Source organism: Chelonia mydas, chromosome 3 (genome assembly GCF_015237465.2).
Source record: "Chelonia mydas isolate rCheMyd1 chromosome 3, rCheMyd1.pri.v2, whole genome shotgun sequence".
Lineage (NCBI taxonomy): Eukaryota > Metazoa > Chordata > Testudines > Cheloniidae > Chelonia > Chelonia mydas.
In genome coordinates, this window is record NC_057851.1 from 125,267,618 (window position 1) to 125,555,975 (window position 288,358).

Below are 288,358 nucleotides of genomic sequence, written 5' to 3' on the forward strand. Positions count from 1 at the left end.
CAGAAAAACATAGTTTGCAAAAATGTTTGCAATTTGTCTTGCATGTTTTGGTCAGCTCTAACCATGGCGCGGTGTGGTGCCGTCCACTGAAGTGAATGGTAAAACTCCCACTGACGTCAGTGCAAGCAGAGTTAGGCCAGTGCACAGTACGTATTATGCAAATTCCACACTATAAATACAGTATGAGAGGTGAGTTACTAAGAGTCAGAGACAAACTTACTTACTCCAGCTGTATCATTTTGCCATTAAAAAGTTGTTCAGGCCTGGTACCAAGCACATAAATAACTATCCCAGATTCCCAGAGCCTTCTGTCCTCTCGCTGTCTCCCCCTCTAGCCTGCTCCCCTGCCTGAACTCTTCTGTCAGCAATGGCTCCACCCCGCATATTTAAAACTCCTTTCCCCAGATATGACAAGGCACTATGGGGCACACAAAAACCTGGAGTGTCCCAGGATCATGTTATCTGATGTGCAGAGCAATTCTCTATTTCTCTCCCTCTCTCAAACATATGAGTGGATTTTAATGTCCAAAGAGTCAGCAGTTCACAAACAGTCTGAACGGTGCTTATGTGAATTTATGGGAACCTCTCTGGTTTGGAAATTTTGCTGGGCCAGGCTTTCTCATGAGTATACCACACTTTCAGTTTGGTTGAAAATGCCACAAGAATAACCTTTCTCATGGTATTTCAGTATTTATATTCTGGTTCCTGTCCAACCCTAAATCAGGAAGTGCAGAAGCGTGAGAAAATTTTATAAAAAGAAAAAAAAAGTTTAATGATGGTTTTTGCTTCTCGGAAAAGTTTCTGTTCGGTTCAAGCCTGAGGCAAAGATTTGGGCCTGTTCCTATTTATTCCAACAGGTTCACCCATTCTTAGTTACTACCAGGTGGGAGTGCCATACAGTTGCTAGAGCACAAGTGTGCAAGTCAGGAGAACGCTTGCTGTTTACTCCTGCTCTGCCAATACTTGTGCAACTTTGGTTAAGTCTCTTAACGACTCTGTGCCTCAGTGTGTAAATGAATATAATCCTATTTACCCTCCTTTGGAAAAAGCTTTGAGATTCTTGGTGAAAGATGCCGTGCAAGAGCAAAGTATTATAGTAATTAGTACACAATACAATGTATTTTGACACTAAAAAGTGAGTGTAAGTTTGTGTATATGTATTTCTTCAAACAGCGGAACACATTTTCAGTGATTTAGGATCTGATGTAATGACCACGCAGTGTTAACAGGAATAAAACACTTTAATCAGTAGAATGAAGCAATGTAACTCATAACACACACGGCAAGAAGATCTGTTGCATGAGACGGTGCCATTTTGGGGTACCACAACCACAGTTTTAACTACAAAAAGAAAAGGAGGACTTGTGGCACCTTAGAGACTAACCAATTTATTTGAGCATGAGCTTTCGTGAGCTACAGCTCACTTCATCTGAAACCAGTTTTAACTACAGAAATTAAATCACAAATGCTTTAAAAATACAGCATTTCAACTTTTCAAATTGGTTACACCAGTGAACATGCAGTGGAAGGGAACAGACGTGCATGGATGTCCCTGAGAGCATAAAGTGTCCTGCAGTACCGATATCACGGGGGATAATATGGGAGAAGACAAAAGCCTAGGCTGAGTTCACATGGCTGGCAGATAGAAAAAATAGCTTTTTACTTGTGACCCAAACACGTCGGAGATGGAAATTATTGAGAGACAATAAGCATGGAGCCCCATAATGCTATTTTTACAGCCCAGTTTTAGAGTACAGCCACACTTTAAAAGACGCATTCGTCTATCTAAACGTTTGAGAGTATCTGATCTAAATGATTTTTTTATAAAGGGGACTTGAGCAGGGTAGTATACTGTTCTCAGAACTCCAAGGCACTGCGTTTCCAACTCATTGGGCCGGATACCCCAGTCTGCTACCCCAATTGTGCTACTATACATTGACCCACTCAAATGAATGTGTCTTGCTTGCACTCCAGGGTATGTCTACACTGCAACCAGAGGGGTGACTGCAGCACACGTAGAGAGACTCAAGCTAGCTTTGATCTAACTAGCTCAAATAAGAATAGCAGCACAAGTGGCAGCATGGGCTGTACGGTCCTGTCCAGGACCCTGGATATGTATTCAAGCAGCTAGACCATGTTGCCACAGCTTCGCTGCTATTATTACTCAAGCTAGCTAGATCAAAGCTAGCTCGGGTATGTCTATATGTGCTGCAGTCACACCTCTGACTGCAGTGTAGACGTAACTCCAGGGCCTGTACCTTGCCATGATGTTGTTTAATTACAAGCCTAATTAAACAGGTGCATTAAAAAGTTATGGTCTTTTTGTTCCTCGTTGCCTTATTTTCTATGGCAGTTTGTAAAAAGTCACTTGTAAAAAGAAATGCAACTTGTTACAGTAACCTCATGCCATTCAGTACGTTATTGCACAAATTTCTTACAATTGGAGATTTGCTCCTTGACACGCATAGGTAAGGATTGCAATACAACATGTGCCTATGTCCAGCTAAAAGCTTGTTTCTTAGATATAGGATTCACAAACCCTATATGAAAAATTTGGGGGGAGGGAATTAATTTAGCATAAATTAATTAATTACAAATAATAAAGGAAAGTTGTCAATCTTTTATGTGCACTTGAATGGGAAGACCTACCCATTCAGGTGGCTAGCCTAGATGAATACAATTCTTTTCATTCTAGCTGGTGAACTAAATGCTGATTCACTTGAAAGAGAACTTGCTTAACTTTCTACTGTTTACATAGCAGTGGACTGACAGGTTGAACATGCTTCCAAATCCCTTCTGTAGAAAACCATGTTGAACAAACTACTAAGGACTGACAGCCACGAGAGTGACTTCTTCTACATGTTATTTATTATTTGTATTTCAGTACAGCCTAGAGTCCAGTGCCCCGGGGTGCAAAGCACTGTACAAACACCTAACAGAGATGATCCCGATGAGCTTTCTATCTTAGATGTGATTAGTTCAGTTCTCTTCATCCCCCACTCCCAGTTCAGCAAAGCATTTAAGCACATGCTTAACTTCAAACAAGTGCTTGAGTTCCAAGGACTTCAAAGGAATTTATGCACATGCTCAAAGTTAAGCATGTGATTCAGTGCTTTGCTGAATAAGGATGGACTGCTGAACAGGGGGCCATCATCAGTTCTGTGTCCCACAGCCACTTAACTTTTCAAACATCCACTTGAACTGCAAGATTTGGCCCAACATTTGAAAACCAAAGAGGGTTCTGCATACAAAGTGGTGACTTGTTCTGGTTAGCTTTCTCTTTCCCCATTACATTTCATTTTACCCACTTCCGCTTTCCTTGTTTCAGCCAGTTCTAGAAATAGAAGTGCTGGAGCACCCTGAGAGAGGCTGTATTCTACCCCAACCCAGCTGGCAGCAGTAACGACTGAAAAACCTCACAAAAAGTGCGGCTTTGGGGCAGTTTCCAGTGAATGTCTCAGACTCATGAGGTTCCAATATTACAGAGAAGCACCTGTTTTGGATGCCTATCTGAACTGAACATCGGCATTTTTTGAATGCCTCATTAAGATCAGCTGGCTAGCTTGAGTATCACAGTTTTTGCAGCACCCTTTCCTTTTTTTCAGTTCATTTGGGGCCAGCTAGAGGAGATTTTACACTGGTGAGTTGACTTCAAAGGGACTATTGCCATGAGTAAATGCTCACCAGCATGGATGCTACAATTTGGCCCTTGTTGTTTCCTGGGTGTTTCATTAGGACTTGTTAAATCACAGTAGAAACACTAAGTTTGCCAACATTCTAATTTCTGAAAACCAGACCCTACCCCCGCCCCCTCTTTCCTGAGGCCCTGCCCCTCCTCTTTCCCCGAGGTCCATCCCCTGCTCCACCTCCTCCCTGGAGGTCAGGCCCCCCCACTCACTCCTCTTCCCCATTTCCCCCATTGCTCCCTGCTCTCCCCGCTTCCTCATCACTCAATCCTTTCCACCTCCTTACCCGCCAGCTGGGCTCCCTCTGCTCCGGAGCTCGGATGCGAACTGCAGCCTGACGTGCAGCCTGCTGCCAGCCTGCCCATGAGATGCAGGTAGTAGGTTGCCCTGGCTGAGCAGGGTCTGGCACAGGGTTGATGACTCGGCACCTTCCCTCCCCCTCCCGCCGCCCGTGGTAACCCGATTTTTTGTGTCCAGTCAGAGGTACTGACCGGACACTGTACAGTTTCCCTTTCAACCAGACTTTCTAGTCGAAAACCAGACACCTGGCAACCCTAAGAAACACTCAGGACAAAACAATGTGGGACCAGTCAAATACTTTATTTTTTATGAAGAACATTTCCCAATAAGGGAGACCAAGGATCTTCACAGCAGTGAGACCCTTAACCTCGTAACACTTTATTTTCGGTAGTAGCTTTAAATGTCTTTTCTCACAACTTCTTACCAATGCTTTGTGGAGCAATAGGAAACTAACAAGCCATAAGGAATGCGCAAGGCCAGTCCTTGGCCCATCCTGTACCCTAACAATACAGCCTGATTCCTGCAGTGGTTATTTTAGTACCAGACGATGAACTACTTCCTCAAGATGAAAAGACTCAAATACCAGTACCCTCATAAACAGGATCTTGGTATATGGAGAATAATCAGACAATTTAGACTGCATGAGGTTCATGCAGACACAGACAAAAACACACACAAACACGTCGGCTAGTGAGATAAACAACACAGTTCTTAAGAGAAATTACCCAATTGAGATTTTTCTTTCATGAAAAAAAATGGTGACGATTTCCTGTGGGCTTCTTGCTCTGTACTGTCACCAGCTTTACCAGTTGGAACATGTCCTACCAACCTTTCTAACCTGCAGAGTAAGGGTATATCTACACTGCAATTAAAAACCCACATCTGGCCCGTGCCAGCTGACTCAGGCTTGTGGGGCTCCGGCTAAGGGGCTGTTTAATTGCTGTGTAGACATTCGCGCTCGGGCTGGAGCCCAGGCTCTAGAGGACTCTGCGAGGTGCGGGGGTCCCAGAGCTAAGGCTACAGCCTGAGCTGGAACATCTCCACTGCAATTAAACAGCCCCTTAACCTGAGCCTTGCAAGCCCAAGTCAGCTGGCATGGGCCAGCCCCAGGTTTTTAATGTAGACACATCCTAAGAATGCAGATAAACATGGCAAGAGATTATGTAGCTTCTGACTTCAGCACCTGATGCTTTGCTTGCTTTGTACCTTGAAGGTTGGTCTGCCTTATATATAAAGGTGGGGGGCGGGGGGGAGGGGGACACACAGAGAAAAGGAGTGTGAGTCACAAAGAAGTGCAATGATGCATGTTTGAATAGTGAAAAGGATAAAATGTGTACTTTTTAGGAATTTAGACATTACTTCTTAAACATTCCCTTTGCTGCTGCCTAGAGTCAGTGCTCCACTCTCTTTATTATACCCCGTGATTACTAGAAATATTTTTAGGCATATAGGTCCAGCTCCTCAAAAGTATTTAGGTGCCTAACTGCCACAATAAAAGTTATAAGAGTGGGTCCCAGCTCCCTACAAGTATGTAGTCTGGATTTTGAATGGCCGAATTTGTATGCAACAGGGACCCAAACAAATTTGAAATTTGTGGCAAATCACCATCTGAGAGCTCGTTTCACTGATCAGGGTGTCCTGATCTGACAGTAATATCACAGACACCTGCTCTTTCAACAGGCCCTGTGCCTGGCCCTTCAAAACTGACTGCTTCCAGATCTCTGTTAGATGTGACGCAGTGCTAAAACTGCTTACTAACTGGGCAAATGACACCTTGGCCATCCCTAGTTCTTGTGGCATTGATGTACTCTGCTAAGTTCAACTTTTGAGAGCCTAGAAATTACATCAGAAAACATTGAGAATCTTAAATTATACATAAAGATGAGGGAAAATACAGAACTATAGGACTGCACTCTCTGGAGAAGAGACTGTTAAGAGGCCTGGTGCTTCTCAAGATACAAAAGGGGACAGTGAGAGTTCCCACATGAACACTCTCTTTTAGCCATTTAAGACACCCCAGCACTCAGGGCTCCCTAGGAAGAAGTCCCAGTTAATAAGAGAATCTGGAGGAGCAGAACCTGCAGTTGTTTTTATTCATAACTAAGGGCAGCAGTAGAGGCAAATGGCAAAGCCATATTACAAGCAGAAAATGGAGCCAAATTCATCTGTGGTTTAACACCACTGGAGTCATTTGAGATACTCCAAGAATGAATTTGGCCCAAGATCTGTGTCAGAAAAGGAAATTATTACTGGTGGGTATAGCCATGACTTTGGTGTTGGGTTGGATAATGCTCTTCTCATTAGTCAAGGACAAAGCTCAAAAGCTTTGGAGATTTGGATCAGTTTGAATAAGCACCCAAAACCTAGGAACTAGCCACACCACTTCAGTTTGCAGAATTGGGTTGGAAATCTCCCAGGACCATTCTTTCTTGTGCTTACTTAGGTATTTTAGCCTTTCTGATTCTAGGGCAGAGAAACAATCACGAAAATAACAAAAAAAAACAAACCAACAAACAAAAGATGTTTTCAGTGCTTTCTCAAGCCTCAGGAAAGGGTCAGGTCAAGTTTATTTTGTGCTTTGGCTGAAGGTTTGAGTTGGGCAGGGATGGGGACTTATTTCTTATTTTATCCAAACAATTTTTTTTTCTGGACTTCTTTTTCATGTGCCTGTTGTCTTTAGAATGCTATCATTCCATCCTGATGTATTTCTCATTGACCAAGGGGTCATCACACCAGACTTCCTCCAAGTTACAATTGCCATTCACGCTACAACCCATCCTCAATGAAAGCTAGCTTGATCAATTATCAGTAATCAACCATTCTTTGAAGCGTTCCCCCCCCCACCACCACCCAGATCCAAACTATGTATGAGAAGCTGGAAAACTAATGGATGTGGTCTAGCTATCGCAGTTCTTGGTTGTGTTTTTCCCATAAATGCAAAGCAAAAATTTAATTCTTACGCTATGGAACGTTTTTCAGAAGAAAGAAAGAAAGAATAGGATGTCCACATGACACAGAACAGAGACTCACTGTAACAGTCTGCATGTGAATTAAAACATGGAAGGGCAGCTGCCCCTGTAATAGGCAGAAAGGGCCAGATTCATTGTCGCCCTGTGTCCCCTGGCATCCTCCCTCGTTGAACAACACCTGCACAGGGTGCCTTTGCACCACCCCTACAGAAGCCCCTAGCACAGCCGGCATTCTATGGAGAGCCAGGAGCATGCAGAAATGTGACTGGAGCAGTCCTGGGCTTTGGCAATTCCCTACCACCACAAAGGCTCATGGGGGCTATAGTAGTGGAGGTTGGGGCACAACTAGCCTGCAACGAAGGCTGAACTGGTCCACACCAGTCCTGGAAGTTAGAGGCATGGGCCATCCCCCCACAGTCCCAGCACCAGCCCTAGCATTGGTTCAGGGAAGAATTCCCAAGAGGGACTCTGCATTTAACGGTGCAGCGCATGCAAAACAAAATGGCATTTCTTTCAGTTACATAACTGCATACACCACAAATATAGGAAACAAACCGTCTGTGGTGCCACTCTGGTAACCAAGCAAAAGCTTAGATGCCTTTATCCAGAGACAACCCATACCTGCTGATAGTGTGGGGGGGGACAGAGTAAGGGCAGCGGCTTCAGCAGATGTTACTGAGCATGCTCAGTCCGTGTGAGCATGCTCAGTACAAGCCAAGCAGCAAACCAGGGGAGGGCATGTCACCCCCACATACCACTCCCACCGCATCACCTCTGCCTTTATCATTCTCCTGAGCTTGATATCTCACCGTGTTGACTAGAAAATGCCTGCCATGTTCTAAAGATTTCATTTGATCTGAATATAGCCTGGCATTGCCAGCGGTATTTGTGTGCAAGCTGCTAGCCTACCATATGCAACCTCACTCTGTCATCAATAACAGCAGGGGCCCTGTGGATAAAATAATATGTGATCCATGTAATTAAGAACTATATTATAATGCATCACACAAAGGGCCCAAATTAATGTTGCACAGTCGTTGTCAATTCTGGCATTTTCTAACTTCTGAGTGCTTGATTTTGCAACCTTAATAGTGTTTGTTGCTGTAGCATGTTGTGTATATTATATATAATTTATTACTTCAGAGGAAGCTTCTAACTAAGCTGGTAAAAAATACATTCCTGCGTATGCAGTGTTGTTTTGTAAGAGCAAGACACAGTCAGCTCCCATTCTGCAGAATGTCCTACAAGCCTCCCGTTGTCTTGTGTATGTTTGAGCTGGATAGCTTGCCCTTGCCCTTCCCTGCCAGCAAACACTCCGTTCTCCACTTCTGTGTTCTCTCACTCTCTGTGTCTTAGCCAATAATTAGCAAAGAAAAACAATAAAAATATAGAGAGTGCTTTTCTGATTCTTCCAACAGCCCCTGGCAGCCACACTCCCAGCTTACACACTAGACGCTCCCTATGGTGCCACCCAAACCACGCATCTTGGCTTCTCCTTCTGCTCCCCCACCCACTCTCCATGCACATCTCTGATGAAACAAAGCTAAAAGCAGGAGCACATGCAACTTTCCTCTCCTGCGATATGTGTGGAGCTTACAAAACTGGGTAGTGCTGCATTTCCCTCTTGGCAGAGACAGGAAGTCTGCAAACCGTCCGTGGTGTCACAGTGTCTCACAACATAGGATCCTGCCTAGCAGGATTTATGACTTTGTTTGCCCTCTCCAGAAGAGTTGCAAGTCAGTGAAGACTGGAAATGTTCATCAATTTATGTTTTCTTCTTTGTGGGTTGTTAGGGCAGGGTTTGATGGGGGATTTTGCAGTAAATTTAGTGCTTGTAAATGAAGCAACTTTAATAACCCTGAAGGTTCAAGGACTTTGGCCACAGAACAGATATGACATGGGCAGCGGCAGTATAAGCTTCTTCACTGCCCCACACATGACCTGGAAGGACCACTTCTAGAGTTAAGAAGGTAGCTCATTCTCTATCTTCTCTCAGTCCTTTGCCTCTCTGGTGAGACTGACTACAAAGGGGTCAATGGGTGCAATTATAACGGTGGCTACAGAGATCCTATCCAAGAAGAACCAGCTGAGACATCAATTCACTGTACATATATTACCAAGCAACATTCAGCTGGTAATGACTTTTGGTCAGTCCTCAGCTAGGCCAGATATAAACCAGTGCTCCAAGTGGCCCTAGAGAGAAAGGCTTCATACTATATTACCAACCTGTGAACACTGAGCCCTCTGATTGGATGGTTTTACTGATGTTATATGCCTCTTGTGTATAATGTCCCTGCCCCATGACATCAGAAGGCAAATATGTGTAATGCGTGAGAAGTCATAATAGGAAAACATGTCTAGATGTCAAGCCTGCATTCTCATGAGGACAGGATTTATGGAACCTCCTGGTTGTAGACAGGTTAGAGATAGTGTCACCATGAGAATAGCTTTTATTATTATTATTATTATTAATAATAATAATAATATTTGTATTACCGTACAGCCTAGGAGCCCTAGTCATGGACCAGGACCCCATTGTGCTAGGTGCTGTACAAACTTAGCAGCATTTTATTTCAGCTTCTGGTCCTGGCCAGGGTTTGTGAGCATTGATAGCTGTGTCGGGGGAGGGAAATAGTTATCAAAACTTTCTGGAACTCCAGAAAGATTCAGCTACAGTTTTGCAAGAAGGTTTGGATCATTCCTTATTTTATCTAAACTGCTTTGCCATCCCTAATGTACAATATAGCATACCTTCACCAAGCTGCTACTCATTTCTCTCATGTTACTGCCATGTCCTTATCAGATTAGCAAGATCAAACTTGCTTGAGAGCTGCATTGCAACTCAGCTACTCTCACCATGAACACTGGTAATATTAACCCCTCAAACGCCATCCACTTGATTCTTCACTTCATTGTTTTGCTTCCATTCTGGGGGAGGCAGGGATAGATCTCTGCTTTGAAATACACTTTTAAATTATTTGTTCTTTCCTACTTCTTATTTTTGAAACAGAACATTTATCAGTAAAAAATGGAAGAATCTGTCCACGCCATCAGGAAGCTCAGTGTCTCCTGCTAGTTGTTTTTAGGATTTTAAAACACTCATCTCTAGAATCCTTATAATGGTTCTTGCACAATATATCCAAGTATGAATTGAATTCTTAACAAACTAAGGGACAAACCCACACACCAGTGCTCAACCTGAATACCTGGGTTGAGTGATGGGGGAGGAACTCTCCCCATGCTGCAGAATAGCTGAAGAACTCTGTGAAGGCTGCTTTGGCCTGCTGGCTGACCTAGCTCTCTGTACCCCCAACACAGCGTGGAAGACACGAATATCCATGCAGTGATGGATCCTCTGGCATTACGCTGATTCATTCTCCCACCCTATTGACCTCTTAAGCACTGCTGCACAGGGAGACAATGTGGAGTAGAGCTCTGTATTAATCAAGGAGCACATGTCCCCTCCAGCCCACCCTTGGCCACTGAAACCAAACTAGCTCTGCTGCCAGCCAACCCTCCACAGCTCTTTCAGCAGGGACAGAATTTGCCTGGATATGACGTTTCAAAGACAACTGTCCAGGGACGATGGCTCTCAGACTGTGGGCCATAGGCCAGTAGGAGTTCACAGGGCCTTTTCTAGTAATCCACAAGACCATGAGAATAAGCACAGACCACCACATGGAAGGGGGAGGACTGGGAGATGGGAAGGTGAGCTGTTCAACTAGAGATCTCTTTCCAATAAATGATCCAGTAAATGCAGTGTCTGAGGACCAGTGACCTGGTCACCATCTGGTGAAAATCAACAAAACACCAGTGAAGCTACACTGATTTACACCAACTCAAGATTTGGCCCTCAGGTTTAGGAGAATAAATGTTTACTTTACATTCAAATTTTGGACTGTATTACAACTACAGAGGGGAGAATAAACCAGCAGCCATACGTACCCACAGGGGGAACAAATATTTGATAACGGGCTCTTCATTCTAGCAGACAAAGGTATAACAAGACCCAATGGTTAGAAGCTGAAGCTAGACAAATTCAAACTGGAAATAAGGCATACATTTTTAACAGGGAGGTAATTAACCACCGGAACAATTTGCAAAGCATCATGGTGGATTCTCTATCACTGGCAATTTTTAAATCAAGATTCAATGTTTTTCTAAAAGACATGCTGTAGTTCAAACAGGAATGATTGTGGGGAAGTTCTCTGGCCTGTGCTAAGCAGGAGCTAAGACTGGATGGTCACTCCTGGATGGTCACAATGGTCACTCCTGGCCATGGAATCCATGAATCTAGATGCTGCCTTCCACAACTACACCCCAAGAGGCGTCAGTAGGAGTTCCATGCTTGAAGTAGGGCATATTAAGGTTTGGTTGCATCTCTTTATCTTGGTTGCAGAACAGCACTGAGCAGAAAAGGTAAGTGGGGGGACTAGTTCTGATAAGTAAGAACTGACCCAAATTTTCACCTGAACTCAAACTGATCCTTTTCTATGGTCCAGAAAAATTCCTTTATTATTTCATTTCAGTATTTTTGTCTTCTCCTGCACGTCCTAGTTTCAACAGGGACAGGAAATGAAGTACCGAAACACCACAGCAGAGGCTATTCTCATGGTCCTGTATTTCCAATCTGGCCAGAACCAGGGACTATTGGCATTCCTGTCCTCACGTGATTTCTGACCTGGTTTCAAGCAGATTCACCTAATATGCTTCAGATGGTTTATTTAAACGCTCCTGAGGTTTGCTCATCACTAGCTGTGAGCTGGTGTGACTCTCCCTAGATGACTTAAAGCACTTCAAAGCCAGAAAGGTCATATTTGCTGTGTACTGTTTAATGCAGTCCTGCTTGGTTTCTCATGACTGTATTCTAAATTGCCAGAATGAAAGAAATCTGGAGTGAAATGAAAGGACACGTTTATTTTTTATATTTATGACAGCAATAAATTCCCCTAAGGTAATGCCCTTTGCATTTAATATAGAGAGTACCAAGTGTGGCCGGGTAATGGATATTTTATGAATGCAGCTTGCCTTGAGCAACTGATTGCTTAATTATGACTTAAAAGATTGAAGCATATAAAGGAGTTATGGTAAGAAAGTACAGAAATCATTAAGGGCCATGAGCGGTGTATGATTATATGTCCGTTTCAATAAGCTAGCAGCTAAACGATAATGGCTTGCATCTTCTGTGCACAGCCTCTTGCTTAAAAGCACAATTTCATAAAATTTCTTATTGTATCACATTTTCTGCTTATCCAGGACAAAAGGAGCCCTGTGCGCTACTTTGTAGTTTATCTTTAGGCCAGACCAGGGGTTTTTTTTTTGTCTTTGTATATTTCTGTTTCCACGGATAATATTTTTCTTGCTGGAAGAAGGTAAAGGGTGTATGCAGGGAACTGTTTCCTCTAGGTCCTAGTGCACTTCCGATGTTAACCTCCTGTCGGCCTTTCAGCCATGAGAAAAAGGCAGTCGAGCTGCAATTTCACAATGGGAAAGTGCAAACACCGTGTTTTCTTTCTCCTGCTACTTTCCAGCCCTGCCTTGCTTTGTCTGATTCAGTGTGACCACATATCTTAAATGAAAGGAATTAATAAACAAGAAGCAAAAAGAAAAATGAAATGGATGGGTCAGTTACTACTTAGTGATGTTTCCCTAGGTGTTCATATTTAGCTACTCACTCCACTGTTATCAATAATAAATGTACACATCATCTCAGTGCTTCAAGGAGAATGTTCTCACGCTGGCCTGTTGTGTGCCCGATCCTTAAACAGCCAAAACTCCCATGGAGAACTGGGACTAAAAGGCTAAATTCATCCTTGGTGTAAACAGTACTGAAATCAATGAAGTCATACAAGGGATGAATCTGAGCGCAGGCACGAGATCCTCAACTTGTGTAAATAGACATAGCTCCATTTAATTTCTGGGCCTGCATGGTTTTCTCCACGAAGGATACCGTGGTTAGCCTCTTCAATCAAGGAAACTAATAATTTACTCATAGATACTATGGGCCTCATTCTTATTTACTTTAAGGCTATTTTACACCCCTCTGGCAATGATATGGGGCCTCGAAGTGGGTGTAAATGTCATTTGTACCCACCTGAGGGCCTCTTTACACTGCCAAAGAGAAATAAAGTGGCCTTAGTGAAAATGAGAATCAGGCTCCAAGAAATAACAGTGGGGGGAAATTGTATCCGTGAAACATTCTTTATATTATAGGGAAAGTATCTACCCCTTTGCCCATATATGCCATGTTTCTGACATGCTTTGCATGGATGGTAATCGCTAGTGTTTGCAGCTTGATTTTAAGACAGCGCTGTTGATACTTAAAACCCTTATCATAGAGGGACATGACAGTATTGAAAATCTTATTGGGTCTGGGTCTCTGCTGCCTTGCCCTTATGTAGCCATTTAAATTAGCATGTAGTGGGCATATAATGCCGCCATGATCTGGCAGCATTTTACATCTACTTTGCACTCCCTTTGCACAGTTGCAAATGACTGCACAAGATCCAGGGTCACGGAATCATAGAATTGTAGGACAGGAAGGAACCCCATTCCCTTTCAGCCTGGCAGACATTTACGTTCCGATGCCAGCCACCAGGGGCGGGGAAGAGGCAGGACTGGGTCATGGATAGATTGGACCAGGAGTGGTGGAAGCTCGCTAAAAGTGTGTGGGGGGCACCGGCACCTCCCCGCCCCCACACTGCCCCTTCCCCCTGAGGCCCTGCCCTCACGCCACCCCTTCTCCGCGAGGCCTCGCCCTCATACCGCACATTCCCACCGAGGCCCCACCCCCAGTCACTCCTCTCCGCCTCCTCCCCACATCGCTTGCCCTCTTCTGGCGCCCCTGGACCGGGAGGTGACAGTGTTATACAGACAAAACAGCACAGTATTGTTTCAGGGGACAAGACAAGATGTCACGTTTATTATAACACAATTTGATTTATGACCAATAACTAATATCTAATACCTATGTATACACACACACACACACACCCAAATGTTCTGCAGCTGCTGTATAGTTACCAGTCCTGAATGTAGCTTGAGTTCGTGGCTTGGGTTCGTAGCTTGTGGCGGCTAACTGGCCAGGAAAGCCGGGCACAAGGAAGAGCTGGGTCTCTGTTGGGCATGCACTGATGCCCTTCCATGTTGGCAGCAGAATGCTACCTTTCAAAGTCTTCCATCTCACCCATCCTTTTTGTAGGCTTTAGTTTGAATCCAGAGTCTGTAGGTCTTGCTGTGTCACGCTGCGTCTGGGTCCGGTGTGATTGATCACCCTTCCATTGCAGACATGACTTTCAGCCTGGGACCTGGCTTTGATGTTTCTTCAATTGTACTTTTGTTCTTTTCTTTTTAGGGTGGACTCTTCTTGCTTTGTCCAGGCTGTTGTCTGCATCTTCAGTCGTTGGTGTTTACACTTTATTTCGTCAGGACAGGCTGGGGCTGGAGGTTGATTCCATCATCCATGCATACCTCATTCACACATCTAAACTAAACTAATAAGATTACAGCAGGATTTTACGAAAATGAAGGTTGCAGCAAGCATTTACAAAATGGAGTGAGCATTTTAAAATGGAGTTTGGAACAAGTTAAAGTGGAGCTTGAGTTACAATATGGACAAGTGTAAGGAATGACAAACAGTGAGCAGAAGTTACAATGTTGAAACAGTGTAAATTTCAGCGATTTAAGCAGCAATTGGATTGAAAGTGAAACTCAATTAGCCAGTTATTGGGGTAACCGGTTTTATGAATGAATGTTGTTTCATTCATAAAATTTTGCTTATGAAGTTATATTGATAAAGTGAACAATTATAAACAATTTCATTGATCAGTTCTACAACAGAAGGGTCACACTTGAGGGGAATGGTCAGAGGAGTCTGTGTCCCCTACAGCACATTCCTCTCCTGAGCCTGGACTGGAACCCAAGATTCCTGGGTCTCACCATTCTTCTGGTGTCAGCAAATATCACACTAGCAATGTGTGGGTCTCATCCCACTCTAGTGCTAGTCTACCACTACTGCTATGAGTTACTCCATTAGGTCAAGTGGCAGAGGTCTGTGTGTGGATCTAAAGGTTGAGGTCTCAGCATGATGCCACATGAGGGAATTTCTGTTTATCTGTTTGCTTTTTAGAGCCCTAGGAAATTACACTCCAATAAAACTACATGGAAAGAAAATTTTTAATGTTGCAAAGTCAAGCCCTTAGAAGTCCGGAAATGCAGAATTAAGGTTGCCTGTGCAACCTTTATCCAGCCTGTTTGTGCATCTTTAATTACATGATCACATCCTATTTATCTTATTAATTGTTCAGCCCTGCTGCATCATGGCAAATATGATTGTGACAGAGTCCAGAAGACCTCCTTGTTTTCCAGCCAGCAAGGAGTCAATTCCCTGCTTAGACCTCAAGATGTGTACATGGTGGAGTAACAAGTCGGGGCAGAGGATTGATGGCTAGTTGGACTCTCAGAGAGGAAACTATAATAATCACTCTCTAGAAAGGAAGAAGGCCTTGAGAAAGGTTTGCTCTGCATGCAGTTAGCACAGGGCTGATCTATACACCATTCTGGGAATTTCTGTCTGCTTTCTACCTGTTATGTAGAACCATTCTTTTGATTTTCTTACAATCAATGCACTCTAAAATCTCAAGAATCCAACCTAGAAGAGGGCAGCTTGCTGAGTGGAAAGCTCTTCCTTCGCTATTGAACCATTTGATCCACTACACCCACTTATACTGTTTGTTTTTATTTTTATATCCCCCTAGTATTTATTTTTTTTGAGGCAAGATTTTGGTGGGGATTTGTTTCATTACCCTCCATTGTAGCAAAGTCATAGTCAACCTCAAACCCTTATGGCATCTAATATTATATTATCAGGTTGTCAAAAATAGATGATACATGTCTCTGTTGACATTACTGGTGTCCACTCCATTAAGCTGTCTCTTTTCTGCCTAGCTTTTTGCATGGCCATACAAAGAAGCAGATGGCAGTGGGCATTCCCCTTTTTGTGGCTATGTCTCATCTTATGCTCTCTTAATACCCAAGGGTGTAGGTGAGTGATGCGCACAGAGGCATTGGAAAGTGTAAATGTATGACTCATCCAGAACCCCTTATCAGGGCTAGCACCTCCCAAGAAGACTCATGTTTCCAGTCATTTCACTGGTCTCACTGAGATGAGATGAGCATTTGTTCAACATAACATAAGACCATAAGCATGGCCACACTGGGTCAGACCAAAGGTCCATCTAGCCCAGTATCCTGTCTTCTGACAGTGGCCAATGCCAGGTGCCCCAGAGGAAATGAACAGAACAGGTGATCATCAAATGATCCATCCCCTGTCAATGCTTCATCTAGGTCTTCCATGGGTGACCTAGATGAAGCTGCGGGACTAAAATCTTTCCAAATATTGCTAGATATATTACACAGACTTCTTTCGGCGACAATTGCCAGAGGTGTTTATATCTGTGACACTGTATTAGATGAGTCTTATGTCCAGAAGGGAGTTCTCCCTTTCCCACTGAACTGCAGTCTGCTCAAGATGTTTTCTAGGATCCCAGGTGCAGCAACATTTCACTAAAGTTGTGACAACTGGGCCAAAGTTTATTCAACTAAAGAAGAGGCAGAAGCATGCTGTTCCCAGACAGGGGATGGGAGAAATATGGCACTACTGTACGAAGGAATAAATGGTCAGAGGCAGCAATGCATGCTTGATTTGTTTTAAAATAGTACACAGGACTTACTTGACCTTGTGTCAATTTCTAAAAATGGGTCTGGCTGATGCTGCAGATTTCCGGAGTGGATGTGGAAATAAAGGAACTGTCCTATACACATTATCAGGGTTTCCAAAGGCTCAGGACTGATTTATTTATTTTGGGCTAAGCGTTCAATTTTGTAAATCTAGTGGTAATGAAAGAGATCACAGAAATTCCAGTTGTTTGCTCCCTGGGTGTAGACAGAGGAGCTGTCAGTTCTGCAGTGGGGAAAAAATAGCTAGACTTTGCAACTTTATCTGAATCCTGTTGAGAGACACTGAGAGGTTAGATAGATGGGCAGCTATTTAAGGAATGGAAGAGCTTATGGCCGCAAATGTTATATCTAAAAGGCTAATTTACAGGGATAAGAGACAGGCTGATGGATCCAGTGAAATATGGGATCCATTTCTAAGAAAGATGAAGGGTACATAGTATAAAACCATTTAGGGGAACAGAACAGTTTATTTAGGGAGAGTAATCATATGTTAGTAAGAAACAGGAACCATCAAAGTTTCAGTCACATTAACTGTGGCCAGCCAAGTTGCATACAAAAGTAAACTGAATGCTGACTTGTTACAAACTTATAACTTGCATTGTGAACAGATCTGAATTTAGGGAGCCAATTTCTAGTCTTAAGGTATCTCTACACTGCAAAGTAAGACCAGGGTTAGTGGGGCTTGAGTCAGCTGACCAGTGTTAGAGAACCTGGGGCTTGAGCCTCTACACAAATTCTAAACTCTACATTCACAATTTTCTAACCTGGACTTGAACCTGGGGCTTTGGCACCCACACTGTTGCATGCAGACCCAAGTCAAACCAACCATACTGCCCTCCTGAAACGTGGTTGCTCTAGCCCTTTGAACATGATGCACTGTGGGAAAACTTTACTGCCCACTCTGCACATTAATGGAAGTTTGAACTGCCTGCCAACACAGCTGGCCGGGGAGTCATTTAAGTCTGCGCACTTCCAGCTACTGGAGCCAGCAACATGGAGGAGGTGCCTTTTGAAGAACTTGCTTGCACTTTCACACTTGTGTCAGAAAATGGACAGCGCTTCCGTGAGACATTGAGCTCTGTTCTCCTCCCTTAGCCACTGTTCCTGTTCCAAGTGCTAGGTCCCTCACTGAAACCCTGTCCTCTAGCTGTGTGCCACGTGCCAGCCTTTCCTCCAGCCTCTCAGCATGCCATTGCTCCAGCCTTATATCCCTCTGCTGCTGGTACTGGACCTGCTGGTCTGCTCTCGACCACAACTTCATCACCGAAATGCTTCCTCTTGGAATGGTCTGGGAAGATACCTTGGGGCAGGGGTCGAGTTCTGGATGTACAGCAGCCAGTGGAGGGCGAGGGGCCTGCAGTAGGAAAAGAAACAGGATTATTGTCCAAAATAGCTCAGTGGAGGAGCACAGAATTAATTCTTGTGGAATCTCAAGGACATAAAACGTTACATTTCAAAACTGAACCAAAATATATTGTGATAGGGATGCTTCAGTCCAGAGAGGGTCCCTGGACACAGCCTGGTTAATCACAGCTATAGAAGTGCAGAAACAATGGTAAGTTTAAAATTATAAGCTTTTTCTGTTTTATAAAAATTGCATAACTACTTGGGGTGGGAGTGGTGGGGGAGCGGTGAGTGCTAAAAGAGGCTTTTTCTATCATTTCAGGCCTTTCACATTTTGGAGGACATAACTGTTCTGCTGGTGCCCTATTGGCAAAGGGGGGGTGTTTCTCCAAGCTGCCATGGGAAACCTCCAGTGTATGCAACTGAAGCATTCCAACGGATAGTGACTGCATAGCACATCTATGAGTGGAGTGGGCTGGTTAGCTACCGAAGTGGCCCCGGAAAAGATACCCTTCCCTGCAATGTGACTACCTATCTGGAGTTCCAGCTTCAGGAAAAGTTTGCAGCTATCACCTGGGATTGGAAATGAACAGGAAGCTGTGTTAGCATCCACATGGTTTACCCTGTTATGGCCACATGCAAACACGCGGAAATCCAGAGTCTTCCTGCTCCCCACCCACAGCGCATTTCTGGACAAAAGCTGACATCCCAGTCATACTTGGGACAAATGATTTTGTCACCTGTGGACTGTCTGGACTACCTGTAACTGAAAGAGACCAGATTTGGAAATGGAACACATTTTCCCAAATACACACACCGAGTTCACTCCATAGACTGTTGAGTGATTACAGAGCGGCAAACTGAAAGCCATTTTATTTGAGCATAAGCTTTCGTGAGCTACAGCTCACTTCATCGGATGCATAAATTGGTTAGTCTCTAAGGTGCCACAAGTACTCCTTTTCTTTTTGCGAATACAGACTAACACGGCTGCTACTCTGAAAACTGAAAGCCATTATTACTTTAAGGAAAACAGGAATGACTCTAGCAAACATATGTGCCTTTTCAGTAAAAATATTTTTTAAAGCTGTTCTTTATTGTTTGCAATTCTCCATCACCATCTTGAACTTGACGTGGTGGAGAAGAGAGGGGATGCCACAATCCACCATTAGCTGATGCATGCAGGTAGCCGGGGTTTCTCATAACTTTTGCATTGGTTCTTAAAGCGGAAACCCCTCCTATTACTGTAGTAACAAACTTTACACTGGAGTCAGAAACTTACCGGGCTCAGAGGAGGTTTCTGGCTTCTCTGGGTTTTTTGCAGGCTTGGCTGCAGAGTGTTCCTTGGGCAGGGCATCAAACAACTCCTCTGAGTATGGACCCAGGATTTGCTGTTGATCCTGTTCCACAACCTGCTCTAGGACCAATTTTGGAAGCAGAGTCACTTCATATTCCTCACATGCAGCCTGCTGCTGGCTCCCATCATTCCTCATTCTGGATTCAGGGGACAGCAGGGCAGCATCCCAGCTGACCAGGTCGTCATGCATCATGGATGGCTCTGTGCTGGGTGCAGTGCCTGGCACCTGGTCAAACTCCTCATAAAACGGGCATGAAGTCAGCCCAAGATGCAGTTCTGGTCCCTGGTCTTCCAGTACTTGTTTTTCAGCCTCCTATTCCACTCCCTGCACAGGTCACCAGTCAAGAAAATTTGCAGCACTGCCAGCTATCTACTGGTACACATGGTCATTCTGGGTACTTTTGCTAAAGTCCACAGTTCTACTGGTTTTGCACCAGAGAGTCACCAAAATTTGGCTGTGCTTCTGTGACTATGAAGAAGCACACTTTGCCAAAAGCTTGTTCTCTTTGGTCTTCATTGCAACCATAGGAGGCTCTCTGATGTGCGTTTGCAGATCAATAGTCAGAAGACACAGGAAGGGTTAACGCTGGCTCACTGAGCTGCTGCTGTACACCAACGGGGAGATAGGAGGTTTCCGGTTTTAGTTGAGTAGACTGGAGATTTTTGGGAGAGAGAGGACAAAGGATGTTGGCCCATGGGATTGTGGGATACTTTTGGTGGACTCCCAGGACATGAGTTAAGTACGGCTGTGTCTATACTACTGTGTCTATACTGTATATACAGCATAGTGTATATTTGCAGTGTCTCTACTGCAAAGTAATATAGTACGGCAACATCAGCACTCTGCTGGCAAGAAGAAAAGGCTGTGGTGGCTTGCGTACAGATCAAACCACCGATGAGAACTCTTGACATGTGTATAGTCTCCTTCACGCCACTGGCTCATTTCAACCAATAGAGATGAAGCATGCAAATTAACTGGAGAGGAAGGGTAATGATTGGTTGAGTTATCAGATGTCACAATGATGCAGCTTCAACCTTAATGATTACTCTTAAGAGCTACCTGAGCTAATGACATGGCCCTGACTATAATCATAACAATTAGGTAGAGCAGTCATTGATAGTTTATTTTAACTATAATCTAATTTATTCAGATGTAGCCTACGTGTGAGATTACACTGAGATTCAATTATATATGGGAAGTGTAAAGAGTCTGTGCAATTCTTTTATTAAGATCGAGGCACAATAAATGATGAGACGTGCTGAATTCAGAAAGCGATCATTTGCAAATGTTTATTCTGGAAAAGTAAGAAAGTATTTCATCCAACAAATGACCTAGAAAATCCGTTTGTCCCCTGAAGAACAGTTGTACCAGATTTGGAAACTAAATTCACTAATTAAACTCTGAAACACAGGAAGTTGAGTCCTCCTGCCCGAAGTGCAAATCTCAACTCAGCCTTAACTGTGGAGGCACCACTGGCCAAATACACCACTTCATTGAGCTGAAATATTACTTTGGGGGAGGATGCTTCCTTTAAGATCCTTTGTTTTTGACTGTTTTCCTGCTGTTGTGCCCTTTTCCCCACATCACCAAGCAAGGGCCCCACATCTCAGCAAACGATCTTATGGCAAGGAACTCCAGAGGAACTCTCTCAGAAGCCTGCCACTGCCTCTCGCTCATGTAGCCAGAAGTTATTACTTGATTCATTACAGGAAATTTCTTTCCCTTTGGGCTGTTCATGCTGGATCCACAGCCCTTCCTGCCCGTGCTAGTCCTGCAAGCAAAGAACTGATTTTAAGATTAAAACTCAGACGTTCATGAATGGCAGCCATGTCGTGCCCCAGCTTCTGAGGTCTGCCAAGTTCATATACTCTGTCATGAAGTATATAGTTAGGAATTCTTCATTCAGGCCGTATCTACACTATGGGGACTAGAGCTGCATAACTTTGCACCGTAGCTCTGCTGGCATCACACCGTAGTGCAGATGCAGTCTACAGCAACGGAAGGGGTTTTTTTCTGCCAGCATAGGAACACCTCCACAAGCAACAGTAGCTAGGTCAATGGACACATTCGGCCGCCAGCCTAGCTGTGACTACACTGGGGGTTAGTTGGGAATAGCTACAGCGCTTGAGGTGAAGATTATGTTGACCTAAATGTTAAGTGCACACCAGGTCTAAGTCGCCTTCACGGGTGACTCGTTGACATAGCCTTGCCATGAATATAACATGGCTGTGCCTCAAAGCTTAGAAGGGCTGAAATATGTGATGGTTTGAAGGCAGGATTGGAGGAAGTGCTGGCAGTTCAAGATCTTACTCTACAAGACTCACACGATCCACTTCAGCTACCTTACCACTGTGTTTCAGTGCAGAAGGAGCTCTCCCACATGAAGCAGGAGTTGAGGATTGCAATGTGCCCAAGGACGGCAGATGGAACCTCCAACAGACTAACGCGAATGCCTGGCTCACCGGCAGAGCTCTGCTGATGTTGTGTGCAGATGAATTACAAGCACCCACGTGAATTTCCTTAACAAACAGACACCCTTTTTATCAAATGTAGAAGAGATTTCACAGTGTGAGCAATCCAAACAGCAGCCAACATGCTTCTCATTAGCTGCTCAAAGACTGCTCTACTACATAGCACTAAATCTAGCTGATTTGACTGAAGTCGGGTGCAGGCTGGAATATTAGTTGCCACAAATGTATCATCTTTTACTGATCCCAGACTCGGCCATTCAGAACACAGCCACTCACCTGGACTGCAGTTTAGCCCATATACTGTGATGCAATTAACCTTTAATTGCTGCAACTCACCCATCTAAATCCTTCCCCAATCAGGATTGCACCAAGAAGTTTTAAAAGCTCTCCATTTAGGGTACAAAACAGCCTAAACATCAATGATTATATTCTTCCCAGAAGGACATTCTGGCTATTTCTGAATGGCTGCCTTAGCAGCATGAGGTGAAACCATAGTAGAAATGTGGGCACAACTGCCTGATGTTATTGATTCCAGTCAACAAACGGAGCAGTGTAATCTGTCTGCTTTTGTTCCGTTCACTTGGTGGTGTGTTCTCATTAGCCCCCCATGGATAGTCAACCTGTCAGGAGGTCTGCACTCCAACTGCCTGACCTCTGACTTCAACTCATTCTTCCACAAATTAATTTCCCAAATTGACAAATTAAAGTGCACAGAATGCCCAAGGTCGCTAAATCACACTGGGTTCTGGTAAATGTCAACCAGCATTGGAAGAAAAAGAGGAGGGTCTGGGGTCGGGGGAGGGGGGGGTAAGAAAGAAAAACAAAATGCATTAATTGGAAAGAAATGAAAGAAAAATTGACATCTATATCTCTGATTTGAAGACCTGACTATTGGTTTGTCTCATTAAAAATAGATTTTGACAAATCAAAGCAAATGGACCAGGACAAAACTAATTCCCACTTGGGAAGGATGTCTTGAGAAGTGGGCATGACTGTGCAGTTTACCTTGTCCTTGGAGAATGATGGGCCCTATGCGTAAGGGCTGAAGCACTAGGGAAGAAATGCTTCTCCTAGGGCCCCTGCTCCTATGTGGTTGGTTAGGGTTTATAGATTGGAAGAGTTAAGTGAGACAATTTGGACTAGATTCTTGTACAGTTCCTCACACTGCCTAGTATCTTACTTCTGTGAATACACCATTTGAGATCAATGGGACTACTCATAGAGTGAGGTACTACACAGCCAGAGTATCAGGATCTAGTAACAGAATCATATGGTTGGAAGGGACCTCAGGAGGTCATCTAGTCCCACCCCCTGCTCAAAGCAGGACCAATCCCCAATTTTTGCCCCAGATCCCTAAATGGCCTCCTCAAGGATCAAACTCACAACCCTGGGTTTAGCAGGCCAATGCGCAAACCACTGAGCTATCCCTCCCCCAGAAGTCCCAGAGTACACTACAGGGTGGCATATAGCTGTAACACCCCAGGAGCACCCCCCAGAAGGAATGGTGGCTCTGTGAACCACAGTTCTCTCTCTGCTTCCCCTTTGCTACAAGGCAGTTATAATATACTTCTGGTCTAGACCAGCAGTAAATTGGTACTTCTGTGCTCTGGCCAGTGAATGGGGGGAGGTAGAGTCAAGGCTCTGCCATTTCCCCACCTCTCTCCAATCACCTGCTCTGGGGAAGGAGCTAGTAAATGAGCAGCTCTATTTATTCCTTCAGAGCCAAATGTAGTAGGAAGAGAGCCTGAGACATAAGCCCTTGTATCAGAGGCCTGGTATGAGACAGGACCTGTTCACAAAATCTGGCAAGAACAGGGCTGATATTGCAGAAATACACATTCCTAAGAAGTGCTAAGCACAGAGTACTCACACAAACAGATCCTGATATTAAGTGATACCAGAACATCCCAAAATCAAGGATGGTACAAAAACATTCCCCAAGGAACACACTGACCCTTCCTAAAAGATAAGGTCAGGATGTCAGTATGTAATAGAGATGTTTTGATTGAACTAACATGTACAAGGTGATAACTAGCCACGTCAGGGGACAGTAACTAACTATGTCAGAGGCAGTACATAACTTGTTTGTATCAGAGTATAAAGATATATCTCAGAGGGAGTATCTTTGTCCAGCTGAGGGGGGAATGGAAAGTCCCACCATTAGAACATAAGACTGGCCATACTGGGTCAGACCAAAGGTCCATCCAGCCCAGTATCCTGTGTACTGACAGTGGCCAATGCCAGGTGCCCCAGAGGGAGTGAACCCAACAGGTAATGATCAAGAGATTTCTCTCCTGCCATCCATCTCCACCCTCTGACAAACAGAGGCTAGGGATACCATTCCTTACCCATCCTGGCTAATAGCCATTAATGGACTTAACCTCCATGAATTTATCCAGTTCTCTTTTAAACCCTGTTATAGTCCTAGCCTTCACAACCTCCTCAGGCAAGCAGTTCCACAGGTTGACTCTGTGCTATGTGAAGAAGAACTTCCTTTTATTTGTTTTAAACCTGCTGCCCATTAATTTCATTTGGTGACCCCTAGTTCTTATATTATGGGAACAAGTAAATAACTCTTCCTTATTCACTTTCTCCACACCACTCATGATTTTATATACCTCTATCATATCCCGCCTTAGTCTCCACTTTTCCAAACTGAAAAGTCCTAGCCTCTTTAATCTCTCCTCATATGGGACCTGTTCCAAACCCCTAATCATTTTAGTTGCTCGTCTCTGAACCTTTTCTAATGCCAGTATATCCTTTTTGAGATGAGGAGACCACATCTGTACACAGTATTCAAGATGTGGGCATACCATGGATTTATATAAGGGTAATAAGATATTCTCCATCTTATTCTCTATCCCTTTTTTTTTTTCACGGAGCTGAGTCCATTGTCATGGGCATACATGTCTTAGTGTCCTCGTAGAGTCTGCCAGATGCTATTACTGTGCTTTGTCGACAATAAACCTGGCCTGACGCCTTTGTACCTTAACGGATCTTGTGGTCAATGGGCAGTTCACTCGAGATCTGCTGTGCCAGCTGTCTGCACAGAGCTGGGGCAGCACACAGGGAGAACACACACATGCAGCCAAACATCTGACCACACCAAGGTCCAGATGGCACATGTAGGAGTGTGAGGAAGTGGGGATTTGTGCTCCCCAGACAGATGTGTAATGCAAGTAACAGTGTAGCACAGGGGATCAAATTCTGCCACCCTTATGCATGTACTCAGCATGAGTAAGGGTCACAGAATCTGGCCCAGAATTGATGAAAACAACACAAGCAATGGAGATGGAAACCTCTGGACAGGCATGGTTGTACAATGATCAGCTCAATATGGGACTTTTTTTAAATTGTGAAATTCATTTCCATGCAACTGATTAGTTTTATATAGTGTTAGCTGGCACTATGGGGCCAGACTGGGTTCAATATAATAACAAATATCATTTACCCACTGGCGCTTACTGGTGTCACAAAATACCCCCACAGGAAATCATGTATCCTGAGCTGCCTGATGTCACAGAAAGTGCAAGGACCTGATTCTTATCTCCATTACATGCATATACATCAGAAGTAAATAGTGTAACACACAAGTGTACTGACAGTGCAAGTGAGATCAGATTCAGGTCCCAAAATTCAGAGATGCATAGGTTTTAAGGCCAGAAGAAACCGTTACGATCATCTCCTGAATAATGCAGGCCATGGAATTTCACCCAGTGATTCCTGCATCAAGCCCATAACTTCTGGCTCAACAGGTGTGGATAGTGGGTTCAGTATATGGACTAATTTAATTAAAAATGTCTTGTCAAGGTTGGACAACATGGGTGATGCTCATCCCTCATTTACTCCCACTGGCTTTAACTGAATTGCACCAAGGATTAATTTTGCCCTACATAGCTTATTAATACGCTGCATCAGTAACACTGCGTAAAAGCAAAGCACATCTGGGACATCAGAAAGATAAAGATGAACAAGAGCAATGGGAATTTAAAAATGCACTGAGACAGAACTTGGTTTTAGATTGTAATGATGATACTCAGGGTATCACAAGGGTATTTTATATAGCACTGAATCATGATGGAAGTGCAGTGACTGCTGACACACATGAAAGTGCAGTGTTATCTGCTAAGCAGTACCTTTCGCCTGGGCAGCCCCCACAGAGGGAAAGTCTTAGTTTATGCCTCTTTGAAGGAGTAGCATGGAACAGTATCATCAGTCTTCCCACACTCCTGCCCCCCGTGCAGTTCTGAAGTGACAGCATTTGACACAATATGGGTCCAAGCCCAAGAATGGTACTGTGATGTTGCATGCTATATGATTTTATAAAAATATGCTAATGAGTGTGAATATAATGTAACTAGAATATGCTTCATGCAAAAGGTCTCTTGTAAGGTATCATTACAAATCTTATAATCTACTGAGTGTGGTCATCCTATTTGTATAAATGTATCACTCTTGTATCTGAAACTAGAAATATGAAATAAAACTCTGAGGTCCTATCGTAGTTATGCAAAGTGTGGGTCATTAATGGTGGTTTGGACCCCACTGGGAGTTGAGCATCTGAGTGTTAAAGGCAGGAACATTTCTTCAGTTACTTTCAGCTAAGTCTGCAGCTTTGGGGCACATGGTCCAGACCCTGGGTCTGTGTTGGAACAGGCTGGTGTGTCTGGCTCAGCAAGACAGGGTGATGGAGTCTCAAGCTGGCAGGGAAAGCAGGGGCAGAAGTAGTCTTGGCACATCAGTTGGCAGTCCCAAGGGGGTTTCTGTGATCCAACCAGTCACAGGTACCTGGTCTTGAACTGACAGGGCTATTAACTACTGGTTTGTATTCCCACTAATCTTCTCAGTCCTACTTTATCACAGAAGAGCTAGGGAAGGTACTTACTAGCTAAGGGGACTAGAAATGAGATAGAGAGTCTTGTATCTTTAGGTTTCCGGTTTATATTTAACCAGGTTTGTAGTTACCCAAAAGTTACCATCTGATGGCTGTGGTGTGACATTTGTTTGGTGGTCCAGCTCAGCCTGAAGCGAACAGGTGTCTACATCATGAAAAAGCATAGCACACTTGGCACCGTTGTCAGTCTCAGCAGGGAGGCCGAAGAGACCATCTGAGCTGCCTTCTCTCTCTCCTCAAGATGCTCGTCACAGGTCAGGGTTCAGGTAGCACACTAGAGAAATTAGCATTGTCCCTCTGCACACTATACCTCTGTTGTGGCTAAATGCAGGCCTTAGGCCTCCAAGATAGCGCCATTCACCAGTGTTAAAATCACTTTGGGCCACACTCTGTAGCTTTATTCACACAACTCATGCAGAATAGTACCTTACTCCACAAATAGCCCCATTGAAGTCAATGGGAGCACTCAAGGAGTGTGGTGCTAAGAAACCGCAGTAAAGGTGTCAGAATGTGGGCCTTTAAATCATAACTGACTAGATTATGATATTAAGCCCAGCCCTGAGCAAAGGGTGGTGCATCAGCTGTGCCAACCCAAGGGTGGCTCAAGGAGTCACTGTGACCCACAGACATACCTCTGGGTCACTATTCCTCCTTGGCTGCCTTCTTGCTCACAGAGGAGTAGTTATTTATTGCTGCCCTGTACCAACAGTAAATTACTACACCACCCACCCCACCGTACTGACTCAGCTACTCTGGCCAGCGAGTAAGGGGATGGAGCCAAGACACCACCCATTCCCTGCCCGTCCCCCACTCCAGGGAAGTAGTAAAACAGGGAAATAGTCCCTCTTACTCTTATATGCCTGGACCTAAGCTCTGGGTAGCCCACGTAGTCACATAAGGGGAATTCTTACTCCCTTTCACAGGTGTGTAGTCTGAGTCACGATCTAGCCCAAAGTAAATATCTAGGTAACCTTTTGTGGTAGGATAATTTAGATATGAAATGGTGCATATCTCCTTTAAAGATATTTTCTTTATTTGCTTTATTTTCCCTCCCTGTTCCCAATAGGTAGAATACAGCACTACAGCACAGTATCGTTCTGAGTGTTTTCTTATTTTTTTCCACCTAACATTTCGTGTTATACCCTGCATTAATTATCCAGTACCTCCAACATCCAGCATTTCAGCTCACAAAATTTGCTCCTCCAAAATAATCATGTCAACAAAAATGTCTTAATGTTACTTTTTAGACCACTAATTGATTCTGCTACCCTGATATCCACTTGCAAGGCATTCCAGAGCCTAGGAACATTAACAAGCAAATGCTCTGGCACCAGCTGTCTTAAGCCTAACTCTAGTCTCCACCAAAAGGCTGGCATTAGATGTCTTCTCATTTTACATGTTTTCATTTTTACAACATTCCATAGTTTTGAAGCTACTGTAGGTCGGGTAAAGAGTGGATCTGGTGACCTAAAAATTGAATCTTATTTCAGTCTCTTCTTTTGGGAGAAGGCGGGAGGTGACAATGATGGAGAAAAATTCTTTAATATGAAATTATATGCATAAGCTTCTGTAGAGTACAATGGGTACATGACATGGATTCATCTCACAAGATGTGTATGAATCACTGGGGTAACAAGATTTATTTCCTTCCCCCAGGACTCTGTCTAAACTAGGAAAATGAGGTATGTTTAGCTAACATCGTAGCTAAAATATATTAATTAACATTTATAAACACTACTTAGCACCGAGTATAGACAAAGACAGAGGTGTTTAAAAACATGATAGCTAAAGTTGATTAGACCAGATAACATGTTTTTAAGCACCACTTTCTTCATCATAAGTGTTAATCAGTGTCTAAATCATATTAGCTAGCACATTTGCTAAACTCATCTAATTTTCCCAGTCTAGAAGGGCCCAAGAGGGCCTAGAATAGTAGTGCAATTTTTAAAACATTGCACTGACCATTCTGAAACATGCATTCAAAATACTAACCCTTAATTTTAACATGTAATTCTTCCACAGTTTCCTTGCTGTGTTAGATTGTAGCAGTAGCCTCATGAGTGCCAGTGTTCCCTCGGAGTGTACCTGATATATTGGTAAGGATTTCAGATGAGTGTTTTGCACCAAGTATTTGGTATGTTACCAAAGTTGTTAAACAAACACAATTGAAACTCTCAGTGCCACTATCTAGCACTCACATTTAATTCCTCATTACATTCAGTGACTTCAAATAGAAATTTGTCCCCGCTCTACAACCCTGTGTTTTTTTCTGTAAAGCATGTAGTTTGCACATTAAGGTAAATACTACAAACCACAAAGAGAAATAAGAAAAATCCCCTAGTTCACATTATTGGCTAGATCCTAGATACTGTAATTTATACCAATATAAATCTGGCGTAACCCCATTAGCTTCTGGGTGCTACTCCAGATTTTATACTGGTGTAAATGAGATCAGAATCACTTTAGAGCAGACTGCCACTCACAATCTCTAATGTATGTTACATGTGGGATATACTGTTTTCAGGGCCATAAACTAAACAATAAAAATCAAGTCAAAAAAAAAAAAAAACCACCAGAAAGTTAGAAAAGAAGGAAACGTCATTTATATTAACCAAAGATTTGTACTTCAAGTAACCCAGCAAATTTGTCAGTCTTACATGCATAGCCAAGAAAATCAACCCTAGACCCCAGAAATTATGCTACATATCATATAACCCACTGGCATGTTAATACCCTTTCCTTTTTAAATCTTTGGTCTCCCTTTGGAGTCTACCCTTTAAGTGAGGATCAGACTGACATGTTGCAGGCTCAGCTTTCTTTCTGAGCTGGCAAGTCATCCAGGAAGGAATGGGTAGGATGTCAATCTTAGGGGGATATGCAGAAAATCCCAAACTGGAATCTGCACATCGTCTCTTTACAGTGAGATATAATAAATTAATATCTCACACTCACAGGGCAAGATCCTCATTGATTTCAGTGGCGATATGCTAAAGACCTACGTTGATTTATATGAGGCGAGGTTCTAGTCCATAATACTGAAGACTTAGGCCCTGACTAACTCTGGACCAGATTCTTTTTCTTTTTCTTTCTTTCTTTCTTTCTTTCTTTCTTTCTTTCTTTCTTTCTTTCTTTCTTTCTTTCTTTCTTTCTTTCAGCAGCGATCATCATAGTACCTAAGTGCCAAAGTCAACAGTATTACTCTGGGTTTACACCAGTATAACAGATCACAATCTGCCCTATATGCACAGCAATTAGTACTGAACTACCTCTTCATACTCTTTACAAAAGTGCAAACCCAGAGAAACTTGCTAAAGGGACAGTCACTTCCAGGCATGACTATTTCTCTGTCCCCCTGAGTCCATTGTGTACCTGTTTGTAAATCGTAAGTACGTGAATTATTTCACATGAATCCAGTAACGGCAAATAACTTCTTAAAAGACTCTCTGCAAAAACCTCACTGTAAAATTCAGTGGAGAAAAATAATCAGAAATCAACAGAACATGGGAAAGGAGGTGGCAGCTTCAATGGACATGTTAGGACTGTTCTAAACAGGGAAATTTACCAGTATAATTATACCACTGTAGTTATAGAGGTATAATTCCCCATGGGGACACTTATGGGCTTTGGAAATGGTATAAGCTAAACTGGAAAAAGGCATTCTTAGTCCAGAATCAGAGCATCCACACAGGGAGTTATACCCTCATAACTATAGTGGTATAATTGTGTTGGTATAATTATGCTGGTAAATTCCCCTGTGTAGACCAACCCTTAGCATAGAAGCCTGGGACTGGAGGGGTATGAAGAATTAATTACCCTCTCCCATCTAGAAGTGGTCGGTCTAGCTCAGAGCTGAGACATACTGGTAGTGCAGTAGGGAGAACCTTGCACCATCACTTGACCATGCTATTGTTGTTCTGTAGATGAATACAGAGCTTTGATCTTCAGTCCTGTATCACTGACATGCACTAAATTCATTCAAGAAAAATTACCAATAAGTTAACAGGGTCTGATTAAACTGAATCAGGCTATTAGGAGTTGACCCGGCAGTCCTTCATTACCCAAAACCTCTATCATAACATATCAATTACATTGAGTTTGCCATTAGTCCTAAGCTTAAGCCACTATCATGGCCTGAATAGCCACAGCAGTACTAGAGGGAAGTGAAGTGCATAGCAAGAATGGCAGCAGCTGGAGGCTTTCTGCCTGCAGAGGGAGGTAGAATGTCTCCTGCCATGGAGGGGAACATCTTTTGCACCTCTTGCGTTTGAGGTGTAGCATACACTGCAATCTGGGTTGATTGCTTTCCATAAAGTGGTGCAGAAAGAGATGCTTTGTCATGCTCCAGAGCTCTCAGGATTTCTTGTCCCACTGATGACACAAGCATGTTAACACCCCTCTTCCCACCCTCACACTTCCCCATAAAGCCTGCCACAATATGGATCTTAGTGACTTACACAGCAATGATGTAATTGCAATGGCAAATGCTAGTTTTGCAAGGGGTGAACCTTATAAGGTTAATAAAAAGTGGAGAATCTGGGAAACTACCTACCTCCTATGTTTATGTCATGATCTGTTTATACATGCATCCAAGCTCTTTTCACTGTAAACTGACAGGAAAAGTAGCCTATCACTGACACTTTGCTGGAAAGGAACACAAGCACTACGAACTGTGGATAGCTTTAAATTAACAGGGCAGACAAGGAGGTGTGGAAAATTGTGTAGGACAGGCTCTTCTCTCTTCCCCAAACCTTGGCTGACAAAAGTCATTTCTCTTAAATAACTGTCTGCATCACTTACTCTATTTGGGTATTTTACTCGGACACTGAGGGCCTCGTTGTCCCATTTGGGGAGCAATGCACATGTGTTCATCACAGTACAAAGGTGCACCCAGCCTTCTCAAAGCAGAAGGTCAAACTTACACCAAAGATGTACTCCTGTGCTTCCATTATGAACAAGGCAGTGGTGGAAGAAAAGGTGTGAAGATCCATCGGTGGAGTTGTTGACTTTTTTACTCCACAGAAGAAATGGAGGTGGCCTCTTATCAATGAGACATGACCAAAGCCTAATCCCTTCCTCAGTATCCTCCCTTCCAGAAAGCAGAAAGTGAGCAGTTATAACTCTGATACGTGACTTTAACTTGTACCTTTTCCCCTCTAAGCATGGGGCCATGAGGTATTTTCCAACAAGCCCAGTCTCTTGCTAAATGATGGAGAGCTCTGCTGCTTCCAATCAACAAGTCCCAAAGGCCCTGTCAATGTCAGGTCTCAAGTGTATTTGCTGAAGAGGGTTGAAACACTTTTATGTCACATCTATCCCTGCCACCGTACCAGGGTTGGACCTGTGTTAGCCTGAACCATTTTAAAGCCACATATAAAACCACTTCAGCAACCATAGCCCACCGCTACCACAGTGATTAAAAACAATAGATAGATAGATAGATAGATAGATAGATAGATAGATAGATAGATAGATAGATAGATAGATTCAAGCAACGGTTGAAATGTCTTCTTCCATTCACTAGAAGTTTCTTCACCAAACACACACAACCCCCCTGTACTTGAAATCTCATTATAGGATTATGTTTTTCCAAATAATACATAAATGAATACTCAAAATGTTTACCTAAACCTCTTCTACTTGTGACTTGGGCCCACATTGTCCTTTCCCTTTACAGACACAGAGGGATGCTGACCAGGCAGATTTAACTAGGGGGCACAAAAGATTATGAGGAATCCCCACATCCATAGCATTGTTTCCCCACTCCATGGATCCCATGGAAGATCTTCTGAGGGAGGAAGCTTGTGGAGTTCACTTGTAAAGTGAGGTACCACTTTGGTCGCAGCTTAGATGGCGTGGAGCTAGGACTCACAAGCGGAGCAACAATTGGGACGGGAGGTGATAAGCCTCTGAAGCACTAGCTCTTGGAACAGCAGCTGCTGTTGTATTTTCTAAGACAGCTGAAACAGCTGGTAAGCTGTGACTGGGCTTGTTGCTATTAAAACAGCCATATCAAGAAGATCCCTATCTTCCCTCTCTTGTGCAGAAGTGGCCACCAGTGATTTCAAGTTTTAGCAGAACCAGGGAGGAATGGTAAGAGAGAAAAAGCTTTGAGAAATTGCACCTCTGTGGGTTTCAGGGTGGATGAACCAAGAGTGGAGCCATTTTCTGAGGTATACGCTGCTCCCTGAGAAGCATGCTTCAGTTATTGTTGACTGAAAAGCTCTCAAGAGCCATTTTGCCATTGATAAGTCACCTCATGCCTGCAGAAAATCTGCCTGTTTGAAAGGTACACTGGATATATAGTTCCTGCTAGGGAGGCGCTCCTGATGTGAGGGTGTACAGAGAAGTTGCATTGTGGGGTAATCCTGCCATGGGACAGGAGAGTCCCTCACATCAAATTGCACCCTGCTTCTTCCATCCCTCTCCAAATTCCTTCCTCTTGAGAAGATTGTCAGGAAACATGAGATCCGCCGGTAGTTTCCTGGGCTCCATGCACCCTTTCTTGGGGTGTTTTCATTGGGCGGAGGGGGCGGACAATCTGGTCCATGGTACTTTTTTGTGCTGTGAGCCCAATCAGTGTTGATTTGTGTTTGTGAAGAGTTTCAGATTTCAATAAGGAAATTTTCATTTTCAGAGTTTATTAGGGATGGCTCTGGTACACATGCCTCATCCTAAAAAGAAAAGAAAAGCTTGGGGTGGGGTGGAGATGAGTCCCCCCGATGCTTAGAAATCTGCACTGTTTTGATTTTTAAAACAAATGTTTAACAAATGTAACTGTGATAATTAGGAACATGTCAAATGCTCATGTTTCCTGTTCAAATTTCTGTTTTTATTTCTGAAGTTCAAGTACATCTTGATTGCAGTAGATAAAAGTGAGCAAGTACAAAAGAGGTGTAAGGAGGAGAGATGGGGAGAACACAGAACAGAACTGAAAACTAGCATCACTGCAAAACGTAGTGGGGCTCTGTTAAATAATGGGGCTGACTTGACAGCTCCCCCTTCCCCAGGAGAAACTGATTACGTTTAAGAACCTGGTTCCCATTTACACTATCAGGCCATTTTGCACTGCTCTGGCAGCCCCAGGTTGCAGTCACTTTTTAATGGATTAATTTCTGATTGCTCGGAGGAGGATGAGTATTTTCATGGCCCTGCCTCAACTCTCCACTTCCCTCCCCCTCCCCAGTTGCATTTAACAAGAATATTATTTTTATTCAAGCATTAAATAATACAAAAACTAGAGCTTGCTGTAAGTCGCAGCTTGCAAATGTCTGCTTTGCCCCCTGGCCTGCAGGTCTCTGCAGCCACACGTCACTATGACAACTGCCCCACGCAGGGGCTGCGAGAGGCAGCTAATCAGTCCTGCCTCTCCCTCTCTTCTATTCACAGAGGAGGAAATTTGTGTGTGGAAGTGAACTACTCGCATCCAAAGCGGTGTGAGCACAACACCCTAACACACCAGCTTTGCCACCACTCCCAGCGACATAATTACACTGTGTAGGAGGATGTCATTCTAACCCCTTCGCACCCTGTCGGAAATGGCACAGCCACAATACAGTTAGTTGCAGTTTGTCAATCCGGGTTTTGTTCAGCTGTTCCTCTGTGTAGCTGAGAGTAGCCAGCCATATGGAACGAAAGGAACATACTGACTAGTTAATCTAATGTTATTTTATTCCCTGGAAAGCAACTGGAGTTTGTGAATTGGTTCAATTAACCCAACCTGACTATCCAGAGAGAGCCTGTTTGTTTGTTTGTTTGTTTGTTTGTTTGTTTGTTTGTTTGTTTGTTTGTTTGTTTATGGGGGTTGTGAACATGTTTAACCTGAGAGAGACCATCTCTGAGAAATGTAAGTATAGAAATGATGAGAAACATAAAAATCCCCCAAAAGAGAAGTTAATTATCTAGTGTTACAAGATACCACTTTAGAAGTTTCAAAAATGTGGCTACCTTTCTTTCTGTGATGACCGGTATGTGTGTTGCCTTCCTGATTATTGCTTCCTGCTCCCTGTTCCTTCCTGGTTCCTGCTCCCTGAACTCAGTGGTCCAGTTCCTGTGTGTATGTGTACACAGGGTTGGGTGTTTGCAGTTACTCAGGGTGTGCTTTTACATACCTGCCATTTGGACTGTTTTGTTCAGTCTGTTGCTGATTTAACTGGTTCATGGTTATTACACGTTTTGATTGACCACCTACCTGCATTTCTGCCTTTGAATTTCCTTGTGTTTTGGGATTGCTGTTCTGGGGGGCATTGGAGTGTAACATTATAGCAATGAGTGCTTCGATTCTGTACCCCATGCTGACTTCATATCCTTCAGCTGTTGACTGACAATATTTGATTCAGAATTTTCAGAAATATGTACAGATCATGCAACTCTCCGATGCTGCTAGGTTACCCTTGCTGCTGAACTGCTTGGGCTGTGATGGCATTGATATTTGTGATGACCTTCAGTAGCCCAAGTCCTTCTTTGCTGGAGCTGTGCAGAACCTCATCAAGTATTTTGGGACTGGAGTTTCTCTCCTGCTTAAGAGGAAAACATTTTTTCAAGCTTGCCATCAGTCCAACAAAGTCATGAGTTTGCATGTCGTTTTCAGCAGCTGGCCCAGGACTGTGAATTTGGGGATGGTATGATGATCATGCTCAGGGATGTTTTTGTGATTGGCATAGCCAATGACCACCTGGGCGAACGGTTACTGGCTGAAGTTGCTAGAACTCTAACTTCGGGTGCCGCGGTTGCTAAGAGTGAGGCATTTGCGAGGGCTCGGCTGAAAGGGGTTCTGTATCCCAGACTGCTGCTACCTTTGTAGCTACACTTAAACTGTCAGTTGCTGCTCCTGCTTCCATCACCCAGAGTCACGTGACACAACCTACTCCCGCTCTACAGCCTCAGCAGCAAAAGTTGCCAGCTCCTCACTCTTTCCGCTGTGGTAGTTTGGGTCACTGTCTACCCAACTAGAACTGTGAGGTACCAAGCTTGTGGGAAGGAAGACCCCTTGAAGTTAGTGGGCCACGGTACACTGGTTCACAAGGATGAGAGGCCTGAATGTTAAGCCTTTAAATGTGGAGCCACATGAGACTACCTTTAGACCCTGATGTTTCCTTTAGTACAATATTCTCATGTGGCAAGGTGCTGGAACTGGTATCCTGTATCGTAGACATTAATGGTACACTGCTGAAGTGCATGGTAGATACATGTGCTGAGGGTAACGTTCTCCCTTCTGGGTTCGTTCATAATCTGGACATTTGCCCAGCTGCAGTGATTATACAAGATTGGAATTTGTAAGCTTTGCAGACAGTGGGTGAAGCTGTATGCTCTTTGCTCTACAAAGGCATAGCCTTGACTACAAAGTTTGACATTGTTAAAGGTGCCGCTGCGAATGCTGTTCCATTATTGTCCTACAATCTGTGCTTACAGCTTGATATTATGCATGAATTCACACCAGATACCTCAGGTGTGATTATGTCAACAGATCATTCAGAGACACCATTATTTATTTAATGGTGATGGTGTCTGCACATGAAATATGTATACTCTCTGCAATTGGATTCAAACACCAAACTCTTTGCACTATCTGCCTGTTGTGTACCTCCTGCAACAGTGGATAAGATCCAAGAAGAACTGGTATCATTTGGGTGGTGGAAGAGTATCATTGAGTGGATAATGGTATCATCTGGGTGGTGGAAAGGAGCTACATATTGGAGCTCTCCCCCCGCCCACTGATCTTACACAAGATGAATGGTGACATTTGGCTGTGCACAGATTTTATAGCACTGAATAAATATGTGAAACGTGAGCAGTTTCAGTTGCCAACCTTCAAAGAGGTGACATGCCAGGTAAGTGGAGCCCAGCTTTTCTGTGTGTTGGATTACCGATCCGGTTATTGGCAAATACCTGTGGCAGAAAGCTCTCTGTTTTTACTGACTTTCAGCTAGCCATTTGGGAGGTACTGCTATCAATGACTCCCCTTTGGGTTAGTTTCTGCTCCTGAGGTATTTCAGAGGGTGATCTCTCAGCTCCTTGATAATATCCAGGGTGCATTTTGCTATTTGGGTGACATTCTGATCTTTGCAAGGACCCTTCCTGAGCATAATGCTATTCTGGACCAGATGCCAACCCGACTCTAACAAGCTGGCATAAAGTTGAATGCAACCAAGTGCAGTTTTGCAAAAGATGTTGTAGCATTTCTAGGGCATTCTCTGTTGGTTGATAGTACGAAACTGACACCTGAATTACCATCGTCTCTCCATCCTCCACACAGAGGTTGGCGCACATAGCTCAGAGGGATTCTATGGTGAACATAGGAACTGGCGTAATGGATCAGACTAATGGTTCTTTTAACCCTGATTTCACTGGGGCTGTGAGTGCTCGGCACCTCTGAAAATCAGGCCACTTGTATATGTCTAAATATGGATTTAGATACCTAACCCAAGTTTGGAAATTTTATCCCTTCGGGGTATGTCTACATTGTGAAGAAAAACGCATGGTGCCGAGTCTCAGAGCCCAGGTCAATTGACTTAGGTTCATGGGGCTCAGGCTGTGGGGCTAAAAATAGCAGCGTAGACATTCAGGTTCAGGCGGGAGCCTGGACTCTGAAACTGGGCAAGGGGGAAGGGTCTTGGAGCCCAGGCTTCAGCCCATGAAGGAACATCTACACTGCTATTTTAAGCCCCACAGCCCAAGACTCACGAGTCTAACTCTGAGACTCAGTTCTGTGAGTTTGTCTGTCCAGTGTAGACATACTCTAAGATGCAAACATTTAAACTGTCTACAAAAACCCCAAAACCTTGGAATAATCTTATCCTAAAAGGCACTACAAACCATGACAAAACATTTTCTCCAGGATATCCTAATGCTATATGGTAAATAACTAAAGAGAGCAGTCAGGTGTTCCCCAGAGAATGACTTGAAAAACTGACTCCATATTGAGCTAGAAGAAGGACTAAAGAGATCTGGTCCTGAAACAAAACTGCGGAATCTCAACAATGGGCCATTAAAACCTGGAATCTAATTTTGTGACTTGAGCCTATCACCATTAAAAATGGATTTTTCCTTGTCAACTCTTTTAAACCTACAATATTACTACTAATGATAATTGATTAATGTACTAATGACAATAAATTTAATAATAATCTAGCAAGGTTTTTCTGGGAAAAAAAAGGAAGGGAAAGGTAGAAAAATGTCAGAAAATATCAATTTCCAAGAGTGAGAATAATGCAGATTTGTTATTCATTTTATTCTAGAAAGCTCAGTTCAGATGCTGCAGCATTTGGTTTTCAGTGGAGACGCCTGCTGCTTGTTGCCTAAAATTGAGCTGACAGGAGATCAAGTGTCTCGCCCAAGATCACCCAGCAAGCCAGTGGCTCAGATGGGATTACAGCAATTCAAGATACTTTGTGGCTCATAGTCCATTCTTGTAAGTACCAGACCACATGGCTCCCCATCAAAATATGATCTGGTGGGATAAAAATATCCACTATTATTTAATTCTAGACCAACTGGAATACGGTCTACTAATAACTAAGGCTGTTTTTGCCATATCCACTGCAGTAGGTCATACTGGCCTTCTGTCATGCCATTGATAAATTTCTACATGCTGATTCTAGAAAAGATTGGAGCTGTTGCTATACAAAATAGTTAAAGATCAAAACTTGCAGGGTAAGCAAACACTTAGATAACCCTACATCACCATGCAATCAGCACATTCAATAATGCGAAACAGACCAATCATTCCAGTTCTAATCATACAACTAATCTTCTACTCTACAAACATTATGAGCAAATGTACACAACTCTAACGAGCTTGATGTATTCTGGGATTACATTCCTTAAAAACAAATTTTATACAAATTTAATAAACAATACATGAAATCAACAGTGTGCATTCAGCAGTGTGTTTTTATTGCAGAACAAAGCAAGTGGGTAAAGTTAAGTTTGGGTAGATGACACAAACTGAGTGAGAATGAAGGAGGATTTTAAGGCATTTGCAAACCGATCAGTTCCTTTAACTAGAATTTTTAAAATGTGTGTGCACGGAGTGGTGTTTTGTTTTGTTTTGCCTTTTTTTTCTTAATACATAGAACTTTAGTAAAGGAATTGTCTTTGTTGTTGTTGAAATAGACTCCACTAACACATATTTTTAGACTGAACTCTTCCATAAAGTCTTTTGTCTGGAACTAAAATATTAAATGCCATAAAGGACTAGTAAGGTATTCATTAACTTTACAATGCAGTTACTGCAGCTTCAGCAAGCATTCTTCATTGTTGATGTGCCATTGTTTAATGTCCAGGGTTCAGTAGCATTCGGATTTAAAGGAAAGCAAAAGTCTAGGGACAGAACTCTGGTGTGCCGGAAGTACTGTGTCCTCAGTACTTGACCACAGAAACAACTGATGTCATGACATTTATATATATTTCACAAAGATCTTTAAAATGTGCATTGATCATGACTGTAATGCACCCCACATATCACGGCAGTGACTTTCTGGAAATCAGGGATAGTCATGTCAACAAGAAGGTTAAAAAAATTAAAAAGCTATCATCCTGTCCAGAGGGATTTTACAGGAAATGTACATTATGGAAGCAGGAATGAGTGAACCTCCTTCACTGGAGCTGAGGGTGCTCATGATCTCTGAAAATCAAGCCACTTACTTAGCTGCCCAAATATGGATTTATGAATGGAATTTTCAAAGATGCCTAGGGGAATTAGGAGCAAACGGCCACTTGACTTTCAGCTTTCTTAGGCACTTTTGAAAATGCCACCCTAGGAGCCCAACTTTAGGTGTCCCCTTTTCTCTCTGTGCTTCAATTTCCTTGTCCAAAGAGGAATGACAATACTTGCATGCTTCACAGGGGTTGTTGGGAGGGTAGCTTCAAGTTTGTAAAGCAATTTGAGATCCTCAGATAGAAGGTCTTATAGAAGCGCAAAGCATTATTAATTATTATTATTATTCCTGGGGTGAGGGTATTGTCCATCACATGAATAAAATCCTGCACTTTTCAGGTGTCGCTGCTTGAACATATTATGCGACTTGGGATTGTCCGTTCTTTCGGATTTAAGTTAAGGTATTATTGATGAAGTTTTCAAAGGCATTCTCATCATGGAAGAGTTACATACAACACATACACACATTAACAGAAGCTGTGATTGCATATAGTGCCCTGCACACCAGGAAGAAAATCTACCTTATTATGTCATCACCTTAGACATGAGATTAAAGTAGTTTGGTGTTCAAACATGGAAGCCATCGATTTCTTTCGCCCCATCAGAGTTCCACACACTCCAGTGACAGGGAAGATATGTGATGTGCAAAATGTCATAACTGGGCCTTCATTAGCTTCATTTTGCTGACAGCACTCCCTGGGCTTTCGTGTTCGATGCAGTTTGGAAGTTGTTGTTGCTAACATAACGAAGTGGTATAAGCACATAAATAAAATATATGCACAAACTAAATGTGCACAGAAACAGTGGGGAATATGTACACATACAGAAGGGACATTGAATGATTCAGACACTAGGGCATTCAAGAAAGCGAAATGTAGTGTGTTGGGTGAAGGACACTGCTGGGAACTTTGCTACACAAAAATGTCACGTACAGTTACATACCCTTCCAGTACCTTCAAACCCTACGATGTCATTCGTAGGTGTTCTAGCAAAGTTCTGGGTTCCTAGGTGCCTGAAAACAGGTTGGGGTGTAGTATTGCTAACAGAATGCAGACAGCAATATCTGTTAAAGTGTAGGTGTCTTGGCATTTAGCCACCAATCCCATGAGGCGATGTGCCTCAGTTTCCCCTTCCACACAGCAGTGTATGCCTGTTATGCTTTTGCTGTTTTGCCAAATTCTAAGCCTGTTTACAGGTATTAGCTGAGAAGCATCAGGTTTGTGGTACTGTCTTGTTACCACCACGAGCGTGTACAAAAGTTTTTTTCACAAATCAGGTATGTCACACATCTTCAAAGCATTTGTTATTAACATCAACTCCTTTGTCTTGACCCATAGATGAAGCAGCAAAAGACACAAGAGTAACAGCCAACAGGGAGACTACAGCGGGTCATACTGAAAGGTGAACTGTCAGGCTGGAGGGAGGTTACCAGTGGAGTTCCTCGGGGATCGGTTTTGGGACCAATCTTATTTAATCTTTCTATTACTGACCTCGGCACAAAAAGTGGGAGTGTGCTAATCAAGTTTGCGGATGATACAAAGCTGGGAGGTATTGCCAATTTAGAGAAGGACCGGGATATCATACAGGAGGATCTGGATGACCTTGTAAACTGGAGTAATAGTAACAGGATGAAATTTAATAGTGAGAAGTGTAAGGTCATGCATTTAGGGATTAATAACAAGAATTTTAGTTATAAGCTGGGGACGCATCAATTATAAGTAACAGAGGAGGAGAAGGACCTTGGAGTATTGGTTGATCACAGGATGACGATATCTGGCTGGTGAGTCTTGCCCATATGCTCAGGGTTTAGCTGATCGCCATATTTGGAGTCAGGAAGAAATTTTCCTCCAGGGCAGATTGGAAGAGGCCCTGGGGGGTTTTCGCCTTCCTCTGCAGCGTGGGGCACGGGTCACTTGCTGGAGGATTCTCTGCACCTTGAAGCAGTGATGAGCTGCCAAAATCTTAACAACGGGTTCCCTCCTCACTCCATGAGGGGGTCGTTGCCCACTCCCACCCCCCAGGACTCCTGCCCCATCCAACCCCCCGAGTTCCTTTACGCCCCCCTCCAAGACCCCTGCCCCATCCACCCCCTCCCCTGTCCCCTGACTGCCCCCAGAATCGGGCAGGAGGGTCTCATGGGCCACCGTAGTGGGTGCCCACCCCACCCCTAAGAGCCAGAGGCACCTGCTGGGGGGCAAGGTGGGGAGTCCCGGCGGTGCTTACCTGGGGCAGCTCCCAGGAAGCATCCGGCAAGTCCCTCTGGCTCCTAGGGGCGGGGGAGCGTAGCTAGGGGGGAGCAGGGGGAGCAGCCGCTCCCCCACTGATCACATCAAAAGTGGCGCCTTAGGCGCTGACTCCCTGGGTGCTCCGGGGCTGGAGCACACATGGGGAAAATTTGGTGGGTGCAGAGCACCCATAGGCAGCGCCCCCAGCCCGGCCCCAGCTCACCTCCGCTCCGCCTCCACCCCTGAACCCATCACCCCACTCTGCTTCTCCGCGCCCCCCCCGCCCCGGCTTCCTGCGAATCAGCTGTTCGGCAGGAAGCCTGGGAGGGCTAAGAAGCAGACCGCGGCTTCCCGCTCAGGCCTAGGGTGGCGGAGGTGAGCTGGGGCGGGGAGAAGTTCCCCTGCACGCCCCCTCCCCCCCGGGTTATCTGCTGCTGCGTGGGCGGCCCTCCTCGCGCCCCAGCTCACCTCCGCCTCCCTGGGCCTGAGCGGGAAGCTGCCGCTTGCTTCTCAGCCTGCCCTGGCTTCCTGTGCGAACAGCTGATTCACGGGAAGCCAGAGGGGGGGGAGGGGGGCAGAGAAGCAGGGTGGGGCGGCGCGTTCAGGGGAGGAGGCGGAGGCGGACCGGAGGCGAGCTGGGGCTGGGGGTGGGGCGGGGAGCTGCCGGTGGGTGCTCTGCACCCACCAAATTTTCCCCTTGGGTGCTCCAGGGCTGGAGCACCCGTGGAGTCGGCGCCTAAGGCACCACTTTTGGCCAGTTAAATTTAGAAGCCCTTTTAGAACCGGTTCTCCCTAGCAGAACAACCGGTTCTAAAAGGGCTTCTAAATTTAACAGCCGGTTCTAGTGAACCGGCTCCAGCTCACCACTGCCTTGAAGTCTTTAAACCATTATTTGAGGACTTCAATAGCTCAGACATAGGTGAGGAGGTTTATCGCAGGAGTGGGTGGGTGAGATTCTGTGGCCTGCATTGTGCAGGAGGTCAGACTAGATGATCATGATGGTCCCTTCTGACCTTAAAATCTATGAATCTATGAATCACGGACAGACTTTGTTCACACAGCCTGGCTTGCCCAGTGTCCACTGCATTTCCCAATCCCGTTGTGTACCATGGTAGGTGCTCAGATACAGATTCTTCTGCCTTTTTAGAGAAGGCTCTCAATTCAGGCATGTGTTTGAGGATTTGGCAAGGAAAGGGTGCACTACAACCATGCCTGCCCTCAGCCTCTCCTTCTGGACTCTCTTTGTGTTGGGCCCCACTCGCTTGTGAAGCTTCCCAAATGCAAAGTTTTTCTTCCTCCTGCCTTGAAAAGACAGTTTTATCTCTTACAAGCATAGCGGGAACAACATCTTTTAATGGAGTGCTTTGGACTGGTAAAATCCCCTCGGCCACCCAACTCTCTGTTTCCAAAAGGTCAGCTGGGTGGACTCTCCCCTCCAGGAGATCTGATCCGCAGTCTTCCCTTAAAACCTGATCCACAGGTGAGGGGTCTGGCATTTCAGATGAAGATCCTTCACTCTCCTCCTGGGGAAAAGCTTTCCTACAAAAGGTGGGCAGACCATCCTGTCCCCCCTCACCTTCCGCCTGGACTTCCCTCTCTGGGCTTCCCTTTGAGGCAGACACTCTTATGTCCCCCAAAAGGGAATGTGACCCTGACCTAGTTGTGGGCTCACAGCTACCAGCTATGACAGACCCTTCACTGGCCGGCAAAATCCCCCTGCTTTCCCTCAGGTTGGGCTTGCTTCCAGCTACAGAGTCCTTGGGGTCTGTTCCCACCACAGCAGTTACCAGGACCCCAACTTCCACCTTCAGGATACACGTCTCTGTGCACCTCTTCCACTCCATTACAGCTAGTTCATGCTTTTGAGTCTCAATCTGTGCTTGTCCCTGGGCCTCCATTTCTTTGTCTTTTAAGTCCAAGGTTTGCTGGTGGGCAGCCTTTTGTGGTTCAGTTTGAGCCTGTTTCTGGGCCTCAAGTTCTTTGTTTTTTAAGTCCAGGGCTTGCTGGCTCCCTCTTTCCTTCTTAGCAATTTGCAACCTGTGCAGTTCTAGCTTCTTTTGAGCTTCACTCTCACCTATTTTGCTAATTTTCTGCCTCCATTTCCCTTACCCAAAATAAGCGAAAAGAAAATAACAAACCAGTAACCACTTTGTCTGTTCTCCAGCCACCACACTCAAAACTCACTTAAAATCACTACCAGTGTTTCAAAGCAAACAGCTGTGCACAGATCCTGCTGACTATGGCACTGTGACGGGTTTGGACACAGAGACCCCCTTGGGACTGTCACCTGATGTGCTGGAATTACCTCTGAGCCCATTTTCCACTGCCACCTTGAGACTCTAGAACCCAGCCTTGTTGAGCCAGACACACTAGCCTGCTACTACACAGACCCTGGTCTGGTCCACGCCCCCAAAGCTGCAGGCTTTAACCAAAAACTGCTCAGCAAGTTACTTATTTCCAGCACCCAGACACCCAATTCCCAATGGGATCCAAACCCCAAATAAATCCGTTTTACTCTGTATAAAGCTTATACAGGGTAAACTCAAACTGTCTGCCCTCTATAACACTGACAGAGAGATATGCACAGCTGTTTGCCCCCCCCCCTCCAGGTATTAATCACTTAGTCTGGGTTTGTTAATAAACAAAAGTAATTTTATTAAGTATAAAAAGTAGGATTTAAGTGGTTTCAAGTGATAACAGACAGAACAAAGTAAGTTATCAAGCAAAATAAAACAAAACACACAAGTCTAAGCCTAATACATTTAAGAAACTGAATACAGGTAAATCTCACCCTCAGAGATGTTCCAATAAACTTCTTTCACAGACTAGACTCCTTCTTAGTCTGGGCCCAATCCTTTCCCCTGTTACAGGCCTTGTGAGTTCCAGCTCAGGTGGTAACTAGGGGGTATCTCATGACTGGGAGCCCCCTTTGTTCTGTTCCACCCCCCTTTTATATCTTTAGCACAAAGTGTGAATCCTTTGTCTCTCTCTGGGTTCACACCCTTCCTTCTAAATGGAAAAGCACCAGGCTTAAAATGGATTCCAGTATTATGTGACATGTTCACATATTCTGTGAGACTTCTTTACTCACTGGCTGGCACCCACATATACAGGAAGGCTTACAAGTAAACAGAGCCATTTACAACCAATTGTCCTAATTAATGAGAGCCATCAAGATTCCAAGCCACTATTAATGGCCCACACTTTGCATAGTTACAATAGGACTTCAGAGTAATACTTCATATTTCTAGCTTCAGATACAATAATTATACATTCATACAAATAGCATGAACACACTCAGTAGATTATAAGCTTTGTAATGGTACCTTACAAGAGACCTTTTCCATAAAGCATATTCCAGTTACATTATATTTACACTCATAAGCATATTTCCATAAACATATGGAGTGCAACATCACAACAGTATTGTTGTATTAAAGCAAATTCCATTAAAGAAAAGCCTGACTCAAAGACTTTAATGGCAATGAGAACCACCTTAATTCCTAGAGTAGGGCTTGGGAAAGTTGGCACCAGGTATCTGAGCCAGATCCTTAGCTGCTGGAAATCATGTCGCTCTCTGGAAGTCAGCTGATTTACACCAGCCGAGGATGCCACCAGGATTTCAAACCACCCTCCTCACTTCAACCACAAAGGGTCAGAACCGGCAGGACTACAGAGAGCCTCCCTCCAGTCCCCATGCTTTCCCTGATGATAAAGTCATCCTTTTTTTATGTATTTCAGGAACCCATTAAGTAATTATAGACACACTCTGATGTTAAACTAAACAAATGGCCATTAACTGCCTTTTCTGAATACCAAGAAAAATAAGGGTTGGGGAACAATTGACGGAAGTGCACCAAACAGAAACTCTTGCATTAATTATCATCATTCATTCTGGGGTAGACGGAAAGAGGGGAACAACTACACTTTAATAATGGACACCCTCCCCCCCACACGCACACACTTTAAGGTCTTATCCTACTGCCATTGTTCTCATTGGGAGCTTTGCCATTGACTTCAGTTGGAGCAGGATCGGGCCTTTAATTCCCATTTCCTCTTGGCTGAATGAACTGCAGCATATGCCAATGAGAGCTAAATGAAGGACTCCTGTTTCCAGAGCACTGGCAGCAGCTTTTAACTCATAAACTCGAGGTAATTGACATTACAAACAGGCTTTGCCCACGGGGACCCTGAATTAGTCAATGATTGTGCTTTAATGAGTAGGAAGAGAGGAAAAAATCCTTCAAAACTGCTGTAGAAAAGTCTCAGAAAAGCTCTTTCCCTTTTCCAGGCAGGCAGTGATTAAAGTCTATGCACGAAAAACAGCAAGGAAGGATGTCTTGCTGAAAATGCTTTTCTTCCTGACTTTGCGGTGAAAAAGATAAGCAGAAAGAAAAACAAAATGGTCATTGACACCTGCAAAAGATGGCACCAGCCGAATTACAGATTTTCCCAATAAAAAGCGAAGCCACTCTTCAGTGAAATAGGTTAAGATTCCATATTTGTTAAGTGTTTATGTACACAAAAAACATATGTATAGCCAACTGGGGACCTGAGGGCGAGCGTTTAATGCAACCGAGGGGCAGGGACTACAGTAAATGTTCGAGCGCTAATGTTATATAAGGGAAGATTGATGAGGTTGGGGGTTCATTTGACATATAGTCTCACCCCTCCTACTCCTTTTCCCAGCATACATGAGAGAAGAAATGCAGATTTTCAAAGGGATTCTGATTGGGCAGGTCCTTCTTTTGAAAACTAAATAGAGGGCTGCAGACCCTGAAATCAGTTGGATTTGTGCACATGCATTGGATGGGGAAATAAGACTTTTAGCCATATATTGAGAGGAGAACAGAGCCATTTAAAAATAAGCTTGTGTTCATTTTTATAAAGAGCTACTTTATTTATTTATGTCTTTGTATTGCTGTAGCCTAGAAGCCCCAGTCTTGGACCAGCACCCCATTGTGCTAGGTGCTGTACAAGCACAATAAAAAGACAGTCTCTGTCCCAAAGAGTTTACTTTATGAGACAGGAGACAACAGGTGGATACAGACAGTCAGTCCGTATTGGTCTGACTGATAAGCTGAGGTCTCAGCACACCTGCAATCTAACTGTTGTCAAGTTTGTCTATTTAGATCATAAACTCTTTGGCTGGAGACTGTCTCTTGGTACATGTTGGTACAGCACCTAACACAATGGGGCCCTGATCTTGTCTGAGACATATGGGTGCTATACTAACAATAAATAATACCATCAAAGAAGGAGAAGACCAGTGAGAGCCTGGAATAAAGCTGGAAAAGGAATGTGGGTGAGTGAGTGAAAGAGAGAGAAGCAGTGCAATGAATCTCATGTCATAGTTATAAAGTGCAACACTGTAATGGTATGGTATAATGCTATATAGCTATTCCTAGCCATTTTTATCTTGAACAATCCCTGCCATATCTCAGTGCATCTCATTCATGGTGACGGCGACACTGACTGGGAGAAACACACTGGTATGTGCCTCAGGCACTCTCATAACTGATGCCTGTCTAATGATGGCTCCTGATCAATAGCATGCGGAAAGTCAGTGAGGCCAGGGTTACATCTAATCTAGCTTTCCTGTCTGGTGGGGTTTAACAGTTCTCATCACTGAGGGCAAGCCCTTGGCCAAATCAGGCCAGAGCCAGAAGTCACATCATCAGTTTGAGTCTCTAACGCTACATACCCTGGCCACATTGGGGGCAGGAGAACATTAAAGCATTGTGCCCTAGTGTTCCAAGGTACTGCACAAACTGCCCTGGGATTCACACTGTTTGCTGTTCATGCTGAAACAGTGAAAAACATTTAAGTACATGGGGCCCTATCCTGTACCCATTGAAATTAATAGCAAAATTCACATTGACTTCAATAGGAAGAGAATCAGCCCCATCTTTTTAGGGTAGTCGTTGAGCTCGTATAGAAGTATAGCTATTCTGCGGCACTGGAAACAGAAGGCCTCTACTGTACACACAAGACAGTCACTGAGTGTAGTCGGTCACAGTGCCAACTCTAGACTTTATGGCAGAACTGCCCTGTTCATTTGAGGTAATAGGGACCAATTTAACATCATATCCTTGGTAGCATTGTTCAGATTCTGAGAAGTGTGTTGAACTTGCGTGTGGCAAGGAAGGGGAGAATTTAACAAATCATGGAATATTGTCTACTAAATATTGCACTTGCTTGAACGGAAACCTTAACGTCATTTTGCTTGGGACCGCAAGCTGACCTCAGACCTTATTCCTAAATGTGAAAAATCAATGCCTTAACCACTAAGCCACCCAGCTGACTAGAATATCTTCTCCATCTTAATGCAAAAGGAAAGCTAAAACCAGACTGCTCTGGGAGATATGCCAGATCAGAACATACCGCATGTATTCCACAACAGGCAGGGTAACGTGCCACACCGGTGATTGGCAGTTACAGGCAGGCACTGATATTTACAAACTATGCTTCAGTGACAGGAGTCTTTGTGCTGACAGCATTTTTGGGGGGTAAACTGAAGGTGTGTTTCCAGCATTGTTACTTGTCACGCAGCTGGTGCCTTTATGCTCCCTATTGAGAGGGGAAGGCAGAGACTAAGAATTTCCAGTCTAAATTATTTTGCAGCAGAAGCATTTGTAAGTCAGCCACTGAAATGTTGGACACCCATCTTGTTGATTTACTCTCCCTTATTCTTCACCAAGAGCTGTGTCATTAGAGAAGTAAACTGAAAATGACAGCCATACAGACATAGATTTTTTTCCAATCGTATTTCTATTGCTCTCTTCAGAGTCTATGATCACTGCAGTCCCATGAGAAGCAGTGAAATTGCATGTGTTCTGAGATAGGAGTTTTCAGTTAGTTGATGCCAGAATCCACACACTGGAAGTCTTCACTAGCACATTCTATCCAAGGATCTAGCAGGGGGTTGTGCTAAGGCTTCATTGTCTTGTTCCTGAACAAGCCATGGGGCCATGTCCTGCCCTTAATCTGAAAACTCCCCATTGATCTCAACAGGAATTGTGCCACTGACTGGCTGTAATATACTGCAAGTAGGATGTTGTCAGTGGTACTAATTCTTTTGGTTATTGGCTGAAAGTCTGCACAACTTTTGAGAGAAATGGCTTATTGAGAGGACAGGAAGGATGGTCTCATGCTTAACACTCAGGCTGGAGACTTAGGAGACCTGTGTTCTATTTCTGGTTCTGCCATGGATTTACAACGTGAGGGTTGGCAAATCATATGGTAACTCCTATGGGTCTCAGGTTCCTAATCTGTAAAATGGGGTTAATAATGTTTATCTACCTCAGTGTTAGGTCTTGTGAGGATTAATTCCTTAATGTATGCAAAGTGGTTTGAGACCCTCACATGACTAATAGACATGCAAAGTAGCATTACTAAGGGGGAAATATTAGGCCCTCCCCCCAGTGCAACATAAGTAGGGTGACCAGATGTCCCGATTTTATAGGAACAGTCCCGATATTCAGGGCTTTTTTCTTATATAGGCACCTATTACCCCCCACCCAACTTTCACACTTTCTATCTGGTCATGCTAAACATAAGGATCACATGACAGTAGGCAAAAGTCAGCAGCCATCTTACCTTTGGTGACTAGCTGGGGAACAGTCTGAAAAGTTGTGATTCATTAAAAATGTGTTTCAGAAAGACTATGTGGTCCTCTGCTTAAAGATGACTGAGCACATCAAAGAAGCTGTCTCTATGGGCATGAGTCTCCCAAACTCCTGTTTCAGAAGAGACAGACTGGTGCAGTTCTAAGCTATATCTGCAAGCACCCCAAAGTTAAATAATCATAGAGCTGAAGTGTTATCATGCCTGAATATCCTTGTGCCCGTAAGCATAGCATAATGCTTGGCTAAGGACAGGGGGCCCATCTGAAAATGAGCTCCTCACTTGTTGCATCAGGGCCCATCAGGTGGGTGCTGTGACCTAATGGTCAGAGCCCAGAGTAAAGTCAGGGTCATGGTAATGAATTGAGCCAAGAGGCACAGCCAGAGTCAGAGTCAGAAGCCACACCAAGGGTACACCAGTGCTGGAGTCAGAGTTGTGCTAGTGATCAGCGACAGTCAGAGCTAGAAGCTACACCAAGAGCTAAACCGGAGTCAGAGCCAGAAGTCACAACGGAGTCAGAGTTATGGCAAAGGTAAAGCCAGAGTCAATAACTGGAGTTTAGGGCATGGGAACAGGAACAAGGCATCACAGCAGGAATGAGGAGCAGTCACCTGGTGAGGAGGCAGGAGCTTGGTCTCAAAGGTCTGGCCAGCAACAGGTCTAGTAACTAGTTACTCAGACAGGGAGTGTGGCGAGAACAGAAAGTTTTGTGCTAAAAGGTGTCCAATCAACAATCTGCTGCTAGTCAGCTGATCCTGCTGAGTCAGTGGGTGTAGCCCTTCTTTAAGGGATCTCAGTAGGTGCAGTTTCCTTGCCTGATCTTGCAGCTTGGCAGCACAGACGGTAATATTCTTGGTTGGCAACCCTGTGGGCCTGGGTTTGGGAGCAGTGGCCTCTGAGAGGTCATACAGTTCTTTCTCTGGGGATTTGTGTATCACCAAACAATTACATCAGCAAATTTTTAAAAATGAAATGAGCCACCCAATAAGAAGGAGGGAGGCCACCAGCAGTAGGCCGAAAGGCACAGAATGGAGCAGTTAGCTTTCTGATTCCACAGTCCTGGGAATGTTGTAAATACCTACCTAGATAACATGAGAGAAAGAGACCAGGTCAGATCGCAGAGAATACTATAGTGCTGTTATGTTTGCATATAATAAATCAGTTTTATATTTATATAGTGCCATTCATCCCAGAGTGCTTGAAAGTTATACACAGTACCAGACACAGCACATCTGGAATTGCAGCTGCCCCCCACCTACACACACACACACACACACACACACAAGGTGGAGAGCAGCAGCTAAATTGTGCACACCACACCACACAAGTTCAGGGAAAGGGAAATCTGACCAGAAACAAACATCTATTTTTGATAAGATGTGCCATGGGATCTTTGACTGCACTGCAGACAGCACCTGTAGGGTCTCTTCTGAAAAACCTGCAACATTCTCAGAATAATGGATGGCAGAGTCAACTTTTCCAGGATGTGGCACCAGGGTACACCAAACTTCTCTCTAGAGCCCTAACCCATCCCCTCAGCTAATTACTAGGTTTCTGGGTTTTTTTAAACCATTAAGCACAAATGATTAGAGGAGAAATGAGGGCACTAACTGAAAGGACAGAAAAGTAAACTTTCAGAGACAGTTAAAAGGCAAAACCACTAAGTGGTTAGTGTCATTACTCTAATATTTATGGGTTATGTGAAAATGTAAAGGTCACAAATCTAGGCTAGAATTTCTAAACATGGGAAGCTAAAGTTAGGCACCAAAAGCCATATTTAGTCACCTAAAGAATAGTCAGATTTTCCAGAACTACCGTGTGACCTCAGCCCCAGCTGAAGTCAATGGGAGGTGTATGGCCTCAGCACCTCTGAAAATCAGGCAATTTATTTCATGTGGTTTTAGGCCTGAGTATGGTTTTAGGTGCCTAGCTTTAGACATCCAAGTCTGGAAATGTTATTTTTCCCCTGGTATTCAGAGAACTAAAAGGAGAGGCAAATAGAAAGTAAGAGGGAGTTTGAGCGGTTTGACCCTTGGTTCCTGGCCTGGAGATGGTTTATCGGTAGTACAGAGTGTAAAAAAATGATACAGACACTAGAGAAAAAGAGAGCAGTTTAAACAAAGCACCTTCTGCTCAATTAGCCAAGCCAATGTGACCATATTATCCAGCCGTTACATCAGCCAGGACACGCACGTGCTGCCTGCTAAAATAACTACTGTTCTGAAAGATGAAATGAATAATTCCTTTGTCCATAACAAAAGGCCAAGTGTCTATTTTTTTTAAACAAAGTGACCTGTTGAGAGTTTAGGATTCACCTCTGAACACTCTGGGGAAAGGGAGTTGGATTTAACCAAACCAGCTAACAAATAGAATTATCCCCCAAAAAGGGTTTAGGCTTATTTTGTCAAACACAGTGGTTTGAATGATTTTTCTTCTTGGCATAAGGACATGGGCAGCTTGGAGAGTGCTGGTGTAACCCACATACCTCCTGGGTGTGTGGTGCTCTGTCCCCTCTAGTGGCACTGAGACCAGTTAGAGCTTAATAAATCTGCTACAGCCTTACCTAAGAGTCATGTGCTTTTTAGCTCATGCAGTAGAAGCTTGCTGCATTGAGGCCTCGGGTTCAATCCTGCCTGCCGCCAACCAGGGTCTGTTGGCATTACACTGGTGCTAAAAAACAATATAACACCGGCTTTTCATTGGTCCACAGAAAGTAAACAATACAAATTGTGTTTCAGGAACTTGACAATATCAAGTTGCTGTTTTACACTAGGATCAAACTTTGGTTAGTTAATTAATTACTCATATTTATTTGTAATGTCCAAGGTGGTGCAGGAGACAGACAGACAGACGTGTACAAGCAATCCTATATCTGAGAGCATTGTTCACTTTCTAATTTTCACTCTGTACCTCTCTAAACACAATCTGTATGAAACATACTATATAAAAAAGGGGCCCAGCCTTGCAGCTCTTACACATGGGAGCAGATTATGTGTAATAGTTAGGGATACACGAACTGTATATTTATATCTAAGGATACTTTATTAGTTTGTTATTATCTGCTTGTATTACGGTAGCACCTAGAGACTTCAACCAAGTTCAAAGTCCCATTGTGCTATACACTGTACAAATGCAGTAAGAGACCGTCCTAACCCCAAAGCACAAGCTAAGCTGACAAAGGAAGTGTCATTATCCTTTTACAGATAGAGATCTGATGCCCAGGGCTAGTATGTGACTTACCCAAGGTTGCATAGGAAGTCTGTGGCACAGCCAGGAAGTGATCCAGGATATCTTGACTCCCAGTCCAGTGCCTTAATTACAAGACCATCCTTCCTTTTATGAGGACTCTTCTAATGTTGCCCAAACCATATTGTGCTGAGTGCCTTCCACTCCTGTGACTTCTGTGGGAGTTGGTGGGTGCTCAGAACCCCGCAGGATTGGGCCCCTGGATTTAATCCTCCTCTTCCTCCACCCAGGGCAAACACACACGTTTCTGTCTGAAGGCATTCAAGCCAGAAAGCTTTGAAGTGTTCTCTTGTGATCAGTTTCATTTTTAGTTCTGCTCTAGGACAGCACAAGCAGAATCTTTCCCAGGAACCCTCAGTGGGAGATGCAGGATTGACGCAGCGTGACACTGAACACTTCCAGGAGCGGCATACCTTCATCTTGTCTCAGAAAGAAATAATCCCTCACACATTGACAAGCCATTAAGATTTCTTTTACTTTCAACTCTTTTTCTTACTCCAAAAATATTAGAGTGCTAAAAGGAGCCTTCTAATTAATTGTTCTACACATTACTATGGTCTGCAATTTTCAAAAGAGCCTAAGGGAGTTAGATACCTAAATACCTTTGAAATGGAATGGAAAGTAGGAACTTATCTCCCTTTGGAGCCCTTTGTGAATCCCAGCCTTGGGGCTTGTGATGTAAAAAGCTGAATGAAAATTTGGGTAGATCAATCAGCTCACTGAGTTCTACCCTCAGTAAAGCTAGAGCAGATACAAGGGATTTGCTTTTAAGTGTTGGACATTTGTTTGGTAGGGTTTAGGGAAGATTCCTAGGGTCCATGGATATTAGATTTCCCTAGATTTTCCCATATACTTTTACAGCATAAGTCCCATGCCCCCAGTTGTAGCTCTGGCCCAGGGGTGGACTGCCATGCTGTATTTGGTGTTCCTCTCCTGTCACTGGGAAAGTTACAATTGTTGCACTATTTAGGAGGCTGTCCTTGGTTTGGGGTCACAGCAGTTCTGAGGGGAGAATGGTGACCAGTTCTGGAGAAGGTTTCTACCAGCATGACCAGTGCTGAGCCAGTCTTCCCACTGGGGATGCAGGGCTGTTATCTTTACTAGTGCTTCTTCTTGTCAGAAGCCCTGGCTGCCATTGAGCAGAGGCTTGTTATCATGGCCTCAGGAACTGTTGTTCAGAATTTGACTGGTGCTGGTGCTTTACTTTGTGACATTCTGTCTTTGTAGGAGTTTCAGTTTCTCCCCCGAATTCCCTGTTGGGACACTGCTCTTCAGAGGCGTTCCTGTGTTTTCCTGAGGTAGGGAATTGGTCTCAGGGAAATGGGGAAGAAATGCTTTCTAACACATGGCACTTGCGTCTGCCTTGACCATCCAACTCTGAGTGGATGTAGAAGAGCAGAGCCCAGTAGCACAAATATCCCACGCAGTATATATCTGTGACACTGGAGAAGATGGAAATGGGAACCACTTCAGTGACCAAAGCTTTCAAAGTAAAATGATTTTCTTCTCCCCTGATTCTCATGTCTAGCAGTGAACATTAAGGGGTATTTACCTTAAAGCATAGGTACTGGTCGTTCACAGAGAGCAGATACCAGAGTTACCAGATTACATGGATTAATGGTCTCAGGCAGCATGGCAAATGCTCTCTTCCCCCATGGCAGTAACAAAAGCTAAGGCAGGGTGGTTGTTCTAAGATCAGGGAAAGGTCACATATGGTCTGACCCTGCCAGGTGCTGAGCTTCCCTCAACTCCCATTGAAGTTCAATACTTCAGACCACACTGAGCCAGCACCACTTTTCACCAGGCAAAGTGAAACTTTTCTAAAATGAAATGTTTCACAATATCTTCTCAGATATAATGTTTGAGTATTGCTCCTTATGGTTCCTACAGTGCTACACCTGCTTCTTATTTACATGATTTAATCTTTTAAAAACTTCTGATTTACTATGATCACATGATGTTCAGTTCATAATTTGTTGCTTCATCATGCCTTCCTTTTTGTGTTTTCTCGTGCCTTTGCCCTTGCAGCCCCTCTCGGGTGGAGTGGTGCCTCTCCAGACGAATATTCACGTGGCCAGCTCTGTGCATGTTGTTTTAAATTCAAACTGAAGACTTAGCCCTTTGATCGTTAAATTTGTTTTGGCTTTGTTACCCTGCCACCTGATTTTAGACTCAGCTCTCCTTGCACAGCGCTCGGCTAAGTAAGGAATGGAGCTCTGTACATAACTACATTAAAAATGAGAATCGTGCATGTCATTTAAAGTTTTGAAACAGAGATAATTCAGAGAAATAAATAATTAGAAGGGAAAAAAATCAGTCCAGACATAATGCCAAAGGGAAAAGACACAAAAATAATTGTCCTTCGAGCTGAGCTGGAATTTGGCAAACGTCATCTTTCAAGCCGGCTGCGCTTTGTCTTCTCTTAAGATCTCTGTTAAGGTCTGATTGTCAACTTCCTAATTCCCTTGTCATTTCTCATAATTTATTATGACAAGCTGGGGGGGTTAAACTGGACACCAAGCTATGATGAATTAAGTTTGCATCTTTCAAGCCTTAGTGGAAGAAAATGGAGACTAATTGGTGCTCCTTCGCAATATACTCTGTAGCTCCCAGCAGTCTAAGTATGATGTAACACACTAATCTACCCACCCACCCCCCGCAATGCATGTCTGTGCAATATCAATGCTATCACGTATTTGGTTTTCACAGCTGCTTGGCTATGCTGAACAACAGCACTCCAATGATTATACCGTGTATGGTAACATCAGACTCTCGAAAATTAAAGTAGAAACTATTCATAGCAGAAGTCCTTTTTTCATTGAGTTCCAAAGTATCGTCTATTGTAGCTTGCCCTCTTGAATGGTTGGAATGGCAAAGGAAAAGCAAGTATCATGATAGTTTGGTGCAGCAGTTTAATGAGTGTGCCCAAGTTGGTCAGATTTTCAAAAGTGTTCAGTACGCATCGGCTCCCACTGAGAACAATGGGAATTGGTGGGTGCTAAGCACTTCTTGGAAATCCTATTATATTTATGCAGAACTAATCACTGGAGGAGCTAGGCACTGAGATATGGACTACTTTCTTAGCTATAAGGCTTCGTAACTCTCAGGTCAGGTACTTGAAACCCCCCTACAAAATATCCAAGCAAAGGGTTGGCTTAATTGATTGGAACTCTGCGTTTCCTCTTTGCAGAAAAGACAGGCGCGTCTATGCAGTCGAAGGGTGAATAGGACCATTCAAGGGTTCCACTGTCAGTCTGAGTCGGTAGGGAGTTATTTTCAACACTAATTAAATGAAATATTTATTTTGGTGGAAAGACTGTAAAGAATAAAAAAAATGCGGAGAGGCTTTCTATCACACCGCATGGCATGTGGACCAACTGCACCTGTCTCTGGGTGGCTGCTCATCACTCAGAGATAAAAAGTTTTACAAACTGATTTCCTCCAGTCAGAAACCAGCTGGCTATCAAACTATGATACAGGCTAAATTATACAGTGCAATCAATCCGACCCCCACTGAAGCCACTGTTCACTTAGGGATAGATTTTTAAAGGTATTTAGGCACCTAAAGATCCAGATACATTCCCCATGGGATTTTCAAAAGCACTGACATGCTTAACTCCTATTGAAACCAGTGGGAATTATGTACTTAGGTGCCTATTGGGATTTTCAAAAGCCTCTATCTGCATCTTCAGGTGCCTAAATACCTTTAAAAATCTGGTCCCTAGGGCCTGATGTAAAGCCCAAGGAAGTCAATGGAAAGACTTCCAACTCCCATTGACTTCCATGTGCTTTGGATTGGGACCTTAATGAGAGCACAACTGATCCCAGTTAAGAATAACCATAGATCAAAATATTCCCTTTGTTACTCTTGTGCACCCCTTTGAAGTCAGTGTGGTTGCAGGTCTGTAACTGAGGACCATCACAAATCTATCTTCTAAATGAGTCAGAATACAGCCAGTCAGTAATGATGGGAAAGCCAGTTTTCAGACTGGGATAACCCGAGTGTCCTCAAACCAACTCTTAGATTAGTAAAATGCATATTTAGTTACTTAATTGCCTGCGTGTCCAAATATAGCATTTGGGCATCTGACACAGTACCCACATTTGAAAATTGGGCCCACAGTGAGCAACTGTGGCTCTCTTGAACCAGAATCCCTCAGTTTACTTTGCACCTATTATAGTCTATTATAACTACTTTTAAATCCACTATAATCTTCCAGAAAGTGATGCAACAGAACTTTGCCACAGGGTTAATGTCTTGTGAAGCAAAAAATACACAGGACCTCTCTAATTGAAAAGCCAATCCCAAACTGCAGGGTTATATTTATGGACATATACTGATTGGCTGGAGGATTTTTCTAGTAAAGAGAACTCATGTCTCTTTATGTGTTGAATAATTCCCAGGTCCAGTAGCTGAATGATGCTGGGGCAGGGTGCACCAGCATTACTTGGTCCCCAGTACACAAAAAATTAGCATCTTAATTCTGTCCTCATGTACAACTTCACTTGCACAGGTACTCAGGAAAAATATTATATGAAGGGCTGCTGGACAGATATATGGAGGTGAGGGCAATACCTATGGAAAGGCAGGGCTTAGCGCTCAAGTGCTCAGGGCTGGGTGAATATATTTTTTATATCAGTTTTGCTTATGGTCACTCATTTTAATTTATGCTGGTTAGGACTTGCTCTTGCGGATTGCTGTGCTGTTATTTCTGATGAGTTACCCCAGCATCTTATAGACTTGCCCCGATTCTACAAAAGCTTATATTGTATATTTATTTAGATTCATAAACCGCAGAAAACAGAAGCTCGGACCTCAAGCTCCGGGTGTCCTTTATAAAAACTGAAATTCACAAAAATCACATTAACTTGCTTGGATCTCCTGCCCAGACAATCATCCTCAGATCTGGCCCCAAAGTTATATTATACCATGCCAATAAATAACTACAGCCAAGCCTCATCTCAATCCTCTCCCAAAGGCCTGAGAAAATGGATGAGATTTTCAACAGGTGTCCAGAAGGTTAACAAATCTGGACTCTGTGGGTGCATCTACACAGCAAAAAGAACCCCGTGGCTGCAAATCTTAGCGCCTGGGACAAGTTACTCAGGCTTGCAGGGTGCAAGCTGCAGGGCTGAAAATAGCAGTGTAGATGCTCAGGCTGGAGCCCAGGCTCTGAAACTTGGCAAGGTGGGAAGGTCTTGGAGCCTGGAGTCCAGCCCTGGCCTAAATGTCTACACTGATATTTTTAGCCCTGCAGCTCAAGCCATGCAAGCCCAAGTCAGTTGGCCAGGGCTCTGAGACTTGCTGTCACAGGGTTTTGGTTTTTGTTTTTTTGCTGTGTAGACATACCCTGGCAGACCAAGGTGAGGAAAGCAAATTTCAGAGTCAAGAGACCTTCATAGGAAACACTCTGGATTAGGTTAGGCTTCTGAATGGTCTCAAGGCATGCTACCAATTTAGGCCATTGCAGGGATTTACCCTGGGGATGACAGAGACCTGAATAAACAAAGCAAAGACCACCTCTGACACAAAAGGGCACAGTCTCCTAACTGAGCACAAAGGGCAAAGAGTGCTCTTCAACACAGTTGCTCCCTGGGAATTCAATAGTGCCTTGGTGTCTAATAACACCTTTCAAACCTCATTCACAAACAATGGTTGCATGCACACCATAACTGGTGGAAGTGATATAATTCTACCCTATTCCTCTGATTGTGACCTGCAACCTGTTGTCATCATCTCTGTTTTGTCTAGAGTGAGCCCCAGCCAGACAGCCCTCATCCAAGCCCAAGTCTCATGAAGACATTAGGTCATCTATTCCACTGCACTAGCAGGATTGGCTGCAGTGGAAATATACAGCTATCACCTATATCTCCTGACTAACCCTCCTATCAAACAAGAGAGGGGACAGAGTGGAACTTTGTGGTACCCAGCATGAGAGACCTGGGAGTGGATAAACAGTTGCCCATAATCGTGCTCTGGTCCATGGTTTCAGGTTTCCTCATGAACATTTTGCATGGCCCTAGTTCTTATAGCTTGTTTTTATTAAAAATCCCACTGCTAAAAATCACAGTAGGGCTGTTAGCCTCAGTGCCTAGGCCATATTTCAATGTGGGTTATTATTACATTCTGCCTATGTGTCCACTAACTGTCGGGGCACCTTTTTGTGGCTGCATCTGGGGATTAGCTCCACTCAGGTCCAGCGCTCCTTTCCACACCCCTTGGTGTCTCTCTCTCTCTTTCTGCAACTCAGGGTGCTCTATGTTCGTGATTTGGACCTCCAGCCAGGTCACTATAATCCTCCCCTTCCGGGGTCCCAAAGTTACACTGGACGACCATCCTAGGCACGCCTCTGCTCCACTGCCAGGCCTGTGCCACTTCTCCCAGTGGCTGGTGGAGGAACCTGGGCCTATCCACTACTCTCAGTTCCAGCCCAGGAATCCTACAACCAGCAGCCAAGGACTGCACAGTCCCAAACCTTGCTGCAGTTTCCCTGAACTGCTCCTATTTTGTCTCAATCAGGCTCTTTCTCCACCCTCCTCTGGATATGCCCTTTCCTCAAGGCCAGGAGCCCAGGGTTTCCATTCTACCCCTGGTTTCTTCCTGTCCCTCTCTACAGCTACAGAGTGAAGGCAGGCCTCCATTCTGCATCCCCCTTCTGCTACCAGCTTCCTGGCTTTATCATAGCCCTGCCTGTTCCTTTTCAGCAGGGCTCTATTCCCAGTCAGGAATAGAGGCCTTTTGCTGATTTCATAGCCCACTGGATCTGCCAGTTGGTCTCACTCTTACCATTAATTATATTTTGTAAAATTTATCTTTAAAGTTTCCATTTTCTACTTCTCAACAAAACCTAGCTTTTCTGCTTTGGAGGTGGCAGTCAGGGAGTGGGTTGTAGCTCCTTGACTCTCAGGATCTATTCCATTCTAAGCCCCATCGCTGGTTACAGTAGCCTGGGGACTTCTCTAATTTACACCAGCAAACTATGGTACCTAAAAAGCAATACACCAACTGAGCACAGCATGCTCCACCCATGCCTCTTCCTACCCTGATATGCCCCAGATACCAGGGCCTAGTGGGGGTGGCATAGAGCCCAGCTATGCCTGAGGAATTCTCATCCGGTCAGATCAGGATGTTTTCCAGCTCACCATGTAAATTTCTAATGAATACTGGAAAATAGAAATAAATAAATACCTCTTAACTGGTCACAAAGAGAGGCAGCTAAGAGGGGAGTTTTGAAACTAAATAAATGTTAACAGTGAGGGTAATTAACCAATGCAACAACTGCCAAGGGTTGTGGTAGAGTCTCCATCACTGGCAACATTTAAATCAAGATGGGATGTTTTTCTAAAAGATCTGCTCCAGCTCAAACAGGAATTATTCTGGGGATGTTCTCTGGCCTATGTAATACAGAAGGTCAGACTAGATAATCACATTGGTCCCTTCTGGCCTTGAACTCTATGAATCAATGAACTGTATAGAACATGTATTACTTAGTCTTTCATGTTTTTTAACCTTATGCCTCTATATAAAATGTTATTGCCCACCTATTTCATTTTCCTTTTTTATTTCTTCTTCTTTTTTTCTTTTTTTTTTTTTAATTTTTGCTATTGCATTAGCTTCTCCCTTTAAAAAAAACCTCTGGAACCTGACCAAACTCCTTCAAAGTGTTTATAGCATTAGAAACCAGGAGGACGAGTTCAGTTTTAGAAACTGATGTGCTCAAAGCAGGTAATTTATGTATGTGTTTGTGAGAGAGAGAGAGAGAGAGAGAGAGAGAGAGAGAGAGAGAGAGAGAGAGAGAATGTGTGTGTCCTTAGTTTAATTAGAAAATTTAATTGGATGGAGGTTGGGTCATTTTTTTCCCCTTTAGAGCTGGCTGCAATAAACAGACTTTTCTCTTTCCCTTTCATCCTTCACTGGTTTGTAGTTCTGCATCTGCTCTGCTGGCATTGTCTCCACTAACGGCCATACTGATCAGGAAGCCAGAGCCAGGAGGCAAATGAAGGGACTGCATTGATACCACTGATCACTCAGCCCCGCATAACTAGCAACTGTTTCTTTCTTTTACCTCTGGAGATGAGCTGAACAGATTGTGTAAAATTTGGTTGCTTCCAATAAACAAGGATACTGTACCACTGTGAGCCTTTTGCTACCTGATATCAATGGGGTAGATTAGGATTACATATTTACCACACCAAACAAAGGCAAAAATTTCCATGGAAGCGAACAAATTCATTTATTTCAAGGAACATTTGTGTGAGAGAACTAGAGATTAAATACACTATTCCTCGCTCTCTCTCTCTCTCTCTCTCTCTCTCTCTCTCTGAGGGTGGGGATAGCAGGCATACGTACCAGTACTGTACATCTCCCAACCTATTGTCCAGTGTTCCAGGTGGCAAGAGAGTGGCCAAATCTATGTAAATTGCACAATTCCCCTAGGACAATCCTTACATTGGAAGCTCCTCAGAACAGAGACCATTCCGCTTCAGTGTTTGGAAAGTGGGCACGACTGTTAATAATAATAAGTCAGACATTCCGAAGACAGGGAGACGGGATGCTTCTCCTGTGCCTGTTGCCCCGAGCCCAGTGCTGTGTCTCCGATGTTCCCAGCACATAAGCCACTGTTATGAAGGAGGCATAGACACCCACATCCAGGAAGAGTGGCCAGAAGGAAACTGACCTCAGTTGGGTAATCCCCTCGAAAAAGCATGAGTGCTGAGTGAGCATACGTTAAAGCATCTCCCAGCAGTTTTAACTTAAAGTGCACAACAGTGCATTGTGACCAGACCCCTTATCAAGGATGTGGTACATTCTGGGGTGGGGGGGGGGGGTGCCTGTGGGTGTGTGAGCTTGCACATACGTGTGTGTATCAATGTGCATGCACTTACAGGAGATGGGTGTAGGGGAGAGTATCTGCAGAATAACTCTGCACATCATTCCACCTTGCTGATGATTTGTTATTCTCCTGAGATGTGCCAGTCACCTACTGGTGACATTTGTCATATCCACAATACAATGTTATACATCTTTTCCTTTCTGGATTAGCACAGGGTGCTGTGGTGCCTTCCTCGATAGGCCTTGTTACTGAGTTCTGTACTATTTCCTCCTGTAACCACTGAGTCTGCCCCGTTTGCATAGCCTTTTAGAATGTTTCTGATATCATCCATACACTCCTTTATAGGTGAGCTACACACTGGGGATGATGAAAAAGTGAACACTACATCCCTGCACATTCTAATATAAATGATTTCCCTATGTGAATTTTTAAGGTGAAGTGGACAACTAGGCCCCCAACATATAATTTTTCTTGCACCCCAGGTGGATCAGATACAGGCACAAGCATTTCATGCTCAGCATATCCTTCAGTCTCTCTCTCTCTCCCTTACAACATTACAGAGTCAGCCTGCGATCAAGTTCAGCTAACTTGAATGCATATCATTTCCAAGTTGAAGTCTAATCCACAGCCTTGTCCCCAGTGAGATGCTCAGTTTACCAACCCTGTAACTAAAGCTCATTGTTACAGCCATAATAATCAAATGTATCATTATTCTAATGGATACTTTTGGTCAACATTTCACATTTTTTTAAAAGCCCTTTCTAAACCAGGGCTTAAATGCAGCTGGAGCTGCCAGGAACAGAGCCCCAGTAAATATTTTCAAACCCACAGGGCAGAATGCCCAAGCCCCAGTGCCACCCGTGGGGCTGAAGTCCCAAGCCCTGGCACCCCCAGGGGGCTGAAGCCGTGAGCCTTGGTGCCTCCTGCAGGGCAGAAACCCTGAGCTCCTGGACTCTGCGAAATACTGTGGAGAATTTAAGACCTGCCTTAAACGTTCTGTATTTGTTAGGTGACAATCAGGCTTCCTATGCCATTCAGCCTTTTTTAGAGCTTTTTGGGTTCCATACAGATGTGGGGGCAATTGAATTATATTTCCCCTGGCAAGATTAAAAACCTGTGCGCGTCTATGTAAGAGTAATATCCTGAATGGTGGACTAAAGATCAATGTTATCCAGATCAGCATTTACATGGAAAATGCTTCACATGAAAAATCTACTGTCCTTTCTACAGATAATGGGAACGTCCTGTTACATTAGATAGAACAATTTATGTCGATAGATATACAGTTATATAGGTAGATATACACATGGGATATAAACCCTCATGGTTCAGGCATAAGACAGCTACTGACTAACATGATTTAAGAAGCTTCCTCTGTGGATAGTTATTCCATAATTGTCCATTATGAGGTTTCTAACACCTTCCTCTGAAGCATCGGATACTGGCCATTGTCAGAAACAGGATACTGGATTAGATGGACCACCAGTTTGATCCAATGTGGCAACTCCTATGTTCTTTTAGTAACAGTTTTAACCTAATTGTTTAGTAGTAATAATGTCCCATACAATCCTGTGGCCTCATCATTCTCTTAGTTTTACCCCTGACTGAAATGTTGGGCCTGATTCTCCATTGCCCTGTGCTTTGTGGAGTCATTTACACCTGTGCAAAGTGAGTACAAAACATTATCATTCTGATCCAGTAGCATTTCAGACACAGTTGGCACTCACTTTGCAGTGATAGAAATGACTCCACAAGGTTCAGGGCAATGGAGAGAATCAGGCCCACTGTTTCTGTCTCTTCAGCCACATTTATTTAATTGGCATTATAGAGATTTTTCTATAGTGAGGGACAGATACAGTCTTCAAAGCCATGGCGGACTCAGTTCCCATTAACGTCAATAATAATACTTTCCCACTCGCCTTATGTACCTGCACAGGGAAGCAAGCTTCTGGGGATACTGCACGCAGTCATAATTCCTGTGCCAGCCCCATCAATCTTTCCTGAAGTGGACCAAATGGGGAGCTAACTTGTCACCCAACCTCCCCTCCTAGCACCTTGGGGCCCGGTCCTCCATTTAGTTCTTGAAATTCCACCAGAATTTTCCACGTCGTGAAAGAAGGGCTAAGTCATTGGATGGGGACTCAGGAGACATGTGGGTTAATACCTGGCTAAGCCACAGGCTTCTAAGTGACTTTGACTGAGTCATTTAATCTCTCTGTGCCTCAGCTTCCAATTCTGTAAAATGGGGCTAACAACATTTCTGTCCGTGTCGCCCATCATTATAGCATCTGAGCACCTCACAGTCTTTAAGGGATTTACTTTCACAATACCCAGGAGAGGTAGGGAAGTGTTATTATCTCCATTGTATAGATAGGGAAGTGAGACACGGGCCGATTGAATGACTTGCCCGCACAGGAAGTCTGCGGTCGAGCAGGAAATTGAGCCCTGATCCCTGGAAGCCCAGGCTGGTGCCCAAACTACTGCATGATGCTTCCTCTCTTCCCAAGCTCACAGGCAGGTAGTGAGACTGAATTCATAAATGTGCACCTGGTGCTAAAATACTGTGGTTCTGGGGGCCACAGAAGCAGCGGCTTCATTTGCTATTGGGCAAGGGGGGCAGTTGCCTTGGTTCCCTTCACCAGCCTTTTCATAGGTCTGTATGCTCCACTTCTGCCACACCCCAGACTTTGCAGGACATAACATGATCAAATATGATGTTCTATCTGCTGACACAACTTGCCCTCCCCCCACCGAGAATTTTTCTGAAATAATGCCCCTGCATAGACGTACACCGCATTTGTATCACTGTCAGATTTTGCACACGAGGATGTTCCTCACAAGAGCATTTATTTAACAGCCAGTGTGGCATCATCACTGCATGTGCACTCATTAAATTTTCAAAAAGGATACTATGTTACTTGCAGGTCACTGGCATAATTGCAGTAAAAGCTTTCCCCTGGACTCCGCTCACAAATAGTTCTGCTCCATTTGTCATTGCTCCATAGACAGAATGAGCCCCCTGTTTCAACCTACAGGATGATAACCAGCCATATCCGTGTATTACAGTTGGAGGATTCTCTCCTTCCCTCCTCAAAGGACCTACATGGCAACTTGCAACTTTCACTCTGGTTAGCAGGAGTGGCTGAGGGTGCCTCTCCTGTTCCTTCAATCAGCCAAAATAATGACAATGCATGGCTGTTCTAGGGTCTGAGGCTGCACCGCTTATTTGAATCAAGCCTTTAAAAAAATTTATATATAGCTCTCAAAGCACTTTACAAATAATGTATATTTCACAGAGGGAGAAAAGATCACACAGCAACTCAATAGCAGAACACTGGTCTCCTGATTCTCTGTCCACTGCTTCATTCAGTGCACCACATTTCTTGCTTCCAATTATGCTTACAGCAGTAAGACAACGTGGTAGCAAATACAGCTGAGTTCTGTCTACACTACTGCTCCTCGGTTGCTACCACAGGTGGGAGGGGCCCTCGATAAGTGCTACCACAGGTGGTAAATTGCAGGTTCTCATTCTGCACCTGAAAAGGCAGGTATGTAGTGCTCTCCAAGATCTCAAAGCAAGACCAGGAGTTCAGGTACAATGCCTGAGAGCTGAAGCTTTTGGGGGGTTGATCCAAAGCCTGATGAAGTCAATGGAAATCTTTCCATTGACTTCAAGGGGCTTTGGATTGGGTCCTTGGAAAATAAACAGGGAACTTTTATCTCTGAAGCTGTCAATCCAACACCTTTCATCAGCACTAAATTCATTTAAACCTAATTTACTAAGGAAACATTGATCTAACCTTGTACCGATTATTTAGTTTACACAACACTGTATATATAGTGTCATGTTAATTAGCATTTACAGGCACACAATATAGGTGCTAGAATGTACATGGTGATTGTTACACGCATAACAGGTCACACTTTATATTAACGTTCACATTTATAAATAGTTAATAAATGACTAGAAGATGTACTGATAAATGGTTACTCAATTGTTATAGATTAGCATAGAGTGCAATGGTTCAACAAGTTGCTTATAACCTTAGGTTATAAACATCAATTACAGCTTCTACTGATGTGCTTATAACTCGTACTATTCATGTGTGGAGCATACACATAATATTTCTTAACTATTTATAAAGCATTCATAAGTGGAACCTTAATATACATAGTGTAACTCCTTAAAATCCATATCTGCTTTCCTCTTTCATTTAATCTAGTCAAGGCAGTCTTGATTCTGTCACTGTATTCATGATTTTGATGCGGTTTTCTATAGATATTAAAATGCCATCTAGAGTTTGGAGTCGTTAATTGATTTAGCTCTACAACCTGAGGCTCCTATTGGTCCATGCTTTTTCTCTTTTAAACTATTGTTTGGTTGCAAGATTTGTTAACATCGCGCACTGCCAAAAGAGTGGAGTCACATGACTCATTGATTTATTTTCCTAGACTTCTTGAGCAGGTCTTTAATAGCTGCCCATGATTCAGAATGCAGCTAGCAGAGGACTTCCTTTCTCCAGATGTTTCTAAAGTCAGCCAAAATGACAACACAGGGCCAGATCCTAGGTAGCTGAAGTCAGTGTGAGTCTTTTCTTTGACTTCAGCAGGCTTTGGATCAAGTCCACGGTCCCCTGACTCCACTGGCTGAGGAACTCACTACCAATTGCAATGAAGAGTAGTCCAGTGTTTGAGTCTCTGTAATGCAGAATTAAAAGTTGCTCATTCTGTAAAGCAATTTTTAAATTTCATTTAGAAACTTGCTAGTTTTGATTTGTAACAACAGTAAAGCAGTCTCGGCTGCTTGCAAGAAGAGTGCTATAGAAAATAAAGATTATATTGCATTGCTTCTATGACATATTTACCTTCATTACAAGTGTGAAATGCTCATTATCACAATTATTTTAGGTTTGAATGAAAGATGTGCCAAAATGCTTGGCAGACAGTAAGCTAACATGTATATGAGCATAGGCCACCTGTTCACTCTAAGGGGAGCAGGTATTTGGAACATGAATGTTAATTAAGTGCAACATTTCAGGTACTTAACCTTCAAGTTTTTGTGAGCCAGTAAGTTTCCTCCATATCTTTTGTTCTTTAAGGAAAGTAGGGCAACTTTGCCATGTTATGTTGCAGGCCTGAGTTTAAAAAGGATCTCTCAGAAACTCCTGCTCCCTTATACAATGAAGACCAAAGGAAAGATGTGGAAATGAAAATATTAGTCTCCAGAAAGGAGAATCCCAGCATGCAGCCCGCTCTGCCCGTATATTAGGAAGGGCCCAGAGAAATAAGAAAGATATAGCATATGTTGCTGCTAACAATGGGGCATGAGATGGTGGGTGAAGATGGGGGCTGGAGACGGAGAAAAACAATCTAAGAGGAAGAAAGGACTTACGAAAGGTTTTTAGATATGCATCAGACATTTTGCAAGTGGACTGGTATCGGCATTATAGATTGGACACCGAAACTGTGTTATTACCTAGAAACATAAATGAATAGAAGGTATTCAAACTCAGCAATCCATAAACAGAAATGGCTAAAACTTGAGGTTTTATTTCTCTCTAAAGCTTAGGAAAAAATTGAACAGCTCAGTGGTATTGTATTTAAATTATTCAGATTATTGAAATTTTCTCTCATGTTTTTTATTTTATTATTATTATTATTATTATTATTATTATTACTATTTACTTAAATGCTTGGATGAAAACTGAGATCCAATTAACTGAGGAATATTTATCAGAACTATTTTATTAATTTTTCTGATCAGATTACTTGGCCACTTTACCTATGTTTCAGTTAATATTGATTGATGTTTAAGTTAATTCAGCTTCAATACTTTGCATTAAAACTGTGTGGCACCAGAGTTTAATGTAATTTCCATTTTCAACGCAGAGCTTAACCTTTTTGTATCCACTGAGTCCTTTAATCTTTGTCGTCTCAAAAGTAATAACTATCTATTCTATCAAACTAGAGTCCTTGATATTGTTTACCTAAAGCAAAGGGACATTTTATATTTAAGAGTATGAAATCTTTCCGCATCGCACACACAATTTTAAACACTCAAATAAGGAAATTAAATATTGAGTGGTATAGAATAGATTTAACCTTATTAATCTAACAGCAATTGAAACACAGGACTTCCCCTGAGGCCCTGGATTAATGACAAGCTAGGTGGAGCTGGTGACATAAAGCACAGCCAAATGCCATTAACCCCAGCCAGTCATTATTTAATCCTGTAGGAAATGTCCTGTGCAAAATTCTTTACTGCTTTTACAAAATGAAAAGAAATAACAGACATATGGAGTTGGTGTGTGGATTACACCATGTCAGCTGGTATGTGTAGGGCATTTTTAAAGAATTAATGCCCTGCATATTAGCCAATCAGATTGCCTGCATCACCTCACAACATTCCACTCATCTTACAACCTCTCCTACAATCGAAGCTGACCGGTGGACACATAATTAAAATGAATTAATGATCTGAAGCAGAAACTGTGTTTAATGAAGCCTCTCTCAGGCTTCTGAGCTGATGCCAAGGCTGTTTGCCTACAAACATTTACCAACCTTTTGTGCATAAAGGACTTGGCCACCTTTCTGTCCTCTCTTTAATTTCCCCTTCGCCCCCCACCCCCTCGCCCCAAGCCTAAAGGTAGCAATATCAGGTTAGACCTGCAGTTTCTGCACTGCTCAGACTTCTTGAAAGGGTTGCTTAGTTCTAACAGAGATTAGACCGATCTGCCAGTTAGTATTTGTTTCAACCTCTCTCTTTTTTAACTTCAACAGTTGTTCACTTCCTGGATGTAAACTCATAACTAAACCCTGCTGCCCTTTTTATCATGAGAAGTAATTTCCCAGTTCAAGTTTCCCGCCAAAACCCTTTCCATTTGTTCAGTCAAAAACTGTAGATCCTGTAAGCCACCTATATTGCTTTTCAGCTACAAATAGATGCTCCAAAAACCCCAGGAATGAGCAATAATAATAATAATAACAACAACAATAATTAATAAAGTAAGGGACTTCTTGTGCTCTCATTGAAGTCAATGGGAGTTTTTTGATTTACTTCAGTGAAGACAGGGTAAGACCTTAAAAAGACAAGTGTTAGCATAAAAAAGAGAGAAAATAAAGGAAAATAGGGAAAGATTGCAGAGCTATAAAGGAAATCAACAGGCAAAGGTTAAATAGCAAACAAACACATGCACACACAAATATAGCACCAGTTTGTGGAGCCCTTACTCACACTGGTAGTCCCAATGCCTCTACTCCTATGAGTAAGTGTTCGCCAATGTGAGTAAGGGCTCCAAAATCTGGCCCTTTGGAAAGAATGAAGAAAATGCCTCACATTTCATCTCCCCCCACTCCTTTGTTTATACCTTATCTAATACTGAGCCTAGTCCCGTGAGGTGCTGAGCATCCCATGCTAGGTGCCTCTCCCTTCCCAGCCCTACATGCCCATTCCCCAGGAATGAATCTTGGACCCTCTGGGATTCTGGGAAGGAAAGGATGGTGCTAAGTAGGTGAGTGACTCCTCTCCTCCACAAGGTCTGGTGCAGTTATGCATGGAGGGCCCCTCAGTGGGCAAATTTGGAAGAACTACTGTGGCTATAACATGTGATACTCTAATTTGTAGTAGGTGGAGTTTAAGTTAATGGAATATATAGTTGTAACATTTGATATGCCACGAAAGTTCCTATATAAGGACCCAGTTCTGCAATCCGTGGGATATATTTGCACTACAGAGACTATACCAGCATAGGTACATTGTTGTAGCTATGCCAGCATAACCCCATAGTGAAGACACAGCCTACACTCACAGAAGGGATTTTTCCGTCACTGTAGGAATGCCACCTCCCTGAGCAATGGTTGCTATGTCAACAGAAGCATTCTTCCATTGACTCAGCTGAGTCTACATGAGGGGTTAGGATGGGATAGCTACATCTGTCGGGGTGAGGGTTTTTCACTTTTCACTGCCAAGCCTTACGCTGAGTAGCAGTTGGTACTTGATATGCAAGTAAGGACTGCTGGAGCAGATCCTGTAACTGAGATACATGAATTCTGCACTGCTGGTGATGGAGGAGGCTCTAAAACAGGCCCAATTGCTCTTTTCTATCTCTGCCTTCTATGATTCTACAGTCAGCTGTAAAGCATTTAGTTGTACTTTTCTGGGAACGGCACAACACAAAGCAAAACGGCATGGTATTACAAGGTTAAAACATGCCCATCTAACCGCACCCAGACATTCACAACTGATTGTTCTTTTGTAGATAGATGGCTTCTTCTAACTCTGACATGTACAACGTTTTTTGGCCTCCCACCCAATGAAGCACAGGGTGAGATAGGGTGACCAGACAGCAAATGTGAAAATTGGGACAGGGGGTGGAGGGTAATAGGAGCCTATATAAGAAAAAGCCCCAAATTTCGGGACTGTCCCTATAAAATCAGAACATCTGATCACCCTAGGGTGAGAGGATGTACATCCAAAAGCTAGAATACATTTGAAAACCTCAGTCACAGGCTGTAATAGAGCTGAACTGAATATCAACATGTACAGGAAAGAATCGTGTACAACTGAACTAGGGGGAAGGTGGGTGGGTAACATAAACATTCACGCGTGAACATATTAGATGACTCTCTCATTTCACAGTGTCTTGAATGCAAAGTATTTATACGATCATTTCCATTTATTTTCCCAAGAGGGTGCTGGGACTGGCATGGTTGTCAGAGGAGTGTGAGAAGATGCCAGCACAGGCATGCAGTTTCCAAGGCAGAACTACAGCAATGCTTAATATTGTATTAATGTGAGTGCTGGCCATCTGGCCATTAGGGACAAGCTGCTGCCAGGGTGTCTCTCTTTTTCCATCTCATTTCAGGAGCTCTGGAGCCTAGGACAGAGACCCCCAGGGAGATTCTGGCTAAAGATCACTCCAGCATCCACTCAGATGTCTTAGAGAAAAGGACACAGAACTGATAAGGAAGGAGAATGTGCTCACACCCACACAGAGAAAAACAAGAGAGAGCATAACACTCAAACAGGGGGTTAGAGACAGAAAGAAAATGAGAGCAGCTGAATAAGGGAATGGTTTAAATAAATAAGGGGGAGGAAATGGGCAAAGAAAAAGAAAAACAAGAGACACAGCACATGATTCAAAGAAGTAAAGAGGCTGAATTGAGAAGGAACAGGGAAAAAAAGGAGAGACAATAAAGGCTTCAGTGAGAATAAACTATAAAAATTAAGGATGAGTGTCAAAGACAAGAGGCTGAATTCGTTAAGAGGGGATTGTGGTAGACTGTGAACCTTACTCTGTGAATATTACTCATGTTGAATAGCACCTTATACTATGCGTCCACTGAAGTCAATAGGTTTACATATGAAGTAAGGTACTACTCAATGTGAGTAAGGGTGCCACAATCTGACCCTTGCTAATTAAACGCCATTCCTTTTTCATTATTCATAAAGGATGTTTAGCATAATGCCTGGGATTTTTTTTTAATCTATAGAAAACTCATAGAAGGTACAAAAATAGAGTCACACTTTTGTGTAGTTATGAGCAGCTTTCCAGAAATACCAGCAAATGTAAAAGTTCACTGATCTATCTGAAAACTGGAAAGAAGACAGAGGGTTTCCAATTTTTCTGTAAAGGAAATATAAACTATCTACCTATTATTCTGTTCCTAAATCTAGTCTAATGAGGAAGAAAATCTCAGGGGAGAGAGAGAGAGAGTTTTAACAAAATCACAGCTCTTGTGATCTCATTCCCTGTGTAAATTGCTCAAGAACTGGCACAACATAATACATTGCATAAACATTATTATTTTCCCATATTCTGACTACAATGCTTTCCTGCACAGCCCAACTTTCCGCTGGTGCAAATTATTTCAGCCACCTCAGGATGCCAATATGCCTTGAGGCACAACCTTGCCATGGGTTTAGGAAAAATCAGAATCAGGTAAGAAAACTGACTCCATGGCAGAGTGAGTATGTTGGTAGTTTGGGTGTACATCTATGTACATTGGGCGTCCAGAATTTGGAGCATTATCTAAATGATGACTGGTGATAGGTGAACCTCAAAAGGTTAGGAGTCTCTTTTCAGTTTAGATAAAGTTTCAATATTTACATATAGCTTATCTGGACTTGGATGAACCTTTTTGATCTGCAAACTGATCTGGAAGTCTAATGAGAATAGGATTTCTCTGTATATTTCTCAGACTTCCTGGTTTTACCTAATGTGTGTCTGATTATAGTTGAGTATTGTTTTAGAAAGAGATGGGTCTGAAACAAAACACTGGACCTTAACCTCACACTTAACAGTCCAGCCCATTTCTGTACCAGGCCATACTGGAAGTCCAAGCCTGAATCCCACTGAAATTTGGGGAATTTCAGATTTGGATGGCGAATCTTGTCTGAACTCCATAGGTTGCACTCATCTCTATCTTCAAACCATGTGGATTCCAAAACTCTTTCCATAAACTGATCTGTGCAACCACACATTTTATAATACCAAACGGCAGACTAATGGGAAATCTCAGCGTCCATCTTTACGCAATGATACTTACTAAAACAGGCAATACGTGTACAGAAGGCCAAACGACCAGAATATATGGAGGAACCTTTAAGCAATAGTGCCAGAGAAACCAATTATTCTAAGCTTTATCAGGGGGTGGAGGTGGAGAGAATTCTGTTTATATCCCAAGTACCCAATTAAATGTAGGACAGCAGAAATGTCTAATGTCCGTAATTAATTACATCCAACTGCTAATTAAGAAATGTCATAGAGTTACTCTGGATATACTCCATTGTAACCAAGATCAGAAGCTAGGGTTGAATCCTGCATTTGTCACACAAGTAGACCTTATTCACTCTAGCAGTCTCATTGAAGTCAATGGGGTTGCTTGCACAAATAAGAGCGACTTCCCTGGGCAGGGGTCTGTAGGATTGTGTCCCTAATGATGTTCTTTGTGGTTTTTTAGAAACGATTTTAGCTATTCCTAGAAAAGCGGCACTGTCATAGCTCTCCATAACAGTGATGTTGTCTGCATATAACACGTACTGTATTATGCAAAAGAATGCTGAAGCATTACAAAGTCTGGGGCAGGCAGCAGGACAGGTCATCTCTCAGGGATATCCAAGAGTTACTGAACCTAGGGAGATGGTATTGCAAGAAGGTCTGACAAATCCCAAACTATGTGGGGGAGGAGAGCTGTGATGGTGAGTAACCCTCTGGTGTACATGAAGTGCACATATGTGCTGTATCACACTTTTTTTTTTCATCCTTACATTTAAATGAGATTGTGTTACACTTTGCTTCCAAGAATCAGTGTGCACATTCTTTAAAAATACCCAGTCAAGTAGTAAAACTGAGGTTTCACTGAGAAAAAAATACCAAAACATGATAATACCTATATTAATGTGGTTATGAGCTTAATAATTTCAGCGGAAAGAGGTTTATTTGTATTTAAACAGTCCCCTTGCTGTGTTGGGAACCGCAGCACAATAATATTGTGCTGGTGCTTGAGAACAAGAAAGTGAAACATGCATAGGCATTCAGATACTACAGAGATGAGTGTGCCATGAAATCGTAGACAGATAAGAGAAGATAGAGAGAGAAACTGACAAAGGCAAAATTAATCAGTCTGGTTTCACTGTGCTGGAATAATATTTTTTTTAATGATGAAAAGGAAATTAGAATTTTTCAAGCTTTAATAATCTAAAGTGGGATTGGTAACATTGGTAAAGATTTGTATTAAATCTATATGATTTCTGTTATGAAAGAGTTTCTATAAGACTAGTTAGGCAAAGCAAGTGAGAAAATACTGTAGGAAGGGGAACAATCCTGCATTCTCTCCTCAGGGAAGAACAAGATTACCTAAAATGTCTTTTCAATTTCTGATTTCTAAGATTCATCCTCTCTTTCTTACATCTTTCAAGCAGAGCTGGCCCCAAAATTGAATAGAAATGTGTATTGAAATGTTTTTTGAAATAATTGTAGAAAGCTTATGTTTACCAAAAAAACAGTTTTAAGTAAGAAACATAGTTTTTAGTAAATAAAAAAAATTCAAAAACAATTTGGGTAAAAATATTAGAGAACATTTGGCAAAATAATAGAAAATTTGAATAGTGATACATTTTTGCAAAAAAAAAATTTTTTTTATTTGAAAAAAGGCCATTTTTAATTAAATTAACTTTTAGTGTGAACATTTTTGACCTGCCCTTAGGGTTTTGGTTTGGGGCAGGAAATGTCTGTCTTAGCTGCATCTTCATGCAAGGATTTGACAGCTCATATATGATGACATCTTAGTTCCCTGCTATCTCAAACAACCATGTATCAGGAAACAATTTGCTAAGGGGGAGGGATATTAGTTATGAATTAGGTGTCAGCATGTCTTTTTGAATGTTCTCACCACATTGGATTACAGAGACCAGGGAAGCTGTTTCATATACTGATGTATGAGACATTAGAGTTCTTAGAAGAATACCCTGTGCAGGAGGCCAGCACAAGGCCTATGTTACCACTTGAGCTCTCAGAATAGAGTGTAAGTGGGAATCGAATGGTGCAAGGACCTTGTGCGCTGGGCCCTCTGCACAGGGAGGAATTTCACCCAATCAGACTAGAGGTGGCAGAATTAAGTCCAAAAGAAATGATCAAATTAAATAACATAGGGTCAAATTCAGGCCAGCCCCTACTCAGATGGATAAGGGAAGAGAAGGCAAAGTGTTTCTTTCTCAATGCTGTGCAGAGACCGATCAGGATCATGTAAGGGATTACAGTTTGTTTTCCCTCATGGTTCCCCCGTGTATGCTAGCTCTTCAAAAAAGGGATGGAGCGGGCAGAGTCATGACCCTACCCCCACCCCTTCACCTCCATATTGCACCCCAGAGCAGGCCTGGAGCAGAGAGCACACTGCACTGCACCCTCTCCTTGAGTGGCAGACTACTGCTCTGGAGTGCATACCCCAGGAGGAATTCTCATTATCCAGTCAGAATTCTTCCCGAGGGCTCCAGCCACAATACAGTCCCCACTGCATTCTCTCCAGCACGTCTGAGGGCACCACGGGTAGAGTGTGGCTCATGAAATGCAAGAACTCAATCACGCAGTTGTCTCCAACATATAGTTACTTTCATCATACAGCAGCTTGTGTTCTCTTAGATTAGATGGGTAGATACATCTCCTACAATACTTGAAGTTTAGCGTAAAGAAAAAAGGCATTGAGGTGAAAGCACAAAAAGTAGAACAGAGAGGAAGAAGCAAGGGGTTAAATAAGGGCATGAGCCTGCTTCTGTAGAAATGGAAGGTTTGCAACTTTCTGTGTAGGTTCCTTGACACAGAAGTTAAAACAAAAGAACTTCCTATTGGGTGGAAAGATTGATCCTAGACCTAGCAGGAAAACAAATGTAGGGGATTCAAAAGTCACCTTCTGTAGCTGGAAATTACTGGCCTGCCCTGAAGACATTACTCAGGAGGACAGTGAAGTCAGTAGGACTTTTCCATGAATAAGCACTGTAGCATTTGGCCCCAGATAGAAACCAAGGGCCCAGTCCTGCTCCCAGTGAAATCAGTGGCAAAGCTCCCTTTGATTTCAGTGATGCCAGGTCAGGCTCACAACTTCTAGGACAATTCTGGATAATTTTTGCAGTAAACTTTTACATTGAAATCCATACCAAGGCTACCACTCTCTAGATTCACTATATATACTCTGTGATTCTGATTTCCACTGTTCAGAAAAAGAAAAAAAGAGGAGAGATGGATGATAGAGGCAGACACATCATTTTGTGTTCTTTTATTAAGGATGAAAGGTATTGTTATTGGATTTAGTGTCATATAATATGTTTTGTACCAAAAAAAATCAATCCAAGATTTAAACATAAATAAGACCTTATAAGTAAAATGCACTTTGACAGTAGGGGCCCAATTTTGTCATGTGATGAGTGTTTTCTGAGAGTCTGAGTTCAATGGGAGCTGAAGGTTCTCATTACCTTGCTAGATCAGCCTTTGCCTAGGTTTCTGCTTAAAGTTACTAGGGAGCTTTCTCCCCTTTTAGGTTTGTTTTTGTTTTTTAACCAAGTGCCAATTAGACGGGTTTTAAGTAAGGCTGGAGTACTTTTTGTTCAAATGAGAAATTTTTAGTCCCTTGAAGTGTAATGGATTTTAAACAGAAATTCTCTCCTGCTGTGCATTGATCAGCTATTGATTAGTGAGGGTTTGAACTAAATTATCACTCCAAATAAAAGGCCTTCAGGATGAAGGAACTGAGCTGAGTGCAGTGTTATATGAAAAGTAAGCCAACCTTTTGTGGTGGGATCGAAAGGCCCTGGTCACTCTTGAGGGAAAAAAATGTTAATTGAAAAATTCCTTAAATAGGTAACAGCTCTGGAAGTCTGCTTTACATAAAAGGTATGAAATCCCAATCAGCCGATAGGAGAGAAAAGGAACCTTCAGTTCAAGTGGGAGTTTTCTCTCTCTAATGGTGCTGATTAATTTCCCATTCATGGATGACATAGAGTGATGGAAAGGAGTCCGTTCAGAAGAAAGGACTAATGACAACTGGACCTGTGTAACCTGAGGGAAGTTTGAATTAATTGGCTCCTTGACACAGAAAGTTAAAACAAAAGAACTTCCTATTGGGTGGAAAGATTTATCCCAGACCTAGCAGGAAAATAAATATATTGGCTTGATTCAGCTTCAAAAGCCTGGCTCATTTTTTATTTTACACTTTCAGATCACTGCTCCAAACTTTACAAAATGGGCAGTGCAACATAACTGAAATATGTTGACCACGTTCCAAAAGCTATTAATAAAAAAAAATAAATGTTCTCAAACAATTCTTTTTCTTTCCAACCTGGAAATGAAAACTATGGTTGATGTTTTATTTTCAGAGGAGGGCCTAATACAGGTGCCCCAGTCCATATTTAAGAATTTAAATCAGTGGCCTGATCTGTGGAGGTGCTGAGCACCTGCAGGTACCATTGACTTCAATGTGAGTTGCAGTTGCTTAGTACCTCTGAAAATCAGGGCAGAGCTTTTAGGTGCCTGACTTTAGACAACCACGTTTGAAAAGTTTGGCCCATGTCTAATACAAATAGTGATTAAATGCCCAGGAAATAAATTTGAAAGTGAGATGATTGAAGTGTGTAAGGACTTTCATGGGGAGAAAATACTGGGTACTAAAGGACTCTTTAATCTAGCCCAGTGGCTCCCAGATTTAACAACCTGTGAATCCCTTTCACTAAAATGTCAAGTCTCGCGAACCCCCTCCTCAAAATGAATATTTCCAGGGATTTTCTCCTTTACCTGAAAATAAATTATAACAGCAGTGATCTTGGAAATATAAAATTTGTTTTTATGACATGCTTATTACCCACTATTAATTTTTATTTATCATGACCGTATTTTTATTACATCATGAAAACAGCAATACGCTTCCAAGATCTCACTTCCGTAGCTTGTATCACTTTGAATAAGCCTGTTCTAAGACAAGGCTCTTATGTTTCATCAAGGAGTATCAGATGTGAAACAGCATGAAGGTTTTTAAGAAGCCAACGCAAAGAGTTCCTCCTACACAAGCATTCAGGTCTTGAGCAGTCCAGGCAAACAACGCACGTTACAACAAAGCTTAAACTTGTTCTTCATAATAATTTTAAAAACAATACTAGCTGCCTATTTAATTTTAAAAACAGCAAAAAATATCCACCTCCCTTTCCATTTCTTATAAGGAGTCTTGAATTTAAATCTCCTCAGTCTGCTAGATATGCTTGCTTTGATCAGCTTAACTCTTGGAAGTCCAGGGGCTCTGGGCTGCTGGCCCCGTGCTGCCTGGGGTCCCTAGGAACAGCTCTGTCCGCCATTAGGGAATTTTTTCCCTGAGAACCCCCTGTAACATTTTATGAACACCCAGGAGTTCACGAACCCCAGTTTGGGAACCACTGATCTAGCATAAAAAGGCCTAGTAAGAATCAATGGCTGGAAGTTACAGACAGACAAATTTAAATTTGAAATAAGGCACACATTTTTATCAGTGAGGGTGATTAACCATTTGAACAAATTACTGAGGGAGGTGCTGAATTATCCATCTCTTGATGTCTTCAGATCAAGGCTGGATGCCTTTCTGGAAGACATGCTCTAGTCAAACACAAATTATTGAACTCAACTTGGGATAACTGGGTGCAATTTAATGGCCTGTATTATACAGGAGATTAGATTAGATGATTGAATGGTCCCTTCTGGCCTTAAATGCTAAGAATCTGTGTTGTTTAAAGAAGCATGTCCTTTCATTTATTGTAGGCTTTTTAGTTTAGCGTATCCCTCCTTTAATGTATTATGAGCAGGGTAAATATTTAGGAGCATTAAACTGGTGTATTCTCCTTTTGAAGCACATGCATCTATTTCTGTTAGATCATTACGTACAAGAATAAACTGGAGAAGAGCGGCCCAATCTTGCTCCCACTAAAGTCAATAGGAATCAATTGGGTTGTATCAGGCCCTGAACCCTGAAAACTATGACTCTGACAGTGCAGAAGATAACAATCTGGAAAAAAAAGAAAAAAAGCACTCGAAAAAGGACTGACAATACTTTTCACCCACTCCCAAAATATCTGCTTCATTTCTGCCTGTCGAGGTTTATTTCTCCAACAAGCAGATTAACAAATTAACTACTGTATTTCTAATCTCTAGTTTATCCTTGGGGTACGATAAACCCAAATCTTTAGTCAGTGATGACAAGGACCAATTTTAGAATAAGAACCAAAAGAAAAAGCTCCTAGAGTTGGTTTAAAACTCTGTCAGCCACACAGCAAATTAAGAGTCAAGAAACTACTATCTGAGATCATGTCTACTGCTGTGATTATGGAATGTGGTTTTAAAGATAAAAATTGGACTAGTGTGTGGGATTTCCTGCCAGCTCTGTAGCCAACCAGGATTTTGTAGGGGCACAGAGGTCTACTCCTCCTGTCTGCCCATCCCCTAACCAGTCAGGTCTCTGGGACAGTGCTGGCCTTCCCATCACTGCTGATGACATGAGGAATGGGGCTCCATACAAAGTCTAAGAGCGGAGTCTGAAGAAAGACTGAGTACAAGGTAGACAGGCTGGTCTGAGTCCATGACTAGAGGGCGAGAAGCAGGAGAAGCTGTCTGTAGAGGGCTATCTTTTGGGTAGTGGATGAGCAACAATGGCATCTTCTGCAAAGAGGTGCAAACAACCTAACAAACCTTTCCGTAGGAACTTCCCCAGGACACAAAATAAGAAGCTGCATTATAAATAATATTGTGTGTTAGCTAATGATAACTTAGGTACCAAGCCTCGCTTACATCATTTATGAGGACATATGAGAAGTGCCTATCAGGACATGAATTGATCAGGAGAGCAGCCACCAAACGATTGATTTATGAGAAGAACAAGGGATGCAAGAAGTTGGGCCATGCAAAGGCACGTGTTTAATAGGGATATGGCCAGCTCTACTTAGTTATTTTAAATGGCCCCCAAGACACTTGGGCAGAATACTTTTCCCCCTTGAGGAGAGGGGAAGTCCCCTGTGTCCCTTTCAGAGCCCTAACAGGCCCTATATCTTATATATCAAAGCCTACATCGTGACCACCTTCCCTTCAAACTTTAGAGCCTGTCAACTTCACTCCTCACTGCGCAACTAGTGGAGAGATTCAAAGCACTTTCCAAACAAGCGGAGCACAATTTCGCCCTGACTGTTTATGCCTCACAACACCCATGTGAGGTAGGTATGGTAACAATATCTCTATTTTACAGATGGGGAACCTAAGGCACAGAGAGGGTAAATAACCTGCCCAAGGTCAGCAAGTCAGTGTCACAACCAAGACTAGAAGCCAGGCCCCCAATTCCCATTCCATTGTCCCACCCACCAGAAAATGCTGCCTCTCTAGGATCAGTAAAAAGAAAAGGAGTACTAGTGGCACCTTAGAGACTAACCAATTTATTTGAGCATAAGCTTTCGTGAGCTACAGCTCACTTCATTGGTTAGTCTCTAAGGTGCCACTAGTACTCCTTTTCCTTTTGCGAATATAGACTAACACGGCTGCTACTCTGAAATCTAGGATCAGTATTATTGCACTTTGATGATGATCCCTTCTACCAAATATGCTGGCATTTTAGAAATGACAATGAGAATGTCTTTTTCATTTTTGAAAAATGAAAGCGAGAATATTGAAGTGTCCTCCCACAAAAGGATCTTTGTCTAACTGGAGCCAAAGATTCGGACCCACTCAAGACAAAATGAAGGACCCTCACACAAAACACACGTCTGAAAAGGAGTAGGCTATGTCACTCTTTAAAATGTATTGTTCATTTATGTCCCTTAATGGTTTCATTGAATTAGACCAAATTCACTATGTAATGTACATAAGAGAGCTCATTCTAGCTTTTTTTTTTTTTTTTTTTAATCCAGGGGAGCTGTATTATTCACATCAGGATTTCCTTCTGGGCCCTTAAGATGGCATAAAGATGGGAACTATAAGATAAATGTCCTAAGCAATAAATGGAAGATGAAAGGTGACAAAATATGTTCAAGCCAATAATAAACAGAGAGCATTTGTCTAGTAAGTGAAAACAACCCACTGGGCACAATTGTGTGACAGAGTCTGCAGTCATTTTCAACTGAGACTTTCTAAATTTCCTGTTCAGGATTGGCTGGCTTATTAATTATTTAAACACAAATTGAATTAACAAAATATTCAACATATGTCCTTTTAAAGTCTCTTAAATCTAACAGCATCACACCGGAGATCTGTGCAGCCGTGTTCTTTGAAGTGGGAAGGGGAGGGGAGGTATTGGGATGACTGGGTAAGTAAAACATAACCTGAAGGTGGTCGATTTAAAGCTGTGTTAGTGGCCTGAACTTTCAATTCCCAAAGGGAAAGGATGATTAATGCCACTACAAAATGTATACCCATACCTGACCCTGATCTCATCAAATCCTGCTGCCACCATCTGCTGTTTTTAATTCCTCTGCAATATTTGTATTTGCTACCTCCCTCCTACAAAGAAAGGGAGAAAAATGTCCCCTTCTTATGAATGGTGTGATCTGGTTGTACTGGCTGAACACTGGCCAGGAGGCATCTGTTGCTTATAGTCCTGACAGCATCTGCTACTATTTCTCACTTTTCCCAGCATGCTGTGAGATATGGTTTCTCCCAAAGGTGGCCTTTGTATGCACCATTGTCAATTCCATCATTGTCTGCCACAGCCTGTTCCCACGATGCAGTGGTAGTTATTACCACACTGCAAAACCTTTCTTGCTGGCTATCCGTAATCTAAGATATTGTGTGATTGAGTTATGCAGTTAACCCTTTGCCTATGCATCAAGCCACTAAAATAAAAAAGAAATTGGACAGACCATTTTGGAAAGAAAATTTGGGGGGCTGACGATTGATGGAAACATGAAACAGATTTTCTTTTTAAAATAATGATGGTTTGGCATTAGTAAAGTCCATGTTTTAAAATAAATAAATAAATAAATAAAGCAAAAATGTTCTAACTAGCTGTTTTAATTCATTAAAAAAAAATCCTATAAAGGATGCATTGTTTTTTTTTTTTTTACTGATTCCTGATACGGCTATTAAGCATTGTAACAAAATGTGTGTGAATGCTATTATTTATGTGTCTGATCTTTAAATACCCTCTGCTAGTGGGATACAGACTGAGGCTTCTGATGGACATAGGCGTCCCAAGCTGTCATCTTGCCTTGTCCTTCTGTCAAACAGTTAGTGTGTCAAGCGCTTCTCCTGGGAACTTTTAGACTAAGAGACTGTAAGTGCAGAAAGGCCCAGTCTCCAGAGAGCTACTTTTAACTCATGACAATATCCTTGGTGTCAGCTCAGAATAGCCCACTATGGGGCAGGAAGAAAGAAGGCACAACAGATGTTACTAGTAAAACCACATTCACAAATCTGTAAAGTTATTGCCCCTATGCACCTACTGACCAAAAAGCTACTGAAAAGATGACCAGATTCCTAGAACTTCAATTTTAGTCAATTTTGTTCACATAAATCTCATTACATAGAATCAGTACAATTAAAATTGACATCACATCTTTCACATGGGTATGCCCCTCCCACTCCTTCTGGTTCAGTTGTTATAGTTTGTCCTTTGAAGAGATATATCGTTCCCTTTAAAAATATTTATTCCTAAAATAGGAAGTATGTAAGAGTGAGGTTTGACCTCCCCAAACTCTATCTTATGCCCTCTCTCCTTTTTTTAAAAAAAGTAATTACACAGGGCCAGACTGTGAGCCACTTATAGACTCATACCTTCCTTCACAAATACTCCCAGAGATTTCAATTAGAACTACTTGTGCAATAAAATACTACTTAGAGTGAGCAAGGGGTTGATGCTATGGTGCATAATTATTATTGGGTGACTTTCTCCACTCTATAAAATCCTTAAACAGGAAATATCATGGGGCATGTCTAAAATGCTTCAGAACCAACAAAAAGAAATATAAGAGTTGTGAGAAATGTTACAAAATTAAACCCTCCATGAACTTGCACTGGGACCCAGTTCATCCCTTCTCATGCTTGATTTCTGATTGTCACACTGAGGAGCATCAAAAGGTGCATGCAGGGCACAGTCTGCAAGGAGAAAAGTCACCATAGGATTCAAAATACCTCATCTTGCTACAATATACATAGGACAGGACCCCGGGTATTTCCACTGCTGGTCTCATCTGAGGTATATATTTTTGGTTCCTTGGGAAAGGACCTGAGGTTTTTGGTTGCAACTTGCTTCATGTCTTGTGATTCCTGTTTTCAGCAGGAACCTGTATTTTTTTTATTTTTTTTTTACTGTGTTTTCATCCCCAGATGACAACAGCAGTGCAGCCACTTTGGAAACCTGATGAGGACCAGGGGCGAGAATGCATGAGACCTGCAGCCAAACTGAGGGTGACATAAACAGGGTAGTAAAGAGTTGGGGGTGGAAGTAGGCTTCCTTCACTCTCATAATGCCTGCACTGGTGTCACAATAAAAGGTGTATGTGAGGGCAAAGATTATAAAGGAGAGTTACTGTATAAACACACTGTACTCTTTGGTTCTGATTCTTCATTACCTCACATCTTGGACAGTGATTTAAACCTGTGCAAAGTGAGTGTAAAACATTACCACTGACGTAAGCAAGTGGGGAATTCTAATTTGGTACCATTTTACACTCAAGCTGCACAGCTGTAAGGCTGTGGAAAATCAGGCACTTCACAGACTGAATTGAATATACAGAGACAAGTTCCTCTCATGATATTAGATAAAAATTCTTCTATTGAGCTGCTGTTGGTTCAGGCCAGTAATGTTAAATTGCTAAATCTCAGAGTGGGTTCCCTCTCTGTTCTCCAAAACCATCCCTGAGGTGTTCCCAGAGACAGTGGCTCATAGGAGGGAAACCGATAGTAGTATGGCTCAGTTGAAGCCATACTACCATGGAGGCATGGTGGGATGGGAAAATTAGGATGCAGCACAGAGTCTGAGGAGTCAGTCCTCTGTGCTGGAGACCCTCAGCCCCTTGTAGATACCTAAGATTCATGTAGAGATCGAGTGGGATCCACAAATTCCAAGAAACTGAGCACCTTGGCAAGAGTGTAAACAGTGTTCCCAGTGCCTCAGTAGAATTGTAGAAACGTGGTAACGTAACCCACTTTTGTAAAACACCTAAGGATCCAGGTGAAAAGTGGATCCACAGACAAAAAGGTGCTAGGTGCTAAGATTAACCCACCCAGGGGACAAACTGACCCTTGACAGATCTCTTGAGGTGGGTCAGGCTGTCCAAATGACCCAAGCTGTTGCGTTGAAGCTGAAGATTCCTCTGGAGTTTGGTGTGCAGATCCAGTTGCTAACAACCTGTCTGCTTTTTCTGAGATGACTGCTCATTGATGCAACGCAGAGTGCACTGAATCAATTTCCACTCTAGTGTGGAATAGTATTCCTGGGTTTTTATATTGACATTTTTTCATAGACGATACTGACCTTTTCCTATCCATTTTGTATGCAGTGAGGCAAAGGCCAGATAAATGAATGCTACTACGAAAGGGTTTGTTCGGTTACTGAACTCTCATTGAGGATACAATTGATGGGCGAGACTCAGACCTGGAGTAAGGAAGCACAACTGCACTGACTTCAATAGAGAGATGTATGCTCACACCAGGTCTGAATTTTTCCCTTTGAGTGGTGACAGCCTCTACTAGACAGTTTTTCCTTAGTCCATCTCAGACTAATATTCTGAGCATTATGGGCCAGATTCTGCTACCCTTCCTCACTTTGAATAGCACTCATTTCCCCATGTAGTCCTACTGAAGTCAATGGAACAGTTCATGGAGTACATAGTAGGCAGGATTTGGCCCTATGATGGTAACAGGCCCAATCCACAAAAGCATTTAAGCACATAATTAACTTTCAGTATGTGAGTAGCCTCACGGAAATCAATGGAGCTATTCATATGCTCAGTGCTAAGCACATGCACAAATGCTTTGCTCGATCAGGGCCTACAAGAGTATATTTCACAGCAAGCAGCAATGTAATATTTTTGTGTTTTGTTTGGCAGTAGAAACAGATATAGACAAGATACTGTTGACACAGGTTACACCTTTCTTTCAAGGCAATTTGGACCGAGGTCTGCTGTGTCTTCCTCTCACTCGGACATTGTTTTCAGCAGCTCCATGCTCTAGCCAGACAAAAATCCTGCAAACGTGTGCATGTAGCGTTCAGTTACAAATGTGACCGGGAGCTGTTTTAGATCAAGCATTGCACTGAAAAGAAAAGGATGTACAAAGAGCTTTTCGCAAAATTGTTAAGGCTCCCATTGTACAAAAGTGAAATTACCATAAAACTACATTGCGGCGTGAGTGGCGTTTATTTCCGTCAGGAAGCTAGTTCAGCCACACACACAAGAGAAGGCCGAGCATGACGGCTGAAGGCGAAGTGTTATGGTTTACCCAGGGTCAGGCCAGGGGAGAGAGTCTGCATGAAGGACAGTGAAACATCACCAGACTAATTCAACAGTATTATCTTCTCTTTTTTTTGCTGCAGAAGTCGACCATTACTAAGTACGCTCTCTTTCTCTCTTTCTCTCGTTAACAGGAAACTTTAACCTGATCGTGTGCCATGACGGTTTTCCCCCAACTGGGGAATTTTCACAAGACAATGCTGGGTGTCAGGCATTGTTAGCAAGCCAAACACTGTTTGCGGAACAAAAACAGACTCTTCAGGATTTAGTGAATTTTTGTCCTTTGGCAGTTTTCTTTACCTCTGAGAACTTTTTATTATTATTGTTCTGTTTCCTGCTAAGGAAGCAGCATGTGGTCTTCATCAGACCTGGCCTCAGGTCCTTAGCACTGCAGTGACCCTCCTTTGTCATTCCTTTGCATTTTTAATTGTGCTGATTTTCTCTCCCTCCCCACACACACTTCCCCCACCATCCCCCTTCAGGGGTGGGGGTGCTGGGGGAAGAGAGAGAGTTTTGCTAGGTTGTTGTTTTTCCCAGGGCTTCCCCGGCAACAACTCAAACATGGTCTCAGCCAATCAGAAAGGTTTTCAAAGGTCAGGTTGAATCAGGAAAGGAGGGGGTGGGGCTCATGCATTGTGCTCTATGGCAGGTGACCACTATGTGAGAACAAAGAATGGGTCAGGGCTGGAGCCAGATCCCTTTTCTCAGGCCCATGTTCTCCACTCCTCACAATCTGTCTAAATTTAACTTGCCATTGAGGGCCTCGGCTGCAGAAAACAGCTTTATGTCGACTAATCCAGGCAGAAGTAAGAGTAGACACAGAGACAGGTTTGAAGGCGGGGAAACTGCTATTCTGCTCCCTTTTTTTTTTTTTTTTTTTTTTTAGTTCCCCTCTGCCTCCAATGAAAAGTTTTCTGAACAAAAAAAAATTGGTGACAAGATTAATCAGCCCGTGGAGCTGAAACACATGCTTGACTTAAACAACCTCTTTGCTGTTATTAACAACTGCTCTAGCATTTCTCTTGTTATGCTAATGTTACAGATTAGAGTAAAATCTATTCCTTCTCTGCTGAACAGGCCGATTGATAGAGGCTGATCTATTTTTTTCTCCCCTTTTAGTTCTTTTTTCTTTTTTTCCTCCAGGCGCAAGTGTTTTCGGCAGCAAGAACAACAGAAGGTGTAAAAACAAAACTGCACACAAAAGTGACTAGCCCTCACGTACGCCAAAATCCCTAATACATACAAATATATATCAGGCTCAGCTATTGCCTTGAAATAATGTTCTGGGTGTTGTAACACAGGCTGGCGACAAAAGACAGGAAATGCAGAGTAGCAGCCAGTGTCCTACCTTTAACTCATTTATTTAACCTGCAGACACACAACAGTAAATGGGTTAAAGGAAACCTGCCGAGATTCGCTTTAATAACTCAGCTGAATGAAAACGTGTTGAAGAACTCAGCATTGTTTTAGGGCTCTATCTAGTGCAATGTACTAGAGACCAACATATGTTTCCAACATATGCAATTAAGTCAATAGGACTTTCTGCTCACTGGGAGCAGGATTGGTCCCAAAGTGTCAGCCAGGGCTTTGAATTTTGTCTTTTGTTAGTTTCTGTCACAACCCTGATGTTATTTAAATGTTACTTTTTTATTTAATTTCCTCTGTCTTTTCCTTCAACCAAAAAGGAAAGGAAAGAGAGAAATATTTTATGGATAGCTATGAAACTTGGATTTTTTTTTAACCTAAGAGACCATAACATTGAGTAGTATTTTGTAGTGTTGCCAACCCTCCAGGATGGGCCTGGAGTCTCCAGGAATTAAAGACAGGTTTCAGAGTAACAGCCGTGTTAGTCTGTATTCGCAAAAAGAAAAGGAGTACTTGTGGCACCTTAGAGACTAACCAATTTATCTGAGCATGAGCTTTCGTGAGCTACAGCTCACTTCATCGGATGCATACTGTGGAAATTGCAGAATTGCATTATTATAATAATGTCTTCTGCAATTTCCACAGTATGCATCCGATGAAGTGAGCTGTAGCTCACGAAAGCTCATGCTCAAATAAATTGGTTAGTCTCTAAGGAATTAAAGATTAATCTTTCATTAAAGATTATGTTATGTGATGAAATCTCTGGAATACAGCCAACCAAAATTGGCAACCCTCGTATTTTGGCTTTTTCAAAACCATGATCTGTGTGACACGTTTATTAATTTACATGTACAGCATGCACACATTTGCACTTTCACATACCCTCCACACCAGAATTGCTCTGACAGAAATAAGTGGAAACATAAAGGGCCCAATCCTGCAAACCCTTTCTTACATAAGGAGCCCATAATCAAACACATTCTCAGCCTGCTCCTGTTGACATCTAAGTGAATATGTTTCAGTAGAGCAGGAGCAGGTCCAATAATATAATCTCAGTGACATCAGTGGTACTGAGTAAGAATACCCATAAAAGGGTTGCACTCATCTAGCCCTGTATTACCAAGCATACCATACCATTAAAATGCCTATAATGTACTGCAATTGGTTATATTATACGTACTATATTATTCAGCTATGTGGCTGTCAATATAACATTGATTGATTTATGTCAATGAACTTTAAGCACATGTTTCAATTTGACCATATGCACACACACACACACACACACACACAAAAGAGCTTTGAAAGTCAGGAAGGTCATGATCAGGTTGCACAAACAATCTTAATCCTGAGCCTATGATAATGCCCAGTGATATACCTATAATTCCTTTCCATCCAATTACTGTATCGCCAAACTACCTTTCCTCACCCACATCCAGATGAGGCTATAGAACCTCAGCTACCAAACCCAATATAAAGAATCATAGCTGTCGGGATTACCTCCATGTCAGAAGTACATTGTTTTGGCTTTAGATGATCCTGAAAATACCATCAAACTACCATATGCAGCTCTATAAATCTCACCTCCGTCACATATGGGCCACGAATCCCAGCACAAATTCTCCTGTTGATCGCAAAAATAAATCAACAGTTAGCCTTATGACCCTGCACACAAGACTGAAATAGACCTATAGCAAGTTAAGCATCTCGACATGGCACTCCTTAAAGGAAAATTGCATTTATTAGTTAAAATATCTTAGTTGGCTAAATAAATAGTTATCAGATAGCATAGCTCTCAACATCCTAAACAGCCACTGTGACACAATGCAGAAAAAATGTCTAAAATGTGTGACACATTTTGTGTATAAAATGAAGCCTTATTTGTCAATCGAACTATCTAGGTTCTTATAACTATTGTAGCAGAGTGCCTACCAAAGTGATTAACTTCCCATGTCTCCTGGTTTTTCTTCTGTATTTCCCCTCCTCTTTTTCCTTGTATATAGGAACATAGGACTTGCCAGACTGGGTCAAACCCAAGGTCCATCTAGCCCAAAAACCTGTCTCTGATATTGGCTTCCACCAGATGTTTCAGAGGATGGTGCATAAGACCATGAAGTAGGCAGTCATGACACAATCTGTCGTCCCCCCCTGACATCTCCTCCTAACCCCCAATAATTGGAAATTAATTTAAGACATGACACATGATGGTTTATATAGAAGTGTGGTGACTTAGCCCTCTGCTACATTTGTTCCCAACAGCTGGTACATATACCAATCATTTGTAACTGGCATCCTAGGCTTCTCTTTACCTTAACAATGATCCCTTTCGCTGGGTCACATTACAATACATCATAATGGCTAGGCCACTTCAAACTGCTCCAGTCTTGCAATTCTCAAAATTGGAGAAGCTTAGGTTGCAATGACTTTTGGAGCATACACAGTTAAATGGGTGTCAAAAATGGAGGGTAGGACAGCCTGGATCTTAGGGCTGGTCTACCCTTAACAATTAGATCACCTAGCTATGTTGCTCAGGGCTGTGAAAATATTCATGCCCTGAGCTCTGTAGTTAGTTCAACTTAACCCCTGGTGTAGATGTGGCTAGGTCAATGAAGAATTCTTCTGTCAACCTAGCTACCACCTCTTGGAGAGATGGATTAACTACAACCATGGAAAAACCCCTTCTGTCAATGCAGGAGGGATCTAACTACAGGTGTTTCAGATAAATTGGTTGCCCAAAAACGATTGGGAGCCACTCTTCCACAATACCTATGACTTCATTAATGAGCAGTGGGAGTGCTGTCACATTATAGACTGATCAGTTGCTCAGATGCCACTCCCATGCACAGACACAAGAGTGCCCCAAACATCAATGGACTCAGTCAGATGTCATCAGCATAGGCCACTTTCCCTACATGGCACATGTAAGATGGCATTACTTCTTTTTCCAGTTTAGCCATGGGGACGGAGGATGTTGGAAGATGTTGCCAAATCTCTGAGTCTAAACTCTGTGAGAACAGTGCCCCAAGATCAGGATTAGGTGCTGTGGGAACCAATATCGATAAAGCCCTACAGAGATTTGGTGCCAAAAGATTTAGTGAAAATACTGCCCAAACAGATGAACCAATGAGTTTTTAAACAGAGTCACCACATTATTTGATAACCACTAATGTTGACAATTAATCCAATAACTATAATACCTAAAGGAGTGTAGTACAAAGGGCAGAAGCCAACTATTCTGATAAGCCAAGGATGATAGAACAAAAAATGGATTTACAATGCATCAGAGAATATTAAAAACTATTTAGACAAAATATTAAGAAAATTTTTGCGGACCTGACCTACTGCAATTCACTGCTGTGTTACTCCAGTGTTATGTGGTGTAACTACTGAACTGAATGGTGTTACATCATTGTACAACTGGAATAGTGTAGTGGTGAATCAGGGCCATTAGGCATCAGAATATTTAAGCAACAGAACAGATTATTAAAGGAGATAATGAAATCATTTAATTAGTGATATATAAGCTGGCTGATTGAGACTCTTGTTTCAGTTCCCAAGGATTAATAAGATTCTTTTTTTCTTTTTTTTTGGTTCATATAATGTTTTGACATCATGTAGTGTCTTTGTTTTGTGTAGGTATAGCCTTAGGCAGCAGTTACACCTAAGAAATTACTCAGTCAGAGAGACTTAACGCAAACGTAAACCGATTTTGCTGATGATATGAGCAGTTTCTGAGAAGACTTGCACCACACCTAACAATAAGCCTTTCTCCAAGATTTAACTGATAACACACTGGCCTTACTGTCATGCTCTGCCTCTGCTGTCTACTACTGCCCTCTACTAAGTGTTGGTAGATTTTTGGGTCCTTCCAAGTCAATTTCCTGTTGGTGGAGAAATCAATGACAGAGAGTCTGGATATTTTTGTAGTGTAGCTAGTTTCATTTACACTATATACACCAGTCCTTAAACAGAGGTGCTCAAGCAGCACGGAGGCAAACCCTCTTTCAGGAGTTTCAGCAAAAACATCATTGCCCAATTTCCAGGGAGTAATTCTGTCTCAAGAGTTGACTTTAGTTAGGCAGATTAAAGCAGAGAACAAATTCTCTTGATGCTTGCAGTAGCTCTCCCCAATAAGATATCCATCACAAAAATAACACGGCAGTATTTCTTCAGAGACTAAATAGTGCTCACATACTAAGGAAAAGGACTTGTAATATTATGTCTAAGAACACCTCCTGGAAACCCTGACCATAACCATATTAAAGAATCTAACCTATGAGAAAAAACAGTATGAGCTAGCAGTCCCAGAACAGAGTGGGAGTCAGGAACTCCTCATTTCTGATACCAGTTGTAACAAGGACTTTCTTCATGGTATCAGGCACCCATACCCAACTAATCTCCTCTCCTTCACAGCACAGTTGTAATGATTGTTTAGATAGGGCTAGATCATGACTGGTTCTACCTGGAAGCACAAGAATATGGGCAACCACAGCACCGGAGCAGGCCTGTAAAATATTATCGGCCAGAAAGACCAATTATTGTTCACCACCCTTATGCACAGGGCCTGCCTAAGGATCTGGGGGAAGGTTCATGAGATGATTTTATGGGATACACCCCAAGCTTAACTGACTTATTCTACAGAGAGAGTGTGGAAGCGGAGTTCAGACGCTTGTCCCTTTCAACCCTAATGTATGCTGGTTTGGGTTATCGAGGATATCAACATAAGGAAAAGAGCTAAAAGCCTATTTCCTCTTAAAATGAAATCACTCATAGGGCCCAAAGGCTGTCTCTGATAGCAATGTGCCCACCCTAGCCTGTTCCAGCTCTTCTGTGGTAAGAGCTGTAGGATCAGGCCTTGTATCTGCAGTCTTTGAAGGGATAAATGAAAGACTCATATTGTTAAGATGCACTGTATACAGATCAGCTTGCAGATTTGGTTCCTCCCACTGGCTGCTTCTGATCTTCCACCATAGCCCATGCGTTGGCAGTGCAACTCTGGCCGACATTACAAAGAAGCAATTATCTCAAAGAAATTAGTTATTACTAGCAATTCATATGGTAATGATAGTGGTGAGGATGATGATGATACCCAAGTGTATTACCGTTCTAACTGTAGTAATAATGATACTAATCTATGTTTCAGGGGAGGGATTACAGGTTTAATCATAATGAAACGTTTATCACGGATAATGAATTTCCAAAATTGTGTCTGAAGGAGAATACAGTCCCTTGGAAAATGCATTATTCTGAATGCTTGACAATTACATTGATTTAAGTGGTTGAGCACCATATTTGCACTATTCATCTAGGAGCAGGGGGAAATGTACCACTTTTATTTAAAGAACAGGAGTACTTGTGGCACCTTAGAGACTAAGGTGCCACAAGTATTCCTGTTCTTTTTGCGGATACAGACTAACACGGCTGCTACTCTGAAACCACTTTTATTTAGATATTCTTTAATACCTTTAAAAAAATTGGGGTGGATTTAGCAGTCCTGAAAGTGAGAGACATCACAGAGTCCTCAATAGTTATTAACCTGTGAAAGGACATAAGAGGTTACTCCTGGGTTTAATTAGTTTAATTTTAGTTTTGTTTGTGAGAGAAAAAAGGGAAAATGTCCTGTTATTAAAGAGGAACTAATGGAACTAAAGTCATCTTGGCAAACTGATTCAGGATAGCACTTAAACACATGCTTAACTTTAATCTTATGTTTAAGTCCCATTGACTTCCATTGGATTTAACCACAAATGCAAATACTGTGCAGAATAGGGAGGCTTCAATGAATAAAAGCCCAAATGAAGATGACCTGGTACTGTATGTTATCACTAAAACGTTCATGAAACTTAGTACATTTTTCTAAGCAAGAGTTAAAAGTTTAATTTAATTCTTATAGAGACAGGCTGGGAAAAAAAAGGAGAAGGGATGTGATGGGGGAGAGGAAATAGAAGAGCTGCCCAGATGGGTATAGAAATCTTAATATTTCGAAGTCTGAAGAATATAGCATCCCCAAAAGAAGAAATAGGTAAGTGCTACAAATATATCTCTACTACTATGCTTAAAACTTTTCCTTCTGTTCATTGAGTGTTCAAATCCCAGTGAGACATTCCTGGTCTTGTTGATGCTCATATGCTTTTTAGATTGATTTAAAAGCAGACTCTGCTTTGCTTCACAAAGTCCCCTCCAAAATCTATCAGGCTTCAGAAAGGCTGAAGTCAATACATGCCATTGAAAGATAAATCTTTTGTAACACAAAGGAGAGAGTGACTAATAGATTACTGGGGCCATAACAAAAACTCAACTGACCCCCATATGGTGCATTGCAATTAAAAGAGCAGGGGATGGATTGATAATTTTTTGGGAGGGGGAAAAAGAACAAGAACTTTAGACAAGGAAATGAGTGAAGTGGAGACAGAAGTGATGTGTGACCATACACAAAATAGAACTCATTCCCTCTGAGCCATTAATCTCTGGGTCACTGTTTCCAGTAACCCAGGTGGACTGTGAACAAAAATCATTTTCACCCGATAGCTGTTTGCTGGCCTATGTGAAATGACCTGGTCATATTAGTCCACTTCCCAGTTAACAAGTGTCCCCATCATCCAGACCATCACTACAAGTGGCAATTACCAAACTACCCTCTCATCCTCTTGAACTGATACTTCTAGTTACGTGTTGAGGGACCAATGTAAGGACAGTATGGGGAATCTTGCACTGTCATTGCCCATGCTATATCTGCTCTGTGGACAATCAGAGAACTTCAGAGGTCCAAAGAAGTCAGTCTAGCACCTCTCATAGCAAAATGCTGGCAAATGTCTTGCAGAAAAAATAAAACCTAAGACCTCAATGCTGCCATTGGCTTGGTGAGAGTGGACTCTTATGCCTGTTTGCACTCCCATTGGTCAATGGAGCTCTATGTAAGCACAGAAGTCTGTCTATATAAAGTAACTTGTGGGATCAGGGCCTACCATTATAATTCTGCCTATAAAATATGAGCAAAGAGGACCAAATCCAACTTCTATTAAAGTCAATGGAATGACTCCCATCCAAGCTAAAAAAAAAAGAACATTTAATAGTATTTTCAGCCAGTTTCATTTTTAATGAAACAGGCTCATGGGGGGAAAAAAGGCCATTGCCTGAGAAAGCAAGTAGAGTCTAGATGTTCATATAATAGAGGAAGAAATAAAAGATGCGTTTGGAGAGGTTAATAAAGGCTGATGCCCTGGAGAGGACAGCTTTAATTACGAATTTTATCAAAGTTTCCAGAAGCAGCTGATACCTTCCCTATTAGAGACTCTCCATTATTTGTTAAGAGTCAGGCACCCTGCCCCCATCAACAGACACATAGGAGTGTAGATATTGCCATGCTGGATCAAGCCAAAGGTTCATCTAGCCTAGTATCCTGTCTTTGACAGTAGTCAGTACCAGATGCCTCAGCCAAAGATGCAAGAACCTAGGCTCAGTCTTAACCCTATAACTGAAAACAACAAGGAAAGGGCCACTGTTGGGTGAAAGCTATAGGATCCAGATGGGTAACTGTGGAGTGGCATCTCACAACCTGGGAAATTTCAGCCATTCTGGGATGCACCTGGAAATGCAACTGAGTAACATCCTATCAAGGAGTCACAAAACTGAGAAACCTATGCAGCAGCTGGATCTCCTGACACTGGGTGGGTGCAGATAGTTCCAGCATTTACATGAAAAAGCCTCTTTCCACAGCCCAACCCAAGTAAACCTAAAGTTTGGGAGATGGGGTGTTATGGGCTACAGCTTGAGCACCTCCCTTCTCATTGGGGCTGAGAGGCAGAGGCAAGGAAAAAACGAATGGTTCTGTGAAACAGCAGATCCTTGATCCCACCCATAAGTGCTTAAATTGGTCTGAAAAAAGGTGGGGTGGTGGAGTCTATAATAATCGGGAAGCAGATGCTTTGGTAAGACAGTGCTTAAAGTGCACCCCTCAATGTCCCAGGTCAGTTTTGGGGGGTCAGGTCTGCAGTCCCCACCCCTACCCTGACCACCACCACACACCGCACACCACACTTTAAGCACTGTCCAGACATTCCTTTCATTATTATTATTATTTGTCTTATGGTAGCACCTAGCGGCCCCAGCTGAGCTCAGGGGCCCTGTGTGCTAGGCAGCACCATACAAAGACACAGTAAAAGGCAGTCACAGCCCCAAATTGCTTACAATCTAAATAGACAAGACAGACTAATGGTAAGAGGGGAAACAGAAGCACAGAGAGGGGAAGTGACTTAACAAGGTCACACAACAGGTCAAGAACCAAGGACAGAACCCTAATTGCCTTAGTCCCAATTCATTGCCTAGCCACTGGACCATAGACCCTCTCTCTTGGCCCATTTCTCTAAGCTACTAAATTTGGGGGGAAATCTGATATTTCTATATAGAAGAAACATCATTTAGACTTCCTTTGACAAGGGTGATCACCCAGCTCATTGTCAGGGGCGGGATTTCTGTATCTACTTGGAAACCTTGAGTAGCTTTTATACAGACCTTAACTAGTACCAGTGTTAGATTCGTGCTTTGTGAAGACAAGATTACATTTTAGCCCAGTATCTGAAGGGACAATAAATATTCAGAATATATTCAAATCTTTAAATCTGGAGGGGAGTTGCCATGTTCCCACTGGCTAAAAAGGCCAGTAAACAGATATAGAGATATACACTGTTGCAAGTAAGGTTCCAGCCTAGACCTGAGTTTAAGTATTCAGGTGAGCCGACAGAACTGTACAGAAGAGCAGTTTGAAAACTGCTAGTGAGAAACATTATGACCAATAGACTGGTTAGGATTTTGTTTGTCTTTCTCACTCTTTGAAATCTTCCTTCTATATTTAATCAGAGGGAAGCATTTTTAAGGCGCTCCAAATAGGTACTTGCTTGCAATTCTTCAGTACACAGCACTCCTATGGAAGTGAATGTCAAATGCATGTCCTTTCTCTCCTTTTATGTGTGGCTCTCTTAAAAGTTCCAAACAAAGCTATTTGAGCCAGTATTTCGGGCTAACTAATATTCCTGTTCTTCTGTAGGTGACTGTGCTGCTTACTGTGATTCCTTCTTGGTCAGAAAGATACTTTGATTCAGTATCATATCTAACACCAATATGAAACACAGGGCAGTTAATGATCAATAGACAGAAAGTCACAATCAGGAAAACCCACTGAAATTAAAATGCCACAAATTTAAAAGTGATAAAAAGAAAAACTTTTTTACACCAATATGAAATTGGTCTGTGGAACTCACTGCCACACGATGTTATGGAACAAAAATCTTAGGAGTCAGGAAAGGATTATAAATTCTATTAATAATAGGAATAGCATTCATGTGAATAATAAGAATATCATCTGTGATTACAGTAACTAAGATAAAGATTTATAAGATATATCAACCTTCATCCTTTAGGATACAAGTCAAAAACTGATTACCCAGATCAGGCAGAAACCGTCACCAGATGAGAGTAAATGTCCATTATTACAGTACTATTGCCATTGTTGTTGTAGTAGTGCGTAGGAGCCCTAGTCAAGGACCAAGACCATATTGTGCTGGGCGCTGTACAAACATAGAACAAAAAGACAGTCCCTGCCCCAAAATGCTTACAAGCATTTTGGAGATTTTACACCATCTTCTGAATCATTGGTATTGGTCCCTGTCAGTGATGGGATACTGGATTAGATGGACCACAGGCAGAAGTGCCCAGTCTCAGTTAGAAACAGAAGAATTTCCATACTGGATCAGACTGATGATCCATCTAATCCAGTATCCCATCTCCAACAGGGGTCATTACCAGATGATTTAGAGGAAGGCGTGAAGCCCTCATAAAAGATAATTATGCAATAACATGTCTAGAGAGGATTTTTTTTCCCCAGCCACTGGTAATTACTGTGACACTTTGAACTGTACAGAATTTGAGTGAGTCACAATAAATTTTTGTGACTTTTAAGTTACAGCTTTTTTCTAATTAGGATTTACATGAGACCACCTAGTTCATTAAAACAAAATGAAAGCCAGATTCAAACCCAGGCCTTCCGAGGAAACAATGCATGAATTCACTGTCTTTATACTTAAAGTCTTCAAAGACTTTTACTTAAAATCCTTTTCCGCTCTGGAGCTCAGCATGAGTCTGGCTGCAGGGAGGTTTTGTGTGGTGGCCTGTCAGCTTACATCTCAAACAGTGATATTCAACTAATTGTAAGTGTGCATTGCTCCAGTTGTATGCTGTGCACTGCTACTCAGGCAATGCACACTTCACACTGGCTGCATGATTCCGCCCACCTATTACAAAATACAATATCTATTTTTGTTTACTTGCAATTTTTGAGAAATGACAGACCAGGGCAAGGAGGCTTACCTCTATTCCTGATGCATCTAGGAGGACTTTGGTACAAAAAGTTTTAGTTCACCCTCACCTACTGCATATGTGCCAGAAATAGCAGAAATCATTTGACTGTATCTCCTTTAATAAAGAGAACTAATCTGAGAGCGCAGTATGAGGAATATATTTGCCTTCTGACTTTGATTTTATGTGCTGTAGATAACTATGCCATCAAGCCATGTTATGTGCATCTGAATATCAGAATCAGCTAGAAAAAAAGGAATAGGAACAAAAAAGAGGAATAACTCATATTTAAAGGCCCTATCTGACCCAAAATAGCCTCTGTTAGTGCTAATCCTCAGAAGCTTGTTGGGCTTTGAAAGGTCAATAGCCAGGCAAGCTTAATTTATTCATTATGCAAAACTGTTTGACTTACACTTTTCATGATTGTATTTGAGCTACAAATTGTTGTTCGTAGCAAGTATTCAACCGATTATTCAGAAGTCACAATCTGAGCTTTATGACTGTTCAACATCGCATGATTTATCTTCTGTTCCCTGATTGGATGAGCAAGCCTTATCAATTACTTCTGTTTCCATCCAAAATGAATTTTGTTTTATCACTAAATTGAATTAGTTTCTTTGTTAAACTAACATTGGTTAAGCTCAACTGTCTGTCCGTACAAACATTTGTATGAGCAAAATATCGGTTGCATGAATGTTTGCAAATATGCTGAATCAAAAATCATATTCTAATTCAGTGAACTGTTCATGAACACACTTATAAGCTTTTCAGATAGCATTGATGCAAAGCACTGCAGCTCCAGAGGTGCAGTACAAAGGCACCACAGGTTGTAATGCTTGAAATCATTGCCACCTGAAAGTGGTTTGGTGGCCTATGTGACAAGAGACCATATCCCAATCCATCTTCAAAAACAGCATCTCTGTTGGCTATCTAAACAGAGAGACTAATGATGTGATGGCTATAGAGACTAAACTGCCCTCTTTTGGAGGTAATCCCTCCAGTACAGGGTTAGCCTCTACTTAGATCACCAACAAGGATGCAAATTGTGAAGGTAGTGAGGGAGAAGACTTCAGTCTTCAGGGCTGTGATTCTGTCATGCTTAAAAATTCAGAGAAAAAAAAACCCTGAACTTATCAGTTCATAATTTCATATTGATCCCTTTGAACTTCAAATCCCTCCTTAAGACTCACCTCTACCATAATACCTACAAAACAATGACATCAGACGATGGCTAGGCAGATGGTGATCTGAGATGTCTATTATAATTCAGAAAAAACATGCTCATTCTGTCATCTGCCCACACCGAACCCCGTCCTCTTCCCCCACTCCCCGGCATTTGTCATCTACCTGTTGTGTCTTCTCACAACTGTAGATTGAAAGCTCTTTGCAGCAGAGACTAAGTCACCACTACTTGCAGTCTGGGGTTTTCTCTCTCCTTTCAGGACTCACAATATGGCCAGCCCCAAAAAGACAAAATCATGTCAGACCTCAAAAAATCATGAAATTGGCTTAAAAATCACAAGATTTTTTTTAAATAAAAAAATGTCATCTCTTTTTATTTGCCTTCTGACTTCTGAATCTTTAGGATTTATGTTTTCAACCTTTTATCTGTAACCATGAGGGCTAGAAATTAATTCTTTTTTTTTTTTTAATGGAAGCTGAGATTCTCACATAATCACATGACTCCAAGAACTGGGACTTTGTGAAAACCATCAAATATTACAGATCTTGCAATAAAGTTGTAACACTTGGCTACACTAGATTTTCCCACTGTTGTGTGACCAGAAACTCAACATACTCCATGTGCTTAAGCAGAGAACTGAACTAGAGACTGACCTCCTACCTGGAAGTCACACACTCTTACTGCTATAACATATCCTGGTCCACTCTGGGAACTGGCTGACCAAGAACACTATGTGTTTAACTTATCTCCAAAGAGACTATGTTTTTACTGTGTATTTGTACAATGCTTTGCACAATGTGGCCCTGATCCTTGATGGGGATTTGTAGGTGCTACCGTTACGTAAATAATATCAATGAAAATAATAATTGGTTAGTCACTAGCACATCTGTCAGACTGGTATTCACCTACAGAGTCTGCAGTCTCCAGCTAACTAGATGGATATTGAATAGGGTGACCAGATGTCCTGTTTTTAAAGGGACAGTCCCGGTTTTGGGGACTTTTTCTTATATAGGTGCCTATTATCCTACCCCCCACCCCCTCTCTTCTTTTTCCACAGTTGCTATCTGGTCACCGTAATACTGAATAACCTTCTAGTGGTGACCAACCTGTTTTTAAGAACTCCCGTGCAGGCAGAAATATTTCTGTTCCTTCAGATCCACTGCTGGCCCTCCTTGCGGATTCAGCCAGTATCGCCCAGTGTATCAACAACTAAGGTGCCACAAGTCCTCCTTTTCTTTCTGCGAATACAGACTAACACGGCTGCTACTCTGAAACCTGGTATCAACAGTGTTTCAATAAGGTGGAAATCATACTGGAAGAGAACAACAATTTAAATAAACAGTTCTGCCTGCTCCCAAAGAATTCATTGCCCATAAGGCTTTTAAGCTCCCTGGAAACAGACCCTGCAACTTACTCTGCCCTGATCATGCAACACATTTTTTCAAAGCCCCTTCATTTGAAGTCACTGACCATGCTGGATGTGGTAGATTGTGTGATCCCTTAAGTAGGGTGCGTAACATGGATTAAGTTTCCACTCTCAAGAGCTCAGAGTGTAACTGTGATCCTGCTACTACAACCATATAGTAGGTTTTGGAGGCAGTGGTGTTTGGGATTCAAAAACAGAAACAGTTCCAGGACTAAATGCAGTCCTCATTCCTGGCCCCCATTTTGACCCCAGTCCAAAGTCCACTGAAGTCAATGGAAAGACTCCCCTTGATTCCAATGGGCTTTGGATCAGCTCTTCTCTGTGGGAGGAAAGTGTCACCTGAACTGCTGCCCTTCACTCCATAATTCTAACTTGCCAATCCATGGTGGTAGTATCCAAACTATACTTGCAGGAGAATTTGATGGAAGGAGGCCCAGTTGCCCCTGTTAAATAAAAAAATGAAATATATATCTCTGAGAGAGGGTGAGTATTGGAAGAACACAGAATGGAAGTATTGTTAAGAATACTTTGCACTTACATGGGACCTTTCATCAAAGGATCTGAAAGCAATATACAGATATTGATTAATTAAGCATCACAACAGCCCACAAAGTAGGAAAGCGTTATTAAACCTATTTTACAGATGGGGAAACTGTAGTTAAGCAAGATACCCAAAATCTCACAGTCATCCATTAACAACACTGGGAACGGAATCCAGGAGTCTCAGCTCCCAGTCCCCTGCTCTAACTAGTAGACCACATTTCCCTATTGGTAAATGTTTATAGTTTGCACCCAGAGTAAACTTTTACTGTAGCTATTTTAGGCATTGATATGATACAAGTCAGAGTAGTCCTCACAACTATCTACAGAAATGATCATAGAATAGAAATTCTCTTTCACTGAATGAAACATTATCATCGATCTTCAGCCTGTTGATCAAGGAGGGAAGGGACAGAAAGATGCTATATCTTCTGTCCTTTCATAGTAGCCGTGTAACAGTCTCATGAGTTTTGCTGCTACATTAAATTATATACTTTATTGTATGGTGTTTTTATAAATTAAGGGATTGATCCAAAGCCCATTGAAGACAAGGAGACCATGGCTAGGCCCTTCTGATATTGTTTCAAAATGTATTGAACTTTTCTGATCAGGTAAATATCCCCTTTGTGCAGAGGGCCAGTACAATCTCAATGCACCACTTCGGTGCCAATGAAGCCCTGTTCTGAGGACTCAAATGGTACATCGGCCTTGTGCTAGTCTTCTGCAAGGGGATGATACCCACCTTTCAAAGGTATGTGCGATGCTGTAGCAAATTGAAGATGAATAGGGTAAAGACACCTTCAGCTCTCCTACATTTGCCTTGAACAGCTCAGCCTTTTTTACATTCCCATTTCCTAGTAAAGATTATTAAAATTAGCTAATGCTAGATTACAGCAACTCAGATGGATCCTGACCCTGTGTTCTGGAGAGGGTTTGTGTTTCTGAAAATGGCATCTTCAGGAAAGTTAAGGCCCGCTTGCTTCAGCAGAGACTCTAGGCTTATTCTACCTTATGTGGTGGTCCCGTCGCACCCTGTGCATCAAGAAGCCTCATGTGCATGCAGCCAGTCTCTAACAGCACTGCCACATGAACCATGAAAGTTTGGTGGGAGGGCAGTTACGAGTGGAGAAGGAACTGAAGGGCGTCAATACTGAGTGATAAGGGAAATGGATGGGTTCTCCCATCTTTCTTTACATAGGGTCTCATTAAACCTAAGGCGGGCCTGCAATTCTTCCAAATTTCTAGCAGCTGCCATACCTTAGTCCTGTTCCAATGCATAGGAAGGCCCAAGTTTCAGACCACTGCCACCACACAGACCTCTACTTCAATGCAAAGGAACCCCAAATTTTTGATTGCCAACAACCTCTGGCATGAAAGGCTCTTCAATCTTCTGGCTACCTGCAGCTGTACTGATGTTCTGAAGTGAAGTACTCCCCAAATTTCTGACTTTAACCATTACTACCATCTATCTCCATGACCAAAGACCTGTATTTCTCCTTGATCACAGCCACAACTGGCTTCAAAACATTCTTGATAATAGGACAAAGTAATATGTCCAAGAAGGCTATTTACCTTGTCTATACCCCACTGCAGTAATTGAAATCTACTATAAGTGCACAGCAGAAAAAAGTAATATTCTATATAAGTTCACAACACCAAGGGACTGATTTTCCTGTCATTGACACCTGTTTATCTCAGGAGTTGAGTTACATGATGTAAACCTAGCATGACTAGAGAATCATGCTCCAAATATCTACCTGTGCACTCAAACTGTACATGCTTAAGTAACATGCTCTGTAGGCCAGATTCTCAGATGGGGCAAAGTGGCGTAACTCTATGAGTTATAACAATTTAAGAACAAAAAAACTGCCATGCTGGGTCAGACCAATGGTCCATCTAGCCCAGTATCCTGTCTCTGACAGTAGTCAATACCAGAGCTTCGGAGGAAGTGTACAGAACAGGGCAATCTTGGAGAGATCCACCCTTGTCTTCCCCGCTTGTGCTCTGGCCGTCAGAAGTTTAAGATCACCCCAAGCATGGAGTTATGTCCCTGACCACCTTGGCTAACAGCTATTGATGAACCTATCCTCCATCACAGGTTAAATGTGCATTGTGTGACAAAGTACTTCCTCTTGTTTGTATTAAACTGCTGCCTACTAATTTCATCAGGTGACCCCAGTTCTCGTATTCTGAGAAAGGGTAGATAACACTTCTCTATTCACTTTCTCCACACCATGCATGATTTCATAGCGCTCTATCATATCCCCCCTTAATCATCTCTTTTCTAAGATGAACAGCCCTAATGGTTTAGTCCTCTCATATGGAAGTCATTCTATACCCTTGATCACCTTTGTTCCCCTTCTTTGAACTTTTTCCAGTTCCACTGTCTCCTTTTTGAGATGGGGCGACCAGAACTGAACACAGTATTCAAGGTGTGGGTGCAGCATGGATTTGCATAGTGGCATTATAATATTTTCTGCCTTATTTTCTATCCCTTTCCTAATAGTTCCTAACATTCTGTTAGCCTTTCTGACTACTGCTGCACACTGAGATAAAGTTTTCAGAGAACTATCCACGAAGACTCTAAGATCTCTTTCTTGAGTGGTTACAGCTAATTTAGAACCCATCATTATATATAGTTTTTAATATATTTTATATGTTTTAGGATATATTGGTTTTTCCAATGTGCATTATTTTGCACCCTCATCTTCCTCCCTGCAGTGCTTGAGGCACTGCACAAGCACATTAAAACACAGTACAGTTAAAAACAACAGTGATTAATAAAGCAATGCAATATTATTAGCAAATGCACAAAAAGTACAATAAAGATGGGAAAAGTTGAAAATATAAAATAGGGAGATTAAACAGAGATGTATAAGTCAAAAAAGAAAAAAATGGCAAAAGGGCTTAGGTAGGCATCACACATTTTAGCAATTTAATAACCTCAGGGTCAGTAGTATGGAGCCTGGAAAGTCCTCCTGACTGATGATCACAAGATGAGCAGCCATTTCAGTAGGTGTGCAGCATCCTCATCCACACTGCAGCTACACAGAGGGCTGCAGGAGCTATTAGTCTGAGGTGCAGCACAAGGTCATTAACCCTCAGCCCCTCCTTAATCGCCAGGAAATGACCTCGTTGAGGTCATTATTGCTATTAAGATGGAAAGCATTGTATAAGAGCTAAGTATTATTATGAGATGAGAACTAAAAGAGGGAAAGTGTGAAGATTTTTTTGGTTGTAAATAGGTGACTCTGTTTGATCTGTTTCTTAAAGATTCCACATTCCAGGTGAATGAACACTGAGTTGTTTTAAACCACTTCTCCCCCAGCTACAATCAGAACTCCCTGATTTTGCAACTTGATTTGCACAGGGATTTTTTTTCTTTCTGAATACTGTTTATTTAAGTAATTGTCAGCTCTTTTCCTGTCCTTTTTTGACCCCAGGAAACAACTTTTTTTTTTTTTTTTTTTGGAATATGTTTCCATTCTGGGACTTCTATTATCTACTGAATAGAGCTGCATGTACTTCCGTGGAAAGACCCAGAAGAGAGAGAGTTGAATTTACTCTTGAACTAAAGTCAACTTACCTTCCATTATAGACCCCAAAAAGTCAGCTCTTAAAGCAACGCATTTAAAAGACAGTTAAAAAATCTTCCCTTAAACCATCGGAATAAAACCAGAATGGAACTAATTAAATTAAAGGAAGGGATTTTACAATTTGGAGGAAAGAATTCATGCCATTGTTTTCTGACATTTACTCAACATGATTTACCTAAAAAAGGAAGGAGGGGGAAAGGAAGAGAGAAGGGCAAACCAGAGCAGAAGGGAAAAAATCTTTAGGGGCAGTAAAACACTGCTGCGCAGGATGAAGGAACAAAAGGAGGGCTTTATGCCTGTCTTTTGATATTTTCCGACTCAGCAAAAAAATCCATTGTGTGGCACGAAAAAAAAATAAGTTAGAGGCTTCGTGTGTGAAAGCAACTGCTTATCCATTGTTTAATAGGGGCTAATGAAATGTCACCATTTCCCCATTATGTAAGGTGTCATTTTTGTTACAGTCGCCTTGGTCAAAGTTCTCACTTTCACTTTTCAAAAGAGGGGAATACTGGTAGATGGTGTTTCTCGTTACCCCCACTGTCTACCCATACTGAAACAAATACTTCTGTTAGGAAATATCAGTGCTGACCAGATGTCACTGACTTTTTTTCTTGTCCCCCTGCATGTGTCCCTTAACAGCTGGCAAGAATATCAGCTCAAATTATTCACCACAAGCACAGTCTTTCTGTTTGTCTCCAGATAAAGGGATTTGAAATCCTCCTTGTCAGAAAGGGATGCTGAAAACTGTGGAATGGATTGCCGCTGACAAAAGAAATACTTCTTTAATATAATTAACTAATCTGCAATAATCGCCATAGTGATCAGAAGTAATTAATGGCAAAAACAGCCAGGGGATCGGTTTGACATCTAATGTCCCCAGGAAATTTCTTAGCCAAGAACATTCTCTTAGACCCACTGTTGAGGGGCTCACTAATAGAGCTAACAAATCCTCAATCATACAAATACTTTTGATTTTGGTCACGTCACCTGAAAAGAAAAATCTTGGACGCGCTTACAGATAAGGGATGTTGTGGAAGCAGTGGTGAGGATAGAATGCATTGGCATAAGTCATGATCTTCTGTTGCTATGGTGCTTACCCATGTGTTTATACCCCCTTGTGCTGTAATCTCTTTAGATCTCACAGGTGAAGCAAGGTCAGGCCTACTCTATACTTGAATAGAAGCCCTCCAAGGAAAGCCCAGGTGTTACAGGCTGCCTGACGTGACACTGGTGATTGAATATGTGGCACTGTTCCCACTGAGCCAATGTTGGAACTGAGCTGCTGGAGATACCATCTTATGCATTATGCATAACAGAATCCCTGGCTGTTTGTGGTTATTAAAGATCTTATAGTTCTTGTCACAAATTTCAGCTTCAGTCATTAAATTCTGCCTACCGATATTCCCACTGTACTTACAATTATATATGTTGTTCTCCGCTTCCTCTCCTCCGAACTGTTGTGTAATACTAGTGGTGCAGAATGACAGCTGTGTTCTTCCCCAGAGACAGCTGCATTTCAATGGTGGGTACATTGTCCTTCTACAGACAAAGAGTTTTGGGAGGTCTCTTTGGTTATTACTACTATTATTATCATATTAATGAAAAATTAAGATTCATCTAGAGATGGGCTTGGATCTGAAAACTCCCAGTCTTTGGGGAAGTCAGTCTGAAGTCTTCTGCTCAGTCCTATCTCGGAGTGGTATCAGATCAATGGTTCATCTAATACAATATCCTGTCTTTGACAATGGTCAGTATTAGATGCTTCAGAGGAAGGTGCAAGGAACTCCATTATGAATTACTATGTAGTAACCTACCCATGGTATATAACTTAACACATATAATATGCTCCATGTAGTCAGTGGCTGGTTTATGTCCTGACATAGGAAGGTTTACATTCCTTTATATTTTTTTATCCTCATTAATGTAACTGTAGCCATGCTCATTATCAATATAAACATCTAATCCTTTTATAAACCCTGCTAAGGTCTTGGAATTAAATCCATGATATTCTGAGGCAGTAAATCGCCCAGGTTAGTTAATAACGCATTGTGTAAAGAACTATTTCCACTTTAAAAGTATTGCCTTTCAATTTTATTTAATTTCCCCTTATTTTTTGTACAGTATTATGAGACGATAAATAGGAGCACCCTATTCTCTGTACCATTCATTGTTTAATTTACCATTACCATGTTCCCTCTTATTTGTGACCTCTCAGTACCAAGCAGTCCCAGTCTTTTCAATTTCTATTCATACAGAAGTCTTTCCATACCTGTGTTCGTTTCCATTGCCCGCCTCTCGACCTCTTCAGCTAGATATTTTTTGAAATGCAGAAAGCAGAACTGACAATGGTATGCTACCAATTTAGAGAGGTAGAACAGTGTAGTGGATAAGACTCTGAACTAAGAGCTGGGAGACCTCAGCTCTGTGTGACTTTGCGCAAGTTACCTAACCTCTCTGGGTATGGCTAGATTATAATTAGAAGTGTGATTGAAGCTTGGCTAGGCAGACCAGTGCTAGCTTTAATCCAACCAGCATGGCTAAAAATCTCAGTGAAGAGAGTGGCACGAGTAGCAACATGAATACCTATCCTGGGTACTAAAGCTTGTACCACTACATCTTCACTGCTATTTTTAGCCACATGACCTAAACTAAAGCTTGATCACATTTTCGATTGCACTGTTGACATGCCCTCTGGATGAATTCCTGGCCCCACTGAAGTCAGTCACAGTTTTGCCATTGATTTCAGTAGGGCTAGGATTTCACCCTCTGTGTCTCAGTTTTTCCACTGGTAAAAAAATGGTGATGGTGATACTTGCCCTCTTTTGTAAAGTAGTTTAAGCTTTATATATAGATGAAAAGTGCTAGATAAAGACTAATTTGAATTATTATCCTATTTTCAGTATTATTTTCTATTCCATTCTTTATACACACCACCATTTTGTTTGCTTCTTTGCCATCTTCTGGACACTGAGTAGATATTTTTACTGAGCTGTCCTAGATTAAGTATTAAAAATGAATAAATCATTGAAAAACAGCACTGGTTCACTGCATTGCCAGCTTTTTACCGTGATATTTAATCTTGTCATTTTTGCACCCACACCTGCACGTTGGGTCGCTAGTTGTATCACAACCAATAGAACCTCTAAAGGAGGTGAGATGGAATACTGTTTCTTTAAAATCCAAAGAAACATGGTCATGTGCATAAGATCTGAGTTCAGAACATTTAGATTTTGCTAAAGTTTTGCTGCCCTGAACCCCAAATGTTAATTCAGCATAGCAATTTTGACTTAGAAATTCTAACTGATTTCTTCATTAAAAAACTAGTAAAACACATTCCCTGAATATCTGACAATAGAACATTACTGAAAACTTTTGATTCCCCCAACAGAAAACCTACTTAAAAAAAGAAGAGTAATGAATCAGTAACAGCTGCTCCCAGCACCTGTTATGTATTCCCGTCACTAACACTTCCTATAACATTTCTGAAAGAAATGGGTATCTTTCCCATATGAATGCACCAAGTTCTTTGGTACATCAATGGCATTTGGTGGTTAAATTTGATCTACAAGGTGCATTTACAGACTGCCACTTGATGGAATTTTGCAGTTATCTTGCAAATAAGATTCCTTCCCTCTCATCCCTGGATTATTTTTCTCTTAATCTAAAAACACCTTTAAAACAAGTAGACACCATACCTCTTGTTATATATGTATAATGTACCTATTTCTGAATGTGTACTTGCAACTAAGTCTTAAAGACATACACACTAATTGTATATAGAATATACATGAGTCTAAAAGGCCTTGCAATTTGTCAGATTAAGAGAAGGAGGGCGGTCCAGTGGTTAGAGAACTATCCTGGGACATTACTGGCGCTGCCACAGACCCAGTGTGAGACCATAAGTAATTCATTTAGAGCCAGATTTGTTTAATCTATTTATTTATTTAGGAAGTGTTAGCAGATCATTGCAACAGGGAGCATAAATTTATCTGAGCATAAGCTTTCGTGAGCTACAGCTCACTGCATCGGATGCATGCAGTGTTGCATGTAGTATAGTACATTAATATAATCCTCAGATCCCTCTATTTAACAGAGAGTCACCATATTGCAGAGGGGGCCTCTTTACACTACCCAGGATATGTTGAAAGGTTTTTAGGCACCTCACCTCTATGAGATAGCAGAGAGCTGTTATCTCCATTGTTCAGATAGGAATTTGAGGCACAGAGAGACTAAGGGACAGGTTTTTTTAAAGGATGCAGAGAGTTGCCTAGTGAAATTTTCAAAAGTTCCTAGCATCTAAGGTTCTTCTGGAAATCTCACTAGGCACCTCTCTGTGCCTTTAAGCACAAAGGACCTTTAAAAATCTGGCCCTTAGTCTCACTATGCCTCAATTCCCTAACTGTAAAATGAAGATAATAGCACTTTGCTACCTCACAGGGGATTTGTGAGGATAAATACATTAAAGATATTGAGGTGCTCAGATACTATAGTGATGGTGGCCATAAAATTACCTTAGAGATATAGATATCACATGCTGATAAGTGTGCGGGAGAGGTTATATCCATGTGATAAATTGCAGGGCAATGAGCTAAATGTATAATGTGCGATTGATTGCCTCAGCAACACTAATTCATCACTCCCCACCCTGCCCCTTCTGAGAGATATTCTAATTTTCTAAACCTATTAGCAGCTTCTGATAACCACCAGCTTTTATATTCAGCCTGTCACAAAAATGTTTCATTCTTTTGTCCCAATGAGGAATTCCATCCCCTCCAAAATAATAATATAATAATAATGTTATTATGCTGGTCAGAGGCATAGGGAGCTAACATTCAGTCCTAGACCAGTGCTAGGTTTGAGGTCTGATAGCTTATCACCAGGATGGGTCAGAAATGGGAGCTTTATACCCTTAAGAAAGAGAGACTCACAGCTTTCAATGGGACACAAAGTATTTTCTTCTAGCCCCAGAAGGTCATGAGATATAAGACTTAAAAGTTGTGAGATAAAATCATAGAATCATAGAACTCGAAAGAACCTCGAGACGTCATCTAGTCCAGTCCCCTGCATTCATAGCAAGACTAAGCATTATCTAGACCATTCCTGACAGGTGTTTGTCTAACCTGTCTTAATGTTCATGTCTAGAAAAACTATAGGTCATTTCTAGAGGTTTTTTTAATGTGCTTATTATTTTGCCTTCCCTCTGACCCCTGTAGTGTTCAGTTCATGCTAACTACCTATATAACTCAAGGTTAAACAAAGTAATCTGAAAACCTGGGGAATACTTTAAAGTGATAGCCTATTGGAGATGGTCCTTGTTCAAGTTTCACTGTATATATATCATTTTTATATGTAAGCCTACATTTCAGAAACACATGAATCTGCTCAACTCTTAACAATCTTGTGTCTGTCATTTGGATTCATTCCAATTTGATTAAACAGATGCTGCCAACTTAAACATCGTATGTCGCAAACAAATATCTTTACATATATTACTAATGAAATGCTAGATTATTAAAAGTGAGAGAATTTTAAACAGTCAGTATCTTGTCATTATTTATGCACTTCATTTACTTTTTCCATTTCTCTGAGCTTGGATAATGAATCAAGTCTGTGTTTATTGTCAGTTTCACTTTCAGATCTGGAGTGGGTTTCAAACATTGCAAGGTAATGTTTGTTTATTTTAAAACAACTGTTTTCATTGATATTTTTTTAAGCTTGTGGAAACATTTCCTCTAGTCTTAGGTTTTATAAAAAACTTGTTTTTACAAAATATTTACCTCAGGCCAAATTTAAGAGGACATTGTGCCTTTAATATAGACAGTTAAACAATGCTATGTAGGGCATTTATCAGAAGGAAATGTCAGCAAAACTTGATAGTCTGGTAATTAGATAACCCAGATAAATCTGCTGAGTTCTGGATGCTCACAACTGCTAGCCTAGATAACACTTCCTGAAGAGAATTAGAAGGACCCTTACACAGCATGATACATTTGATATAATTCAGGTTCCATTGCTTTTGCTTTCCTTGGACTTGCAGAGGGAAGGGAAACTAAGATCCAGGCTAGCACAAGCATTCTGTGAAGTGTTTCCCTATTGCTTGCTGCTCTGAACAGAGCAGCTAATTTTCACTGACAACATCGGCTATCCACTTTTTTCAAAGAAGCTCAGAATCAGAACAGCAGCTGTGCCAAATCGTCACAGTTACTGAACAATGAACAATTCCACAATCACTTTGATTTAAAATAAATTAAGGTAAAAGCAGTCTGTAACAAAAAGTCTGAGGGGATAACATCTGTCAGTCAGGTGACCTTTGTAAACAGATGTATTGTATATAGGAGCAATCTCTTAAAGGAGTCTCGAAAAGGAAAACATTGAAGTGAGAGCCAAGTTATTTTGTGATAAGTACCTTTAAGGCCTGATTCTCAGTTTGACTAAAGCCCCTCTACACAATTCTGGCAAGAGTTTTAGTGTAAATGAGAATCAGGCCCTTTGACTTTCATGGTTGCTGAAGAAGACCTGAAGGGATTGTTAATAATAAAACATGGGCCTGGTTCAAGGGGTCTGATTCTCTGTGGCCTTGGTAATCATTTATACCAGTGCAAAGTGGATATAAAACATTACCGGTTAGTTGCACCCATTTTGCACAAGTATAAATAGAGCTGGTCAAAACAAGGAACACATTTTTCTTGAAATTTGTGTGAAAAAATGTGTCCTTTTTTCATCCAAAAATTTTGAAACTGGAAATGTTTTGACCAATTTTAGGTGTAAATGATTGCACGAGGTGTAAGGTAAGGGAGAATCAGAAACAAGGACAACTCTGCTGCTAGGGAAGAATAAAAAAATATGGCATTATTGGCCACAGTGTTTGGCTCAAATGGCAGCCTATGCTGGAGGGTGGCCCTTGCCACCTGGGTTTGAGGAAATTGGCTAGAAAGTTGATATTACCAGTGCTCACTAAGCGTGACCTACAGGTAAAGTGGAGGCAATTCAGTATTGCCAGCTTTTGTGATTTCATCATGAGTCTCACAAGATTGGTGAGGGGCAGGGAAGGTTAATGTTTCATCATGACCTCCCTATTCCTGGCTTCAAAACTCATGAAATTTCTCTTATTCAGAATGGCCACCATTTCTCATTACTTTCAATATGTCTGAAACCAACCTTCCCTCAGCCAATATGATCATCATTCCCTACAAGCTTTGCATGTAGATCTGAGACTGCCCCTAGCAAAGAGGGTGCAAGTGGTTAGGAGATGATAATGAAAGCAGCCAGTGAGGATGCCCTCATTTTTGCAGATGTATTTCAGGTTGAACTTGGAACCTGAAATTCTCACACACAATGAAAGTAGGCAGCTTCCCCCAAAGGCTCAAAAAACAAAAGGCAATTTATTAGATAGATAGATCGATAGATCAGTACAATTTGTACCAATATAACTGCTCCCACAGTAGGGGTTGTACCAGCATAACTATGTTAGTAAAAACTCACACCTCTAACTAACACTAATGCTGGTACAAATACTGCATAAACCGCACCTTCATGTAGACAATAACATGTGTTTTGCATAGCTCCTCCCAGTTGGCAGGATGATAAATACTACAGGCCTTGCCTACACTAGATTGTGTTTAAATTGTGCTAGTTAAAGCATTGTGACAATACAAGATTTGCTAATGCAGACAAACAATCAGTGGGATTGCCAGTGTCTTTCAGTTTAGAATTAATGTTTGTGTACTTTCCGAATCTTTTACTTTTTCTTTCACTTTTTGTCCCAAACCAAGATCAGTCTGTATCTCTGCCTGCAGGATGCATTCTAAATAGAACAACAGTATTCTTGGAGGGGAGTCTGCTATAATCACATTGTGCACTTATTTGACAGTATATTGTATGTATATCCTCTGCAGAATGATGTATGCTTCCATTTTGTCATGGAATGTTATTCCATCCAAGAACCATGAAGTGATTTGCAAAGGCAGGTTGTCATCTTGCAGATGGGCAAATTGAAATACAGGGCTTTTTTTATGTTCCCCCACACCATAGCATCAGAGCACCTCCCAAACATTCATACAACTATCCTCACAACACTACTATGAGGTAGGGAAGTATTATTATCCCCCGTTTTACTGAGGCAGAGCGAGATTAAGTGATACAGGTCCAAGGTCCCTCAGGAAGTCTGAGGGGAGAGCTGGAAATAGAATGCAGTTCTTCTGAATCCCACTGCAGTGCCTTAACCACACGACCATACTTCCCCTCCCAAGGTTACACATGAAGTCTGTGGTAGAGCCAAGAATAGAACCCCAGTTTCCTGACGCCCAGACCATCCTCCCTCCGTGTGCAACGTAAACACAATCCCTCTTTAAACAACTTTTAAAACTATTTTTTGCAATTAAAACTAGGACACACTCTCCATGCCCAAGACTTAATATATTTTCTATTGCTGTTGATGCTCACTGTTTACAAAATCTCTTAAACTAACAAGGTGGTGCATACTTCTCTGCTAATTATATCATATTGTGTCAGTGCCCTTCACTTTTGAACACTTTTGAACTTATTAGTACTAACCCTGTTAAATATGTAGGGAGGTGAGGCCCCTGAATATCACCATGTCTCGTAAAGAAATTGCATCTAGAGTCACCCAAGCTGGTACATAAAGTAAAATATACCTTCCTGCACTAACTAATCCCCCAGGGGAAATTAATCCTGAGAGAGGGCAGTTAAACTTGCTTCCACTGATCTCTCCTTTCAGCTTTGTCACCTGGCGGGAGCAGCTTTATGTTGTTGTGGTCCATAGGCGCCATGCAGATGGAGGCAGATCAGTTGATATGCTGATTAAGGAGGGTCTTGATTCTATGCCACATTAAAATCAATTTCTATCAATTTCAATGGGCATTGGATCAGGCCCTGAATTCCCAGCTGTTCTAGCTACATATCGTTCTTGAGCCTGTGTCTCTCACCTTGTAGGCAGAAGTGAGCCCTTTGAACCCCAAGTGGAGAGGAGGTTTCTCCCACTTTCTGGAAAAGGAGCTTTATGTTTTATCAATAGGGCACATAAAGATACATTAAAATAATTCTCATCAGCCTCCCTTTAAGGACGTATGGTTTATCACTCCACCAGCAATGATGGTAAGAAATGATGACACTTCTTTTTGTGAGCATTCATTAATTATTACTATTGGTATTAAGATAGCACCTAGAGGCCCCAACAGTTTGGGGTCCCTGCTGTCAGTGTGTTCGGTGCTATACAAACCCACAGTGAGAGAGACAATTCCCATCCTAAAGATCTTAGGGTGGGAAGGGAAACAGAGGCACAGAGAGGTGAAGTGACTGGCCCAAGGTCTTACAGCAGGACAGCTGTGACCAGAACCCAGGTTTTCTAATTGCCAGTTCAGTGTCTGAGCCATGAGACTACACTGCCTCGAGCCAGCCTGTCTCCATACATTCAGTCAGTGGTGAGTCAAATTAATAACAGATTAATTTTGTCATTAGCAGAGTTCCATGTATGTTATTGCTTATGTAGAAGCCATGTTCCTCACACTGACATTTGCAGACTGCTTTTCTGTTGTGGTATATTACTCATCTCAGGAAAAACTCCAATGAAATGGATTATATGTGGGAATCAATCTACTTAAAGTTAAGTCAAAGTATCTCATTTAATGATAGGTTTGGAGAGGAGGCTTCATAATTTAGTGTTACAGATCACCACTTGCAATGATACTTTGACTATTTGTGTTCTGGACATGTTCTTATTTGCGGATAGGGCCTGATCCGATCCCATTGAAGTCAATGGGAGTATCTCCATTGTCTTCAGTGGACTTTGAATCAGGCCAGTAATGAGCAGCCACATTCTGTTATAAAAGATCGGAATGGAAATGGTTTCTTAGATTTTTCAAAAGTACATTGCAGCTTGTAGGCATGCCAGTTAGTACAAACTGTAACTCAGTTAAGATGCCTTGGCATTAAAGGCCAAATTCACCACTGGCACAATGTGGGTTTGATGCCACTGTGCTCAGATATCATGGTGATAGGTATAGTGCAAGTATTTTGAGATAATAATAGATTTGATAGGTAGACATACATTAAAGTCATTGGCGTAGCAATCACATATACCATCAATCGATTTAGTTTCATATGCCTAATAGAACTCCCTCTTCTTCTAAGATGGAAGTTTTGCTTTTATTCAGGTTTAATTTGGGAAGCTCACTTTTTATGGCTACACATGAAGGATTTGGCCACAGATGCCCATTCTGGCATGCCTGGTACACCCAAAATTCCCATTGACTCCAAGAATTTGGGGATGTAAGAAATGACAACCTGAGTCCTTAAAGGTTCCATGTATCAAACAAGGAGGATGCTTGAATTGATCCTTCTAAGAGAATTACGCAGTATTTTTTTATATACACTACAAAATGACTGTACAGATATTACTCAGACTTTCCAGAGAAGTTCACTTTTGGGATAAGACAAGCATATGTTGTGTCAACCCCAAAGGTCAATCATTCAGAAGGTTAAGAGGGAATGAAAAGTATAAGGAGGGATTTACATCAGAGAAGTTCTTTTCCATCCTTTCTTGCAACTTTGAGCCCTATCCCTGCTCCCCCTAATCGCCTACTGAAGTATGTCAGATTTTTGATTGGCCATTGATGGCAAAATTGGATCATATTGTTTTGGAGAGTAAAGATATCTTTTTCATTATCATTAATAATATTTATTTTGGAAAAATATTTTAAAAATGAATTTCTTCATTAACAAAACAGTAAAAAAAAACTCAAATAACATTTGCACAATATTCCATAAATACATTTATATACAAAAAAATATAGTCACATAGACCCGAAGTGCCTTTGTACATATTTACCAAAAAAATTAAATTATAAAAAAATGAACGTCACAAAATACTCAAGCTTTACAATTATCATGAAAATATTTTTACAGATTCAAAAAAATAACACACTTTTTTTCACCTAGTAAAAACACATTTTAGTATCAAAAAAGACATGAAAGGCAGTGTTTGTGTCTCTAATTCAAGAAAAGACTGGCTCGTAAGAATCCAAAATATACACTTCACGCAGTGCATGCTTCTTATGTAGTAATTAAGTCCCTTCATTTAAATATATATAGAAAAGCAACTGACCATAGTGCAATGATAAAATTCATAAAGGCAGTGCAACAGTTATTCTTGAACACAGATCCTTGCCTCGTGTCCATCTTGTTTTTTTTTGCAGTCACTTTGCTAACTTCAGTAGAGAACCAGCTCAGCCTGAATTTAGTTTCTCAGCAGCAGTCAGTGAAGGAATCTATCTCCCTTTCCTCTTTCAGCAGCATTCATTGGGGCATATCTCCTTTGAAATTGTTTTGAACAACAACTTTGTCATATCACTTCCGTTTTACACCTGTAGAGAGTTGAGAGAAGCCAAGAACAGACAGAAGCAGAATTTAGTAAAACATGTAGAGGGTCTCAGTGATTAAGAGATGGACAGAGATCAAGGAGTCCATCGGTGTGCTAGGGCAGAAGAGACTCCACAAATAAGGAATAACGCATAAATTAAAATGATACTACAGCTGTGTCCCAATCCTGCCAGCTCTCTGTGTGTGGAACTCCCATTGAAGCGAATCATTTGCAGGATTGGGCTTTATCTCAAAAAAAGCTATCAGTTTTACAACCTCCACATGAAAATAAACCCACAGGGCCAGATCTCACCGAGCGTAAACTGGTATAGCTCCATGAAAGGCAGCGGAGCTGTGCTGATCTACACTAGCTCAAGATCTGGCTCAATTATTTTTATTTTCTTTTACAACCATTAGGCACTGTACTAACCTCAGTTGCTATAATGCATTCATCTTTCTCTTCTGATATGACATACACCGACTGGTACTTTGTGTCCTTTGAAGTGGAATACACTGATTCTGGTCGTTTTCTTTCTGAAGTATCACTACTGAAGATAAAACCAACAAAAACAAAAACAAATCAGATGGCTGATACTAGTACCAACAAGGAAACATATACACCCCAGACTGTAAACTGTTCCCCCAGAGCTATTATCTGAACCGTACCTCTTTAGTGGTACTGCACTTTTCTCCTCTGCCTCTGAATTGTACGTTTCACACTTGGCTTCGCATTTGCTGTGTTCCTCTTTAACAGAGTCCTCATTCTTAAGTTCATGCACCAAATTGTAATCCACTGATGGGTATCTAACTTTGTAGCCATTTTTATCAGAGTTATCACTGTGAAAGTCTACTTTCTTATTTGTGTTTTTAATCTGAGTGGCACCAATGACACTTATTGAAATGTCCTTTTCGCGTTGGCAGTTGGCCAAGTTGTTCATGGTCTCTGTTTCACTCCTGCATGCATCAGGCTGATGGTGCCTCTTTTGCATTTTGAGTCTGACACAGACAACAACAGCAGCGCACCCCAGCAATAGCATCAGGACCAGAATAATCCCAGCACATACTGCAATCCAAGGAAACTGTGCATTCTGACCTTCGGTGTACTTCTCAGTGAAGTCAACAATTACAGGTCCCTGAGACTGTTCAGGGAGCAAAAACTGGCAGTTGAGTCCACCATATCCCCGAGCACACTCACACACATAACGGTTGTTTCTTTCATGGCAAGTAGCCCCATTGTGACAAGGGTTGTGTTCACATTTGCTGACTGGAGCACTACAGTTCTTTCCATTGTATCCTGGGGGGCAGGTGCAAGAAAAGTCATTAATTCCATCTTGGCAGGTTCCACCATTCAAACAAGGAAAGGAGGCACAGTCATCCACATTATCATCACAGTGTCTTCCAGTAAAACCAGCCTGGCATTGGCATATGTAGGAATTTCCAAGATCAACACACTGGGCTCCTGCAATATTAAATATGACAAATAATAGGTAAGTGTTTTTATAATATCAAGTAACAACTCTTCAGCTTCACAGTGTACTTAAAATGATGAAAATCAAGGCCAAGACTTTCAAAAACCGGATGCCTAGATACAAATATGGAATTAGGATCCCATTTCTGAAAATCCTAGCTCACTCTTAAAGTCTTTATCTCTGTTACCAGTAGCAAAACTTTCATTAATTTTCTAAACCTTATTTACTTTTCACCACTTATTCTGTTTACTTTTTTGTGTTTTACTCAGCTTCATTGGTGAAACTAGACTGAATCAATTTCACACCTTGGTTTTTATGCATTGGCACAATGTTGTGGAGTTTGGATTGCAACCAGCGTGGAGGAATGTTTTTAAAAACTCTTTTTTTAAATGAAGACAGCTTTACTACTGCTAAATAATAAAAAATATTTAGCATTTTGATGGCATATTTCATCCATAGAGCTCAAAGCAATTTTACAAAGGCATTTTTAAAGGATTGCTATCCCCATTTTACAAATGTGGAACTTGAGGCACAAGGAGGCCAAATGCCGGACCCAAGGTCACATTGAAAGACAATACTATTGATATTGTGGAGCCATATCATGCCATCACCTTTTAAGCAGAAGTCCTCAGTTTAGTCAATGGGGGAGTTCCAGATAAAAACTAATGACACAACTCGGCAGGGAGTTCTGATTAAAAATAATGGATTGACCTGGTCTATGCTTTGTAATTTTATTTTATACAAACCCTCAACTACATGACAGTGTCCCTTTAAGAGACAAACGTATATAGTTTGCCTTACCGTTAGCACAAGGACTGGAGCTGCAATAATCAATTTTCTTTTCACAGTTAAACCCAGAGTAACCCAACGGGCAACGACAGCTGTATCCACCATCAGGGTTGTCTGTGCATCGCCCTCCGTTGAAGCATGGGCCATCAGCGCAAGTCATAGCACTCAGCTCACAGTTTTTACCATAGAAGCCAGGTGGACAGGTACAGGAATAGCTGTTTTCAAGATCCTGTCGAAAAGAAAAGATTTATTCAACTTAAATAATTTAAAAATCAAAATGACTGTAAAACTGTCTTTAGTTGATCAGATTTTTAAAATGTCATTAACTCCTTTAACTTACGGTGCAGCTTCCACCATTCTTGCAGGGGTTGGCATCACATTCATTGATTTCAATCTCACAGTTGGAACCAGTGTACCCAGGACGGCAAGAACAAGTGTAGCTGCCCTGGCCAGTATTGGTGCAAGTGGCACCATTCTTGCAAGGCTTATGATGGGTACAGTAATTAAGATCTGAAAAAGATTTAAAAGGAGAGACAGATCCATAAAGATATGTGCTAGTTTGCAATTGTTGCATGGCTTGAATGGGGGGTACTCTAGAAAATGGTGTTATTTTCTAAAAGACAATCATAAGCAATGATAGACAACTTACCTTGGTTACAGAAAAGGCCACCCCAGCCTTCCTGACAGTTGCATTGCCACGGTTGTTGACAGGTACCATGAAGGCAGCCTGGGTATCGGATGCACTCATCACAATAACGCCCTTGCCACCCAACCCTACATCTGAAAAACAAACAAAGGATTGTAAGATTTGTACTTCCAACAATTAGAAATCCTATCTCAAACTCTGCAAACACACTGAAGCAAAAACCAGGAATCAAGTTTCCTAAAAAGCCTTCCGTGATCCTTCATGTGGGAAAGTCACTGAGTCTAACTGTAGCATCAGCTTTCATCAGTCCCAGCTACCTCTTTCATTGCCTTAAACAGAGCTATTGTTCTAGGTACTTATTTTGTTTACTATCATAACAAACCGCTAACCTTCCATATACTACTGGAAACTCATTAAGTTAATATTAATGACACTGATGTTTGACTTCTAGATTAATACTTTTGATCTGGTATTATCTGGATTTCTCAGGTTACCATCTCCTATGAGGAAAAACACTTAAACTAACCCTCAAATGACAAATGTTTTATCTAAGTCTAGAGCATCAATTTGACATTACGGACCAAAAAGAAAAAAGAAAAAAAAAATAGGAAAAACCTCTGAAAACTTACTTGCATTCTCCAGGTTTGTCACAAAACCCATGTTGTTCATCACATCCAGGCAAGCAAATTGCTGCAGATAAATAAAAGATATAGATACATAAGCTCCTGGGTCAAATACATCCCTTCTGAAAATACAGTTTTGAAGTGTCTTCTGGGTTGGGACAAACCCTCTTTCACTAGTTCAGTCAGTTAATAGCAGCTGAGTTAATCTCTGAAGGCTGGTGCAGTATTGATCTTGCTTAGTAACTGGGTATTTTACTTATCACTAGGGATGAGCATTCTTCTTAATACAGTTGCACACAGACAAAAGAGGACTCACAATTGCTCCCTTCCCTACAGCCCCTCACCCCCCTTTCCTTCCCAGTGAGGGTCAGAAGTCCTTTTTTCCAATTCTATGCACACAGCTCCACCTCTTAATATCCCCAGAAAGTGTGTGTGTAGATAAGAGTGGACAGCTGGTGTGCAGGGTGCCAGTGCAGGACAGCTGCTCTATTGTCTATTCTCTCCCAGCAGCTGCCCCACTGCAACAATACCCCCAACCCCTTGCAGCCAATTGGGGCTAAGACATGCTTCCCCAGCAGCCTATCCCTGCCCAGATCTAATCTATGGCACGCGCGTGATTTCTCTGCAAAAACTTTTTTTCTTATTCAAATAAATAAGTCTAAAGTTCTTCCTCCCCCCTGCAAAAAAAGGGGGCGGGTGGGCACAAACATAGTAAAGAGGTAAGCGGGCCAGAAGGAGAGAGGGTGTTGAAAAAAGAGACTTCTGCTCATTATTTCGCCTGGTTATGGAACTCATTAAGCAGGCACTGCAAAGTTTTAATTCAACAAAGCTAGCTGGAGACAATGACATAAGAAAGAAAGAAAGAAAGAAAGAAAGAAAGAAAGAAAAGAAAGAAAGAAAGAAAGAAAGAAAGAAAGAAAGTGCTGATAATCAGATTGTCTCACAACTGGAATGAAAGGAGATGAGAAAGGGTATAAGGGAAGCAATCTGGAACCTGGAAACCTCGCTTGCTAACCAGAAAACATTCTTTTGCATAAGCACACACAGCCTACTGCCTAATAAACATATTATTTCATATATTTTAGCTGATTTTTCATAAGACTCAAAGTACACTGTACTGCATGCACACACAATGATTCAGAAAAGAGGGGAAATATTCTGCTTGGTTACTGAAGAAGCAGCAATATACAAATATCAAAAGGTGCTGACATCCCTAAACAGTTCATCAAAGAAATGTTTCCTCTCCCTCTACCCCCTAACATGTCTGCAATAGAAACCTTTAATCCAGGGGCACTACAACCATTTAAAGCCTTCACAGGGGAAATTCAAGCCCCCAGTTTACTATGCAAAATTGTGTCACATAGGGCTGTAATCACCTTACTAGTCCCTAACAATAAGAATAAACTGGGGCTGTTTAATATCAGTCCATCTGAATTCACAATTTAGCTCATTTGTTTTTACAAGGCAAACAGATAGGCTGCCTTGCACACTACAACATTCAAATTGTTTTCTTCCTGTTACTCATCTTGATTTGTGAGGTTTGGAGGGGGATATTCAGATGGTGAGTTATCTGCCAATATATTATTATAGACATACACACAAATTAAAATATTAGTATATACTAGAGTGTATAGTAGAGTGGGGGGTGCACTAAATTAATCTTCAATTTATCTGATTTCTTTGACCACCTCAGCTGCAATCTGCTCCATCTCTGCCAGGACTATGTCTAACATTCCAAACCTGCCAGCAGGGTCAAGCTCAGCCCTCATGTAAAGCTTACAGTCCTTCATGTAATACAAAACAAAACCACAGCCTGCCTCCATAATGTTTCCTAGTTTCCCACAAATGTGTTTTTTTCTCCTCACAGATTACACTGATCTGGGGTACAGGGAGGGCAATGTTCAGACCTCAACCAGTGTCAGATTTAGGATCCAGTATCTCGTGATCTTCCAGGATTAGAAATATGTTCTTTATATCACTATAGAGTATCTTGGACTCCTCCTTTCCAATGGGTGACACCACTTGTTTCAAGCCCTGTTAGGTTACAAGATTGCAAGATATCAAACTGTACAATCTTGATTTTATGATTGATGGATAAGCTATTTCAGCATTGTAGAAGTTCTATTAGTTATAATTCCTCTTTCTAAGGCCTGTACCTCTTGACTCATGGCGTGAAGATACCCTGACTTCCTGGTAGAAGGATACCATAAATAGCCCCTGTATGTTTTCTTTTAAACTTCCTAAAACATTTCTAGAACAATTTTTCTATATAATTTTTGGTGTAAACAAAATATGTGATGGTATAATATGGCATCAAGATGTCATTGGTGTAAGATTGGATTATTTCCGGTAACTCACTTATGGTTTTGGTACTTCTGAGTAATGAGGTCATCCCATGGTTCATGCCAATAAAACCTTTACACAGCAGCACCATACCATCATATATTCCTTCTACCTTGGTTTTTGTTCTCATCTGGGACCTGAACCAATGCACAGTGAAATCAATGGAATGTCTTCCATTGACTTCAGTGGCCATCATAATGCATGTGACTGTAGCCAGGAGAGATTCAATAGTCTTTCTTTGTGGACACTCACGTTCGGTGCAGTACTGGCCCTTCCAGCCTGGGTTGCAGACCTTCTCTCCACGCTCTCCGCAAGTGAAGTGGCCAAAGGCATCATCCCTGGGCCGGCAGAAGACAGAGCATCCCTCTCCATAGTAGTGTTCATCACACACAAAGCGGTAGGAGTACTTGAGGTCAGTGCGGCCACTGCTGTGCAGGTCCTGGGACCACTCCTCCCCCACTGTCAAATGCCTCTGTGTGGCCAGCCGACTGATAAGGCGCTCTGGGTTCTCTGAAAGGAGAGGGAAGGAAGAAATGCAATTAACTAACTGTGAGTCATGAGGGTGCAATGGGAATAAATGCAATAGATTACCTAGAGGAGTTCACAGGAGGGGAGAATTGTAAGTGCAGAAATGTTAAAGCCATGGGCTGACAGGGCTCTCTTTCTTATAACACTTATGAAGAACAGTAGAGTGAGAAAGGGCAGGGAGTGGCTACATTAATTGAGAAATTGTTTCAGAGTAGCAGCCGTGTTAGTCTGTATTCGCAAAAAGAAAAGGAGTACTTTTTAGTCTCTAAGGTGCCACAAGTACTCCTTTTCTTTTTATTAATTGAGACATTAAGGAAAGTGAGCCTGAGAAGTAGCAGGTTTGGATTTAATCCTGGGAAAGGATTTGCACCAGGGTATTTACCTGGGTTGAGGTCATCGGGAGAATCTGTATGAAGAGCTTCAATGATGAGAGAGAAAGTGCCCTGGAAAATTAAAATAAAAAAAAATGCACACAAAATGAGTATCAAAATCTAAAGTCAGCAAAAAATGTGATCACAGGCAGCAAAGCAGCACCAGGAATATACGTGCCCAGTCAGTGCAACCCTCTAACCCCTCACTTCAGCCTGTTTTCACTTTTCTCAAGGGATTGGAAGAGTTTTTGAAGAGTTGTTTCCTGGCCTGTTTTTTCAGCCTGTTAGTACAGGATATGGTGTAAAAAAGGGGAGAGTCAGGGTAGGATGTGAGGGCAGTTGCCATTAATCTTCACACTTCATTTCCCCAGTTTCACACATTGGGAGGATGGCTGGAAGGTCCTTTGGGAATTTCACGCAGGGCTGACGGTTTCTACAGCCCGCTCCGGGCACAGAAGCGGGCAATCGGGCGGGGAGGGGGGAGAATCAGGACTTCCCCCACACTGCGGGGACCACGGGTGTGTTGGCAAGAGACGGGAGCGGGGGAACCGCACAAAATCGAAGACACTCTACCGCTCCCACCGCCCTCCGTGCATCTGCCCGGCTCACCGGTTCCACAGCGAGACACAAGCCCGCTGCAGCACGAGCCTCCCTCCGACCCGCCGTCCAGAGGCAGTCAGCACATGCTGCCCCCGCCCCAGCCCGCTGCCTGCACTCCGGGCACCCCGCCCCTGAGGCCCCCCCGTGCTGCTGTGGCGCACCCAGGCCAGCCAGTCCTTTGGCCACAGACCCTCAGCCGCGCCGCCCCCCCCCCCCCAGCCCAGCCACGCGCGCGCTGCTCCGCGCTCCCCAGGTCCCTGGCGCGTGGCGGGGCCGGCGCGGGAGCCGCCCGCGGTGGCACTTACTGGCCAGGTGAAGCCGAAGGGGAAGCGGATGGGGTTGCTGAAGGCGGGCTCGGCGCCGCCGGCGCTGTCGGGCACGCTGAAGGAGTTGGCTCCCAGCACCGGGGTGATGGCGCTGCCGTAGGTGCAGGGCGGCTCGGGGGACACGCTGGCCTGATAGTGCTTGAGGCACACGCGGAAGAAGGTCTTGCAGTCGCACTGCTGCAGCCCGGCGCCGGGGCCGCCGCTCCCCCCGCCGCAGCAGTTGCGGTTCCCCAGCAGCCCCTTCTTATTGACAAACTCCTGCAGCTTCAGCTCGAAGACCCCGGAGCACCGCACCTGCGGGGGACAAGGAGCCATTCAAAAGGCGCCCGCCAACCCGGGGGAGGCGGGGGGGGGGCAAAGCGGGTGCAGCAGCTGCCCTGCTGGGCCAAGCCCGGAGACCCCACACGCTCCGGCTCAGCTCCCCTAGGAGCCACGCGCCCAGAGCCAGGGCCAGCTGCCCCCGGGGCTGGAGGACAAGCCTCCGCCAGAGAGGAGGCTCAACAGTTTGCCAGTCTTTGCAGCATCCCTCCCAGCGTTTCCCTTTGCAACAGAGCCCCCCCAGGCTAGCTTGGCAGTTGTTATTAGCAGTTGCACGGAACAGCGCCTGGAATACAGACCCCAGATCCACTTACCTGGCAATGGCAAAGCAGCACAGAGAGGATGGCAAGGGCCAGCATGGACTGACCTCCCATTTTGAAGAGTAGGGTTTCTTTTCTTCTTGCCACTTTTTTCCTTTCTTTCTTTCACAGGCAAAAAAAAAAAAGTGTCTCTCAAGAAGCCTGGGCAGGAGAAGCTTCTTCTCCTAGTGGAGTTAGTATTAAAGTTTACCTCTTTCAAGAGTCTCTCTCTCTTTTCTGGTGCTGCTTTTAGGGACGCCCTTCGGGGGACTGACAGCTCTTCTGGGTGGCAAAAAAGGGGACAGACTGTTTTTCAGACTGATATTCTAAACAACTTTTTTCTCCCTGTCTCTTCCAATCCACGATTTTTCTCCTTTCGCCTAAAGCTTCTTCCCCCAGCAGCCAAAACGAAAAAAAAAAGCCACTTAATTCCCAACAGAGGCAGAGAAAAGGCTTCCCGTGGAAGATTAAAAATCAGCGATCTGGAAATCCCTGTAGACTAGGAGGAGGAAGCGATAATTCCCGTTGCCTTCGAATGAGCAGAGCGAGAGAGGGGGTTTGTGTGCTATCTGCGTGTGTGGAGCTGGCCCCTCGCAGATCAGGGGCTGGGAAGTGTCAAACAGCAGCAGCAATTTGCAGATCACGTTGGACTCTTATCCCCTTCTCGCAAGATGCAAAGATCGGTCTCGTTATTTCTTGTGGTCTTTTTTTTTAAGGAATCCAAGCCAAAAATAATAATAATAATAATAGTAATAAACAGATAATGTCTTAGTGGAAGCGAACTGAGCGCGCCCGTGTGTGCTCCTGGGTCTCTCCTTGCGCGTGTATGATCTTTGCTGTGCCTCTCTCCGATTGTAAAGCACTATGGATCTGCCTCTCATCAGGCGCCTGCCTCCCTTATATCCCGCCGGCCGCCTGCATGGCTAATGAGATGCAAATGAGCAGCCCCCCAATCTGGCTAGAGCTGTCACAAAGGAGCCACTTTTCCAAACCCTCCTCTCAATGGATCGCCAAATGGTCAGTGAGCTGTAAAATGTGCAATCCTCCTCCTCCTCCTCTACCCCTTTCCCCTCCTGCTCTCACCAAACGCGCTCATTTACATTCCTGCAAATTTGGTAACCGCAAGAATCCCCCTTCTGCTCTGGGGAGATGGTAACACCCTCTCGCAATATGCACAGAAAGAGAGAGAGCAACACACCCCAGCAAGAAAACGAGCTCCAAGCACTGAGATCTATAATTACCTCTTGAAATGTGTAAAGCACCACTCTGCCCCCAAAAAGTAAGTTGTTGGTGATAATGTACATTTCCAGGGATATCCTTTAGCTTAAAGGGGGAAGAGGGGGCAGCTTGACACACACGAGAAATCTGATTCCTTTAAATTCACACCATCTTCCCCATGGATCATTTATTTAAAAAAAATAATAATAAAAAAAAAAAGCTCACGAATATATTTGTGGGACCAGAGAAGGGCTTTGGTGTTCTCCTTCCGGTTTCTTAAAACCAGGCTACATTCGGGGAATATGTTAAAGGTGCTAAAATAATCCTACCGGAGCAGGGGGAGAGAATCTGGCGTTTCAGAGTTGGCAAACTGCAAGGGGCAGGATGCTTACGGACTGATCATTATTCTGGATACACGACAGAGATTTCGTAGCGAAGAAAAACTGGAAGAGCCATGCGTTAAGTTTCAGGGGGTGGGGAGACATTTGGGCTTTTTAAAAAAATATGTATCTCCTCGCTGAGAACGGTTTGCGAACTGCTGAAGGAAGCAGTTAGCAAAGCCCATTTGAGTCCCATATCCTTATATTATTATGATCAGCCTCCTCATCAGCCTCTCTCCCTTTTTTCCCCCCTCCTTCAGCTTAGTAAAAAGTGAGTTTGGTGTGTGTCGTTCGCGTGGCTGTCATTAAGGCCGTTTGTTATTGTGTGAGGGCTGAATCAGTTGGCTCTTTGTGCTCTCAGCTGTATGGTAATGTAGACAGCACCTGCTCGCTGCACAATGCAAGGGAGAGAAAGAGCTCCCCTCGGCGCACGCTACTGCCTCTACAACAATGTCCGCACATTTTTAAAAAAGAAATCCCGTCCAGCACCGCCCCCCCCCCCATTCAAAAAAACAACAACTTTACACCAACAGCCAACTCCTTGTTTTTTTACACATCCATCGGACACTAGAACTTTTGTTTCGATTTTAAAAACACGGCCAGGAGTTTACTGGGGGTAGAAGGGCCTCTCACTGCGAAATTTCTTAATTATGGCTGAAAGTGGAAGATAAAAAGTTTGCAGGCGACTTTGGGATATAACTTGGAGATGGGTTTTCACTTTGTTTTGGGCCCTTTTCAAGCACTTAGATAGGCGCAGGCGGATTTATTAGGATGCAAGGTGTAACTGTCTGTGTAAATGTCATTTTAATTGTAACACAGCATTTCAGCGCAGATTAAGCTTGTGTGCAAAAGAGAGGATTTGGCTACAATAACCTCACTGTAGGTATGCCGTGCTAAAAGCCTTATTATGGCTACTTTATTGGGTTGAAACGTGCATTTGCATGGCAAAATGTGACTTCCATTGAAGCAGATGTCTTGATCACAAATTATCTTACAATGCACTGGAAAAAAATTCTCAAACACTTCTTAAAGCAAAATCACTGGTTAATACCAATTAAAAGAAAATCACTAATGAGTCCATTCAGCCTAGCACATCCTGGCTATGACACGACTGTAACTGTATCCTTCCCAGTGCAGCATAGCCTTTTTTCCTCTGCTGGCACCAAAACTTTCCAAGTATCTGTGTCGTTTAAACAAGTATCAAAATATTCGCACCCTTTCACCTTTTAAATCTCCTTTGTTTAAATATAACTTTGGTCAAACGTATCATTTTTACCCAAATATTCCTTCCCCCACCCCCCGATTATAAAATCTTATGTGCACAGGAATGTTTGCTTTTAAACTACAGGTACTTCTGGGATAATCAGTTTTAAAGGTAGGGTCTCATCCTGCAGTCTCCCATTAACATCCGTGGGAATTTTGCCTGAGTAAAGACGGCCGGATCGGGCCCATTAAGCGTGTTCATGTTTAAAGACTAAAAATCCACCTACACGTTCACCTCCTTTAAGTAAGGAACATGTGGCTATTTTAACAGAGGATATCGGAGAGCAGCGCTAGATTTAACTTGTAAATTGCTCTTGCCACCTAGCGTCAACATATTTTTAATGACTTGCCACTGCTTCTGAAACTTTACTGCAGCCTCTTTTCCCTCGGAAAGCAAATCTGGTTTATACAGGTTTTCTGGGCACTTGGGAGGGGAAAATATGTTTAAAGTTGGGGTCGTCTGTAGGCTGAGGTTAGAAGTGATATATCACCACAAATCTTTTAATCTGGGAGAGATAGAAAGTTCTTTCATTTGCATCGCTGTTTAAAAAACTGTAAATAAAAAGTTACACGCGCAAGGGCTTAAACCTACAAAAAAAAAAAAACTTGCCCCAAATCTTTAACATCACCCTTCAGTATCAAGTATTTGTTAAATTGACGTGGCACAGATTTCTCGATTACTGCTGCAAAGCGTAACTGAAAGGCGTCGTAAAATCCATCAGAATCCTGACCAATGCACTTATTCTTTTCCAACTTAATTTATGCCACGCGATTCTGTGTTGGGGAAATCAAGCAGAAAGCTCCTTTTTTGCTTTTTTCCCCCCTCTCCCTCTCTCTTTCAGATGCTGGGCTAACGGGGAGACTGTTTAACTTAAGTGTTTCTATAGGAGGCTGTTGTAGTTTAACTCCTGCCCACCAGTAGCTGGGACGAACAAAGGAGGGACTCGAGGTCTAGCTATTCATCCTTTCTCTGCACTTTAATTTTCATTGATTTTAAAGACAAGGGGAGCCCTTAGGGATTCGAGCTGAAGGGGGATGACACGCCTTTAGACGCGATCAACCCCCTAGCCAGCCATCTGCTCCTAACCAAATGGCGTTTTTTCACTCCTAACTGCATGTCTCTATACTCCTCTCTCACTTACATACCCGAACCAGAGCCCCCCAAATGCAGAGGCAGCTTACGCTGAAGTATGTTAAGCAGACTATCGGTGGCATGGCCACGGCAGCCAAAGTCCTGAGGTTGGAGGGAGGTAATAAATCCTCACCTTTCTCGTTAAGAAAATGCTGAAACCCGCTTTTAAATACTTTTTGATAACTCAGCAAATATACAGTACAAAGTCAGGCTCATTAAGGAGCGGAAGACAGCCCAGACACTGGCAATGGGGGTGGAAGGAAAAATTTCCCTGAGAACAGGATTTTGGTAATTCAAGAGAATCACGTGTAGGCACCTTGCTTTTTCGAAAAAACGACGTGTTAGAAATCGAGTTCAATAAGGGAGAGAACAGAATGCATTTACGCGGTCTAAACATGTAGGACTAAAAGGTTGAGCCTTATCGTTAAACAATTCTCTAGAGCGGAGATCTTGCACTGTCTCAGGCGGACTGAATACTGTATATTTTAATTTATAGCATTCTGTAATGCCAGGCTCCCTCTTCCCTTGCAAGAATTACAGCCCAACCACAGAACAACAAAGCTGAAAACTTCCAATCAGTCAAATCATCTTTTATTTATAACCACGCCAGATTATAGATATAGTCATTGCATGATGTCTATTAATTAGGGTTAGTAACACGCATCAGTTTCTACAGGATACTGCTTATTCACCCTCTACTGGCTTGTATTTTTCTAGAAATGTATAAAGCATAGCCATATGGTGCATGTCGACAGATGCATGCATACGTGTATGTGTGTAGTTATGTGAAGCTGATTGGGTATAATATTTTAATTGGGTATATATTATTTACCTAAATGTGTGTCACTGATATGTATACTACATATCCGCTGCCATGCTAATACACAGAAATATTTAACATGCAAGTATATTTATAATGCATCTGAAGCTCTAGAATGGTTAGGTGCGGTGAAGCAGATGATCGTATTCATACTTTATGGCAACGGGGGTAAAGGTAAGTGAATGTGATTGGAAATAGTCCCACATAAACCACTGGCCTCAAAGTAGTTCGATGGTGCCTTTTCTGATACGGTAATCAGGACGTGATGAGTATTATATCTATCCTTCTACTGTACACTTTTCTGATCTGGAAAACTTAAACTCAGCCGCCTCCTCACTAGGAAGTGGCAGACCAAGCGCTGGTGTGGGAAAAGATTGTTTTCCCCCTGAGTGTTACGCAATGTAAGCTTTTCCTGTAACCCAGTCCTGTATAAAAAATAGGGCGGGCGGTGAGAGGAGAGGCGAAGAAGGGAATGTATTACAATAAAGCAATTATGGGGGTAATATGATTGCTCTGTATTTTCTGATGGATATTCGCATGTTTTTATGTGTGAGGGGGATTAAGAAGTTTAGCATGAAGGTTTGTAGAAAGTTGCAAAGGCATGTGCTGATTAGAATAAGAAAGGGCAGTCGCGTGGCTCAGCTGGCACACAGAGAGGCCAGATGATAGATAAGCAGCTCGGTGGCTTCTCCCCCTCCTCCCCCATCCCCCTTTTTCAAATCGCAAATCATCTGCTCTAGCCCTACCCTAGCCCCTCATTTTCATAACAAAGGTTGTGTGTTTACCTGTGATCCTAGAACCGACGGGGCATTCCTTTGTCTCCAGATCAGATTACTGCAGCCAGCTGCTCTTCAGCCCTTTCCTGTGAAAATCTGAAAGTGGCCCCTACATATGTTTTACTGACTGAACATGGGGGAAAACCTTTTCCCTTTGCTCTGGCTGTTTGTTTGGTTGTTGGCTTGCGTCCGACTCTATTTTGGCTGTGGGAAACTGTGATGAGGAAAGTTGGTGACTATTCTTTGTATGTGTGTGTGTGTGTGTGTGTGTGTGCGTGCGTGCTGTTGCTGTTATTTCAAAATGGCAAGGATTATTGGTTGAATATTCTTGCAAGGGTTGAGGTCAGTCGCGTGCCGATGTCTGCCACGGGAACATCTGCCCGTTCCTTAGGGCAAATTTAGCAAATGTGGTGTGCTCAGGATTACACATACCTCCGGGCCATAGAAGGAACAAAACCAAACACACACAAAAAGGCACGACAATGGACTGGCCCATCTCCCCCACCAACAGATTGCCATCGATCCCCAAAAAAGAGAAGCCAGTGTGACCTGCTCCGACCATCTAACTCTCTCTCTCTCTCTCTCACACACAGAGAGAGAGAGAGAGAGAGAGAGAGAGAGCGTAGCTGCACATTCCATATCTTCTGAGGCTAAACTCCAGAATCTCATAATCGTTTTAGATCTCAGATTGCCTTTCTAAATTAAAAATAAAATGTAAAATGTACCCAAAGGCGTCTGTGTATATTATATATGCATCCCAATATAACTATATAAAGCACACATGCTCTCATAGAATACATCTCTTACATTTTCCCTTGTAAAAAAAAAAAAAGGAATACTTGTGCCACCTTAGAGACTAACAAATTTATTTGAGCATAAGCTTTCGTGAGCTACAGCTCACTTCATCGGATGCTTATGCTCAAATAAATTTGTTAGTCTCTAAGGTGCCACAAGTCCTCCTTTTCTTTTTGTGAATATAGACTAACACGGCTGCTACTCTGAAACCTGTCATTTTCCTTTGTGTCCATGTATTTTATGCAATTTTAGTAAAAATTCTAGTTGTTAATGATAACTCAATACCAGATGAGAGAGAATTTTGCTGGGAAAGACAAATATGGACACAAATTCTTTCTGGCAATTCAGTTATATTTGTGTTTTGTTTTGGTTTTGCTTAGAGCCTTTTCTTTTGATTTCTTTTTTAAACGACTAGGTCAATGGTTAGAAATTATGCAAAAGGATTCTACAAACAAGCTTGATAACTTCAGTCATTATATGTGACCCATAATACTTATCAATAATGGCCCAAGTTTTACAGTCCTTACTCAGGAAATCATATGGAGTTTTGACGAAGTAAAAGACTCTAAAGTTTGATCCATCGGATAGTTCTCCAATTCTTCTTTCGAGAGACTACAAGAAAGAGGAAAAGGTTAAAAGTTTCTCCTCCCCCTCCCTACTTCTTTTTAATTGACTCTAAAAATCTCATCTATTTTACTCTCTAAGGCTTACTGTAAATAAAAAAAACTTTATGAGAGTGGTTTCATCTTGGAAGAACTGCGGGTGGGCTCATTTTATCTGATTATACCATTGGCGGGCTGTATGCACCAAAATCTCCAGTTATAGATCAAGTAGCCTACAAGAAACACTTGGTAATTACAAATGTCATGGTTTTAGCGCTATTTTTGGGTGGACTCAAACCATTAAAATAATTTAAATTATGTTTTCCCTTTCCGTTTTAGCTCCGCATTTGACTTCATGAGCACGATCATTACGTAACAAATTCTGATAGAAATAGCCTCTATACTCTGACAAATCTTGCTCTCCTTACTCATGCAACACTCCCATTCACTTGAAAGGGAGTTCTGCGTGAATAAAAAGAGCAAAGTTAGGATTCCTATCAATGACTTATTTGCCATAGATCTCAGTGTGAAGTCATGGAATGTGTTAAATCCTAAAGTGGTCATGATTATGGACCGGACACTGCATGCCCAGTGGCATCGACTTCAGTAGGTACATGAATGTGAATCTAGACATTCTAGTAAGATAAGACCATTCTCTTTTTCTATCGGTGGCTGGATCCATGGAGGGGGAGTCAGGAAAACCTTCTGTTCCTGTTGTTTATTTTTTTTGTTTGTTTGTTTTTTGCTTGAGCAAAAAGCGCAAAATCCAGCCCATACTTACTTCAGTCTAATCTGTCTACTTGGCACATGAAGAAATCCAGAGATTGTGGCTACTTGTTAGTTTCAATATGTTCTAGAAAAATATGAGTTATTCACTGGTTATGAATTTTCAGAGAGTGGATATAAATATTCCCATCACTGTAACCCAAATTTTAGTAACAATGTCATCTGTGTTCACTCGCTACTATAGGGAAAGTGACCTCTTCCATGTTCCAAGTTTAATTATTCACTGGCATAAACCTCAACATTTTAAACTCCAAATAATAGCTTCATATATTATTTCTTTATTACTGTAATTATAGCAGTTTATACTATACTATACTAAGCTTGAGAATAGTCTTTTCCTGTTATACGTATGGCCTAGTAAGACAACCAGTTTTACACTGCAGTTTCAAAACCTAGAAATTATAATGCTTTGGGGTTTGGGGCTGGTTTGTTTTCTTTGCACTTGGGCTTTCAAAACTTCCTCCAGTTTCCATGAGGTTATTTTTATTTTCTTTGTGGATCTCTATACGTATCTCATACACACACACACACACACACACACACACACAAAGCAACTACTTTGCAGAAGGTGATTGTGAAAAGAGGATGGGTTTGGACGGGGTGGATCGGAGCTTTTGGAAATGCTCTCCCCTTTTCTGTGAGCATCTGCCTGGAGAAGAACAGATGTGGGCACCTGCGGTGACAGGCTGCATATGTTCCATCCTATTCACAGGCATTCAGACGTGGCCACAATAGTAAGCCTTTGTGTATGCAGAGTCACTAAATATATTAATCTGTACTCCCTCGAGCACTGCTCTGTTTAATTTTTCACTGGCAATAACATCTGATCTAATCCTGAAATCGGTTTCCCAAACTCCCTTCTTCCCCCCTGAAAACATGTGAAGTTATTTAAGCTTCCACCTGTTGCCTATGGGATGGAGTAGGTTATGTGAGCATCTTGTGGTTGAGAGAGGAGAGCATTAGTGTTAGTATGCTGTTTGCACACACAAAGAGGGCCCTGGCATTTTTATAACAATGATATTATGTGTGGTGACTGCTAGGAGAATAGCCTGATAGAAACATATGAAATATGGAATGTATATGTAAAATGTCTGCAAGCACAAAACAATAACTATTAAATAAAACAACCAATACCCCACCATTTCTACTCAGTGCCTTTAAAAATGGCACATAAAGTTCCCATGTATTGCTTTGTTTATTAAACTCTAGTGGTTATTATAAACATCGGTCAATAGGCCACGCAGCCAATAGGTAACATAAATCTCAAATGTAAGACTTAGATTTTTTGAACAATTTTGTTGCATGACTCTTTTATCTTATCATCTCTTATTCTATTTTGATTTGTTTTCGACCACAATGAGTCCTTTAGTCCCATTGTAGCCAGCACAATACGCATGGATATCAGGCTGTGAATGAAGACAGAAGCAGTTTAAACAAACCAGGCTCTTTCTTTCCTCTCTGCCCATTGTAATATGAATGGGCCTTCTGCATTCTGCTGCTAGGAAACGCTTTTTTTAAAGCCCAAGTCCAATAAATGGACATAGAAAAAGAGACCCCAATAAAAAACCTAAAGTATTAGTAAAGGGGGAAGACATGTTTAAGCAAGTCCTTTTCACGTCAGCAGATTCTGAAATCCTAAAATGTCCAAGAAAACAAATACATCTTTTATAACGTTACCCCTTCCCTCTGCACCACTCATGTGAGGGGTACAGCAAGCAAACAGGATCAGTAGTAAGAACTGTTTTGAAACACAGTGCTGTCTTTCAGAAGAAAGAGAGACGTGCAAGCTGGGGTTTTATAATTTGGGGATGACAGTAAGATATATTTGGGGGGGTACAATTGGGGATAACAGTGGGACAACAGAAAAATAATTAAAGATATCTTTATGCTACGGTTACCACGAGAAGGTAATGTACCGATCTGGGGTAATAGACATACTGTAGGCAGTGGGACGCAGTATATATATAACTGGGGAGGACATAGTGAGATGTAACAGATTAGAGCTAAGAGGTATACTGTATCGGAGTACCATGTGTATAGGAAATAACACAGACACTGCGATGTACCGTAAACACCCCAGGGCAGGTGCTCTGGCATGTCTGAACAGCACCAGGTGCAATGATGCTATATATGCATAAATATTGGCGTCACATGGTAGCAATAGGTGGGATTTACACTGGGGCAGGAGGTGCCTTGCAGTTTACAAAGCGTGTCTGGCTGTTTCTCCGCATGCGTGTGGGAGCCCCCGGACTATCGGCGGCTCTGGGGAGGCGGGGGCCCGAGCACCTGGCTGGTGGGAGAGTCACGTGCCCCTCCACTGCACTTTCCTCTGTCAATCAGCGGCGAGGAACGTGCAAGCGCCGCGGCGGGGGCAGTGCGCGTGCGCAGTCCCGCCCTCTGGGCGGAAGCGGAAGCTCGTGTGGTGCGCGGCGGGGGTCGCCGGTGTGTCGCTAGGTAGGGCCCTGGGCACAGGTGTCCCTCCTCCTCCTGCCACCCACCCACCCCGTCCCAGCGGGCCTCTCCGCAGCCGGCGGGGGAGAGTCCGTCCTGCAGCCGTAGGGGGCAGGGACCCAATCCCCGGAGCGTGCAAGGGGGCGTACCGGCGGCGGCGGGGGGGGTCTCCCACCGCCCCCGGGGCCAGCCAGGGCCAAGAACCCCACCACACACACAGTCTCTCTTACGGCCTGTGCTCTCGCCGCGGGGAGGGCTGGCAGCGCTTCCACCCTGCCCCCGCCTGCCCCCGCAGCGCCCCGCCAGCCCCGCCCGCGCGGAGGACAGAGAAACGCTCGCTACCTGGTGCGCGTTTCCTGGCCGCTGCGCCCCGGGACCAGCCCCAGGCACGGGCCTGCACCGGGCCGTGCGGGCTTGGCGACAGGTGTGTTTAGATACAGTGATGCGGGTCCGTGTGTAGACGCTCTCATTTCAGGGGTTCATCGTGGTTTGGCTTCAGCTGGAATAAGATTGTCTACATACAGGCTCGCACCGGCTCAGTTAGACTGGTGTACAAAAACATACTTTTAGTGAAACCAGTGCCAGTGTGAGCACTGCTGATACCACAGAGTTCAGGGAACAGCAAGAAACAGTTGGGGCCTGATTCTCTGTTTTGCTGCATCTGACTAGTCATTAATTAAGTGCAAACTGAAGTAAGAATGGTTATGGTTTACACCTATTTTTTGCTAGTGTAAATGACCACACAATGCGCAGGACGGCGTAGACCGGCTGCCTATTCCCTCAGGCCTGATCTGCACTTAAAATGTAGATCAACATAAGTGTGTCACTCCGGGGCTGGTGGGGGAGTGAAAGATTCATGCTTCCAAGTGCTCTGGCTATCCCAACTTAACCACTGGTGTTGATGTGGCTAGGTTGATGGAAGACCACTCGGACCTGGGTTACCTACAGCAGTGGTTCTCAGCTTTTCCAGACTACTGCATCCCTTTCAGGAGTCTGATTTGTCTTACATACCCCAAATTTCACTTCACTGAAAAACTTGGGCTTTGGTTTCAGCCCCATGCTGCAAGGCTCAGGCTTCAGCTTTCTGCCCTGGGCTCCAGTGAATCTAACACTGGCCCTGAGGACCCCATTAAAACAAACTTGCCCACAGTTTGAGAACTGCTGATACAGTATATAGAACAGTATAAACAAATCATTGTCTGTATGACATTTTAGTTTGTACTGAAAAAAGAAAAGGAGTACTTGTGGCACCTTAGAGACTAACAAATGTGTTTGACCATAAGCTTTCATGAACTACAGTTCACTTCATCGGATGCATACAGTGGAAAATACAGTAGGGGGATTTTATATGTACAGAGAACATGAAACAATGGGTGTTACCATACACGCTGTAAAGAGAGTGATCAGGTAAGGTGAGCTATTACCAACAGGAGAGAAAAAAAACCTTTTGTGATAATCAAGATGGACCATTTCCAGCAGTTGACAAGAAGGTGTGAGGAACAGTACGGGGGGGGGGGGGGGGGAATAAACATGGGAAAATATGTAATGACACATCCACTCCCAGTCTTTATTCAAGCCTAATTTAATGGTGTCCAGTTTGCAAATTAATTCCAATTCAGCAGTCTCTCGTTGGAGTCTGTTTTTTAAATTTTTTTTTGTAATATTGCCACTTTTAGGTCTGTAATCGAGTGACCAGACAGATTGAAGTGTTCTGCGACTGGTTTTTGAATGTTATAATTCTTGACATCTGATTTGTGTCCATTTATTCTTTTACGTAGAGACTGTCTGGTTTGGCCAGTGTATATGGCAGAGGGGCATTGCTGGCACATGATGGCATATATCACATTGGTAGATGTGCAGGTGAACGAGCCTCTGTTAGGGTGGCTGATGTGGTTAGGCCCTGTGATGGTGTCCCCTGAATAGATATGTGGACAGAGTTGACAACGGGCTTTGTTGCAAGGATAGGTTCCTGGGTTAGTGTTTTTGTTGTGTGATGTGTGGTTGCTGGTGAGTATTTGCTTCAGGTTGGGGGGCTGTCTGTAAGCAAGGACTGGCCTGTCTCCCAAGATCTGTGAGAGTGAGGGGTCATCCTTCAGGATAGGTTGTAGATCTTTGATGATGCACTGGAGAGGTTTTAGTTGGGGGCTGAAGGTGACGGCTAGTGGCGTTCTGTTATTTTCTTTGTTAGGCCTGTCCTGTAGTAGGTAACTTCCGGGTACACTTCTGGCTCTGTCAATCTGTTTCTTCATTTCAGCAGGTGGGTATTGTAGTTGTAAGAACGCTTGATAGAGATCTTGTAGGTGTGTGTCTCTGTCTGAGGGGTTGGAGCAAATGCGGTTGTATCGTAGAGCTTGGCTGTAGACAATGGATCGTGTGGTGTGGTCTGGACGAAAGCTGGAGGCATGTAGGTAAGTATAGCGATCAGTAGGTTTCTGGTATAGGGTGGTGTTTATGTGACCATCGCTTATTAGCACTATAGAGTCCAGGAAGTGGATTTCTTGTGTGGACTGGTCCAGGCTGAGGTTGATGGTGGGATGGAAATTGTTGAAATCGTGGTGGAATTCCTCAAGGGCTTCTTTTCCATGGGTCCAGATGATGATGATGTCATCAATGTAGCGCAAGTAGAGTAGGGGCATTAGGGGACGAGAGGAAGCGTTGTTCTAAGTCAGCCATAAAAATGTTGGCATATTATGGGGCCATGCGGGTACCCATAGCAGTGCCGCTGATTTGAAGGTATACATTGTCCCCAAATGTGAAATAGTTATGGGTGAGGACAAAGTCACAAAGTTCATCCACCAGGTTTGCTGTGACATTATCGGGGATACTGTTTCTAATGGCTTGTAGTCCATCTTTGTCTGGAATGTGTAGAGGGCTTCTACAGCCATAGTGGCTAGGATGGTGTTTTCAGGAAGATCACTGATGGATTGTAGTTTCCTCAGGAAGTCATTGGTGTCTCGAAGATAGCTGGGAGTGCTGGTAGCGTAGGGCCTGAGGAGAGAGTCTACATAGCCAGACAATCCTGCTGTCAAGGTGCCAATGCCTGAGATAGTGCGGCATCCAGGATTTCCAGGTTTATGGATCTTGGGTAGCAGATAGAATACCCCTGCTCGGCATTCTAGGGGTGTATCTGTGCAGATTTGCTCTTGTGCTTTTTCAGGGAGTTTCTTGAGCAGATGGTGTAGTTTCTTTTGGTAACCCTGAGTGGGATCAGAGGGTAATGGCTTGTAGAATGTGGTGTTGGAGAGCTGCCTAGCAGCCTCTTGTTCACATTCTGACCTATTCATGATGACGACAGCACCTCCTTTGTCAGCCTTTTTGATTATGATGTCAAAGTTGTTTCTGAGGCAGTGGATGGCACTGTGTTCTGCACGGCAGAGGTTATGGGGCAAGTGGTGTTGCTTTTCCACAATTTCAGCCCATGCACGTCAGCGGAAGCATTCTATGTAGAAGTCCAGTCTGTTGTTTCGATCTTCAGGAGGAGTCCACCCAGAATCCTTCTTTTTGTAGTGTTGGTAGGAAGGTCTCTGTGCTGTTCAGAGGTGTGTTGGAAATATTCCTTGAGTCGGAGACGTCGAAAATATTATTCTAGGTCACCACAGAACTGTATCATGTTTGTGGGGGTGGAGGGACAGAAGGAGAGGCCCCGAGATACGACAGATTTTTCTGCTGGGTTTAGAGTATAGCTATAGCTGGATAGATTAACAATATTGCTGGGTGGGTTAAGGGAACCACTGTTGTGGCCCCTTGTGACATGTAGTAGTTTAGATAATTTAGTGTCCTTTTTCTTTTGTAGAGAAGCAAAGTGTGTGTTGTAAATGGCTTGTCTAGTTTTTGTAAAGTCCAGCCACGAGGAAGTTTGTGTGGAAGATTGGTTTTTTATGAGAGTATCCAGTTTTGAGAACTCATTCTTAATCTTTCCCTGTTTGCTGTATAGGATGTTGATCAGGTGGTTCCGCAGTTTCTTTGAGAGTGTGTGGCACAATCTGTCAGCATAGTCTGTGTGGTATGTAGATTGTAATGGATTTTTTACCTTCAGTCCTTTTGGTATGATCTCCATCTGTTTGCATTTGGAAGAGAAGATGAGTTCGCTAGTGCTTTTTATGTAGCCTGTTGTAAAGACAGGCAAATATCTAGATGAGTTGATGTATCCCCTGGAAGACCTCTGCGAACTCCCAGGGGCACATATACCCCTGGTTCAGAACCACTGACCTACAGTGGTGGAAAAACCCATTCCATCACTGTAAGAAGAGTCTATGCTGTGAGACTATAAAGGCATAGCTGCCGTAGTGCCCATAGTGTAGACAAGGCTTCATTCTGTGTGCCTTGGATGGAGGAGTCTGATGGGGGCTGGAAATACTTATTTTAAATATTTTTGCCATCTAGCAGCATAATGTCTAATTGTTGAATGGCAGGCTTTTCTCAGCTACTGACAGACTGCACTTTAGCTATGAGTCTAATAAAATTTGCGTAATGATAGGTTAGCTGTTTGGTGCTGACATACACGTAGGTTATATCTGACTGATGATTTGCCACCATTCCAAAATAAGGGTGGGCCATGCGCATCTGTATCTATATACAAAACATGAAGCAAAAAATAGTTCTGATTATATTGCTCCTTGGAGAATAGGAGAGCTTCCATTCAGGTGTACACTCTTGATATTTTGGTAATCAGGACACCATGATAGGCTGAACATTGTATTTTCGATAGCAGTTAACTTGTTAATTACCTGAGGAAATAATGTTAAAAATAAATGTATAGATTTATTTTGTGTTCAGTGTAAACAAATGATATTTGTGTATGTATTTTCTGTTGTTGAGGATGGAAAGGCTGTTAGAAATCTACCCAGAATTTTAGAACAAAGCATTTGTGACCCAATTTTGCTACATTTATTCAGGTTAAGTAGTCTTGAAATCAGTGGGTCTGCTTGTGTAATAATCTGCTACTGAACCTGAATAACTGACAGATTCAGGATCCGTTTTCTTGTTTTTTAGGGGGACTAGTGGCTCACAAGATTGGCTATAGAATATAGAAACATTCGTCTCTTAGTTGTAAGTTAGCCTAGGTCATTAATGTTCAAAAATTATTTAAAAGTGAGGGCTATCTGAACCACATAAAGTAATTTAGTGGTCTCAGCCCAGATCCCACAAGCCTCAGAAAAAACATCATATTTAACACTTAAGTTTTTTGTCTACATTACAAAATGTTACATTTAAACATGATTGTAAATGATTGAGTTAGATTTTGACGATAATTTAGTGTTTAATGTAGCCCAGGAAAAAACAGGTTCAGTATCCTGTTATTTGACGTGAAGCTGAGCATGATTTGTCCTGGTCTACACTGATGACTTAGTCATGGTCATTATCATATCTTATTTTATTGTTCACAGTTGTGTTTAAACATGATCAGATTTTGTTATGTGGACCATCGCTTCTCAACCAGGGGTCTGCGAGGCCCCATGACTGAAGCCCGGAGCTGTGGGGCTGAAGCCCGGAAACATGAGCCCTGGTGCTCCCGTGGGGCAGAAGCCTGGAGCCACGAGGCTGAAACCCAGAGTCCCAAGCCCCAGAATCCTCCCCCTCCCCCCAAAAGCCAGAAGCTCTGAGCCTCCTTGCCCCCTGTGGGGCTGAAATCCAGAGCCACAAGCCCTGGTGTTCTACAGGGCAGAAGCCCTGAGGTCTGGTGAGAATCTCTGATGTAGACAACCCCAAATTGATACCCTTGTCAGTCTCAGCAGGGAGTTTGAGGACTGAATGCACCTGGAGACTGAACTGTCTTACCTCTTAGAGGTTTCAGAGTAGCAGCCGTGTTAGTCTGTATTCGCAAAAAGAAAAGGAGTACTTGTGGCACCTTAGAGAGTAACAGATTTATTAGAGGTGATCTGTCAGGTCATGGTTAAGGCCCATTGGAGAGGTGGGGCAATGCAGGAAGCTTGCACTGCTGCTGTTGCTCAGGCTGTAGCTGTTCTGTGGTTGAAAAGAAGACTTAAACCTCCGGTACTGTCTGTTATCTTTCAACAGCACTAAAATTAATGCACAAAAATAGCATTGTGTTGATTACATCTGCTTTGAGTATGGTTAAATGATAGTGCTGAAAATACTGATGACAGCCAGCAGTCTGTCTATGCTAGGTTCCCCAGCATTGCTGTTATTGATGTTACTGAACTAGTACAGGCAATAGTGGGAAGTTTTGTGAAAATGTCCCTAGTATAGTTTGGCCTTAGTTATGTGAGAGAATGTTTCAGATATTGATATATCCATGAAGGCTGGAGAGTATTTGCATCACCTTTAGATAGTGCTGCTTCTAAATTATTTAGTGCAGCTTCTTCCTTCAGCACCTGGATGGGGAGAGAGTGTCTCCTTTTCCTGGATCTTCATAGCTAAAACTGTTGCTTGGACCCAGTGCATTTCTGCAGAAACCATGTGGGTTCCTTTCAAAAACCCAGTGGCAGACCTCACCACATCACTTGGTGTAGCTGCAAACAACAGTACCTAGGTGGTGGAGGGGTTCTCTCAGTTCACAAGTCCAACTGTTGCTGGGTCTCCATAGAAATGTGATAACTTCCTTTTAAGGAACTCTTTATGGTGCAGTTGTATACACCAGTCCTCAATCTAAAGAGATGTGTGACTCCTCTCGTGATCACAGGTGCAACTGAGTGAAAACCTCTGTTTTATGACACACACAGATGGAATTTGAAGGACACCCACATGGCCCTAGAAATAGTGCTTGGGAAAGCAACCCTGTACTGTATACACCTGTGCAGTAGTGACGGGGATAATATTTCTATTTTTACAAAAGGTAATATCCACAGTGTAGTTCTAGATTGCTTTAAACATTTCATCTCACTTCACACTGAAGAAGGTGTTTGAAAACTGCATGTGAAGGGTGTTACAACTCTGAGGAGGAAGAAAGGCTCATAGGCACCTTTCAGAGTTGTAAATTCATGATACTTTTCGTATTCAATTCCTTTTTTTTTAAACACTCCTGAGGTAGTTTGTAATTCAAAATGTGAGAAATGAGCAGTGTGAAAGACAGGAATACTTGTACTTGCTTAATTAAAACAGGCAGTGAATTTCCTCACTGTTTGTGTGAGAAAGGAGGGGACAATTTTGAATAAAGTCAAAGTAAAAAGAAAAACAAGCTTGTCTCGCTGCATAAAAAATTCTGTATTGCCACCAGCAGGTTTTGTTAGAAAATCCTTTGAAATAAAAAGCCTTTGTATTAGTAGAAAAAGACAGCTATCATTAAAGCTATGTAAATCATTTAATATGAGCAGGGATTTCTGTCAACAAAAATGGAGGTGGTTGAAGGTTTTAATTTTAACTCTTCTCCCATACTTATTTTCACAATATATAACTTGGGTTCCTTTGCATGATGGGGGAACACAGAAAATGATGGGGGAATCCATATTTCTATTATCATTTGGCAGTTTTTTAATACAGAAAAATCTGATTTAATCCCTTCCTTGTATTAAGATTGTAGTCAGTATGTATCATTTTTTCTATTTAGATTAATTGATTCAAAATGAACACGCATTATAGTGACCACTTAAAAGTGTTAATCCTTTTAACAGTCAAGTTATCATAAACTTACTACATATAACTAGGGACATAATTATTTAAATGTGTTCTGAAATTAAGCTTTTGAGTCTTGAAAATACATGATAGTAAAATGCATAAGATTTTAAAATCAAAATACAATGGAAGCAACTAAAACAGCATGCAGAAATATGGGTCTCAGTCTTGCAGTTGGATTCATGAGGATGGACCATTGACTATACTGAAGCTTCAAGTAGGCATGGAGATTTGCCTGCATGGATCCAATTGTAGGATCAAGGCTGTGGGCTGATTTTAATAGTTGTTGAGCCCCTGTTTCCACTGACTTCAGTTAGAGTTGTGAGTGCTGAGGGCCCCTGAAAGTTAAGCTAGTAGTCTCTATGTTGTAAACCCCATTGGCATGGGAAAAGTTACACACTTTTTACTATCAATATCTGTTTGAGTCCCTATAAACAAACACACTGAATTTTTAAAGTAGACTTTGTGTTTTTGTATTAAAAATAAATCCGTTTATTTGAGCTTTGTTCATCTTGATTTTTTAAAATAGTACTTTTAGCATAGATTATAATGTTTTGTGCTTATATAGTGAGAGCTAAAGATGGAAGGCAGAATGCATCACAAAGGTTTTATCCCCAGTTTAGAGATGGAAAAACAGGTTTAGAGAGCTAAGGCCTAAGATAACACAAGGAATCATGAGCAAAACTAGAAACAGAACCCCATTCGCTGAACTCCCAGTTCCCTTGTCTAACCATTGAACATTGCTTCTCTCTTAATATTGTGGTTTAGAACATTTTTGTTTTGTTTTTCCTTTTTCAGATTGCTCAGAGAATTCGGCTTAAAAAGAGATCAACTATGGGCATTAAAGGTTTGCAGTGGTTTGTGGCAAACACTTGCCCTGATGCATGTACAATGGTGAATCTGAAGGAAATGGCAGAAAAACATCACATCAGTCATCCTGACTCCCCTCCTGTAATTGTGGTAGATGCCATGGGTTGTATTCGACACTGGTACACACCAGAATCCTGGGTCTGTGGTGGCCAGTGGCAAGAGTACCTTGCTAATTTGCAGGATTTTATTAAAGCTTTTATGGCAGCTGATATCAAGTTGGTGTTCTGCTTTGATGGTGTGGTAGAGCAGAAAAAGAGAGATGAATGGGTCAAACGAAGATTGAAGAACAACAAAGAAATAGCCAGAATCTTTCAGTTCCTCAAGTCCTATAGACAACAACCAGGGAGAGGGATGTTCTTTATTCCTTCAGGGTTGGCAACTTTTACACGCTTTGCCTTAAAGTCTCTTGGTCAAGAAACAATATGTTCATTGCAAGAGGCGGACTATGAGGTGGCCTCTTATGGGCTGCAAAATAATTGCATGGGAATTCTTGGACAAGATACCGACTACCTCATCTATAACACCTCTCCCTATTTTTCTATTGATAAGCTCTGCTTGGACAGGATGGTCACTGTTATGTACTCTAGAGAGAACCTCTGTCATGCACTGGGCCTCAACATAACAGACCTCCCTCTTTTTGCTTGCCTGCTTGGGAATGATATAGTTCCAGAAGACATTTTGGAGGGTTTCTGGCAGAAATGTGTAGCTTCATGTCCTCCAAAGAGCCAGAGCTATGACAAAAGGGCTAACACAATTCTAGCTGTAGCAAGCTACATATCAAGAGTTCCATGCTCTTATGGTAGCCTGAAAGACTTGGAAGAAATGCTACCTTTGGCATCTGACAAGAAATTGCTTTATAGGGGAGTGGAGTCCTATATCTTGCCTGGCCAACAGTCTCCATGGCTTCCTCCCGGTGTATCAAATTCTCAAATACACCTGGTCAAGCAAGAAGCAGCCATATGTCCAGATCAGGAGATCTTTCAGGTATCTCATCTCTTAAAGCTTCGCCATCACCCTTTTGCTGTAAACGTTTACTGACACGTGATAATAAGTGGACTCATATATATCTTTTTTTTCTGAGCAAAATATTATTTTCCTTACTGAATGTTAAGGCTGATCCTGAAATGGTCTGGAGTTCTACAGGCAATGGTACTTCAGGATCAAGCTAAGAGTAGTCTTTTTCCTTGAATGAACCAAGTCTTTTTTTTTTGGTAACCAGAAACACAGAGACATAAATTCTCTAATATATTTTGTAAGACTTTTCATTTACATGACAATGTTAAATCTATGAAAATGTATTAAGAGAGAACTTCGAGACTTCAAGAAAATGCCCCTTTAGAAATTGTGTGTAGGATCTAATTTAAGAGCCATATTTTGTTAGGTGCCCATAGGCTTTGAACATAGGATCTCTCTTTCTACCTCTCTTAATTATCTTAAAAAAAGTCTCTCTGAGTATAATTTGAAAGTATATTTATATTTACATTATGATTTCCATCCCAAAAGATTCCAAACTTACAAACTGAAATAAAAACTACACAGTATTCACTTAGTCCACCTTTAAAATGCAGCCATCACTGAGTTAAAATATAGCAGCTGTTTAAAGATACACATCCACATATAATTGATTGTAATGACTCCTGTTAGAGTGGTAAAGTCAAAATGAAGAAGAATACTGTTTCTGATTGAAAGCGTGAAGGAAATTTAGGTAGGTAAAATTTAATTATCTAGGGCTATGTCTACACTGCAACCTATGTCGACAATACTTATGTTGCTCAGGTGGTGTGAATATTCCACCCCTTTGAGCGACATAAGTTACACCGACATAAGCATTCATGTGCACAGTGCTATTTTGGCAGGAGAAGCTCTCTCCCGCTTGCGGAGGTGATTTTTTTTATGCCAACAGGAGAGCTCTTTCCTGTCAGCATAGAACGTCTTCACCAGATGCGCTGCAGCGGCGCAGCTGCATTGATACATCTGTGCCTCTGTAGCGCTGTACATATAGACATACCCTAAGTTGGAATATGGCCAGGACATCAGAGTTAACATTCCTTCTCTTATGGAACATACCGTGAATCATAGAAGTGTAGGGCTGGAAGGGACCTTGAGGTGTCGTCATGATCATTACCTCGGTTTGATCTTTAATGCGAAAGGATGCAGTTTCCTAAGATGATGAGGTAGTGTAATAAAATCAGTTAATAAATGATAATGTCTGGAAGCTCAGCTTAAGATTGTGGCCCTGTTGTAGTTGTTTCTTTATAAACCCTAAGTAAAGAAGTCCCTGCCCCAAAAAACGTACCGTCTAATTTGTAGATAAACGGTTTGTTTTTCCATGCTTGAACATTGACAAAGCAAATACAACTGTTCACATTTTGGAATGAACAGAACTCTGCCATCTTAAATGCAAACAAGTCCACATAAATACTTCAATTCCAGCCTGGGTACATTGTCTCCCAGTGCTGCTTGTCTTGAAAAGTTTGCACCTCTTGGGTCTGCCTATTTATATACAGTGGAAACATTTTTCAGGATGCAGTGTCAATTACACTTGTATCCATGGTTAGTATGGAGCCCAGCTTGTGTTTTTACTTTTCAGTGTATTGTAAATCATGGATTTCTGGTACATTGTGGCAACCAAACTTGCAATTTCACAAAATTTGTGAACTCATGTCTATGCAAGCTATATGCCTAAAATGAAATAAAATGAAGTATATTATTAGTGTAGCATATTTTGTATCCATTAGTGTGCCAATTTTGTAGCATCTAAAATGGGCTATTGGAATAAAATTTATTACTTCGTTGAGGATATAAATAGGTAAAATAGCTGTAAACACCTCTTCTGGAGTAGCCATCAGCACTATGCTAATGAGTGCTGTAGCTAACTGCTAGAGCAATGAGTGCTATAAAAAACCTGATACAAGCCCTTCATTTATTGACTTAATATAGAGTTGATTTTGTAAACTGAAGCCCTGTTTACTTTATTTGGACAGTAAAGATTTTTATGTCCTTTTCTGCTTAGCCAAAATTTTTCCTTCCCCACTGTTGTGCCGCGTGCTCTGCACTGATTGATTGCCAGGGTGTTCCCTTGAGATAGCTGCATTTCAGTGGTGGTATGTGGATCCTTTGGGATGAAAGATGCTATATAAATGTGAAATATTGCTACTGTTAGGTTTCACTGTGGCATCTATGGCTTTGTAATTTACATAGCTATTTTCTGAGTGTACAAATCAGGGAAAAACCTGAAATGGTTTTTGTAAAACAAGCTATGCTGGTCCCTTAGTCTAGCACCAGCAAAGCTTGCTTCTAAATGTGGGTCCCTGAGCTCCTAGGCTTTTAGAGACTGGAAGTGTTGCAGTGTTGCTTGGCCCCTTGTAGTATGTTGCTTTCCAGTGACAGTCTTTAGGCCTTGTCTTGTCTGCTAAAAAAGGTGAGGTCAGTACTGTACCCCTGCCTGGGGTTGACCTCACCCAGTTTACTGCACAGTAAAACTAAAGTGCTTTGTCTTCTCTGTGTTTTCACCTTGGGATAGCTCACACATTAGTTCCCCCAAATTAAAAAAAATACACATTTTTAGCAGTGAAGACAAGGCCTCAGCTGACGAAAGAGTAGTACTGATTTTCTCTGATGGGAGTTACTGGTAGCAAAGACATTGGCACTAATTGCCATGGAGAGTGGGGGAATAATAGGAAGAGAATGACGGATGTGGACTCGTCCTCTCCACAAAAAAATGACACACCAATGAGATTATATTATTTCCCTTTTCCTTAAAGCAAAATGTAGGATTCTGATATTTTGAAATATCAGTTGTTTCCTTCTTGGGCATCATTTCACCGAGATCAGAGGAAATATTTATTTCATAAATAAGTTAATTTTGCCATTTTTTGTTTTCTTAATTTTAAAGTAGAAAATAAATGACTTCTTCCCCATTTGAACAGCTAGCTAAAGAACAACACGTCAGAGCTGAAAATTATATGGTGTACAATGTCCTCAGTAAAGGAGAGGTTGAATGCAGCAATACATTGGAAGATGAACTTGATACAGAACTTCCTGGACAGGCACTTATCTACCGTCCTGTTCGACAACATATTTATTCTGTTCTGCTAGAGTCCGGAAAAGGTAAGGGTTATCCCTGCATTCATTGCACAGTGTCAGAGACAGGTAGTTTTAGAGCATGCAGGTTGGACCACATAACTTGAATTATTTAAGAGATATGGTGAGTGAGGTAATATATTTTATTGGACCAACTTCTGTTGGTGAGAGGGTCAAGCTTTCGAGCCACAGAGAGCTCTTCTTCAGGTCTGGGAAAGGTGCTTCCAGACTCACAGCAAAATGCAAGGCGGAACAGATTGTTTAGCATAAGTAGTTCGCACATATTGTAAGGGACTATTCAAAGTAGAGTGGCTTATTAACACCTCTGCAGTTATAGAACAAAAAGAGCGGATTAGTGGGTTACAGATTGTTGTAATAAGTCATAAATCTAGTGTCGCTGTTCAGTCCATGATTTTTAGTGTTTAGCAGAGTTATGAATTTAAGCTCCCAGGCATGTCTTTTGAAAATGTTGTGCAGATTTCCTTTGAGGATGAGGACTGATCGGTCAGAAACAGCGTGATTGCTTTGCAAGAAGTGTTCACCCACAGATGATAGGGTGTTTTTGTCTTTTATCATTTTCCTGTGTATGTTCATTTCAGAGCGTAGTGACAGTTGTTATTGGGGCATTTAGTGCACTGGATGACGTGTACCACATGTGATAGGCATGTGTAGGATCCATGGACCTTGAAAGGTGTGTGGTGGGGGTGTTGATCATTGTAGCAGTGGAGAGATGTCTGTAGGGTTTGCATCTTTGTTCTGGCAGGGTCTGGTGTTACATTGATGTGTCCTGGTCTGTGGGGAGCTTGGTTCTGGTGGTGATCTTGGAGAGGTTGTGGGGTTGTTTAAAGGCCAGAAGTGTGGGGTTCAGGAAAGATTTATTTCTGGATGGGGATCCCCTCAAGTATGGGTTGTGTGATGATACCCTGCACGGGCTCCAGTGTGGGGTGGTATGTGACAACTAGGGCTGTGTGGTGGTGGGGGGGAGGGTTCAGTTTTGTATTAAAGGAGTTTCTCTTGGGGTATCTGGGTGGCCCATTCCATGATGTGATCTGCTTCTCTAGTGAAGTGTCCTTGTTTGGTGAAGGCAGTTTTGAGTGTGCTAAGGTGTATATCCCAGACTTTCATCTTGGAGCATATTCTGTGGTGTGTGAGTGCCTGGATGTAGATAACAGATTTCTTGATGAGTTTGGGCAGATTACTGGATCTATGAAGGTAGGTGTGGTGATCCATGGGTTTCTTTTATATGGTTTTATATAAGCTTATGCTCAAATAAATTGGTTAGTCTCTAAGGTGCCACAAGTACTCCTTTTCTTTTTATATGGTTGCCTCTAGGGTTCCATTGTTGAAGCTGATCGTGGTGTCTAGGAAATTGATGCTAGTGTGGGAATGTTCCAGAGAGAGTTTAATGGACAGGTGGTGGTAGTTGAAGTTGTGGTAGAAATCTATGAGGAATTTAAAGCTGTCTGTCCAGAGAATGAAAATATCATCCATGTATCTCGGGTTTTGTGGTGCATTAGTCCAGCAGTTCTTCTTTAGGGTGACTCATGAAGAGGTTGGTATATTGGGCAGCCAATTGATTAATTAAATTAAATTAACAAGCAGCAGGTTTAAAGCAAAAAGAAGAAGTACTTCTTCACAGAATGTACAGTCAACCTGTGGAACATGTTGCTGGGGATGTTGTGAAGGCCAAAACTATAATGGGTTTCAAAAAGAACAGGGGGATAGGTCCACCAATGACTATTAACCTAGATAGAGAGTGATGCAACCTCATTCTCGAGTGTCCCTAAACTCAGATTGCCAGAAGCTGGGAGTGGGTGACAGAGGATCACTCGATGATTGCCTGTTCTGTTCATTCCTTCTGAAGTACGTGGCATTGGCCACTGTCGTAAGACAGGATACTGGGCTAGATGGACCACTGGTCTGACCTAGTATGGCTGTTCTTATGTTCTTATTAATACCTTTCCCAGACGTGAAGAAAAGCTCTGTGTGGTTTGAATGCTTCTCTCTCCCACCAACAGAAGTTGGTCCAATAAAAGATGTTACCTCACCCACTTTGTCTTTCTAATGTCCTGGGACCGACAATGCTACAACTACCTTAATTATTTGAGGACATTTAAAATTATATTTTGGAAATCTAAATTCTTTAATTCCAAGTTTCAGTGGCTCACATCTGTATCACATTTAGGATAAATACTGTGGGCAATATACATGTAATTAGTGAGGAATCAATCAGAAATCATGAAAATTAGAATGTTGTAATGTTTCTACATACTGTTGAATTTTAGTACCTTTTACGTTTTTTAAGTTTAAAAAAATAACTGAATGTTTTTTCGTTTATTGTTAAAAGAATACATGTGAAAGTTATTAATGATCAGAAGACGAAGCAAAACCATTTAAGTTTCGAATGTTCTGGTTAAGAAATATGGGAACATTCTTTTGCTTCCACGACAGTCCTAGGTCTTAATACAAGGCTTCTTCAGAGGTTAAAGTAACTATCATTTACGTACTTTTAAAAAAATGGTTATAAAATTGAATAATTTTACTGTGATTTTTTGTTTGCAAATAAAAGGAAGGTTTAGGCAATTCTTGTTGAGCTAACTATAAATAAAAATAAATGGAAGCACTTTTGAGAATTGTATTTCTTTTATCCAGTTGTGAGTGAGAAAATATCATTTCTTTCCCCCCTGATTTGGACCCAATTCTGTAACTGGATTTGCTTATGTGGAATCCCATTGAACTCAGTGAGACTCTGCATGAGTGCAAGACTCTATTTGTACAGATCTGAGTGGAAAATTCATGATCTTAAGTCTTCTGTTTCATAACTGTTGTATTTTTATGTGTCTTTTGCCTCAAGCTTCCAAAGGTTTTTAGACAATGGATTGAAAATGAAAAACTGTTGTTGCACTTTTATTATGTTTTGTAATATGTTTTCTCATCCTATTTACTTTGTATGGTTAGCCATGAAAGTTCGACATCAATTAAACGAATGTTTTTATTACAGACTGAGAAATGACGTAATTGGGCACCTGACTTCCTTTGTCTACTAAAGATTGAAGTCTTACAGTAAAAGGAGAAAAAATAGGAAAAACAGACTCAGAGTTTAAAAGGCACATGGAGAGAACAACATAGGTTTCAGCAAAAATAATGCGCAACAGCCATTTTTCAGCCCATCATTTCTCAGTTTTTGAGGACAACAGCCTGGTTGGCTTTTGTTTACTCCTCTGAGAAGCAGGACTTCAGTGATGTCTGCAGGAATGCACACAACTAAGGTCTTGTCTACACTGGCCCTTTACAGCGCTGCAACTTTCTCGTTCAGGGGTGTGAAAAAACACACCCCTGAGCGCTGCAAGTTTCAGCGCTGTAACGTGCCAGTATTGGATCCCTTTCCCCAAACCCCTGCCCCAGCCCTGCCTCTTCCCCGAGCACACCACGTTCCCCCTCCTTCCCCCTCCCTCCCAGCCACCCGAAACAGCTGTTTCGCAGCGCAAGCACTGGGAGCTAGGGGGATAAAGTGGGCACGCGGCGCACTCAGGGGAGGAGGCAAGGCGGAGGTGAGTTGGGGCGGGAACGGCGGAGAGCTGCCGGTGGGTGCAGAGCACCAACCAATTTTTCCCCGTGGATCTCCAGCCCTTGAGCACCCATGGAGTTGGCGCCTATGGTGAAACCTATGTTGCTCTGAGGGGTGTTTTTTCACACCTCTGAGGGACAAGTTTTGCTGACAAAAGTGATAGTGTAAACAAGGCCTAAGTCAAGTCCTATTGAACCAAAATAAAAATTTTAAAGGGGTATGTCTCCTGAGGTTCTTAAGCATATGCCTACTACTAACTACTTTGGGCAAGTAATTCCATGTTTGTTTGTTAAAAGTTTTCTTGCATCTTCCGCTAATATATCTGGTTCTAGCTGTTGTTGTAGATGGGATACTAGACAAGATAGACCGTTCGTCAAATTTGAGGCTAGTCTACACTAGAAGCGCTACATTGGCATAGTTGCACTGTGCTGCTGCAGTGTGTCTGGTGAAGACTGTTTATGCTGATGAGAGAGAGTTCTCCTATCAGTGTAATAAATCCATCTCCCACTGACATACCACTGTCCACACCAGCGCTTCGGTCGCCGGTATAACTTACGTTGCTCAGGGGCGTGGCTTATTCACACTGCTGGTTGACATAAATTTTACCAATATAAGTCGTAGTGTGTACAAGCTGTTGGTGTGGCAATTCATAATTAAAATGAGAATATAAGCACGGCTATACTGGGTCAGACCAAAGGTACATCTAGCCCAATATCCTGTATTTCAACAGTGACCGGTGCCCCAGGGGGAATGAACAGAACAGGTAATCATCAAGTGATCCATCCCCTGTTGCCCATTCCCAGCTTCTGGCAAACAGAGGCTAGGGACACCATCCCTGTCCATCCAGGCTAATAGCCATTGATGGACCTATCATCCATGAATTTATCTAGTTCTTTTTTGAACCTTGTTATAGACAATACTGCATTGTTTTTCCAGAAATTATTTTTAGAGCTTTAAGGAAGGATTGTTGGTGTTCATCACTTTCCAATTTCTCCCTCAAACAATGCCATCAGATGGTTCTGTTCTGTAATAGTGATTTTTCTTAAAACCTCTCAGTTTAAAAAGAGAATTGGGAAGGGAGCAAGTGAAATCATTTAGCTAGTGTTATATTGTTTTATTAAATATTGTACTTAATTTTTTTGAATCCTTAAAGTCCATCAGTTTGACGTTCCTGTCGTAGAAATTGGCCTCTTCTTTTTGCAGTCATCCGACATACCTTGGTTTCTTTTAGTTGCTTGAAGAAAAGGAGTACTTGTGCCACAAGTACTCTTTTCTTTTTGTGGATACAGACTAACACAGCTGCTACTCTGAAACCTTTTAGTTGCTTGATATTTTTTTAAAAAACAGTTAGCTCAGAATAGATGAAAATGTCACACAAACTGCTGCCTCAGGGTCCCTCCCCCCCAGAAGCTCCTCAGGATTGAGAATTTAGGCTGTTTTTTTTCAAAGGTGCCTAAGGGAACTGAGAATTCAGTAGGAGTTGGGGGCCTAGCTACCTTTAGATCCTTTAATCTGCACCTTAGTAAACCATGATGTTTTTCCCTCAGGCTCTGATCTTGCAAACACTTAAGCATGTGTGCACCTTTACTAATGTGGCTGCTCATGAGTAAAGTCAGTCACGCAAGTCCTGACGTGTTTGCAAGATAGAGGCCATATTTTGAAACTCATTAAAAAGTACGGGCTTGATTGTGGTCTTGCCCATGACAGCAGGTACTGGCTAAATTTTTAAAATAAAGGTAGTTCATTTGGCTTCATTAGTTCCTTAAATATAATTTAGCAGACATACTACCTATACAGCATTGAGCTTTTATCATCTTTCTTTTAATAATACTACTGGAAAAAGTATTTTAGATAGAGAAAAAGTTAATAGTGGATAATGCTTCTGTTAACCCCACCTCGATAACCCAAACAGATTATTTTTTGTAATAATTCTGAACAAAGCTGGCAGTTATGTTCTAGAATTCGCTCATTACATGGAAACGTCTGCACCTGTATTGCTGTTGCAAATTTAAAAAGTATGTAATGTATCATAAATACTTGGCTGACTCCTAGAGATCATGGAATTAGTCCCAGTTCTAAGATTAGCCTGCCAAACTGCTTTGACGCTGCCAAAAGACATCCTGTGGGGAGGATTCTGTGCTCGTTGTCACTAGTGTGCACTCCGTAGAGCTCAAGTGTTCACAGATGTGGAGGAGTATATGTAACATAACATAATTTATAGAAGTCTAAAGTTATGCATGTTGCTGCACACAGGGGTCCTATCCAATTTGGAATTTTTGTTTATACTAATAGACAACAGTAATTCACAGATCGTTCACAAAAATGTTTATTTTTTTTTAAATAGCTGCCATTTTCCACTCCAGATGTGTCTGGATTTCAGTGGTGATTTCTGTATACATAGTGCAGAAGCATTTTGAAAATGTAGTCTGGGATTATCAAAAGTTTCTAAGGGAGTTAGGAATTTAATGGGATCCCTCAGGATCAAAGGTGCAGCCATTTTAGATTATGGTATAAGATTTGAGGTGAATATGAGGTCACCCAATATTCACATTAAGTTTTTCCATGAAAATCTCTTTTTATTAATTCTTAACTTGGTGTATTTTGGAATCATACCCAAAAGAGAAGCACTAATGCACAATTTCATTGGACATTTTACTTGATCAAAGAGAAATCAGCAGGGTGGTTTTTTCCTTCAGATGTCACTCAGGTGTTACATTTTGATCTTTGAATGGTAAAGAATTTAAAATATATTCCTTTGAATGGCTCACTTCCTGGCACCCTGGGAGCCATGCTGCTTAAAAAGATTTGTCATCAATGTTTTGCCAGGATATGTAGTGGATGTGAACAAAGGTAATACGAATGTCTTGTTGGCAAGCAGAGGCTTTCAGTCTTGTGGCATTTAAGGAGATTCAGTCTAATTAGTGCAGCAGGTTTTATTATGCCACCTGAGCAGTAGCCAGGATGGACCCTTATTTCCAGTACTGGGGAGAGACTGAATTCGGCATTCACATCCCTGTCCTGTTCTTGTTGCATTTCTGTGTTGTCAGTTGTGCAGAATCGTGCTTTTAACAGTCATTGTTTGTTTGACTACCTCACTTGAATAATCGTGTATTTATATAATTGATGGATTATCATCACCAAGATGTTGTGATGTTTTGTAAATATATATATATATATATATATATATATATATATATATGCACAGACACATGTATACATAAATATAATAATAATAAAGGTTTACTATGACTACTCTCTCCTTTTTGGTATGTTAATGCTTGAGCAGCGTAAGTACCAGAAAAATGTTCAGTGTAAAAATAGTTTTTCACCCAAATTTAGAACCCAATGACAGTTTATAATCTTAATTATAACATTTTTATAACCCAGCATCTCATTTTTTATTGAAGTATCCTGACTTGCTCATAAGTCTTTTTTTTAAAGATAAATACAAATTTCAGAACTCTTTTCAAAAAGTGACACTAGAATTCTAAGTTAGACATTCCTGTTAATGAAAGATTATCAATCCAATAATTATCAATTATTATTCCAAAGCAGGATGTTAGACTGTTCAGCAATTCAATTGCTATACAATCTCAGGGTATCTTTTTAATGTTTTTGATTTTTAATGATTTTTTTTATCCTCTAGCATCTGCCTGGAGATTGACAAATCTGTTTTCTTCATATTGCATATTGGAACACAGAAGTGAAAATTCAGGGCGTGCTCCACTGAGCTGTATGAGGTGGTTGTGATGCAAGCAGATTCTGGACCGAAAGGGAGAGTACCATGTACAGGGGGAATAATACTAATTTTAGTATTTTTTCACAATGATGGGAGGTGATCTGGAAAAGTTTCTATAAATCAAATTACAACATGAAGATGATGTGTTGAATACGCCAAATTAGGATACTTTTCGAAATACTTAATTATTGTATTGTTTTAAAAAAAAGCTTCAAGTAGTTAGAGCATAAAAATAGCAAATGTAACATTTAAATACTTTTAGGGAAAAAATGGTTATAACTATTTCCATATCAGAAAAAAAGGGCAAGCCTGCCAGGTAATAATAACTAATAAATCTAGTTAATGTAGGAATGTGTGCTGAGCAAAAGAGGTTTCTGCGACCTCCAACAACATCAGGAAAGCATGGACATGCCCAATACTACTAAGGTAAAAAATAAGGAAGAAAAAAAACTTTATTTTGGGGGGACCAGGAGACTTTTCAGACCTTCTTTATACAACATAATTTAAAAAGGACAAATGGCCATTCCCCCCCCCCACACACACACAAATGGTTTGCCTTTAAACTGGGATTTTCAAAGGATCCTGAGAGAATTAGGCACCCAACTCCCCTTAGATTTCAATGGGAGCTGGGCATGAAAGTCAATGGGAAATGGGGGCCCTAATTCCCTTAGGCCTTTTTTGAAAATCTCAGCCTAAATTGATAGCTACCCCAATCATCACATCAAGCATTTTTCAAAAATATACTTTGGGATGAGATCCGCAGCCCCCATGCTGGTCCCTTTACACCAGGTGAGAGGGCTGGAGTGGTGTAAAGGGGCCCTAAAAGCCCCGGTTCTAGCCATAGGAGGATTCCCCTGGTGCAGATAGCTGTATAGGCTGCCCTGTAATGACCCCTTGCAAGACCTGACATAGCATGTGTGCCACGGTCAGGTCTGGGAGCAGGCAGGGAACATTAGGGGCAGGGCTGGAGCATGCAGCACTGTGGAGAGTCTGGGCTGCGTTGTTGTCTTTCAGGCAGCCTCAGGAGGCTGACATAACATAAAAAGAAAAGGAGTACTTGTGGCACCTTAGAGACTAACAAATTTATTTGAGCATAAGCTTTCGTGAGCTACAGCTCACTTCATCGGAGTGCCACAAGTCCTCCTTTTCTTTTTGCAGATACAAATAAGGTGCCACAAGTCCTCCTTTTCTTTTTGCAGGTACAGAGTAACACGGCTGCTACTCTGAAACCTGACATAACATAGGTTCCCAAGACTGGCTAAGTTACACCGAAGGGCAGCCCAGGATGAGAAGGGCACAGAAGCTAACTTAGCCCTTCCTCCTCATTGCCACATGCACAGCTCAAAATTTTGCCTTGAGTTTTCAGTTACGATTCCAACACTGAACTCTTGTCATAATGTATAACTAAACCTATAGCCATTTGTTCTGATCACTTGTGAAAAGATGCTCTAAACTGTTTCTTGTATTTTTAAAGGATCTGAGCAACCAGCTGTAATCTGGTGCTTACTAATGCTTTGCAGTCCCCTCCCACCACTCTTCTTAACCCTTATGTGAACTTGTACTTCGTTTATTGATCAAATTGTCTGTTCCTTTAGACACCTGCGGAGCCTATCCTATAGTAAAGGAATGGTTTGTGTACTTTGGGAATCCAATGGAGCAACCAGACCTCGTACAACCTATGCAGCTTGACATCCCAGGTAGAATAAAATCTCATCTTTATATTTAACTCCGAACCGATTAATGATATTATTTGAATATTTGGTTACAAATCTGTTTAGAAAATCTTTCATCAGATATTTGGTGGTGCAGTCAAAGAGGACTATGAAAGACCAGTTTTTAAAATGTTAGTGCTGTATCTCCGTAGCTGCTTGGAATTGCACTGTGTGTTTAACAGTTTTAATCTCAGAATTTCATATTAATACTGTATTAAATTAAAATCTCACACTGTTCTTGAGAAATTGACATTTGAAGAAGATGTGAACAATTATTTAAAGAGTTTGAAAGGTATATTGCATTTGAGGACAAGGAAGTGAAAAGAGGCTGGTTTACCAAACCATACATAAATCTAAAAATTGTCCCATTTTCAAAAAAATATAATTGGACCTCCTATGTGGTGCTTGTGAATTCTTTTCTACTATTTGTGGCCCATACACTATCTGCTTTCGATGTTTGCACTACTTTGTTTCTTCTCTGTCTTTATTTTGCTTTAAGAAAAGGGAGACGTACCACCAGCATTTCAGCTATCTCATTGTGATTGTAATATTAAGAGGACCGTTTTACATTTATAACACATTTTTCATCCAAATGTGTTACACATTTTTCACTACATGATTGGTCACACTGTATATGAATTGCCTGTCTACCACCACAGTGCAGTCACCCCGGGATTGAGTGTGACATCTTTTTAATGGCACACAGCTGCACTGTGATAGTTTAGTATAGGAAGTGAACAATACCATATCCAGTTGCACTCTCAAAGGGAATTCAGATTGGCCAAAAGCAGTTACCTAGCTGAAATTTATCCAAAATATTTTTAGTGTAACACCTTTACCCTTATCACAAGTGTGTCAGGAGCTCAATTTTATCTCTCACTCAAAATATGGCATCTCCATTAGTGCGGCACCCCCTAATAAAATACCAAACTTTGTCCCAACCCCCAATCCTTTGGCAGTGAGCTATGTACAAAGGGACCCCTACAGAGCTCATTACATGGCTGGGGCCTATGTTATAACAATAAAGTTGTGACAAAAATGACCAGATACTAGTAAATTGGCCCTTTGGTCCAGTTTCCGACCTGGAATGAGCAGGTGGAATTCCCATTGACTTTAATGGGAGTTGTGTCTGCTTACCTCATGGATAATTTGGTCCTTAATTTTTAGTTCACATAGTGGAGGGAAAAAATGCACAGCCATCATGAGTTAAAGGGGGATTATGAGTCATTGACTAACCTGCCATTTTTTTCTACTTGTGTCATTATTTTAAAACACAGAATATTTATAATAGTTATCCTGCCTTGCCTCTTTCTGGAAGTAGCAAGTGCTCCCATGAACTGTTTGGCACCAAATACTGCTGTTACTTTTCTTACTGCATTTATGTAATTGGTTGTGTTTATTTTTTTCTATTTTGGTTCTTTTTAAAATAAATAGGATATAGAAATGTGCCTCTGAGCTTACTTGACTATCACACAATCCAGTAAAGGAAATAACTGGAAAGACCTACTTTCTTCCTTGACCCCTCAAGTCCTTTTAAGATGATATAAGAAGATGCCCATTAAATCTGGTGACCTTTCTACTTGTTCCAGCACCCCTAGTCCCAAATTCACATTTTCCCTACTGTCAGTGCACTCCAAAACATGCAGAATTTGAAAAGCATGTGCTACTTATATGCCCTTCTTCTTCACAGTATCTGGGCACCTCAAAATCATGAATGTATTTTATTCTTACAAAACACCAGTGAGGTAGCAACATATCCCAATTTACAGGTGGGTAACTGAGGCAAAGGATATTAAATGACTTGCCCAAGGTCATAAAAGAAGTTTGTAGTTAAGCTCTGAACTGAACCCAGGTTTCCTGAGCCCAAATCCAGTATTCTGTCCCAGAGACTGTCCTTCTTTCTCTAGGAATCTAGTGATGTAATGATTGCACATTCAAATACAGATGTTAGGGGAATTCAGGAGACAGGCAGCTGGCTGGGGAATGAGATGGATCTGGAGATGCCTAGGATAATATGAAGCCATGGTATAAAAATCAGTTGGTCTGTCTTATACAGCTTTCACTTTATTTCATTTGAGTATGCATTTACAGAGCACCACATCTTCACATATTGTTTTTTTTTTAATTTTTTTTTTAAAGTTGGGGGAGGTAAAATCTTAGCCCCAAATCTGCCCTGAACACTCAGTCTGAGTACTATGGTTAAATCTTCCCTTCCAGGTGATAGAGTCGGAGAAGGACTTACATAAAATGGCAGGTGCTCTGGCTACACCATTCATCTTCATGTTGAGAATAACTATGAAGAATTCAAGTCCAAAATATAGTTTTAAAAGTATGTGCAACCTAAAAGTGGAAGTTTATTCGTCCCTAATAAGTACTGACTCAGTAATAAAAAGCTGATCATCTCACAGAGCAGACTATTACAGAAAGGGAGGATGACTTCTGGTGTTTATTTTTAGTGCTCTGTTTTCATTCCTTCAGAGAACAAATATTTTTCTGAATTTTTTGCTGTCCATATTTGTATGACTTAAATTCCCTCATGCAGCTTTTATTTTCCACTGCATGACTCTGATTCACCAAATAAGGATGTCAGCAGCACATCACAGTTTTCAAGTGGGAATCTTATTTGGAGATAAATTTAAAGATGTTATAGGAAGTTAGAATTCAAATCTGTCAATCAAAGTCAGACCAACAAAAAAGAGGAATCTTGATAGAAGGTATTATTTGAACCACAGGCATTTGTAATATGCGTGATGGGTTTTGGTTTTTTGTTTGTGTGGCTTTGGTTTTCTGCTGCAGATTCTGATAAAAATATGTGTCTTTTTGGAAAATTTTATATTATATAAACATTTCATCACTTTCTCTCAAAGAAGAGTACTAAGAGATTATGGATGAAATCATGGCCCTGTTGAAATCGGTGTGAGTTTTGCTGTTGACTTCACTAGGTATAAGTTTTCACCTATATCTTTTCAGGTTTCTTAATTTGTTGAAGTGGTTAAAGAAAAAGCTTATATTTTGACATATGTTTTAAACTTTAATCTGGATCATTGCAGATATCAGAAATCTTCAAAAAAAAAAAGAAAAAAAAAAACCAGGAAAAAGACTACTAAAATATACTTGTTATAGGACATAAGACAGTAGGATTGTCTGAAAATCTTACAGCTGGTAGAAGATGCAATATTAGGTTATAAAATAACTGGTGTTAAGGCTTCAAGAACAATAATTTAAGATATAGTGTGTGTGCCTGTATACAAACACATCCTTATATGACCCAGCCCTCTGAAGGAGTCCCGTCTGAAATTTTGGAGTTTCCCCTTCCATTTGAATGACTAGGGTATGGATTTTCTCTTACTCTCCCGCACACATCTTAACAGACCAAAATTAAATTTAAACCCTTAGAAGACTTTTGTTTTCTTTAATTTAATGGTTGAGCAAAGATGGCCATAAAAACGTAAAAGACCTATTAGGCTATCTTGTCCATCCCCCATGCTATTGATGGGGATATACTAGGGTGACCAGGTGTCCAGTTTTCGACCGGAACACCACTGACTGGGCTGTTGACTGTCCAGTTGGCGGTGCCTCGCAGCGGGGCTGGCAGCTCCCTGCTAGCCTCTGCGCCGTGCTGCTCCCAGGAAGCAGCCGGCATGTCCCCCTTCCGGCTCCTATGCGTAGGGACAGCGAGTGGGGCCCCACATGTTGCCCCTGGCCCAAATGCTGCCCCTACAGTTCCATTGGCTGGGAACTATGGCCAAAAGGAGCTGGGGGGGGGGCGGTGCCTGTTGACGGAGCAGCACACAGAGCCTCCTGGTTGCGCCTCCACATAGGAGCCGGATGGGGGACATGCCACTGCTTCCGGGAGCTGCTTGAGGTAAGCACCGCCTGGAGCCTGCACCCCTGACTCCCTCCCGCACTGCAACCCTCTGCCCCAGCCCTGATCCCAGTCCTGCCCTCGAACCCCTCGATCCCAGCCCGGAGCACCCCAAAGCCCTCATCCCTAGCGCCACCCCAGAGCCTGCATCCCCCAGCTGGAGCCCTCACTCCCCCCTGTGCCCCAACCCCCTGCCCCAGCCCTGATCCCCCTCCCGCCCTCCGAACCCCTCGGTCACAGCCTGGAGTCTGCATCCCCAGCCAGAGCCCTCACCCCCGTCCTGCACCCCAGCCCCCTGAGCCAGCCTGATGAAAAAGAGTGAGTAAGGGTGGGGAGAGTGAGTGACAGAGGGAGGGGGGATGGAGTGAGCGGGGGACAGGGCCTTGGAGGAGGGGCAGGGCAAGGGTGTTCGGTTTTGTGCGAGTAGAAAGTTGGCAACCCTAGGATACATAATTCTGTTTAAGGAAAATGCATGTAGATTTAATCAATATGTTCTCTCTTCCAGAAATAATCTAGCAAATAAAATGCTGATAAAATATTTCTAAAGGAGATTAGATTTGATAACAGAGACGTGAAGTGTATTAGGAATGTACCATTTAATGAGTTTGAAAACATTCTTATCTCCTGAAGATAGCCGATCCATTTGATGTATTCAGGGTCTGTATTTTACTACTGATTAAAGAGATACTTGGCAGCCTCAGCTGTCAAAAACATATTCTGATACTGCTTTTCATTTTGTTGCCAAAAGTATCTCAGATACTGTAGGTGAATTTAAATATCAGTCACTTCATATTGGAGGAGTCTGGATGTACTTTCATTGTTCCAATCATTGGTTACTACAGGCATATGTAATGGATATACCTGGTTTCAGAAGAGGGTAATTGAAAAATTTATTTTTAAGAGTCAAATTTAACAAGTGTTCTGGCTTGCAGTAGTAAACCTTTAAAAGTGGCCAAGACTATTGACAGGTTAATGTTAAGCATTCCTGATAAGCAGTCTTCTAAAACCCTTCTTATAGTTGTTTTTTCATATACATGTAAAATAGCTAAAATGTTTGTTTTATTATATTTTTATAATTTTATTTATTTCATTCTTTACTATAAAGCCACATCTCAGCTCTCATTATTTATTTCTTCAGGTTGGGAAGCTGTATTTTTTATTTTAAACTGTGCGGCTTGTATATTACACATGCAGTGCATGTACCATGTGGTGACCTGACTTAGGTTGGTGTAAATTTATACAGCAGCTTCATGTAAACCTAGAGTTTAATGACACTGAGGTGTTAATGCATTCCACCAGTTTGTGTCTGAATGCATTACTTGCTTATTATAAATCAATTATTGAAGCTCAGCCAACCAAAATAAAGACTTACTATGCATGTGAGGTTTTCTTGTTTTTTATTCATACATGATCACATTTAAATACAACATTTATTCTGGCACATGAATTAAAAGGAGGAATTAATTTGATCAATGATCTTTTCACAATATTGACTAAAAAGTATCTTTCTTGTTAGAAACGTATCAACTCATATCTCTGAGGTGACCAGGCCACTCATCTTGGTGATAGTCTCACTCTAGGAATGCACAAGGAGTATAAGCATGAGTACTCCTAAATTTAGCTCTTCACACAATTTTATTGCATAATAAAGGAAGACTGAAAATGACAAAAATCATGTAAAGTTATAGGGCATCTTTCTTTGATTTACATAAACTTGTAATTGTTAAATCTCGGATAGGACCGTTAATTTTCCCTTGAATAATCCTTCTAGTAGCAACTGTTCAAGCAGCAATTATGAATTTTTTCCCATTTTGTTTCTTAAATATTTTTTTCAAAAGTGAATCAGCGGATTTGTCTACATGGCACTGCAGTCTGAATTACAGGAGTGTGAATTGTAGAGCTCTCTATATGTTGAATTCTAAGTGTCCAATCTGGATCCTGCTGGCACAAACTGAAAGGTACCTAGTTCATGTTGCTGTAGTCCCATTTCTAACAAGTTGTGCTCTAAGTGCCCCATGTAGATCCTGCTGGGACAGATTAAAAGGTACCTCGTGCACATTAATGTAGTCCTTTTTCAAATGGGACGACATCAACACAAACTAGATACCTTTTAGTTCACACTAGCATGGTCTACATGGGGCAGTTAGAGCATAATACGTTAGAGTGCGCTACAGTTCACACTCTTGTAATTCAGACTGTGGTGCCGTGTAGATAAGCCCTAAATAAGAATATCCAGAAGTATTAGAAGAAAAATGTATTTTTCTTTCATATCCAAGTAAACCCCTCTCTTTCCTCAGGAATGTATTATAGTTATTGTTAAATCTAGCAAAGAGACAGTGTAGTTTAGTGGTTAGAACAAAGAACTGAAAATCAGGACTTCGATGTACTAATCTTGGCTTTGCCATAAACTGTTGGTGAGACCTTGGGCAAGTCATTAAACTTTGCTGCATTTCAATTTACTTGTCTGTCAAATGAGGGTTATATAATAGCTAACTCCTAAGACCATTGTGAGTTTAATTGCTTGTAAAATGCTTGGAGATCCTTGGATGGAAGTGTTGTTCTTGGCTGGTAGGTTCAATTAGAAGATAGAATTATGTTTCCTTTACAAGTACAAATAATTTGTAATTCACAAGTCCATCTTCTTCCCACCGCACATGTGGATTTTAATTAACGATGGAATCAGCAATCTTTTACAGGGGAGATCTGTTGATTTTTCTGCTGAGATTTTTCAGCACACCTGCATGCTTGTACATTGTACTTGTTCTAGGGGTGTATTTTGGAGGAATCAGTCCTTGGATCTTCATTTCTGTTTCATATAACATGATTTCCATGATCACTGCAGTTGTTAAGCAGTGTTGTTTTGAAGATAGTAAAATATTATCTGCGCTCTTGAAATAAAATTCACTTATAAAATCTTAGAAATTAGAGATGAAAGAGATTATTTTCTAACAACTGACTCTTGGAGTGTATCTGCCTATCCAGAGGGCAGCTGCATAACTATTTTATCTTTATTCCCCCCCCCCCACCCCCCCAAAGTTACTCTCTCTGGTTGCTCTTCTGAACTCTTTCCAGTTTGTTGACTTTTTTCTGATGCAGTGATTCCCAGAATTGGATTCAATATTCTAGGTCTCATCAGTACTGTATAAAGTGACACTATCACTTCTCTTGTCTGTGGTGGTATTAGTCTGTATTTTTAGCAGAAATTATTCTTTTTGCTAATTAATGTCAAATGATTAATGTTTTCCTGAAGAGTATGCATATTTTTCCTGCAAAGTGATTTGAAGACTGAAAAATCACCATTTATTTGGTATGGTAAAAGCAAAGAACTTTGTCAGGGTTGCATGAACAGTTCTTGTTCCTATGATTGACATCTGTTGATGGGAACCATAGTCTTGAGAATATTAAAGTAAACATTCTGGAGGGTGAGGGAGGAAAATATTTAAGGATTTGCTTTTTAACTTCTCTCTCTCTAGGCACAGTACCATTTGGTTAATGGCTTTCTTTGCTAAATAAACACGTCAGCCATCTAGATCTCAGCACCTTGACACTTTAATCACTTGTTGTTGCCAAGTGGCTCTAATTGTAGAATGCAGCTGCTGCTCATCATAAAGGAAGATGTGTTACCAAATGTAGCTTTGTCCAGTCTTAAAACTAGCACCTCTCTGCTTATTCAACAACAAAAGCAACATTGCTTTACAGTAGGTGTGTATCTTTAATTGGGATTTTTCGGTGCAGCTGTCTAGATATCCACCTGGCATTTCACTCACAATATTATTTATGTTGACAGTGGATTAAATGTAATGTAAGTGGAGAGCTCCAAGGTTCCATTGAAAATAATAGGAGTTAGGAGCCTAACTACCTTTGTGGATCTCCCTAGTTACTATACTGAAGAGTCCACTAAAAATGCCTAGATTGATATAACATGAAACATAGTTAGTCTCATAACGCATGTGTGTTCATTAGTAGTGACATTATCATACTGTAATCTAGGGGAATAAATAGGCCCTGGTGGGTTTGATTTAGCTCTGGACTATGCCACTGGACTTAATGTAGGGGGCTGACAGTAGTGGGGTGCGCAAGAGGAGTTGCCGTGACATAAGTTACCTGCAACCACTACTCTGCCAGGGGAATACCAGTGTCATTCCTAAAAGTAGGTGCTGGCCCAGAGAGGGGCATGACCACGGTTCCCAAGGACGCACTGATTTACCACCTGGGGGATATGCTGATTCCTATCAAACCTCTGTTTCAGGTTAATACTGACCTCTCCTTGTACGCTGGAGCTCTTACGGGAAGGGCAGTAGTGAAGAGAAAGCCTGCTGTCCCAAGGGATGAATCCCCTTTGTCTCAGAGTTGCCTACACTAGCCCCGGTATAAAAGTGTAGCTCTCTTCAATGAAACTTGTTTAGATTGCAGCCTTTTTGTTTGTTTGTTTTTTTCAAAACCAAACTTTGTTACAAATGTAAATTCAGTTAATTTTCACATTTTGTTCCTTGCAAACTTAAAGAGCAGAACAAGTGTTTCCTCTTAAAGTTTAATTCAGTGGTTCTCAGCCCGTGGGCCACTTGCGGCACAGTCAGCACACAGCTGCGGCCCATGTGACATCTTCAGGGTCGTATGGGTAGTATATATATTGTGTGGACGTGGTCCACATAACACACAGAGAGCTGCATATGTGTCCCACAGTGGTAAATAGATTGAGAACCACTGGTTTAATTTAATAGGCAAAACTTGTCTTGTCTTCCTATTGCAAAGATAAAATAATGGATTTCTTTTGTAGGTGGAACACCTAGTTTGAGAACATTGTGGCTCACTAAAGGACCAGAGGTGCAAACACTACGGTATAGCACATTTCTGGCATGCTTTCACCTTCAGGACATGGTGGAGGAGTTCCAGTTACTGGACCCATCTGTTGCGGCTGTCTGCTGTCTGCTGATTTACCTTACTCTGCAGGTAAAGTGAATGGTTACTATGTAACCAGCTCTTGCAGCACACACTTGTGTCAATGTATCTCTTCATCTTTAGCTCAAGCATAGTTGATTACATTAATAGTACTATATTACAGTATTTTTTATTACTCCAGTTAACTCGTGTCATCCTGTCTGAGAAAATACTGTTTCCTAAATTATACGTCTTAATTTTTGAATGCCTCTGACAAAAGACCTTTGCGCATCTTAACAAAAAATAACTAACTAAAAATGTAATCTTAGGATTTTCCCCCTATACCTGGCTCATTTGTAAATTGTGGCTGTTCTTTTTGTGTTTCTTTCATGTCATGATTTTTGAAAAAAGGAAAAGAAAAAAACCCTCTCTGCTAACAGAGACTGTCTGTTCCTATGGCTACTCTAGGCCTTCTCATCAGCTCCCATGACTTCTTCACACCACCCCTTGTCAGCTCCTCCAGTTCAAAGCCATGATGAGTGGCCATAGCAATTCTCACATGCAAATACAAATTCTTATCTGACTGTAATAAGAAGTCATGTACGTATTTCTGCTGCTACTCTAAAATATTCGCTGCTTATGTACCTAAAACAATGAAAACCAAAAGAAATTTAGGACTGAGTATGATATTAATTAATTGTTTCCATTTCTAAGAGATTTTTAACACATTCTTCACAATTTTAGTCACCTTTTAAAAGAGTGAACTCACAAATATATCTTGTTTTATTAGTGCAATGAGAAAATATTTCCTTCATCTAATTTGATTAGCTTTTTGTATTTCCTGTTTCTATGAACTCTTTCTTGATTAAAATATAATTTGTTTTCTCTGACTCTTGTTTTCTCAGTAGTGGGTTTTTATTTGTATGTGAAAATAGGATCTTCCTAATTTTCTCTTACTCTTCTCAGCCACATGAATTAACCCAAACTAAGATTTCTGCGCTTGGAAAGTACATGAGGGAATTGTACAACTGTGTACAGTAATCACTTTTTCCCTCCCTTTAAGTGGTTGCATTTACAGCACAGATTCTTAATGAGAAAGTACAAAGGCACATGCTTAAGTGCTTTGCTGAATTGTGGCTGACATGATTTTGACAGTGTTAACTATGTATCACTTTATCCTGGATACCCTTCATACATTGCATACTAATATCTGTAGGGTTTTTTGGGGGGTAGGACTGAGGGAAGGGATAGCAAAATAATCTCTGAAGAAACTTGGGCTCCCCTCCCGCTTGGTCAGGAAACACAATTTAAAAAAAAATCCTGTGTCACAATTTCGGTGTTAACTGCACCTTTGACCCCACCCCACCTCTGGGTCTTCTTTGAGGGCAGCCTCTTTAGGTTTCCAGGTCCCAGCTGTTCACCTCTTCTGGGCAGAGACCTGTGTCTCCTTCCCTCCAGACTGAAGGTTTAGGCTTATAGTCCTTCTGCACCTCACTGTGGTTTCCCCACCAGGTCTAACTGAGGCCTGGCACCTGTGGTTAACCTCTCTCCAGGGGCTAGAACAGTATATACAGTTTATCAAAAAACCTTCACAAAGCAAGCACATTTATTCTTAAAGTAAAAGTGTTACAGAGAAAACACAAAAAAAAAGTTCCCATGCACATGCTAAAAGCTTATCAGAGGTCATCTGTCATTTATGGGGCCCTACTAGACCAAAGTCTAAGGGTTGGGGCCCTTGGATAGGAGGTCCTGTCCGTTTGCTGGATCAGAAAGAAGCCCTGAGTCAGTGTTAACCCAGCTTTTTATCCAAAAGTCTTTTCTTTGTCTGATAGTCTCTAAGCAGTTCAGTTTGAACCAGTATATGTGAACCTCTCCAAATGGTGGTATCTCTCTGGAGGTGTTACAACCTGAGTGATTTATCTTAATCACCTCCCAGTGTTTTTGGTTTCTGGAGAAGATGTAACCTTCTCCCCATAGTTGCATACACATACAATCCCTAACTCACAGTGATACATAAACTTAATAGGTTTCAGAGTAGCAGCCATGTTAGTCTGTATTCGCAAAAAGAAAAGGAGTACTTGTGGCACCTTAGAGACTAACCAATTTATTTGAGCGTAAGCTTTCATGAGCTACCGCTCACTTCATCGGATGCAGTGAGCTGTAGCTCACGGAAGCTTATGCTCAAATAAATTGGTTAGTCTCTAAGGTGCCACAAGTACTCCTTTTCTTTTTATAAACTTAGTAGAATGTTGTGTGCCTCTGGGTTTGCAATATCTGTCACATCTCCCTTATAAGAGGTTTGTGTAACTGGGCTGCTTGACCAGCATCCTAGGGAAACACATGGACTTATTCCTTGGATGGCATTTCTGCCATTACCTTGCCTAATTTCATTTTTCAACTATTCATATAATAAACATTCTGCTGACAAGCCAGTATACGTCATTCATAAATCTATGTAGTCATTTGACAACCATATCATATATTTTGTTTCTTTGGAACCTATGGGGCAGTTCTATAGGTGGAACTCTCTCACACACTTGTTTACCTCTGTCACCCCAAAACCTGGTCCTCCCACTCCCACCTCCTATCTGGTTTCTAGGGGGTAGCTCCCATAAATGGGAGCTCTTTCCCCCTGCCCCCACCACCACTTCATTTATCACACAGACAAAAACACCATATCACTTGTGGGTGAACACGGTTCTCAGAACATTCACTCCAAATCTGACCTCTCAGTCCTCACCCTCAAAGAAAATCTGCACAACACCTTCAAAAGACAAGTCTGGGAACTTAAATTCGTAACTTTGCTAGACACTAAAAATCATGGACTCAATAAAGACACTGGATTTAAGGCTCATTACAAAAATCTGTAATCCACTAACCCCTTCCCCCTTTGTCCTAGGACTGCAGAGGTGTTAACCGCCCATTTCACCTTGAATGGTTTATTGCAACATGTATTAACTCATTATGCTAAACAATCTGTTCCACCTTGTATTTAGCTGTGACACTAGTACCTTTCCCAAATCTGAAGAGCTCTGTGTAAACTCAAACGTTTGTCTCTTTCACCAACAAAAGTTGGCCCAATAAAATATATTACGAGACCCACCTTGTCTCTCTAAATCAATGGAACCAGTTTAGAAAGCAAAATGCAGCACTCCTCTGTGTGTGAGCATCAATTAAATGTCTCTGAATTAAGAATAAAATGTTAAAAGATAAAGATGCAAGTGATAAATCTACTCTTAAAAATCTGAATAGGACAAATGAGATGAAGTCATGAACGGTCTTTGGGGTAGGTGAAGCCAGACTTATCTTTTGAGGCTATTAAGAAATTATAAATGCTCTGATACTGGGTGTGTGATAAATGCTTGATCAAATCAGGAAGAAATGCTAAATAAAGTGTTTCTTAGAAATGAGTATTTTGACATTTTAATAAGCTCTTAAATTCTTTGGATGATTGTGTGTAGCACAATAAAAAATACAGACACCAAAAAGCAAAATATAGAAGTTTGCTGAGGAGGCTCCGTCTTTTAGAACAAAATTCTGGAAACATGAATAAATGTTCTGTAGTTAAAATCACTCTTTTTGTTGGCCACACATACTAGGGTTTTCAGGTTTAGTAATTTTCTCTTGCTGCCATTTACACAAAGGTATCACCTGCCTTGAAAATAAAAATAGGGGAGGGTGAATTTGGGGTTGGTAAGATTATTGTCAGATTTTAGCAGGCAATCAATAATTCATGCTTCGGTGGAGTTAATGAATGGCAGGAGTACTTTGCAATGTTACACTATTCTGATATCTATTACCCAATCCTGCTTTGTGCAAGGTTTAAAAGACCTTCCAAAGAAAGAGGGTTTTCAATGAGGGAAAGGGGGGTTGAGCAGAAGTCCCTAATGCAAAGTCTTCCAGTTTTATGATGGTGTCATTTTTATCTAGGGTGGGTGGATTAAATGTTTTTTTTATCATCTAAGAAGAGTAAATGAAGTTACAGTAGATGGCTTCTCTCTGTGTTTCTCCTCTTCCCTGGTTTCTCTCTGTGTTTCTCCTCTTCCTCTTTCCCATTGACCTACCTGCCCTTTTCCCGCTCCTCCACTTCTCTCTGAAATTTAATAAAACAGTATTAATTCCATAAACAAACTCTTTGTTTAAAATGGATTGTGGTTGGATAAGTGTAACATCCCCTCGCCCCCAAAGAAAACCCTTAAAAGCAAGGAAATGCCAAATTGTGGAATACCTCTTAACTGTACCTGAACTCCTACACAGCATGTTTGCATTGACAATGCAGATTCCATATATTCACAAAACATTTCCTTCTGTTTCCAGCTGATAAGGAAACACACTGTACACACTGCATGGATCTCCTTCAGAGTATAACTCAAAACCTTATTACAATCTCAGCAATATTAGCAAATATTCAGCATTGACATATATGCACAGGTTAAGTGTGCAGTCTTTTTGGGGGAGAAGTAGGAGATCATAACTTAGTTGGATCCATGCTGCAGAAAGAGCACAGAGGGTGTGGGGGAGCAGTTGCTGGTGCAAAACCATAGGTCTGCCACACAGATGTCCCTTTGTCTCTGTCAGATCCCAGAGACCCATGGATTTCAGGGAGTCAGACCGTCTGCTTCTTCCACAGGGGCAGACCACACCTCTCGTTCCCTTATAGAAGCATCTGAAGAAAACAATTAGATGAAACTCAGAGTTTTCCTCTGTCGTTTGGGTTGTTCTTCATAAGAGGGTGATTTTCCCCAATTTTCTTCAAAAATTTAAATTCCTCCCACAAAAAAAGATCCAACCCTGCCCCTCCCTCCCCACAAAAACAACAACCAAGGATTAGTCTAATCTGGAAATTTACTTTGAAGTAAGAAATTTTTGTTCTAAATTATCTTGTCATTTTTACTGACACACCCATTTTTAATGATGTAGCTAATTTTTTATATCTTTCTACTGATGGTCAGTAGAGCATTTGTACTGGAGATAAATCATAATAGCCATCAACTATGGCTGCTTCAATTAGTCTTCATTTTGGGACCATAGTTGTAGATTGATTTTTTTACTGTAAAGATATTTTATACCTCTGAAGTAGCCTTCGAATTGTGGTTACTGATAGATATCCTGTTGGTACTACTTATAAAGGTCCTAAAAGAAAAAGAAGAGGGAGAATGTGAAAGTTAGCTGTTGGGGAGAGTGGAGCTAATACAAAGCTACACAAATGGAGTTGTGAAATTAAGTATCATGTTCTTTTTCTTTATCCAGATTCTTTATCTAAGTTGTTGGAATGTCACTCCTTCACCACTGCCATACTCATTTTGTATGTATGTCTTCACACAGTGATAAAGACCAATTTGCAGAAAGGTTTTTCTTCCATAGCTCACAGCTCAGATTTTTTTTATCTCTGTTTCAGGTGGACAGTCTCTCTCTGGAGGACTTGAATGCGTTTGTGGCTCACACTCTGTGCCTTCAGGGGAAGTCAGCTGCTCAGCTAGCAGGTTTGCAGGTAAAGACATGACTGATCTGCTAACATAATGCTGATAACTAGGGTAAACAAAGTTTGGCTTTCTTTTTGAGCATTCTTCTCTTACAGTTACTCACTCAAGGTTTGGGAATTGAGCGTCAGTGTAACATTTATGACAGGTTTCAGAGTAACAGCCGTGTTAGTCTGTATTCGCAAAAAGAAAAGGAGTACTTGTGGCACCTTAGAGACTAACCAATTTATTTGAACATAAGCTTTCGTGAGCTACAGCTCACTTCATCGGATGCAACAAAGCTTATGCTCAAATAAATTGGTTAGACTCTAAGGTGCCACAAGTACTCCTTTTCTTTTTAGTGTAACATTTACAGGCATTTCATTTTCTATAATTTGTCTGGTTCATTTGTGTTCATTAATGACATACAGTGTTAAACATAAAAGGGGGCATTTTCTCGAGATTTGAAACCAGGACTGGGCATCTGAAGATTTAGATTTTGTTCCTGGCTCTGCCACTGATTTGCCATTTGATCTTAGGCACGTGACTTGACCTCTTTTAATTTACCCATCTTAGGCCTTGTCTGCACTACAGAGTTTTGTTGACAGAAGTTATTTCGACACTCAAAAAGCGCTGTAATAAAAATCGGTAATGCATGTTCACACTCTCTCCCTCTGTCAGCAGAGCACGTCCACACTTGGGGCACTAACATCGACAGTGTGAGCAATGCACTGTGGGTACCTATCCCACAGTCCAGCTCGACACCTTCTGTCGCTAGGTGTTGTGAGAAGGCGGAGCAGATCGCGGCGCATCTTGGGACAGGGCTCAATGTCCCATGATGATTCATAGAATCATAGAATATCAGGGTTGGAATGGACCTCAGGAGGTCATCTAGTCCAACCCTCTGCTCAAAGCAGGATCAATCCCCAACTAAATCATCCCAGCCAGGGCTTTGTCAAGCCTGACTTAAAAATATCTAAGGAAGGAGATTCCACCACCTCCCTAGGTAATGCATTCCAGTGTTTCACCACCCTCCTAGTGAAAAAGTTTTTCCTAATATCCAACCTAAACCTCCCCCACTGCAACTTGAGACCATTACTCCTTGTTCTATCATCAGCTACCACTGAGAACAGTCTAGATCCATCCTCTTTGGAACCCCCTTTCAGGTAGTTGAAAACAGCTATCAAATCTCCCCTCATTCTTCTCTTCCACAGACTAAACAATCCCAGTTCCCTCAGCCTCTCCTCATAAGTCATGTGTTCCAGTCCCCTAATCATTTTTGTTGCCCTCTGCTGGACTCTTTCCAATTTTTCCACATCCTTCTTGTAGCGTGGGGCCCAAAACTGGACACAGTACTCAAGATGAGGCCTCACCAATGTCGAATAGAGGGAAACGATCACGTCCCTCGATCTGCTGGCAGTGCCCCTACATATACATCCCAAAATGCCATTGGCCTTCTTGGCAGCAAGGGCACACTGTTGACTTATATCCAGCTTCTCATCCACTGTAACCCCTAGGTCCTTTTCCGCAGAACTGCTGCCTAGCCATTCGATGCCTAGTCTGTAGCGGTGCCTGGGATTCTTCCGTCCTAAGTGCAGGACTCTGCACTTGTCCTTGTTGAACCTCATCAGATTTCTTTTGGCCCAGTCCTCCAATTTGTCTAGGTCCCTCTGTATCCTATCCCTATCCTCCAGCATATCTACCTCTCCTCCCAGTTTAGTGTCATCTGCAAACTTGCTGAGAGTGCAATCCACACCATCCTCCAGATCATTTATGAAGATATTGAACAAAACCGGCCAGAGGACTGATCCTTGGGGCACTCCACTTGATACCGGCTGCCAACTAGACATGGAGCCATTGATCACTACCCGTTGAGCCCGACAATCTAGCCAACTTTCTATCCACCTTATAGTCCGTTCATCCAGCCCATACTTCTTTAACTTGCTGGCAAGAATACTGTGGGAGACCGTGTCAAAAGCTTTGCTAAAGTCAAGGAACAACACGTCCACCGCTTTCCCCTCATCCACAGAGCCAGTTATCTCGTCATAGAAGGCAATTAGATTAGTCAGGCATGACTTGCCCTTGGTGAATCCATGCTGACTGTTCCTGATCACTTTCCTCTCCTCTAAGTGCTTCAGAATTGATTCCTTGAGGACCTGCTCCATGATTTTTCCGGGGACTGAGGTGAGGCTGACTGGCCTGTAGTTCCCAGGATCTTCCTTCTTCCCTTTTTTAAAGATGGGCACTACATTAGCCTTTTTCCAGTCATCTGGGACTTCCCCCGATCGCCATGAGTTTTCAAAGATAATGGCTAATGGCTCTGCCAACCACATCCGCCAACTCCTTTAGCACTCTCGGATGCAGCGCATCCTGCCTCATGGACTTGTGCTCATCCAGCTTTTCTAAATAGTCCCGAACCACTTCTTTCTCCACAGAGGGCTGGTCACCTCCTCCTCATGATGTGCTGCCCAGTGCAGTAGTCTGGGAGCTGACCTTGTTCGTAAAGACAGAGGCAAAAAAAGCATTGAGTACATTAGCTTTTTCCACATCCTCTGTCACTAGGTTGCCTCCCTCCTTCAGTAGGGGGCCCACGCTTTCCTTGACTTTCTTCTTGTTGCTAACATACCTGAAGAAACCCTTCTTGTTACTCTTAACATCTTTTGCTAGGTGCAACTCCAGGTGTGATTTGGCTTTCTGTCTCAGCATTCCATGGGCTTCTGGCTTGCTGTCGTGGCATTTTTTGATGCCCCTTCTTTGCTGTGCACACTGGCATTTTTATGAGAGGGGATGGATCCTGCTCTGCTATCCAATGCTCTAACTGTCATGAAGACATCGCGGATGACAGTGCAGTTAATTGCGAAGTTCCTAACTGAAGAAGACTCCCAGTTGCCTGACGTGCTGTGTGATATGGATAGGAGCAACTTTAAATTGCTTTTGGCATTCACAGAAGAGCTGCAGAGAGTGGACTGTCGCTTTTGGGCTTGGGAAACAGGCACTGAATTGTGGGATGGTATCGTCATGCAGGTTACAGGAATACATCAAAAGGAAGGGGTACTTCTCCATGGTGTTGCAGGCATTTATGTATCACCATAGATGTTTCACTGACATCAACGCGGGGTGGTCCAGGAAGGTGCATGATGCACGAATCTTCAGGAACACTCGCCTATATTGAAAGCTATAAGCAGGAACTTTCTTTCCAGACCAGAAGATTACAGTGGGGGATGTTGAAATGCACATAGTGGTCCTGGGAGACCCAGCATACCCCTTATAGCCGTGGCTCATGAAACCTTACATGGGAAACCTGGATGGCAGATTAAAGGCACGCTGGCGATGCGTTTATGGCAGGTTAGACCTCAGTGAGGATAATATTCCCATGGTCATATGCACATGTTGTACATTGCGTAATCTTTGTGAAGCTAAGGGTGAAAGGTTTGCTCAGGGTGGAGTGTTGAGGCAGACCGCTTGTTTTCTGATTTTGAGCAGCCAGATTCCAGGGCTAATAGAGGGGCACCCAGATGAGTGTAATTCAAATCAGGAAGGCTTTAAGGCAACACTTTGGAAATGAGAACCAGTAATGTATATCACTGTGATTGGTCCTGCAATGTTACATTACATGTAGTTTTCCTAGGAAGCAATGGTGATATTTGGGGCCTTATATTCCAGTAAGCAAATTATTAAACTTCCTGTGTATGTACTGGTAATGCCTGCTATCTCAATTTGTAGGAAACAAATAAAGATGAGTTACTGTTCAAAAACTTCGCTTTTATTGCACAAGAAACCACACACACACACACTTGCTGGGAAAGGAGGTACCAGGGAAGGGCAGACTTTCAGAGCTGTGTGTAGGTTCAGCTATCATTTTGAAAGTTGTCTGAGGGAGTGGAGTGAAGGGGAAACTGAGAAGTCCTGGAAAGCGGAAAGGAATGTGTGGGTGGAGTTTGGTGGGGGGCATGGAAAAGAGTTCTGAATGTGCTGTAGGAGAGGGTGGGCACACATTTGCTCAGTCTGCAGCATTATTAAGGACGTTGGTATCTGTGTTTGCTCCTCCATGACTTTAATCAACCATTCGGTAGCATCCTTAACAAACTCCTGATTTTCTTTTCTGTCCTGCCTTTCGGCTTCCTTCCACTCCTTAAATTCCCTTTTCTCTGCATTGGAGAAATGCAGTACTTCCCAGAACATGTTGTTTTTGCTCCATCTTGGGCGCTTTTTTATCTGGCGGAAACTCTTGGCTGGTGTGTGTGGGGTGTTCCTGAAGGCCACATCTGTCGAAGCAGAAGCATGATTATTAAATTCATGAACAGCATTGAAACATTTCAGTAAAATACACCTCTGGTAACACAACAATCACTTTCTCACTGACCCTAGGCAAGCACACATCTCTGCGAACACCCAAAGCACGGTGAGTGTTGGCTGGGAGGATGGGGGGCGCTCTACATGATGGAAAAGAGCACTCTGCAAGGGTTGCGGTGCAGCTGACTAAGGAAAAATATATAAAATTCTCCCACACTTTTCGACAGGCAGGGGTCATTGTAGCAGATATCTCACTGCTGAGGGTAAGCAGGGAAGCGAGGGTACATCTGCTACACACTTGTGGCTTCTTCTCTGGTCCCTATGCTACTCACCTCTGTGCTGCTTTGGTACCTGCACAAGTGATTGCTGAATGGTGTGGGAAAGTTTTTTTCTTACAATGGGGGGAGGAACAAAACAGCTCTGCCAAGGAACCTTCGGCAGAGGATTGCCGAGTACCTCCAGGAAACGTTCCTAGAGATCTCTCTGGAAGATTCCTGTGAGATTTGGCGTGCATCGACACCTTGTTCTGCCATACTGATTAGCTACACAGGGAAATGTCCAGTGTACAGAAACACAGCCTTGTACATTTCTATACCCTGAACCCACCTCTGCACTACACAAACTGCAGCCACTTGCCAGGCATCTCCTCTCCTGCTTCTTGCTCACTAGAGAGTAACTTCTGAGACTGGCTAGACACCTCTGGACTGGTGAACAGTTCCTGGCTGCCTGCCCCACCGGGTGACCCCGCTGGGAGCTCCACATCATTGTCTAACTCCACCTCTTCATCAATGACTTCATCCTCTGGGTTAGGTCCTTTTTCTGCCACCTCCAGGCCTTCTGAAGTATCCACGGGGCTCTTGGTGGTGGAGGTGGGGTCACCACTGAGGATAGCATCCAGCTCCTTATAAAATTGGCAGGTCTTAGGTGCAGCACCAGAGCGACGGTTTGCCTCCCTCACCTTGTGGTCCGCCTGCCTCAGCTCCTTTATCTTCTCTTTGCAGCGTGTTCCAATCACAGCCCTTTTCACACAAGCCTCAAGAAATCTGCCCGTAGGTATCAAAATTCCTACGGCTCAAGCACAGCTGGGACCGCACAGCCTCCTCTCCCCATATCCTGAGTAGCTCCAGCAGCTCCGCAGTCATCCAAGCTGGAGATCGTTTGCTCTGATAGCCTGTCATGGTCACCTGGGAAGATGTGATGAGACCTCTCCACACCGAGCAAACAAGAAATGGAATTTCAAACATTCCCTCGGCTTCTAAGGGGGGAGGGGTGGATGGTTGTTTACCTGGCTGCAGGGCAGTGGAGTTCAAACTGCTGACCAGAGTGGTCACGATTGGCATTGTGGGACAACTCCTGGAGGCCAATTAAAGCGATAAAATCAAGTATGGTGCCTACACTGGCACTTTGTCGACAAAAATTTTGCGCAACAAGACTTATGTCTCTCGTTGGGCTGATTTTATTTTGTCTCCAAAACAAATTTTTGCTCCCAAAAGTTGCATTGCAGTGTGTACGCTGTTTTGATGACAAAAAACTTTGTAGTGTAGACAAGGCCTAAAAGATAGTGCTAATACATATCTGTTTCACATGGATGTTGCAAGGGTACTGTAATTAAATAACAATGGCAAAATAGTTGGAGATAATTGGATGAAAGGTATTAGATAAGTGCCAAGTATCATCATAGCCAGTGCTGCAGTTAAGATTGAATTGTTTCCATAATAGTCCCACTTTTCCAGTTGCTTATAGTTTTCTCAAAAAAGTTCCTTTCAGGTTGAAATTTTCCATGCTGGGTCTAAGTATAAAGATGAATTTGGTTGTCTAGTGCAGGAGGAGGGGTGAACATGTGCAGTCAGTTGCAAGATTGGGGGCCTTTGTATGGAATTTTGAAAAAAATCAGCTGAGTTTTTATGAGATACTCGAGATGAAAAATAAAATCACTCTTCCCATAAGTTCCAGTCAGAAATTGGTAAGTTCCCTTTCTATACTTTGAATTGGGGATGGTAGCGTCTAGTCTATTTCAAATCATGTTAGACAGAAACTTGTTTAATTCCACATGCCATGTTCAAAAATTATTTTTTTAATGTGTAAAGGAAATGTTTGAATGCACATTCCTGTCTAATGAGAGAGTCTATTTTTCTGAGAACTCTTAACACATTTGAGAATACAAATTGTATGAAAGACACAGTACAAAATAATGCGTCGTTACACCATTTGTACTAAAGTGTTAGCCTACTTGTAAAGAATCACATGTTGTTTTACATTTTCCAGTGTTGTAAAGACCCTCTTTGGGGATCCAGTACTGTAGTATCTAGGGACACAAGACAGCGTTTAAGGTGTTGTGGAATCCTTTAGACACAAGTTGTCTTTTTGTGATATGTGGGCAAGGCCTTTAATATAATCAGAAAGGTCCACAGAAGTGGTTTACAGTACGTGTTTGTGGTTTACAGTACTTATTATTTAAAATTTGGAAGAGAGAATGAAAGTATAAACTAAATAACATTGAAAATATGTCCTGTGATGATGGATTTTTTATGGAATCAGCCTGAGATGTGGAGTGTGTCTGTATGGAACAGTTAACCAATGTTAGATGAAGTACTGAGGTCAAATAGTCTATTATTAGCAGAGCAATAGCAGTTCCTATAGTTAAGATTTCCTAATATTTATAGAGGTGACTGTCAGGATCAGAGGCCTGTTATGCTAAGCACTACAAACATATGAAGTATGGATTATAGTCTAGAATTTTGTGTTGAAATATTGGTTTGATATCATGTGGTAGGATGATCAGATAGGAAAAACAGTCAGTCATATACAGTATATATTACAAGGAATTGGGTGGGAAATGTATGGATTTTCGGGTTCCTTTCTCAGCTGTGCCACTGATTACTTGTGCCATTTCTGTATTGTATCAACCATGGCTTGTCTTCACTTTCAAGGCCCTTCATAGCCTGTCCCCACTCTGCCTATCATCTCTCATTTAGTAGTGAAAGGTTGAGACCTGCCTCCAGTTGGTCAGTTGGCCTGTGATGCCAGCCTCTCTCACCCTCTTGTTAAATTTTCAAACAAGCACCTTTGTGCTGTCTATAATGCTGTCCCTTACGCTTGGGAGGGTACTCCCTGTAAACATCTGCAAAGCCATTTCATTGTTTTCCTTCAGATTCTTCCTTTAAACTCCTTTGCAGTGATGTCTACAAAAAATTTGACAGAAGTTAGACTGCTGGTTTGTTAAGACCACAGCTTATCTTGCTGACCAATATTATCTCATTGTTTCCTTGTACTAGTCTGCCTGTCTATCCATCTTTGTTTCTCATACTGTACTTAAACTGTAAGTTTTTTGGTGCAGGGACCAACCTTTTGTTCTATGTTTGTACAGCACCTTGCACATGGTGGTGTCCTGGTTCACGACTGGGGCTTATAGACCCTATGGTAACAGAAATAATAAATAATTTTGTGCAAGTCATTTAATGTCTCTATGCCTCAGTTTCCCCATTTGCAAAATGATAGTCACAATATTTATTTAACTGAGAATTACCAAAAGAAACTACACCATCTGCTCAAGAAACTCCCTGAAAAAGCACAGGAACAAATCTGCACAGACACACTCCTAGAATCCCAACCCAGGGGTATTCTATCTGCTACCCAAGATCCATAAACCTGGAAATCCTGGACGTCCCATCATCTCAGGCATTGGCACCTTGACAGCAGGATTGTCTGGCTATGTAGACTCTCTCCTCAGGCCCTACGCTACCAGCGCTCCCAGCTATCTTCGAGACACCACTGACTTCCTGAGGAAACTACAATCCATTGGTAATCTTCCAGAAAACACCATCCTGGCCAATATGGATGTAGAAGCTCTCTACACCAACATTCCAGACAAAGATGGACTACAAGCCATCAGGAACAGTATCCCCAATAATGTCATGGCAAACCTGGTGGCTGAACTTTGTGACTTTGTCCTTACCCACAACTATTTCACATTTGGGGACAACGTATACCTTCAAGTCAGCTGCACTGCTGTGGGTACCCACATGGCCCCACAGTATGCCAGCATTTTTTGGCTGACTTAGAACAACGCTTCCTCAGGTCTTCTCCCCGAATGCCCGTACTCGCACTACATTGATGACATCTTCATCATCTGGACCCCTGAGGAATTCCACCATGATTTCAACAATTTCCATCCCACCATCAGCCTCAGCCTGGACCAGTCCACACAAGAGATCCATTTCCTGGACACTACAGTGCTAATAAGCGATGGTCACATAAACACCACCCTATACCGGAAACCTACTGACCGTTACAGTTACCTACATGCCTCCAGCTTTCGTTCAGACCACACCACACGATCCATTGTCTACGGCCAAGCTCTACGATACAACCACTTTTGCTCCAAACCCTCAGACAGAGACAAACACCTACAAGATCTCTATCAAGCATTCTTACAACTACAATACCCACCGACTGAAGTGAAGAAACAGATTGACAGAGCCAGAAGAGTACCCAGAAGTCACCTACTACAAGACAGGCCCGACAAAGAAAGTAACAGAACACCACTAGCCGTCACCTTCAGCCCCCAACTAAAACCTCTCCAGCGCATCATCAAGGATCTACAACCTATCCTGAAGGACGACCCCTCACTCTCACAGATCTTGGGAGACAGGCCAGTCCTTGCTTACAGACAGCCCCCCAAGCTGAAGCAAGTACTCACCAGCTACCACACACAACGCAACAAAAACACTAACCCAGGAACCTATCCTTGCAACAAAGCCCATTGCCAACTGTGTCCACATATCTATTCAGGGGACACCATCATAGGGCCTAATAACATCAGCCACGCTATCAGAGGCTCGTTCACCTGCACATCTCCCAATGTGATATATGCCATCATGTGCCAGCAATGCCCGTCTACCATGTACGTTGGCCAAACTGGACAGTAAAAGAATAAATGGACACAAATCAGAAGTCAAGAATTATAACATTCCAAAACCAGTTGGAAAACATTTCAACCTCCCTGGACACTCAATTACAGACCTAAAAGTCACACTTCTTCAACAAAAAAACTTCAAAAACAGTCTCCAACGAGAAACTGCAGAACTGGAATTAATTTGCAAACTATTCAGGGGACACCATTAAATTAGGCTTGAATAAAGACCGGGAGTGGATGTGTCATTACACAAACTAAAAACTATTTCCCCATGCTAATTTTTCCCCTACTGTTACTCACACCTTCTTGTCAACTGTTTGAAATGGGCCATCCTGATTATCACTACAAACATTTTTTTCCTCTTGCTGATAATAGTTCACCTTAATTGATTAGTCTCGTTAGAGTTGGTATGGCAACACCCATTTTTTCATGTTCTCTCTCTCTCTCTCTGTATATATATATATATACTGTATTTTCCACTGCGTGCATCTGATGAAGTGGGTTTTAGGCCACAAAAGCTTATGCCCAGATAAATTTGGTGGTCTCTAAGGTGCCACAAGTACTCTTTGTTCTTTTTGCTGATACAGACTAACATGGCTACCACTCTGAAACTGAGTTTTTGGTGACTCAAGTGAGCTGTTAAGAATCGAATCAATAACACTTATGAAACCTGTAACTTGGATTCACTGTGACATTCTTTATAAAAGCAAATATGTAACTTTTATTCTTTCTCATATTTTTGAATCAACGTATAAAAACAATTTACCAGATGTTAACCTTTGATATATTGTAATAGAGGAACATGAACTATGCCTCTTTCATATGTGAGATACGAGGTGGGTGAGGTAATATCTTTTATAGGACTAGCTTCTGTTGGTGAAGGAGACATCCATTTGAGCTACACAGAGCTCTTCTTCAGGTCTCTTTCATTTGTGATAATGTAAGAACTTTAAAGCTAATTACAATGCCACAAGTACTCCTTTTTTTTTTTTTAAAGAATTTTAAAGGTACTTGATGTTGTAACATGCCCTGTGGCACAATCAGAGTATATGTGTCTGTTATTTTCTAATCACTCTGGAGTTTGGGTTTTATTTAGAGGTAAACAGGGTGTGTCTTGGGTCTGCCTATTTAAGAGGTTTGGATACAGATAAAATGCAAGGGGAGGAGGCATGGGAGTGGGTGGAGCCTTATTCCAGATCCTGATAATCTATTCACACACCTGTGGAATGCTTTGTTACTTTGAACAGGCCAGGGCACACTTTTGAAAACGCCTTCTCTTGATAACAAAGTAAATGAGCCACTTGTGTGTAGTGTTCCTTGTGTCATTGCCCATTGATCACTGGTGTATTTGAATTGGAATTCCAAAAATGCTCAGTTTGCCCTGTATCCTGTCATTTCTTGTCTTGTCCTAACTGCTGAAATCCAAACTTTAAAAAATTTATTTCTGCTGAGTTCATCAAGGAATTGTTGTATTGTAGAGCAAACATTAAATCTGCATAACATAAGAGAGAAAGCATACATTGAGTTGAAAGCAGTGTGGCTCCTAGCAAAAATAAAGCGTTTACTCCCATATAGAAATCCTGTTACATATAGTATAGTACTTAACATCTGGAATTTTGATGTGCTCTGAAGCCTAATATTATCTATCACAGTCATTCAATAAAAACATAAAGCAAATAGAGCATGAACATAAAGTGTTGACTTTTTCATGTTTATGAGGATGCTTAGGTGTACTTTTATGTACTTTTGTAAACTGCTGTCACATTACTTCTGTTTGAATTAGATGTTACTTTGTGTAAGCAGTTTAATCTTTTGGGACAAATACTGCTCTTGGATGTTGTACATGGCTCCCATTGTGGTCAGGACACAGGGAAGAATTTTGTCATTTTGCTATGGAACCACACAGTGCAGCAGCACCGTTCTGTCTTGATCTTTGGAGCCATGACTGAGAAAATCTTAATTCCTACAGAGACTGGACATGGGACGAGTTTATAAATGTACTGTCTTGTGCTCCTACAAGTGTACTTAAAAATATATACTTGATCAGTAGTAATAAGTCAGCACTATGTCCCAATTCTTTCTTTTCTTTCCCTTCCCCCATCTTAATACAGAGAATGGTCTGTGGTTACAAACATTGTTCCACTGTGAGAGGCACCCTCTGCTCAAAATAAGAGGGGTCTGGAATTTTCATCTGGAATTTGATTATGGAAGAGTTTTCTCTTCCCTTGGGAACTGCAGAGCCGAACAGAATCCGGAAAACCCTGCCAACTCTGAGGCCTGGTCTACACTAGGAAATTAGATCAGTATAACTACATCCCTCAGGGTGTGAAAAATCCACACCCCTGAGCAACTCAATTAAGCTGACCTAACTCCCAGTGTAAACAGAGCTAGGTCCACAGGACAGTTCTGTTGACCTAGCTACTGCCTCTTGGGGAGGTGGATTATCTATTCCAATGGGAGAACCCCTCCCATCAGCATCGGTAGCGTCTTCACTGAAGCATTACAGCAGCACACCACTGCCGCGTTTCACTGTAGACAGGCCCTGAGCATTGTGACATTGAAATTAAATTTTTCTCCTACATATGTGAGTCCTTAACCAACAGTCTAGCTGTTAGACAAATGGCTGAAGTCTTGAGCACTAATGATATACAGTCCTCCTTTATTAGCAGCTACCATATGCAGATATGTTGCCTTGCATGTTTAAATCCTTGCCAGACTAACAGCCAATTAATAGTTCTCATGTATCATTTTAAAACAATGTCCTTTTGCCCTAATCTTGTGCTGGACTTGGACTTTTCCTAAATTGGAAGCTGCTGGAATGTTCCTCCATTTCTTCTAGCATCCTCAGGCTCTGCATATTCCTGCTTGTGGGATGCACCAGCCATTGCAGCTTCAGTGATGTGACCATCTCAAAGCAGTGCCTGTTAGAGTACTTACTCATCCCTCCTACCTCTACCCTCTGTGTTCCTGAATGTTCTGAAGGTGAGGGTATAAAAGGTGGCAAGGTGGTGCCACTGCTGTCTCAGTTCTTTGTTCTAACCATAGCAGCAGCTGGCTGTAAATCTCTCTCTCTCTCTCTCTCTCTCTCTCTCTGGTTCTTCCTTGATAATCCTGCCATCCTTTTTTCCTTTAATACCGTCCCCCCTCACAGACTGTAACTCTCTCCATCAATCACAAACCTCTTACAGAAAAAACCCTCATTTTATGTATGATTGTGTCGCATTATACTGGATGAATGTGGTCTTGGTCTTTGTGTGTTTAGATGCCAGACCTGCTTAGCCTTGCTTCACTAAATCTTCTATTTAAAATACTCATGAAATAACATTCTTTTTCACTCAGGTGGACCACAGCTATAGCGTAATTGTTAAAAGTGGTACTTCTGACATAAAGTCATAATCTGTGGATTGATGTGTGAGAGAGGAAGTGTAGTCTTGTGCACAGTATTGGGACTCAGGTGATCTGGGTTCAGTTCCTGACTGTCCCAAATTTCCTGTGTGAACTTGGGAATGTCACTTAATCTTCCTGTGCCTCAATTCTCTATCTGTAAAATGAGGCTACAAATACAAAGCTGGTGTGAAGATAAACTCATTAATTTTTGTGAATTGCTCAAATACTGTGGTGATGGAGGCCATGTTCGTACCTAGATAGATAGAATAACTTAGAATTACTTTTAAAGTATTCATAATTGTCGGTAACATGAGCATTCTGGGAATTGTAGTTCAAGTGACTTTCATGTTAAAAGAAAAGGAGTACTTGTGGCACCTTAGAGACTAACCAATTTATTTGAGCATAAGCTTTCGTGAGCTACAGTTCACTTCATCGGATGCATACGATGAAGTGAGCTGTAGCTCACGAAAGCTTATGCTCAAATAAATTGGTTAGTCTCTAAGGTGCCACAAGTACTCCTTTTCTTCTTGCGAATACAGATTAACACGGCTGTTACTCTGAAACCTTTCATGTTAAAGCACTTTACTTTGAGAGTAACTGCAATTGTTTTTCTAATATATTAATGTAATAGTTTCACTACATTTTAATGTAGCTCTTGCACTAATATGTTAATTTTAAATATTTTATAAATTAAAATCAGGGGGTGGCTTCAAAAGCAATGAATATACCACACTGTCTAAAATGGAAGTAATTTGAATTTGAGGTTTTGGTAACAAGATACACCATGGGAGCAGAGCTCAAGTGTTTTATCATAGTGACATAACTTCAATGGAAAAGCGAAAGTTAAATATGGACTCTAGAACACAACGAAGAGCCTTCTAAGAACTGAAGCCAAACTTACTTCCTTCAGCTCATAGGAAATTTTATGAAAATGCTATAGAATCATTTAGTACAGCGTTTCTCAAACTGGGGTCCGTGGACCCCTGGGAGTCTGCGAGGGTCCTAGGGGTCTGCAGGCCCTGCTGATCAACTCCTCCCCTTCCCTCCCATTGCCTCCTGCAGGCTGGGGAACATCTTCCCCAGCCTGCAGGAGGCGCTGGAAGGGAGGGAGAGGAGTGGGGATGAGGCGTGCTCAGGGGAGGGGGTAGAATTGTGTCTGGGGCCACTGGCCCCAGTGATCAACCCCTTTCCTTACCTCCCAGTGCCTCCTGCATGCCGGGGAGCAGCTGTTAAGTGGTGTGAAGGAGGAGCTGGAGAAGGGATGGGGCTTGCTCGGGGGAGGGGGCAGAAAGAGGAGGGGCAGGGATGGGGTGGGGGTGGAGCCTGCGCTGAGCGTGGGAGGGGGGCTTGGGGATCCGGGAAAATTTTAAAATCAAAATGGGGGTCCTCCGGTTACTAAAGTTTGAGAACCGCTGATTTAGGGCTTGTCTACACTGGCAGTTTAAAGCACTGCAACTTTCTCACTCAGGGGTGTGAAAAAACACCCCCCTGAGTGCAGCAAGTTTCAGCGATATAATGTGCCAATGTAAACAGTGCACCAGCGCTGGTAGCTACGCCTCTCGTGGAGGTGGTTTATTTAGAGCGCTGGGAGAGCTCTCTCCCAGCGCTCTGCCGTGACTACACACGCCACGTTAAAGCGCTGCCAGTGTAGACTAGTCCTAAGTATGTCAAAGCTTTATATCTGTGATGCCAGTGTTTTAATATACATTTTTGTGACTAATCACATGTATTTAATTCATCAAAATCATTTACCTGGGGATTAGTTTTTGAGCAACTTGTATCCTCTGTACAAAATCATTTGGCCCAATTCTGAAGGCTGTGCAAGAGTCTCAGTCCATTATTTTTAGTAGAAGAAAACCCTTTGTTAAGCACTGGAGTAAGTAAGCAGGCTACATCTTTGATATGATAAATATATGTTCTCAACTCCCACCCTGAATTTGCTTATTATGCTAATAGGTCATCTATATTTAATTAGAGTAATAACACTATAGATTTATGTAATGTATCTGTGGTTTGAATAAAATAAGTTAAATCCAGTCAAAATATAGTTTGTCTGAAGTTGAGAGAAACCAGGCTGTGGATACGGAACTAACACACACATTAAATTGTTACTTTCTTAGAACTAATGGAATGTTTATAAGTGCTCATTTGATTATTTTTCGTGATTGATGGCTTGAAAATACTGAAAAGTGCTCTTTATATGCAGGATTTTTTTATTCATTCTTTTTCCATAAGATTGTTCCAGCTCCCCCTTTCCCCTTTTATGGTATATAAACATTATGTTTTGCGCAGGCCTCCCATGGAGCTGTACGTAAGGTCAGAATTAAGATTTTGGACCCCAGGTTGCCTATTTCCATTCTTTCTATTTTAATCTGATGTGTGGTTTTGGCAAAGAGCCCAGAGAGCCAACATTACAAGTTTGCAGGCATTGCAGAGAAAGAGAGGCACCAGCAGTCATGTTTGCAGTGTCCTTTCTAACACTGTGCCATTCACAGTTGTTTTGCAGTAAGTGCAGCCATAATTTATCTTTCACACAATGTATGTAGAATACTGTCCAAACAATAGTGGCTGTAATAAGTTGTAAAAAGGGGCACCCTATAATACTGTCCCTTCAAGCTGAAAGGCAGTTCTTGTAAGATTTCTGTAAAGTATAGGAGTGGAAAGATTCACACTGGAGACAAAAAGCTTCTTAAAGTTGAGGTTAAAAATCAGTAGAGGAAATCTAGTACTATGTTCAAAGTAAATATGCTTGGGCTGACATTTGAGTCCTATGCAATGTGCAGAATGTGTTTTAAAGTGAACTGCATGCAAGCAAGTATGAATTAGATTTGACAGATGAATCTCAGCACTCTCTTGTGTTCTGTTTTTTTCTCACTTTTAGAGCAAGTTTGTTTTAGTACAATGTCTCTGATTTCTTGCAGAAATATACAACAATTGGGATGAATTTAAGTATTATAACAGGAGCAGATGGCATATGTAGAAATACACAGTACTTATAGTGGCACCATTTCCAGCATTAATATTTTTCAGAGCTTTATAACTGTTGTTAAAAAAAAAATCCCATCAAATTATCTGCTTTGGAACAATATACCTTTTTTGACCAATGTTAAAATGCTCAGTTTGGCTATTTAGATGTACAAGAAAGTAAAACACTGAAATGTACTTGTTTGACTATACTTTTGTTTTGAGTGCTCTTGTTGAAAACAATTACATATTGACATGAAATAATTCAATTTGGTACAGTTATTTTAGAATATTATGCTAAAAAGTATAAAAAAATAAATACAACAAATGGAATTATAAAAGCTGCTTTCAGCTCAGCTCCATAGGTAGTCAGATAAAAACTCTTTTTTAGTAAATAATTAATTGCTTTATCACCTCTTGGAAGAGAATATTTTCTTACATGGTAAGAAAATGTAATTGCAACAACAGTTGCAATTTATCTGGGTGTTCCCAGAATTCTGTGCCATACAGAGCCATGGATGCTGTTAAATGAATCTGTGTACTTGTGATAGGTTGGTAATACCATAACATCAACTTAAAACCGCATTTTTTTTTCTGTGAATCTATTTCTAGGACATGCCTTGTTGATCCTACCAATATCCACATAAATCAAGTGATATGTAACAGCTTGTAGTGTGTGTGTTTGTAGATGAGAAAAGTGGCCTGAGTTAGGTGATTGGCTTCAAATATCAGGCAAGGCAAAATACTGTAGATACAGAATATTCTCCTTTTGAGCTCCACTAGATTTTCCCCCCCTACATTCAACCAGAAAAGGAAGGAAAAAATAGCTAATTCTGAACATACCAGAACTTCAGAGTCCTTTGACCCGTTTGGCAAATCAAAACTTCATCTGTCAATTCTCTTAGACGTAATGTTTTTCTGACGGATTCCAAGCAGCCTCTGTGAACTAGCTACATTATTCAAAATAAAATTAATTGTGGTTCAAAAATTCACTCCCCACCCATGGAAAATAAACAAAGCTCTTTGTTGACTCTGCCTATGTGACTTTTCTTGTTACTAATAAAATTTTGCCTGAAGCCTGAACAAAATAAAAAAATAAAATAAAATGCAAAGAAAAATGTAAGATTTCCTGGGTAAGCTTTTATTGCTCACTTAGGACCTGGTTCAGTAAAGCACTTAAGTATTGACTGCAATGGGATTTAAGCATATTCTTATGCTCCAGCTAGGTTTGGTTCTGCCAAAAGTCTTCTAAAACCTGTGAGCAAAACTGCAAATATGAGGGAGTAGGAAGGATTTAGTGGTCTTGTGATCCTTGCCCCTCAGCCTGTTCTCTCATCTGTGGTCTTTAGTCTTTCTCAACGCTTTGAACTAACTGGACCAAAAGTGGTGATAACACCCCATGGGGGTGAGATAGCTTCACACCGCTCCATGTCCTCAGAAGCTTAGATGTCTCTACCTTTTCTTGAGATGGCCCAAAGTGAATTACAGTATCCCCCAAATTGTCCAAGTCCTAATGGATCTAAAATAAGAATAACAAAGTGAGTCAAACCAACCTTAAACTATTTATGAAGAATAAATTATATCAACACATTTAGTTCTGAAGGCATTTGGTCTTGCCAAAGTAGGTCTAAACCTTTGGAGTTACACTACAGAAAACCAGAGAATTAAAAGGATTCTCTTTAGGTATCCTGATTAATAGCCTGATAGATTTAATATATATAATGTCAGTTTCTGTCTCTCTGACAAGCTGTGTTTCAGTCTCTCAATTCAGCATGCCCACTTCCATGTGTCTCTTTTGTACTGCAGGACAGTTTGTTTATATTCTAGTCTGGGGACTTTTAAGTGGTCAGGTATGATGTCCCTATGTCATTATTAGCCATGGCATCCTGTGTTGTACTTACATAGATAAAATGATGTTTGCACAGGTGCCATAGCTTAGGAACTGAAATTACCTATTGTTTACTATATTTAACAACAAAAACCTTCTAGAACTGTAGCCATTTTTCTGATTTTATCTTTTGCCCCCTAGTATTTAAAAATCTCCTTTGATCCTGTTGCATAGACAATCACTTGCCTTCCCCAAACAGCACCTTCCCCAGCTGACAATGGCCCATTAACATGTAAATATTCTTTAGCCCAATCTGATACATCAATCTTTAAAGGTAGATTAGCATTCTCTCTCTCCACCTTGTTGCTTTCTGTCAGATGCCTCTGCATTTTCTGATTTAATTATTAGTGTAATCAGAGTATGTCATCCCCACACATTCTTATATAATTTATTTATAGATATAAAATACTGTAATTTCTTGATGGACTGTATTCATTCTGTTATAGGTCCAGATATCAGCACTGAAATATTTATATTCCCGGGAAGGACAGGTACAAATCTTAGCAGGGTGGACTCAGCCCTTCATCATTTTGAGGTAGATGCATTTAGTTCTGTGCAGTGTACTAGTGTGCAAATTTTTGGAGCAAGTCCTTAAAAGTGAGGATTTGTCTTCCCTTTGTGGACTTTAAATATATTTTTGTATTTTTCATAGGGGAATGAGTTTTCCCTGAAATCATGGGCCAAAATATTTTCTTCCTCTGCTATGGTATAGCTGCTTGTTTACTGGTTGTTCACCTGGCTAATAGTAGCAGCATTTCAGTTGTGAAGTATTTCCATTCTGTGAATAATTTGGTAAATGCTTTTTAGGAACTTTCAGGATAAAGGACATGGAAATGTTAGATAGGATAATTATTGCTACTTTCACGTGGATGCAAGCCATACTCTATAACAGTATGGAAGGTTTTATATATAGGAAAAGCCTTCCTGATTCCTGCGGCAAAGCAGCAGAGAAAGGAGAATAAAACCCCTCCCAAAAGGTTGATTAACAGAAACTGACAACTATAGAAGTGACAAAGTGGGTGAGGTAATATTTTTTATTGGACCAGCTTCTGTTTGTGAGAGGGATTAGCTTTTGAGCTTACACAGAGCTGCTCTTGTCTTAGAAGAAGAGCTCTGTACCATCTTGAAAGCTTGTCTCTCTTACCAGCAAAAGTTGGTCCAATAAAAGATATTACTTCACCCACCTTGTGTCTCTCATATCCTGCACCAACATGGCTACAACGTCACTGAATACAACTGTAAAAGAATCAGGGGTAACTTTTAACATGCAAGGGAAATACTAACTTCTGGTGTGGACTGACATGATCCAGCCAGTTTTATGTTGATCATAGTCTACATTTGTTCATAATAAGAAAGAGTTCTCCTTTCTGTTGTTGTCTTGAAAGGTGATTGTTAAAGGAGAGGATAAATGTATGAAGGTTGGAGATAACATGTTTGCCTGGCTGAGATGTGGCTGCACTCCATCATGTTTAAGAGCTGACCTGTGTCCTTAAGTGGCATGTGTTGCCCAGAGGGCGGGGCCTCTGAAGGAGAAGGGAGCCTGTGTTAAGTAAGCAGTGGCACGCGCACCTGCCTGTCATCTACTTTTCCTTGCACCCGTCACCATGTCCATTGTTTTGCATGACCAGGAGTGCTAGTTTCACATCTGCCCAGGATTTCACTGCAAAAGCAGGTGGTTGTGTGAAGCTGAAGAGAACTAAAAATGTTTTGCGTAATCATCCTAACAAGTCATTTGTAGGTAGATGGCAAAGATAAAATAAACCTTCAGGCATACAGTTGCAGTGCTTTGTAGGATGTGCTGGAATGTGTTTAATGGAATTGTTACCTTAAAGATGTCAAAAGACAGCCAGGAAAACCATGAACATCTTTGCTCACCTTTTCTCTGTGAAATATGTTGCTAGTTGGGAGTATTGTTTACTAGGTAAGAGTACAGAACTGGGAGACAAAACTTTTATGTTCTGTTCCTGTTTTTGACTTGATTTGTGACTTTGGGGAAGTCATTTAACTTCTCTTTTCCTCTGTTTGCCCATTTGAAATGGTTAAAATATTTATTGGTATTATTTATTAATTAATAATAACGTGATCTTGGACTTGAAAGATGCCATTAAATGCAAAGTATTATTAATATTAAATTAATAAATTTTAAAGGGGTTTTCTTTACATTGCTATTTTCCCGCTCTTTATTTTCTGACTGTTTTGTTTGATGTTTGCCTGTACTATGGCACTTTGGTTTTGCAAAAAGAGTAAAATGGTTCTTTTCATATACGAGGGTGAAAACTGAAATTGTCTGTCTATTTTACATACTTATATGCTCCCCCCCTTGCCATAGTATCTGAGTCCCTGACAATCGTTAATGTATTTATCCCCAGACGACTCCTGGGAGATAGGGAAATAGTATTATGAGGCACAGAGACTAAGGGCATGGCTACACTGGAGACTTCAAAGCGCTGTCGTGGGAGTGATCCTGTGGCAGAGCTTTGAAGTGCGAGCTCTCCCAGAGCTCGGAACCTGTTTACACAAGCGCTTTAAAGTGCTCTGATTGCTGCGCTCAGGGGGGTGATTTTTCACACCCCTGAGGCTGCAGGTTAGAGTGCGATAAAATGTAAGTGTAGACAAGCCCTAAGTTACTTGTCCATGATCACACAGGAAATCTGTGTCAGAGAAGGGACTCAAACCTTGGTCTCCCAAGTCTTAGGCTAGTGCTCTAACCACTGGACCATCCTTCTTAGGGGTGTCATCTCTTCCAATGATCCATGGCCACATCTACATGAGCAGGTCCTCAAAGAATCAATCCTGAAGCACTTACATGAGAGGAAAGTGATCAGGAACAGTCAGCATGGATTCACCAAGGGAAGGTCATGCCTGACTAATCTAATCGCCTTTTATGATGAGATTACTGGTTCTGTGGATGAAGGGAAAGCAGTGGATGTATTGTTTCTTGACTTTAGCAAAGCTTTTGACACGGTCTCCCACAGTATTCTTGTCAGCAAGTTAAGGAAGTATGGGCTGGATGAATGCACTATAAGGTGGGTAGAAAGCTGGCTAGATTGTCGGGCACAACGGGTAGTGATCAATGGCTCCATGTCTAGTTGGCAGCCGGTGTCAAGTGGAGTGCCCCAGGGGTCGGTCCTGGGGCCGGTTTTGTTCAATATCTTCATAAATGATCTGGAGGATGGTGTGGATTGCACTCTCAGCAAATTTGCGGATGATACTAAACTGGGAGGCGTGGTAGATACGCTGGAGGGGAGGGATAGGATACAGAAGGACCTAGACAAATTGGAGGATTGGGCCAAAAGAAATCTGATGAGGTTCAATAAGGATAAGTGCAGGGTCCTGCACTTAGGATGGAAGAATCCAATGCACCGCTACAGACTAGGGACCGAATGGCTAGGCAGCAGTTCTGCGGAAAAGGACCTAGGGGTGACAGTGGACGAGAAGCTGGATATGAGTCAGCAGTGTGCCCTTGTTGCCAAGAAAGCCAATGGCATTTTGGGATGTATAAGTAGGGGCATAGCGAGCAGATCGAGGGACGTGATCATTCCCCTCTATTCGACACTGGTGAGGCCTCATCTGGAGTACTGTGTCCAGTTTTGGGCCCCACACTACAAGAAGGATGTGGATAAATTGGAGAGAGTCCAGCGAAGGGCAACAAAAATGATTAGGGGTCTAGAGCACATGACTTATGAGGAGAGGCTGAGGGAGCTGGGATTGTTTAGTCTGCAGAAGAGAAGAATGAGGGGGGATTTGATAGCTGCTTTCAACTACCTGAAAGGGGGTTCCAAAGAGGATGGCTCTAGACTGTTCTCAATGGTAGCAGATGACAGAACGAGGAGTAATGGTCTCAAGTTGCAATGGGGGAGGTTTAGATTGGATATTAGGAAAAACTTTTTCACTAAGAGGGTGGTGAAACACTGGAATGCGTTACCTAGGGAGGTGGTAGAATCTCCTTCCTTAGAGGTTTTTAAGGTCAGGCTTGACAAAGCCCTGGCTGGGATGATTTAACTGTGAATTGGTCCTGCTTCGAGCAGGGGGTTGGACTAGATGACCTTCTGGGGTCCCTTCCAACCCTGATATTCTATGATTCTATGATTCTACATTACAGTTAACAGCTTAATTGAGCTTGACATTGTTTTTTTTATCAGACATCATTACAGTGAACACAATTCAGCACCTCCACATAATGATGCATTTTTAAGTTATAGCAAGGTCACCTAATGTGTGGATAAGCATTCTTTCTAGCATACATTATAAATATGTAACAGTTTCCCCAGGACACCTGTGTATAATCAGTATAATCAGTCAAGCAATTCCTTAGGCTTGAATGTGGGTGAGACACCTAGATTTTAGGTGTAGACCAAGCCTAGGTCAACCTAGCTAAGTCACTCAGTTAAGCCAACCCTGTACCCCAGTATAGACACCGCTGCAGCGATAGAAGAATTCTTCCATCAACTTGGCTACCACCTCTTGTGTGGGTAGATTTACTATAGTGGCAGAAAAACCCCTTCTGTTGCTATAGCAAGTGTCTACACTACAGTGCTAGAGTGGTATAGCTGCAGCGCAACTGTAGTGCGTCTATAGTACTTGTAGTGTGGACATAGCCTTATTTCCTCAGCAAAGTTCCTAAGGAGCCAAACACTGGCTCAAAATTCCACCCATTGCCATGTGGTTTTGCTTTGAAGAGCCATCCCAGTCCATGTTAAGGTAAGTCTTTAAAATTGTGAATGAGGAAGAAGTCCAGGTTAACCTCTTTCCTATTTGCACTTGTATTTTCAGCTCATACTAACATACTGGTGACATTGCAGAACATTAAAAAAATGCCACATTTAAATCACAGCATTAATTTCCTTGCATTTTCTGTTTATGGTCACTCCTCTGAGAGCTGATGTAGTCTTCCTTACTCCAAACATCCTATGTGGGGTTTTTTTCTCCAGTTCCTTGCCCCAGAGAGGTGAGGGTTTGCCAATATGATTGTTTTAGATGTTTATTTAATTGAAGTATATATATAAACACACACACACAGACCAATATTCATTCCTAAATTTGCTACTTTTCCATCAATATTGGGCCGTATAGCATATGTATCATACATTCAATATAATTCATTTTTGTAGAAGGCACACATGAATCATTTTACACTGAGAATAAACTAGAGAGTGAACTCTGTATTGAGTAAGGTACAGCAATTTATACATGCACAAAAGGACAATAGGTACAGAGAAAGAGAAAAAGAAGAGACATTTTAAAATGGCAGTATTATAAGTAAGCAATAATTCATGCTACTTCCAGGAAGAAAAGAATGAATGGAAGCAGTAAATATTTGCTTCAAGATTTGCATAGAGAGAGTGATTCATGGGGTAGCAGAGAGTTCATTACAGAGCAACACAAGAGAGGCAACAACTTCTAGCTATAGGAAATATCTGAGGAGATGATGTTGTAGAGGAGAAAGTGGTATATGAGGTCAGCAATGTAGGTGGAAGCAAGACTGTGGAGAAATAATAAAAACTAAGATGCAGTTATGAATTGAATTCAGCAACAGGAATTCAGAGCATAGAGGTGCTGTAGCTCCTTTGCCAAAAGGTAGGAGATTTTGCAAGTAGGTTTCCCTTTGGAGGAGAAATTGGTGATATGGAGTCAGGTGTTTTCTGTTGTGTTTATTTACAAAATGTACACAAGTCTTGATTTCTTGAACAGAGGTGGCCAAAAGCTGTACACAGGCAACTTCCTTTTGCAGACACCAGTGCCCTGTCCCAAGGAGCAGTTGTCTTGGGCCTCTAGACTCTCCTGGAATCTGGGATCTCACAGCATGAACACAACTCATGGACATGTCTTCTGGGAAATCAACTAGCCCAAAGCTGCTAATTTTGGACAACAGAGCCTAGAAAGGTGAGCCTGGGTGTCAACGCTCCTTTTGTGTAGCTGCTTTGCAATACAAACAAACTTCAGAAAAAGTTTGACATCCTAGGCAAGGGGTGCGTTACCTCATACAATCCCTTTCACAACTGGTTGGGTGCAAGGAGGGTTTCAGCTTGAGAGCTTATACATCAGCCATTTCATAACACATATGACATTAGCACCAGTTGTCAAAACAATATGGTTCAGTTTTCTGGAGCTGTAGATCTTTCTGGATGTCCAGTTAGTGTTTGATCCAGCTCCCTTTGAAGTCAAGGGGTGCTGCAGCCTTAGAAGGTAGATCTTTAAAAGCAAAGCAAAAGCAAAGCAAATAGAAAAGAGAATTGTAATCTGTTGAGACACTTAATCATAAGCATAAGTAGGCATGAGAGAAACTATAGCTTGCTAGGTTCCAGTCTTGGTTACATATTATTACCTGATCTAAACTTGAAAGTTTTATCAGCAAATCCCAAACTCCCACAATTCCCTGAAAGCACTGATGGCATCCCACAATACATGGCAGCAGCCCCACTATGCACTGCAAAAATTTCCCACAACTAAGTGCACCAGATAGTGGTCCTGGGGGACACTTGGGATGCATACCCACAGGGCCATGTTTTTTCCCCAATACGATGATGTAAGGTCATACTGTACCATTAAAAACAGCCAAGTTTGAACATCCAAATAGCTATGCCAGTAGAACTGCTGCTGGTAAAATATTCTAGTGTAGACAAGGCCTATGATTGAGCAAGACAAAAACTGTTAAAATAAGGCATGAATAAGAATTTCAGAAGGGGAGGAAGGGTCAAGATACAATACTGGCACATGCAGCCTCTAGTTTTAGAGGTGATGAGATACAGTCTTGAATACAAGGGAGATGCTGAAGAAAACAAAATTTTCAGTATAAAAGATGACTGCAGGGTCTCCAAGGCCTTATGATGAAAGTTGTGGTTTGAATTAAGGAGTGTGATACCTGTGTTTGGAAGGTATAGCAAAGAAAATACTTTACTTTGAGAGAAGAATGTTAGTCTTTGAAGCATGTAGTAGGAAGTTATTGGAACTGAAAAAAGAGGAGATAGTGGATGTTTTTATAGTAGGAAAAGGAGTGTAGTGTTTTGTTTTTGTTTCTCCCGTGTTTTCATGGCTCAGAAAGGGACAAATGAATTTTTTTGCAGTTAAAACAAAACAGAACCAAACTTTGGGCTGAAACCAAGCATTGAAAAAGGAAAAAAAATCATAACATATAGAACAGGGGGCGGGGATGGTTATAATGAAAGCCCCAGTAAAATATCAACTGTAATTTTTATTAGCAAGCAGGTGCAATAAGGTGAGTATAGTGGGTGAGAGTGTTTCATGCCAAGCTGTCAGAAGGTGGACAGAAGAGTGCCCATTGAGAGAGTGAGTAAAACTAAATACAGAGTGAATCTGCTCTTTTTTATGGGTTTTATGGGTATAGCTGCTGGGTGTGTGACAGTTAAACAGATGGTTTGCCTATTTAAGTTATCTGTGAAAGTTTATGCAAATATTATATAGATGTGTTTTGAACTGTCACTAACCCAATTCTGGATCAGAGCTGAGCAAGATTTGATTCTACAATTGTAATAAAGTGGAAAAGGAAAAGAACCCATACTTATATCTTTTCTGATATAAGCTCTGAAAGCAATGATGTTTTCCATTACATAACTATATTATCACTTTGAGTTTCTAGAGTTGAACTGGGTACTAGCAAACATCTGCCTTTTTCAACTGCAGTAAATCCTATTTATAATAAGTACTTATGGTCTCTCTGAGAGGGAGCTCTCTGAGGAAGATGCATTTTTGAGCATGAAATCAGAAACTACAAGCAAACTTTTTATGAACTCTAGAAGTAATTTTAACTGGTTGTTTTTAATGAACAGTACCATATTTGTAGGGTGTTTCTTGCTTTGTTTTGATATTCATTTTTTATAGAACACCCAAAGGTAAAGCTATATTTGAAGCTTTGTTTAGGTTCACTTCTGTGTTTTTTTGGCTTAATGTAAATAGCAGTTTTACTCAACAGAAGTATCCGTTTATACCAACCTGCCAGTAAAACCCAGTAAATAAACCTTCCTTAGCATATAAACACCAAACAGTTGGGCTGTTTACTGTTAAATATTTACTGGGAAGTATTAGGAACATTTAAGAACTGGTTTTTCTAGTTTTCTGTCCCACCAGATGCCTGCACAGGGACCTCCTTCTCTTTTCAGTCACATTGCCTTTGCACCCACATTGTCTAAGCAGGAAGAGCTTAGCTTAATCTGATGCTGTAGTCCTTTATCAGAATACACCATAAGCGTGTTTTCAAAATACTGACTTTTTTCACTCAGACAAGCCAAGGAAGCAGGTGAAATATAACTCTTTCAACAAGCTGTTGCATCAAGCTGATTGATGCCAACTAAAGTTACCACCTTGATTAAGCTGTCTGTACACTAAAATTTCCCGCCATTGCTATCCCTAGTTCAGTGCTCCCACTGGTATAGACTAGGCTCCAGGCAGCTATTGGTGTTTAAAGTGCCATGGGCTAGATCCTCAGCTGATGTAATTCCATTGAATTCAATGGAATGATGCCAGTTTACATCAGTTGAGGACTTGGCCTTGGGTCATCAGACTCTGCTCAGACTAGCTTTACATGTCATGGTATTTTAAGTTCTGGTGGCCACCAGAGTCTTGTCTGCATCTAGTGCTCCTACTGTGGAGCTGATCCAATGGAAACAACAGTTGGATATCTTAACCAAAAATAAATAAATAAAATAAACAACCTTGTGTAGATAAGGCCCTAGATACTTAGATCTGAAGTTCCCTTGTGCCATCTTTATCTCCATTACCAAGTGGTTTGCAGTAGAATTCTTTCAGGTGGAGGGTGTCTTCTTGACTCTCTCATCCCTGTCTATGTGGAATTTCAGCCATAGGTTGCCAGCCAGTAGTGTAACACAGCATTGATGCAAACCCCTAGTGTAGATAGGGCAAACCGCCATACACACCATTGTAGCTTATCTCTGCTTGAAAACAAGGTGAGTTACCCCACCACAGGTGTTGGTTATTTCAGCTATGCCAGTCTACACTAGGGATTTGTGATGATGGAAACTAGGATGAATTCCAAGTGCAAATAAAGCCTATGTCAGGGGAAGATTAACTTCATATTGACACTCATAAAATTTGTTCTCTGTGGTGTTTTCCAGTGTTGAGACTTTAACTATAGTAAGGGTTGTCTCTTTGGTATCATATGGTAGAGTTTGTGTATCTGTACTTCAAACACAATTTGTGTTTATCCCTCCCAGCAATTTCCATGAAGAGCAAAGCTAAATTTTGCTTTTCTTTAATGCAAGTTTTAAGATATGATCTACTTCGCTGTATTTGCCTAAGCATAATTTCACTACAGTTAAATATAGAATGACTTATGTTCGAGATGGGAAACGTAGGATATGTGGTAATCTTTCATAAGTGGCAAAATAGAATGGAAACTCTAGTACAGTGGTTTTCAGCCTTGTTTCATTTGTGGAACAATTTCATTTTTTCATTTCTAAAAAAAATTTGAATGGAGATTCAGACCCCTTTGGAAATCTTAGACATAGTCTGTGGATCCCCAGGGGTCCACAGACCACAAGTTGAAAATCAGTGCTCTAATAGTATACTGGTCCAGCTCAGATTAATCTAAAAGAACCAGTTTGTTTAGAAAAGCGATAGCTTCAGATTCTGATCACCATCATTTGGTTTGAGTTCCAGCAGTTTAAGTTACTTGGATCAGATTTCATTTGTTTTAATTACTTCTCTTGCATTGATTGAGTGAATCAGGAATTAGCAAGTACTAACCTGTCCTGGAATCTGTTTGAATGATGTCTTTTGTTGAATTTTGTTTTGTATATAGACAGAAGCATGCTGCTTTATGGGCAATGCTTTCATGTCCGTAAAAATGTGAATAAAAACTATAGACTATTCAGGTAATTTTGTAATCTCTTGTTTTTTTAAGTGTATATTTAATTTTAAAAAGTAAAGCCAAGAGGAAGAAAACACAAAATAAGGAAAAGATAAATGCACAAGATCAAATGCTAGACCTCTGCTTGTTGCAGTGTAGAAAATAAACCATAATTTATTTTTATACCACCATGATGGGTATAGTATAAACCTGAATAGAATAAAATGTTAAAATCCCATTAAAGTAGCCAATCAACATGCACAATTGCATAATATTAATATGTATGCAATGAAGTTCTGTTAAACAGTTAATTAAGTCAGGTAAATGAATGTAAAATCATTAAATATTCCCATCATATCTTCTTGGTCTCAGCTAGGACTCTTTCTAGCCTCCACTTGCGTGATCATACATGCAGCCACATTGTGCATGTTCAAACACTTGCCCTTGCACTATAAAAATGCTAAAATCTGCACACGCATGTGTTAGAATTTGCATCCACAGAACCCATTAAAGTAAATGCATTTTGTGAGTTCATATTCTATCACTTGAATGCACACATATAGTACAGTTTTTGAAGTGCATGGGCAAGAATATGGTTGCGTATGTCCATGTAAGAAGAAGCTGAGAGCGGAAAATCTGGCCCTAAAAATCTTAAGACAGGTTTGCATCCTCAAAATCTGAACAAGAAAATATTGACTACCATCTAAAAACTACTTTTAGCTTGGCTGGATGAAAATATTGCTATGTCTGCACTAAATTTAATAAACTTAATTCTGTTTTGTTCCTTAATTGAGTTGATCTAGACATGTCAATCACAGATGGATGAATTTCCCTACACATGTGACTATTTTTTCTGAGCTAGAACTTGAAAAGTAATGAGTTCCACATTGATCAACAGATTTCGGTCCCCTCCCCCAGACAATCTCGTTATCAGTAGTTACCTCTGTGACAGTAGTACTTGGTTCAGGAATTCAATAGTCTGATACAGTTTGAATTGGAAGTATACATTCCGAACCAAAGACTCTCCCCTCCTCCCCAAACAGATTGGGCAAATCAGCCAAAAAATCTTTAGAATAACTTCAGAAAGATCTACAATCGATGGCTCTCCTCCCACAAACTGCTCAATGTGAGCGCGCCTGCTCCTAGGCAGATCCCAATTCTGAGGTCAGTGGCGCTCCAGATGGACACAGGTATCTGCCCACACCAACAATTTGCAGGATCAAGGCTTGTGTCTGTAGAGCAGAAAAAGATCTGAGATGGCGACAGAGATCAGATTTCTCAAGTTGACCAAATGAGTGTTCCATCTTACTGATTCTGGATACCATAATATTTTTGTATCTCTTTTTAAAGTTAGATTATATGTACAGCATGGCTCAGGAGTAGGCCCCCTAAGAGCAGTGTCAACAACCTCAATTACAGTGATAAAAAAAGTGAGTGAACTCTAAGTTCACTTTTAAATCTTCAATTAATGTTGGTAAATTGGGAAAATAATCTTTTCCCCAAAACGTTAAGGGGTGGGAAGCTGCTGTTGGTAAGAGCAGTGACAAGAGTACAGCACAAGCAGGTGAAACAGTTCTCACACACTTCCCCTCTCCTTCCTACAAATGTTATCAGTTGGTGGTAGGCGCAGCAGCAGAATCCTAATACTCTATCTCACATCATGCGTGGGAGTCCTGTGTTTATAAAAATAATAAAAAGGACAAATGCAATTTCCAATAAGAAGTAATCTGTAGGGTGTAATGCCCTCAAAGGCAAGCCTGTCTTTTCTTTTGGAATTTTCCGTTTATCCTCGTTGTGACATCTTTGCATTGCTGACACCACGCAGCTGTGAGCTTTCCCATGGGTTTGCCATGTGTGTTGACTCATTGCAGGCTCACTGTGCTTTCATTTTATTTGTTAGTTTCCAGACATGGGGAAAAAAACCCTACTCTTGAGCGACTGCATTTCCTGCTTATTAAAATAAAGAACTCACTGTGCTAACTGTAGTCCTCATTCTTATCAATATTGATTTCCATTTGTAATTTAAAAACAAAAAAAAGCCCCAAACAATTATTTTTAACATGCAAGAAAGGTACTGGATTGGCATCCCTTGAGAGTGAAGTCCTCTACCTTCAAAACAGGACCGCCAGCATCAACAGCAGCATGAACTTCCTTTAACCTTTCCAACAGTGTGTCTGAGCCATGGTGAGGACGGGTTCAGCTAGGGTTACAAGGTAGTTCTGTCATTCATAGATTCCAAGGCCAGGAGGGACCTTTGTGATAATCTAGTCTGACGTCTTATGTAACATAAGCCATAGAACTTCCCCAAAATAATTTCTAGAGAAGATCTTTTAGAAAAACGTCCAATCTTGATTTTAAAATTGCTGGTGATGGAGAATCCACCAATACCCTTGGTAACTTGTTCCAATGATTAATTACTCTCTCTGTTAAAAATGTGTGCCTTATTTCCCGTCTAAATTTGCCTAACTTCAACTTCCAGACATTGGATGATGTTATAGCTAGACTGAAGAGCCCATTATTAAATATTTGTTTCTCATGTAGGTACTTATAGACTGTAGTCAAATCACCCCTTAACCATCCTCCTTTGCTAAGCTAAATAGATTGAGCTAATTAAGTCTATCACTCTAAGACATGTTTTCTAATCCTTTAATCATTCTCGTGGCGTTTTGCTGGACCCTTTCCAATTTATCAACATCCTTCTTGAATTTTGGACACCTGAACTGGATACAGTATTCAAGCAGTGGTCGCACCAGTGCCAAATACAAAAATAACCTCTCTACTCCTACTTGAGATTCATCTGTTTGTGTATCCAAAGATTGCATTAATCCTTTTGGCCACAGCATCACACTGGGAGCTCATGTCCAGCTGATTATCCACCAGGACCCCCAAATGTTTTTCAGTCCCTACTTTCCAGGATAAAGTCCCCCATCGTGTGAGTATGGCCTACTTTCTTTGTTCCTACATATATACATTTACTTTTATCCATATTAAAACCCATATGATTTGCTTGAGCCCATCTTGTGAAGTAATGCAGATTGCTTTGTATCAGTGATCTGTCCTCTTCGCTGTTTACCACTCCTCCAATTTTGTGTCATCTGCAAACTTGATACTTGTGCAGTCCTTGGTGCCTCTCTGAGACTGTCAACACTGCTGTCAGTAATGATGATGGTTCTCCGTTCCCAAACTGCTGACACAATAAGTCTCTTTACTTATTGTCCTCTACGTACAGTGACGTCCAAGATTTATACTATTGAAAAATAAATTTAAAACTGAAGCGTTTTTTTCCTGGCATAATCTGTGGGTCTGCTTTCTACCTTGACTGAGACCCAAAATCTTAGTTATTAGTTATTAATCTTTTAAATATTGAAAGCCAATCTGTAGTTTTATCAAATAGGTAATATTGCAGGACCATTAATTCAGGGATCTGAAAGCATTTTACAGACACTGATTCTCACAACATCCTTCTGAGAAGGATGCGTAGTAGTTGTATACATTTTGCAGATGGGTTAACTGAAGCACAGCATGACTTGCTATATGTCACAGTGGCAGAATTGGAAATAGAATTCAGAAGTCTGAATATCAAGAGCAGGGGCTTAGGAGCCAACAAACAGAGCTGAAAACAGAGGAGTTTGGGTGGAGAGCTGTTGGAGGAGAAGGGAGCAAGCCCCTGTTCCTTAGGGACAGTAAACAGGAGCTGAGGATGGAAGGCTATGACAGCTACAGAGGCAGCAGTGGTTGTGACTTGAGGAATGGAAGAGACAATGAAGATGACTGGATGCGGAAGCTGCAGGATGTACATTATTCTGGAGAGATTGCCTGACAGGTACTTCATTTGTCTGAAGTGTCGCCTGATAGATCTGATGGAAGAGAAGATCCAAGATTTGGAGAGGCAGCTACAAATTACAGTTGAGTTATGAAGGGGATTTGAGTGGATGATGGCAGGGGAGGCGAGAGGAAGCTGAAGGGAAACCTCAAGACTTGCAGAAACATGCCTTAAAGTAATCCAAGCTTCCTTCACAGTCATATCCTTGAGTTCTTCAGTTCAGTCCACTTCCCTAACTAATTCCCTTAATTTCTTAAAGTTTGACCTTTTGAAATTAAGGACTTTAGTTGCAGGCCTATTTTTGTTTATCCTTCCCTTAGTTTAAACCGAATTAACTCATGATCAGTTGAGCCAAGGTTGTCCTCTACAACCAGATATTCTATGAGGTCCTTCTGCTTACAAATACTAAATCTAAAATGGCATCACCTCTTGCTGGTTTGGTGACTTTGGCAAAGAAATTTATGCGCTATCACATCCAGAAATATCTGAGCTCTACCCTTATTGTCTTCCAATCTGTATCTAGGAAATGAAAGTCCACCACAAATCACACAATTCCCAGTAGTATTTATTTCATTAAAATATTAAAAAGAGGTCTCTAGCCATATGCAGATCAGACCGTGGGGGTCTGCAGTAGACCCCTATCCCAGTGGAGCCTTAGTAACCTTTCTTCCCAGAAGTGATTTTGACCGAAATAGATTTCCTTGTATTCATTCCATCACTTCTAATTTGCAGTCAACCTTGTTATTAATATACAGTGCTACCCCACTACCTTTACCTTTATTTCTGTCTTTCCTGAAAGCAAATACCATTCAATATCTGTATTTCAGTCATGACTACTATTCCAACATGTTTGTTATCCCTATAATATCTGGTTTCACTTCCTCACCAGTAGTTTTAGTGCCTCCATTTTGTTCCCTGGGTACCCTTACACTGGTGTACAAAGATCTTTGATTCTACTTGGCTTCACCCAGCTTCCTCGCCCAATTAGGTACTGTCATTTTATTGCCACTATCACATACCTGACTGTTAGTGTCATTAGTATTGGCACTACCTTTCCTCTTGATGTCCATTCTCCTATCCTCTGTTGTTACTTTCTCCATTGTTGTATCTTCTCTTACTTGATTTTCCTCCCACCTAATATTAGAATTACATGAGACTCTCCCCACCATCTACCCTGGATTCCTAGTTTAAAGTTCTTTCAATCAATTGTGCCATCCTCCATCTCAGAAGTCTATTTCCCTGCCCTCTCAGGTGGAGTCCATCCCGTGACAACAGTGCTTTGTCCATGAATGTTTCCGAAAGCCCTACTTATAGCACCATAGCCTGACCCACCTGTTGATCACCGTAATATTGTCTCACCTTCATTCTTCTCCTCTAGGGAGGTATAGAATCCCACTGAAGATCATCTATGCTTACAATCTGTGCAGAAACAATCTGAAGCCTACATCCCAAGAAAGGGGGGGAAATTGTAGGGAACTGCAGACCAAACTGGATGAACAAGCATCTCAAACAGGTTATTAAGAGAAAGGAGAAAGCCTACAAGGAATGGAAGAAGGGATGGATCAGCAAGGAATGCTACCTCTTTGAGGTCAGAAGGTGTAGGGGGAAAAGTGAGAATTGCCAAAAGCCAAGCAGAATTGGATCTTCCAAAGGAAATTGAAACTAATGGTAAAAGGTTCTTTAGCCATATAAATAAAAATAAAACAAAGAAAGAAGAAGTAGGACCACTAAGCATTGAGGATGGATGGAGATTAAAGATAATCTAGGTATGGCCCGACATGTAAATGAATGCTTTGCCTCAGTTGTTAAGAAGGGTAATGATGAGCTTGGGGTCATTGGTAGGGTAGCTAATGGGAAGAAAAATATGGAAGTAGAAAGTGGAAGCCAAACTCAAACAGCTTAATGGGACCAAATCAACAGGCCTGGATAATCTCCATCTAAAAATCTTAAGAACTAGCACATGAAATTGCAAGCCCAATGGCAAGGATTTTTAATGAATCCATAAACTTGAGGGTTGTACCCTATGAACTGGAGAATTGCAAATATAGTACCTGTATTTAAGAATGGAGGGAAAAAAAGTGATCCAAGAAACTACAGTTTGACCTACAGTTTGACTCCATTAATTTGATCTCTGCTGTATTCAAGGTCTTAGAACAAGTTTTGAAAGAGAAAGTAGTTGAGGACATAGAGGTAAACAATAATTAGAATAAAATACAACATGGTTTTACAAAAGGCAGATTTTTCCTCCTGATCTCTTCCTTTGAGATGATAACCGATTTTCTCGAAAAAGGAAGTGCAGTCAATATAGTCGACCTGGATTTCAGTAAATAATTTGATACAGTTCCACATGGAAAATTATTAGTTAAATTGGAAAAAGTGAGGATTAATAAATGAACAGAAAGGTGGGTAAGGAACTGGTTAATGGGGAAACTACAGTGGGTCATGCTGAAGGATGAACTGTCAGGCTGAAGGGAGATTATTAGTAGAATTCCTTAAGAATCAGTCTTGGGACCAGTCTTATTTAACGTTTTCATTAATGATCTTGGTACAAAAAGTGGGAGTGTGCTAATAAAATTTGTGGATGGCATAAAGTTGGGAGGTACTGCTACTATGGAGAAAGACTGGAATATTATACAAGAAGATTTGTGCAACCTTAAAAACGAGTTACAGAAATGGGATGGAATTTAATAGTGCCAAGTGCAAGGTCATGCACTTAGGGACTAACAAGAAGAATTTTTGTTATAAACTGGGAACATATCAGTTGGAAGTGACAGAAGAGGAGAAAGACCTAAGTGTGTTAGTTGATCACAAGATGTCTGTGAACTGCAAATGTGATGTGGCCATGTAAAAGGCTAATGGAATCCTAAGATGCATCAGCTGAGGTATTTCCGGTAGAGATATGGAAGTTTTACTACCATTTTACAAGGCACTGGTGAGATCTCATTTGGAATATTGAGTGCAGTTCCAGTCCCCCATTTTAAGAAAGATTAATTCAAACTGGAAAGGGAGAACGGCAGCGAGGATGATCAGAACCTACAGTACGAGAGGAGACACAAGGAGCTTGGCTTGTTTCACCTAACAAAATGAAGGATGAGGGGAGAGATGATTGCTTTCTATAAGTACATCAGATGGGGAAAACACCAGGGAGCGAAAGGAGTTAAGTTAGGGACAGTGTAGGCACAAGAAGAAATGGATACAAATTGGTCATCAATAAGTTTAGACTTGAAATTAGATGACGGTTTCTAGCCATCAGAGGAGTGAAGTTCTGGAACAGCCTTCCAAGGGGAGCAGTGGGGGCAAAAAACCTAACTTATTTTAAGACTGACCTTGTTAAGTTCATGGAGGGGATGGTGTGATGAGATTGTCTTCTATGGCATATGGCCTATCAGTGACTTAGCAAAGCTATCCAATGGCCAGAGATGGAACACTAACTGGGGAGGGCTCTGAGTTTCCCAGGTGTCTGGCTGGTGGGTCTTGCCCACATGCTCAGGGTCTAACTGATTGCCATATTTGGGGTCAAGAAGGAATTTTCCCCAAATCAGATCGGCAGAGGTCCTAGCGGTTTTTTGCCTTCCTCTGCAGCATAAGGCATTGGTCACTTGCTGATTTGAACCTGAATAAATGGTGGATTCTGTGTAATATAAAGTTTTAAAATCAAGATTTGAGGACTTCAGTAACTCAGCCAGAGGTTAGGGGGTCTATTACAGGAGTGGGTAGGTGAGGTTCTATGGCCTGCAGTGTACAGGAGGTCAGACTAGATGATTGTGATAGTCCGTTCTGACCTTAAAATCTCTGAGTCTATCTATCCTAATCACTAGATTTAGATTGTAAGCACTTTGGTGAAGGGCAGTCTTTTAGTTATGCACAATGGGGTTCTGGTCCATGACTGAGATAATACAAATAACTAATAATAATTATTAATCATAATAATTAATGATTCACTGCTTCTGGTGCAATAAATACATTATAAACGTTTGCTCAGTCTTCTGGTTAGTGAAGTTCTAATTTTATTCTCCTCTCCATGTCTGTAAAACGGACAAAATAGGAGAGTTGGATTAGGAAGGGAAAAGAGAGTTCTTTAAGAGCAATGGATGTGAATGAATCACACTAGAAAAACAGTAAGTATGCTGCAGGTACCCCATTTTAGTTCAGAAAATGAACTAAGAAAATCTCAGACGTAAAATCCTCATACAATAAAGATCACATTTACTTTAATATAGGATACTTTCTTATTACTAAGATTGTAAACTGCTAGTTTAGAGTGAGAATCGTGGACAGGTATTAAAGGCAGGGGAAGGTTAAGCCTCCCCAAACAGCCTTGCGTGGCCCTGCCCAGGCCCATGCATGCTTCCCAGTGCTGTCCTATGCGGGCTCTTCCCCCTGTGGCTGGGGCCCCAGGCTGGGGCTGGGGCTAATGGGGGCCAGCCTGCAGTTGTGGGAGGGCGAGCCTACACCGCCTGCCCACCCAGTGCTCGGGGGAAAGGGGTTGTGCTGCCCGCCCGGCACGCTTGGGGTGGAGCCTGCTCGATGCTCCAGGGCACACCACCCACTCACCCACGTGGAGCTGGGGGAGGAGAGCCATGCCCAGCACTCTGGGGCTTCTGGGCTTTGGTGGGAGGGGCGGGGCCTCAGGCAGAAGGGGCAGGGCCAGGAGTGAGAACAATGGGCAAATTGTAGATCAGTTCTGCTTTTGGTATGGCAAAATTTGTGTACCAGTGATGGTGGGGACATGTCCCCAACTCTTGTTTACAAAAGTGTGGTTATACTCTGGAAAATGAACATACATGCACACAGAATTGTGGGGTGAAGATTTTTATTCTAACAGTGAGTGCTAAAAACTCAGCCTGGGACCTCAAAGTCAGTCTGTGCTCTTTCTGACTTGTGCATCATCAACAGTCATAAAGAATCTCCAATTTAAGTTTATGCTCCAATCCTGCAAACACTTAAACATGTGCTTAACTTTTACTCACATAGGTAGTCACATTGAACTGTCACATGCCTAAAAGGTAACACATGCATAAAACTTTGTGGGATCAAGACCTTAGATATGTATTCTGTCAATGAAACATGAGCCAAAATGGAATCCAGCTCTCACACTCTACTTATAATATTCCCTAGTAGCTGTTCTAGCTCTTCAGTGCTAATAGGAGTAAAAATCAATAACAGTATATTTTGATAAGTAAATTAAGCAGGTATGAATCAGAATCCACACAGGAGCAGATCTGTTGAGTAAGAAGATGACAGATTGTCCCTCACATATGACAGTGTTTACTATTATTATTTTGAGTTGAGCCAAGTTAAACCTGTCCTGCTTGGGTCTAAACAAGAAGTTTACTTCTTTGATCTATTTAGTTTATTGAAGACTATTTTCATGTGTTCTACAATTAAATTCCTGAACATTAGTACTGGGAAGTCCTCTAGGGAAGATGGCATTTCAGAATCTGTCTGAAATATACTGTCTTTTTTTTTTCCCCCCTCATTAATCTAAAATTAATAGAACAACAGTGAAGGGCATGCGTCATTATAAATTTTGGTAATGCTATTGTAGTTGGTTGGAGTATAGTGTATTACAGCGTTAGCCTTTGGGATTTTGCTAATTTGGTTCAATATTCCCATTCTGTTTATAACTCGGATGCTAGGAACTTGATTTATGCTTACACATCGCATACTGTAATACAAAATAATTGTATTTAAGGGGCTTAAAAGCTTTTTGAAGGATGGTAGAATTCTGACAGGTTCCCCCAGCAGGAATTATGTTGACCCCAGAGGGAGTCCTGAAGATTCCCATCAATGTTTTTGCTCTGTTTGTACTCCCTCTTACTAAATCTTATTTCATAATCACAAGCCAAGCAGATTTCATTTTGAAGATGACAAGGTGCATCTTATTAAGTACAATTACTGTATATATCATTCAAAAAAATTACAAGGAGCTATACTCATTTCCTTGGCATGTCACTGAGACAACTTTAGTTCTAAATGATACAGGTTTGTTTGTGTGTTTGTTTTTGTTTTTCTTCATCTTGAGTACAGTATTAGAATGGGGTAAACTTCTGTTTCATCTAAATGAATTACACAACATCCTTCAGTTTAGTGAAGAATAATAACAGGGATTACTTAGAAATCCTTCGCCCTAGGGAGCTAGATACATTATGTTCCTTATACTTTACTGTGTGTTGATCCTTTGGATGAGACCTTAAAATCTGAGGCCTGGTTTGCCCCAAGTGACCGGTAAAGAGTCCATGCCTCTTTGGTTTTGCTGTGCTGTCCCTTGGCAAAAATCGAATGTGGTTCAGTGTGCTGTATGCTGTTTTCTTCACTCTGTAGGTGTTTTTCAGAGGTGTTGTATGTACATAGTTTCTGAATCTCTAGTCTTCGGGATCCTTCAAGCTGTAAGCTGCTGTTATTGTTAGTGATAATGACTGAGATTCTGTGTTGCACCTTAAGCAGAGAACTCGCAGCCGTGTGGAATAGATGGTAGACAAAAGGGGCTTTAAGCCACCTTTCTGCCCTCCGTAATATGGGCTACTCTCAGAGCCAGTGCAGCCCCTGATTTAACTTATGCAGCCGGCGCAATTGCTTTAAGTTATGGCAACCTCCAGGGGCTGTTCTATCAATGGTGGCATTGCCAAGAATGAAGCCCTCCTGCCCCTGGCAGACTCCTGTGCCAGGGCCTGTGGAGGTGGCATTACTCAGAAGGCAGCCTCGACCTGCCCGTGCAACGCCTACGTCAGGGAAATTGTCCCCTTGCTGGCTCCAGAGCTTTTATGGCTTTTGTACTCTGGCACGGCAGCTGGTTAAATCCCTCACCACAAGTTTATGCTGGCTGCAAGGTTTTAGGTTAATTTTGTATTTCTTAGATGATGTCGCTACCGTTCCAGTATTTCTTCTGAATAAATCCACATTGAAGAGAAATTATTTGATCTTTGGACTGCTGGCAGAGGAAGTCTTACAGTGTTTAAAATATTTCTACAGTTTGAACACAATTAACCCTATTCCTTCAAATCTTATAGCTTGTATGGTCTCCATCAAGTGTGGTAACATTTCTCATTTGACCCAATTATGAAAAATTTATGAATCAATTAATCATTTCAGTTAAAGTTTTAAATTACACTAAAAGAATCCCTGAGGGAACTACTAGTATTTAAGGAGTATTGTATAGATTATAATTAACTTTACTCATTTCTTTGGTCTTTCACTGAGCCAATTTTTAGTTTTAAGTGTATCAAGTTTTTAAACTTGAGTGTGGTATTGAACTCCTAATTTCTTGTAAACAAATCTCACAAATTCCTTTATTTCAGTGAATTAAAACCTCAATATACAAATAAACATGATGATGCTACAAAGCTCTTTAGCACCTGTGGGGGTAGAGGACAGCAATATCAGAGTTCCCCTGGCCTAGAGCCAGCATCAAGAGTCATTGTTATTGTTTGGTGCAGAAGTGGCCTCTGCCTGGTATAGTTTGTGTTATGGTGGAATCATCACTCAGAAGTTCATTTGGATCCTCTGTTGTCTGTGTTTTTAATTTCAACAGCTTGGCCAGGTTGATTCCAGAGCTGTACAGCTTGGTTCTCTCTTCATTCGTGGGCTTACAACTTTGATTATGGCCAATAGTTCCCTTGGCTTTCCAATGAATATGAATGATTTGATGCCCTGGAAGGTGTTTGATGGAAAACTTTTTCAAGAGAAATATCAGCAGTCACACAGAGGCTGTTCTTTGGAGGAGCTTTTGGAGGGCAATGTGAGTATATACATCCCTTGCAAAAGTCATACATTCTTACCTGAAAAACTGTAACCATCAACTACAAGCATTGTTTTATTTTAAAATGGAGGTTTTCATTGGTCTCATTTCATCCTTTTCCCTGCCCCTCCCTTCCCCAGCTGACCTCCCCTGCCTGTGGCCCCCCATACAAGTAAAATTAATGTTGAGGCTATTGGGGAGGTTACAGTTTTACTATTATAGTTTTTTGCTGCTTCAAAAACAATAAAAAATACAAAATTGGTCATCTGTTTAAAAAAAATGAGAATTACAAAATGTGTTGCGGTTTCTAATATTAAAGTGTTTCTGAGAACTTCTGCCATAAACATTTCAGGGAATTCATAAAGGTTCCTTAAAGTAACATAGTGGATAAAATTTTGAAAACGCCTTTTGGCCAGATTTTTAAAGGTATTTAGGTGCCTAAAGATGCAGATGGGCAATCTGGTAGGATTTCCAAAAGGCATCTAGGCACCCAACTTCCATTGAAATCCATGGGAGTTAGACACCAGGTGCTTTTGAAAATCCCAGTAGGTGCCTATCTGCATCTTTAGGCACTTTGTAAATCTGACCCTAAGTAATTTAAGAGCCGAAATCACATTTTCAGAAGTGATTTGGGCACTTGGGAGGCTGTCTCAGTGAAAGTTAGTGTAATTTAGGCTCCTAATTGCCTGTCACTTTTGAATGTGGGACTTACATTTCTAAATCACTTAGGAGCTTTTGAAAATATTAAAAATATTTACCCATCATCCACTTAAAAATCACACTTCTATTTGAAATGTTTTACCTGATGTTATTGCAAGTATCACGTAAGATCACAATAACTGAAAGATATTAGAGAAATTATTTTAGTGCTTTTTCAGTTTGCTGACTTAGTACATTTGACAGGATTTTGTGTATAATTGGTTTCATTGTTTTTCCTTTGTAGCCAATTAGGCCCCAATCCTGGAATTTATTATGTGGGTGGACCCCCATGGGCATGATCCCATACAGGTGTAGGGATTTTCCCAAGCTGAGTCAGTTGCAGGGTTGGGTCTACACAGCCTTATCCAAATCGGCCACTGAAGTCAATGAGAATTGTTCTTTTTATTTCAGCGGGTTTTGGATTAGGCTGATAGTTTCTCCTGTTGTTTGCATGCACCTTTCCCACAGCAACAGGGGAGATTAAAAAAATACATTTATATTTTCCTGTTTAATTTAAAAAAACAAAAATTTGGCGGAGGTCACAGACAGGTGGTGGATCTGAAACTACTTGTTAACTAATGTTTTTCTTTTGGGAAACTTAGTAGATTCCAAGTTGATGATGACTCTTGCAATCAATATCTAGACTAGGATAAAGGGTTGGGGTTTTGTTTTGTGTTTTTAAAACATGTTAGGTAACATGTTTTAACTAACATTTTAAACCCCTAGTGTAGATAGGGCAAGTTGTATTTTAACAAGTGTTTAACTGAGTCAACCCGAGAAGGGAGCTCAAGGTTCACCTTGACCAACTAACATATCTACAGTAGGGCTTTTTTTTTTTTAAGCCACCTTTTATCATAGTCTAAACCTTCCCTAAGTGAACAGTTCTGTTGTAGAAAAATAGTCAGTCTAGACTCTTGAATATTTAGAGTAGTTTGAATATCTTTTTCTTTTTTTAGTTAGGTTTTTATGCTACATATATGGCAGAAAGAGCTCCCGGACTAATGAAATAGTTTTCCAACTTTTCAGTTTGAAAGGCAAGGATCTGTTTTCGGATGCATTCCCTAGAGATGCCAGTTTAGCTGCGGACATTGGCAACGCAACAAACTTATGTGATTGGTTGTTGCTGTTATTATAAAGTTAGCTTTATAGATACAATTGGTACTTATTTCCTGGCACAACTTGATGTAGTGCTGGGAGCCAAGATCTTTCAGTATTTATTTCTTAGCAGTCTTCCTATAAACATCGTAAATATGATCTACTGAGAGCTACAGCATTGTATTCAGAAAAGTTACTCTATGGGTGATGTTCTGCTATTGAAAAGTTGAAAAAATTGCTCTTTTCACTGTTGCTCTCTATCTCTACACTCTTAGATATCACTTCTCTACTGGTGCTTTGGAGTGGGTCCATGTAACTTCAGTGAGTTAGGAGATGCAGTCTCAGAGTTGTTTTGATCATAACGATATAATTAAGTACAAGAAACAGCTTTAAGTAAACTATAATAGAGGTACTTTATCTGGTCCAGTCATAGCACAGGTAAGCAACTTTCTGCACATTCTAAGGGCCAGTCCACACAGAGACGTGCACCAAAACAGAAAAAGGTAGGAATTAAAACCAGTTTAGTTATTTTAGTGCAATTTTGTGTAGACCAGCTGTAAATGATATCAACAGCCACTATAGATAGCGATGGAAGGACAAGACTTGGGCTTCTGTTACAGATGAAAACAGTTATTGATTTTTTTATAAATTAAACTTATGTTGGGCCTCTGTTTTCTTTAGCAGTAATCCAGTTAGTTTGTTTATCCACACAGAAACTGGATATAATAACTTCATAAAACAGAGAAGCGATGATATTATCACTTAATTGACTTTTTATTGTTTCTCTCACTAATAAAATATGTTCATGCTTTATTTTTAAATTAAAAACAAGTTAACTGACAGACTCAATGTAAATTATATGTTTTGTCCTCCTTTTTGTTGCTACCTTTCAATCTGTCTTCTTCATAAGTACTTTCTGAGCGTCTTCTCCCAAGAATGCAAGGGGAGTATTTTAGTATTAATGGGATCTATCCACAGAAACTTGTCAGCATAGATAGAAAAATAAAGCTACAAATTGTGAACAAAACTGTATTGATAATCAGGTTTGCCAAATTAGAAACTTTGTTAGGAAAATTCACTGAAACTTTGAGTGAGTTGAACTCCACCAGGAGCTAGTTAAACCTCTCTAGTTAGTTAGTGGCTATCTTGTCAACCTTTCAACCTTATCAAGTAGCCATTTGGGTCTCCTCTTAGTTACTGAAGGAATTGTTGTCCCAATGAAAATCAGTTCGGCTTTGTGAAAATCAGCAGACTAGCTTGTAGTCAGGCAGAGAATCCCCAGCCTTGCATACTCACCTAACCTCTACCAGCATTCCAAAAATAAAAAAAAATGGATAAGTTATTAGGACCTGATCATGTCAAGGTAATTAGTGTCTGCAAATCCCATTTGAATCAATGGAAGTTCAGGAAATGCAGCACCTTGCTGTATTGGGACCTTAGTTAAATTAGTTCTATTTGTCCTCTGGATTTTTCCATCAAAACAGGATTCCATAGGATCAAAACAAATCAAGTCTTTTGTCTTATATCCCTCCTTTCATCTTTAGTCTAGGTTATATTCTATTGATCAACAAATATCTAAAATATGGCTGAAGTTATTCTGCCAAGTGTTTCTTGGGGGTATATGAAGTAAAATGCGCAGACTTTGTTTCTCACTGATTCAGTTTCCATCACTGTAATACTGTAATAAACACAGGCATCTATGCATCAGTCCTTATCAAGTTGCCTTAGCCATTGTTGCCTAAGGTAATGGTTAGGTAGGTCTAGTCAGGTCTGTCTGTAGCGGCAAGTCAGTGTAATAGAAAGCAAGGGGTGCAAAGCAATTTACAGAGATGAATGGAGCAAGAAAAGCAAACTTTATCAAGAAAGGAGGCGGAACAAATACCCCATCTCCTCCCCTCCTTTCCCCTCTCCCCCCCCCCCCCCGAATCCTCTTTCATTATGGAATATTTTTAGCTTTGGGTCTTGAGGAAGACAAACCAAAAGATACTATGAGGCAGGATTAGCCAAATTCTTTTGATTGCTATTTAGGTGTTATAGTGGTGCTACTCTTGAAAAGAGAAAAAGAACCTACAACAGTCATTGATTTAAGCCCACTGTCTGCAGGGATCTTTGCACATGCAGTTCCAGAATCTGAAGTCATTCATTTGCAAGGCTTGCATGGTAAAGAAAAGAACAATTCAGAGCAGACGGCGAGGGAATGAATTTATCACAGGTTGGCATCATGTTAATTTTACAGTAAAGCCACTATATTGATGATATCTATTACCTTTCAACAGTTCCCCCAGGGAATTTGTCAATTAAGTAAATCCTGGGAGAACTTGCTGACACTAACTGAAGGAAGAATTTGAGTCAAAGCTTCCTGATTTTAGAAAATTTCATGATTTCCCAAACTTAGGTGAAATAATATTTCCATCCAGTTATGCAGCTAATAAAATGTATGTATGCAATAAATACAATAATGATTACTGTCAGACTAATAACTCTTCTTGTACTTAGTGACTAAAGCTATTTTTGTTCCTTAGCAATTAGATGACTCAGGATTTCCCATTCTGCTTTCAGGAAGTGTTCTTCAGGGTTAACAACATTGAAGGGGTTTGAACACACATTTATATTTTTTCACAGCTCAGTCTGTGAATGCTGATGCTTTAAAATCCTTTGTAATTATTCTCAATTTAAAGCTTGAGTCAGCATGAGTTCTAATGACAATTGATGCATTTTAAAATACTGTTACTGCACAATTACTTAGCCTTTGTACCTATTTGTTGATGAAATGCAGATAATAGAAATGGGCATGGTTCTCTTAATCTTATATGTTATCCAGACAACAAGAGGAAAGATTTAATCAAGTCTCAGGCTTTTGATCATATTTATACACAAATGTAAGAAGAATCCTTTCTTTCCTTCCCCACCCTTTGTTTTGTGTTGTTTATATAAGTGGATTGAAGCTTCTTGATAACCTTGATAAGTGTATGGAGTCTTAAGATATATGTCATGTCCTCTGTATTGGGTGCTTTGGTTTTTTTATCGGTACATCTCTTTTTTCCATTGCCACATTGTTTGGCATTTGGGGGTACATGCTTTTTGAAGACCTGATACTAGATATACAAAAAAAGATGCATGAAAATGGAGTAAGGTGTCCCTATAAGATCCTCTCATCAATGGCACATCAAACAACATTAGCATCTACCATGACTTGTGGATTCATGTTTAACTGTTTCCAGTATGATTTAAGGCTCCAATGTGGACAAAGATTTTTTTTTTTAAACATAGCTGTGTTAACCAAAACTGTACTATTGACTACCACCATAATAGAGTTTCATCATGGTTTCTAAACACTCTTGTACGGCTTGTAACCATGATGAGTGTGGATAGAAACTGAGCTATAAGCACATGCACAGAACCGTAGTTAATTATATTACCTGTGAGAGGGAGGGTGCTAACTAGTTTAGAGGAATCAAAGTCGCACATGAATGTTGTGGCACTTCTCTTATAAAATGTTATTTCCAAAAAATGCAGAATATGATTTATCTTTTGTTCATAAAATTGTGTATATAATCAATATCAACTGATAAATATTGTTCCTTAGAAATGCAAGAAGGAGGAAGGGAACGTAGCTTCCAGCAAGCATACACAACTTCTTTTGTTCCACCATATCATAGTCAGAACAGGGGATTCCAGTGGAGAGGCTCTCAACCTTACTTTTATGGGTCTGAGGCACAACCTTCAGGTAAAAAATCAATATAAAAAAATAGATTTGACACTGCCAAGGATATATGACTGTGTCTGTGCCTAAACGTACATCATGTATTTGTACATTATGGTTATGATCTTGCACCCATAGTCATAAATGGCAAAACTCCATTGCGTCAGTGAGATTTGTGTATTAGTATTAACTGAAGCTAAACCTGCAAGTTACATATAGAGTTCCATTATGACCCAGTGTTTTCACTCAGTTGTAACTTTTGGAAAAATTCTTCGGTGGGTCTGAAAATTCTCATTTTGGTCTCAGTTGAATTGTTTTAGAAAGTTTTAGTAGTTTTCAATTACCACAGTAGCATAGAAGTGTCTAGCTAATGCCTTTAGTTTCAGATCCTAACTCATACCACAATCGAGAAAAGCACTTGAGCACATGCTTAATGTTAAGATTTAAAGGCAAGCTGTGCTCTTTCTTGGTGAGAGTTGACCATAAATCACTCACCAGCAACACCTGTTGGTAGAACAGAAGAGACATTTAAAGGAAGCTAAGGTCAATGCCCCTGGTAGGAAACAGGTTGTGGTGACATTACAAGAAGGAGGGAAAATGTTGCCAGGGTCAGGAGGCATCTGTGTGGAGTTTGGAGGAACCAAGCATAGGAAGAAGGAGAATCATCCAAAACAGACTAAATATTTTCTTGGGGCTGCAGTACAGCAATGTAACCCTGAGTTTCTTCTACATTTTTAGTTTTGCTTTCTAAAGAAGTTTGGTGAAGTGATTGGTTAAAAAAAAAAAAAAAAACGTTTAAATGTAGTTGGTCTCCTGTGGGCACAGGATAGACAATGTGATACCTATTATTAGACCCACAAGTAAAATGGTTTGGCATGGCCTGTGTGGATGAGGCCAAAACATACAACCTTGCGGAGTAACTTGGTTATAAACAGAGTCAAAACTGACCCTCTGTCTTAATGATTCTGTTCTAGGAAGCATGTAATTCAGGGTCCAGCCACACAGAGATCTTATTGCAAAATGTATTCTTAATAACAGCACTGGGTCATGTAAAAACATGATGCAGTAGCTTTATTAAAACCCAGTTTGGCCTGTTCTATAGAGGTGAAATCAAACCATGTTATAACACTCCCAGGAGACTGTAATAACATGATTTTCCAATGTGATCAAATGTCCTATGTATATATAAAATAGGTTTACTAGAGAAATGAGTGAGGGGTCCTATGGAAAAAATGGTTTGAGATCATGTAAATAAAGACTCAAAATGCATGTTCAAAGGTGGGGGGGTGGGAGCAGAATTAAGGTTGCATATTTCCTGACTTTCGAGTTTGCAACTTGATAAAGTTCTTTTAGAGTGTGTGTATGTGTGTGTGTCATGACATAGTTTTTTTAAAAAACTGCAAACAACAAAAATTCCATCATGTGGCATCATATAGACACCCACATGGGTCATCAGCAGAGTTGGAACCTTTAGTTCCACCACTCACACCTCTGCCTCTTGAGCTAATGGCATATCTGATAGCAAGAGGAAGTTGTCATCCTCTGTGTGGAACAGCACTAGGGGGATGAGGTATACATTTTGCCAGTGGGTTTCACAGATATTTGCTGACAGCAGGGAAATGGTGAGACTCAAGAATGTTGGGTGCCATTCCAGGCTCTGGAGGGAGGGGAGAGTGCTCCTGTTCCTTCTCTATCCAGGCTGCTTGTCCCATTCGCCTTACCTACCCAGTCCCAGTCCTCAGGTTCTTTTCCCTGTCTTTTTGCCTAGCCAGTTCTAGTCTTCCTCTTCAAGCTCAGTATCTGAGTCCATATCTCCCCCTCACTTCCAGTCTTTTCACCTCCCGTTACCATGGAGCATGGGTTTGAACCCAGGTCTCCCAAAGGCACAGGCTAGCACCCAAACCACAGTACCATCTTTCCTCTATATAATACCTAATGAATCCATTCAGGCTCTCTTCCTACACGTGTAGGGGTTTTCCCTGCAGTACATGTTCTGTTGTATTGTCCAGTCTAGTTTTAAATCCCATATTTGCAAATTTGTTTTGGCCATACAGTTATACAATATGTATAATTCAGGTGCATCTCACAGGATATGCCTACACAGCAATTAAGCATCCGCAGTTGGCCTGTGCCAGCTGACTCAGGATCACGGGACTAGGGCTTCAGAGATGTTTCATTGCTGTGTAGACTTCTGTGCCTGGGCTGGAGCCCAAGCTCTGGGACCGTCCGACCTCAAAGGATCCTATAGCCTGGGCTCTAGTCCGAGCCCAAAGGTTACACAGCAATGAAACAGCCCCACAGCCTCAGTCCCACAAGCCCAAGTTGGCTGACATGGGCCAGCAGCCAGTGTCTAATTGCCGTGTAGACATACCCATAGAGTCCTGAACTGAAGGTAGCTTTCTAGCCTCCTCTTTAATTTAGAGATGTAGCTAATGGAGACTATGGGTCCCAGCAAGCAATGCGCCAGCCTGATCTGAGGGCAATCACTCAGATTAAGACAGAATGTTGCACGATGGTAGTAATAGTCTCGGTGGGTCACACCTCCATACTAAAGTCAGCCACAGGTTTTTCACGTATTTGGTGTGAGCTGCAGGCTCCCAAGGTGTACACAAAGCAGTACTTAATTGAACAAATCTTGGGCACCCTAGATATGGTCTCCATCTACTCTCGGTTGGGAATTGTGCTACCTATATTGTTTTGTTGTTGTTGAGTTTACTGTTTAAAAAACACACTGTTTAAAACTGAAGCTGTTGCTAAATTTGCTTTAAACGTAGTTTGACCCCATTCAACTAAGTTAGCATAAACCAGTTTAGGTAACAGAGTTGCTAGCTTTATGTAGACAGGGCCACATGGCATATTTCCAAACAAAACTTCATTAATTGTTAAGATTGCAAATGTGATTCAAAACAGGACACACTGTACCTTTCCACACATCGCTAAAAATAAACAAAACACTGAGAACTATAGAAATCACAAGCGAAGGATACATCAACAATTCTGTCACTGACCTCAGTACTCACACTAATAAACAGAAAAATTCTCATTGATCAGTATACAAACCACTTTCCAAACAACCTTAATTCTATCCCTGTGCAAAAGACAATTAACAAAATCTAAATCAAACTTATCCGTCCATTACTCAACTCTTTTATAACAGCATATAAAATCTTCAATAGCTTCCTTTTATTCATATGAGGGTTATACACAATCTGACCTTTTATGCAGTCACAACAGTTTTCTGTGTTGTTTATGTCTGGCCCTGACTATACAATTTCATTATGTATAGTGACTCTTGCGCTGGTATTGGGAAGCTTGTCTAAAGAAACAGAAAAGGCCAGTGCCTCAGTGAGCCAAAGATGTGGGAAAGGGAATTGAGAGTAGAGCTGGGCAACATTTTTCGCCTCAATAGTTTATTCTCTGAAAAATGTAGTTTCAGGTCAACCAAAGGAATTCTTTGCAAATTTGTCTTAAGTTCGTCAAATAGTTTTGACCTAACCAAAAACATCAAAACTTTTTGTTAATGTTGAAAAATTTTGCAGTGACTGTCAGATGTTTTGACAAAAGGAAGCCAAGGATCACAAAATGAGGAAGTGCCCACTTCCCTCATAAGCTTTAGCCCAGTGGTTATTAACCAGCACTCACCTGGGATGTGGGAGACCCAGGTACAGTTCCCCCCTCTGCCTGCTGTGGAGAAGGAATTTGAGCTTGGGTCTTTCCCCATTGTAGGAGAATGTTCTAACCACTGAGCTATGGAATATTCTGGCATGGACCTTTCTCATTCTCTCCTCTTGAAGCTGTTCCACTTTTTATAAATAATTAAGTAGTCTTTGGAGCAGGGACTTGAACTTGGGTCTACCACATCCTAGGTGAATGACTGAATTGTTACTATGAACGACAGTGGATCAGCATTGGGCCAGGGAAAGAGAGTGAGAATGAGTCTATAGCCTGGTAGTTAAGATACTCACCTGTGCAAACTCAACAAATCACATTCCAGAACATGCAACAGCTGTACTGCAGGGCCTTAGTTTATAGCATGATTTTGTAAAATGTTTTATGACATAGTTAGATCTTGTCAACACTAGCCAAGGCCACCACCATGGTAATGTCTTGCTCACAAGAATTGTTTAAACATTGTTCTGGCTAACACAGGTTGAACTGTAGTGTTGACCAGATCTGATTATGCTTCATTATTGAAGTAAGGGCTGGTCTTCACATAGTTTTTATACTGTTTTGCCTATAGAAACCTATATAGTTAAAGCAGTACAATCCCCTACAGTGAATGCAGTTGTACTGATATAAGGGTGCTTCTTATGTCACTATTACTCACATTTAGGATAAAATTAAGATGTAGATTAAAGGAATACAAAAAACAGTGTAGATAAGTCCTAAGTATCACATTGTCCTTTCCCTAACTGGTACAACCTGGTCTGCGGACCATACTGTATGTCCATCAGTTGCAAGTAATTGGCTGTACTAGTATTAAAAGTGAAGATTTATGCAGATAGCTGGCGTAGTGTCTTTAAGAAGAGCAAGTCCACCATTAACTTTAGCCACCTAAATTTAAAAAATATTGGCCTTCATTGAATACCAACTGAGCAGGATTGAAATGGATGTAGAATAAGAAATAGTGAGGGGTTGTGGCAGTAACAAAGGGGGAAATGTTCTTTTTTCAAAATACACTCAGTGGGTTGTTTCTTAAATACTATCATCAATAAGTTATTTTCCTGTTTGAATGTTAAGAGGAAAATATTTTATTTTCCCCTTCCACACTCCAGGTAGAGGACATCGAGACCAGAGGAGACATCAAGGCCAGAGGAGAAGGTTCCAGCTTGCTCCCCGGTAAATAATAGAACTACAAAGATTACAGAAGGTCTATAATGGGTTTGAATGAAAGGATAATATTCCTCCCACAGATAGCATCTTTACTTACAAAAGCCAGGATTCAAGGGGCAGGGGTGGCAGGTTTGTAGAAATTTTGGTGGTGCCCAGAACCCGCCCCCTCCCAAACTCCACCCCCCAACTCCGCCCCCCACCTGCCTAAGACTGGGAGGGAGTTTGGGTGAGGGGAGGAGGTCTGGGGTGCAGGCCCTGGGCTGGGGCAGGGGATTGGGGTTGAGGAGGGGTGCAGGCTCGGGGAGGGAGTTTGGGTGCAGAAGGGGTGAGAGGTTGGGCTCTGGGAGGGAGTTTGGGGGTGGGAGGTGGTGTGTGGGAAGAGGGAGGGGGTCCAGGCTCTGGGAGGGAGTTTGGGGATGGGAGGGGGTGCAGGGGTGAGGGCTGTGGAATGGAGGATGAGGGGTTTGGTGTGTGGGGGGGGTGAGGGCTCAGGCTGGGGGTGCAGGATCTGGGGTGGGGTGGGACTGGGGATGAGGAGTGTGGGGTGCAGGCAGGCTGCCCCGGGGCTGGGGCTAGAGAGGAGGACTCCCCCCAGCCCTCTCTCCGCTGGCAGCAGTGAGTTCTGGGGGAAGGGCCCCCTTCTCGCCCCGGCAGCACACTCACCCCCACCACTGTCACTCCATGTGCTCCTAGGGCCCCTCTCAGGTCCAGGAAGCCTCCTCACCTACCCTGTGGTGGGTGCTGGGGGAGGCGGCTGCCATCACTTGTGCACCGCCTCCCCTGCTGCTGCCCCTCACTGTAGCCTCACTGGGGGTGGGGGATGGGCTGCCCTTTGCCCAGCGTGGGGCAGGAGCGGTGACTGCGGGTGGGGGGGCCCCTGTGCTGGTGGAGGATCCTGCTGGAAAAGGGAAGGGTCTGAGGGGGAAGGGCAGGGTCAGGGCAGCCTGCCCTGGCAGTAATGGTTGGGGGGCATTAGGACCCTGCAGCGGCAGTTGATGCTGAAAGCCAGCAGAGCGGAGTCAGCGTGGAGCTGCAGGGGGGAGGCAGGGTCGCTCTGCTCCAGCAGCCTGGGGAGGTGCGTGGGGGCAGGAGGAACACTCAGTGGAGGTGTGGGGGGGTGGCAGGCAGGGCTGGGGGAGAGACCGGCCCCAAACATTGGTGGAGCTGGCCCCCAGGCCCTGAATATTCCTGGAGCCCGGGCACCACGGGCCCATACAATTCGCCACCCTTGTCAAGGGGCTTTACAGAGTGGCTGAGCACCCGCAGCTTCTAATGATTTCATGCAGAGCTGTGGGTGCTCAGCCCATTATGTCCTTTCCACGCTAAGATTGAGCTAACTTTATGTGGAGAATAGTTTCACTAACTGCTGTAAAACCAGTGTCGGGGGATCTGGTTACTGCTTGGCACTATCCAGTTATGGTTAAAAAAAACACACATTCCCATTTATACAGGAAAGTCCAAATCAAGTTTTAACGGTGCTAGAGCACTCATATAATGTAACTAGATCTTCCCAATATTGTTTTACATTGCAGACGAGAACTTAGTGTGCCCATTAAAAACAGTGTACAGTACATATGCTGTGTCAGTTCTTGAATTAGGAGGCTACTGTTGGTTATGCCATACTCTTCTTACTGTAGCCTGCTGAAAAAGTTGGAACATGACATCACTTTTTTTAAACTTCACTTACCAGTGAAACATTGGTACTTCCCTGCTGGAATGCAGTGCTGATTTATAAGTGCCAACAGCACTTCATTGCAGTTTAGGAGGGGAATAACTCTGCACATCGAGGCTATTTCTAAATCTTATCATGTCTGCCTCCTAAGTATTTCTGAGATCTAACTTATTAAAATATTCTCTAACGTGTTCTTTCCCTTTTCTGGCTTGTGTTCTTTCCCCATTGTTGTTGTTAATTGTGTTAGGCGTCTGGTCACAATTAACCTTTTTAGTAAACATTGAAGCAAAATAGGCATTAAACACCTCAACCTTCTTGGATTTGTTAGCTCTCCTTCCACTAAATAGTGCTCCTTCACTTTCCTTTATCTTTTTTTTGCTCCTTAGGTACTTACAGAACCTCTTCAGATTGCCTTTTATGTCCCTTGCCAGGTGCAACTCATTTTGTACCTTAGCCTTTCTGATTTTGTCCCTTTGTGTTCTTTTTTCCTCATCTTTAGCAATTTGTCCATGTCTTCAATTTTTATAGGATTCCTTTTTCATTTTCAGGTCATTAAAGAGCTATTGATAGAGCTATATTGGCCTCTTCTTCCTATCTTTCCTTTGCTTTGGGATAGTTTGCTGTTGTGTCTTTACTAATGTCTCTTGAGAAGCTGCCTGAACTCCTTTTCCCCTTAGATTTTCTTCCCATAGGACCTTACCTACCAGTTCTCTGAATTTGTTAAAGACTGTTTTTTTGAAGTTCATTGTACTTATTCTACTGCTCTCACTCCTTTATTTCTTTAGAATAATAAAATCTGTAGTTTCATGATCACTTTCAGCCAGATGGCCTTCAATCATCAGATCCGCAACCAATTCCTCTGTTAGACAGAATCAAGTCTAAAATGGCTGCCCCCCAGTTACTTCCTCACTCTTCTAAAACATGACGTTGTCCCCAGCACATTCCAAAAATTCATGTATTACTGTATGTTTTCCAACAGAACTCTGGTTAGTCAAAATTCTCCATTACTACCAGGTCTTGTGTTTTGGATATTTCTGTTACTTGTTCTAGAAATGCCTCGGCCACCTCCTGATTGGATGGTCTGCAGTAGACCCCCCCCTACCGTGACATTGCCCCCGTTTTTTCCCCCTTTTATCTTGACCCAGAGACTTTCAACGGGTCTGTTTTAAAGCAAAAGAAATGATAATATCCAGCAAGTATGATAGCAATGAAAGCAACATTTTCCTACGGATGTTTGAAAAATCGTTGGAAAGTTATAGAACATCCTGGATCCTTTGTTGTTGTTGTTTGTTGTTTGTTGTTAATAATATTATTTATATTTTAAGTCCCATAGACTGTCACTAAAATCCAGGCAATAATTCCATAAAACTGATTACCTAACATGACTTTTACATTAGTCATATAATGCTTGTTGGTACTGGAGAGACTTATGCTTCTCTTTTCCTTTCTCCAAATATACTAGTTTATTTAAAACAGTTTGAGAGAATCAAGGTAAATACTATTCAGCCATTAGATGCTTTTCTGATTACATGTGGCCTTGTCATCTTCTTTTATGAAAACCTCTCTATATAATGTGATCACTGAAGGATGAGTAAAAATATTAAACTTATAGTCAGACTAATGATTCTATCACAGATGTCAGTAAAAACTGCCACAAGGAATCTTACATTCATCCACTCTAGTCTGTAAATACTGTAGATGGTATTTCAAGGAAACGGCCCAGCTGCGTGCTAAAGGCCGCCCCGTCACCTATCCAGCGCTCTGCGCCTGGGCCCACTCTATGGAGGGGTCTCTGAGTGGGAGGTGTTGGGTATAGGGGTCTGGGGGGCAGCGGGGGGGAGTTAGAGGGGAACGTGCTGTGGTTTTCAACCTGCGGCCCAGGTAACAGTTGAGAACCACTGCACTAGTGGGATTTTTAAATCCTATCTGCTTCTTTAAGCACCTAAGTACCTTTGAAAATCTGGGTCCAAAACCCTTTATGCTGCAGCTGTGCCACTGTAGCGCTTCACTGTAGACACTACCTATGCCAATGGGAGGGATTCTCCCATTGACAGAGAGGTGATAGGTAGGTCGGTGAAAGAAGTTTTCAGTCAACCTAGCCCTGGGTACACGTGGATTTAGGTTGGCTTAACAACGCAGCTCAGTGGGGTGGGTTTTTCATACCCATGACTGACTTAGTTAAACTAACCTAATTTTCTTGTATTGACCAGGCCTTGAGCTCCTAAGCCTTTTTGAAAAATTTACCCTAAATACTCTTTGAAATTTTAAACACACTTTTATTCATTTTGTATGGCCACAGGAGCCATTTGTCTGCTATATCTTTTCACAGGGATTTTTATTATTTGAAATTGTTTACATGTTCATACTTGAGTGTCTTGCTTAGCCCATCACAGGCTGTTTGTATTTTAGATGGCCCAGATGACTTTGTCCTTGACTGGAACTGAATGAAAAGTGATAAGAAGACAAGATATGTTTTTATAAAGTACTATACATTGAATATAATAAAAATCATTTCAGTATTTCTATTGTACCATCAAGAAAATGTCAAATTGAATACACATTTTAAAATTGGTGGTGGGAAGGATTTAGTTACAAACACATTACCCTGACTTCACTCGGTATTTCCAATCCCATTTCATTTTGTACCTCTGATACTACTTTTTCATTGCTAATGTAATGTTTATAAGAGTATGTGTTTGTTCTGAGGCAAATTTTGAATTATTTACCACAGTGATGGGCACTTTACAAAAGTTCTAAGGCAGACAGTTATGAAATCTAATAGTAAAGGAAATGTGTACAGAAACAGAGGACACTTTTATGTGGTGAAGGAGATAGAGGAAATCTAAAGTGGTAAAGACGTGAGTGAGCTTAAGAGTATGTCTACACTGCAATTAGACACCTGTAGCTGGCCTTTGCCAGCTGCCTTGGACATGGGCTAAGGGCTGTTTAACTGTGCTCTAGACATGTGGACTTCCACCTCACAGGCTCAAGCCCAAGCCCGAACGTCCATACTGCTATTAAACAGCCCTTAGCCCAAGCCTTGTGAGCCCACATCACCTGGCACGGGCCAGCTGTGGGGTTTTAATTGCAGTGTAGACATACCCTAAGAAGTCATCCCAATCAAGTGCGGATAAACCTTTATGCCACATATACACACACATTCTATGTATGCCACATCTTTTACAGAAAAAGTATTTTAGAAGTATTTCAGATAACTTTAAATACAAAAGCTGTGTTTTTTAAGTATCTATCTACCTGTAAAGTCAGGTGGCTTAGTTACATGAGACCATCTATGCAGGGCTCAAAGGAAGAGGAAAATTATAGCTAAAACATTTTAGAAATCTTTAAAAATACCCTTAAGCTCACTTATGTTTTTTCTAGACACAAAACTGTTCACAGCTTTAAAATCTCATTCTTAGATCTTCCAGAGCAAAAGGAGAGCTGTGTTCCCTATTGGGAAACCTAGTATTTCCCTTTTCAGTTGTGTAATGGTCCCATTTCTAGCCCTTTGCAGTATTATACATCAAACCTTAAACCGGTCATTGGCTGAGAAGAAAATATTGCTCATCCTGGGCCTTGGGCCTCTGTAGTTTGGGGGGACATTCCAAATGGGGGGAAGGGGACAAAACAAATATTTCTCTCATAAATTCATTTTTTTTGTCAGCAATTTGAAGCACAGCAGTTGAAATGATTGTACCACGTGTGTAGAATGCTCAAAATGATATAGATTAGTGGACAGTGCACAGGTGTGGCAACCAATCATGTACCATAAATTAATTTCTCACAGGCCTACAATTTGTCATACAGATTTCCCTATTACATGTAGGGTAGTGCGTATAGAATGTGTGAGCGTATATTGTAGATTAAATCTGTGTGTACAAATTTTTGGCATGAAGAAAATACATAAATTCTTCTTGTATCTCAAAGAATAGGTTTATTTCTAATGTTAAGGATTATTAACAAATGAATTCCGTAGCCACTGTAGAAGCTTGATTTATCGTTATGATACAATGATTACAGATTAGTAGTTGCTAGTTTTTGGTTAATTCTGGTACTAGTTAGCTCTGTTGCTCTCATGCCTTAGGTCTTGTGCAGATGTCCACTTTTGAGCCAACTATCCATCGAGTTTTTCCCATCTAATCTCTGAATTCTCTAAACATAAACATGCTGTCATTTGTACATAATGTGGTACTATGATTTTCTCATATGTATTTTTATTGTCTGAAATACAATACATGTACTGTGACATAAATACAAAGCTACAACGCAGCTAAATAAATAATTGACAATAGCCCAGCATTTTTAATTCTATTAAAAAAAAACTGGTGCTGATTTCACTTTGTTTAAATAGGACACTATTTTTGTCTGATTTGCTTTCTGAGGATGATACGATTATGGGTGGGGTAGTCCTGCCATATTTTCCTACCAGCTATTCACTTTATGTTTAAATGTACTACCTGCTATTTATTCAAACTTTATGGGAGAACGTAGAAATGTGGGCTTATTCAAAGACCACTAGTTTCAGAAACCTCATTATATGCAATGGTGCTTTAAAAAAAATCTAATTGTGTATCAGCATTTTGTAGCTTGTCTTAAATCAGGGTCTTCCAGGACTTCTAGTGGCCTCAATACATGAAGTGGTAGTAAACTAAAATTAAATATGAATTTAGTGGGAGCTTTTGCTGTGCTAGGATTGGGCACTTTTTAAGAATTGCCAATGAGATGTAAAGGCACTCTCTGTTGACATTTTTCATAGGTTCATAGATATTTAGGTCAGACATTTTTCTTCTTATGCTGGACCATAGCCAGAAGCTGCTAATTATCCAGACTTCTAAGCAAAAAATTATTTTCTCCTTAGAAATCATGGGTTTGGATCAGGAGTTCCATGCAGGTGCTGTGCTCCTGTCCAAAGAGTATTAGCTTGTGTTAGAGTGCTTTGTTTCTGTCCTCCTGGCCAAGGCTAGTCATAGCTATGTGAGGCCTATGGACAAGAAAAGGTAATCACACAAGGAAAAAATGGCCTTCCTGAAGATGCACATTTGACTGGGCCCCTCAGTGCCTGGAAGACAGATTTTGTAACCTGACAGTGTTGCCCCACCTGGGATGCCTTGAGCCTTGGGAGGAAGATGGAGCTGTACCACAGGTGAAGGACAGAATCGAAGAAAGGTAGGACTGGAAGGGACCTCAGTAGGTCATCTAATCCAGTGCCCTGCCCTGACACAAGACTAAATATTGTCTAGACCATCCCTGACATAGCAGTTTTGAGCTGGAATTGAGGAGGCGTAATTCTGGAGGAGAAAAATATAAGGAAAAAAATTCTTATTCCACAAACTGTTAAATTCCTAATTACTTCAACAAGTCTAAAATATGCAGCTGTATTTTAAGAAATAAACAAATCATTCACTGATATTGTTTTCTTATATGTCTACTGTCCCTTTAGTGGTAAATGGGAGAAGAATATACCACTGATCATCAGTGATTGAGTCAGCTTGTACCTGTGTAATCTTTAATAGAGAGGAGGTCTTGTCATTGATAATGACAGACAGACAAACTGTCATGAATTCATTGGCCATCGCTTACTTTATCTAGGTGATTTCTATTTTATTACATTACTTTGCACATGTATAGCACCGTCAAAGTAGGAATCTGAGTGTTGTAAAACATTGAGTTAGCCCTCACCCCACCATTGTCCGATAGGTGTGCATTATTCCCATTTTACAAATTGTGAAACTCCCACTCAGAGATATGAAGTGCCTACGGTAACACTGGAAAAGAGCTAAGAATAGACCCAGATCTGATTCCCAGTCACACAATTCAGCACCAAGTTCATCTTAACTTGAGGTTGCTCAACTTATTAACATTACTGCTGTTAAGGAGGTAAATAACTAAATAGTTACCATAATTTACCTTCACTCAAAATACAAGCATTTTAAAAGCTTTTGTTTGTTGGTGGCCCATCATAAACTATTGGCATTTGAATACTCTTAAGCACCAGCAGATGGCACCCAGTTTATTTGTGTGTCAGGGGTTCTCAAACTTCATTGCACTGCGACCCCCTTTTGATAACAAAAATTACTACACAACCCCAGGAGGGGGGGGATCGAAGCCTGAGCCCCACTACTCTGGGCCTGGGGGCGCCTGAGCCCAGCTACCCTGGGCCGAGCGGGTGCCCAAGCCCCACTGCCCTGGGCGGGGGGGGCAAAGGCTTCAGCTCTAGGCAGGGCCCTTGGGGCCCTTGGGCTTTGGCCCCAGTCAGTGTGGCTTGGGCTTCAGCTTCAGCCCTGGGGGTGGGGCTTCGGTTTTGGCCCCAGGTGCCAGCAAGTCTAATGCCAGCCCTGGCAACATGTTATTGAGAAGGGTCCATTTCTAAAATTAATTTTTCATCTTGACTTCAAGCAGTTTAAGATTTTTTTCATCATAACGAAGATTCTGTGATCTGTAAGGCTTCCTACTCCTCTCTCTCACTCCTCTGTGTAGCAAATTGGATAGATTGGGCCTGATGCACCAAAGCTTTTCTCCAGTTTTATACCAGTTCAGTGGAGTTATACCAGCATAAAAATGGTCTAACCCAGTGGTGACTTGGGTCCATTAGGTATAAGGAGAGTAGGCACTTAGGACCCAATTCTGCAACTGATAGCATGTGTGTGGACTGCTGCACTAGTGCTATATCAATTGCACAGTAAGAGCCCTGGTTTTGCTGGGTAGGTTCACCTTCTTTAAGGCAGTGTTGCCTAGTAGATAGGGCACTAGGCTGTGACTCAGGAGATTTGGGTTCAATTCCTGGCTCTGCCACTACTTTGCTGGATGACCTTAGGCAAGTCACTTTCCTCCTGGTGCCTGTTTCCCCATCTGTAAAATGGGGATAATGAATCTGTCCACCTTTGTAAAGCACTTTGAGATTGATGGATGAAAACACTATAGAAGAGCTAGATACTACTGTCATGCTGTCTCTGTATTTATTCATCAACAATTTCTGCTGCCTCTAAAACCATGGAAGGTTTTTTGTCACAGATGGCCACTTGTACCTCATCAGTTACTATCCACAGCAAGTGTTCTTGCACCTTCATATCAAGCAGTTTTTCATAGTTACCTTCAGCCCCACCCCTATTAGTCATTTACTCATAAAATTATACATCTTATGCACATATTCAACAAGAGTGATTTTGTCAAACTTCTTAAGATTTTTATACTTCAATCAATAGGACTTGGGTAATCTTAAACCTTTTCAGTACATTTCCTTTAACTATCTTGTACACCTTAGCATCACTCTCTGCCATATCATTAAAAACTTGTCTTGCCTTCCCAGTTAATCTGGTCAGAAGGATTGACATTCACTTATCCTCTGGAATCTTGTAGCCCCCACATGGTCTCTCAAAGGTCTCTTACAATACAATCAGTCTCTTGATAAATGGGGCAAGCTTTCTCCCACTCCCTGGTGCTGGGTGGGGGTGGACTCACTGGTTGAGGCTGCTGCAGTATTGGAGCTGCAATGCGTGATTTCTCTCATCAGCCACTAGTTGTTCCATGCATCTTTGGTGCTGTGGGCTTTCTCCTCCATTTCAGCCTTGGCTTTGACTGCTGCCATATGTTCCATGCATCATTGGTTGGCTCTCTCCTCAGCCTCAGTTCCCAGAACCACAGCTGCACCATCATTATTTCACGTTCACATTCTTTCTGGGCTTCCAGGCGTTCCAGTCTGGCCAGTTTCCTTGCAATGTCTGGGGCTGCAGGGCCTTTGGATGCTTGGTCAAAGCTTATGAGCAAAGCTCTCAGTTCCTGATCTGGGGTTTGCCTTTTAAAGGATAGTCCCCTGTGTGAGCACAAATGCTCCAGGTCTTTTGTATCAAGACCCTCATATGACTGTGATTCACTCATTGGGACTAACATTTAACCCTTAAAAACGTTCACTATCAAATCTCTACTTTAACAGCTCTGGGGTTATGCACTATAAATCCAACTGACCGTGAGTCATGTGAATCCTGTCAAGACTACGCCAATTGTCTGGAATGGCTTTATGACAGTGAGTGCCTACCTCAGGGCAGACTATCAGAAACATGCCAGACACCCCAAACTGGTGGTATGTACTATAATTAGATTTCACCAAGCCAATAACAATGTGAACTCCTGGATCACTATAACAGTCTTACCATGGAGTCACAGACAGTTCCCTTAGATTCTCCAGTCTATCTTGCTACCTAGGCAAGCTGTACTTAGTGACAAATGGTCCCTTACACCAAAAATCACAAAATATTCAGGTTGCTTCCAGTCCCGAGAGATCAGTTTACTTATCCCAGATCAATTGGTACCATAGTTCTTAGCATCATAGAATATCAGGGTTGGAAGGGACCTCAGGAGGTCATCTAGTCCAACCCCCTGCTCAAAGCAGGACCAATCCCCAATTTTTGCCCCCGATCTTACACCAAAGACAACGCCTGTAGCCAGTCCTGGCTAAACATTCATATGCCCCTTCATGCTTCATCCGCCATTCCAGAGGACATGCTGATGACGCTCGTTTAAAAAATAATATGTTAATTACATTTGTGACTGAACTCCTTGGGGGAAAATTCTATATTTCCTGCTCTGTGGTTTTACCCACATTCTGCCATGTATTTTGTGTTAGGACAGTCTCAGATGACGATCCAGCACATGTTGTTCAATTTAAGAACATTTTCACTGCAGATTTGACAAAATGCAAAGAAGGTACCAAAATGAGATTTCTAAAGATTGCTACAGCACTTGACCCAAGGTTTAAGAATCTGAAGTGCCTTCCAAAATCTGAGAGGGACGAGGTTTGGAACATGCTGTCAGAAGTCTTAAAAGAGCAATACAGAAAAAGAAAATCATCTGTTAGTGGCATCTGACCCAGATGTTGAAAATGAACGTGTGTCGGTCCGCACTGCTTTGGATCGTTATCAAGCAGAACCCATCATCAGCATGGATGCATGTCCTCTGGAATGGTGGTCGAAGCATGAAGTGACATACAAATGTTTATCATATCTGGCACGTAAATATCTTGCAACGCCAGCTACAACAGTGCTGTGCGAACACCTGTTTTCACTTTCAAGTGACGTAAATAAGAAGAGGGCAGCATTATCTCCTGCAAATGTAAACAAACTTGGTTGTCTTAGTGATTGGCTGAACAAGAAGTAGGACTGAGTGGACTTGTAGGCTCTTTGAGTGCAGTTATATAAAAAAAATTAATAATTCTACAATTGTAAGTTGCACTTTCACGATAAAGAGATTACACTACAGTACTTGTATGAGGTGAATTGAAAAATACTATTTCTTTTGTTTATCTTTTTACAGTCAAAATATTTGTAATAAAAATAATATAAAGTGAACACTGTACACTTTATATTCTGTGTTGTAACTGAAATCAATATATTTGAAAATGGAGAAAACATCCAAAAATATTTAAATAAATGGTATTCTATTATTGTTTAACAGTGCGATTAAAATGGCCATTAATTGTGATTAACTTGTGACTAATTGTAATTTTTTAAAATTGTTTGACAGTCCTAATTTCAAAAATTATGTTTAGAAAGATACAGTGCTGTTAGTTTATTGCTAATATTTCCTCAAGCCCTGAAAAAGGTCCATTGCATCTAAATCTCACTGCAATTGAACCTGTTAACTATGACTGTCTCTAAACTCTTGGATTTATTCAATTTTATATACATAAGATTTCTTTGAATAAGACAAACTTTTCTCTTGCTCTCTAATATCACTCCCTGTGTTTGGAATGAGCTTCCCTGCCATTGGTGGAGCAGGTGTGCAATCTAAGAGACTGGTTGGATTCGCAGCTACAGAGAGATCAGTTTTTTTTCCTCTCTGTATGGCCAGGAGATTGCATTTATCTCTTTCTGATATGGAATGTGCAGCTGTCATCCATATCTTTGTCACCTCCAGATTAGGCTACTGAAGTGCGCTCTATGTGGGGTTACACTTTAAATCTATCGAGAAACTGAAGGAACTGAAATGTTACAGGGTACATCTTTTGGAGATACCATTAAACTAGTGCTTTTGGTTCTGTACTGTCACAGAACCAAAAGCTGCCTATTAATTCTCAGGCCTGCTCTACACCTAAAACTTAGGTCAACCTAACTACGTCAAATTCACACACACACCCCTCCGAGAGATGTGGTTAAACCGACCTAAGCTGGGGCGTAGGCACCACTAGGTCTATCGGAGAATTCTTCCGTTGACTTAGCTACAACCTCTTGAGGGGATGGATTAACTACAGCAATGGAAAACCCCTTTCCAGCACTGTAGCAAGCATCTACACTGCAGTACAGGGGTGCTGGAACAATTTATATAGTAGGGGTGTGCTGAAAGCCATTGAACCAAACAGTAAATCCTGTATATGATGGAAACCACTTCAAGCCAGGAGGTGCTGCTGCACCCCCCGTACCCCTAGTTTCAGCCTCTGTGCTACAATAACGTGGTTGTAATGCTGTAGCTGTGATGCAGTAGCATAGACGTACTTTCAGGATATGTCTACACTACGGACTTTGCAGACACAAGTTACATGGGCATAAAACCTCCACAGTGAGTATGTCACTTGTGCGCGTGTCTGTTTTGTTCTTTGCTTTGGTGCTGTACCAGTAGTGCTTGTTTTGATGCACAGTGCAGTGCACCATGGATAAGTATCCCAGTGTGCAACTCATCACCATCCAGCATACTGCCTTTTTGGAAATTTTGGCAATGTGTGATGGGGCAGAAATGAGTTGTGCTGGGACTGTGAGGTCAAGTTCCCATCATGCAACTTTCTCCACCCCATAATGCCATCCCTACCCCATAATTTTTGCACCTATTTTTAAAATCCCATGAACTCATGCAAGACATGTTGCTGTCTGCCATCTCTGACAAAAGCATGGAACCCACACAGCTATGCACTATTGTCATGAGCATTGCAAGCACAGGACACACAGTCCTCTAGTACGTGCAGAGCTGCAAGAAGAGCTGTGGGGAATATGACGATTTCCTGGAGGGAGATTGCTGTGGGACATAGGGAGAAACAATTCAAGTTGGTGGTGATGTTTCCGGAGCAGCTGCAAATGGTAGAGCTCTGCTTCTGGGCCCGGGAAATGACCACTGAGTGGCGGGATCACATTGTAATGCAAGGTTGGGATGACGAGCAGTGTATGCAGAACTTTTGGATGCACAAGGCCATGTTCCTGGATCTGTGTATGTAGCTCGCCCTAGCCCTCCAGCACAGGGACAACAAAATGATTGCTGCATGATTGCATGACAGTGGAAAAGCAAGTGGCAATTATACTGTGGAAACTTGCAACACCAGACTGCTACTGGTTATTTTGGAGTTGAAAAATCCACTGTGGGAGTCATTATCATGCAAGTGTGCAGGGTCAGTAATCGTTTCCTGCTATGCAGGACTTGTGACTCTCAGCAATGTGCCAGACATAATGGATAGATTTGCAGCAATGGGGTTCCTAAGATATGGTGGAGCAATAGATAGCATGCATAGCTCTATTTTGGCACCAGACCACCTCGCCACAGAGTACGTCAACAGAAATAACTACTTTTCTATATTTGTGAAGCGTTGGTGACTCAAAGGGAATGCTGGCCAACATCAGTGTTGGCTGCTCAGGGAAAGTGCATGATGTGCATGTTTAAGAACACAGGACTGTTTAGAAAGCTGCAAGCAGGGACTTTCTTTCCCAGCCGGCAGATTACCACTGGCAATGTTGACATGCCAGTAGTGATCCTGGGGCACCCAGCCTACCCCTTGCTCCCTTGGCTCATGAAGCTGTACAACAACCACCTCGACAGCACCAAGGAAAGATTCAACTGCTGTCTGAGCAGGTGCAGAATGACAGTTGAATGTGCTTTTGGTCGATTGAAGGGATGCTGCTGGCGTTGTTTACTCACAAGATTGGAGTTCTGAACCAAAGCTGCCCAGGCCCATATCTTGCTAGCCTGGGTACTGTAATGGTACCTGCTGAAGTTATTGCTGACTGGCATGGGAAATTGTCTTACCACAGAGGAAGAAATAAGGCTGCCATCCATAGAAACCTTTGGGAGAGGACTACAGAGTACTTCCGTGAAAGTTTCATCAAGATCTCACAGAAGCATTCAAGGGACAGCCCTGTGTACATAAATATACTGCTCCATATGCCCCTCCGCCCCCCACCCTGCCACCTCCAGCCTAACTCCACAGGGGAATGAAAAGCAGATAACACTGCCTCTCTTTGTTGTACAGCTACCTCTTCTAGTACAAGTAAAGTAATGAAAAGTGTCCTGCAGGCATCATCAGTACATCATTGTAATGGGAAATACAATAACACACTTACCAGAGGCTCCTTCCCCTGCATCAGGCTCTCCCACGCTCGACAGCTGGGACTGACTGGACTGCACTGGAATCTCAAACAAGTCCAGGATCATGGCATAGCTGCAGTCCACAGTCGCATATCCCCCATCCTCCTCCTTGCTGTTCACGGCAGGGGCCTGAGACTCTGACTCCTCAGAGGTATCGATGGTGGTCTGTGGGGTGGTGGGGCCTCTGCCAAGTATGGTATGCAGCTGTTTGTAACAGCGGCAGGTCTGTGGCTTGGCGGTGGATCGACTGTTGGCCTCCCTGGCCTTCTTTGCTTTTATGCGGCACTGCTGCTGATCCCTGTCGTACCCCTTCTCCTGCATACTCTTGCAATCTGCTCACAGATACCCATGTTGCTGTGGCTGGTCCATAGCTGCGCTTGCACTGCCTCTTCTCCCCACAGGCCCAGGAGATCCAATATGTCCTGTCCAGGCTGGAGAGCATCTGGAACATGTAGCCAGCATGGTGAGCTGGGTAGTTGTACACAACAGTGGAGAGCTGCTAGGTGTGCTCCCCAACATGGACAATCGGGGAAAAAGCATTTCAAAAATTCACAGGAGGTTTTAAAGTTGGGGTTTGCTTCCTGTCTCCGTGACCCATGGGCAGTGGAATTCACAATTGTGACCAGAGCTGTCACTGTCGGGCATTGTGGGACAGCTGCTGTTAAGGTTGCCATAGGTAGGATCTTCTACATTTGCACCTCAGTGTTGACCTCAGTACATCAACCGTGGCTCAACGCTGCTCTGGAAAGCGGTGTTACTATGTCAGTGTAGTGGAGAGCTTACATCAAATTGAAGTGTAGATACATGCACAACTAGGTCAATGCAAGGCAGCTTACGTCGACCTAAGTTGGTAGTGTTGACCAGAACCCAGGTAGAATATAAGGTGTTGGTTTTGACCTATAAATCCCTAAACAGCCTGGAACCTACTTATCTAGAGGACCACCTGTCTTCCTGGACCCTACTGCCACAATTATGATCAGCAGGGGGATGTGTGCTGGAGTCCCACTTGTATAAGAGAGAGTGGCCGCTACCAGGACATTCTCTGTGAGCTTTAGAGACTAAATTTGTTAGTCTCTAAGGTGCCACAAGTACTCCTTTTCTTTTTGCGAATACAGACTAGCACGGCTGCTACTCTGAAATCTGTGAGCTTTGTAACTCGCTCCCTGCTGGTGTGAAATAGTCCTGCCTTACTGACTTTCAGGGCATATTGCAAGGCCTGTTTGTTTTCCCTGGCTGTGTGGGATTATGAGGACTCTGGTGAGAGGCCATAAAGATCTTCAGTACACGTTTTGCTGTATGTAAATAATTGAGCAAAGTGCTGTTATTGGAGTAGTTTGTTTTTATAACTGTATTTTTTAATTTTTTAATTATAACTGTATTTTATAACCGTATTTTTTAATTATTTTTTAATGAGTGAAGGAATACCCAGAGTAAAGGACAGGTGGTTCCTTTTTATGAAATGAGAGTATACATCAAAGTAAATGAATGAGTAATAAATATATCTTTGTCTAGTTTACACAGGTAAAACCAGATGCTTGCTCTGATCCTGCAATGAGCTCCACATGAGTGCAGGGATCTGCCTGCACAGAACTCATTGCGAGAGTAGAGTCTGTGTTATAACATGGTTAGAGCACAACAGTGTTATGACTAGGTACTCTAACATGATTGCAGTTGTAGTGTGGAGAGGACTTCAATTGTAGTAATCTCAACTTCTGTTTTATGCTTTGTTTATCTCAGTATGCTACAAACATTGCAGGAAATGGGAAGATAGTGTGTTCCCCTGTACAGGATTGAGTATCTCTGATGGTAAAGCTAGAACCTAAACTGACTATTTAGGTTTGGTATTAGTCACGTTTCACTAGTCGGCAAGATGCGTTTTGTATAAACATCATCAATAAAATCTCATCTCCTCTTTTACTGTTAGCATATAATACTTGTTTTGCAGTACCACCTGAAGGTGCCATCAGGACTGGGGACTCATTGTGCTAGGCCTGTACACATATAGAAGGATATGGTCCCTGATCTGAAGAGCATACAGTTTAAAGAGAAAAGAGGAATTCAAAGGGGATGAGGGTAGGGATACATACAATTTTTATGTACATTTCCTCTTTTGTATTGTTGTCAGTTATTTCCATCTGCCCATAATTAGCAATTACCCCATTAATTGGCTGATTTTGTATTAAAGCTATTAGTACTACTGTTCACAAAGGAGCAGAGCAAATAAAATACCATTTTAAGGGAGTCTGATTCAGTATGTTAGTACTGAATAGGTGTGAATCATCACATAAAATACATTTGGTTTCATTTCCAGACCAGCCATTTGAACTTCAATCAAAGTTGATATTTAAAATGTATGGATCTCCATTTCTCTCTGCTAGGTTACACAGGAAACACCCCTCTGGCTTGTGAAAAATGTAAAACACAAAAAGCAGCTTGGATACATGCCATTTGGCAATGCGCAGTGATCAAACGCTTTTGGATGTCTGGAAGACTATGGAGGCAGCATCCAGCATCCAACTGCTGACTGACCTTTTGACTCTTTTACTAGGAGATCAAAACTGGAATGTAAAAGCAGCGTTACCCCCAGTTGTGACTTTAAAATATTATGTTATAGGTGGCTCAGCACTGCATAATATCTTAATGTTTTGGTAAAATCATCCCTAATTTTTAAAACTCTGCTATGAAATGTTGCTGCTCTTTATCCCCTTTTGAACACTGATGGTTGAACTCAAAGTAACCAGGGGGGAGTTAAGTTTATCAGATCTGAACTCCTTTTATTTAGGAGTCCCAGCTGGCTCTGTATTTACATTGAGGACATTTAATTTTCATTTGTGTTTAAGATGCAGCTCATCTAGTAGGATTTAAATGTAGATGATGATGTCTTTTGATATTCATCGTTGCCTTCTGGTTTAATTGCCCATTGATTCCTTTCTTTATCATCTGATCTACATTCCACTCTGGGTGGGGGGGAGGTGTTGTTTTTTGTAAAGTTTATTCAGTGTTTGAGGTATGCCTATATTAAAACTGTACCTACATTGTATATTTATACAGAAAAAACATCACATATATTTATACAGCTTGCTGAGCACAATAATAAGACTGACACAATCTGACCATTTTGAGGAAATGTTGCACAGCCTTCCCCTCTGAGAAAGCCTTTCCACCCTGAGTGACACTTGCAATTCAAACACTCCTTTTACTCCCCACCTGCCTCCCCAAAAAATCCCCCCCAGCCTATGCAGAGTTTTCATCCCATAAAGCAATGCCAGAGACTCTGAAATCCACTAGGAACTTTGTTATTGTATTTATTTTATATGGAAGGCACTCAGATAGTATGGTGATGAGCAGCAGTATACAACTTTAAGACAGATAAATAATAAGCTTAGGCCAAGGTTTCCATATTTCAAAAATAATTCAGGAATCTTTCAAGATCTACTGACTATCAGAAGTTTTACAATATATTTGCTCCAATCATTCTTTCTGTGTTGACCCTTAGGTTTATTAAATATGATTTCACAAGTAAAACTAGAACATTAAATGATATTATGTGTTTAACTCCTTTGCTAAGTTTTGCTTGCTTTCCTAAAGTGGCTGCTTTAGTTTACACTTTTCACTGAAGTTACATTTTGATTATTTCTACAGATGGCCAAACAAACAAACAAACAAACTATTGGAGCATTTTTAGAACATGAGGGAAATAAAATCCTCCAAATTCACCAGGCTTAGCAAGGCTCAGACAGGCTTCTATTGCGTTCCATCATTGAGTGATGTATCAGTTTCTGGCTTTGGATATGGTGGTGTGAAACTACTGCTTCTGGTAAGTAAAAAAAAAAAAAAAAAAAAAAAAAATCAAAGAGAAAAAATATTAAGTACTTATAAGAGCCATCATGAGTTTCATAAAACTGGCTAAGTGAGAACAGAAAAATATTCACCAATTTGTGGTCATGGATTTATAGATATGAATATTTTACTGCTTTCTGAATGTACCTCTCTCTCTCCCTGTCTGGTGATCATCTTCATCTCCATCTTCTCTGATATTTTATGGTCTCATCCAAAGCCCCAGGGAGTCTTTTTGTTGACTTCAGTGGCCTTTGGGAAAGGAAGAAAGGCAACTTGAGCTTCAGTAAATTCGTGCGGAATAGAAATCAGTTGGAAAAAGGTTTCAATTGTTATGCAAGAAAAGGAATGAGAGGACACAGGGCCATGGTCATATAGAAAATAGAAATCAGGAGCTCTATATTTTGCACGATGGTAGGGGAGTTATCTGCAAAACTCTAATGTTAACCACTTCCTTCATACTAGCAATGAGGAGCTAGAAAATGAACCCAGGCCTCCTGACTTCCAGTCAGTTCCCTACCTGCCAGACCACAGATGTCCTGACACAATGTATCTAGCACACTAGGCAGCAGAAAATGATTAATGGAAAATCTTTTGCTTGACCTCTGATGTTCACCTCCTCTGCTCCTTTACTTCCTGCACAGGCCAAACACCTATGACTTCCATATAGGGTTGCCAACAGTCCCTTACTACAAGGAACGTCCCTTATTTTTTCATCTCTGTACATAGGTGCTGGAACTAAGGGTGCTGCCACGCCCCCTGGCTTGAAGTGGTTTCCATCATATACAGGGTTTACAGCTGAGTTCAATGGCTCTCAGCACCCCCACTATAAAAATTCTTCCAGCACCCCTATGACTCTGTACAACAAGATTGGGAGGAGTTGAGTGCTGCAAAAAGCTGCAATAAATATCCCTGGCAACTGTAGGTCGGTACTGTGTATTATTATTAATATTAATAATAATAATAATGGGAGGTGGGGTGGGATGGGAGTTCTAAGAAAAGAGTCTCTTATATTTTAAATACAGTTTTGGCAACCGTAGGAGTTTCCCTTTTTAAAGACTTGAGAGATTCCTATATTTCTACACTTGTTTTCTGAAATGTATGTTGCTTCATTCCTACATTCAGCATAAATATCTTTCAAGTGACACCAGGCCAAGTTTTTTGAAGTGAGTTGTGATTTTGGGTACCTAAACTGAGATGCCTTAAAAGGGGGTCATAGTTCTTAAAAATTGCTAAGCATCTGCCCCCTGAAAATCAGGCACCTTTAAAGCATTTCAAGTTGGGCACCCAAAAATTGAGCAACCCAAAATTACTAGTGCCTTTTGAAAACCTCAGCCTCAGTTTTCAGGGAAGTGCTGAAGCAGTGCACCTTAGAAAGCAGGCTTTAAAAATCAGCACATACAGTAACATAATCAGCTGTGATTAGAAATCTTAACAATGACCTGTTAATTTCTGACTGCTTAAAAGCAGGCCTGGGGAAATGCTCTGTTTAGAAATTCTGAAATCCCTTTTGCAGCCCTGGAAAGTGCAGCTGGCCCTTGGGCTTTATTTTGAAAAGCAAAGGATCATTCCCATTTTGCAGTAACACTGCCATTTACTGGGCCCTACCAGTAGCAATTTGCAACAGTGGTGGGAGGGGCTACCATTTGACCTAGAATGCAATTTTCAACTAATTAATAAAGTGACCATTAGTGCCTGAGGGGATAATAACAGGAATAAGAACAAATTACTGTGGGGTGCGAAGGAGACACAGGCATTGTATTGCAAATTTCTTATGCCACTATTCTTTTTTTCACTGATACTTTTAAAGTACCCCTACTCAACACTTGCTTCTTCTAGGATCCTTGCAAACCACATAAGAATTAGCCCTTCAAAGATCAATCAGGATCTGATTGTTGTTAACAAAGTGCCACCTGGAGAGAAATGTTACAATATACCTTCATTACAAAGCATTCAATCTCTCTCATGCTCACAAGCCCTGCCTACACTAGAGGGGAAAAAAGCAGTTGTCAGCACTGGGCCAGGCACCTGCAATTGCTTATAAAACTCTCCATCTCCATGCACAAATGTGCTCCTAATAATTTCAGGGGACAACAAATGAAAAACAGGGACGGGAGTGAGGGTCACAGGTATAAAGTCAAGGGATTCAGAGGGGGACACTGAGCAGAGAATCCTGGACAGTGCTCACTGCCCTCGAAAGTGTCCAGGGAATGCATCCGATGAAGTGAGCTGTAGTTCACGAAAGCTTATGCTCAAATAAATTGGTTAGTCTCTAAGGGTATGTCTACACTAAGGAATTAGGTCGAATTTATAGAAGTCGGTATTTTAGAAATAGGTTTTATATATTCAAGTGTGTGTTTCCCCACAGAAAATGTTCTAAGTGCATTAACTCGGCGGAGTGCTTCCACAGTACCGAGGCAAGCGTCGACTTCCGGAGCGTTGCACTGTGGGTAGCTATCCCACAGATCCTGCAGTCTCCGCTGCCCATTGGAATTCTCGGTTGAGATCCCAATGCCTGATGGGGCTAAAACATTGTCGCGGGTGGTTCTGGGTACATATCGTCAGGCCCCCGTTCCCTCCCTCCCTCCGTGAAAGCAAGGGCAGACGATCGTTTCGCGCCTTTTTCCCTGAGTTACCTGTGCAGACGCCATACCATGGCAAGCATGGAGCCCGCTCAGGTAACCGTCACCGTATGTCTCCTGGGTGCTGGCAGACGCGGTACTGCATTGCTACACAGTAGCAGCAACCCATTGCCTTCTGGCAGCAGACGGTGCAATATGACTGGTAGCCATCATCGTCATGTCCAAGGTGCTCCTGGCCACGTCGGCCGGGAGCGCCTGGGCAGACATAGGCGCAGGGACTAAATTTGGAGTGACTTGACCAGGTCATTCTCTTTAGTCCTGCAGTCAGTCCTATTGAACCGTCTTATGGTGAGCAGGCAGGCGATATGGATTGCTAGCAGTCGTACTGTACCATCTTCTGCCGGGCAGGCAAGAGATGAGGATGGCTAGCAGTCGTATTGTACCACCTTCTGCCGGGCAGGCAAGAGATGAGGATGGCTAGCAGTCATACTGTACCATCTTCTGCCGAGCAGCCATGAGATGTGGATGGCATGCAGTCCTTCTGCACCGTCTGCTGCCAGCCAAAGACGTAAAAGATAGATGGAGTGGATCAAAACAAGAAATAGACCAGATTTGTTTTGTACTCATTTGCTTCTCCCCCTCCCCCGTCTAGGGGACTCATTCCTCTCGGTCACACTGCAGTCACTCACAGAGAAGGTGCAGCGAGATAAATCTAGCCATGTATCAATCAGAGGCCAGACTAACCTCCTTGTTCCAATAAGAACAATAACTTAGGTGCACCATTTCTTATTGGAACCCTCCGTGAAGTCCTGCCTGAAATACTCCTTGATGTAAAGCCACCCCCCTTGTTGATTTTAGCTCCCTGAAGCCAACCCTGTAAGCCGTGTCGTCAGTCGCCCCTCCCTCCGTCAGAGCAACGGCAGACAATCATTCCGCGCCTTTTTTCTGTGCGGATGCCATACCAAGGCAAGCATGGAGGCCGCTCAGCTCACTTTGGCAATTAGGAGCACATTAAACACCACACGCATTATCCAGCAGTATATGCAGCACCGGAACCTGGCAGAGCGATACTGGGCGAGGAGGCGAAGTCAGCGCGGTCACATGAGTGATCAGGACATGGACACAGATTTCTCTCAAAGCATGGGCCCTGCCAATGCATGCATCATGGTGCTAATGGGGCAGGTTCATGCTGTGGAACGCCGATTCTGGGCTCGGGAAACAAGCACAGACTGGTGGGACCGCATAGTGTTGCAGGTCTGGGACGATTCCCAGTGGCTGCGAAACTTTCGCATGCGTAAGGGCACTTTGATGGAACTTTGTGACTTGCTTTCCCCTGCCCTGAAGCGCATGAATACCAAGATGAGAGCAGCCCTCACAGTTGAGAAGCGAGTGGCGATAGCCCTGTGGAAGCTTGAAACGCCAGACAGCTACCGGTCAGTTGGGAATCAATTTGGAGTGGGCAAATCTACTGTTGGGGCTGCTGTGATGCAAGTAGCCCACGCAATCAAAGATCTGCTGATATCAAGGGCAGTGACCCTGGGAAATGTGCAGGTCATAGTGGATGGCTTTGCTGCAATGGGATTCCCTAACTGTGGTGGGGCCATAGACGGAACCCATATCCCTATCTTGGCACCGGAGCACCAAGCCGGCGAGTACATAAACCGCAAGGGGTACTTTTCAATAGTGCTGCAAGCTCTGGTGGATCACAAGAGACGTTTCACCAACATCAACGTGGGATGGCCGGGAAAGGTACATGACGCTCGCATCTTCAGAAACTCTGGTCTGTTTCAAAAGCTGCAGGAAGGGACTTTATTCCCAGACCAGAAAATAACTGTTAGGGATGTTGAAATGCCTATATGTATCCTTGGGGACCCAGCCTACCCCTTCATGCCATGGCTCATGAAGCCGTACACAGGCAGCCTGGACAGTAGTCAGGAGCTGTTCAACTACAGGCTGAGCAAGTGCAGAATGGTGGTAGAATGTGCATTTGGACGTTTAAAGGCGCGCTGGCGCAGTTTACTGACTCGCTTAGACCTCAGCGAAACCAATATTCCCACTGTTATTACTGCTTGCTGTGTACTCCATAATATCTGTGAGAGTAAGGGGGAGACGTTTATGGTGGGGTGGGAGGTTGAGGCAAATCGCCTGGCTGCTGGTTACGCGCAGCCAGACACCAGGGCGGTTAGAAGAGCACAGGAGGGCGCGGTACACATCAGAGAAGCTTTGAAAACCAGTTTCATGACTGGCCAGGCTACGGTGTGAAAGTTCTGTTTGTTTCTCCTTGATGAAACCCCCCGCCCCTTGGTTCACTCTACTTCCCTGTAAGCTAACTACCCTCCCCTCCTCCCTTCAATCATTGCTTGCAGAGGCAATAAAGTCATTGTTGCTTCACATTCATGAATTCTTTATTCATTCATCACACAAACAGGGGGATGACTACCAAGGTAGCCCAGGAGGGGTGGTGGAGGAGGGAAGGAAAATGCCACACAGCACTTTAAAAGTTTACAACTTTAAAATTTATTGAATGCCAGCCTTCTTTTTTTGGGGGTAATCCTCTGTGGCGGAGTGGCTGGTTGGCCGGTGGCCCCCCCACCGTGTTCTTGGGCATCTGGGTGTGGAGGCTATGGAACTTGGGGAGGCGGGCGGTTGGTTACACAGGGGCTGTAGTGGCAGTTTGTGCTCCAGCTGCCTTTACTGCAGCTCAACCATACACTGGAGCATACTGGTTTGGTCCTCCAGCAGCCTCAGCATTGAATCCTGCCTCCTCTCATCATGCTGCCGCCACATTTGAGCTTCAGCCCTCTCTTCAGCCCGCCACTTACTCTCTTCAGCCCGCCACCTCTCCTCCTGGTCATTTTGTGCTTTCCTGCACTCTGACATTATTTGCCTCCACGCATTCGTCTGTGCTCTGTCAGTGTGGGAGGACAGCATGAGCTCAGAGAACATTTCATCACGAGTGCGTTTTTTTTTCTTTCTAATCTTCACTAGCCTCTGGGAAGGAGAAGATCCTGTGATCATTGAAACACATGCAGCTGGTGGAGAAAAAAAAAGGGACAGCGGTATTTAAAAAGACACATTTTATAAAACAGTGGCTACACTCTTTTAGGGTAAACCTTGCTGTTAACATTACATATATAGCACATGTGCTTTCGTTACAAGGTCGCATTTTGCCTCCCCCCACCGCGTGGCTACCCCCTCAACCCTCCCCCCTCCCCGTGGCTAACAGCGGGGAACATTTCTGTTCAGCCACAGGCAAACAGCCCAGCAGGAACGGGCTCCTCTGAGTGTCCCCTGAAGAAAAGCACCCTATTTCAACCAGGTGACCATGAATGATATCTCACTCTCCTGAGGATAACACAGAGAGATAAAGAACGGATGTTGTTTGAACTCCAGCAAACATACACTGCAATGCTTTGTTGTACAATGATTCCCGAGTACGTGTTTCTGGCCTGGAGTGGTAAAGTGTCCTACCATGAAGGACGCAATAAGGCTGCCCTCCCCAGAAACCTTTTGCAGAGGCTTTGGGAGTACATCCAGGAGAGCCGCGAATGCCAGGGCAAAGTAATCCTTTCACATGCTTGCTTTTAAACCATGTATAGTATTTTAAAAGGTACACTCACCGGAGGTCCCTTCTCCGCCTGCCGGGTCCAGGAAGCAGCCTTGGGTGGGTTCAGGGGGTACTGGCTCCAGGTCCAGGGTGAGAAACTGTTCCTGGCTGTCGGGAAAACCGGTTTCTCCGCTTGCTTGCTGTGAGCTATCTACAACCTCATCATCATCATCATCATCTTCGTCCCCAAAACCTGCTTCCGTGTTGCCTCCATCTCCATTGAAGGAGTCAAACAACACGGCTGGGGTAGTGGTGGCTGAACCCCCTAAAATGGCATGCAGCTGATCATAGAAGCGGCATGTTTGGGGCTCTGACCCGGAGCGGCCGTTCGCCTCTCTGGTTTTCTGGTAGGCTTGCCTCAGCTCCTTCAGTTTCACGCGGCACTGCTTCGGGTCCCTGTTATGGCCTCTGTCCTTCATGGCCTGGGAGATTTTGACAAAGGTTTTGGCATTTCGAAAACTGGAACGGAGCTCTGATAGCACGGATTCCTCTCCCCATACAGCGATCAGATCCCGTACCTCCCGTTCAGTCCATGCTGGAGCTCTTTTGCGATTCTGGGACTCCATCATGGTCACCTCTGCTGATGAGCTCTGCATGGTCACCTGCAGCTTGCCACGCTGGCCAAACAGGAAATGAGATTCAAAAGTTCGCGGTTCTTTTCCTGTCTACCTGGCCAGTGCATCTGAGTTGAGAGTGCTGTCCAGAGCGGTCACAATGGAGCACTCTGGGATAGCTCCCGGAGGCCAATACCATCGAATTTTGTCCACAGTACCCCAAATTTGACCTGGCAAGGCCGATTTAAGCGCTAATCCACTTGTCAGGGGTGGAGTAAGGAAATCGAATTTAAGAGCCCTTTAAGTCGAAATAAAGGGCTTCATCGTGTGGACAGGTGCAGGTTTACATTGATTTAACGCTGCTAAATTCGACCTAAAGTTCTAGTGTAGACCAGGGCTAAGGTGCCACAAGTACTCCTTTTCTTTCAGGGAAGCAGTGGACATGGCCCAGAGGAACTCTGCCCGGAGACGTAACTTGAGGGAGGATCAGAAATAGGCCCTGCAGTTGCAGAGCACTCCCCCTACCCCCATCCAGCTTCCTCCTCTTGATATGGTGGAAGGCCACCTTGTGCTCCTAATGTTGCATGTGCATCCCTAGTTCCATTATGATTGTGCTGTGTCCAAGCACATCTTGACAGTGCCCCCACTCATAGGAGTTTGATTAATACCATTGCAGCTGTAATAGTGATAGGGGCTGCAGGCAAGGCAGCTGCACCAATGCAGTGAGCTCTCCCAGCTTGGTCCTGTCGTGCTTCAGAAACTGCTCTGAACAAGGATCCCACTCTGTTTTCTACCCTCTGCCCTTAGAAGCCCATGGGGCAAATGCTCAGGAAGTCCCTTAATTGTCTTTACTAATTATGGCTGTATCTGTGCTGGGATTTTATCCCATGGTGTAGCTGCACTGGTGTAAATTGTTCTGCCTGATGTAAATCATGTCTACACAAGGTCTGTACATCAGTTCAGCTGCACTGGCTACAATCCTTCTGCAAACAAGGCCTGTGTCTCCCGGTCACCGACATCAATTTCCATGAGATCGTTGAGATAACCCTCCAAAAGTGAACGAAGCACTATTTGCCAGCATACAGAGTCAGTCGGCGGGGTCATCATTGTCAGCATTGCCATTGCCAGCCGCATCATTGGCAAAGTAATAGCAGAGGGCATGCTGCTAATGCTAGCTTACCTAGTAGTAGCAGCAGCTGAGATATACTGGACTCCGAGGGTTTCTGTTTGCTAATATGTTCCCTTCTGCACTCACTCTACAAGCAAGCAGAACACTGGAACAACACATTGAACTGATATTCATCACTATTGGTGTATAGACACAGCCTCTGGGGCAGATGAGGGAGGTGTTTCCTGCTCAATTATTTCCGGAGTCTCAGTGAGGACAGACACCCCTTTAATATAGACTGAACTTTGTCCATTCCCTTCACTGATTCTGTGAGGCCAGGGATTCAGTCAGATATTTGGTTTCATTAGTAGATCTCGGAGTGCTTTACAAAGGAATTCAGTATCATTATCCCCATTTTACAGATGGGGAAACTGAGGGACAGTGGTGACATGACCTGCTCAACGTCATGTAAAATGGTGGCAATTCCTGGGGGATTCTAGGACAGTCACAGCCGTCTCACAGAACACTCTTCTAATCCCACAATACTGTGCAAAATTTCCTATAAGCACCACACTGAATAGATGTGCTGAGAAATGTAGAATCAGTGCCTCAATCACATGTCCCACACCATGCTAGCACCGCAGTGGCTGGTGGGAGTGCACGAATATTGGTCAGATTTGCAGAACTGGAAAAGGTGGTGTGCCAGCTCTACTGGCTCCATTCAAGCTCTGCTAATATGAATAGTTCATATATATATGTAAGGTGGGCCCAAGAAAATGTGTTGTGAGAACTATAACTTTGTATTTCCTGACATTTTTGTATGTCAGCCATAACATATCATGAAGTAGCTTATTGCATTTTGGAGGGATAAATCTTAGTTTCTCAGAGTTGGAACCATAGGGAAGAGTCCCCTCCTCCCCCTGACCTGGTAGCTCAAGATACCCCCACAGTGAGCAGACGTGGACCTAAGATACAAAACACAGTTCAGGATCACTGCAGCCAATGGGAGCTGCAGGGGCAGTGCCTGCAGGCAGGGGCAGTACGTGGAGCCCCTCCCCCACCCAGGGGCCGCAGGGATGTGCTGGCTGCTTCTGCGAGTGGCATGGGGCCAGGGCAGGCAGGGAGCCTGTCTTAGCCCCACTGCGCCACTGCCCGAGGTAAATGCTGCCTTGCCAGAGCCCGCAGCCCTTACCCCCTCCTTCGCCCCAACCCCCTGCCCCAGCCTGAGCCCCGTCCCTCACCCAATCTCCCTCCCAGAGCCCGCAACCCCTCCTGCATCCCAATCCCCTACCCCAGTCCTGAGTCCCCTCCTGTACCCAATCTCCCTCCCAGAGCCTGCACCCCTCACCCTCTCCCGCACCCCAATGCCTTGCCCCAGCCTTGAGCCAACTCCCAGAGCCCGCACCCCCTCCCACACCCCAACCCTCTGTCCCAGCCCTGATCCCCCTCTAGCATCCAAACTCCCTCCCACAGTTTGCACCCCACACCCCCTCCTGCACCCCAACTCCCTGCCCCAGGCAGAGCCTGGAGCTTCCTCCCATACTCCAAACACCTCAGCCCAGAGCCCGCACCCCAACCCCCTGCCCCAGCCCGGTGAAAGTGAGTGTGGGTGGGGGGATGGAATGAGTGGGGCAGGGCCTCGGAAAAAGGGAAGAACAGAGGTGGGGTAAGGGTGTTTGGGTTTGTGTGATTGGACAGTTGACAACCCTAGCCATGCACCACCTCCCTCCCTCCCCCAGCACCAGCTGCAGTCCTGGGCCATGCCCACTGCCACTTCAGCGGTGCCCCCAGGCTGCCCCCTACCCCAGAGCACCCACGGTGCCCTCAGAGCTCCCCCTCCAGAGCACCCGTAGCACCCCCAGAGCCCGCCCTGCATAGCACCCAAGATTCAGTTAGGGGTATATAGTACAAGTCATGGACAGGTCACAGCTGTGAATTTTTGTTTACTGCCAGTGACCTGTCCATGACTTTTACTAAAAATACCCATGACTAAATCTTAGCCTTGCCCATCAGTTCCTTCTACACCAGTGGTTTTCAACCTTTTTTCATTTGTGAACCTCTAAAAAATTTCAAATGGAAGTGCAGGCCCCTTTGGAAATCTCAGACATAGTCTGCGGACCCCCAGAGATCTGTGGACAACACTGCGCTAGACCACAAAAGCAATATGTGTGTGGCTGAACATGAAGCTCTGGAGTGTGAGGAAGGCTGCTATTTAAAAGATAAATGTTTATTGGAACCTTCAAACTCCCCTGTGGTTTAAACAAAGCTTGGAAAATGGTCATGAAAATGTATCAGCCTGGACACAAATCTCCTTGCCTGTTCTTTACTATGGCCTGGTCTACACTATGAGTTTAGGTGGGATTTAGCAGTATTAAATCCGAATTAACTCTGCACCCATCCACACGACGAAGCCATTTTTTCGACATAAAGGGCTCTTAAAACCGATTTCTGTACTCCTCCCCAATGAGGGGATTAGCGCTGAAATCGACATCACCGTTTCGAATTAGGATTAGTGTGGACGCAATATGAAGGTATTGGCCTCCGGGAGCTATCCCACAGTGCACCATTGTGACCTCTGGACAGCACTCTGAATTCGGATGCACTGGCCAGGTGTACAGGAAAAGCCCTGGGAACTTTTGAATCTCATTTCCTGTTTGGCCAGGCGAGCTCATCAGCACAGGTGACCATGAAGTCCCAGAATCGAAAAAGAGCTCCAGCGTGGACCGAACGGGAGGTACTGGATCTGATCGCTGTATGGGGAGAGGAATCCGTGCTATCAGAACTACGTTCCAAAAGACAAAATGTCAAAAAATCTCAGAGGCCATGAGGGACAGAGGCTACATCAGGGACACAACACAGTGCCGTGTGAAACTTAAGGAGCTCAGACAAGCGTACCAGAAAACCAAAGAATCAAACAGACGCTCCGGGACAGAGCCCCAGACATGCTGCTTCTACGCTGAGCTGCATGCAATTCTAGGGGGAGCCGCCTCCACTACCCCACCCCTGTCCGTGGACTCCGATGATGGGGTACTCTCTGCCATGGCTGAGGATTTTGCGGACGGGGAAGATGAGGAGGAGGAGGACGAGCTTGGGAAGAGCACACAATACACCGTTCTCCCCGACAGCCAGGATCTTTTAATCACCCTGACTGAAATACCCTCCCAACCCAACGAAGCTGGAGAAGGGCCCTCTGGTGAGTGTACCTTTTTAAATATAATACATGTTATAAAAGCAAATGTTTTTTAATGATTAAGTAGACCTGAGGACTTGGGATGCATTCGTAGCCAGTACTGCTACTGGAAAAGTCTGTTAACGTGTCTGGGGATGGAGCGGAAATCCTCCAGGGACATCTCCATGAAGCTCACCTGGAGGTACTCTAAAAGCCTTTGCAGAAGGTTTCTGGGGCGAGCAGCCTTATTCCGTCCTCCATGGTAGGACACTTTACCATGCCATGCTAGTAGCAAGTAATCTGGTATCATTGCATGACAAAGCCTGGCAGCGTATGGTCCCGGTGTTTGCTGGCATTCAAGCAACATCCATTCTTTATCTCTCTGTGTTAGCCTCAGGAGAGTGATATCGTTCATGGTAACCTGGTTGGAATAGGGGAATTTAATTACGGGGACATTCAGAGGTGGCCGTTCCTACTGGGCTGTTTGCCTGTGGCTGAAAAGAAATCCTCCCCGCAGTTAGCCACACGGGGGGCGGGGGGGGGGGCATTGGTGCTGAGCTGTTCACGTTTGGCAACAGGGATCTTCCCTGATACCAGTCAGGCGGTGGGGGGAGGGGAAAATCGATCATCCCAGAGAATTGGATGGTGGGAGGGGGTTAGTTTGGTTTCTGCTGCTGCATGTTAACAGGAAAACTGCAGCAGTAAATGGCCAACTCAACGGGCTTTGCTTGGTATGGGAAAGGTTATGAAGATTGCAGAAGCCGAAAGACTATGGCTTACCATGGCCGCCTGCAAGCCGAATTCTATTGCCCGGCCCTGCGTGTGTGATCTCTAACACCAAAGCTGCAGGCACTCAATATAAGATGCAAAATGCGACCTTGTACCAAAATCACATGAGCTATGTAATGTGAATAGTGTTGTTCACCATGAAAGAGTATAGCCATTACTCTGTAAAATGTATCTTTTAAAATACTTCACTCCCTTTTTTTCTTCCAGCAGCTACAAATGTTTCAAGCCTCCCTCCTCCATCCCATAGGCTATCTCAGATAAGGCGGAGAAAAAAATGCATGCACAATGACATGTTCTCTGAGCTTATGCAGTCGTCCAGCACTGACAGAGCTGTGTGGAGGGACACAATAGCAGAGTACAGGACAGTGGCCGAGATGGTGGCTACTGTGGCTACGCTGGGGCTACTGCGGGATCAAACGGACGTGCTCCAGCGTCTGGTGGAGGTTCATGAATGGTAGCAGGATCACAGACTGCAGCTGCAGCCCCTGCTTAACCGCATGCGAAAGTTTTGCGAAAGTCTGGAATCATCCCAGACCTGCAACACTATGCGGTCCCACCAGTCTGTGCTTGTTTCCCGAGCCCAGAATTGGCGTTCCACGGCATGAGCCTGCCTCACTAACACCATGATCTCCAAATTGCGGGGGAACGCGGTTTTAGAGAAAAGTGTGTTTATGTCCTCATCACCGCACTGCCGTCGCCTCCTCGCCTGGTTTGTCAGGTGCTGGTTCTGCCTATACTACGCAATAATGCGCGAGGTGTTTACAATGGTCATAACTGCTGCGGTGAGCTGAATGGGCTCCATGCTTGCTGTGCTATGGCGTCTGCTCCTGCTCGGGCAATCCAGGGAAAAGGATGCGAAACGATTGTTTGCCGCTGCTCTGACAGAGGTTGGGGCGACCAACAACATGGCTTACAGGTGACTTACAGGGAATTAAAATCAGCAAAGGGGGTGGCTTTGTGAGAAACAGAATGGCCCCCTCAAGGATAGAACTCAAAACCTCAAGGATAGAACTCAAAACTGGGTTTAGCAGGCCGTAGATTTCACAGAGGGAGGGAGGAGAAAATGAATACAAAACAAATCTGGTCTATTTCTTGTTTTGATCATTTCATCTATCTTTATACATCTTGCTGGCAGCAGACTGTGCAGTACGACCGCTAGCCATCATCATCTCCTGGGTGCTCGGCAGAAGACGATGCAGTATGACTGCTGGCCATCATCTTCTCCTTGCTGGTAGGACTGAATCACCATGAGACAAAACTTAAAAGGGAAATGACCTGGCTGAGTCACTCCCATATTTGCCCAGGTACCCCTGACCTCATCGAAGTCGGTTAAAAGAGCACCCTGGACTACATCGACGATGGCTACCAGTCATACTGCACTGTCTGCTGCCAAAAGGCAATAAGCTGCTGCTGTGTAGCAATGCAGTAGCGCATCTGCCAGCATCCAGGAGACATATGGTGACGGTGAGCTGAGCGGGCTCCATGCTTGCCGTGGTATGGCGTCTGCACGGGTAACCCAGGAAAAAAGGCATGAAACGATTGTCTGCCATTGCTTTCACGGAGGGAGGGAGGGAAGGGAGGCCTGATGATATGTACCCAGAACCACCCGTTTTAGCTCCATCAGGCATTGGGATTTCTAACCAGAATTCAAATGGGTGGCGGAGACTGCGGGAACTGTGGGATAGCTACCCACAGCGCAACGCTCCGGAAATCGATGGTTGCCTCGGTACTGTGGACACACTCCGCTGACTACATGCACTTAGAGCATTTGTGTGGGGACGCACACAATCGACTGTATAAAAACGCTTTCTACAAAACCGACTTCTATAAATTCGACCTAATTTCATAGTATAGACCAGGCCTATGAATGATGATGATAAAATTACCATTTTGCAAGGCTGCTTTATACCATTTATCCCAAATCCATGTGTACCTAGGGAAAGAAGATTAATTTTTGTTAATGGGGTGACTTGTGCTAAGAGCCGGAGGGATGACTGTAAAAAACAAAAACAAACCAACCAGTGGTGACTAATATGAGGAGAGGGTCAGGGAAGTCATTTTGGCTTTTGGCAAAGATGCATGTGCTTGTTTTCTGCTTTCACAGTGAGGAACTGGAAGTCAGGTTTGTGGGGTAGGGACGGGGTAGGAGGAGGAAGATTGTTTGGATAGGTCATAGCACATGGCTGATCTGGGGAGGGAATCGGGGGAGAAAGAAGGGAAGAAAGAGAAGAAAGAATCATTTATTCCGCTCCCTAGGAAATGAAGGAAATATTGAAATTAGGCCAGTTAAAGTAATTAGTACTGCACATAATACTGTTAAGTATGGATATGATAATCTGATGGAAAACTATGCACCAGCTTCAAGATACTTACTGTAGATTCCATTGAAGAAGTCCATCTCTGTTCAGATTTAAGGCTCACTGCTTGTCCCACTGGCTAGCTTGTCTCCTATGAAAATAAGTATTTGGTACACAAATTGTGCAAATATGCACACAAAAGATGTTTTTCAGATACAGCGTACATTATACAAAACCAATAGGCTAGACCAGTTCTCTTGGATGCTAAGGAGTCTGCCTAGTAGACATCGCTATGAAATGTGTTTGACTGAAAGATGCCTACTGCATATAGACAGCAGCTGTTTTATAGGCAAATTCACGTTGTTGTTCTGGTAATCCAGCCCTTCAATTTTTAATTTCAAATCATTATTGCTGAGCTTGAAATGCCTGAAAACAAAAGGGGTGAGATCCTCAGCTGGTGTCTACCAACACAGCTACTTTGATGGCAATGGAGCAACACTGATTTACATCAGGTGATAATTTGACCCACAGGGTTTAATGTGATGCAGCTTTAAGCATATACCAGTCAGCGTAATCGGTGTATAATCGGTGCAGCTACAATGCATGTTCTGTACAGAAAGCGTATTTCCACAGAGGGTTTGCTCGTAACTGTTCACTGATTGTTACATGGACATTGGAGGAAAGGAGAAAGATGTCTCTAATGACTGGAGGAAAGGCTTGAATTCTAAAGCCCCAAAGATTAACACTGAAGGAGGCGGTTCCTGACATGTGTCCCCATGTTCACTTTGAGTTTCTGGGTAAAATTCAAGGTATTGGTTTTAACCTTAAGGGTGTGTCTACATTGAAGCTGGGAGCGGGCCTCCCAGCCTGGGTAGATAGACACATGCTAGCTTTCCTCAAGCTAGGATGCTAAAAATAGTGTGGATAGTGTGGCTCTGGCTACCCACCTGAGCTCAGGCCCAGGGGGTTGCATGGGCCTGAGAATCTGAGCTGCCGCCCAAGCCACAGTGTCCACACTGCTATTTTTAGCACGCTAGCTGCAGCAGAACTAGTGCAAGTCTGTCTCCATCCTTGGGCTAGAAGGCTCACTCCCAGCTGCAGTGTAGACATCCCCTTCAAGTCCTAAACGGTTCAGGCCATAGTTCCCTGTTCCCTAAATGTTTGAAGAGGAGAATGCAATGTTAAAAAATTGTCAGGAAGCCCAGAGCATGGACTGGGCACTTTTTAAGTGATTGACATCAATTTATAAGTCAAAATAAATCATAAATAATTCAGCCACGCGCAAGCAGTCCTCCGCTGCTGTGTCCCCAGAAGTCTTTCCTCTCATTCTAATGCTTGCATGTGTGGTCTAGCAGTTAGAGCAATGGCGTGGGAGTCCTGGGATTCAGGGTGTGCCGCTGATTTGAAGTTAACCTCAGACAAGTCCCGGAGGGAAAAGTTTTCAAACTTGAATGCCTAAAGTTGGGCACTTAAGGCCCCAAAAGTATAAAATGTCCGCAAATTTGGGTTGGCCCAGTGATTAGGTGCTCAACTTGAGACACTTAGGGTATGTCTACACTACGAAATTTGGTCAATTTTATAGAAGTCAATTTTTAGAAATAGATTTTATACAGTCGATTGTATATGTCTCCACTAAGTGCATTAAGTTGGCAGAGTGTATCCTCAATATCGTGGCTAGCATCGACTTATGGAGTGGTGCACTGTGGGTAGCTATCCCACAGTTCCCACAGTCTCTGCTGCCCATTGGAATTCTGGGTTAAGCTCCCAATGCCTGATGGGGCAAAAACATTGTCGAGGGTGGTTTTGGGTACATGTCGTCAGTCGCACCTCCCTCCGTGAAAGCAACGGCAGATAATCGTTTCGTGCCTTTTTTCCTGGGTTACCTGTGCAGACGCCATATCACGGCAAGCATGGAGCCCGCTCAGCTCACTGCTGCTGTTGTGAGCATTGTAAACACCTCGTGCATTATCCTGGAGTATGTGCAGAACTGGGCTAAGAGACGCCAGCACGAGGACGATTGTGATGAGGACATAGACACAGATGTTCCTGAAAGCACGGGCTGTGGCAATTGGGACATCATGGCAGCAGTGGGACTGGTTCATACAGTGGAATGCCGATTCTAGGCCTGGCAAACAAGCACAGACTGGTGGGACCGCATAGTGTTGCAGGTATGGGATGATTCACAGTGGCTGTGAAACTTTCGTATGCATAAGGCCACTTTCCTTGAACTTTGTGAGTTGCTTTCCCCTACCCTGAAACACAGGAATACCAAGATGAGAGCTGCCCTGACAGTTGAGAAGCGAGTGGCAATAGCCCTGTGGAAGCTTGCAACACCTGACTGCTACCGGTCAGTCAGGAATCAATTTGGAGTGGGCAAGTGTACTGTGGGGTCTGCTCTGATCCAAGTAGCCAATGCAATCACTGACGTTCTGCTATCAAGGGTAGTGACTCTGGGAAATGTGCAGGTCATACTGAATGGCTTTGCTGCAATGGGGTTCCCTAACTGTGGTGGGGCGATAGATGGAACACATATCCCTATCTTGGCACCGGACCACCTTGCCAACCAGTACATAAACCACAAGGGGTACTTCTCAATGGTGCTGCAAGCACTGGTGGATCACAAGGGATGTTTCACCGACATCAACGTGGGATGGCTGGGAAAGGGGCATGACGCTCACGTATTTAGGAACTCCGGGCTGTTTGAGCAGTTGCAAGAAGGGACTTACTTCCCAGACCAGAAAATTGCCGTTGGGGATGTTGAAATGCCAATAGTTATCCTTGGGGACCCAGCCTATCCCTTGCTCCCATGGCTCATGAAGCCGTACACAGGCACCCTGGACAGTAGTAAGGAGCAGTTCAACTATAGGCTGAGCAAGTGCAGAATGGTGGTAGAATGTGCCTTTGGACATTTAAAAGCTCGCTGGCGCTGTTTGCTGACTAGGTTACACCTCAGTGCAACCAACATTCCCATTGTTATTGCTGCTTGCTGTGTGCTCCATAATATCTGTGAGAGTAAGGGGGAGACGTTTATGGTGGGGTGGGAGGTTGAGGCAAATCGCCTGGCGGCCGATTTTGAGCAGCCAGACACCAGGGCGATTAGAAGAGCACAGCTAGGCGCGCTGCGCATCAGAGAGACTTTGAAAACCAGTTTCATGATTGGCCAGGCTACGGTGTGACAGCTGTGTGTGTTTCTCCTTGCTGCAAACCTGCCGCCTTTGTTGATTTTAATTCCCTGTAAGCCAACCACCCTCCCCACTTCGATCACAGCTGGCAAAGGAAATAAAGTAACTATTGTTTTGAAACCATGCATTCTTTCTTTATTAATTAAAAAAAAAAGTGAGATAACTGACAAGGTAGACTGGGTGGGGTGGGGTGCGGGAGGAGGAAAGGACAAGGCCACTTTGCTTATTGTAGCCACACTACAAATCAAAACTGAATGACAGCCTTCTGTTGCTTGGGCCATCCTCTGGAGTGGAGCGGCTGGGTGCCCGGAGCCTTGTGCCTCCCCCCGCCATCACGTTCTTGGGCATCTGGGTGAGGAGAATATGGAACTTGGGGAGGAGGGCAGGTGGTTATACAATGGATGCAGCGGGGATCTGTGCTCTTGTTGGCTTTCCTGCAGCTCCCACAGACGCTTCATGTCCGTTTGCTCCCCCATTAGTCTCTGCATTGCCTCCTGCCTCTGCTCTTCACACTCACTTAATGCTTTCCTGGCCTCTGCCACTGAATGCCTCCATGCATTAAGCTGTGCCCTATCAGTGCAGGAGGACTGCATGAGCTCAGAAAATGTTATTGCGAGTGCGTTTTTTTCACCTTCTAATCTGCGATAACCTCAGGGACGGAGATGATAGGGAGAGCATAGAAACATTTGCATCTGGAGGGAGATAAAAAGGGAGAGTAAAATTTAAGATGATACATTTCTGAGAACAAAAGGGAGACTCTTTCACAGTGAATCAAGCAATTCACAGCAATCAGCACATGTGCTTTAGGTACAAGGTCGCATTTTGCCTTTTATATTGAGTGCCTACCAGTATGGTGACACATCACACATGGCTGGGCAACAGAATTTGGTTTCCAGGCAGCCATGTAAGCCTTTTGGTACATGGGGTTGGCTTCTTCCGCCTTCATAACATGTGGGAATGGTTTCAAACTGCAGCACCATCCTTTCCCATAGTGAGCAATGCCGCTTGGGTTTCACATTTAAAAGGAGGGGCTGCGGTTTTTGGGTGGATGTGCAGCACACACCTCTCCCCACCCCACTGCATGGCTATTCTCTGGGATGATCCCTTCACCCCTCCCCCCACTGCGTGGCTATTCTCTGGGATGATCCCTTTAACCCTCCCCCCGCCGCATGGCTATTCTCCGGGATGATCCCTCTTAGCCAAGCGCAAACAACCCAGCATGAACAGGGTCCTTTTACTGTTCCCTTACAAAAATTCCCCTATTTCAACGAGGTGACCATGAATGATATCACTCTCCTGAGGCTAACACAGGATAAAGACCAAATGTTGCTTGAATGCGACCAAAACCCAGGACCATTCGCTGCCATGCTTTGTGCTGCAATGATTCCAGACTGCTTGGTACTGAATTGGCTTGTTAAAGTGTCCTACCATGGAGGACAAAATAAGGCAGCCCTCCCCAGAAACCTTCTGCAAAGGCTTTCAGAGTACCTCCGGGAGAGCTTCATGGAGATGTCCCTGGAGGATTCCCGCTCCATCCCCAGACATGTTAACAGACTTTTCCAGTAGCTGTATTGGCCGCAAATGCATCCCAATTCTTCAGGGCAAATCAAACATTAAACACTATTGCTTTTAAACCCTGTACTGTAGTTACACATGTGTACTCACCAGAGCTGCCTTCTCCGGCTTCAGGGTCAGGGATCCCGCCTTCGGAGGGTATTGGCTCCAAGGTGATGAAAAGGTCCTGGCTGCCAGGGAGAACGGATTCACCGCTTGCCTGCTGCGCATTCTCCTGCTTGTCCTCCTCCTCTTCCTCATCCACAAAATCCTCCTCCCTGTTGCGTGAGACTCCCCCCTTGCAGGTGTCGACGGACAGTGGTGGGGTAGTGGTAGGGTCCCCCGCTAGAATGCCATGCAGCTGATCATAGAAGCGGCATGTATGGGGCTCTGATCCGGAGCAACCGTTTGCCTCCTTCGTCTTTTGGTAGGCTTGCCAGAGCTCCTTGACTTTCACGTGGCACTGCTGTGTGTCCCTGGTATAGCCTCTCTCCACCTTGCCCTGTGCAATTTTGGCATATGTATTAGCATTTCTTCTTTTTGATTGGAGTTCAGCCTGCACAGATTCTTCTCCCCATACAGCAATCAGATCCAGTGTCTCCCTTTCGGTCCATGCTGGAGCTTGTTTGCGATTCTGGGGGGACTGCATGGTCACCTGTTCTGCTGAGCTCGCCACGCTGACCAAACAGGAAATGAAATTCAAAAGTTCCCGGGGCTTTTCCTGTGCACCTGGCTAGTGCATCGGAGTTCAAAGTGCTGTCCAGAGCGGTCACATTGGAGCACTCTGGGATAGCTCCTGGAGGCCAATACCGTCGAATTGCGTCTGCACTACCCCAAATTCTACCCAGCAAGGTCGATTTTAGTGCTACTCCCCTCGCCAGGGAGGAGTACAGAAGTCGATTTTAAGAGCCCTTTAGGTCGACGGAATGGAGTTGGTTGTGTAGATGCATTCATTTTAAAATTGACCTAACCCAGCTAAATTCGACCTAACCCCGTAGTGTAGACCAGGGCTAAGGGTCTCATTTTCAGTGAGCACTAACTCCACTTGGAGTCCAGGGGGACTACAGGAACTCAGCACTTCTAAAAACAAGGCCCCCTGGGTATAGGGCTGGATTTCCAATTCGGCACAGTAGGCACGTGCCTGGGGGTGCTGGTGTTCTAGGGGTGCCTAAAAGTGGGTTAAAAGTTAAAAAGTTAATACCTACAGCTCCCCTGCGGGTGGCCGGGCTCTTGGTGCAGGTTGGTGGCCGGCCAGCTTGTGGGGCTGAAGCAGGGTGAGCGTCCAAGTCAGCCCGCCTGGGGGTGTTGTGGGCTGTGGCTGGGCAGGACGGCTGCTGAAAGTGCTGGGAGCGTCCCAGCCCCTTCCCAATCTCGGTCGCCCTGCTGCCTCTGTCCCTTGCTGGAAGGGAGAAGAAGGGGCGTGGCTGGCACCCCATTCACTTGCCCAGGCAGAGCTGGAGCACAGCTGCTGCATGGGCTTCAGGAGGGACAGAAGACACCCGGGGACAGCTCTCTTTGGGGAAAGGTACAGTCCCCCCCGTATGCCTCTCCTGGGGCTGGTGGGCTGTGCCCTGGCTCAGGCTGGGAGCACCATGCGTGGTAGAGGGTCTTGTGCCTTCCAGGGGAAGCTGTGTTTATATTTATTTTTGTTTCATTTTTTATGGAAAACATGAAAGTCAGCTGCAGGTAGGCAGGGCGCTGAAGATGCTGTGCCTAGAGGCGCATAAAGTGTAAATCTGGCCCTGCCTGGGTGGTGGTCCAGTGAGTAGGGGCACTGGACTAGAAGTCAGGAAACCTGAGTTTTATTCGCAGCTCTGCCAGTGACCTGCTGTGTGACCTTGGGGAAGTCACCTCATTTCCTTGGGCTTGAGCTTCCTCTTACACCCTTTGCCATTCTTGTCTATTTATACTGTAAGCTCTTGGGGCAGGGACTGTCTCTCACTAGGTGTTTGTACAGTGCCTGGCACAATAGGCTCCTGCTCTCAGTTTGGGCATCTAGTTGTTACTGTAATATACAAAATAACAATAGCCATCTAAAACTGAGATTAAAATATTGAGACAACAAAATTAGAGGCCACTTTTGAAAATGTGAGCCTTAGACTCCCTGAGCTGCTCTCTCCTCATCTGTAAAATGGGATTCAGCAATGTCTACCTCCGAGAGGTGTTGTGAGAATTAATTAATGTTGAAAAAGAGGCTTGAGGAGCCTCAGATGAAAAGTGCTGTAGAAATGCTAAGTATTTTGATTTACTCCCGTAAAGCTTCAAAGGAGCTGCCACAGGACTTGGTGTTGGGGTTTCTGGGGCTGTCTTGGCATCTGAGGGGGACAGTTACCAGTGCCTGAGCAAATATACTTCAGCAAAAGACCTGCAACTGGGAACAGGCTGGTGGGACACGACATCCCTAAAACAGCTTGGCAGCCCACTTGGGGTTTGCAATCCACAGGTGGAGAATGGCTGCACTGAAGGGTCTATTCTCCTACTGACACAAGAGATGGATGTACAGACAAGTCCTATTAGCATTAAAGGGAGGCGCCTGTGAAAGTCTCCCACACATCAGTGGAAGAAGGGCTCCCTAAAGCTATTATGACATATCAGAAGACTTCTGTTCATGATCAATTTATGTATTTATTATTTGTACACATTTTAGCCATCTGTATACAAAACTCTCCTCTTCATGAGGCACAATCTAGTCACCACCTTGCCATCTGTCATGCAAAGGTGTTTGGGAGCTAAGGATGAAGGCAGAAGGGGGCATCCTCACACAACCTGCCAGCTGACCCAGGCATAAGTACATAAATATAAAATGGGATCCCTGCCTATAACTTATTTATTTACTGATTCTTGAGTACTTTAGTCCCACTAGAAGCCCAGCTTTGCCTGAGCTCTCACCAGCAGGGATATGTGCGTGATTTTCTTCTGTGACAATAGGCTTTTTGTCTTTTGTAGCAATCTTTAAACTGTATTTGTGTGGTGAGTAAAGTTATATCCTTCTCACAATGTGTTTGTGGGGTTTTGTTTAATCCTGTGGGGGTTTTGGTTGCACTTTGGGTTTTGGGGTTTTTTTTTTAAAGCTGCAATAATCAGTAGAACTGGAGATCTAGACACCTAGAAAGTGGCAATCCCTGTTAATTAGTGTTCTTGGGAAAACCTGCCTGTGATGAAAATAAAGCCCCTGTCGTTAAAACCCACTGCATTTTCCTTTTGTGCCACTGAATGTTGTTAACAATGTTGCACTCTGGTTAAGTAAAAATCTAAAACTGCAGTGAAGTGTTAGTAATCGGTTCTTGAGCAGATTCCCTAATGCTATTCACTTTTCCCTGCTAATCTTCCTGTGTGAGCTATAACAATGCAGCACCAAATGAGAAGGAAATGTCAGGTTATGTTTCAGGGCCAGCCTCCTGCCCACCCTCCATCTGTGCTGATGTCAGTGCTTATTGGAACATATGCTGCCTGTTGCTCACTAGCCATCTGTTAGCTGAGCTGATGAAGTGTTCCTGTTACTGTGGCAACGGAAACCTTGATTGCCAGTGGCACCACAAACATTTTCTGCTCAAATTTCACTTTTATCTGTGCTCTGGAATGGCAGCCCAGGGGTGGTGTGGGTTAGGCTGCCAGAGCCTTTCTTTGAGCTTTCAGGTCAAAGTGGCTATGGTGAGAATTCACGTTACAAATCTTAGGCCAAATGTAAAAGACTGTAGCCTTGTTAATGGGTGCAATAGCCATGTTAAACTGTCCAAATTAAAAGGCTGGCTTCTACGATCTAAGGATGGGCACTCTTAGTCATAGGCAGGAGTTCAGATTATCAACGGTGGCAGTGGGGTTCAAGTGCCACAAAACTAGAGGGACATTTTTTAAGTTGGGGCAGGGATTAGAAGAGGGCAGCCTTCCCTGTAGAAGAGATTAATTTTTTCTGTAGTCACTATATCTTGGGGAAGGAAGATCTGGTCAATCGCAAACATTTCAGGGACAGTTAAATTATTTATTTCACTTAATTATTCTCTACCTTTTTATATTCACTTGTGGAATGATGGCGATTTCAAGCAATAGTAACGATAATAGTGTATCTCTTATGCAGAACTTTCTCTCTTTAAAACTCTCAACAAACATTAATCAGCCAACTTCCCCGTCAGGTTTGCAGGTGTTATTCACATTTTACAGGCTGAGAAACTGAGGCGGTTACATCTGCCCATGACCGCAGAGAGAGTCGGTGTCAGAGCTTGGATTAGAACCCAAAAGTTCCTTGCTTCCCACCTGCAAAGACCTGTGCTGAAATCACAAGACCACATCTCCCCCTCCTCACCTGGAGAGCCCCCACTGACACCAACAGGAGTTGCACACACTGAATGATGTTGATTAGACTATGTCCTGTAGTTACTTTATTATTATTATTTATTCTGTGTTTGTATTACCATAGTGCCTAGGAGCGTCAGTCATGGACCTGGAATCCGTTGTGCTGGGTGCTGCACAAACACAGAACAAAAAGACAGTCCATGTGAGAAGAGAGAGATGTGTCTGATTAATGAGCCTTAGCTGTTAATGTGGGGTGGCTGTTGTGCTCAATACATGGATAACTGAGTGAACTTTAAGGGCCTGTGATATACGTGTGGTCACACTAGATGATCTAATGGTCCCTTCTGGCCTTATGCTCCATGAATCTCTGAGGTATCCAGGGCCTTCTGTAAGAAGCAGATACTCAAAGTTCACCCTCTGTGTTGGTGTTCCTCAGGGCCTTCAGTCCCTTCCCTTTCCACCCTTCCTCTTTTGCCCATGGCTGACTTAATTTGCTCTCGTACCACCTTTATACTGATGCATCTCAATGTCTCTCTCCACCCCTGGCCTCTCCCTCTGTGTCCAGACTTGCATCTCTTCCTGTTTTTCCATTATCTCCTCCTGGATGTCCCCTTGCTTTTTCAATCTACAGATTGCTACAGGTGAACTTCTGTCCATCCTATTTCCTCCACGACAGCTGACAGCTCCGCTATCCTCCCGGTCAGCCGTACTCACAACCTTGGGCTTAACTCTCATTGGGCGCCTTTTCTTCTCTCCACACTTCCAGGTTCCCACCAAATCTTGTCACTTCTCCCTGTAACACATTTCTAAACTTCAACTCTTCCATTTATTTCTGCCACTAAAACCCTGGTTTAAACTATAGTTCTCTCTCAGACCATGATTTCAGCCTTCCCTGTGTTTGTCTAACTTAGGGCCCTTGGACTGTACATTCTTCAGGATAGGGACTGTCCCTTTTTTACCCTGGGAAAGTGCCATTCAAATGTATGGTGTTAAATAAATATTAAATAGTAATACTGTGTGCTCAGAGGCTGATAATGTGTGTGGTTGGATTGGATTAGATTAGATATGATGCATATTGGCATTAACCTAGGTAATAATAATGTAAGACTTCAACACATAGATATGAACTTTTTATTCCTAGACTTTGACACAATGAGCCTGATTTTCAGTTACACTAAGGCCTTTTATGCCCACATTAAGGCCCCTTTACACTGCCAGAGTGGTGTAAAGGGGACTTAGTGTAAAATGAGAATCTGGCCCAGTGTCTATTTTTTTCCATGTGTGTTGCCCGATTACACACCTTAAACATCGCAACTCTTATCTGAATGTTTTCAAAACCACAGTATGCTTCTCTGCAGGATCCCATGAACAAGGATCCCCCTGATAGCCCCTGAAATTTCCTAAGGAAGTCCATGTTCTTACATCCCACTCTATTCCAGATTCTTCTAAATGCAAGGATCTGCTACATCCTACCCAGTGACCTAATCAGGGGTTAATGACCAGATTTCTTTTTCATCCATTATTTTTCTCCTTGAAACTAATACTTCACCATCTCCTCCACTTCCAGCTCTGTAGGCAAAAAAGATAGAAAGTCAAATTCAGCCCCAGCAAACAAATACAATCGAGTTATGCCTGCAATACTGAGGCCGAATTTGGTGCGTATTTCCTAACTGCGCTACTTGAAGATTGTGCTCATAAACTTGCTTTGTTTCACTACACACTTTACTTTCAGCCTGGGTTCATACAGGATTTTGCAGACTTGGGCCAGTTTATGGTTTCAAGTCACAATTGTGCCAAACTCAACATTTTGCTTTGAGAGTTAGCGTTCAATTGGATCAAAAATATGAAGTAAAAACTTAGTGTGAGAATCAACTTGTACCCAAACCAAAGGGAAGATTTGCAGGACAAAATTGAAAACGCAGAGTTTTGCATACAGGACTCCATGCCTTGCATGAGACCTAAATTAAACACTTGTACTGACCTCTTCATTTGGTTGAAATGTTAAATTATCCAAAGTCATTGAAAGAAAACACAGAATGGAATTAACGAATGGCATTTGAACTAAAGGAATTGTTGATTAGAAGTTCTGGTGAGACTACAAAACTTTCTTAACATTAGATGAAGCCTCTATATGTGGATTATCAGAAACTTGGACTACAAAACTTTCTTAACACTAGATGAAGCCTCTATATGCGGATTATCAGAAACTTGTTTTGATTGGACATTTCTGGGAGCATCTGGCAGTTTATGCAGGGTGGCATCAAAGCTTTGTGCAGCATTATCCTCCCTGCATTGATCAGCATCATTAGAATGGTTGTCACCACTACCATATGCTGGTGTTGCTCTCTAGCCATGTCCTCTGGGCATGGTGGCCCTCTGAAGAACTGTAGGTTAAGCTGCACAGATTTTCTCAGAACGTACTCATACAAACGTGATGTGGGAGGTGTGGAAACAGACTTAGCTGATGGTTGTATAAAGCTGCTGGGTGGACATAAATCAATGATGTTCATTGTTAACTGGATCAGATGAGAGTGTCACAACCTGGTTACAAAAATACACTTGTACTTGTGGGGCCAGATCCGTAGCTTTGTAAGTCAGCATTGCTGTATTAGCTCCATTGGGGAAGCACTGTTTTACACGAGCTAAGAATCTGGCCTCTAGTGAAGGTGGGGCCTTCGAGGCTGGGTTAGTTGGAGCTATATTTAAATGTAGTTTTAAAACAATTCCTGAACTGGTATAGTTGGAGCCTTTAAAAAATACACAACCCACAAGAAGTATAAGAGCAAATAAGCAATATTTATAAAGTATGGCTATTGTGTATGCTTTTGTGGAATAATCCTGGCCTCCCTGCAGTCCATGGGAATTTTACCACGAACTTCAGTGAAACCAGGGTTTGCCCCATACTGCCTATATATTGGAGCTTCCCCCAACACACAAATTAATTAGAAGGTACTTTGGGTAGGTGTGCAGGAGGCATAAAAGAACCCAGCTCTCTTTTACAATTCTTCAGTCCCCAGTTTTCCAGCTGTCACGATGTAATACGGTCTCCCCTCACGTAATTCCCTCCTATGTGCCAACAGAAGTCCCTTAAAAAAAAAAAGAGGAGCAACAAGCAAGTAATCCTGTCATATGATCTGCGCCAGTAGTTTGGGGCCTGCTTCTTTTTCAGGGGCTGTGAGCATGCTTTGAGGTGCACAATAGAGATGCCTTCTCCATTGACTATAGAGCTCATTGAGCTAGACTCAGCAACAGCCCCAGGAACCGCAGCAGCACAGTAACGGGCCCAACTGTTAACTGATTTAACACTCTGCCAGCTGCAGTCCCTGAGTTCAGCGAGAAGCAGCGGGCCTGTGTCTCTTTTGAATATTACCTTTCAGCCAATTAGACATATGTCACTTCCACAAAATGTTTCACATTCGCTCCCATCGGGGAGAGGGTTCTCGTGGAGGGCTCAGAGGGGTTTGTGTTACCTGCCTTGCTCCCTGATAAGAGTAAAGTTTAGTTTTGGTGGAGTCAGTAGCATTATTATGTGTTCACATAAAAGATGTTGATGAATCTGCTTGGAGAAAATACAGAGCACCTTCCAGGCTCCAGAGGGCTTTCGATCAGCATAACAAAGGGTGCAGTTTGGCATTTGCTGTTTGGGATGGTTTTGCTTTTGTTTAGTTTTTTAACTAAAGATGGGACAGAAACACAAGCACCCATCAAAACAGTGCTCCCTCTCCTCTCCTGAACTTTGGGCAGGTTTAGATTCAGATCTGAATTGGCTTGAGCTGGAATCCCACATTTCAACACCCCCAAACTATGGGAGAGTTTGGACTTGGATCCAAATCCCGATCTGAGACCAAATTCTCAGCTGGTGTAAATCAGCATCACTTCATTGACTTCAGTAGAGCAATGCTGACTTACACCATCAGAGGATGTAGTCCCAGATCTGGATTTCGATATGAGTCCAAACACTGAATTTGCCCTCACAGTTTAAAAACTTGGGCCCATCATTAGGTTTTATAAGGAAGTGAAAAGCAGAATCTCTATAAAAGGAACAAGAGCCCAGATAAACCCTTTGGAAGGTTTAGTTCATCTGGTGGATCAGCAGCAGCCTGATATAAACTGACTGAGGCTCATCAGGTCTGAAGTATCACTCAGTTGGTCCAGAGCCAATTTTTAGAGGCAGTACTAGAGCTGATCTAAAACTGGAATTTCCATTCTGCAGGAAATTCCATAAATTTCAGTTGGAACCAAAAAAAAAAAAAAGACATTTTGAAATTTCCTGCAGAATAGAAATTCTCAAAAACTTTCATTCTGAGCTATCAAATCATTTAATTGTGATAATGTCAACATGTTTCATTTAAAGTCAATTAATTTTGTTTCAATTATATGTAATATAAAAGTTGAATTTAAATTAATCAAAATGATAATGCTGAAACAAAACATTTTACCTTATCAGAATGAAACAAGAAAGATAAAATAAAACTTATTCCCATCAAAAATGTTGTCGGAATCGACATGATCCTGTGAAACGTTTAGATTTCAATCAAACTGTATTTTTAAGTGGAAAACTTTCAGCCAGCTCTAGGCAGCAATGACAAGGCTATGGAGTGATAATATTTAAGCTGAAATGAGGAAATGTTTGGATGATCTCAGAGTCAGTCAGGAGACCTTGCTTGAGACGACGAAGCTGCCTTTAGAAATGAGACGGAACATCAGCAAAAGATGGGGCACTCAGGCAGTCCCTGCACAGTACAAATGAGTGCTGTTGTCCAGTCAGAGGGGAAAGTATTCTGCATCCCTTCTTTAGCAAGTATCCAAACAGTAATGGGAGAGGAAGGGCAGGTATTCTTCATGGTACCCCAGCCTCCTGTTAGCCAAGAGGAAGCTAAAAGAACACGGGTCAGGTGAACAAGGTCACCTGAAGAAGAGCTCTGTGTAAGCTTGAAAGCTTGTCTCTTTCACAAATAGAAATTGGTTCAATAAAAGATATTACCTCCCCATCTTGTCTCTCCAAGGATCAGGTGAGTAATTTGAGATGGAGGGCAGAAATAAACAGCTCAGTAGACACAGAGAAGGACTCCTCTATAGACAAGTAAAATTCAAAAAACAATTTGTGTAACCTGACCCATATAAATCATTGATTTACCAATAAGTACATGAGCACCTTGCTTCCTTCAGGCCCAAATGGACATTTCATTTGGCACAAAAGAGATTCTGTTGGCTGCAAATGAAGAAAGAAAATGATCATTCTCTCAGGAACGGAGCTGGCTGGAAGATGACATTTCATTTCACAGCAACTTTCAAGCTTTCAAAATTTGTTTTCATTCCTTGGAACAAAACCACAACCATTCAAATGTTTTCAGTAAATGGAATTGTGTCAACGCATCAATTTTCATATTAAAAAATTGAGATTTTTTATTCGTAACCCACACCCTCACTAATCAGAACTGAGCAGAGAGCCCTGAACCAAAAAGAACCTTCACAATGAAGATTTTGTCAAAATCAGTATGTCTCAGTGAAACATTTCAGCTTTGACAAAATGGCATATTTAAGTGAAATTTCATTTCCGCTCCAGTCAGCAGTGTTTGTCTGTGTGTTAAATGAAATAGACCTACTATTCAGAAATTAATCACCCTTGTAGAACATTACTACCATGACCCATGCATCTGCGTGATCACTTGCATTTAGACAGTGGGAGGGAAGGGCTGTGAATATGTTTTAGTAGTGGAAATAGACCACTTCACTAGCTTTTCACAGCTCTACCCAACAACCAGTAAAACAGACAGATCAGCTGCTGATAAAATATTCAGAGACTTTATTCTCTGCTTTGGATTTTCTAAAATGATCCATCATGACCAGGGTAGGGAATCTGAGAATCAACTGCTCAAGAGAATTTGTCCAAGATTTTTAAAAATGGGTGCCTAAAGTAAGGGTCTTAAGTCCAAGTACTAAGTATTCAGGAACTCTCATTGACTTTAGGGCGACATCTTTGTCTTCAATGCCTTTGAAAATCTGGCTACTGATTTATATTACTAAATATTAATTTAGTAACCTAATTTTTAGATACCCATTTTTTAACATCTTGGCCTTTGTGAATATAGTGAGATGCAAAGTTCTGTACTAATCCCTACCATCTGCAAGGAAACCCAGCTGAAAGATTCAGCAGATCACGATCAGCTATGTTATGAACACTGACTGAGGAACAAAAGTCAAATTGAAGAGGCTATTTAAACCACGTAGTGCATGCTTACAACTGCACCAATCAGGAAACCAATAGTCTCCATTTTTCCATAGGCCATCTCCAAATTCATGCACAGATAACCTTTTTTTCACTTTGTACAGAACAACCAGGGTAATTAGTCCAGCTGACTACACAGACCAATGGAAAGAAGAGGTAAAAGAACCTATGAAATTGCTGTGGAAAATTGCTAGGTGTAAGTAAAAGTAAGTGAAGTAATTACCTAACTCTTAGTGGTTGCGTTGCAACTGATAATTTAGCTGGAATACCAACCCAAAGGGACAAAGCTTAAGCACAGGGACAAGGACAAAAAAGTACTAGGACCATGGAATCCAGTATAGAGATCAGATGAAGGCCCCTGTACCTAGATATAGACACAGCCTTTAGGAGATTGTCCTATAAATCAATTACAATTGCCATCAGAGAGCAGAACTGCCTAGCACACAGGTTAATAACAGTTCCAATGCCCAGGAGATGGAACTACAAATACCACCCCCGTCTGGATCCAGCAATCGCAGTGAGTGAAATGAGCAAGGGATGTATTCACCTGTGGCTATGTAGATTATCAGTCATGATGCTCCCAAACGGGAACAGCAGCTATAGGACATCTACCACCAATGACTTGCACCTCCGCATATGAGATTTTGTCTGCCAATGGAGAATACAAACATAGCACTGAAAACAAGTTGTCTTGAGTATTTAAAAATAAGTGGATAAAGTGCCTGAGATATTTAACTTTGAAAAGAGGCTATGGCAACAGTAAAGAGTAACTAAGGCAAAGATAAAAACCCCAGGTCAGTATAGTTGCTCAGCCAAACTGTCTCTCCTAGTCCTGTGTTTAATGTATTTATTATTAATTATTTTTATTTATTTATCTGTTTGTTTGTATTGTAGTAGCATCTAGAGGCCCCAGGCTGGGATCAGGGTCCCATTGTGCTAGATGTTGTTCACAAACATTTTGTTGCCCTTCAATTTAAGGAACACTGGAAATTCCACTTTGCACTTAGGTTGTCAACCATTCAAGGTATTCACATTTGCTGTCCCACACTCTGGCTTCTGGGACTCACTGCCTTTATCAATGATGTGCTGTTAATACCTTATGAAAGGTCTCAACCTGTGAGAATCTCCTTGTTCTAGAGGTGCATGTGCTTGCAGGTGGGGAGAGGGGAGAAGTAGTGATTGTTTTCCCATTGGAACACAAGAACATAAGAATGGCCATACTGGGTCAGACCAAAGGTCCATCTAACCTAATCTTCTGACAGGGGCCAATGTCAGGTGCCCCAAAGGGAATGAACAGAACAAGTAATCATCAAGTGATCCATTCCCTGTCGCTCATTCCCAGTTTTTGGTTATGCCTTCTCATAACCACAATCAAGGGGAGGAGGTGACAAACCTATATGAAGCCCCTTGCTGGAAATGTGTACACTTTGGTCCTGAAAAATATACTGATATATTGGTAGTGTAGCACTGTGGCCAGTTTATGTAATCTGAAAAAGGGGGTTGGAATGAAGACCCTGGAGGGAGGGATTGACAAGACATATTATATCCCTGGGAATTTTTTGAAAATATCTGGCATTCAGTGCAATCTTGCCCATTTGATAGGCAAAACAGGGTTCTTCTTGTAACTCATCTGATGCTCAGATGATTTCATATTATTTGGGAGGGTGGCTGAACATCATCAGAACTAGATGATCCCAACTTTCCCTTGAGCTGGGGGGCAGATTTTTTTTTATTAACTGTTTACTTAGGAAGTTTTAACAAGTTTACAAATCCTTGCCCTGTAAATATCAGAAACAAAACAATCATTACAACAGTTACCTTTTGTTTAAAGTGATATTATACAGGATTATAGTTATCAGATCTTTCTATTTCACAGGCCGTTACCATATTATAGAATAAGCATCATTACAACACCTATGTTATTTCTAGTGATTTTATTAAATTCAGGGAAATCTCGATATCCACATTTAACAGACCAGGCATGTCTTTCAAATGTTATTATTTTAAAAAATTGGACAGGTGTGCTGAGTTTGTGGCAGGTGAATGTACTTTGAGTATTGAATAAAAGGTAACCAAATATCTATCTATCCGTCCTCTGTCTATTTTGCTGGGTAAGTAATTGGTGTGTCAATTTTTCCATAACCACAACATCCCATATTTTTCTGAACCATTCCTCTATGGTTGGGCTGTTTTCTTTTTTCTAAAGAGTGGCTACCAATAGCCAAGCAGCTACTAGCAGATGAGAGATTGATTCTTCATCTCCTTTTGTGTGACCATTTCCACTAGGAAACAGAGGGAGGATTACCAAAGGATGATTTGGTAATAAATATCGAACCATTTATGATATTTGGTTACGGACCGCATTCCAATACCCTCTAACATCCACCAGATGTGCATAAAATCTCCTCTTTCACCACAATTTCACCAACATTTACTGGGGGGCAGAATTTTAACAAGGGACTCCTGGGAGCCCCTTGCATCAAACCAGTGCATGTTCTGTACCTGAAATGAGCCTCCTCACCCATCTATGCACATAGACTCAGGAATAGGGTGACCAGATGTCCCGATTTTATAGAGACAGTCCCGATATTCAGGGTTTTTTCTTATATAGGCACCTATTACCTCCCACCCCCCATCCCGATTTTTCACATTTGCTATCTGGTTACCCTACTTAGGAAGCAGAGGCGGTCTAGACTTTTGATTCCCATAACTTGTTTCTCCCCTGATAACTGTGTATGTGTTTCAGCTTAGGAATGGTTATTATTGATCCTCAGTGTCCCTCTCTGACTAATTCTTCAGGTGAAATGGAAAGCAAAGATCCTGACCATTTGATATTATTAAAGGCTGCATGGCACTTTTCACAACTGTCAAGGTGTTAGCTCTGGTGTCATAGTCAAATTTCAACTTCAGGTCATTAGAATTTACTCCCCTATATTCCCACAGCAGTTTAAATTCCTCCTTCACTTCCTGTTCTAAACTGTTGAGTAATATTGCTATTGAATTGCTACCCTGTGTCATTCTGGACAGAGATGGCCACATCTCAATGGTGAGTGTAGCATATACAGATTGACTGTCAGTTTATGGGCCAAATCCTGCAGTGGGTATGCAGGCCATAACTCCCCTTGAGTTCAATGGGAGTTTTGCCTAAGAAGACTTGAGTAAGAACTGCAGAATTTGGCCCGAGGGCCTCGATCCTGGAACTGGATCCATGCAGTGGACGCTTGTGCCAGTACAGAAGTTTATTGACTTTAGTTAGCCTCCATGTGGGTGAAAGTGTCTGTCTGTGCAGAGCCATATGCAGAATTGGGGTTTGAGTTTGTAAGTCTTTCTTGGTAAAAGGGGCTATATAGTGGACCCTTTTAAAGGATTCCATTTATTATCATCATCCTATTCTGTCTGCAAAAATGACTGTGTATGTCACTACTGGATACAACTTTAATAGGCTAGTAACAACACCAGTGATTATTAATGACCAATAAATTAATTTTTAAAATTCTTTCTGGTGTTTTGAGAGATGTCAGTAAAAGTCCCAAAAGACACTGGAGACAGAGAAACTTCTGAGGATTCCTAGGCATCAAGCCCATAAGATTTTAATATGCTGAAGAAGAATCTTACACACTTGGGAATTTGTCTCTTATGAAGCTACCTTGTAAATGTCATTGCAAATGGAACAAGAGTTTAAAAAAGCCAACTGGTCAGCACTGTCTGTCTGTGTCTAGTTTTTTGGTTAATAACATACTCTAGATGCAGATTTATTATTTACCTAGTGAAAGGCTCATATAATAAGAATGCAGAAAACATACACAAGAGAGCTATTTGAAACGCACAGAGGTACTTGGCAGAGTTTAGTATCATAATAGTCTTACTTCTTCCTACCATACATCTCAAATTATCTTGGGGAACATCAAAAATATCTGCCTAAATGAGGGTTGGGTAATTAAAGAAGTTACTAAGTAAAGTTGTTATTATGAGTCATGACAGAGGACACAACTGAGATTTAGGTAAGAAAAAGTTTCCAGTGAAAAGTGATGGTCTGAATGAAAATTTAAATAATTTGACTGGGAAATTTCTTTTTGTTCTTAAAAATCACTGTCATGTATTAACCATATGAGAAAGGGAAAGCAATCCAAACTGGTGTTTTTACTAAAACATTTTATTAGTTTGGTTAGCAACTTTTTGAAAAGTGTATTTTTACAATTGTATTACCATTTTGCCATAAGATGTTACATCATGTAGGACATTTATTAAGCTTAATAAGTGTCGTATATGATGTAACATCTTATGGCACAATACAGCTGACATGATTTATGGACACTATCATACAAAAGGTGATAGAGACTGTGGATATATGTAAATGAATTTGGGGATAATAAGGTCCCTGCATTAAAGAGCTGGGGCTCTCAGGGCATGTCTACACTTACCTTCGAAGCGATCAATCCAGTGGGGGTCGATTTATCGCGTCTAGTGAAGACGCGATAAATCGACCTCCGAGCGCTCTGCTGTCAACTCTGGTACTCACTGGAGCGAGAAGCGTAGACAGAGTCGACAGGGGAGCGTCAGCAGTCGACCTACCACAGTGAAGACACGGCGGTAAGTAGCTCTAAGTACGTTGACTTCAGCTATGCTATTTTCATAGCTGAAGTTGTGTAACTTAGACTGACTAAGCTCTCCCCCCGCCCCCCTCCAATGTAGACCAGGCCTAAAAAGATGAGCAACAAACAGAGTGTGTGAGAGAGAAGGCACCTATCTCTGAGAAAGGGGCAGGGCATAGCATATACCCCTTGCCTTGGCATGTTTCATTAGCTAACTTAGGCCAGGTCTACACTACCAGTTACTTCAGTATAACTTACGTCACTCAGGACTGTGAATAAGCCACCCCCCTGAGGGATGTAAGTTACACTGACCTAAGCACCAGTGTGGATAGCACTATGTCTCGCGGAGGTGGCTTTATTATGCCAATGGGGGCACTCTAGTGGCACAGCTACATCAGTGTAGCTGTGCCGATGTAGCACTTCTAATGTAGACTAGCCCCTAGGCAGGAAGCCACTTAGCATGCTGGCTTTTGTGAATCCCATTGTGAGATACCTATCTCTCTCCATTCATTGTGTAGAGAGCCTAAATTCCTAACCCAGACTTTGTGAATTCCACTAATTCTTTAGGCACCTAAAGTTGAGCGTGGTGAGAATCAGTGTTGACACAGTTAAGTTTCTTTGTGAATCTATCCTTTGGTCTTTCTCAGTATATCAGCCCACTCCCAAGTCCCAAAATCAAATGGAGCCTGAAACCCCCAAATGCACTGAAAACATCTCACAGTGCCAACACAAAGAAGCAAGCAGTCCAGCACTGCCTTTCCCTGAAAAACCAATCAAATAAAACAGAGCTCTTACTGACTCCCTTCTTCTCTAATCTTTTAGCAGTGTGAGATCCGATGAAGTGAGCTGTAGCTCACGAAAGCTCATGCTCAGATAAATTGGTTAGTCTCTAAGGTGCCACAAGTACTCCTTTTCTTTTTCCTTGGGGCAGTAGCTCAGATTGCAATGAGCCAATCATTTAATTACAGCCCCAGACTCTGGAGAACGTGGGCTCAACCATCACAGGGCTGCTTTTCAAGAAGGCATCTGTGCTTAGCATATGGCAACTATTTATTATAGCTGTTGCACTGCGAAACAACAATTCCCATGATAATTATTTCTCGTATAGCAAGATGCTTCAATCTCTGTTTCCCACAACATTCTGCTTGTCTGGTATTTCTGTGCCAATGTCACCACAGTCCTAGCAGACAGTTGTCTACATTTTGTCATTACCGAGGGTAAACAGACATGACTTGTGTCGGGGGAGGGGAGCTGCTAATTTAGCCTGTCTTTAATACTGAACCGTGAAAGGAGTATTGAACAATTTGTGGGCAATATTTACAACTCTCCCTCCCCCCGCAATCCTTTTCTTCAAACACACATTGTTTCAGAGCATTAATGCCTATTATTTGCCAAAATGTGTTACAGACCATCCTCTGTTTTGCCGGAGAGAACCTTTCATTCTTGTTATTTTGGCAATTAATTTTGCATTGATTTTTCCAAAAGGAAGAATCTATGTGTTTATTTACAGAATGATACTGACCTCCTTTGGAAAGTGCTTTGAGAGCTACGGTTGAAAAGCACTATATAAGAGCTAGGTATTATCTATATCTATAGATTTCCCCCAACCCACATATATATTGATATAGATAGCAGTCAAGGATTCTAGCAATAGTTTTGTATCGTAAAATGAAGCCTTAAAATACCCATATGTAGTTTCACACAGATTGAGAAATGTAAGGGCTGCCAGACCTTTGATAAAGAAAACCTGAATAGCAAGAATATTACTAAAGACAAAACAAATGAAGAACCAAATAAAAAAAAATCAACCCACTCCCAATGCAGCTTCCCATTCTACTGCAGGAAAGCCTGTAAAATGAAATTAGCTCTGGCAGAACATCCGCTTTACCCTGTTTTATTTGAGTGATGCTCAGTTGCTTGGTTTCAAATTTTAGAGAATATTTTGGATCTATTTTCTTTACCATAATTGTGTTTACAACCGTGAAAAGGCTAGATTCTCAGCAGATGTAAATCAGTGTAGCTCCATTGACTTCAGTGGAACAACTTTGGTTTACACCAGCAGGGGATGAGGCTCACAATGTCAAATGGTGTATTTTCCCAAGCCATTCCCATGAGAGCCTGTGTACTCTTCTTTCTGGCCACCTTTAATATAATACGTGGATGCAGGTGACATCTGAAAGTGAAAAAGAAAACCATCCCATAAAGAGTGATGCTTAGAGCAGGATATAAAGATTACACTCTTTGATTCAAGGAGTCAAAGCTTCTCCTGAAAAGCCATAGGAATTAAAAATTAATAGGATTTAATCTAAATGCAGCAACCAAAGCTGAAATAGGGAAGGTGTTAACCTTTTACCATGGTCAGTATCGTCACTGAGGCTGTGCTACTAAAAATGTACTTAGGCAAAAGCAAGAATTTCTCTTACTGAGCCCCTCTTGCAGCTCACTCTGTATGCACTAAGTGGGTTTTAACTTTCCAAGGCAGAGGGGAAAATCTACTATTCTTTGAAAAAATTGATTCATTTTGAAATATAGGGCCAGATCCTCAACTGGTGTAATTTGGGAGAGCTCCCAGTGGAGCTTTGCTGATTTATACCAGTTGAGGATCTGACTCTTATAGGCTTTTGTTTAGCACATTTGTTTGTACATCTATAAACACACAGAGCACCATAGTACATGTAAGCTAGACTGATCTTCGCTTTCTAGCTAATATTGTGCTAATTTAATACTACATATGGGCCAAATTCAGCCCTGGAGCAAGCAGGCACAACTCCCATTGACTTCATGAAAGCAACACCTCCTTTACTCCGTGGCTGAATTTGGTCCCATATTTGCACTTAAAAGTTGAGTTTCATAATACTGCTTTTATATTTGGCTTTATGCAAACAGTTTCCAGTTGAATCAGTAGTAAAACTGCTCCTTAAGGCAGATGAATATGTAATTAGTAGAAATAATGGAGCAGTAGTCAGTCAGCTGCAAAGCTGATGCTTCATCTAAATGTGTGTGAGGCACTTTATTTAGCTGGCATGTTGCTAAAGTCTATTAAATTAAATTATGAGAAGTGTTTTGAGGCTTTCACACAGAATGCGAAGCTTTTTATTCCTTATTTACATATGAGAATGTATATGCATGAAAGATTTTCAACCCATGAATTAACTCCAGAGGAAAACAAACCACCAGATAGACACAAAACCTGGGTTTGTGTTTGTGTTTATGTTTTTTGAAAGCAAAGAAACAACATTTTCTGATTAATTTATTCAAAGAACTTAATTGATGTATCACAACACAGTGGTATAATTTACATGGCATTAGATGATGGAAGTGCTGAGTTTTTCATGCTGACAGGCAGCCAGCTGAGAGAGCGTCAAACAAGTCAACCCTGCTGGTCATTTTTGTGAAGTAGAAACGTGCTGTTATTTAAATCTCACCCCATACTGTTATTTTTAATAGTATAAGTAAACATGAAGCAGTGTTTGAATAGAATATAATGTTTCATTATGTATTATATCTTGATCTAGAGAGAGATAAATATCTCCAAATCCTGTCATCAATCACAAAACACCCATTGGCTTTTGCAAAACAACTACTCGATGGGGCAAATTGTTACTAATAAGAAACTGGTTTTGTTTTTAAATGCATTTCACTTCTGGGGGGCAAGTGTGGAAAGAAGCACTTGATCCCAAGATCAAAAATCCTAACTGAATAAGTAGTGCCTGGTGCTCTATGTGTGAACAGTGTCACTAGTGGACATTCTATGGGGATGTTTTCAGCCTGAGCCCAGTTGGCCAGCAAGGTTTTTGAACAGGACAGTGGGATTTATAAGTTCTTAGGGCTATGTGTTACGTTGTCCATTCACAACAAGCAAATCAAGCACATTCAACCTGTATATGTGACTTTTACTTTAGATTAAGGAAAACAACAAAACCAAAAATGAATGAATGTAAAATCTCCACGAAAGAGAAAGCAGAATGTACCTTTCACCTTGGAAGAGCCTCCATCCTGAGTCCTCTCACAGCCCTGCCCTCTACCAGATAGGTACAAAGACTTCTTATGTACCTAGAAAACAAGAGTCACACTGCTGATTCTGGGGGTTATAATATTGGTTCTCCAAGCAAAACCAACAGAGGCAAGCTGAAGGATTTTAAAAGTGTCGACTGGAATTTCCCCTAGCAATACTATGTAAGTACGGTGAAACCCATTTATAATTAACTCAGGTATAGTGGAACTCCATTTATCAGTGATTCTCAAACTTTTGTACTGGTGACTCCTTTCACATAGCAAGCCTCCGAGTGCGACCCCCCCCCATACATTAAAACCACTTTTTTATATATTGAACACCATTATAAATGCTGGAGGCAAAGCGGGGTTTGGGGTGGAGGCTTGACAGCTCGTGACCACCCATGTAGTAACCTCACAACCCCCGAGGGGTCCCAACCCCCAGTTTGAGAACCCTGATTTCACTGCATTTCAATGTGCAAATTGTAATTCCAGTTATAGTGAAACTCTGCTTCACCCCTCACCTTCCCCAACCACCCACAAAGCTAGTCTTACAAAGATTGAACAGGGCATGGGAGAACTACCTCCGAGTGGATTCTTCCCCCACTGCAAACCCATAGGAGAGCTCACGCTTACAGGACTAGCTTCAGCTCAGTCCACTTTCTGGCCTCTCTGAGTGCATTTATCTGATATCAGGCCTCAAGCCTTTGCAAGGCAGAATTCTGTAGTTCTCCCACTCCTAGGCTGAGCTCTGGGCTACAACACCCTGTATATCAACTGTGCTTATCAAAGAGGTCAAAATGGGTTCAACCTCTGTGGTCCTTTCTTTCAGCAGTCTGTGACCAAGGATCAGACAGCCTTCTTAAACCAAAGCATTGGTTATTTTGCAGTAGGAACAAAGCTTTGATAGAAAAAGGGATTTTAAAACAACAGTCTACATACATGTCTATATTACCTAAAGGCATCTAACCCTGACGATAATCTGTCTACTTCAGCCCAGCCAGTGGATGCCCACCTTTTAGTCTGATTCCGCTGAACAACTCCCATCTCTCTTGACAGAAAGTCCCTTTGATCTTCTGTTTCCCAGGACTTTTCCTTTCCTGGCATTGTCTCTTAACAACCCTCAAGTGGTTGCCAAGAAGTGTCTTATTTTGAGTCATTCTTTTTCCTTCCTGCTTGCTTTTCCATACAGCCCCCAATTAAACTAAGTCAACATATTCATATAGTAAACATCCCTATAACCAGGTGAACATACAGTATTCATGAATTATTATAGAGCATATCCAGTTGCATCACAAGCTCCATAAATCCTCCACAGCAGCTGTTAGAGCACTCAGCTGGAATCGGGACCATAATCTCTGCATACTTCCTATGCAAAGGTTTGTAGGTGCGTGATCCTTCAAGCTGTAGATACAGTGGCCACATACCCTTAACCCTACCATCTCTGGGGCATTGACACAGAGCAATGTTCTGACCCACAAAGGAGTTGTGAAGTCACACCTTCCCTCCAACAACAGATCCACCAGGTTCCACAGCCTGGAAACCTATACTGATCGGTAAACTTTACCTACTGTCAGGTTTCAGAGTAACAGCCGTGTTAGTCTGTATTCGCAAAAAGAAAAGGAGTACTTGTGGCACCTTAGAGACTAACCAATTTATTTGAGCATAAGCTTTCGTGAGCTTCAGCTCACTTCATCGGATGCATACTGTGGAAAGTATAGAAGATCTTTTTATATACACAAAGCATGAAAAAATGGGTGTTTACCACTACAAAAGGTTTTCTCTCCCCCCACCCCACTCTCCTGCTGGTAATAGCTTATCTAAAGTGATCACTCTCCTTACAGTGTGTATGATAATCAAGGTGGGCCATTTCCAGCACAAATCCAGGGTTTAACAAGAACGTCTGGGGGAGAGAGGTGGTAGGAAAAAACAAGGGGAAATAGGTTACCTTGCACAATGACTTAGCCACTCCCAGTCTCTATTCAAGCCTAAGTTAATTGTATCCAATTTGCAAGTGAATTCCAATTCAACAGTCTCTCGCTGGAGTCTGGTTTTGAAGTTTTTTTGTTGTAATATCGCAACTTTCATGTCTGTAATCGCGTGACCAGAGAGATTGAAGTGTTCTCCGACTGGTTTATGAATGTTATAATTCTTGGCATCTGATTTGTGTCCATTTATTCTTTTACGTAGAGACTGTCCAGTTTGACCAATGTACATGGCAGAGGGGCATTGCTGGCACATGATGGCATATATCACATTGGTGGATGTGCAGGTGAACGAGCCTCTGATAGCGTGGCTGATGTTATTAGGCCCTGTGATGGTGTCCCCTGAATAGATATGTGGGCACAGTTGGCAACGGGCTTTGTTGCAAGGATAGGTTCCTGGGTTAGTGGTTCTGTTGTGTGGTATGCGGTTGCTGGTGAGTATTCACTTCAGGTTGGGGGGCTGTCTGTAGGCAAGGACTGGCCTGTCTCCCAAGATATGTGAGAGTGTTGGGTCATCCTTCAGGATAGGTTGTAGATCCTTAATAATGCGTTGGAGTGGTTTTAGTTGGGGGCTGAAGGTGAGGGCTAGTGGCTTGAATAGAGACTGGGAGTGGCTAAGTCATTATGCAAGGTAACCTATTTCCCCTTGTTTTTTCCTACCCCCCCCCCCCCCCGCGACGTTCTTGTTAAACCCTGGATTTGTGCTGGAAATGGCCCAACTTGATTATCATACACATTGTAAGGAGACTGATCACTTTAGATAGGCTGTTACCAGCAGGAGAGTGGGGTGGGGGGAGAGAAAACCTTTTGTAGTGGTAAACACCCATTTTTTCATGCTTTGTGTGTATAAAAAGATCTTCTATACTTTCCACAGTATACATCCGATGAAGTGAGCTGTAGCTCACGAAAGCTTATGCTCAAATAAATTGGTTAGTCTCTAAGGTGCCACAAGTACTCCTTTTCTTTTTACCTACTGTGAAGTTGCTCTTTGAGGGAAAAAAACTGCATCATGTATAAGAGTATTCCTTTGCTTGTTAGCATAAAAACACAACTGTTAGAGATGGAAAAGGTGTTAGATTATATGGTCTCTCTCCCTACAAATATAAAGTACCTTATCATAGACTCTTATAAAGATTCATTCTTCTTTCTTCAACAAATCTTCTTTGTTCTTAAAAGAACAAGACTTACAGATAGATAGTGGGAATTCCCTTAGCCAAGTATTGTATTTTTAGTTCATTTTAGAAAACCACAGACTCTGAAATGGACAAGGGGTTATGTGAATGTTCTTTTTAAGTATTTATTTTTTTAACAAGAAGTAATCAAATAAAGCATTGTCTGCCCAGCAGACTTTTTACTTTATGTCCAGCATTCTTGGAACTTGGTTGGATTTTGATGAAGAACCTTTTTTCGTGTGTTCCATTAGACACGACTACTTAATACAAGATGGCAAAGTAGAGTCTGGTTTTGTGCTGGAGAATTAAATTAGGCTCCATTTGATTCTTGGTTGGCATCAATTCCTTTGCAGTGTTGCCAAAGATGCTCGTGAAATCTGGTTATGTCTGGTATATGTGAGGCAAGCAGATTTTCATTTTTACAATTATATATTAAAAATTTAGTTGATTGGGTAGTAGACCATTTAGTTCACTGCCCTCATGTTGGCATTTCCCAGTCCCACCTGGGTAACGATCTGATTTTGACCTTTTTCCAATGTTGACTTCTTTTTTAGGATGATGATTATTTCAAGCTAAAATGAAACAGATGCCTCTCACTAAATGTCTGAGAATCCTCCATCCTATTGTAAATGATCTTAAACATGGCTAAACATGCTGCTGTAACAGAGAAAACAGATGCAGTGATAATTATCCCAGTGCCTTGCATATCAAACACTAACCAGTGGTGCTGAAAAAAAGGGGATGAAATGCAGACTAAGTAGGATTGGCTGTACCAGTTCAGACCACTGGATAATGGAGTCTGATGTTATCCCTTCAGCCATGGCCCATGCTTTGTGCTTCAGAGGAAGTAAAGAAGCCTTCTTAAGAGTGTTGCAAGTAGGATGCATTCCTGAGGCCCAGTTATCCCATCAGTTTTACACATGTGACTCTTGCTGACTGTAGTGAAACTTGAATGCAAGTAACTAATGGGATAAGCTGTGCCCTGAATGGTTTTTTTAATCAGCTACCTGAGTTACTTGGACAATTATGCTCCCATTGAAATCAATAGCAAAACAACTACTGACCTCTGATTCTGTAGTCCGGCTTGGATTCTCAGCACTTTCATTAGGTCCCCTGTTTCTCAGGAGTTTGTGCAGAACTGTGACCATTATAATTGGCTCCACTCTGTTACTATCATGGAACATAAGCTACTCCCCATGCACGCACAAGCCCAGTAGCTGATGTTCCAAAACGCTCATGAGCTGTATCAGGTAGGGTAGAGTGACTGGTATGCGCAAGATCTTAGACCAGAGTCGGGGATGAATCCTTTGGCCAAAATCACTCAGCTGTTTCTGACTGCTCCTGTTTTTCCCTTGTGTAACTCTGCAGATGATTCAATTTCAAAAATGCAATTTGGCCAGATAATAAACCCTTAATATGGTCTAATCTCTTCTGCTGTTTTACTTTAATTCATTTAAAAAGGGTCGAGATGCTGAAGTTAAAAATCATCTACTGGGCGTACACAGAATGTTATCCAGCAAACTTTTTTGGAGGGAAAAGAGGGTGCACCTGAGCCCTGAGAGATTGGTTATTGTCCCCAATAACTTTCCACCTTTGGAATGCCCTCTCTTGTGCCAGCCATTCCTCTCGCTGAGGAAGGCTGTAAGCTGTACCCACTGCATCACACAAACACTACTCCTGACTTGACCAGAGGGTTTCCTTATGGAGTTGTGGTAAATGCTTCACTGATGGGCTAGGCAGCCTGCTGTAAAATCAAGGCAGTGGATATTCACATGCAGGAATAAAAAAAGCGGGCACATGTTTGTTTTGAAAATTAAAAGGTAGGTATAACATTCCACATATACCTACATATTTCCCCTTCCCCGGCCTCCCCACAACAGCCATAGGCACATTTATGCTACTTAGAGTTTTATAGTATGGTTTTGTGCAGAGACGACGACCCTACCCACCAATATTGGGGGAGGGGGCAGAGTGAGGGCAGCGGCTTCAGCAGATGTTTCAGAACATGCTCAGTACAAGCCAAGTGCATTCTCTCCCTCCTCCCAGCATTGCCTCTGGTTTTGTGGTTAAGGCACTGAATTGGCATTCAGAAAATCTGGGCTCAACTCCCAGTTCTGCTACAAGCTTCCTGTGTGACCTTGGGCAAGTCACTTATGCCCTCATCCTCAAAGTTATTTAGGTGCCTACCTCCAATTGAAATCAATGTGCCTCCATCCCCCCATCTGTAAAACAGAGATCCTAAGCCTTCCTTCTCCCACCTTTGTCTGTCTTGTCTACTTAGACTGTAACCTGTATGAGGATGGGACTGTCTGTCTTTCTGTGTGTTTGTACAGCACCTGGCACAATGGGGCTCTGATCTCAGTGGTGGCCTCTCAGCACTACCATAATACAAATAGTAGAAGTAATAGGGTAACTTATAGAGCTGCAGTTCTATGAGCAAAATTTTAGTCACTCATCAGCCTGTTTGTCTTCTTTGTCTTCCCAAAATGCTGAGCATTTATACTGCAATAGGTAGGCAGTTAATTGAAATCAGGTTTCCTTACTACAAAAGACAACTTGCCTCTTACACAAATTGATTCTTCATTAAATGTTTTCTCTTCAGTTGGATCAGAAACATACACATGAGGTGCACTCAGGGATTTGAGGTGCTAAAGTGTGAGCATCTTAGAGGAGATGGTCAGACAAAATTGGTTCACTAAACCGTGATAACAATACATGGCTTATCATCATTATAAACTCTGGAAGACAGGTTTTAGTCAAACACTAGTTATTGGCTAAGTACAGGAGTACCTGGGTGAAATTCTCTGACCTGTGATATAGAGGAGGTCAGATTAGATGATCTAATGGTCTCTTCTGGCCTTATGAGTCTTTGAATCTAATGCTGCTCTTATTATATTCAGCTGTTGTCTGCTTAGTACTACTAGGCTGTGGAACAGTCTTTCAAGGGCAGAGGTGAAGTCCTGTCTTTTGCATCATTTTAAAATTAGACTGGACAAAATATTTGGAAATATTCTCCAGGCAACAATTTACTCTGACAGGGAGATTAATCCAACAGGTCTTTTGTCTCTCTAATTTCTGTTAGCTGTATGATGCCATTTGGGGGAGGAGGGAAGGATCCTGCCAAGAAGCATATTAAGATGCACTAGCAGAAATAACTGCACAGCAGGCCATGTGAAAAGCAATGCCATATCCACAAGAGGGCATGATGAAAAGAACAAGATGGCAGAACCCCAAATCTGCACAAATCCTGTCAGAACAGATACCTAGAGGTGTATAAGGTGCTGTGACTCTTGTGCCTACCACAGGAGAAGGGAACCAGTTCTGAACATGGTGTAACCCATGATAAGCCCTACGCAGCCAGACCAGGTCTAGATAGTCCTTATGTAGTCCCAAAGTGCCTTGGTGGACCAATGATGTGCACTGCACAGTGAGATATCAATTTATTGCTCCTCAGGGCGATCATATTTTCCTTCTCTTTTCTGGAGGTATGTGGTTTAACTGGAAGCACTCTTGACTCCTCCCACGTTTGAAAACCATGCCTCCTGATGAGGAACAAAATAGTCTCCCTGATGATCACCATAAGAAATGTTGCCCCCAGAAAATTCAAAAATTAGAAACCATGTGTGATAGGGTGTATAAACCCCACACTGGCAGTGACAGGGTTAAGGAGAGTCAGAGAGCCCAATTAGCTCAATCTGTGGTACCTGGAGGGGAGACAGGTAATTATGAATTAGACCCAGCTGGGGAGAACTAGGCTTTGTGGTTTCTATAAAAGAAGGACTGCCAGCCCAGCAGGGAAGGACTGAGAGCGGAGTTCTGTAGTAGGAATCTTAGACCCTAGGAATAGCCTTGTAGAGAGAGGTTAGCAGCTGTGAAGAGGTCCTTCTAGCCTAGGGGTTCCTAAACTTGGTTTGCGGCTTGTTCAGGGTAAGCCCCTGGCGGGCCGTGAGATGCTTTGTTTACCTGAGCATCCACAGGTACAGCCGCTTGCAGCTCCCAGTGGCCACAGTTTGCCATTCCTAGCCAATGGGAGCTGTGGTCAGGTTGTGTAGCTCTGCAGAGAAGTGGTGAGGCTTTAAGCCTCCTGGTAGGAGGTCTGAGTCATGAGCAGTAACAGGCCACTGAGTGTCTGCTGACAGAGACAGAAAGGCTATTATGCTACACGCAGCCATGAGGGGGCACATCAGCCAGTGACTGAACCTTCTAGAAGACCCTGGTGTTTATGGCATGTGCCAATACATCCATGTCCATTATAGTGCTAAACTTCTCTTGTCATAGACACTAGAGATGAGGGGAAATTTATTGGCTGTGAGATTAGCTAGACAGCCAAACAAAGGAATGTTCTGTACAATTTATTGCAATGAACCTGCTGGCTTCTTGCTAGGTGCTCCGTTAATACCAAGTACAACATTCAGCCCTGAGAGGGCTCCATAATCCCTCCAGCACAGGAAAGGAGAGCACTGCTTGAGGTTAGAGGGTCCTTGCTCAGGAGGGGAGGGAGTCCTAGGTTGGAGGTAGCAGTCTGGGAGCTAGTTGTAGGACAAGAAGTAATGGGCTTAAGCTGTAGCAAGGGCAGTTTATGTTGGACATTAGGAAAAACTTCCTGTCAGTACTGGAATAAATTGCCTAGGGAGGTTATGGAATCTTCATCACTGGAGATTTTTAAGAGCAGGTTGGACAAACCCTGTCAGGGATGGTCTAGATAATACTTAGCCCTGCCAGGAGTGCAGGGGACTGGACTAGATGACCTCTTGAGGTCCCCTCCAGTCCTATGATTCTATGGAGAGGTAGGTGGCCGGGCAGTTTGGGAGCTGAGCTGGGAAGCAGCTTGTTGTTGGCACGGGCACTTGGGTGTACCCCAGCACTCACAGCAACTCCTGGCTGGGGTTTGGTTAAAATATTTTGCTGTGCTTTGCCCAGTTGTGACTATGCTAGATCCCCTTCTAAATGACATAAGAAATTACCCTTACCAGTTGTGAGCCAAGCAGTCTGATGATAATGTTGTTAAAACAGTAGTTCTCAAACTTTTGTACTGGTGACCCCTTTCACACTGCAAGCTTCTGAGTGAAACCCCCCTTCTGAATTAAAAACACTTTTTTTATATTTAGCACCATTATAAATGCTGGAGGCAAAGTGGGGTTTGGGGTGGAGGCTGACAGCTTGTGACCCCCCCCATGTAATAACCTCACAATCCCCTGAGGGGTCCCAACCCCCAGTCTGAGAACCCCTGTGTTAAAATGTAATATTTTTTTCATCATGGGGTGTGGGGGGGACTGGACCACTTTGAAACATGGTAATGAGAGAGAGAGAGCACTTCACATTAAGGGTCACCTGTTCATATCCAGCCCTGGAGAGTTATTACAATCATTTGTGTGTGGTTCATTCTCCACCCCCCAGTAGTTTATGTGAAAGGGATTAGTTAGTTTTCCCATTGGACAGAGGTCCATATCCCCAAACCCACCACCACAACTGAAATTAATCAGCAGTCTCTATAGCTGCCTCAGCATAGAAGCCAATGACTGAATGAACTGCAGAAACCATTTCTCTCATGCCCCTCTGGCAGCTGCCTGGGAAAGCTTGTATAGCCCAACACTGTGGTGTTGTCTTTGTCTTTGTTTTCCTCTTGTTGTAACAGCCATGGAGGCTATTGCAGCCTTGAAGGGGCAACCAGTCATAGCTGCAGAGTGGCCTTGGGTGGACCTCGACCCTGGCACAACTAACACAGACCACCAGGGGACAGGGAATGAGCCTAAGAAACTTCTCTGCATTCTTCTACACGGCAGTAACAGCAGCAGGGTTGGTTCAGCAGTAATTGCCTTCCTAGCCTTTTATTATCATTTGACACTAATTAATACACCATGTGCTCTTTTAAGAGCACAAGATAAGCACATGCAGCTTTCACTAGCCAGATGGTAACTTATATTACTTAGGCCACATTTACTGATCTCATGTTAGACATTTTTCTCTCTTGCACAGCTCTGTGGTGAAGCATCCTGACAAGGCATTATACTCTCTGCTATTAAAAACAAACAAACAAAAATCCTGCTTGAATGTAATAAATTTCTCAAGAGCCACCATTTGTGTGAAATTCTCCTGTCCTTACTCAGGCTAAACTTCCACTGACCTCAACAGGAGTCTGACCTGAGTAAGGACAGAGAAAAGCCTGCAGGATTAGGCTCATTGTGAGCAGCTAATTCTCTCCATCATAAAAGAGTTTTGTTTTTCCAGGACTCAGCTGCATCTTGTTCTTAGTCAGGAGAGGAATGCAGGTTGTAAACTTTTTTTACATGTCCTCCTTTCACACTTCTAGGAGTGAAAATAATATGGTGGCCAGCTAAGCCAGTCTCTGAATAAACACTTATGCTGCTGACTTCCATTATTGCAAAGGTGTTAGGATAACATTCTCATGCTGATGACTCTCTGTCCTTCAGCATCTCAGTGCTGGAGGTTCACTTCCGGGCCTTTGAAATGTTCATGTTCTCACCTAGTCTCATACACATGGAAATCAAATCACTGAAGGTGGAAAGGGAAAGACAGTGAATCAGTGTGAGAAAATTGATAGGGCAGAAGAGGGAATCACACTTTTAAATAAATGATGAGTTGATTGTGTAGTTCTATGCTGCCAAACAATAAAAGTTTAGGGGGGGTGGTGTCTGGATAGGTCAGGGGATGGGGTTTGGGTCTGATCCTGCTTCCAATGAAATCCATGGGACCCTTTAACTCCATGGAAGCAGGTTCTTGCCACATAGGGTATATCTTTGTGGCGAGTCCAGTATTCCATGGATATGAGCCTCCCAGGCTGGGTTAATGGGGTTCGCAGTAGTGCTCCAAAAATAGCTATGTAGATGACAGATGTGGATCCAGAGTTTTGATTTGACCTGAGATAGGATCAGCTGCAAAGCTCAGGTCCAGATCTAGATTTGAACTTCCCCAGAGTTCAGGAGGGGACATTTGGATCTGGAACTTTATTTCAGGTCCATCTCTAACATAATGCAATAAAATCTGTATTATCAGTCATTCATGGGACCAACAACAAATGTATGTCTAAGAGGTGGATTTTAACCAAAGTTGTGCTGGAAACCTTAGGATAGCATTAATGTGATCTCTCAAAATGGTGAGAAGTCTGTTGGAGATGGTTTTTAGTGCAGTTGTCTCTGTAGATATTAGAAAGAAACAGAAGAACAAGCCCTGCAGTTCTGCACAGACCACCTGCTCTTTGAAACCAGTGCACTATTTGGAATTCTCCCTTCACCAGTCAACTTGCACCCTGTGTTCCAAGACATGCACATGGACTCTAGCAAAGTGTTTTATTACTGTTTACTAGTTATATTAGAGTGGCACCCATAGGTCCCAATCAGGGCCCCCTTGTACTAGAAATTATACAAACACACAGTGTTTAATTTGTGTCAGTGCTTGCCAGAGCTGAGCCCCCTGGCACCTCTAGGCTTGCTGAATCAGTTATGAAAATAAAAATATTGTGTGATCCCTGCCACCTCTTTCAATCCAAATTAAGCACTGCAAACCCATAGTAAGACACTTCCCACTTACCAGAGCAGTGAAAATGGAGTAGGGATGGTCATTTTAGGTCTCCTAATGTACTCATTCCAAGGGGGATCAGATCTACAATGAGGGTTGGGATGTTTTTAGTATTTTTAGAGCTGTCTAGCATCAGAAAGACTGAACACAAACAAAAGGAAAGAAGGCCCTGAAAACACTTCCTCATTAGGCTGGTGGTGGAGATGGCATGTTCACTACAGTGCATGGTGAGAACTGTTGAATGTTGGCACATAAATGCCATTGTAGGGATCATCTCTGCATTCCAGTGGTTCTGAAGTTTGATAGGTTGTCTGAATAGAATAGTCTGGCAAGTAACTCTCGCCATGTATGCAGAAGAGGATAGCAGACAAATAGGAAGGCAGGCAAATGGAGGGAGTGGATTCAAGAGGAAAAGAGACTGAGGAGGACTTAGGAACAAGGTAAGAGGGTCTCGACATTCTTAATGTCTTCTGGTTCCAGACAACATCTTGTTGGCTTCATCTGAATCAGGGCTAGAAAGTAGTTCCTTGACATAGCTAATAAATGGCCATGCAGGCAAGATTAAACCCTGTTATAGCATAGTTGGGCCAATCCTGTGATTAGCATGATGCTTATCCAAGACTGATTTTGTAATGTAGAAAAGAGGATTATTTTCACGGCTGAGCACTGTGGTAGGGGTCTGTATCTGGTGCTTAAACCCTGCTGTTTTTACAGTGTAGGTGGGGACCTTAGATGGAATTTACTATGCTCCACTAGGATTCATAAGTGCTCAGATGTGTTATTGTCTGGCATTTATAGCAAATGAGAAAGAACTGGGAATCCTGGATTCTATCCCTAATTTTGCAATGGACTCATTGGGATTGTCACTGGAACAAGCTGTTCTTCCTATCCCCCATCTGTAGAATAGGGATGATAATGCCCACCTACTACACAAAGGATTTATGAGAACTAATGTTTGTAAATTGCTTGGAGGTGAATCAGACAATTATCAGCATGTGGATACCGAGGCAATAAGCACCTGAGATATCTCTGCACTAAATAGAGAGAAAAGATGGACTTGTTAAGACATTATTGGACTGGCACTATGTAGACTTGGGTTCTGTTCTTGGCTCTGTCACACATTTCATGTGTGACTTGGGGCAAGTTACTTTTTCTGTACCTTTGTCCATCTGTAAAATAGAGATAATAGTTCCCTGCCTCATGGAGGTGTTGTGCAGGTAAATTCATTAGTGTGAGAGGCACTCAAGGTGCTCTAGTGATGGGGGTAATATAAGTACTCAGAACTAGATGAAAGGTGATATATATGCTTAGGTTTTTAATAGGTAAAAAGCTGGTCCTGTGGAAGAACTCTCTGTGCACATCATATTTTGTAAAGCACACAGATTCCACCACAAAGAAAGCTGCATGAGAGCTGAGATAGATGATAGTAAAATGGCCCTGAAACACTGAATACTGCAGTGCTATAGAACAGTGAAGTGTGAAGCAGAGTAAATTTAAAGGAAACAGAACTATGTTGGCATCATAAGGGCAGCCCAGCTGCAGCCCCATCAATATGTAATGAGGCTAACATAGGTTAATCATGTCTTGTTTAAGTGAAATTAGAGGCTGGGAAGGAGGGTGTTGGTGCATTATAACTTTATCACACATTTCTAAAGAGGCCTGAAAGAAGCTGACTCCCTGCTGTGGGGTTCTTCTCATATCGGTGTGAATAAGCATCACTCTATCACCTGCAAAGCCTTTAAGTGAGAGACTGACACTTTACTATTCACAGCCTGCCTTTGAAAACCCAAAGGGAAGGAAAAGAAGGCTGAAAACCATGCAAGTCAAAAGGGTGCTGTTTCCATTGTTCTGTTTTCTTGACTCATCATGGGTTGCTCTCGGAGACACATCTGAGAAATTTTCAGTGATGCACAAATTCCCAGATCGTATGTTTCAGATCTTGTTAATCAATAAAATACACCATGAAATCTCATTTTAGTTAATCCCTCTGACACATCTTTGGTGAAATAGATGAAAAACAAGATTTTTTAAAAAACACAATTAAAAAAAAAACCAAGCTGATGACAATTAGATTCTTCCTCTACATGGGAGGAAATCTTTTCTGTACGTGGATTCTTAGGGCCTATCTACACTAGAAAATGAAACCATGTTTTAACAGTGTCTGGGGAACAAGCAGGTAATGTGGTCCCTTTTGCAGAGTAGACGGGCCTTAAACTATTAGCTGCAGTGTTTGCTTGAAATGAATGTGCCACTCAGACATAATCTGTACATGAGACAGGCCCTGGTTCCACAATGAGTGGCTAGCAACAGTACAATCAACTGCTGCAAAGTGCAGCTTTCTTTCTCTGTGCATAGGGTTTGGAACTAGTGCAGCTATACTGGTTGCTGGCCACTGATTGCTAAATCCCAACCACAGCCAGGGCTTCAGGTAACTAGGTAGGTCTGCACTGCATAGTAAACCTGGGTCCATGTTTCCTGTGCTTGCAAACCTCTTCTTTCCAAGCTTACCTTTTAGGTGACTACTTCTACCAATCAGTGCATTGCCAAAGGCTGACTTAGTTTAAATATAGCCATTAGGTTAAGGGCTGGGGAAAGCTGACAGGTATGGAAGACCAAACAGTTCAGACAGACGCATCCCTTAATGGAGAATTTATTAAAGGGGATGCTCTATATCCTAGTAAAGAGGGGAGGATAAAAGTTGATAAAGTATAGGTTGGAGCTGAAGAGAAACCGCCAAACAAAGAATCCCATTCAATTACATCACATGAAGGCAGACAACTAAATATTGACAAATTTCATAAGTGCTTGTAGATAAATGCAAGAAGTCTAAATACTAAGATGGGTAAACTTGAGTGCCTGGTATTAAACAGGCCTCAGAGAAACAGGGTGGAATGAGCCTTCTGCCTCTTGTGGATGTAGAGTTATTATGTCACTGTAGTAGTGTGCTTACAGCAGTGGGAAGCTGCCTTATGTCGACCTCACTGTGTAGTGTAGACCAGCCCTCAGCCTCCTCTGTCCTACGTAATTAAACAATGTATAGGGCTAGACGACTTACTGTACACTTCAGAGTTGGCAATCCTTGTTAAATCCCTTCTCCTCACAGGCACAATGGGACTTAAACCAGGGGCTCCCACATCCTAGGTGAGCACCCTCACCACTGGGCTAAGTCTGAAGGTTATGAGGCATGTGATCCCTCTCTTCCCTTCCTCCTCCCACCATTTTGTGTGGAGCTAGGCAGGTGGCTAATTCATTCTCTCAAGAAGTGACTAGGGGGCTTAAGGTGTCTGATTCTGGGAGAGGGGCTTTTGGCTATGGATTGCTAGCAGAGATAGGTATCTTCCTGCAGCCTGGACTTGGGCCAAATTCTGTGAGCGGGGTAGACTCTCCACTTGTGTCAGCATCTCCCACTGGCTAGTTTAGGCAGCTTCCTGCCTAATGGGTTGGCTTTTGTGGATTGCATTCTAAGGTGCCTTTCTCTCCCCATTCGTTGTGTAGGAGCCTTGGCGCCTAACTCAGGTTTGTGGATCCCAGTGACTATCTAGGTGCCAAGTCCCTCTGTAGATCTGGACCTCTGTGGATGGTTTTAGTAGTTCCTCATGTGTTATTCCTGGTTTAGATAAGCTTATTTGTTCGGTATCTGAGCTTAAAAAGGAACCTGAATAACGATACATGAATACATAATGTTCTATGTACTCATTACAGCTATTCTTCTTCATTAAAACTAAGCAACTCTGAAAAAACTGTTTACATACTTGATGCATTGTTAGGAAAAATATACTGTAGTGTCACTGACAAAACAAACAAAATGCTCTTGCTTTCATTCCTTTTAACCCACCCAATCAGGGAAGTCATTTCTGTACTCAAGTAAAATGGTGTTGCTGTCTGCTGTAACTCAAGCTGAATAGCTCAGCAGCTGATCTGCATTTTAAAACTAATTAGTAAAATTAATTCCCATTTTCTTTAATGGAAATTCTCGATTGCTTTCCCTCTCCTTTCGTCATTTATTTCTCATGCCTTCCTCCTCCTCTGCTAACTGTGGGAAAAATCTTCCCTTTATCAGGGTATGCCATGCATTGTAAAAGTAATTCAATTTTACACCATAGCAATGACATGATCAAGGGAACTCTTAGAAGGCTTTGTGGCCAAGAGCATTTAATAAGTATGTGAAAAGCTTCCAAAGAACCTCCACGAAAGATAGATTATGACAATAGGACAGATAGTTTGATAGTGGCAAATTGAGTCATGGTAGTGACTCAAGCCAAGTTAGACAGAGAAAGAGCAACACTTTGCTATTCTCCCTGCAGGGCTGGCTCT

General features: G+C 42.2%; 2 protein-coding genes across 24 annotated transcripts; one reads left to right on the plus strand and one right to left on the minus strand.

Moving 5' to 3' along the window:
* Positions 1–113,698: 113,698 nt before the first annotated feature.
* Positions 113,699–124,586, minus strand: DLL1 (delta like canonical Notch ligand 1). Of its 2 annotated transcripts, none has more exons than XM_037895192.2 (11): positions 122,446–124,586; positions 121,793–122,107; positions 120,899–120,959; positions 120,241–120,498; positions 117,652–117,712; positions 117,026–117,156; positions 116,717–116,886; positions 116,389–116,605; positions 114,785–115,577; positions 114,549–114,663; positions 113,699–114,123 (listed from the first exon to the last, which is right to left on the minus strand). In XM_037895192.2, exons 1-11 carry the CDS (start codon positions 122,503–122,505, stop codon positions 114,118–114,120), a joined length of 2,187 nt encoding a protein of 728 aa, XP_037751120.1. In that variant the 5' UTR covers positions 122,506–124,586; the 3' UTR covers positions 113,699–114,117. The 2 variants fall into 2 exon arrangements, with proteins under 2 accessions (XP_037751120.1, XP_037751119.1); XM_037895191.2 differs by having other exon boundaries at positions 114,549–114,666; positions 122,446–124,583.
* A 7,959-nt stretch (positions 124,587–132,545) lies between these two features.
* FAM120B (family with sequence similarity 120B) lies at positions 132,546–236,322 on the plus strand. Of its 22 annotated transcripts, none has more exons than XR_005224775.2 (11): positions 132,546–132,656; positions 141,024–142,079; positions 145,025–145,205; positions 154,081–154,182; positions 162,840–163,012; positions 168,339–168,431; positions 207,024–207,230; positions 212,611–212,751; positions 217,503–217,566; positions 233,514–233,641; positions 235,211–235,227. XR_005224775.2 is itself a non-coding variant. In XM_043543249.1 (11 exons), exons 2-11 carry the CDS (start codon positions 141,060–141,062, stop codon positions 235,251–235,253), a joined length of 2,133 nt encoding a protein of 710 aa, XP_043399184.1. In that variant the 5' UTR covers positions 132,546–132,656; positions 141,024–141,059; the 3' UTR covers positions 235,254–236,112. The 22 variants fall into 22 exon arrangements, 19 of the variants coding, with proteins under 19 accessions (XP_043399184.1, XP_037751122.1, XP_043399187.1 ...); XM_043543249.1 differs by lacking the exon at positions 233,514–233,641 and adding an exon at positions 211,128–211,236 and having other exon boundaries at positions 235,211–236,112; XM_037895194.1 differs by lacking the exon at positions 235,211–235,227 and adding an exon at positions 211,128–211,236 and having other exon boundaries at positions 233,514–233,538.
* The last annotated feature ends 52,036 nt before the right edge of the window (positions 236,323–288,358 follow it).

What these genes read in the sequence shown, in the direction of transcription:
- DLL1 (XM_037895191.2), bottom strand. Translation starts at nt 122,505, where the DNA reads ATGGGAGGTCAGTCCATGCTGGCCCTTGCCATCCTCTCTGTGCTGCTT. An exon ending in TGCTGCTTTGCCATTGCCAG is followed by an intron (nt 122,108 to 122,445) that starts GTAAGTGGATCT and finishes TGTCCCCCGCAG; the next exon opens with GTGCGGTGCTCCGGGGTCTT. An exon ending in AGTGCAGTACCACTAAAGAG is followed by an intron (nt 114,667 to 114,784) that starts GTACGGTTCAGA and finishes TTTTATCTTCAG; the next exon opens with TAGTGATACTTCAGAAAGAA.
- FAM120B (XM_043543249.1), top strand. Translation starts at nt 141,060, where the DNA reads ATGGGCATTAAAGGTTTGCAGTGGTTTGTGGCAAACACTTGCCCTGAT. An exon ending in TCTGCTAGAGTCCGGAAAAG is followed by an intron (nt 145,206 to 154,080) that starts GTAAGGGTTATC and finishes CTGTTCCTTTAG; the next exon opens with ACACCTGCGGAGCCTATCCT. An exon ending in AGGTTCCAGCTTGCTCCCCG is followed by an intron (nt 217,567 to 235,210) that starts GTAAATAATAGA and finishes TTATTTCTACAG; the next exon opens with ATGGCCAAACAAACAAACAA.